This window comes from Callithrix jacchus, chromosome 22, assembly GCF_049354715.1.
Source record: "Callithrix jacchus isolate 240 chromosome 22, calJac240_pri, whole genome shotgun sequence".
NCBI lineage: Eukaryota > Metazoa > Chordata > Mammalia > Primates > Cebidae > Callithrix > Callithrix jacchus.
This window is the reverse complement of record NC_133523.1, coordinates 11,782,326-12,062,083: the sequence shown is the minus strand read 5'-3', so window position 1 is coordinate 12,062,083 and position 279,758 is coordinate 11,782,326. Positions and strand designations below refer to the sequence as shown.

General features: G+C 54.0%; 8 protein-coding genes and 2 long non-coding RNA genes across 70 annotated transcripts in view; 5 read left to right on the top strand and 5 right to left on the bottom strand.

Moving 5' to 3' along the window:
* CACNA1A (calcium voltage-gated channel subunit alpha1 A) overlaps positions 1 to 47,209 on the top strand; it is a 424,329-nt gene extending 377,120 nt beyond the window's left edge. For 12 of the 21 annotated variants that reach the window (XM_078360721.1, XM_078360717.1, XM_078360715.1 and 9 more), the window contains 20 exons: positions 297 to 498; positions 3,385 to 3,549; positions 4,698 to 4,808; positions 10,801 to 10,884; positions 21,865 to 21,981; positions 22,319 to 22,384; positions 22,557 to 22,672; positions 25,242 to 25,392; positions 27,071 to 27,198; positions 28,480 to 28,576; positions 32,411 to 32,516; positions 39,412 to 39,519; positions 39,672 to 39,772; positions 41,196 to 41,305; positions 41,414 to 41,552; positions 41,711 to 41,824; positions 43,184 to 43,219; positions 44,328 to 44,514; positions 44,807 to 45,051; positions 45,656 to 47,209. In XM_078360721.1, the coding sequence (XP_078216847.1) occupies positions 297 to 498; positions 3,385 to 3,549; positions 4,698 to 4,808; positions 10,801 to 10,884; positions 21,865 to 21,981; positions 22,319 to 22,384; positions 22,557 to 22,672; positions 25,242 to 25,392; positions 27,071 to 27,198; positions 28,480 to 28,576; positions 32,411 to 32,516; positions 39,412 to 39,519; positions 39,672 to 39,772; positions 41,196 to 41,305; positions 41,414 to 41,552; positions 41,711 to 41,824; positions 43,184 to 43,219; positions 44,328 to 44,514; positions 44,807 to 45,051; positions 45,656 to 46,366 (3,094 nt within the window). In that variant the 3' untranslated portion in view covers positions 46,367 to 47,209. Of the gene's footprint in view, positions 1 to 296; positions 499 to 3,384; positions 3,550 to 4,697; positions 4,809 to 10,800; positions 10,885 to 14,723; positions 14,730 to 21,864; positions 21,982 to 22,318; positions 22,385 to 22,556; positions 22,673 to 25,241; positions 25,393 to 27,070; positions 27,199 to 28,479; positions 28,577 to 29,691; positions 29,789 to 32,410; positions 32,517 to 39,411; positions 39,520 to 39,671; positions 39,773 to 41,195; positions 41,306 to 41,413; positions 41,553 to 41,710; positions 41,825 to 43,183; positions 43,220 to 44,327; positions 44,515 to 44,806; positions 45,052 to 45,655 lie in introns of all 21 variants that reach the window. The other 9 variants (XM_078360718.1, XM_078360714.1, XM_078360728.1 and 6 more) reach the window with 8 other exon arrangements.
* LOC128930447 (uncharacterized) lies at positions 29,800 to 79,471 on the bottom strand. Of its 7 annotated transcripts, none has more exons than XR_013531079.1 (6): positions 74,164 to 79,471; positions 69,397 to 69,569; positions 59,628 to 59,742; positions 40,171 to 53,797; positions 39,989 to 40,082; positions 29,800 to 35,225 (listed from the first exon to the last, which is right to left on the bottom strand). It is a non-coding gene; the product is annotated as an uncharacterized LOC128930447 (long non-coding RNA). The 7 variants fall into 7 exon arrangements; XR_013531082.1 differs by lacking the exon at positions 39,989 to 40,082 and having other exon boundaries at positions 40,171 to 40,243; positions 48,928 to 53,797; XR_013531083.1 differs by lacking the exon at positions 39,989 to 40,082 and having other exon boundaries at positions 40,171 to 40,239; positions 48,928 to 53,797.
* A 6,124-nt stretch (positions 79,472 to 85,595) lies between these two features.
* IER2 (immediate early response 2) lies at positions 85,596 to 87,424 on the bottom strand. The gene has a single exon (XM_008987385.5). The coding sequence runs from the start codon at positions 87,290 to 87,292 to the stop codon at positions 86,621 to 86,623; it is 672 nt and encodes a 223-aa protein (XP_008985633.3). The 5' UTR covers positions 87,293 to 87,424; the 3' UTR covers positions 85,596 to 86,620.
* A 2,703-nt stretch (positions 87,425 to 90,127) lies between these two features.
* Positions 90,128 to 94,307, top strand: STX10 (syntaxin 10). Of its 2 annotated transcripts, none has more exons than XM_035284094.3 (8): positions 90,128 to 90,274; positions 90,516 to 90,685; positions 90,830 to 90,924; positions 91,289 to 91,351; positions 92,189 to 92,296; positions 93,507 to 93,609; positions 93,707 to 93,801; positions 93,891 to 94,307. In XM_035284094.3, exons 1-7 carry the CDS (start codon positions 90,240 to 90,242, stop codon positions 93,793 to 93,795), a joined length of 663 nt encoding a protein of 220 aa, XP_035139985.1. In that variant the 5' UTR covers positions 90,128 to 90,239; the 3' UTR covers positions 93,796 to 93,801; positions 93,891 to 94,307. The 2 variants fall into 2 exon arrangements, with proteins under 2 accessions (XP_035139985.1, XP_002807847.3); XM_002807801.7 differs by having other exon boundaries at positions 93,507 to 93,613.
* A 1,338-nt stretch (positions 94,308 to 95,645) lies between these two features.
* Positions 95,646 to 122,880, bottom strand: NACC1 (nucleus accumbens associated 1). Of its 11 annotated transcripts, none has more exons than XM_078360705.1 (8): positions 122,100 to 122,237; positions 120,618 to 120,752; positions 119,064 to 119,274; positions 100,627 to 101,580; positions 100,375 to 100,551; positions 99,433 to 99,538; positions 99,234 to 99,331; positions 95,646 to 98,658 (listed from the first exon to the last, which is right to left on the bottom strand). In XM_078360705.1, exons 4-8 carry the CDS (start codon positions 101,570 to 101,572, stop codon positions 98,399 to 98,401), a joined length of 1,587 nt encoding a protein of 528 aa, XP_078216831.1. In that variant the 5' UTR covers positions 101,573 to 101,580; positions 119,064 to 119,274; positions 120,618 to 120,752; positions 122,100 to 122,237; the 3' UTR covers positions 95,646 to 98,398. The 11 variants fall into 11 exon arrangements, with proteins under 11 accessions (XP_078216831.1, XP_078216835.1, XP_054105521.1 ...); XM_078360709.1 differs by having other exon boundaries at positions 100,375 to 100,548; XM_054249546.2 differs by lacking the exons at positions 119,064 to 119,274; positions 122,100 to 122,237 and adding an exon at positions 122,494 to 122,880.
* Positions 120,593 to 135,400, top strand: TRMT1 (tRNA methyltransferase 1). Of its 3 annotated transcripts, none has more exons than XM_035287399.3 (17): positions 120,593 to 120,719; positions 122,606 to 122,890; positions 122,984 to 123,039; positions 123,253 to 123,392; positions 123,551 to 123,738; positions 126,463 to 126,578; positions 126,658 to 126,770; positions 129,125 to 129,273; positions 129,735 to 129,821; positions 129,909 to 129,978; positions 130,063 to 130,197; positions 130,281 to 130,366; positions 132,566 to 132,674; positions 132,775 to 132,851; positions 134,705 to 134,824; positions 134,916 to 135,045; positions 135,232 to 135,400. In XM_035287399.3, exons 1-17 carry the CDS (start codon positions 120,637 to 120,639, stop codon positions 135,364 to 135,366), a joined length of 2,079 nt encoding a protein of 692 aa, XP_035143290.1. In that variant the 5' UTR covers positions 120,593 to 120,636; the 3' UTR covers positions 135,367 to 135,400. The 3 variants fall into 3 exon arrangements, with proteins under 3 accessions (XP_035143290.1, XP_008985632.2, XP_078216814.1); XM_008987384.5 differs by lacking the exon at positions 120,593 to 120,719 and adding an exon at positions 122,286 to 122,381; XM_078360688.1 differs by lacking the exons at positions 120,593 to 120,719; positions 123,551 to 123,738 and adding an exon at positions 122,286 to 122,381.
* A 2,357-nt stretch (positions 135,401 to 137,757) lies between these two features.
* LYL1 (LYL1 basic helix-loop-helix family member) lies at positions 137,758 to 152,207 on the top strand. Of its 2 annotated transcripts, XR_013531076.1 has the most exons (5): positions 137,758 to 138,080; positions 139,696 to 140,054; positions 140,144 to 140,235; positions 141,105 to 141,646; positions 152,070 to 152,207. XR_013531076.1 is itself a non-coding variant. In XM_078360711.1 (4 exons), exons 2-4 carry the CDS (start codon positions 139,720 to 139,722, stop codon positions 141,518 to 141,520), a joined length of 843 nt encoding a protein of 280 aa, XP_078216837.1. In that variant the 5' UTR covers positions 137,758 to 138,080; positions 139,696 to 139,719; the 3' UTR covers positions 141,521 to 141,792. The 2 variants fall into 2 exon arrangements, 1 of the variants encoding a protein (XP_078216837.1); XM_078360711.1 differs by lacking the exon at positions 152,070 to 152,207 and having other exon boundaries at positions 141,105 to 141,792.
* Positions 142,037 to 244,321, bottom strand: NFIX (nuclear factor I X). Of its 21 annotated transcripts, none has more exons than XM_035286222.3 (11): positions 243,941 to 244,321; positions 214,093 to 214,624; positions 166,928 to 166,990; positions 166,474 to 166,548; positions 165,944 to 166,064; positions 164,667 to 164,803; positions 161,627 to 161,749; positions 158,260 to 158,435; positions 153,065 to 153,212; positions 150,848 to 150,939; positions 142,037 to 146,209 (listed from the first exon to the last, which is right to left on the bottom strand). In XM_035286222.3, the coding sequence occupies exons 1-11, from the start codon at positions 243,965 to 243,967 to the stop codon at positions 146,195 to 146,197; spliced, it is 1,509 nt and encodes a 502-aa protein (XP_035142113.1). In that variant the 5' UTR covers positions 243,968 to 244,321; the 3' UTR covers positions 142,037 to 146,194. The 21 variants fall into 21 exon arrangements, with proteins under 21 accessions (XP_035142113.1, XP_035142114.1, XP_078216819.1 ...); XM_035286223.3 differs by lacking the exon at positions 243,941 to 244,321 and adding an exon at positions 215,617 to 216,304; XM_078360693.1 differs by lacking the exon at positions 243,941 to 244,321 and adding an exon at positions 214,895 to 215,067.
* LOC118150248 (uncharacterized) lies at positions 227,704 to 234,677 on the top strand. Its single transcript, XR_004738277.3, has 3 exons — positions 227,704 to 227,842; positions 230,971 to 231,099; positions 234,470 to 234,677. It is a non-coding gene; the product is annotated as an uncharacterized LOC118150248 (long non-coding RNA).
* Positions 244,322 to 265,537: 21,216 nt separating the features above from the next.
* DAND5 (DAN domain BMP antagonist family member 5) lies at positions 265,538 to 270,446 on the bottom strand. Its single transcript, XM_003735495.6, has 2 exons — positions 269,014 to 270,446; positions 265,538 to 266,794 (listed from the first exon to the last, which is right to left on the bottom strand). Exons 1-2 carry the CDS (start codon positions 269,476 to 269,478, stop codon positions 266,549 to 266,551), a joined length of 711 nt encoding a protein of 236 aa, XP_003735543.2. The 5' UTR covers positions 269,479 to 270,446; the 3' UTR covers positions 265,538 to 266,548.
* Positions 270,447 to 279,758: the final 9,312 nt, after the last annotated feature.

Here is a 279,758-nt window from a genome sequence, read left to right as displayed (position 1 = left end):
GGTCGTAGTGAGCCGAGATTGTGCCACTGCATTCCAGCCTAGGCAACAAGAGGAAAATGCCGTCTCAAAAAAAATAAATAAATGAAAGTAAAAATCATTTAAACATTAAAATTAAGAAATGACTGACATTGTTGCCAACCTTTCAAGAAACAGTGACTACTTATATTTCGTTTTCATTTCCCCCTGTTCCTGTTCTGCCATCTTATTTCCACCCTCTCTCCACCTTCCTCATCACCCCTTGGGTCCCTGCCTGTCTCCTTCCTGCCCCTTCCCTCTCCCTGCCCCATTCCTTGCAGGGTCCTCAAGCACTCAGTGGATGCCACCTTTGAGAACCAGGGCCCCAGCCCCGGGTACCGCATGGAGATGTCCATTTTCTACGTCGTCTACTTTGTGGTGTTCCCTTTCTTCTTCGTCAATATCTTTGTGGCCTTGATCATCATCACCTTCCAGGAGCAAGGGGACAAGATGATGGAGGAATACAGCCTGGAGAAAAATGAGGTGCCACTTCCAATTCCATCTGTCCTTCAAAAACTGGGGATGCACACGAACTTAAAACAAACACGCACACATACACAACACCCAGGAACCAGTTTCTAGGGGTACCTGGGGAAGGAAACAGAAGCATCCTCCAAACAGAAACCAGTCTTCAGGGCAGCCCTTCATGGAGTTTCCAGAAGAAACACATCATATGGTGTACGTATCAGTCAGCGTAGACTAGGTTATGCCGCAGTAACAAGCAACCCCAGATGTCATTGCCAGATATCCACAAAGAGGCTTATTTTTTGCTCACACTGCATGTCGAGATCAGTTGTGTCTCTTCTGTGTATCATCTTTATTCTGGTTCCCAGGCTGAGAGCAGCCTCCCTCTGAGGTGCTCCAGATGAAAAAGAGAGTGTGTCAGCCAGGTGTGGTGGCTCACGCCTGTAATCACAACACTTTGGGAGGCCAACGCAGGTGGATCACGAGGTCAGGAGTTTGAGACCATCCTGACCAACATGGTGAAACCCCATCTCTACAAAAATGACAAAACTTAGCCGGGTGTGGTGGTGGGCGCCTGTAATCCCAGCTACTCAGGAGGCTGAGGCAGGAGAATCACTTAAACCCAGGAGGCAGAGGTTGCAGTGAGCGAAGATCATGCCATTGCACTCCAGTCTGGGTGACAGAACGAGTCTCTACTTCAGAAAAAAAAAAAAGAGAAGATGTCAGACCAGGGCTTAGCTCTTCAGGCTTGTGCTCAAAAATTACACATGTCACTTCTGCTCACATTTCATCAGCCAAAACAAGTCACACACACCCATTCTGATGTCAGTGGAGAGGGGAAATACGGTCTCCCCCAGGGAAAGGTGGTAAATATTTGTGAATGAAAAGCCAAGCCAGGTGTGGTGACTCACACCTGTAATCCCAACATTTTGGGAAGCTGGGGCAAGAGGATTGCTTGAGCTCAGGAATTTGAGACCAGCCTGGCCAACATAGCAAGACCCCATCTCTACTGAAAACCACAAAAATTAGCCAGGCATGATGGTGCACACCGTTAGTCCCAGCAACTCGGCAGGCTGAATTGGGAGGATGCTTGAACTTGGAAGTTCAAGGCTGCAGTGAGCTATCATCATGCTACTGCACTTCAGCCTGGGCAACAGAGCAAGACCCTGTCTCAAAAAAAAGAAAAGGATAGAAAATCCAGTCCCCTGACTGCCAGAGAATGTAGACATGACTCTTTGCCTCTCTGGCATCATCCAAGCTAAATAGAGGACCTAGAATATGTCCTCTGCTCCCTTAACTCTTAATGCTTCGCCACTGTTCCTCCCTCTCTCTCCCTCAGAGGCAAGGAGAAGCAGCAGCAAAGTATTCCATAAGAAAGAATGGGCCAGGTGTAGTGGCTCATGCCTGTAATCTGAACTCTTTAGGAGGCCAAGGCAGGAGCATCACTTGAGCCCAAGAGTTCAAGACCAGCCTGAGCAACATAATGAGATTCCCCCTCTCTACGATTAAAAAATACTTTTTAATCGTAGAGAGGGGGTATCTTATTATTTGTGTGGTGGTGCATGCCTGTAGTCCCAGCTACTCAGGAGGCCGAGGCAGGAGGATCACTGGAACCCAGGAGGTCAAGGCTGCAATGAGCTGTGAATGCACCACTATGCTCCAGCATGGGTGACAAAGCAAGCCCCTGTCCAAAAAAAAAAAAGGAAGGAAGGAAGGAAGGGAGAGAAAGGAGGGAGGGAGGGAGGGAGGAAAGGAAGGAAGGGAGAGGAAGGAGGGAGGGAGGGAGGAAAGGAAGGAAGGGAGGAGGGAGGGAGGAGAAAGGGGAAGGAAAGAAGGAAGGAGAGAGGAAAAGAGAAAGGAAGGAGAAAGGGAGATAAAGGAGGAAGGGAGAGAAAGGGAGGGAGGAAGGGAGGAAAGGAAGGAAGGGAGAGAAAGGAGGGAGGGAGGGAGGAAAGGGAGGAAGGGAGGAAGGCAGGGAGGAGAAGGGAAGGAAAGAAGGAAGGAGAGGAAAAGAGAAAGGAAGGAGAAAGGGAGGGAGAGAAAGGAGGAAGGGAGAGAAAGGGAGGGAGGAAGGGAGGAAAGGAAGGAAGGGAGAGAAAGGAGGGAGGAAAGGAAGGAAGGGAGGAGAAAGGGGAAGGAAAGAAGGAAGGAGAGGAAAAGAGAAAGGAAGGAGAAAGGGAGGGAGAGAAAGGAGGAAGGGAGAGAAAGGGAGGGAGGAAGGGAGGAAAGGAAGGAAGGGAGAGAAAGGAGGGAGGAAAGGAAGGAAGGGAGGAGAAAGGGGAAGGAAAGAAGGAAGGAGAGGAAAAGAGAAAGGAAGGAGAAAGGGAGGGAGAGAAAGGAGGAAGGAAGAGAAAGGGAGGGAGGGAGAGAGGGAGGAAGGGAGGGAGGAAAGGAAGGAAGGGAGGAAGGCAGGGAGGGAGGGGAGGAAAGAAGGGAAGAGGGAGGGAGGAGAAAGGGAAAGGAAAGAAGGAAGGAGAGGAAAAGAGAAAGGAAGGAGAAAGGGGGGAGAGAAGGAAGGAAGGAAGGAAAAGTGAAAGGGAAGGGAAGGTTCATCTTCAAATTGACTTGGCACACTTGGTAGCTGTGTCACCTGAGGCAAGTGGTTTAACCTCTCTCAGCCTCTATTTTCCTCATCTGCAAAATGGGGCCATTGATAGTACCCACTTCCCATGTTTGCATTAGTCATGCAATAATGGGGAAATGTCAGTGCTCGTTTTGGCAAGTGGTGACATCTCAAGCAGCCATCAAGCTGTCAGGATAAGAACTCGACGATGAGAAGGGAGCCCAGGAATCCTGGCTGGGGACAAGAGAGGCAGGGACCCGTGCCAAGTTAGAGAGGGTGTCCGGTGTGCAGCCGCCTTCTCCCTGCTTCTTCCACTCACACCACCGGCCTCTCTCCTGCAGAGGGCCTGCATCGATTTCGCCATCAGTGCCAAGCCACTGACCCGACACATGCCACAGAACAGGCAGAGCTTCCAGTACCGCATGTGGCAGTTCGTGGTATCTCCGCCTTTCGAGTACACGATCATGGCCATGATCGCCCTCAACACCATCGTGCTTATGATGAAGGTAAGCGCCCGCGCAGCCCCCAGCACCGCCTCACCCCCACCTCGTTCCTGCCCCTACCGTGGTAAAACGAAACCCTCTACAGTTTCCCAGACAGGCCACACTCTGGGTCACATCTGAGATTTTGTTCCAGCTACCTGACACACTGTTTCCACCACTCTCCCTGGCCGGCTGCTGCTTCCCAGCTGTACCTGCAGACCTCTTCCTCCAGAAAGCCTTCCCTGACTACCCAAGACTGCTTGAGGTGCCTGTGTCTGCAGGCAACCTATCTTTATGTCACCTGCCACAAAAATCAGCTTCAGGTTGCACAGCAGTGTCCCCCACCCACTTGTGAGGACCTCACCCCTGAATTCCTTGAGTCCAACAAGGATCTAGCTTGGACAGAAGAAGAAGCTCTCTATAAATGTTTGATTAATGAGATGAGGGAGGAGGGGTACGATAGGACCCGAAAAGCCCCAGGGCCAAGGAGCTGCTTCTAAATTTAAACAACTCTGGGCTGGGCACGGTGGCTCACACCTTTAATCCCAGCACTTTGGGAGGCTGACGCAGGCAGATCACAAGGTCAGGAGTTCGAGACCAGCCTGGCCAACATAGCGAAACCCTGTCTCTACTAAAAATACAAAAATTAGCCAGGCATGGTGGTGCACGCCTGTAATCCCAGCTACTCGGGAGGCTGAGGCAGGAGAATCGCTTGAACCCAGGAGGCAGAGGTTGCAGTGAGCCAAGATTGTGCTGTTGCAGGCCAGCCTAGATGACAGGAGTGAAACTCCATCTCAAAAAAAAGAAAAAAAAGAAAAGAAAAAAGTATTATTATTCAACCAGGCACAATGGCGTATGCCTATAGTCCCAACTCCTCAGGAGGCTAAGATAGGAGGATTGTGAGTTTGAGCTCAGCCTGGGCAAAACAGCAAGACCCCGCCTACCAAATAAAAAGGTGGGTGGGGGGAGTTTTTGGTTTTTGGATGTGAAAAGAAGAGCCTCGTCCGGTGGAGAGCTGGGCTTGCCTGAATTGTGCGTTCCACCAGCGAGGTTGCTCCGCCCTTACCTGGGCGGGGGTGTTGCCTTGAGAAGCACAGGCCTGAAGCTGCCTCTCCACTCCCCACTTCCCGCCCTGCTCGCTGACCCCTGCCACCCTTGCTGCTTTTCCCTAGTTCTACGGGGCCTCTGTTGCTTATGAAAACGCGCTGAGGGTGTTCAACATCGTCTTCACCTCCCTCTTCTCTCTGGAATGTGTGCTGAAAGTCATGGCTTTTGGGATTCTGGTAAGTACCGCGCTGAGGCTGCCGCTGTGGGCTGGGGGGCTGCCCGGGGAAGGAACAGGTGCTGGATGATGGTCCCCCATGTGGCCCCAAGACCCACAAGCTCAAGGGTGGCTTCAGCATCCTGCCAGTGGCCACAGATCCGACTTAGGCATTCTTGTGTGTGTTGGCAGGGATTCCCAGGGAGACCCGATACATGAGTGTTACTATATGCCGGGTGCTTCCGTGTTCAGTTTCTCAAAATGACCGGTATCATATGGCTGGGAGTCATGAGCACCATTTTAGAGATAAGAAAACTGAAATCCGGCTGGGCACAGTGGCTTATGCCTGTAATCCTAGCACTTTGGGAGGCCAAGGCAGGAGGATCACCTGAAGTTAGGAGTTCTCAACCAGCCTGGGAAGCAAAGCAAGACCCTGTCCCTACCAAAAAAAAAAAAAAAAAAAAAAACTAATTAGCAGGGAATGGTGATTCATGCCTGTAGTCCCAGCTACTTGGGAGGATGAGGTGGGAAGGTATTCTGAGCCCAGCAGGTGGTGGTTGCAGTGAGCTCTGGTCATGCCACTGCACTCTAGCCTGGGCAACAGCAAGACTCCGTCTTTAAACAAAAATCTAAGCGCCGGGTGCGGTGGCTCACACCTGTAATCCCAGTACTTTGGGAGGCAGAGGTGAGCGAATCACTTGAGCCCAGGAGTTTGAAACCACCTAGCCAATATGGCAAAACCCCATCTCTACTAAAAATACAAAAAAAATAGCCATCGTGGTGGTGGGTCCCTGTAATCCCAGCTACTCAGGAGGCTGAGGCACAAGAATCGCTTGAGCCCAGGAAGTGGAGGTCGCAGTGAGCTGAGGTCCTGCCACTGCACTTCCAGCCTCGGCAACAGAACAAGTTTTACAAAGAAAAAGAAAATTAGCCGAGAACAGTGGTTCATGCCTATAGTCCCAGCACTTTGGGAGGCTGAGGCAGGTGAATCACCTGAGGTCAGGAGTTTGAGACCAGCCTGGCCAACATGGTGAAACACTGTCTCTACTAAAAATACAAAAAAATTAGCTGGGCATGGTGGTGCGTGCCTGTAATCCCAGCTCCTCAGGAGGCTGAGGCAGGAGAATTGCCTGAACCCAGGAAGCGGAGGTTGCGGTGAGCTGAGATCGCGCCATTGCACTCCAGCCTGGGTAACAAGAGCAAAACTCCGTCTCAACAAAATAAATAAATAAATAACCAGGCACGTGATAGGCTCCTGTAATCTCAGCTACTTGGGAGGCTGAAGTAGGAGACTTGCTTCAACCTAGGAGGCAGAGGTTGCAGTGAGTGGAGCTCACGCCACTGCACTCCAGCCTGGGCGACAAAGTGAGACTCCAGCTCAAAAAAAAAAAACTACATCTTTCTTTTTCACCAGCCACTAACTAAATTTTAACATTTCCTCCCATCTGAATGGGAGACAACAAACCCTTAGTATTAGTGTTGTCAACACTAAATATTATCAACATGACCCGTGTCACTCATAAACATCAGATGTTTTCATATCAGTATAACAGCTGCAGATACCTTAACATTTAATTTGCATTAATCATTTCCTTGAAATGCTGCTTGTGATTAAACCTACAGCTAAAATTTGTTAGTGTGTTAATGAAGAAGTATATTAATTGTTAGATGGCCTTTTCTTTTTTTTTTTTTTTTTTTGAGACGGAGTTTCGCTCTTGTTACCCAGGCTGGAGTGCAATGGCCCGATCTCTGCTCACCGCAACCTCCGCCTCCTGGGTTCAGGCAATTCTCCTGCCTCAGCCTCCTGAGTAGCTGGGATTACAGGCACGTGCCACCATGCCCAGCTAATTTTTTGTATTTTTAGTAGAGACGGGGTTTCACCAAGTTGACCAGGATGGTCTCGACCTCTTGACCTCGTGATCCACCCGCCTCGGCCTCCCAAAGTGCTGGGATTACAGGCGTGAGCCACCGCGCCCGGCCCCTAGATGGCCATTTTTTAGACTTCCCTTTTTTTGAGACAAAGTCTTGCTCTGTTGCCCAGGCTGGAGTGCGGTGGCACAATCACAGCTCACTGCAGCCTCCACCCAGGTTCAAGTAATTCTCCTATCTCAGCTCACTACAGCCTCCGCCTATGAGTTCAAGTGATTCTCCCAGCTCAGCCTCCTAAGTAGCTGGGAATACAGACGCACGCCATCATGCCAGGCTAATTTTTGTATTTTTAGTAGAGACTGGGTTTTACCATGTTGGCCAGGCTGGTCTCCAACTCCTGACCTCAAGCAGTCTGCCTGCCTCGGCCTTCCAAAATGCTGGGATTACAGGCATGAGACACCGAGCCCAGCCTTAAAAAATATTTTGATAGCTATTTCGTCAGAAAAGGTAACCTTGCTGGGCACGGTGGCTCATGCCTGTAATCCCAGCACTTTGGGAGACTGAGGCAGGTGGATAACCTGAGGTTGGGAGTTCGAGACTAGCCTGACCAACATGGAGAAATCCTGTCTCTACTAAAAATGTAAAATTAGCTGGGCGTGGTAGTACATGCCTGTAATCCCAGCTACTCAGGAGGCTGAGGCAAGAGAACTGCTTGAACCTGGGAGGTGGAGGTTGCAGTGAGCCAAGATCGCGCCACTGCACTCCATTGTGGTGACAGAGCAAGACACCATCTCAAAAAAACAAAAAAGTATTATAGTTCACACCTGTAGTCCCAGCAGTTTGGGTGGCTAAAGTGGGAGGATAGCTTGAAGCCAGGAGTTCGAGACCAGGCTGGGCAACATAGCAAGACTCCATCTCTACAAAAAAAAAAATTAAAAGCCAGAGGCAGTGGCTCACACCTCTAATCCCAGCACTTTGGGAGGCCAAGGTGGGCGGATCTCTTGAGGCCAAGAGTTCAAGACCATCCTGGCCAACAGGGTAAAACCCTGTCCCTACTAAAAATACAAAAATTAGCCAGGCATGGTGACATATGCCTGTAATCCCAGCTACTTGGGAGGCTGAGGTGCAACAATAGTTTGAACCTGGGAGGCAGAGGAACCCAGGATTTTGCCACTGCAGTCCAGCCTGGGTGACGGAAGGAGACTCTGTCTGTCAAAAACAATTAAAAATTAGCCAAGCATGGTGCATACATCTATAGTCCTAGCTACTCAGGAGGCGGAAGTGAGAGGATTGCTTGAACTCAGTTGGTCAGAGTTGCAGTGAGCTGTGATTGCAACATTGCATTTCAGCCTGAGTGATAGAGTGAGACCCCATCTCTAAAAGAATAAAAATTATTTTTAAAAATTGGGGGGCCAGGTACGGCGGCTCATACCTATAATCCTGGCACTTTGGGAGGCTGCGGTGGGCAGATCCCTTGAGGCCAGGGGTTCGAGACCAGCCTGGACAACATGGTGAAACCCTGTCTCTACTAAAAGTACAAAAATTAGCTAGGCATGATGATGGGAGCCTGTAATCCCAGCTACTGGGGAGGCTGAGGCAGGAGAATCGCTTGAACCCAGGAGGCGGAGATAGCAATGAGCCGAGATTGTGCCATTGCACTCCAGCCTGGGTGACAGAGCAAGACTCCATCTCAAAAAAAAAAAAAAAAATTTTAAGGTGAAGAAGGCTTATGCTAATGGGCTGGGACTTGAAGTCTTGAAGGTCTCCAGTGAGTGGCCATGGTGAGAGTTGAACCAAGACATCTGTTCTCTTGACCACCAGCTTAGTCCATTCCTTTCAAGAGAATGACCTACAGCCTGTGGTCTTAGCCAGGGTCTCAGGAAACCAGGTTCCCACCTTGGCTCAAGGAGGTCGTTAGGGGCATCGGCTTTGGCACCAACTGGGGCTCAGTTTCAGTGGGGACCTCCAGGGGGCAGCAGAGAGCACACACCACAGAGTCATCCTACCTCACAGGGAGGGAGTGGGTGTATTTATCCTCCATTGCCCATCAGACATAATCACAGGCCACTCCCGGGAGAGCTGTTAATTCCCAAACACATGTGCAGCCAGAGAGAGACCCTGGGCAAAGTAACATACCGTAGGTGTGCAGTTGAGATGTGGGCGGGGCCCCAGCAACATCTGCTAAAATGCCGAAAGTGCCAGTAGGATTTGAAATCCTTTTAGGTAGTTGTGAAACAGCAACATCTCATCTGTTAAGCGCCTACTGTATACTCCATGCTCATGACTCACATTCATCGTCAGATTGCTGTGATAACCCTGCCTTCCAGAGAAGGGCACAGAGGCCTTTGATTATGTCTGATGGGCACTGGAGAATAAACACACCCACTCCCTCTCCATGAGGTGGGATAACTCTGCGGTGTGTGCTCTCTGCTTCCCCCGGAGGTCCCCACTGAAACTGAGCCCCAGTTGTTAGTGCTAAAGCTGATGGCCCAACCACCTCCATGAGCCCTCCAAATAGGAGACCAGCACAGCTCTCAAGTCAGGCTCCTTCTCTGTAAGGCAGAGGGACTACTTCAGGGTCACACTGACCACCCCAACCCCTGACCTGGCCTCTGCTTCTGCGAAGACACTCAGAAGGCCCTGTGTTTTGTGTTTTGAGTCCCACTGACCCCAGAGGGGAGGCCATCTCTTTGACCCAGACTCTTGGATCCGGACAGGGGTGCCACCCATTACCATGTCAGTACTCAGTTGAGGGGAGTCAGAGGAAGGGGGAGGGCCTGTGGGACTGTTTTCCAAACAATGCGGAGTATTTCTGTATTTTAATAGCAGAGAGGCTATGCTTGTGTTTCACCTTGAGCCAGCACCCAGTCTAGGAATGTAGCAGTCAGGATAGATCAAGTGAAGCTGCAGTAACAAACAGCCCCACATCTCAATGACTTACACTGATGAAGGTTTTTTACACTCAGCAGAGAAGTTGTTTGCCTCACAGTTACTCAGGGACCCAGGCTCCATCTGAAATGTTACTGGTTGCCAAGCTCAGGGTTGAGAGGCTAGAGAGTCCAACGCTGACCAGCAAGTGGCCACACTGTTTCCACTCACAGCACGTTACCGCACCTAGACACACACAGCCCCATCTAAACACAGGGAGGCCAGGCAGTATGTGTACCTGGAAGGCCCCAAAGCCCTGTTCTGTTCTGCACCCCGTTACTGTCCTCCTCCTCCAGGTCAGGAAATGGAGGCTCCGAAAGGAAGCCACTTGCCCATAGCCACACAGCTCTGGTAGCAGAGCTGGGATTTGAACCCAGTCTGCTTTCTTCATGAGCATGCTGCCGCCTAGTGGGGTCCTGAATATAGACTCTGGGCTCTCTGAGGTCTGGGTTCAAATTCCGGCTTTACATCTCTGTGCTGCTGCCCTCAGGCAGATGAGTGGCTTGGCTCTTTGAGGCTTGGTCACCTCCTAGAAAATGGGTGTAGCCAGGAGCGGTGGCTCATGCCTGTAATCCCAACACTTTGGAAGGCCAAGGTGGGCAGATCACTTGAGGTCAGGAGTTCAAGACCAGCTTGACTAACATGGTGAAACCCCATCTCTACTAAAAATACAAAAATTAGCCAGGCATGGTAGCATGTACCTGTAGTCCCAGCTACTCAGGAGGTTAAGGCAGGAGAATTTCTTGAACCCATGAGGCAGAGGTTGCAGTGAGCCAAGATCATGCCACTTCACTGCAGCCTGGGTGACAGAGCGAGACCCCATCTCAAAAAAAAAGGAAAGAAAATGGGTGATAAGCCTTCCCTCCAGGATCTTCATGAGGATCTCAGTGATGTCATTTATAAAGCCCCTGGGGTCTCAGGAGCCCTCAAAAGTGCTAGAAAGGCCATAGCTCTGAAGGGCAGCCCCATCCCCATGCAGCTGAAGCAGGGTCTGGAGGCCCCCTCTGGAGCCAGGCTAATCATGGGAAGGTCCCCAGGGAGGGAGACTCAACACAGATGATGTTGAACAGCCCTTACCACAGCACTTCGAACAACCACAGGTGTCCCGGGCACTCCGCTGATTGGCAGCTGTGTCCCTCACATGCCCCCAGCCAGCCTAGGGGGCCGGGGAACCAAGCCCTCTGTTGGCATCTCTGTCTTGTGGGTCTCCATTCTAGAATTACTTCCGCGATGCCTGGAACATCTTCGACTTTGTGACTGTTCTGGGCAGCATCACCGATATCCTCGTGACTGAGTTTGGGGTAAGTCTCCCGCCAGCTTCTCTCTGGGCGACTCTGGGCTGGATGAGGCAGGTGGCAGGTGGGGGAGGGAGGATGGTCCCAGAAGCAGTGGGTCCCGACAGCCACAGCTGGCTTGAGCCAGCACTTGGCCAAGACCAGAGAGGGAGAACTGGGGACCCGGGGACAAGGGCAGCCCCTCAGGAGGGCATCGTGGGAAGATGGGGGTGACCAAACCCTGGCTGTAGGCTAGCACTGTGGGGTGGGCTTCCCTGCCTCCTGGCCTAAGAATTAATCATGCAGATGAGCACATTGAGAGAACTGAGACACTTGAACGCTCTTAAAGCCGAGCCTGCTCCCAAACACCCCATCATGTCGGGAGCCCAGAAAGAATGAGTTTCCGGTCAATTCTGATTGAACCAACCCTCTCTTGGTTCATGGGCAGGGAGAGCCACAGCCCTCAGGCCAGAGTGGGGACACCACTCCCAGGGCTGTAGGGGGAGAGTCCCCAGGATGTCCTCCCTCCTTTAGCTCCAGGCCTGGGAGACTCCCAACATGGGGTGTCTCTGGACCTCTCTGTGGCAGCCATATTACACAGGCCATATTGCCCTTCCTGTTTTCTGGAAGACTCAGAGCCCCAGAGTTCCTGTCCCAGACCCTCTCCTTGGCCATCTGCCAGTAAGCCCAGGCTTGGGGGCCCTCAGGAGACCGGGGTGAGGGTGGAAGATCCTTGCAGGTGAAGCAGTGGTCAAAGGGCATCAAAGCCAAGGGTCAAGGGTGACATCAGTGTCATCTTAATAATAAAAATAACAGTAGCTCACAAGAATCACAGCCTTGCTGTGCGCCAGGGAACTGTGCCAAGCAGTTTACGTGGATTGGGTTCAGGCAGAGGCCTTGGTCTCAACACGGAAGAGAATTTCCCTCAGAGGCGTCAACTGAAGACACCTGTTGGAAGCAGATGCTCGGTGCCACAAACAAAAATCAGCACTGAGGCAAAGGATGTTTTAGCAATACAATTTTTACCTCCTGGACTGCAGGAAGGGTATTTCTGGTAGCCATTGTGCCACGAGAGTACAAAGAACAAAGCGAAAACACACAAATTAATCCCTTACGCATTTGGGGTCATCCTGACAGCTGTGTCTGATCTCCATTGGCTGGAGCCAGACCTCACAATCTAAACCAAAACCCGACTGGCTAACAGCTTAAAACTCTTCTAAGCAGGTAGAAGCAATGGAGAGCTGGGACATGCCTGTGAGCACAGATATCTTGGTTAAAAGTACAAGGACATAGAATGTACTACGTGTCTGTAAGCATGGCATGTCTAACAGCTACTAGGACAGAGTTTAACAAAGAGTTATTAGCACACGTAGGATTTATTCTTCTTTTTTTTTTTTGAGACGGAGTTTTGCTCTTGTTCCCCAGGCTGGAGTGCAATGACGCGATCTCGGCTCACCCCAACCTCCGCGTCCTGGGTTCAGGCAATTCTCCTATCTCAGCCTCCTGAGTAGCTGGGATTACAGGCACGCGCCACCATGCCCAGCTAATTTTTGTATTTTTAGTAGAGACGGGGTTTCACCTTGTTGACCAGGATGGTCTCGATCTCTCGACCTTGTGATCCACCCATCTTGGCCTCCCAAAGTGCTGGGATTACAGGCTCGAGCCACCGCGCCTGGCAGGATTTATTCTTTAACAAGAAACGAAACTTTAAAGGGGAACTTTTCTGCTTCTTATAACACCCAAATGCAGAGACCACTGGTGGAGGGATGGGAAGGACATCCACAAGGGTGGCAAGGTACCCAGTAACCAGCCTCCACCATGGGGAGCTGTTACCTGCCCAGGTGCTGAAGTGGGGAAGGAACCTGAGCAAAGGACAAGGAGAAGCCATCAAGTGGGAGCTGTCCTGTCAGCAGACGGAGAGCAGTGGGGGATAAACTTGCCAACCTTTGTCTCCCCCTGCCCCTCACCTCCTGCCAGAGCCTCCCGTCGGCCAAGGTAAATCGGAAGGAAGCTGAATATGATGCTCAGGGCAGGCAGAGAAGTCAGGAGAGCAGACCTAGGTGTGGTCAGACCTGAGGACAAGGGTGTTGCCCCACTTCACAAATGAGAAAACTGACCCTTGGTCAGGCGCAGTGGCTCACACCTGTAACCCCAGCACTTTGAGAGACCAAAGCTGGTGGGTCACCTGAGGTCAGGAGTTCAAGACCACCATGGACAACATGGTGAAACCCTATCTCTACATAATACAAAAAAAAGCTGGGTCTGGTGGCGCACACCTGTAATTCCAGCTACTCAGGAGGCTGAGGCAGGAGAATTGCTTGAACCCAGGAGGCGGAAATTGCAGTGAACTGAGATCACACCATTGTACTCCAGCCTGGGTGACAAGAGTGAAACTCCGTCTCAAAAAAAAAAAAAGAAGAAAAAGGGAGGGAGGGAGGGAGGAGAGAGAGAGGAAGAAAAGTGATTCTCAGTGCTTGGGGAAGTGAGGAACACTCCCAAGGTCACAAATCAGGCCTGGATGACTCCTGAGAGTACAGTGACAGCCCCTGTGGTGTCCCAGTCAGATCCCCCTACAGAAAAGGATCCGTTTGCCTGCTCGTCCATCCTAGAAGCCCAGGAGGGGCTGGGGAACCACACAAAAGAGGAGGCCATTCTAGGCCAAGCTCGGTGGCTCATGCCTGTAACCCCGGTACTTTGGGAGGCTGAGGCAGGCAGATAACCTGAGGTCAGGAGTTCAAGACCAGCCTGGCCAACATGGTGAAACCCTGTCTCTACTAAAAATACAAAAATTGGCATGGTGGCAGGTGCCTGTGATCCCTCCTCCTACTCGGGAGACTGAGGCAGGAGAATCACTTGATTCTCGGGACGTGGGAGGTTGCAGTGACCCGAGATTGCACCACTGCACTCCAGCCTAGGCAACAGAGTGAGACGCCATCTCAAAAAAGAAAGCAAAAGGCGCAGTGGCTCACACCCGTAATCCTAGCACTTTGGGAGGCCAAGGTGGGTGGATCACCTGAGGTCAGGAGTTCAAGACCAGCCTGGCCATGATGGTGGAACCCCATCTTTAAAAAAAAAAAAAAATCAACGTGAATTGCTTGGCACAGAACCTGCTAGAAAAAAAAAAGGTGTTTTGATTATTATTATAATAGCTGGTTATTATTATGGTGGTGGTTATTATTGCTATTGTTATTATTATTGTGAATGGGTATGTCGTTTTGTCAGCTGGCCCTGAATTATAATCAGTGTAAGGGAAAGATAGTGGTTGGGTGTTTGCACCCTTCTAGAACTATTCACTCCCAGCCTGGAGTAGGGAGTGGCACATCCTGGCAGGCAAGGAGGTCTCAGTTGCCCCTTTCTGCCTCCCAGGTAAGCCTACTAGGTCTGAGACCAGGGCTTGGCCAGGCTGAGGCAGGAAATGGCAGACTCTTGGGAGGAGGGCAGGTCCCTGGGGCGGGCGTGGCAGAGGGCATGTGGCAGTACTAACCACGGCTGCCTCAGCTGCCGCCCCCAAGTAGCTGGGGTGACGTGGGTTTGCCCTGTGTGCAATGGATAATGACTCTGTTTCTTGTCTTGTCTCTTTTCATGCCTGCTCTTAAAACTGTATATTGGCGCAACGCCGTCTGAAAAACTCATCCAATCAAAATGCACTATGAAATTCATTTGTTCATCCATGACGTGGTCTGTGTGTTCATACACCAATGACTTATCTCCTCACCCACCGCCACCACCACCCCCACTCCCCGCCCGGGAACCGAAACCCATTGGTCTTTTGGCACTGGTTACAAATCAACCTAAAAAATGCTGAACACGCCTCCCCAACTGCCCCCGCCCGCCCGCTCCCCCTCATCTTCAACATCTGCATCTAGAATCCGGTTGGTCTTACTTCTTTCTGAAGTCTAAATGCCTTACATTACCTGTGAACGCATCTCTTGCTCAGGCATTGCATGCCACACCCTGCCTCTCCGACGTGGGATGCCTGGCGCTCTCCCCACCCCTCTGCTCCTCTCTGTCTGTCCCTCTGTCCTCCCGCCCCCAGCCCTGTGCCTCCCACTTCCTGCAGATTCTCTGTTTTTATCTGGTTCTGAATGGGGGTTTTCTGTTTGGGGTTTGTGTCTTTTGCAGAGGAAGGGATGGGTTTTCCCAGTGCAGCACCTCTGTCTGTCACCATTCCACACACACATCCCTTACACTCAGAGACAGTGGAGGCAAATCCACTCCCTGCCACCTCTCACCACTGCTGTCCCCCATTTAGCTCCATGGAGCCCAGGCCCCAGGAAAGCTGCCAACTCCCTCCTCGCCCCTCCAGCTCTCTCCAGCCTGCTGTCCCCAACCCTCCATCTCAAACCCACAAGATCTTTGGCCAGCAGAGACCTCACTCTCCAAGTCTGATGGAGGAGACCTGCAGGCCAGGTAGTGTGCCGGCAAAGACTCTCAGGCTGGGGAGCTCAGAAGTGTCAGGCTCAGGTCTGGTAGCTTCATGAGGTCCTTTCCTGGAGCCCTGAACTGCCCCTGCATACACAGTCACTGCACACAGACACTGCACACACTGACACTGTATGCACACAGTCACTACACACAGACACAGCACACAGTCACTACACAGAGACACTGCACACACAGATACTGCACACACAGTCACTGCACACACTGACATTGCACACACAGATACTGCACACAGTCACTGCACACACTGACACTGCACACACAGATACTACACACAGTCACTGCACACAGACAGCAGACACACAGTCACTACACAGAAACACTGCACACACAGATACTGCACACAGTCACTGCACACACACAGTCACTGCACACAGACACTGCACACACTGACACTGTATGCACACAGTCACTACACACAGACACAGCAGACACAGTCACTACACACAGACACAGCAGGCACACAGTCACTACACAGAGACACTGCGCACACAGATACTGCACACAGAAACACTGCACACGCAGATACTGCACACAGTCACTGCACACACAGTCACTGCACACACTGACACTGCACACACAGATACTGCACACAGTCACTGCACACAGACAGCAGACACACAGTCACTACACAGAAACACTGCACACAGTCACTGCACACACACAGTCACTGCACACAGACACTGCACACACTGACACTGTATGCACACAGTCACTACACACAGACACAGCAGACACAGTCACTACACACAGACACAGCAGACACACAGTCACTACACAGAGACACTGCGCACACAGATACTGCACACAGTCACTGCACACACTGACACTGCACACAGTCACTGCACACACACAGTCACTGCACACACTGACACTGCACACAGATACTGCACACAGTCACTGCACACACAGTCACTGCACACAGTCACTGCACACAGACAGCAGACACAGTCACTACACAGAGACACTGCACACACAGACACTGCACACACTGACACTGCACACAGATACTGCACACAGTCACTGCACACAGTCACTGCACACAGACAGCAGACACACAGTCACTACACAGAGACACTGCACACACAGACACTGCACACACTGATACTGCATGCACACAGTCACTACACACAGATACTGCACATAGTCACTGCACACACAGTCACTACACAAAGACACTGCACACACAGATACTGCACACAGTCACTGCACACACAGTCACTGCACACAGACAGCAGACACACAGTCACTACACAGAGACACTGCACACACAGACACTGCACACACTGACACTGCACACAGATACTGCACACAGTCACTGCACACAGTCACTGCACACAGTCACTGCACACAGACAGCAGACACACAGTCACTGCACACACAGTCACTGCACACAGCAGACACACAGTCACTACACAGAGACACTGCACACACAGACACTGCACACACTGACACTGCATGCACACAGTCACTACACACAGATACTGCACACAGTCACTGCACACACAGTCACTGCACACACAGTCACTGCACACACAGTCACTGCACACAGACAGCAGACACACAGTCACTACACAGAGACACTGCACACACTGACACTGCATGCACACAGTCACTACACACAGATACTGCACAGTCACTGCACACAGACAGCAGACACACAGTCACTACACAGAAACACTGCACACACAGATACTGCACACACTGACACTGCACGCACACAGTCACTACACACAGATACTGCACAGTCACTGCACACACACAGTCACTGCACACAGACACTGCACACACACAGTCACTGCACACAGACACTGCACACACTGACTGCACACACATACTGCACACAGTCACTGCACACACAGTCACTATACACACTGTACACACAGTCACTATGCACACACAGTCACTGCACATAGATACTGCACACAGTCACTGCACGCAGACACTGCACACACTGACACTGCACACACATAGTCACTGCACACACAGTCACTATGCACACAGTCACTATGTGCACACAGTTAACTGCACACACACGGTCACTATACACACACTGCACACAGTCACTATGCACACACACAGTCACTGCACACAGAGACACTGCATGTACAGACACTACACATAGTCATGACCTCTCCTCTTTCTCACTCATTCTCTAATTTTCTCCTTTTTTTTGAGACAGAGTCTCTGTCACTCACGCTGGAGTGCGATGGCATGATCTCGGCTCACTGCAGCCTCCACCTCCCAGATTCAGGCAATTCTCCTGCCTCAGCCTCCTGAGTATGTGGGATTACAGGCATGTGCCACCATGCCAGGCCACTTTTTGCATTTTTAGTAGAGATGGGGTTTCACTCTGTTGGCCAGGCTGGTCTCAAACTCCTGACCGTAGCATCCAAAAGTGCTGGGATTACAGGCATGAGCCACCATGCCCAGACTCAAATTCTTACTCACTGTCCCTGTCTCTGTGTCACACACACACACTGCTCCTCTCTGCTACATCTACCCATGCTGTACACATACTACAGTACACACTGCACACATCTCCCTCCCTCCCCCACTTCTCAGCTCCCTGCACACTCCTCATTCTGTTAAATCTCACCTGCCTCTGCCCCTCCCCTACTGTCCCTTAGATGGATGCCCTAATGACGTCTTGCCCTGGGATCCCTTCCCTGCTGGCAATACACAGGCACTCACCCACCAAACATTTAATGAAGCCCTATTTGGTGCCACAGATGGAATTATGGGCAGCAGCAGACACCATTAATGTCCCCCACTGCCGCCACATACGGTCAGGTGGGGGAGGCAGGCATTGGTCAAATAACCTTTTGACTCCACTTTAAATTATACCTGCACTGCGAGCTGAAGATGGAGCCTCATTAACAAGGCACAGAGCATTCCAGCCCCAGGAAAGCATGTGCAAAGGCCCTGTGGTGGGTCGGAGCCTGTGGGGAGTCAGGATCTACAAGTGAGGGAGTGTGGCTGGTGCAGAGACAGCAGAGAAAGATTGACCTGGAGACAGTGAAGATGGCAGAAGGGGACAGGACCCTGGGCTGGGAAGGGTGGTACATTGTTGTGGGATTTGAGCTTTCTCCTAAGCACCAGGAAGGGCCTGAGAGAACAGGAAGCAGGGGAGACATGACTGGTCATGTGACTAGACAAGCTCAGTCTGGTTGCAGGGCAGGGAACAGCTTGACAGGATGCTGGGCTGGAGGTGGGCACCAGGAAACTCAGCAAGAGCTGACAGTGGAGAACAGAGAACAGTGGGAGGGTTGTCCCTCTCAGATGGATCTCTGCAGGACCCAGGGAAAGATCAGGTTGGAACTGATGGGATGAGAGGTACCTGGGAGCACTCAGGTCTGGTTTAAAACTGGGAGATAGGCCAGGAGGGTGGCTCATGCCTGTAATCCCAGCACTTTGGGAGGCCAAGGCAGGTGGATCACCTGAGGTCAGGAGTTCAAGACCAGCCTGTCCAACATGGTGAAACCTCATCTCTAATAAAAATACAAAAATTCACTGGGCGTGGTTGCCTGTGCCTGTAGTCCCAGCTACTCAGGAGGCTGAGCCAAGAGAATCCCTTGCACCCAGGAGGCGGAGGTTGCAGTGAGCCAAGATCGCACCACTGCACTTCAGTCTGGGTGTCAGAGCGAGACTCCATCTCAAAAACAAAAACAAAAAACTGGGAGATAGAGGTGAGTGAGTGCCAGGAAACGGCCAGGTTGGGGGAAGAGAGCAGGTGTGGGCATAGTGAGTTTGAGGTGCCTTTAGGACATTCAGAAATAAGTCACATAGGTGAGTGGTTATGGGGGCTGGAGCTTGGAGGTGAGGTGTGCAGTGGCACAACTTGTCTGGAGACCTTAGGTGGGTGGTCTCCCCATACTGAGCACTTGCGAGATACCTGAGCACGGTGCTGGAGGAGGAAAGACCACAAGCACGCTGTCCTCGTGTCTTCCAGGGGCTGTGTGCCACCCCCGTCACATTCTAGCCAGGAAGTTCAGGGGAGGCGTTGAGAGGAAGCTGCACCTCCCAAGCTGTGGGATGAAATGTGGAAGCCAGGAATAGGGAGCTTGCCAGAAGTTCTGGGGGCAGTGGAAAGACTTGGTACAGATTCAGAAAGAGATGGAGGGTGGAGGAATGCAGGCTAGTACCCTTGCCCCACTGCCCCAAACCCTTCCCGTCTCCACCTCTACCCTCCTCGTGTGTCTTCTCCCCCCTTGGCTCCAAGAAGGGAAGCATGTTTTCTGCATGCATCTCCCTGCCAGATCCTTGGCTTTTTTGCATGGCTGCAAGCTTCCTCTGCTCTCCCCCCAAGCCCCCCCTGAGGCTGCTTCCAGGGTCTGCCTGCCTTCGCATGCCTGGCCGAGTCCACATGTTATGATCCGCCCCATGAAAGGGATGGCTTGTACTCTGGGGTTGAACGGGAGGGGGCTGGGGACACCTGAGCCATCGGCCCCATCCCCAGGTGGAGCTGGCTGGCCAGGCAGAGATGGGGGTCAGGGCAGCAGGACACAGAGAGTGACTCTCTTAGCCAAGCTGGGTTTGGGGGCTTATTCAAGGCACTGGAGACATTCTTACACCAATCGAGCCCATTGTGATCAGGGTAGGATCCCCAAGCCTCCTTCCCCACCCTAGAGGCCTAACGACACACGGATATGTCCCAGAGAGTGTCCTGGACATTGCTATCAGACGCAGAGGCCTCTTGCCAGCCTCAGAAATTCCTTGAACTCCAGTCCTTGCCTCTCACTTCCCAGGCCAAAGCTAGCACAAGACGCAGATGTGGTGGCCGGGAAGCCCTCTGGAAGTCGACAAGTAGGATTCCCATGTAATGCATCACCCAAACTGGGGCACTTGTGAAACCGGGAGGGAGGCTGTGAATGTATGGTCACCCTGTGCCATTTAGGGGGATGCAGGTGAGACCAAGTTCAGTCTTGCTGTGTGGCCTGTACTCAGGGCTCCTGCAAATCCCATAGAACAGTCTGATGAAGGCCCCTTTACTGGGGAGACCCTCTACTCCTCCTGCCTTCAACCTGCTGGGTACTGGCCAGTGAAGAAGGGTTTCCACGTCTGCCTGAGGCTGGGGTCTCAAACTCAAATGCCTCTGGCAGCCAAGCAAACACCAGTCAACCAGGAAAGCAGGTGTCATTTCTAGAACTCGAGGACCTTGGAAAACCAGAGAGCATGTGGCCTGCTTCCAGGGAGCAGTTGCAGCCGGCCCAGGGTTGCCAGAAAGCCAGATTGGTGGGCAAAAAGCTCTTGATTTTTAAATGACGGCAATAATTTTTAATTAAAAACAAAGACAAATGAAAAAACACTGCTCAGGCCCAACAAAAGAGCTTTATTAGCCAGATTTGGCCCACTCGTGACTTTGAGCCTCCCACCCCCCCAACCAAGGTCCCCTGAAGCCCCACCATGGTCGCAAAACACCAGCAGTCCATGTCCACCATCTCTAGCTGGTCTCCCTGGCTCCCCAACTCTCTGGCTCCCCGGTTTTCTAGCTTGGGTGGGAGGAGGCAGAGGCAGTGACTAGATGGGGTTTTTGAGCAGAGGCAGTGGCCACCCAGGAAGGTCCTGGGGGCAGGGATGGCCCCACCTCCCGGCCCCCAGCACCCGCCCCTTGGTGGGCCTAGGCTGATTTCTGAGCTCACCCACCCATGGGAGCTGAGTGCTTCCTGCTTCCTGCAGGCCTGGTCCCGTGCTACTCCACCCAGCCCCAGAAGCTGAGAAGCCATCCCTGAGAGGGGGGAAAAGGGCCCCAAATGCATCTTCTCCGACTCAGCGGGCAGCGAGGACTCACCCTGCAGCCGAACAGCCCCAGCTCCCTCCCGTCCTCCCCATTCCCGCTCGCCAAGGGGGTAAGAAAAGATGCTCTTCCGCTTCTCCCAATTGGCTCGAGCCGCTGCTCCTCTTGGCCGTGGGGTGAGGTCAGGGCGGGCAGGAGTGGGTGGGCAGCTCGGCAGGGCAGGGCAGGGCAGGGTGCCCGGTGAGTCCCATGACAGATGCATTTCTGGCCCGGAGCGTAACATGCCCTCGGAACCCGCACATGTCCACCAGGCCTGAGCGTGCTGGCGACCTCCACCCCTACCCCTGCCCTGGTGTTTGTGCATTGTACACGTGTGATAGATTCCGCAACTTGACCGGCTTGTGTCCTTTCGTCTCAGTGCATTTGGTTGTTGGGAGAAACAAAAACCATCTCGATTTTTTTCCTGATTGGATGATTCTGATATATTTTCTTTTTCTTGTTCTTTTGTTATTTCTTCCCCATCCCCATTCCTTTTTCCTCCTTCCTTTTTCTTTCCTTTCCCCATTGTGGGTTGGGCTGGCAGGGAGGGCTTACGCTTTTGAGTTGATGCCTTTTCCTCCCTCCCACCCTCTCTCTCCCAACTTAGTTCTTTTCGAGTTTTTCCTCTGCATCATTGCATTAATAGTGCTTTCTCTCTCCCTCCTTATTTGGGGTCTGGCTTGCTTTTTTCCTGTTGGTTGGCTTCATGTAGGGGCCTCTGTGAGTGGTGACGACTCTGAGCCCTTTGGGGTGGGTGGATGGTCACCCCTTTTCCTCCATCTCCCCAGAATAACTTCATCAACCTGAGCTTTCTCCGCCTCTTCCGAGCTGCCCGGCTCATCAAACTTCTCCGTCAGGGTTACACCATCCGCATTCTTCTCTGGACCTTTGTGCAGTCCTTCAAGGTGAGTCCTCATTCCTCCTGCTGGTCCAGGGCTAAGAAGACAGGTGACCCCCATGCTCTGGCTGAATGTAGAAGTCAGATGGGAAGTGCCTCTGTGATATAGTCATGCAGAGAATCTGTTATCTGCAGGGCTCTTGTCTAACTTCCCACCCCTGGTGTGTCTTCAGAACTGTAAGGGCCTCATCCTAGAGCCCCCAGAGATGCCCACCAGCCCTAGCAGGACTCTAGTGCAGCATGTAGCCACCCAACCCAGTGGGGCAGAGCACTGGGACAAGGGAGGAAGACGGTGTGGCTGAGGGACCCCCAGCACTCTTCTTCATTGCCTCTTTTCCCACCAGGCCCTGCCTTATGTGTGTCTGCTGATCGCCATGTTGTTCTTCATCTATGCCATCATCGGGATGCAGGTGAGTCCCGCACCCCTAAGGTCCCCAGGGTCTCCCAAGGAGGGCAGCCACCCTTAGGAAGGGATGGGTGAGAGAAGCCTGGTCCACAGAAGCAGCCATGGAGGTTGAGCTGGGTTTCCCAGAAACCACTGGGGGAATGGCAGCCCCTGGTCGTCACCCTCGAATTCCACAGGTGTTTGGCAACATTGGCATCGACGTGGAGGATGAGGACAGTGACGAAGATGATTTCCAAATCACTGAGCACAATAACTTCCGGACCTTCTTCCAGGCCCTCATGCTGCTTTTCCGGTGAGAAGGGGGCCTGCCTGCTCTCATAATTCTGTTCCCTTGGTGGGGGTGCCTGCCTTCATCCTTCTGTTCCCGTAGGGAATGTCCCCTCCTCTTCCAATGGAGGACGTGCCCTCCTCCTTCTCTTCCGGTAGGGGGCGTGCCCTCCTCCTTCTCTTCTGGTAGGGGGCGTGCCCTCCTCCTCTTCCGGTGAGGGGGTGACTGGATGTGCTTTTATCCTTCTTTTCCCCATGAGGCTGGAAATGGGTGTCTGGAGGCCCAGGAATCCTAGCAGGGCAGAACCAGAGAGCCCTGGGACATAGTCATGAAGGTCATTTTCCAGGCATTATCTCCCTGAATCTTCCTGACCACCTTGTGAGGAGGGGATTCATGGCAGCCCTGTCTGGCAGATGAGAAAACTGAGGCTTACAGACCGTGACACTTTATTCTTGGGTTTGTCATCCCGGCTTCACATAAAGTTCCTTCACTCGTTGAGTGGAGGGTTACTGAGCACCTACGGCATGCCAGGCACTGCTGTAAAAACCAGGATGCAGCAGGAAGTAGAGAAGAGGAAAAGAAACATTTTCAGCACTTTGGAAGCTAACATCCCCATGGGGAAGACACATAATCAGGGAACAAATTATAAAGGATGCTAGAAAAAGGATGAAATGCAAGAATAAAAGGGAATAGGGCTGGGTGCAGTGATTCATGCCTGTAATCCTAGCATTTTGGGAGGCCAAGGTGGGAGGATTGCTGGAACCCAGGAGTTTGAGACCAGCCTGGGCAGTGAGACCCCGTCTTTACAAAAAAAAAATTTTTTTTTAATTAACTGGGCATAGTGGCACGCACCTGTAGTCCCAGGTACTTGGGACACTGAGGCGGGAGGATTGTTTGAGCCCAGAAGTTCCAGGCTACATTGAGCTATGATTGTCCCACTGCACTCCAGCCTGGGGAACAGAGCGAGACTCTGTCTCCAAAAAGAACAATATATATTTTTGATTTTTTAAAAAGACATAGAGGGAGATAATGGTGATAGGTGCATGATAATGTAAGTGTGCTTAATGCCACTGAATTGTACACTTCAAAATGGTAAAGTTTGCTGTGTGTATATTGCAACAGTAAAAAATACATATTTTTTTAAATCTAACAACAAAAATAATAGAGGGCTGGTAGGTTGTGCCTCTCTGAAAGTGTGACATTTGAGAGAAATTGGCAAGGGAGGAAGCCATGTGGATAATGGGGAAGGGCAGTGCCAGCCGAGGGTACTGCCTGTGTAAAGGTCCCGAGGCAGGAGTGTGGCTGGCATGTCTGGGGACTGTGAGAATCCCAGCATGCCTGGAACAGAGTGATCCAGGGAGAATATGAGATGACTGTCACCTGAATGGAGGGGAGCTTTTCTTTTCTTCTTTTTCCCCCCCCCCCCTTTTTTTTTTTTCAGATAAGAGTTTTGCTCTTGTTGCCCAGGCTGGAGTGCAATGGCGCAATCTCGGCTCACTGCATCCTCTGCCTCCCAGATTCAAGCGATTCTCCTGCCTCAGCCTCCTGAGTAGCTGGGATTACAGGCAAATGCCACTACGCCCAGCTAATTTTTATATTTTTAGTAGAGATGGGGTTTCATCATATTGGTCAGGCTGGTCTCGAACTCCTGACCTCGTGATCCGCCCACCTCGGCCTCCCAAAGTGCTGAGATTACAGGTGTGAGCCACTGTGCCTGGCCTAGGGGAGCTTTTTTTTTTTTTGAGACAGAGTTTCGCTCTTGTTACCCAGGCTGGAGTGCAATGGCGCGATCTCGGCTCACCGCAAACTCCGCCTCCTGGGTTCAGGCAATTCTCCTGCCTCAGCCTCCTGAGTAGCTGGGATTACAGGCACACGCCACCATGCCCAGCTAATTTTTTGTATTTTTAGTAGTGACGGGGTTTCACCATGTTGACCAGGATGGTCTCGATCTCTTGACCTCGTGATCCACCCGCCTCGGCCTCCCAAAGTGCTGGGATTACAGGCTTGAGCCACCGCGCCTGGCCTAGGGGAGCTTTTTTTAAAGCATACCAGTGACCAGCCCAAGCAATGCAGGGAGACCCCACCTTAACAAAAAAATATTTTTAATTGGCCAGGAGTGGTGGCATGTACCTGTAAACCCAGCTACTCAGGAGGCTGAGGTGAGATGATCACCTGAGCCTGGGAGGTTGAGGCTCTAGTGAGCAGTGATTGTGCCACTGTACTCCAGCCTGGACAACAGAGCAAGACCCTGTCAAAAGATAGAAAGAGAGGAGGAAGGAAGGAAAGGAGAAAGGGAGGAAGGGAAGGGAGAGAAGGGAAAAGAGGGAAGGGAGGGCACACACCATACACATCAAATCTTACCCTAGACCAGTCGAATCCAAGTCTGCTGGGATGGGGTATTGGTATTTTTTCAAAGCTCCCTGTGGACTTCAGTACACAGCTCCCAGAAAAAGGAGGTGGTGATCCAGCTGGGACTTGCCTGGCCAGCTCCAGAACCCAAGTGCCAGAACCCATGTGTGCTCCACCTCCCAGGGAGGCGTTGGTGCCCAGTTGGGGCTGGGTGCCCGAGCCTCTGATTTCTCCCTGTCTTCAGGAGTGCCACCGGGGAAGCGTGGCACAACATCATGCTCTCCTGCCTCAGCGGGAAACCCTGTGATAAAAACTCTGGCATCCTGACTCGAGAGTGTGGCAATGAATTTGCTTATTTTTACTTCGTTTCCTTCATCTTCCTCTGCTCATTTCTGGTGAGTCTGTGGACACCGTGAGGGCCGGGTGGGCTCCCTAAGTCTGTCTCCCTTTCAGGGGAGTGGGTTTCTCTAGAATGTGGCTGTGTCAAAGGTTTGTTCCCTCCAAGACTTCTTTGAACCAGCCTGGGATCAGGTGACCCTGAGCGTCTCAAACTCAGAGCTGTTGACATTTGGGGCTGGCTGATTCTTTGGAGTGGGGTCACGCTGCGCCTGCACAGTACTTAGCAGCATCGCTGTCCTCCCCCCGCCAGATGCCAGCAGCACACGCCACCCCTTTCTCCTGCTTCGACAACCACAAAGGTCTCCAGACATTCCCAAATGCCCCTGGGGGATGGGGGTGGGAGTCGGGGACAGAATTCCCCCATTTGAGACCCAGTGAAATATTTCAGCCAGGCGTAGTGGCTGATGCCTGTAATCCCAGCACTTTGAGAGGCCAAGGTGGGAATGTCACTTGAGCCCAGGAATGCAAGACCAACCTGGGCAGCATGACGAAACCCATCTCTTTAAACAAAAAAAACAAATTGAGGGCGGGTGCAGCGGCTCACGCCTGTAATCCCAGCACTTTGGGAGCCTGAGGCAGGCGGATCATCTGAGGTCAGGGGTTCAAGACCAGCCTGACTAACATGGTGAAACCCTGTCTCTACTAAAAGTACAAAAATTAGCTACGTGTGGTGGCAGGTGCCTATAATCCCAGCTACTTGGGAGGCTGAGGCAGATGGAGGTTGCCGTGAGCAAGATTACACCATTGCACTCCAGCCTGGGAGACAGTGAGACTCTGTCTCAGAAAAAAAAAAAAAAAAGATTGAATTAGCTAGCTGCACCATGGTGCTGCACACCTGTAGTCCCAGCTACTCAGGAGGCTGAGGTGGGAGGATCACTTCAGCCCTGGAGGTCGAGGCTGCAGTGAGCCATGATCACACCACTGCACTCCAGCCAGGGTGGCAGAGTGAGATCCTGTCTCAAAATTGAAAATAAAAATAAAAATAGGAAAAATTTGGCCTTGCTGGGGGGCAGATGTGGGAGGATTTGGGGTCACGGTGGTTCTCTTGGTGTTGGTCCTAGCCTCCGCTCCCTCTCTCACTGACTCTGTCTCTTTCCGTCATTCTTGTTTTTTTTTTCTTTTTTTTTTTTTTTCTTTGAAACAGAGTCTTGCTCTGTCACTAGGGTGGAGTGCAGTGGCGTGATCTCAGCTGACTGCAGCCTCCACCTCCCAGGTTCAAGCAATTCTCCTGCCTCAGCCTCCCAAGTAGCTGGGATTACAGGCGCACACCACCAAACCCAGTTAATTTTTGTATTTTTAGTAGAGATGGAGTTTCACCAGGTTAGCCAGGCTGGTCTTGAACTCTTGCCCTCAAGTGATCTGCCTACTTTGGCCTCCCAAAGTATTGGGATTACAGGCATGAGCCACCACGCCCGGCTGGTCTTTGTCTCTTTGTATCTCTCTCCATCTCTCTCTGTCTCTCTGTCTCTTCCATCTCTACACTTGATCTCCCTCTCACTGGCCCTCCTTGTCCCCCCATCTCTCTGACTCATTTCCTTTCCCATCTCTCTATCCCTGGCTCCATCTGGGCCTCTGTATATGTGTTTGGGTCTGTCTGTCCGTATCCTTCACCCTCACTCGTTCATTCCCTCCATCTCTGCCCCGACTCCATCTTGGTCCCCGGTGTCCCCACAGATGCTGAATCTCTTTGTCGCCGTCATCATGGACAATTTTGAGTACCTCACCCGAGACTCCTCCATCCTGGGCCCCCACCACCTGGATGAGTACGTGCGTGTCTGGGCCGAGTATGACCCTGCAGCTTGGTAAGAAATCACCCCAAATCCTCCAGCCACAATACACGCCTCTCCCGGGAACTGGAACAGCTCGGTCAGGCCCCAGACCCAGGAGCACTGGGCTCCAGGGGTCCTAGCAGGGGTCTCACAGGTTCAGTCAGGAGAGAAGGCATAAGAATCATCGTCCTTGCATACCCCAGATTAGACATGTGGGGTGCCAACGCTGCCCAAACCCTGGACTTTCTGGAAAATGAGGGAGGGCATCAGCCATGACGTGTCCTCAAGAGCCCTCTCCTCCTACGAGCCTCTCCCGTCTCTCACTGTGAAGTCTCCAGATGGTGAGGACGCATTAGCCAGGCTCCAGGGAGAAAGCCAACAGTCCTCAGCCTCAGTTCTCCCGCGAGTATAGGGAGGAGGCTAGCCTGCCCTTGGCAGACAGGGTGAGTTGCAACATCCGGGTGGCAGAACTCAGCTCCTGCTGGGACCCGTGAACCTCGGAGTGAGAGGTCACACAGGCCAGGGAGGGCACAGAGCCTCAGGGGCCCTCGCATCTTTGTGGCCACAAAGGCAGTGGGTGCTCCCATCTGGGTAGACACCAGAGAGCCCCCTCGTCACTGACAGGCAATGGTTTCAGAGGGTGGGTTCCAACTTGTACACGTGTATTGAATGCCCACCCAACACCAAGCCTTGAAGGGCACTCGGGGATCTGTCCAAATACCTGGAGCCTACCAGCCACTGACTGAGGATTCTAGTCCAGGCTAGGCTTGGGGCCTGAAGAAGCATTACTGAGGGGGCCCTCAGCAGGCTAAGCCCCATCTTCCTCTGGCCTCAGTGCTGGAGAGGAAGCCCCACGAGGAAGGTGGGCAGGAGGTGGTCTTGCTATTCCCGAAGCATCAGGTACGTCCTCCAGGAGACCGAGAGGCTGGGGAGAGCCGTGGGTGTGGGGCTTGGCTTTTGGCTGGTTCCTAACTCTTCCTCTTTTGATTTTAGGTCACAGCAGTTGGATGCTGTCCCCAAGTCCTCTATTCCACATGCTCCCCCCGCCCCCTGTAGCCCATGTAGATTGTGGAGGAGGCAGATGCAGAGAGAGCCCCGGGGGAGGTGCCCTGCAGTACAGAACCCCTGGCACGCCCCGACTGAAATCCTCCAGTCCTGGGTCTCCCCAGTGTCTGGAGACTTTCACTTGTCCCAAGTCTCTCCCACTCCTGCAAGCCAGGGAGACCCCTGCCTCAAGCATCATGAGCTCGCCGTGTGCCCAGGGAGCCCGCGTGAACACCCTGCCTGCACTAACCCCCTTTCTTCTCCTTTCAGCGGTCGGATTCATTATAAGGATATGTACAGTTTATTGCGAGTAATATCTCCCCCTCTCGGCTTAGGCAAGAAATGTCCTCATAGGGTTGCTTGCAAGGTTTGACTTCCACTAAAACCTGCTAGCATCCATGGAATGAGTGTGGCTTGGGGTTCTTCAATATATATATTTCATATATATATATATATCTAAAAAACAGAGCCATCTCTCTCTCTTGCATTAAACTAGAAAACTCTCTTAGCCAACAGAATGCAGTCATGTAGACCAATGAAGCATGGAACATATTTCTTCCTTCCCTTCAGCCTTCAGCCATCTTTGCTTGCTCTTAGCTGAAGCTGCCCATCCTGGGGTCTCCACGGCACCCCAAATCAGACACATCCCCTGGGGGATTGTAACTTTGCATTTCTCCCCCCACCATCACCTCCACACTCTCCCCCTCCACCCCTCACCTCCCAAAGCCCCAGTCCACCTCTTCTCCCCGGCCCCAGCCCCTCCTCCCCACCTAGGCCCCCTCAGAGACCAGCCTCAGCCAAACCAGAGAACATGACCCAACTTTAGAAATGGCAATGATGGCTGGGTGCAGTGGCTCATGCCTGTAATCCCAGCACTTTGGGAGGCTGAGGCAGGAGGATCACTTGAGCCCAGGAGTTCAAGACCAGCCTGGGGAACATAGCAAGAACCCCCTTCTCTACAAAAAACTTAGCTGGGCTTGGTGGCAAGTGCCTGTAGTCCCAGCTACTCCAGAGGCTGAGGGAGAAGGATTGCTTGAGCCCAGGAGGTGGAGGCTGCAGTGAGCTATGATCACACCACTGCACTCCAACCTAGGCGACAGAGGGAAACCCTGTCTCTTAAAAAAAAAAAGCAATGAACAAAAGCATGGATGTATGTCTTCCAAAGTGAGAATCCCCCCTTCCCTCCACGTCCCTCCAGAACCATAGCTCAGAGCCCAAGCTGAATCTGACTTTTCTCTTCTCTCTCTCCCTGCTCCCGAGCAGTGAAGTAATCTTTTTTTAATGACCTTTTCTTCCATTTTTTTCTCCTCTTTTCCATTGATTTGAAATATCTATTTTGTCATTCTCTGCATCTTTCTCTCTCTCTTTTTTCGGCTCGTGTGGATTTCTTTCTTCCTTCTTCTGTTCCTCCCACCCCTCTCCCTTTGGTTCTCTGTTCCCATTCCCGTTTTGTTTTTGTTTTTTTGTTTTCGGTGCTGCCAGGGGCCGCATGCCTTACCTGGACATGTATCAGATGCTGAGACACATGTCCCCGCCCCTGGGTCTGGGGAAGAAGTGCCCGGCCAGAGTGGCTTACAAGGTAGACTACCCTGCCGACCACCGACGTCCAAGCGCTGGGTTTTTTTTTTTTCCTTTTTCTTTTTTTTTTAGTGCTGACCAGAAACACCCAGCCGACTCTCTTTTTCCAGCGTTTCTCTTCTTGTTTTTGATTCTTTTTTTTTCTTTTCTCGAGTGAACTGATCATGACCATCCCTCGATTCCAAGCAGCACACTGTGTCCGTCCTTTCTGATGAGTGTCTTCGTGTTCTGAGACTCCATTATGGCCGACACGCCGGGGGGAGGGGGAGGGGAGCGCCCAGGTCCCCTTGCACCTGGTCTCCCAGGTACCAAATTGGAAACAAACACACTTCTTCAGGGAGTCAAAACCCACGTCTCCCGCCCTCCCATGCCCAGGCCGGGGCAGGCGCCTTGCAGAGAGGGGCTTAAGCCCCCAAGAGCAGGCAAGGTCCCAGGCCCATCTTTTGTGCCTCGAGCCCCCAGCTCCCCACCCCTGCCACGCACACCTGAAGCTGATCTCTGACCTAGGGCCTTGGGGGATTAGAGACCTTCCAAGGAGCACCAGGAACCTCTCTTCCCCTCCCTTCCCTCCCATGGAGTTTCGTCCCCAGCCCCCATCCCTAATCTGCCCAAGACACCCCAACATGCCTCTCCATTGTTCTAGAGTGGGCAGGCGGCCGCAGCTGGACCCCTGGACGGTGGCACACTGATGCAGGCCATGCACGCTGCCTTGGCGGGGCCCGGGGCGGGCAGGCACCATGGCCGACGGGGGGTGGTGCATGCTGGCTGAGCAAACGAGCGTCCTGCCGCCAAGCGGCTGCGCCGGGCCACCCCTCCAGATCCCTGTCCTGGAATCTCCCTTGGCGCCCAAGGACAGATGCTCTGTTTCCTCCACTCATCCACGAGAAGTTCCGGGATGACCTTTAAAGATTCTTCCCACCCAAAAAATACTACCCTATCAACCTATTCTCCCGTCCACCTTGACCTTCCCTGCGTCCCCATCATCAGTGCTATCTGTGCCCGCCCCATGTCGCCGCCTCCCCACAAGCTCCTTTCTTTCCTTCCTCTGTGCACCACTCCTCACCTAACCTCTATGTCTCCCCTCACTTCTCAGTCAAAGCCGGGGACAAGGTTGGCCCACCAGCGTCTCAGACAAGGAGCCTCTCCCCGCACCTGTCGCTCCCCTCCCCAGTTTTCCTCAAGTCACTTCTCTCAGTGTCTGCGTAGTTGAATGTGTGTGCATATGCAGGAGGGAGGAAGAGCCCTTCCCCTCCTCGTCTTGGTGCAGGCCCACCATGGGTCCATCAGACAGCTCGGGGCAAATTTGAAAAAGGCACCCTTTCTACAAAACGTGTCCTTTGGAAAATTGTTGCAGTCCACCAATGTGGCGAGAACAAGACACTTTGCTCTTAGCTGGGAAGCTGTTGTATTTAATGCACAAATTGGAGGCCAGGCATCATGGCTCGTGCCTGTAATCCTAGTGTTTTGGGGAGTCTGAGATGGGAGGATCACTTGAGCCCAGTTCGAGACTAGCCTGGGCAACATAGCAAGACCCCATCTCTACAAAAAGAAAAAAATAATAAGTACATAAATCTATCATTTCCAAGATGGAAGCACTTTGTGCAGTGCACAGCCTGCACAACTGTGCACAGAGGCTCAGTCTGTGTTTCTCCGTTTCCCAGCTCCTTCCCCACCCTGCCCCAGTGTCTCCTCTAGTGTCCTGCTCTGGGCTTACCATTCCTCTCCCCATCTCTAGTTCTGTGTTTCCTGCCCACGTGTGTCCGAATCCCCACCCAACTCAACCTCACCCCCCTTCTCTGTGCCACCTCAGCCTGGGCTGGTGCACACCAGCCCAGCATCCTCTCCCATGCCACCCAGCACGGCGGACAGAACCCCTGCCTGGGACATGGCGAATCTTTTCTTCCCTGGGCCACAGGAATGCCCCTCCTCCCTTCCCCCTGCCATTGCACAGAGAGCCAAGATCCGGACAAGTCCCTGAGATACACTTCCCACGGAGCTATGAATGAGTCTCGAGATTCCGTCTGCATGCGCCCTGTCTGTGCTGTTCTGTGTCACAGCCTCGCTGCATGCCTGCGAGGGGCCTGCCCCATCAGTGGGGGGCTGCCTGCCTGCTGCTTCTCAGAGGAATGATGTGGTCTGTGCCCATCTGGTCTGTCCTGGTCTGGGCCAAGCCGGGAGGTGGGGGTGGGGAGCCAGCGGTGCCCCCACCGGCGGCTGTGGTCCCGGCCCCCTCAGCCTTGGCTGTTGCACGTGCTGCTCAAATCCAGCTTGTGCTCTTTTTCTTTGGGATCAGACCGACACGGGGCGGTCCAGAAGAACTCTGGGGCGTAACGAGGCAGGGAACGACTGAGGCCAACTCTGGAAATACCAGTTCTCAGGTCAAGCACATAGTGGGGAAAAGGGGAGGGCAGGGGACCAGAGGTGTAGGAGAGCCCTTGTCCCCTCCCTACAGGCCACCAAGAGAAATTGAGTACTGGGACAGGTAACCTAAGTAGGGGCCGCCTCAGCCGCTGCCCGCCTTCAGAGTTCTTCCTGGGACTCCCTGGGTAGGGGTGGGCGTGGCTCACGGGAGACCCAGGAGGGATGCCCAGGAATGACTGCCCTCACCTTGGGTTTTCTGTAGAGGCTTCTGCGGATGGACCTGCCCGTGGCAGATGACAACACCGTCCACTTCAATTCCACCCTCATGGCTCTGATACGCACAGCCCTGGACATCAAGATTGCCAAGGGTAAGGAAGGGGCGGGAGGGTGCAGAAAGGTGGACAGGGTGGAGCCGGGGGTCTCCCTCCCTGCCCCAAACTAGAGGAGCTGCTGACACCGCCCTCTTCATTCACTCTTCCCCTCATTTGTTCTACAGGGTTTTTGGTTTGGGGGGCTTTTTTTTGAGACAGTCTTGTGCAGTGCAGTGTCACGATTGCAACTCACCGCAGCCTTGACCTCCCAGGCTCAAGCAATCCTTCCACCTCAGCCTCCCCAGCAGCTGGGACTATAGGCACTCACCACACTCCACTAATTTTTTTTTTTTTTTGGTGACAGAGTTTCTCTCTGTCACCCACACTGAAGTGCGGTGGCACGATCTCGGCTCATTGTAACCTCCACCTCCCAATTCTCCTGCTTCAGCCTCCCAATAGTTGGGATTACAGGCATACATCATAATGCCTGGCTAATTTTTTATATTTTGGGTAGAGACAGGGTTTCACCATGTTGGCCAGGCTGGTTTTGAACTCTTGACCTTAAGAGATCCATCCACTTCAGCCTCCCAAAGTGCTAGGATTACAGGCGTGAGCCAGGGGCCCAGCCTAATTTTTTTTTTTTTTTTTTTTTTTTTTTTGAGATGGAGTCTCGCTCTGTAGCCCAGGCTTGAGTGCAGTGGTGCCATCTCAGCTCACTGCAACCTCTGCCTCCCAGGTCTGGGTTCAAGCAATTCTCCTACCTCAGCCTCCCAAGTGGCTGGGATTACAGGCACAAGCCACCATACCCAGCTAATTTTTGTATTTCTTAGTAGAGACGGGGTTTCACCACGTTGGCCATTCTGGTCTTGAACTCCTGACCGCGTGATCCGCCTGTCTCGGCCTCCCAAAGTGCTGGGATTACAGGCATGAGCGACCACAACTGGCCTGTTTTATTTTTTTAATAGAGATGGGGTTTCATCAGGTTGCCCAGGCTGGTCTCAAAGTCCTGAGCTCAAACAGTCCTCCCGCCTCAGCCTCCCAAAGTGCTGGTTTTACAGGCATGAGCCACCACACCTGGCCCATTTGGCAGATACTTAGCGCAACCCCTGAACGTGCCACGTACCCGTCTAAGCACACGGGGCCCAGCGGCTTACACTTTAGGTGGACGGGGAGGCCTCCACTGAGGAAGTGGGGCAGTGAGTCTCGTGGATCCCTGGGGGAAAGGGGCTCCAGGCAGAAGGACTGGCAGAGGCCCTGATGCGGGGGTGGGGGTGAACACGGGACACCCAGGGCATTGAGCTGACTCACATTCTGAGTGAGGGTGCGCCACCCAAGTTCAGAGCAGAAGGGGAACCTGACCCAACTCACATTTGAACAGGTTCCCTCTGGCCACAGTGCGGATGAGAAACCAGGAGGAGGCCGCGGTGGGGGTTGCTGATATCATCCTGGTGGAGACAGGGTGGCAGCTTAGATCTAGTGACTCAGCCAGGCATGGCGCTCACATCTGTAATCTCAGCACTTGGGGAGGCCGAGGTGGGTGGATCACTTGAGGTCAGGATCACCGGCCTGGCCAACATGGTGAAACCCCGTCTCTACTAAAAATATAAAATTTAGCCAGACGTGGTGGTATGCGCCTGTAATCCCAGCTACTCGGGAGGCTGAGGCAGGAGAATCACTTGAACCTGGGAAGCGAAGGTTACAGTGAGCCGAGATCGCGCCACTGCACTCCAGCCTGGGCGTTGCAGCGAGACTCCCTCTCAAAAAAGAAAAAAAAAAAAGATCTAGGGGGTGGGGTGTAGAGCATTCAGACACTGGATAGCACCTAAGGGTCCGGCCGGCAGGATGAGTGACAGTGGAATGTGGGGTGGTGGGGAGAGAGACACGTCAAAGACACCCTTAGGGTTGGGCCTGAGCTCTGGAAGCACAGAGCAGCCAGATCCTGAGTCGGGAGAGGTGGGAGGGGCAGGTTGGGCATGAAGGGCGGGCATGGCTGTTGGCTGTGGCACGTGGAGGTGGGGAGCAGCCGCTGGGCTGGGCCATAAAGCAACCGGGCATCAGATACTGACAGATTAAGCCAGGAGACTGTATGAGCTCTCAGAGTAAACGGAGAGATCCATGGCCAGGCATGGGGGCCCAGTTGGGAGGCTCGCTTGAGGCCAGGAGTTGGAGGCTGCAGTGAGCTCTGATTGTGGACACATAGTGAGACTCCATCTCTACAAAAAATTTAAAAGTTGGCTGGGCACGGTGGCTCACGCCTGTAATCCCAGCACTTTGGGAGGCCGAAGCAGGAGGATCACTCGAGGTCAGGAGTTCAAGACCAGCCTGACCATCACAGAGCGACTGGTCTCTGCAGAAAATTTTAAAATTAGCCAGGTGTGATGATGTGCACCTGCACTCCCAGCTGCTGGGAGGATCACTGGGGACCGTGAGGTCAAGGCTGCAGTGAGCTATATGATGACCACGGATGGAGCAGCTTAAGACACACCCATTCCTCAGCTCACAGTCCTGTAGGTCAGACGTCCAAGAAGCTAGACTGGGCGCTCCGCTGAGGGTCTCTCACCTGAGGCTGAAATCAAGGTGTCAGCCAAGCTGGGCTTCTCTCTGGAGAACTGGGGGGAGAATCTACTTCCAAGTTCATTCAGGTGTGGGCAGAATTCATGTCCTTGTGGCTGGTAGGACTGAGGTCTTGTTTTATCACTGGCTTTTAGCTTTTTGCTCCTGGGGGTGCATGTAATGCTCCACATGCTTCCGTTCTGACTTCCCCATCTGCCACCAGGCAGAAAGAATATTATGCTTTACAAGCGCTCACCTGACTGGGGCAGGCCTACCCTGAAAATCTGTATTTTGAGGTCAGCTGATTTGATATTTTAAATTTTTTTTTCTTGAGACAGAGTTTCACTCTTGTTGCTCAGGCTCAAGTACAACAGTGTGGTGTCGGCTCACCGCTACCTCCGCCTCCCAGGCTCAAACAAATCTCCTGCCTCAGACTCCTGAGTAGCTGGGATTACAGGTGTCCACCACCACGCCCAGCTAAGTTTTTTGTGTGCATATTTTTAGTAGAGATGGGGTTTCGCCATGTTGGCCAGACTGGTCTCAAACTCCTGACCTCAGGTGATCCACCAGCTTTGGCCTCCCAAAGTCCTGGGATTACAGCCATGAGCCACCTCATCGGTATTTAATTATATCTGCAAAGTCCCTTCATAGCCTGGGCAGTGGTCCCTAGATTAGTGTTTGATTGAATAACTAGAATCTTGGTGGATGGGCAGCTTTCAAATTCTGCCTGCCACAGTTCCTTCATCTGTAAAATGGGTCTCACAGTGCCCCCACTTGTATGTAATGCCATCATAACTCAGCTGCTGTGGCACCCTGGGGATCCGTGTTCAGGGGTCCCAAAACCACCCGCAGGTTCAGTGATTCCCGGGAAGAAGTCAGAACTGAGAAAAGTTTTTATACTCACAGTTTATGACAGTCAAAGAATACATACTAAACTCTGTAAAGGGCCAGGCCCAGTGGCCCACGCCTATAATCCCAGTACTTTAAGAGGGCGAGGCAGGCGGATCACTTGAGGTCACGAGTTCCAGACCATCCTGGCCAACATGGTGAAACCCCATCTCTACTAAAAATGCAAAACTTAGTGGGTCATGGTGTCAGGCTCCTGTAATTCTAGCTCCTTGCAAGGCTGAGGTAGGAGAATCGCTTGAACTCAGGAGGCGGAGGTTGCAGTGAGCTGAGATCCCGCCACTGTATTCCAGGCTGGACAGAGTGAGACTCTATCCCCCGCCCCCCCCAAAAAAATCTCCAAAGGGCCAGAAGTGGTGGCTCACACCTGTAATCTCAGCACTTTGGGAGGGTGAGGTGGACAGGTCACTTGATGTCACAAGTTTGAGACTAGCCTGGCCAACATGACGAAACCCCATCTCTACTAAAAATACAAAAATTAGCTGGGTGTGGTGGCAGGTACCCGTAATCCCAGCTACTTGGGAGGCTGAGGCAGGAGAATCGATTGAACCCAGGAGGCAGAGTTTGCAGTGAGCTGAGACTACACCATTGCACTCTAGCCTGGGCAACAAGAGCAAAACTCCATCTCAAAAAAAAAAAAAAGAGGGAGAATTAGCCTAGCGTGGTGGCACACACCTGTAGTTCCAGCTACTCGAGAGGCTGAGGCACAAGACTCCCTTGAACCCAGGAGACAGAGGCTACATTAAGCCGAGATTGCAACACTGCACTCCAGCCTGGGCGACAAAGCAACACTATCTCAAACAAACAAAAATCCGCCAGGCACGGTAACTCATGCCTGTAAACCCAGCGCTTTGGGAGGCCAAGGAGGTTGGGAGTTCAAGACGAGCCTGACCAACATGGAGAAACCCTGTCTCTTTTACTAAAAATACAAAATTAGCCGGGCATGGTGGTGCATGCCTGTAATCCCAGCTACTCAGGAGGCTGAGGCAGAAGAATCAATGGAACCCAGGAGGAGGCTGCAGTGAGCCAAGATCGCACCATTGCACTCCAGCCTGGGCAACAAGAGCGAAATTCCGTCTCAAAAAAAAAAAATCCAAAAACGTAACATCTGGAAAGGAAAAGCATCTGTGGAAGGGTCCAGGAGACACCAGGCGTGAGCTTCTAGTTGTCTGCTCCCAGTGGAGTTGCTGAGACGATGCTTAACTCTCCCTACAGTGTGTGACAACAGGCACGGTGTACTCCCAACCGGGGAAGCTCACCTGAGCCTTGGTGCCCCAGGGTTTTTCCTGGGGGTTTGTCATGTGGCTACTCAGTCTCCAGTCCCTCCAGAGGTCAAACTGATACTACGTGGCCCAAGACACATCATTAGAATGAAGTGTAGGGAAAATTAGCCGGGCACAGTGGCAGGGGCCTGTAATCCTAGCCACTCAGGAGGCTGAGCCAGGAGAATCGCTTAAACCCGGGGGCAGAGATTTCGGTGAGCCGAGATTGCGCCACTGGACTCCAGCCTGGGCAACAGAGCAAAAACTCCATCTCAAAATAAATAAATAAATAGGCTGGCCGTGGTGGCTCTGCCTGTAATCCCAGCACTTTGGGAGGCCGAGGCAGGCGGATCATCTGAGGTTGGGAGTTCAGGACCAGTTTGGCCAACATGGTAAAACCCTATCTCTACAAAAATATAAAAATTAGCCAAGCATGATGGTGGGTGTCTACAATCCCACCTACTCGGGAGGCTGAGGCGGGACAATCACTTGAACCCAGGAGGCAGAGGTTGCAGTGAGCCCAGATTGCGCCACTGCACTCCAGCCTGGGCGACAGAGTTAGACTCCATCTCAATAATAATAAATGCTCTGGTCCAAAGTGGCACATCATGTGGTGCACACCCTATTAGCAAGAACTCATCACATGGCCCTGCCAACCACAGGAGGAACCCTCCCGTGCGCTCAGGCCGGAAGGCCTGGAAATACCGGCAGACAGCCTGAAGGACCACCATGACTGGGGCGAGGGACCAGGGACCGGCAGCAGTCCGAGGCCATGTCCATGGCAGTGGAGACTTGGGAAAGGGGGAGAAAACCTCTGGGCTACGCACAGTGGCTCTCATGTGTAATTCCAGCACTTTGGGAGGCTGAGGTGGGAGGATCACTTGAGCTCAGGAGGTCAATACTGCAGTGAGCTATGATTGCACCACCGCACTCCAGCCTGAGCGACAGAGCAAAACCCTGTCTCAAAAAATAAAACCAAAACCTCCTCTGTTGGGGATGCTCCAGGTCATCCCAGCCTTGTCCCAAGGCTGCATGCATGTTACTCTGATCATCAACCAACCAGGTAATAGCCAGGCATGGTGGCGCGTGCCTGTAGTCCCAGCTACTCAGGAGGGTGAAGCAGGAGAATCTCTTGAACCCCCAGAAGGCGAAGGTTGCAGTGAGTCGAGATTCCATCACTGCTGCACTCCAGCCTGGGAACAGAGTGAGAATCTGTCTTAAAAAAAAAAACAACAGCAACAACCAGGTAAGACAAGCAAGTACTCTTGCTATCGTCTCCTTTATTTTTTTGAGATGGAGTTTTGCTCTTGCTGCCCAGGCTGGAGTGCAGTGGCACAATCTTGGCTCACCACAACCTCCGCCTCCCAGGTTGAAGCAATTCTCCTTCCTCAGCCTCCCAATTAGCTGGGGTTACAGGTGTGTGCCACCACGCCTGGCTAATTTTGTATTTTTAGTAGAGACAGAGTTTTACCTTGTTGGTCAGGCTGGTCTCGAACTCCCGACCTCAGGTGATCCACCCACCTCAGCCTCCCAAAGTGCTGGGATTACAGGTGTGAGCCACCACCCCAGCCTGTCTCGATTTCACAGGTGGAGAAACTGAGGCACCAAGTGGTAGAGACACCTAAGTCATGCAGTCAATAGCTGGGAGCCAAGATTGGGCCTGGGTCATCCTGCTGTTTTCCGTGCTGGGCTGTCTCCCACGCAACTGCTCCATGGTCCTGGCCCTTCTGAGAAGCAGCGTCCAGATGTCATTCCACCAGTGCTGCCAGGGCCGCCTCTGGGCCAGGCCGTGGGGGAGTCGGACACCCCGTGGGGACCAGAAAGATTGGAGTCCCGGGGCCAGGCATGCTGGCTCACCCCTGTAATCCCAGCACTTTGGGAGGCTGAGGAAGGCGGATCACAAAGTCAGGAGATCAAGACCATCCTGGCTAATATGGTGAAACCCCATCTCTACTAAAAATACAAAAACTTAGCCAGGCATGGTGGTACTCGCCTGTAGTCCCAGCTACTCAGGAGGCTGAGGCAGGAGAATCACTTGAACCCAGGAGGCAGAGGTTGCAGTGAGCTGCGATGGAGCCACTGCACTCCAGCCTGGACTACAGAGCAAGACTCCATCTCAAAAAAAAAAAAAAAAAAAAAAAAAGATCTCAGGCGCCACTGGCTTTGTACCTGACCCAGAGTCCGGCTGGCACCCAGGCGGCACTCAGGGTCTGTCTGCACCACCATTTCAGGAGGAGCCGACAAACAGCAGATGGACGCCGAGCTGCGGAAGGAGATGATGGCGATTTGGCCCAACTTGTCCCAGAAGACACTGGACCTGCTGGTCACCCCTCACAAGTGTAAGAGCCAAGCCCCGCCCACTTGGACGCATGGAGAGGGAGGGAAAGAGGAGGTCTGAGGAGAGAGTGGGCCGGGGCTGGTGAACATGGACGCAGGACAAGGGCCCCAAGGAGACCTGCCCATGGTAAGCTGGCCCTGTGTGTGCCCCCAGCCACGGACCTCACGGTGGGGAAGATCTATGCAGCCATGATGATCATGGAGTATTACCGCCAGAGCAAGGCCAAGAAGCTGCAGGCCATGCGTGAGGAGCAGGTGCGTTATTCGTCGCCCCGGGAAACCTGGGCTGGGGACAGTGGCTTACATGTCACCATGGGAAGTAACTGGAATAGGAGGGTGGCTGAGCCCCAGGGCAGCTCACACCTGTAATCCCAGTGCTTTGAGAGGCCAGGAGCTCGAGATCAGCCTGGGCAACACAGTAAGAATGCATCTCTACAGAGTAAAAAATTAGCCAGGCATGGTGGTGCATACCTGTAGTCCCAGCTATTTGGGAGGCCAAGACAGGAGGATCACTTGAGGCCAGGAGTGGGAGACCAGCCTGGGCAACATAGAAAGACCCCCATTTCTAAAAAAAAACAAAATTAGCTGCATGTGGTGGCATGCTCTTGTGGTCCCAGCTACTTGGGAGGCTGAGGCAGGAGAATCACTTGAACCTGGGAGGTGGAGGTTGAACAAGCCGAGATCGCGCCACTGCACTCCAGCCCGGGCAACAGAGCAAAACCCTGTCTTGGAAAAAAAAAAAGAGAAAGGTTCTTACCAAGGACACATAATGTGGATTCATTCAGCTGCTCCACCAACACTTATTGAGTACCTACTGTATGCAGGGTGCTGTTCTCGGCCCTTGGGAGTGCAGCCGTGGGCAGAGCAGGCCAGAATCCCTGCCCTCAGGGAGCAGATATTCCAAGTGGGGAAGATGCCAACAGTAACAACTGACTGAATCACGTGGCATCCAGCAAAGAGGAAGAAGAGTCAGGGGAGAAGCGGAGAAGAATCCAGGAGATAGGAGTGCCAAGGAGGGGAGGGGACGCAATTGGAAATGGGTAGTCGGGGAGCCTCCCTGAGAAGGGGACCTGTGAGCAAAGGCATGAAAGAAAAGGGAAGAGGTGGTGAGCTAAGCAACACCTGGAAGGGTGTGCAGGCAGCGGGAATGCCAACAAAGGCTCTGAGGCTGGACTGTGCCTGGGTTGTTTGGGAAACAGCAAAGAGGCCATTGTGACAGAAAAGAGCAGGGAGGAGATGAGGGCAAGGTGGTGACAGGGCAGATCCTTCAGGGCCATGGGAAGTGCAGGAAGGACTGGCTTTTACCCCAAGTGAAGTGGGAGCCATAGAAGGTTCTTAGCAGAGGAGGGATCTGATTTGCCTCAGGTACTCACAGGCGCCCTCTGGTGGCTCTTGTGGGAGCAACAGTGGGGTTGAAGGTAGGAGCAGGAGAAGGGGCCTGCAGTGGTCCAGCGGGGATGAGGGGCGGGACCAGGTTGTGACTGTGACTTGGGTGGAGCAGGCAGAAGTGGTCCAGTTCTGGGTGGAATTGGCAGGAAGTGTCTAGATGGCTCAGACCTGAGTGCTGAGTGCTGAAAGCCTGTGCGTGTGTCTGTACGGGGGATGTCACAATGCCTTCTGGGTATCTCTGTCCGACCGCCCTGCCCTTGTTCAAACTGCCCTCTGCCCCCTTCCCCAGGACCGGACACCCCTCATGTTCCAGCGCATGGAGCCCCCATCCCCAACGCAAGAGGCGGGGCCCGGCCAGAATGCCCTTCCCTCCACCCAGCTGGACCCAGGAGGAGCCCTGTGAGTGTCGCCCCTGCCAGGGAGGTGGAGCATGGGGGTGCCACGGTCCCCAGATTCTGGAAGCCACCCAAGCACCCACCGCTACCCTGGCCTCTGTCCCCCACACAGGATGGCTCATGAAAGCGGCCTCAAGGAAAGCCCATCCTGGGTGACCCAGCGTGCCCAGGAAATGTTCCAGAAGACAGGCACGTGGAGCCCGGAGCGAGGCCCCCCAACCGACATGCCCAACAGCCAGCCTAACTCTCAGGTGCTTCTGTACCCCAACTCCCCAATGGCAGGCCCCAGGCAGTTCAGAAGGGAGGGGTCCCAGCCCACACACACCCCTGCAGCTCCCTCCCTCCGCAGACACCAGGGATCTGGGGGTCAGGCCCCTGGGCTCATCCAGCTTCACCATCTACCCCGCAGTCCGTGGAGATGCGAGCAATGGGCAGAGATGGCTACTCTGACAGCGAGCACTACCTCCCCATGGAAGGCCAGGGCCGGGCCGCCTCCATGCCCCGCCTCCCTGCAGAGAACCAGGTGAGGGCTTTCACCACTGCCCTGGGGCTGGACCTCTCCCTCTGCACTGGGCAGGGCCGGACCCCCCACAAGCAGCCCAGTGCATCCCTTCTCTGCCATACTGAGGCCTGGGTAGGGGCTCCTGTGGCCTCTGAAGCAGTCTGCAGGCCACACCTGGAGCACCTGCAGACCCTCCTCCCTCACAGAAGACAGAGAGGGAAGGGCTCCCCCAGGGCAGAGGGCAGCGGTCATTGCAAAATGGTCTCTGGCTGCCCTGGTTGGAGGTTGCAGACAGGAGATTTGTGGGTGCAGCAAGGTTTGTCAGGGCCAGGTGATACCTGGCATGATCAGCCCTACACACACATACATGTGCACCTACTCAGGCACATACATACACACGTGCATGTACACGTGGGCATATACACACTGCACGTGTACACATACATGCACACGTGTCTGCGTATGGGAACTTGGCAGGTCCTCCAATGCAGTAGCAGAGTCTGGGATGGGTCTAGCAGCAGCTGGGTTTGTATTTCCTGTCTGGTCTCTGTGGGAGCCACTGGGAACAGGGGACAGGGGTGTGTGCTTGATGTGTGTCCGTGTGTGGCTGCTATACTCAGCTGCCAGGCCCACCTGCAGGTGATCCGGTTGGCCTGGGCTCACGAGACAAGAGGGCCCTGAGGCATGGTTGGCTGCCCACCTGACGTGTGGTAGGGGCCATGCACGAAGCCCACCATTGGAGGAGAACAGGGTGTGGCTGCAGGAGCCTGGCCCTGGAGTGTTATATGTGGCTGTGGCAAGCTTTCCGTGTGCTGTGCCGTGGCATCTGTGCGGGGCAAGGCTGTGCTGTGCCTGGCTGGACCAGGGTCACCTGAGGGCCTGGCCTCTGGCTGCTGGGAACGTAGGTTGGGGAGCACCCAGCATGCATGCCGCTGCCCCTCAGGACTGAGCTGCCGGGCCCCAGGAGAGGGTTGGGACAAGTCTAGCTGACGGCCACCACGTGGAAGCTTTGAGCATCAGCTGGAGCCAGGGGCTGGGGTGTGCATCGCATGAGGCAGAGCCCAGGGCCAGGGGCTCGTGGCCGCACCGTCCCATCTGTCGGTCCCGTGCCTCTGCCATCTGTCTGTCTGCATCTCCCGTCTGTCTCCTCTGCACCCATGGGAATGGAGGACACCAGCCCGGGGGCCTGGGACACCCACCCGCCAGGACTTCAACTTTTCTTTTCCTCCTGCCTTCTCCCTCCAATTTCTCTTAATGCCAGTGCCACCCACCTCCCTGGCTTCTCTCCCTGCACCACCACCTCACTCTCCCTCTTGCCTTTTATATTTATTTTCTTCTTTCTGTTTTTTCTGTGTGCACCATCCCATGGGGCTGTGACAGAGGAGGAGGGGCCGGCCACGTGGGAATAACCTCAGTGTATGTACTGCACCCACCCAGCACCAGCAGGGCTCCGGCCCCCCTTCCTCCCCACCCCCCCCAGGGAGTCCTGTCATCTCACCGTCCCCGGACCCCACCCTTTCTTTGCCGATCGCACCCTCTCCCCCATGGAGTCCCATCCTTGTGTGTGGTGTCCTGTGTGTGCACCCCCCCATGAGCCCTGGTGGGGTGGGGACATCCCCATCCTTACCCCTACCCCCTTCTCTTCAGGGCCCCCCCACGCTGGGGGACACCAGCTCTCCAAGAGCCTGGCCCACCCTGCACCTCTTTCTAGGGGGCTTCTTCCCCTGACACCACCACCGACCCCTGGTCCTGCTGCTCCTACCTGGAGCCAGGGCTACCAGCACTCAGCTGGCCTGGACTCTGGTAGGTGGGCGTCTGCCCCATCTCCCTCCTTCCCTCCTCTACCTGCTGCAGAGAACCCTCTGTATCAGGGCTTGACCCAGGGGTGCAGCACCGGGAAGAGTGGGCGGCCCAGAGCCTGGGGAGTCTGGGCACCCCCACCCCCACTTGGAGCTCCCTAGTTTGGGCCTGGCCAGAAGGACTCAGACTTGGGGGGCAGCAAGCACAGCCCCATTAGCCGGGAGGACGTGGAGCTGCCATGCCGGGCGCCTGATCCTGAGCCCATAGGTCAGCCAGCCACAGAAGCCCAGGCTTCTCACCCTCCTGAGAGAGCAAGCTGGGGCAGGGGTGAGGGTGGGCGGGCCAGGGCTCCCAGGTTTGCACCCTGGATATGGAGAGGGCTTCCCTCTGGCCAGCCTGAGTCTGCCCAACCCTGGCCGGGCCCCCAGGGCTGGAAGGTGAGGATCAGATCTTTCTGGTCAGAACCCAGGATGGGCCCAGAAGGAGCAGCCCTGTCTCTGAGGGACAGAGGAGTCCTCAGTTCCACCCTCAGAGGCCTGGCCACACTCAGGGCCTGGATTCATCAGGGGGAGCCAAGGCCCCACAGCACCCCCAGACCCCCACCCCAGGATGGTCACACCCCAGTCACCAAAGGCCACCACCAGGCTGCCTCGATGGGGCAGGAAGGACCGGGACCACTTGGTGCCGGCTGCTGACCTCAGCCCACTGGCCTGTCCCCCTCCAGACCATCTCAGACACCAGCCCCATGAAGCGCTCAGCCTCCGTGCTGGGCCCCAAGGCCCGGCGCCTGGACGACTATTCGCTGGAGCGGGTCCTGCCCGAGGAGAACCAGCGGCACCACCAGCGGCGCCGCGACCGCGGCCACCGTGCCTCGGAGCGCTCCCTGGGCCGCTACACCGACGTAGACACAGGTGGGCAGCACTGCAGGGCTCAGGGACCAAGGGAACAGAGGACTGGAGAGAGGAGAAGGCAGGGCAGGGGCGACTTTGAGGAAGAAGGGAGAAGAAAGGGAGGCGCCTCCATGGAGAGGGGACAGACGGGGCCAGGTGGTGGCTGCAGGGGCCTGGGGGCCTGGCCGCCACCACCCACTGACCTGCCTCTGTCCAAGGGATCCCTAGGGCCCCCACACTCCCAGGTGGCCTTCTGTGTGCACATCTGCCCCAGCCATCCTTCATGACCATCTGTCTGTCTCGCCCGGCCCAGGCTTGGGGACAGACCTGAGCATGACCACCCAATCGGGGGACCTGCCATCCAAGGAGCGGGACCAGGAGCGGGGCCGGCCCAAGGATCGGAAGCATCGACACCACCACCACCACCACCACCACCCCCCGCCACCCGACAAGGACCGCTATGCCCAGGAACGGCCGGACCACGGCCGGGCACGGGCCCGGGACCAGCGTTGGTCCCGCTCCCCCAGCGAGGGCCGAGAGCACATGACACACCGGCAGGTGGGTGCGGCGCAGTGATCCCAGGCTGGGCTCACGGGCAGAGAGGCGGGGAGGAGAGAAGGGAACCCCCCCATCCGACGGCCACTCCGGGCAAAGGTCCCTAATCCCGGCTGTGACCACCTCCCATCCTATCCCTAAGCCACCGGAGTGCCTGGCAGATATGGCTGCCCATGCTGTCCCCCCCACTTCCCCGCGCCCTCCCCGCCGCCCGCAGCTGCTTCCTCCTCGGTTGTAGATCACATTTGCGTTCTGGGCGGCCGCCCGATCCTTCGCTTTCCTAACCCAGCTTCCCTTTTTGTTTCGATTATGATTTCTGTCCTCTGGACGCCTGTGAGTAATTTTTGAAACTTCTGCTATTTTTAACCCCGAAACTTACAAAACTCCATTTCTCATTTCTCTTTTCACTTTGTTGTGTTGGTTTTCGACTCCTTCCCTCCCTCTTTGTCTCACTCCCCCTCCTCCCCTCCCTCCTCCCTGTGGCTGTTGCTTTTTTCCATTCAAATATCCTGTGTCCCCCTCTCCTTCCCCTCCCTCCCAATCCTGTGTCTCCTTTGATTTTGTTGTATCTTTTTTTTTGATTTCCTTTGTTTCAATTTTCGTGTAGGGCAGTAGTTCCGTAAGTGGAAGCCCAGCCCCCTCAACATCTGGTACCAGCACTCCGCGGCGGGGCCGCCGCCAGCTCCCCCAGACCCCTTCCACCCCCCGGCCACACGTGTCCTATTCCCCTGTGATCCGTAAGGCCGGCGGCTCGGGGCCCCCGCAGCAGCAGCAGGCGGTGGCCAGGCCGGGCCGGGCAGCCACCAGCGGCCCTCGGAGGTACCCAGGCCCCGTGGCCGAGCCTCTGGCCGGAGATCGGCCGCCCATGGGGGGCCACAGCAGCGGCCGCTCGCCCAGGATGGAGCGGCGGGTCCCGGGCCCAGCCCGGAGCGAGTCTCCCAGGGCCTGTCGCCATGGCGGGGCCCGGTGGCCGGCATCCGGCCCGCACGTGTCCGAGGGGCCCCCGGGTCCCCGGCACCATGGCTACTACCGAGGCTCCGACTACGACGAGGCGGACGGCCCGGGAAGCGGGGGCGGCGAGGAGGCCATGGCCGGGGCCTACGACGCGCCACCCCCCGCACGACACGCGTCCTCGGGCGCCACGGGGCGCTCACCCAGGACTCCCCGGGCCTCGGGCCCGGCCTGCGCCTCGCCTTCCCGGCACCGGCGACTCCCCAACGGCTACTACCCGGCGCATGGACTGGCCAGGCCCCGCGGGCCAGGCTCCAGGAAGGGCCTGCACGAACCCTACAGCGAGAGCGACGACGATTGGTGCTAAGCCCGGGCGAGGTGGCGCCCGCCCGGCCCCCCACGCACCCCACGCACACACCCCACCTGAGGAGCCGCGCAGAGGCTGCGGGGGCCCAGCACAGAGGGCCCAGGAGAGGCCCAGCCGGGAGACCCCAGACTCTGGAGAGGCCAGGGCTGGGCCACAAGAGTGTCCTGCAGAGATCCTCAGCCAGAAGAGACCCTCCTGGGCAGCCACGGCTCCCTCCACCCAACCCCGATCCCCCCCCCACCCACTACAGGGGCTCTCGGGTGGGAGGCAGGGGCAGACAAACCATACAGCCAAGGGATTTGAATTAACTCAGCCATTTTTGGAGAACTTTGGGGAATATGGAAAAAACAAAAACAAAAAAAAAAAAAAAAACATTTTTAAAAGAAAAAATGGGGAGAAAAAAATAGCTTCTATTGATGAGTTTTATCATCTCAATTGAATCTTTCCTTTCCCTGATGAAGAGAGCTGGTGGCCAAGTGCGGCAAAGAGGCCGGAAGGAAGCGGAACCCCAGCGCCCCACCCACACCCACACACGTTCTCAGACACACAGGAGCGCTTGCCGGTTACACCAAACCCTGCTTTTACTGCCTGCAGAAACCAATTTAAAAATAAACAACTTTAAGAAGGACAGAAAAATTAACGATTGAGAAAAGAGGCATTTTTTTTCTGACATTTGGTCCTGCTTGAAATAACAAAAGAAGAAAAACACCCACCACCACCACCAATTCCTTTGCTTCTTTTTTCCTTTTTTCCTACCTTGTTTGAAAACCGTGGGCTTGGGACTGTGAATTATTGCATGACATTCAAAAAGAAAAAAAAAATAATAAAAAAAGTTGAGTCAAAGGGCTTTTGGATGAGCGTGGTCTTTATCCCTTTGCTAAGTACTGCCTGGGTGGGTCTCTTGGGGAGTTACACAAGCAGGCACTTCGTTAGCTCCTAGAAAGAGGCTGGGTGTGGTGGCACAGGCCTGTAATCACAGCACTCAGCCTGGCCAACACAGTGAAACCCCATCTCTACTAAAAATACAAAAATTAGCCAGGCATGGTGGTGGGATTACTTGAGGTCAGGAGTTTGAGACCAGCCTGGCCAACATGGCAAAACTGTCTCTACTAAAAATACAAAAAAATTAGCCGGGCGTGGTTGCACACACCTGTAATCCCAGCTACACTGGAGGCTGAGGCACAAGAATCACCTGAGCCCGAGAGGTGGAGATTGCAGTGAGCCAAGATCACACCACTGTACTCCAGCCTGGGTGACAGAGTGAGATTCTGTCTCAAAAAAAAAATAAAAAGCCCGGCATGGTGGCTCACGCCTGTAATCCCAGCACTCAGCCTGGCCAACACGGTGAAACCCCATCTCTACTAAAAATACAAAAATTAGCCAGGCATGGTGGTGGGAGCCCGTAATCCCAGCTGCTCAGGAGGCTGAGACAGGAGAATTGTTTGAACCCAGGAAGCGGAGGTTGCGGTGAGTCAAAACCGCACCCTTGCACTCCACCCTGGGCAAGAACAACAAAACTCCATCTCAAAAAAATAAAAGTGGTGAAGGCTAAGGACACTGCAGCTCTCTAGTCCCTGGCTGTTTGCAATGTCTGAGCAATTGTCACAATGACATAGAGAGCCATGCAAGCTGCTTCTGTCACGGGGCTTAGTGGAGGGAGCTGGCTCTGGTGTTAGCTCAGGAAAGCAAAAATCAAAAGATCCTATCCAGGACCTTGGAAGCTGTCCTTGCTGGGCTGCAGGGCAGCGCACTCTGCCCTCTCTCCATGCCCAGGTTCCCAGTTCTCCCAAAGCTTAGGTCCGACCTAAAAGCAGCCATCCTGGGCCGGGCACGGTGGTTCACACCTGTAATCCGAGCACTTTGACCATCCTGGCCAACATGGTGAAACCCTGTTGCTACTGAAAATACAAAAATTAGCCAGGCGTGTTGGCGGATGCCTGTAGTCCCAGATACTCGAGAGGCTGAGGCAGAAGAATCGCTTGAACCCAGGAGACAGAGGTTGCAGTGAGCCAAGATTGCGCCACTGCACTCCAGCCTGGTGACAGAGCGAGACTCCATCTCACAAAAAAAAAAAAAAATACATATATATATATATATATATATATATATATATATGTATACACACACACACACAAATTAGCCAGGCATGGTGGCATACACCTGTAATCCCAGCTACTCAGGAGGCCAAGGCAGGAGGCTAGCTTGAACCCAGGAGGCAGAGGTTACAGTGAGCCGAGATCACACCATTGCACTCCAGCCTGGGCAACAGAGCAAGACTCCATCTGAATTAATAATAATTTGGCTTGTGGACCCCCAGAAGGGCTTCAGCCATCCCCAGAGTCCCAGACCCCTTTGAGAGCTTCTGCTCTCTGAACAGACCTGACCAACAGCAGGCTGCTACTGACATTACTACTGCAGCATCAAGGCACACATTTTGGAGAGGTCCCGTTCCAGACAACAGGCCTGCATGAGCTTCCCTCGGGCAAGAAGTCTACAGGCTCCAGATGGCAAGACAGATATAAGTCCTAAAATAACGGTTAGCCAAGTGTGGTGGCACCCACCTGCAGTTCCAGCTCTTCAGGAGGCTGAGGCAGGAGGATCCCTTGAGCCCAGGAGGTCAAGACCAGCTACGATCACAACTGTGGATAGCCACTGCACTGCAGCCTGGGTGACGCAGAAAGATCTCATCCGTAAAAATAATTAACAGTAAAAATAAATTAAACAATGACATCTAGGAAAAGATCAGTCCCACGAGAAGTCAAAGTGTGGAGGCTGAGTGTGGTGGCTGACTCTTGTAATCTCAACACTTCGGGAGGATCACTTGAGGCCAGTAGATCAAGCAGGCTGGACAACACAGGGAGACCCTGTCTCTAAAAGTTTTTCTAAGGCCAGGTGCAGTGACTCCCGCCTGTAATCCCAGCACTATGGGAGGCCGAGGCAGGCAGATCACTAAGTCAGGAGTTTGAGACCAGCATTACCAACAGAGTGAAACCCCATCTCTACTAAAAATACAAAAATTAGCTGGGCATAGAAGTGCACGCCTGTAATCCCAGCTACTCAGGAGGCTGAGACAGGAGAATCACTTGAACCTGGGAGGTGGAGGTTGTGCGGAGCCGAGATCACACCTCTGCACTCCAGCCTGGGCAACACAGCAAGACTCCATCTCAAAAAAAAAAAAAAAAAAACTTTTTTTTTTTTTTAATGAAAGAAAGAAAGAAAAAGAAAAAAGGAAGGACGGAGGGAGGGAGGGAGGAAAGAAAAGAAGGTTTTAACTTTCTAACCAGGCAGGCTGGCAGCCACCACAGGCTTCTAAACAAGCTGTCAATCCATGGCAGAGCTGGCCTCTGGCCAAGGTCCACCTCCCATGGTGCTGGGGCTGAGTGTGTCCAGGAGCCACTGGGGTGAGCCAGGGCTTATGCAATTCCCTCCACTGCCAACAGGGCTGCAGCCATCTGTCCCCCAGAAATTAAGTCCACTACCGAAGCCCCCAGTGAGCCCTGAACTCGAAGGCCAATTCTATGCCCAAGTGCCAAGAGGTAGACCCCAGGCCTCTGCAGTCCACACCATCAGGCTAACTGCCCAGGAGACACCGGGTAGGAGGGACAGGGGATGAGCAAGAGGAGGGGAGCTTGGCCAAGTCCTTGGTCTCACACCCCCCCGGGCCTTTGCTTGAGTCTCATCAGCTGGAAGGCTGAAAGGGCATCTGTGTTGCAGAAATACCCTGGGGTCCAAAACCCCAAGCATTGGACATTGGCTAGGCGCGGTGGCTCACGCCTGTAACCCCAGCACTTTGGGAGGCCGAGGTGGCTGGATTGCTTGAGCTCAGGAGTTTGAGACCAACCTGGGCAACATGGCGAGACCTTTTCTCTACTAAAAATACAAAAAAAAAAAAAAAAAAAAGTGGAGTGTGGTAGCACACACCTGTGGTTCCAGCTACTTGGGAGGGTAAGGCAGGAGGATCTCTTGAGCCCAGGAGTTCGAGACCAGCCTGGGCAACGTGGTGAAACCCCATCTCTACAAAAAATACCAAAATTAGCCCAGTGTGGTGGTGCACGCCTGTGGTCTAAGCTACGTGGGAGGCAGAGACGGGAGGATCACTTGAGCCCACGAGGTCAAGGCTGCAGTGAAGTGTGATCACACCACTGTACTCCAGCCTGGGTGACAGAGCAAAACCCTGTCTCCAAAAAAAAAAAAGAGGGAGAGTGAGTTATTTGAGTATGGTTTATGTAGACTCATCTTGGGACTATCCCCAGTGACAGGAGTAGCTCTACTCTCCCTGGTAAGGAGATGGGGGAGAGGACACCTCCACAAAGGAAAATTTATGTCACTTTTTTTTTTTTTTTTTGAAACGGGATCTCACTCTGTTGCCCAGGCTGGAGTGCAATGGCGTGATCTCGGCTCAATGTAACCGCCACCTCCTGGGTTCAAGTGCTTCTTGTGCCTCAGCCTCCCAAATACAGGCATACACCACCGTGCCCAGATAATTTTTTGTATTTTTCGTAGAGACAGGGTTTCACCAGGTTGGCCAGGCTGCTATCGAACTCCTGACCTCAGGTGATCCCCCCACCTTGGCCTCCCAAACAGAAAGTGCTGAGATTATAGGTGTGAGCCACTGTGCCTGGCCATCACTGATTTTTTTTTTTTTTTTTTTTTTTGAGACCAAGTCTTACTCTGTCACCAGAATGGACTGCAATGGTGTGATCTCAGCTTGCTGCAATCTCTGCCTCCTGGATTCAAGCAATTCCGCTGCCTCCACCTCCCAAGTAGCTGGGACTACAGGGACTGACCACCATACCCGCCTAATTTTTTGTATTTTTAGTAGAGATGGGGTTTCACCGTGTGGGCAAGGATGGTCTCAATCTCCTAACCTCCTGATCCACCCACCTTGACCTCCCAAAGTGCTGGGATTACAGGCATGAGACATCTCGCCTGGTCCATCTACTGATTTGTATTGCATTCAGCTCAGAATAATTCTGATGCTAAAGGTGATGACTGATTAATTGAAGATGACAGATACTGCTTTTGAGACAAAGGCTCCCTCGGTCACCAGGCTGGAGTGCAGTGGCGCAATCTCGGCTCACCGCCAACCTGTGACTCCCTGGTTCAAGTGATTCTCCTGCCTCAGCCTCCAAAGTAGCTGGGACTATAGGCACACACCACACCAACTAGTTTTCTTTTTTTCTTTTTTCTTTTTTTTTTTTTTGAGACTAAGAAGCCTCCATCTGTTGCCTAGCCTGGAGTGCAGTGGCACAATCTCCACTCACTGCAACCTCCACCTCCCAGGTTCAAGCGATTCTCCTGCCTTAGCCTCCCGAGTAGCTGGGACTACAGGCACACACAACCACATACAGCTAGTTTTTGTATTTTTAGTAGAGATGGTGTTTCACCATGTTGGTCTGGCTAGTCTCAAACTCCTGACCTCGTGATCCGCTGGCCTTGGCCTCCCAAAATTCTGGGATTACAGGCGTGAGCCACTGCGCCCAGCCCCAACTTTTGTATTTTCAGTATAGACAGGGTTTCACCATGTTGGCCAGGCTGGTCTCAATCTCCTGACCTCACGATCCATCCTCCTTGGCCTCCCAAAGTACTGGGATTACAGGCGTGAGCCCGGCCTTGTTTTTTTGGGTTGTTTTGTTTGCTGTTTTTTAGACATTCTCACTCTGTGTCCCAGGCTGGAGTGCAGTGGTGCGATCTTGGCTCACTGCAACCTCCGTCTCCCAGGCTCAAGCCATCTTCTCACCTCAGCCTCCCAAGTAGCTGGGACCACAGGTGGACGCCATCATGCCTGGTGATGTTTTGTATTTTTGGTAGAGATGGGGTTTTGCCCAAGCTAGTCTCGAACTCCTGAGCTCAAACAATCCACTCACCTCAGCCTCCCAGAGTGCTGGATTATAGGCATGAGCCACTGTGCCTGGTCTCTAAGTGATATATTGCTAAGAGTAACATATCCTGATCCCCTTCAGCTGCCATCGGAGGACTGGGGTGGGGACACAGATGGGTCACATCACTCAGCTGGAGGACTTGTGAGATAGCCAGGACTGCAGGGGGCCCAGCCAGAGCACCCCAGCTTCCAGGACTTCTGGCTCCTCGGGAACTCAGGGCAATGCTGGGGTGAAGGCCCAACTTTAGGGAAATACCTGGAAGCAGGGGACATGGGGACAGGACACCCAGCCAGGAAGCTGCCTTTATTTCACTGTGCACTGGAAAAAGCCTCGCCAGCCCAGCAAAGCCAGTCTCTTACAAATATCAGTGATAAAAGTGATAAAACAGGCCTGGGCTCACTGGCTCACACCTGTAATCCCAGCACTTTGGGAGGCCAAGGCGGGCAGATCACTTGAAGTCAGGAGTTTGAGACCAACCTGGCCAAGGTAGCGAAACCCCATCTCTACTAAAAATACAAAAATTAGCCAGGCGTGGTGACATGTGCCAGTAGCCCCAGTTACTCGGGAGGCCGAGGCAGGAGAATCGCTTGAACCCCAGAAGTTGCAGTGAGCCGAGATCACACCACTGCACTCCAGCCTGGGTGACTCCAAAAAAGTGTCTCAAGAAAAAAAATAAAAGAACTAAAAAGAGTGATATACAGGCGCAGTGGCTCATGCCTGTAATCTCAATAGTTCTGGAGGCTGAGGCAAGAGGATCGCCCAAGCCCAGGAGGTCGAGGCCGGAGTGAGCTGTCTTTGCACCACTGTACACCAGCCCAAGTGACAGAGCGAAACCCTGTCTCAAAAATCAAAAAGAGGCTGGGCGAGGTGGCTCACGCCTGTAATCCCACTGCTTTGGGAGGCCAAGGCCAGCAGATCATCTGAGGTCAGGAGTTTGAGATCAGCTTGGTCAACATGGCGAAACCCCATCTCTACTAAAAATACAAAAATTAGCCGGGTATGGTGGCACATGCCTGTAATTCCAGCTACTCGGGAGGCAAGAGAATCACTTGAACCCGGGAGGCAGAGGTTGCAGTGAGCCAAGATCACACCACTGCACTCCAGTCTGGGCGACAAGAGCAAAACTCCATCTCAAGAAAAAAAAAAAAAAGAGAGAGTCCTGGTCTTAGACTTCTGTGCCTCCAGAAATGTGAGCTGCACGTTTCTGTCGTTTATAAGTCGCCCAGTCTACAATACTTTGCTATAGCAGTCCAACCAGACTGAGGCAGATGCTATTCAACCCACAGCAGTAATACAAGCAAGAAAGGAGGAGTAGACAGTGTCTACAAATGACCCTGCATCGTGGGACGCGGCTAGCCAAGGACGCGCTGGACGCCCGGCTCTGTCTCCCACCGTGAGTCCTACGAGATCTGGCTTCTGCCTGGGTGTTTGTCTCGAGTACACAGTTACTGTGAGGACTACTCACTCCTATTCCCTCACCAAGGTCAGCTGAGCACCTCCTGAAGGCCAGGTCAGGACAAGCAGACGGGGGCAGCCATTGCAGAGGAGACTGCAGAGGGGACAGACACAGAAACCAATGTCATCCCACCCACATCCTGAATCGGCGATGACAGCCACGTCCGCTATATACAGCGCCTACGTTCCATCTGGGCTCCTATCTCTGCCGCCCCTGCCCTGCCTGGAATGGTGGCCGGTCCCACGCTGCGGTCTCCTGTCAAACCCGTCACAGCTATCATCTCTCCCCGTGAGCTTCCCCCAGTCCCAGCCAGCCCTGCATACTTTTACGTCAGGTCCAGCCCCTCTCACCCACCCTTGGTTCCCTCATACCTGCCCCTGCAGCCCTGCAAAAGGCCACCTCCCTCCTGCCCAATCCCATGTATATATGGGCACATATATCTATGAACAGGAGCTTGCTCGTCGCCCAAGCTGGAACACAGTGGCGCGATCATGGCTCACTGCAACCTCCGCCTCCTGGGTTCAAGCAAGTCTCCTGCCTCAGCCTCCCAAGTAGCTGGGACTACAGGCATGCACCACCACACCCGGCTAATTTTATTGTATTTTTAGAAGAGATGGGGTTTTACTATGTTGGTTAGGCTGCTCTCAAACTCCTGACCTCAAATGATCCGCCTGCCTTGGCCTCCTGAAGTGCTGGGATTACAGGTGTGAGCCACTGCACCTGGCCTCTTTTTATTTTTTTTGAAACAGAGTCATGCTGTTATCCAGGCTGGAGTGCAGTGGGGCAATCTCTGCTCACTGTAACCTCCACCTCCTGGGTTAAAGTGATTCTCCTGCCTCAGCCTCCCAAGTAGCTGGGACTACAGGCACGCCACCACACCCAGCTAATTTTTGTATTTTTAGTAAAGATAAGGTTTCACCATGTTGGCCAGGATGGTCTCGATCTCTTGACCATGTGATCTGCCCTCCTCGGCCTCCCAAAGTGCTGGGATTATAGGCATGAGCCGTGGCTCATTGCAGCCTCAACTTCCCAGGCTCAGATGACTCTCCCATCTCACAGTCCCAAGTAGCTGGGACTACAGGTGTGCACCACCATGCACGGCTCATTTTTTTGTATGTTTAGTAAAGACGGGATTTTACCATGTTGTGCAGGCTGGACTCAAACTCCTGGATTCAAGCAGTTCATCCACCTCGGCCTCCCAAAGTGCTGGGTTTATAGCATGAGCCCGGCCTAGTCATTTCTTTACGCTAGAACAGCGCAGTTCTTTCTTCTAGCAAGTGTGAATAGACTATAGACTACTGTAAAGTGCAGTCACCCTAATGATCTCACACTACGTTTTGCTTCCTTTTTTTTTGAGACGGAGTTTCGCTCTTGTTACCCAGGCTGGAGTGCAATGGCGCGATCTTGGCTCACCGCAACCTCCACCTTCTGGGTTCAGGCAATTCTCCTGCCTCAGCCTCCCAAGTAGCTGGGATTACAGGTGCGCACCACCATGCCCAGCTAATTTTTGTATTTTTAGTAGAGACAGCGTTTCACCTTGTTGACCAGGATGGTCAAGATCTCTTGACCTTGAGATCCACCTGCCTGTGCCTCCCAAAGTGCTGGCATTATAGGCGTGAGCCACCGCGCCCGGCCCACTACGTTTTACTTCTATCAAACCATATATTTGTCCCCATTAATCAACTTCTCCTCACCCCACTTTCCCCCAACCCTTTCCAGCCTCTGGCAACCACCAGTCTACTCTCTATCTTCATGAGATCCACTCTATTTTATTTTTATTTTTTAGAGATGGGGTCTCGCTATGTTGCCCAGGCTGGAGTGCAGTGGCTATTCACAGGCGCAATCCCGCTACTTATCAGCACGGGAGTTTTGACCTGTTCCGTTTCCAACCTGGGCCAGTTCACCCCTCCTTAGGCAAGCTGGTGGTCCCCCGCTCCCAGGAGGTCACCATATCAATGCCGAACTTAGTACAGACAACCGATCGGCATAGATCAAAGCCCAGAACTCCTGGGCTCAAGCAATCCTCCCACCTGAGCCTCCCGAGTAGCTGGGACTGCAGGCACATGCCACTGTGCCCGGCCAGATCTACTTTATTTTTATTTTTGAAACAGTTTTGCTCTTGTCACCCAGGCTGAAGTGCAATGGCTCAATCTCTGCTCACTGCAACCTCCGTCTCTCCAGTTCAAGGGATTCTCCTGCCTCAGCTTCCTGAGTAGCTGGGACTACAGGCGTGCACCACCGCACCCATCTAACTTTGTAGAGACGGGGTTTCTTAGTAGAGACGGGGTTTCTCCATGTTGATCAAGCTGGTCTCAAACTCCCAAAGTCACATGATCCACCCGCCTCAGCCTCTCAAAGTGCTGGGAATACAGGCATGAGCCACCGTGCATGTCTTATTTTTTTGAGACAGGATCTCACTCCGTCACGCAGGCTGGAGTGCGGTAGCTTGATTATAGATCCAGCTTCGAATTCCTGGGCTCAAGTATGATCCACTTCGTTAACATCCCAGACATAAAACCACACATTTACAGCCAACTCATCTTCAACAAAGGCACCAAGGACATACAGTAGGGGGCCAGGAGTGAGGGCTCGCACCTATAATCCCAGCACTTTGGGACACCAAAGCGGGTGGATCACCTGAGGTCAGGAGTTCAAGACCAGCCTGGCTGGGTTTTCATAGTGAAACCCCGTCTCTATGAAAAATACAAACACATGGTGGAGCATGCCTGTAGTCCCAGCTACTCGGGAGGCGGAGGCAGGAGAATCACTTGAACCCAGAAGGCGGAGGTTGCACCAAGACCATGCTACTGCACTCCAGCCTGGGCAACACAGCGAGACTCCGTCGCAAAAAAAAAAAAAATATATATATATAGTGGAGAAAGGACAGTTTCTTCAATAAAATACTGCTCAATAAAAATACAAAAATCAGCCAGGTGTGGTGGCAGGCATCTGTAGTCCCAGCTACTCAGGAGGCTGAGACAGAAGAATCACTTGAACTCAGGAGGTGGAGGCTGCAGTGAGCCGAGAACGCGCCACTAGTTTGCTATGTGCAGAAGAATGAAACTAAACTCCTGGCCGGGTGCAGGTGAAACTAAACTCACGCCTGTCATCCCAGCACTCTGGGAGGCTGAGGTGGATCACTTGAGGTCAGGAGTTTGAAACCAGACTGTCCAACATGGCGAAACCCTGTCTCTATTAAAAATACAAAATTAGCCGGGCATGGTGGTGCATGACTGTAATCCCAGCTACTCGGGAGACTGAGGCAGGAGAGTCACTTGAACCTGGGAGGCAGAGGTTGCAGTGAGCCAAGATCACGCCACTGCACTCCAGCCTGGGCAACAAGAGCAAAACTCCATCTCAAAAAAAACACAAAAAACAGAAACTAGACTCCTATCTCTCACCACATAAAAAAATCAAATCAAAATGGATTACAGACCTACATCTAAGATTTGAAATTGTGGGCCGGGCATAGTGGCTCACACCTGTAATCCCAGCACTTTGAGAGGCTGAGGTGGGTAGATCACGAGGTCAGGAATTCAAGACCAGCCTGGCCAACGTAGTGAAATGCTGTCTCTACTAAAAATACAGAAAGTAGCCAGGTGTAGTGGTGGGTACCTGTAGTCTCAGCTACTCAGGAAGCTGGGGCAGGACAATCGCTTGAACCCAGGAGGAGGAGGTGGCAGTGAGCCAAGACTGTGCCACTGCACTCCAGCCTGGGCAACAGAGGGAGACTATGTCTCAAAAAAAAGGGCGGGGGGGTGCCTAGGGGAGGAATAGCAGCGGGTCAGGGGATTGGGGAGGCATAGCATTAGGAGAAATACCTAATGTAGATGACAGGGTGGTGGATGCAGCAAACGATCACCATGGCACGTGTATACCTAGGTAACAAACCTGCACCATCTGCACATGTACCCCAGAACTTAAAGTATAATTTTAAAAAATAATTATATATATATATATATATATATATATATATTTGAACTTATGAAACTCCTAGAAGAAAACTTTGGAGGCCGGGCATGGTGGCTCATGCCTGTAATCCCAGCACTTTGGCACTTTGGGAGGTTGAGGCAGACAGACCACTTGAGTCCAGGAGTTTGAGACCAGCCTGGGCAACATGGTAAAACCCCATCTCTACAAAAATACAAAAACTGGCCCAGTCAAGGTTGCTCACACCTGTAAACCCAGCACTTTGGGAGGCCGAGGTGGGCGGATCATGAAGTTAGGAGTTCGAGACCAGCCTGACCAATATGGTGAAACCCTGTCTCTACTAAAAATACAAAAATTAGCCATCTGCGGTGGTGGGTGCCTGTAATTCCAGCTACTGGGGAGACTGAGACAAGAGAATCGCTTGAGCCTGGAAGGCAGAAGTTGCAATGAGCTGAGATTGAGCCACTGCACTACAGCCTGGGTGACAGAGTGAGACTCCATCTCAAAAAAAAAAAAAAGGCCAGGCACGGTGGCTCACGCCTATAATCCCAGCACTTTGGGAAGCCGAGGCGGGTGGATCACGAGGTCAAGAGATCGAGACCATCCTGGTCAACATGGTGAAACCCCATCTCTACTAAAAATACAAAAATTAGCTGGGCATGGTGGCGCGTGCCTGTAGTCCCAGCTACTCAGGAGGCTGAGGCAGGAGAATCGCCTGAACCCAGAAGGCGGAGGTTGCGGTAAGCCGAGATCGTGCCATTGCACTCCAGCCTGGGTAACAAGAGCAAAACTTTGCCTCAAAAAAAAGAAAGAAAGAAAGAAAACATTGGTAAAATGCTCGGATGTTGGTCTGGACAAAGATTTTTGTGCGTGTGAGGCCTCAAAAGCACAGGCAACAAAAGGAAAAATCAACACATGGGATGACATCAAGCCTTTTGTGTGTGTGTGTGTGAGTCAGGGTCTTGCTATATTACCCAGGCTGGCTTGGAACTTGTAGACTCAAGGGATCCTCTTGCCTCAGACTCCCAAGGACCTGGGACTACAAGCACATGCCACCACGCCCAGCTCAGAAACATGTTTTAAGAGCACCCAGGCACCTTCATCTCCAAACACTGCTTCCTGAGCCTCAAGGACCACCCTGTTCGATCAAAGACCGCAATATAATAATCGGACAATCAAATTAGATCCAAAACTCCAGAAGATCAACTCTCAGGCCTTGTTCAAAGTGGTGTCCTGAGCTCCAGGCTCCAGGAACAGTCGCCTGGGGTCTCTTGGTTGACCTGAGGTGGCGCAATCTGGACAAGTCGAGGAGGCAGGTCGACAGCGCCACCTGGAGGCCAGATGGCAAACAAAGGTGAAACCGGTTAATGAATGCAGGGCTTGGGGCTGGGGGCAGTGGCTCAGGCCTGCAATCACCACGTGGGGAGGCCTAGGCGGGCGAATCGAGCGGTCAGGAGATTGAGAGTATCCTGGCTAATGAAACCCTGTCTTTACTAAAAATACAAAAATTAGCCAGGTGTGCCTGTAGTCCCAGTTCGCTTGCACCCGGACGGTGGAGGTTGCAGTGAGCCGAGATTGCACTGCACTCCAGCCTGGGAGACAGAGCAATACTCTGTCTCAAGGACAATAATACTAGTTTTTGAAAATTTTTTTAAAAGGCCAGGAGCCATGACTCACACCTGTAATCAATCCCAGCACTTTGGGAGCTCGAGGCAGGCGGATCACCTGACATCAGGAGTTTGGGACCAGCCTGGCCAACATGGTGAAATCCTGTCTCTACCAAAAATACAAAAGTTAGCCAGACGTGGTGGTCCATGCCCGTAACCCCAGCTACTAGGGAGGCTGAGGCATGAGAATTTCTTGAACCGGGAGGCAGAGGTTACAATGAGCCAACATCACACCACCACTGCACTCCAGACTGTGCGACACAGTGAGCCCATGTCTCAAAAAAAAATTAAATCAATTGGAAAATCAAATTAGAATCGGAACTCACACACTTAGGTCCAGGGCCTTGTTCGAGGTAGTGTCAGGAACTCCAGGATCCAGGGGCCCTTGGTTGATCTGAGGTTGACGTCCGCGCAAGTCGAGAGGCAGGCTGACAGCGCCACCTGGAGGCCAGATGGCAAACAGCCTAAGGGTGAGACCACTTACCTTTTTTTTTTTTTTCTTCGCTCTTGCCGTCCAGCAGGAGTGCATTAGCGTGATCTCAGCTCACTGCAACCTCCGCCTCCCAGGTTCAAGAGATTCCCCTGCCTCAGTCTCTGAAATAGCTGGGATTACAGGGGCTTGCCACCACGCCCGGCTAATTTTGGTAATTTTAGCAGAGACGGGGTTTCACCATGTTGGCCAAGCTGGTCCAAAACTGCTGACCTCAGCTGGTCCACCTGCCTCGGCCTCCCACAGGCCTGGGATTACGCGCATTTTTTTGTTAATAATAATTTTTTTAAAAATCTAACTGGTTGAGGAATCCGTAACTTGAGGCAGGGCACAGGGGTGCGCGCCTGTAATCCCGGCACTTTGGGAGGCCAAGGCAGGTGGATCATGTGAGGTCAGGAGTTTGAGACCAGCCTGGCCAACATGGTAAAACTCCATCTCTACTAAAAATACAAAAATTGGCCACGCATGGTGGCACATTCCTGTAGTCCCACCTACTTGGGATCCCAGGAAGGAGAACTGCTTGAACCTGGGAGGCAGATACTGCAGTGAGCCGGGGTCGAACCACCGCACTCCAGCCTGGGCAACAGAGTGAGACTCTGTCTCAGAAATGAAGAAGAAAAAAAAACAAAGACAGAAGCAGTCTCCTCCTTCTCCTTCTTTTCCTTCCTCTCCCTCCTCCTCTTCTTTTGTTGTTGAGACAGGGTGTCACTGTTGCCCAGGCTGGAGTGCAGTGGCATGTCACCTCACTGCAACCTCGTGGATTCAAGCAGTTCTCCTGAGTCAGCCTCCTGAGTAGCCAGGACTACAGTCACCTACCACCATTCCTCACTAATTTTTGTGTTTTCAGTAGACATGGGGTTTCACCGCATTGGCCAGGCTGGTCTCCAACTCCTGATCTCAAGTGATCCACCCACCTTGGCCTCTAAAAGTGCTGGGATTACAGGCGCGAGCCACCGCACCCAACGTTTTTTGTTTGCGTAAGAGACAGGGTTTCAGCCAGGCGCAGTGTTGCTCTGTTGCTCAACGGTCTCAAACACCTGGCCTCAAAGGATCCAAGGGAGAGAGTTTCTAATCAGAAAAGTAAGAGTCAGGCTGGGCGTGCTGGCTTACACCTGTAATCCCAGCACTTTGGGAAGCCGAAGCTGGTGGGTCACTTGAGGTCAGGAGTTCGAGACCAACATGGTAAAACCCCGTCTCTATTAAAAATACAAAAATTAGCTGGGCATGGTGGTGGGGGTCTGTAATCCCAGCTACTCAGGAAGCCGAGAAAGAATTGCTTGAACCCGGGAGGTGGAGGCTGCAGTGAGCCAATATCAGGCCACTACATTCCAGCCTGGGTGACAGAGCAAGACTCCATCTCAAAAAAAAAAAGAAAAAGAAAAGTAATACTCATGGCTGGGTGCAGAGGCTCATAATCCCAGCACTTTGGGAGGCTGATGCGTGTGGATCACCTGAGGTCAGGAGTTCGAGACCAGCCTGGCTAACACGGTGGAATGCTGTTTCCACTAAAAATATAAAAATTAGCCGGGTGTGGTGGTGCACACCTGTAAGCTCAGCTGCTCAGGAGGCTGAGGCAGGAGTATCACTTGAACCTGGGAGGTAGAGGTTGCTGTGAGCTGAGATCATACCACTACACTCCAGCCTGGGCAACAAGAGAGAAACTCTGTCTCAAGAAAAAAAAGAAAGAAAGAAAGAAAAATGTAAGAGTCAGAATGGCTGGATTGCTTGTCTCATGTCACACAACTGTAAAAACGATGAGACTCAAAAATTCTGATTCCCGTCCAGTCACCCTTGCCATTTCCCTGAGGTGAGGACATGCCCCTGCTGGTTGAGACCTAGTTACCTTCGGCCACGTCCACCTCACCCCCACCCCACCCCCTCCTAAATCTCTGATCCAGGACAACAATCTCCAGGTCCTCGAACTTCAGACAGTCCAAAGTTCAGTTTGGTTCAAGATATTTAAACCATCTTTCCCCTCGCCCTCCCGCCCAGCCAGAGTGAGTTAGGTCCAGCTACTTCTGGAACAAAACAGTAAGTCCAAAGTCCAGGTAGGGACTGGGCAAGGTGGCTCATGCTTGTAATCCCAGCACTTTGGGAGGCCTAGGTGGGCAGATCACTTGAGGTCAGAAGTTCGAGACCACCCTGGGCAACATGGCAAGACCCCATCTTTTCAAAAATTAGGCGTGGTGACGCATGCCTGTAGTCCCAGCTACTTGGGAGGCTGAGGTGGGAGGATCACTTGAGCCCAGGAGGTGGAGGCTGCAGTGAGCTATGACCACACCACTGCACTCCAGCCTGGGCGACAGAGTAAGACTGCCTTTAAAAAAAAAATTAGGCAGGGCATGGTGGCAGGCGCCTGTAACCCCAGCTACTTGGGAAGGCTGAGGCAGGAGAATCGCTTGAATCTGGGAGGAGGAGGTTGTGGTGAACTGAGGAGCGCGCCACTGCACTCCAGCCTGGATGACAGAGTAAGACTCCATCCCCCTCAACACAAAAAAATACAAAAAATTAGCTGGGCATGGTGGCAGGCACCTATAATCCCAGCTACTCGATACTCAGGAGGCTGAAGCAGGAGAATCGCTTAAACCCGGGAGGTGGAGGTGGGAGTGACCCAAGATCGCACCACTGCACTCCAGCCTCAGCGACAGAGTGAGACTGTCTCTAAAAAAGGGAAAATAATTAAACGTAATTTAACAGAAAATATATTAAAAAGAAAAATCCAGACCAGGCACGGTGGCTCACGCCTGCGATCTCAGTACTTTGGATGGCCAAGGCAGGCAGATGATTTGAGTTCCTGATGAGCCTGGCAAACATGGTACAACCCCGTCTTTACTAACAATACAAAAATTAGCTGAGCGTGGTGGCACATGCCTGCAATCCCAGCTACTAGGGAGGCTGAGGCAGAATCACTTGAACCCGAGAGCCAGAGGTTGCAGTGAACAGAGATCGTGCCTCTGCACTCCAGCCTGGACGACAGAGCAAGACTCCGTCTCAAAAAAAATAAAACAAATTTTTTTAGACAGAGTTTTGCTTTGTCTCTAAATAAATGAAAATAAAAATAACACAGTAATAAACATAAAAATAAATTAGCCCAGCATGGTGCAAGCCTGTAGTCTCAGCTGCTCAGGAGGCTGAAGTGGGAAGATTGTTTGAGCCGAGGAGCTTGAGGCCACAGTCACGCCATTGCACTCCAGCCTGGGAGACAGAGCAAGACCCCATCTCTAACAAATAAATACATAGGAAAAGGACATGAATGTGTCCCTCTGGGAAGAGGTGGGTGCCTCAGAATCTCACAGGCGTTCCCAGCTATTACCGAGGTCACTGCATAAGCCCGGGGGCTCTCACTGCCTTCAGCTCCCTGTGGGAACTCCTGAGTCAAGGGCCACCCAGAGGGCTTCTCATGTGGTGCAGAGCTGGGCAGGGATGGGGAAGGGCAGCCTGGAAGCGAGACGCCAAGGTCCACAGGGATTCACTCAGCATGGCTTCTCAGGGAGGACCCCTTCAGACCTTGCTCTGAACCATTCATCCTGGTTCGGACCCAGCAGTGGAGGCAGAGAGTGGCCTTATTTTATTTGAGACAGAGTTTCACTCTGGTTGCCCAGGCTGGAGTACAATGGCGAGATCTCAGACCACTGCAATCTCCACCTCCCAGGTTCAAGCAATTCTCCTGCCTCAGCCTCCCGAGTAGCTGGGATTTCAGGCGTGCACCCCCACACCTAATTTTGTATTTTTAGTAGAGATGGGGTTTCTCCATGTTGGTCAGGCAGGCTGGTCTTGAACTCCTGGCCTCAGGTGATCCACCTGCCGCAGCCTCCCAAAGTGCTGGGATTACAGGCATGAGCCACCACACCCAGCTAATTTTTTTTTTTTGAGGTGGAGTTTTGCTCTTGTTGCCCAGGCTGGAGTGCAATGGCGTGATCTCAGCTCACTGCAACCTCCACCTCCCAGGTTCAAGTGATTCTCCTGCCTCAGCCCCCAGAGTGGCTGGGATTACAGGCACCTGACTACCACCATGCCTGGCTAATTTTGTGTTTTTAGTAGAGACGGGTTTCACCACATTGGCCAGGCTGGTCTTGAATTCCTGACCTCAGGTGATCCACCCACCTTAGTCTCCCAAAGTGCTGGGATTACAGGTGTGAGCCACCTCGCCCAGCCTTATTTATTTATTTTTTGAGTCAGGATCTCTGTCACCCAGGCTGGGTGCAGTGGCACGATTATAGCTCATTGCAACCTCAATCTCCTGGGGTCAAGCAATCCTCCAAACTTTGCCCAGCTGAGTAAAATATACCTACATTTGTAGGGCCGGGCACAGTGGCTCACACCTGTAATCCCAGCACTTTGGGAGGCCAAGGCGAGCAGAACACCTGAGGTTAGGACTTCAAGACTAACCTGACCAACATGGTGAAACCCCATCTCTTCTAAAAATACAAAATTACGGCTGGGCGCAGTGGCTCATGCCTGTAATCCTAGCACTTTGGGAGGCCGAGGTGGGTGGATCACCTGAGGTGAGGAGTTCAAGACCAGCCTGGCCATCACGGTGAAACCCCATCTTTAAAAATAAAAATACAAAATTCAAAATTAACTAGGCATGGTGGCACACGCCTGTATTCCCAGCTACTCAGAAGGCTGAGGCAGGAGCATTGCTATGTTACCTAGGCTGGTCTCCAATCCTTTAGCTCCACTGACCTTCCCACTTCAGCCTCCCAAAATGCTGAGATTACAGTGTGAACCACAGTGCCCGTGTTTTTTGTTTTGATTTTTGTGAGACAAAGTCTCACTCTGTCACCCAGGCTGGAGTGCAGAGGTGCGATCTCAGCTCACTGCAACCTCTACCTCCCAGGTTCAGGCGATTTTCCTGCCTCAGCCTCCCGAGTAGCTGGAACTACAGCTACCTGCCACCACGCCTGGCTAATTTTTACATTTTTAGTAGGGACAGGGTTTCGTCACATTGGCCAGGCTGTTTTCGAACTTCTGACCTCATGTGACCCACCTGCCTCAGCCTCCCGAAGTGCTGGGATTACTGGTGTGAGCTGTGCCCAGCCTGCCAGTGTTTTAAAAAGTAGCTCTGCATCATCTGACCCTGCAGGGCTGTGTACCCTCAGTGCCAGTGGAAGGAAGCTAAGAGCTGCCCCGACCCAACAATCATCCCTCCACCCCAGGGTTTCAGGCGCCTCCACCTCTCAGCCCCTTCCTTCAAAGCTTCAAACAGCCCACTGACAGGCCTAGGCTCCGAGGTCCAGGCTTTCTGTAAATGTGAGATATAAAAAGAACCGTGGGGTAGGAATGGCCCCTGGCTCGCTAAGAGATGCCACCCCCACGCTGCCCACAGCACCGCAAACACCCCCACGCGAACAGATGTGCGCTCGTGCGCCTACACACAGACACACGGTGACAAGCCCGCATTTAGAATCAGGGAGAAGGAGGCCAGCCAGCTGGGACAAAGCCAAGCCTGACTTAGTGAGGAAGGCCTCTCTCCTCGGGCAGAGCTGGCCCCTGGAAATGGCAAATCCTGTGGCTGCCCAAGCTGAAGTGGGTCGAGCCTGCACTAGGAATTTACCTCTCAACAAGGACACTGTGAGGCTCCGGATGCCAGGCCCTGGCAGGACTCAGCCCAACACTGGCCTTTCTAGGCTTTTCTTTTTTTTCAGACAGGGTTTTGTTCTATCGCCCAGGCTGGAGCGCAGTGGCATGATCATAGCTCACTGCAGCCCCAACCTTCTGGGCTCAAGTGATTCTCCTGCCTTGACCTCCCAAAGTGCTGGGATTACGGGCAAAAGCCACCTTGCCCAGGCCTCCCCAGGCTTCATTTGTTGGTGGTGTTGTTTTGAAATGGAGTCTCGCTCTGTCGCCCAGGCTGGAGTGCAGTGGCGAGATCTCAGCTCACTGCGACCTCTGCCTCCTGGGTTCAAGGGATTCTCCTGCCTCAGCCTCCTGAGTAGCTGAGACCACAGGCACCGCCATCACACTCAGCTACTGTGTATGTGTGTGTATTTTTTTTAAGAGATGGACACTTGGCTACTGTGTGTGTGTGTGTGTTTTAAGAGGTAAGTTTTCTCCATGTTGGCCAGGCTGGTCTCGAACTCCTGACCTCAGGTGATCCACCCACCTCGGCCTCCCAAAGTGCTAGCATTACAAGCGTGAGCCACCTCACCTGGCCTACTTTTTGTATTTTTTAGTAGAGACAGGGTTTCACCATATCTACTAAAAATACAAAAATTAGACTGGGCGCGGTGGCTCACACCTATAATCCCAGCACTTTGGGAGGCCGAGGCGGGCAGATGCCCTGAGGTCGGGACATCAGACTATTCTGGCCAACATGGTAAAACCCTGTCTCTATTAAACATACAAAAAAATTAGCTGAGTGTGGTGGTGTGTGTCTGTAATCCCAGCTACTCAGGAGGCTGAGGCAGGAGAATAGCTTGAACCAGGGAGTCTGAGGTTGCAGTGAGCTGAGATGGTACCACTGCACTCCAGCCTGGCAACAGAGGGAGACTCCATTTAAAAAGAAAAAACAAGGCCGGGTGTGGTGGCTCAAGCCTGTAATCCCAGCACTTTGGGAGGCCGAGGTGGGTAGATCACGAGGTCAAGAGATCGAGACCATCCTGGTCAACGTGGTGAAACCCCATCTCTACTAAAAATACAAAAAATTAGCTGGGCATGGTGGCGCGTGCCTGTAATCCCAGCTACTCAGGAGGCTGAGGCAGGAGAATTGCCTGAACCCAGGAGGCGGAGGTTGCGGTGACCCAAGATCGTGCTATTGCACTCCAACCTGGGTAACAAGAGCGAAACTCCGTCTCAAAAAAAAAAAAAAAATTAACTGGGCATGATGGCTCAAGCCTGTAGTCTCAGCTACTCGGGAGGCTGCCGAAGGAGAATTGCTTCAATCCGGGAGGCGGAGGTTACAGTGAGCCGAGATCACGCCACTGTACTCCAGCCTGGCGACAGAGCAAGACTCTAAAAATATATATATATGACATTGTGGTATACACCTGGAGTCCTACCTACTCAGGAGGCTGAGGCAGGAGGATTGCTTAAGCCCAGGAGGCTGAGGCTGCAGTGAGCTATGTTCACACTGCTGCACCCCAGCCCACAAAACAGAGTGAGACTGTTTCTAAAAATATATTTTTTAAAAAATCATGCTGAGTGAAAGAAGCCAGACACAAAAGGCCACATAGTGGATGATTCCATTGATATGAAATGTTCAGAAGAGACAGATCCACAGAGACAGGAAGCAGACTGGTGGGTGCCAGGGGCTGCTGGGAGGGGGAGTGGGGAGAGAGTGTTTAATGAGGACAGAGTTTCAGTTTTCCAAGATGAAAAGAGTTCTGGAGATGGATGGCAGTCACGGCTGCACAACAATGTGAATCTTCTAAATGTCACTGAAATGTTCACTTTAAAATGGTGAATTTTGAAATGAAGTATGGAATGAGGAAAAAAGTTTTTTTAAAAAGTTAAAAAAAAAAAAAAGACTGGATGGATGCAGTGGCTCATGCCTGTAATCCCAGCACTTTGGGAGGCTGAGGTAGGCGGGTCACCTGAGGTCAGGAGTTCAAGACCAGCCTGGCCAACATGGTAAAACCCTATCTCGACCAAAAATACAAAAACTTAGCTGTGGATGGTGGGCACCTGTAATCCCAGCCACTCAGGAGGCTGAGGCAGGAGAATCGCTTGAACCAGGGAGGCAGAGGTTGCAGTGAGCCGAGATCTCGATACTGCACTCTACCTTGGGCAACAAGAGCGAAACTCCATCTGAAAAATAAAAGAAGGGCCGGGTGTGGTGGCTCATGCCTGTAATCCTAGCACTTTGGGAAGTCGAGGAGGGCAGATCATGAGGTCAGAAGTTCGAGACTAGCCTGACCAACATGGTGAAACCCCGTCTCTACTAAAAATACAAAAATTAGCCAGGCATGGTAGTAAGTGCCTGTAATCCCAGTTCTACAGGAGGCTGAGACAGGAGAATTGCTTGAACCTGGGAGGTGAAGGTTGCAATGAGCCGAGATTGCGCCATTGGTGGCTCACGCCTATAATCCCAGCACTTTGGGAGGCACAGGCAGGTGGATTACAAGGTCAAGAGATCAAGACCATCCTGGTCAACATGGTGAAACCCCGTCTCTACTAATACAAAAATTAGCTGGGTATGGTGGCGCATGCCTGTGATCCCAGCTACTTGGGAGGCTGAGGCAGGAGAATTGCTAGAACCCAGGAGACGGAGGTTGCAGTGAGCCAAGATCGTGCCATTGCACTCCAGTCTGGGTAACAGCAGCGAAACTTTGTCTCAAAAAAAAAAAGAAAGAAAAGGAAAGAAAACACAACAAAAGAAAACAAAGAAAGGTAAGGAAAATGCACTGGTCGTGCTGAGAGGAGGAGATAAAAGAGGTGGGGAACCAACTATGGGAGCTCAGGGCACATCTCCAGACCCAAGACAATGAGAGACAGGGCTGGTGTGGACAGTGACAGTGGACGGGGTGAGATATGGTGACGGCAGGTGGGCCTGGCGCTGGGAGGGGGAGGTGGTCCATGAAACAGATCTGTTTCATGAGATGCAACAGGGGAGCTTGCTTATTTATTTTTTTTCTTTTTTTTGAGACAGAGTCCTGCTCTGTCGCCCAGATGCACAGTCTTGGCTCACTGCAACCTCTGCCTCCTGGGTTCACGTGATTCTCCTGCCTCAGTCTCCCAATTAGCTGGGACTATAGGCGCACACCACCACACTTGGCTAAATTTTTTTGGTATTTTTAGTAAAGATGGGGTTTCACCATGTTGGCCAGGCTGATCTCGAACTCCTGGCCTCATGTGATCTACCTGCCTTGACCTGTGCTGGAATTACAGGTGTGAGCCACCTCGCCTGGCCTCTTTTATTTGTCTCTCTTTGTTTCTCTTTCCTAATTTTTTTGTTGTTGTTGTTTTTGAGACAAGTTCTCACTCTGTTGCCCAGGCTGGAGGGCGGTGGTGTGATCATGGCTTGCTGCAACCAGACTCCTGGTTTCGAACAATCCCTCCCACCCCAGCTTCCCAAACTGCTGAGACTACAGGCACATGTCACCATGCCTGGCTAACATTTTTTTTTTTTAAGACAGAGGTTCGCTCTTGTTGCCCAGGCTGGAGTACAATGACGCGATCTTGGCTCACTGTAACCTCTCTGTCTCCCAGGTTCAAGCGATTCTCCTGCCTCAGCCTCCCGAGTAGCTGGGATTACAGGCATGCACCACCACGCCCAGCTAGTTTTGTAATTTTAGTAGAGATGGGTTTCTCCGTGTTGGCCAGGGTAGCCTCTAATTCCCGACCTCAGGTTATCTGCCCGCCATGGCCTCCCAAGTGCTGGGATTACAGGCGTGAGCCACCAGGCCTGGCCGGCTCATTGTTTTGTACAGACAGGGTTTTGCTATGTTGCCCAGGGGGGCCTCAAACTGAGCGGAGGCGCTCGAGTGGAGGCAGAGGTTTGGCTTCCTGGCCTTTGCTCCTGAGGTGCCCACAGCCAGCCAGTCTGCCCACCTCAGTCCTCAATCCCGCTTCACCTTGAAGCCCAAATGCCCCTCCTCCCCAGGGGGAATCCAGTGTTAAGGATCAGTCCTCAGCGAGCCCTCCTGCCTCCAAATCACACCAACCTCTTTACCGTCCAATGAAGAAGTGATCCTGGGACCATCTGAAACAGGGACAGATTGATGCGAGGGTCTCAGGCCCCTTAGAAGAGGGGTCCACAAGCTTCTTCTCCAATGGGCCAGACAGTAAATATTTTCAGCTTCGAGGGCCAGACAGTCTGTTGAATGACTCAATTCTGCTGTGGATCGTAAAAGCAGCCACGGATACGGGGTAAATGAATGAGCACAGCTCCGTGCCAATAAAACTTTATTTATGGACACTGAAATTTGAATTGCATATACTTTTCCCTATGTCGTGAAATTTCCCTTTTGATTTTTTTTCCCCCTCAACCATTTAAAAATGAAAAAGCCATTCTTAACTCACAGGCTGTGCAGAAACAGGTGGTGGGCTGCATTTAGCAAGGCCCGGTTTAGACGGTGCCAACACCAGCTCCTCTCTCCCTCCACCCCACATCTGCCCCTTCAACTCCCATAGCAGGGAGTCTGGGAGAATTACCCATTTTTTAAAAAGTATTCTTTTTTTCTTTTTTTTTTTTTTGAGACAGAGTTTTACTCTTGTTGCCCAGGCTGGAGTGCAATGACGCGATCTCAGCTCACGGCAACCTCTGCCTTCTGAATTCAAACGATTCTCCTGCCTCAGCCTCCCCAGTAGCTGGGATTAATAGAAATGTGCCAACACGCCCAGCTAATTTTGTATTTTTAGTAGTGACGGGTTTTCTCCATGTCGGTCAGGCTGGTCTCGAACTCCTGACCTCAGGTGATCCACCCACCTCAGCCTCCCAAAGTGCTGGGATTACAGGCGTAAACCACTGCACCTGGCCATAGTCTTATGTTTTTAAAAGGAAAATACGTGCCAGGCGCGGTGGCTCACGCCTATAATCCCAGCACTTTGGGAGGCCGAGGTGGGTGGATCACAAGGTCAAGAGATAGAGACCATCCTGGTCAACAAGGTGAAACCCCGTCTCTACTAAAAATACAAAAATTAGCTGGGCATGGTGGTGCGCGCCTGTAGCCCAGCTACTCGGGAGGCTAAGGCAGGAGAATTGCTTGAACCCAGGAGGCGTAGGTTGTGGTGAGCTGAGATCGTGCCATTGCACTCCAGCCTGGGTAACAACAGTGAAACTCCGTCTCAAAAAGAAAAGAAAAGAAAGCAAGCAAAGGGAAGGAAATGAGGAGTAGAGGGAGAGGGAAGGGAGGAAGAGAGGGAGGAGAGGGGAGGGCTGGGCGCAGTGGCTCACGCCTATAATCCCAGCACTTTGGGAGGCCAAGGAGGGTGGATCACGAGGTCAAGAGATCGAGACCATCCTGGTCAACATGGTGAAACCCCATCTCTACTAAAAATACAAAAAATTAGCTGGGCATGGTGGCGCGTGCCTGTAATCCCAGCTACTCAGGAGGCTGAGGCAGGAGAATTGCCTGAACCCAGGAGGCAGAAGTTGCGGTGAGCCGAGATCGCGCCATTGCACTCCAGCCTGGGTAACAAGAGTGAAACTCCATCTCAAAAAAAGAAAAAAAAAAAAAAAGGGAGGAGAAGGGAGGGGAGGGAGGGGAGTGGCAAAACCCCATGTCTACTAAAAATACAAAAGTTAGCCTCAAAAAAAAAAAAAAGAAAGAAAGCAAAGGGAAGGAAATGAGGAGTAGGGGGAGAGGGAAGGGAGGAAGAGAGGGAGGAGAGGGGGGCTGGGCGCAGTGGCACACACCTGTAATCCCAGCACAGCTCTTTGGGAGGGTGAGGCCGGGCAGATCACAAAGTCAGGAGTTCAAGACTAGCTTGGCCAACATGGTGAAACCTCATCTCTACTGAAAATACCAAAATTAGCTAGGCGTGGTGGCAGGTGCCTGTAATCCCAGCTACTTGGGAGGCTGAGGCAGGAGAATCTCTTGAACTCCAGAGGCAGAGGTTGCAGTGAGCCAAGACTGCACCACTGTACACTCCAGCCTGGGCAACAGAGCAAGACTCCATCTCAAGAAAAAGGAGAAGGCAGAAGCCTCCCCACACCAGCTCAGGGCCCCCCAGCTTCACTCCTTGAGCCCGCCGGGCTGGCGCCAGGCCCTGGCCAGCACCGCACACACACACACTCTCCTCATGGCCTAAATATATTCCAACCTCAGAGACATTCCACGCCCCACACTCATTTCCGCTTTCCTGCCCTAGCATGGTTCCAGGAGAAAAAAAAAACCCCACTGAGGGAGGGAGGGGAAAAGAGGAGGAGCAGCAGCAGGAGGGCAGTGTGGCCGGTTTTGAGATGTGACCTCAAGGGTCCTGGCTTTGCTGGGGACGCTGGGATGGTGGAGATTGGAGAATTGAAGAGGACCTCCACCCCACCCTGCATTTTGTTTCTCTCCCCTTCTCACTCCTCTGAGTCACCACTCCGGCAGCCCCTGGCCTAGAGCCAAGGCGGAGTGGGACGTGAGGCCGGAAGGCAGGCAGGGAGATCTGCTTGAGTCTCTGGTTTCTCCTCCATGCCCACAGGGGCCATAGGTCTTGGAGCACACACCCCAGCAACCATCCAGCAAATGTGGAGGCAGGGTCGGGGCACCCCATGCCCTCTGGCTCCAGGGGCACCACTGCCACCACCCACCCCTGGGAACCAAGAAGTAGAAACAAGGCAGCCTGGCTCCACCCACCTCAGGCTCCCCACCCATCAGGAAATGGGAGGCTGGCACCCCTTGCTCCAGGCAGAGGGACAGTGCAAGGCGTCCTGTTAGAGTGTCACCAGTCCCTCCCCAAGATTCTGGAACCCACAGATCACCTCCACTACTGTAGGTTCAAGGACTCAAACCAGGCCCAAGATTAGAAAAGACAGGCCAGGCGCAGTGGCTCACACCTGTAATCCCAGCACTTTGGGAGGCCAAGGCGGGTGGATCACCTGAGTTCAGGAGTTCGAGACCAGCCTGACCAACATGGTGAAACTCCATCTCTACTAAAAATACAAAAATTAGCTGGGCATGTGGTGCACGCCTGTAATCCTAGTTACTCGGGAAGCTGAGGCAGGAGAATCACTTGAACCTGGGAGGCGGGGGTTGTAGTGAGCTGAGATGGCACCACTATACTCCAGCCTGGTAGAAAACAAGACCTTGTATCAGAAAAAAAAAAAGAAAGAAAACACACACTCCAAGTTACTTTGCAGGTTGGCATGCGTGTGGATAGGTAGGACAGCTGAGGCAGGTGGCAAGGCTGAGCCCCACCCCATCCCAACATTTGGCAACATCTGGAGACATCTTTCATTGGGACTAGGTTGAGATCATGCTACTACTCAACATCCCAGATGCACAAGGTAGCTGCCTGCACAAAGAATGATCCGGCCCTACATGGGGAAGCCAGAGGCTAGGTGCAGTGGCTCACGCCTGTAATCCCAACACTTTGGGAGACTGAGGCAGGAAGATTGAGGCCAGCCTGGGCAACAGAGAGAGATCCCCATCTCTACAAAAAGAATAAAAACTTTTTTTGAGACGGAATCTCACTCTGTCGCCCAGGCTGGAGTGCAGTGGAGCGAATATATATATATTTTTTGAGACGGAGTTTCGTTCTTGTTACCCAGGCTGGAGTGCGATGGCATGATCTCGGCTCACTGCAACCTCCGCCTCCTGGGTTCAGGCAATTCTCCTGCCTCAGACTCCTGAGTAGCTGGGATTACAGGCACGCGCCACCATGCCCAGCTAATTTTTTTGTATTTTTAGTAGAGATGGGGTTTCACCATGTTGACCAGGATGGTCTTGATCTCTTGACCTTGTGATCTACCCACCTCGGCCTCCCAAAGTGCTGGGATTACAGGCTTGAGCCACCGCCCCTGGCCATTTTTTTGTATTTTTAGTAGAGACAGGGTTTCACCATGTTGACCAGGATGGTCTCGATCTTTTAACCTTGTGATCCACCCGCCTCGGCCTCCCAAAGTGCTGGGATTACAGGAATGAGCCACCACGCCTGGCTTTTTTTTTTTTTTTTTTGAGACGGAGTCTTGCTCTGTCACTGAGGCTGGAGCGCAGTGGCGCGATCTTGGCTCACTACAACCTCTGCCTCCAGTGTTCAAGCGTTTCTCTGCCTCAGCTTCCCAAGTACCTGGGATTACAGGCATGCACCAACACACCCAGTTAATTTTTGTATTTCTAGTAGAGATGAGGTTTCATCATCTTGACCAGGCTGGCCTTGAATTCCTAACCTCATGATCCACCTGCCTTAGCCTCCCAAAGTGCTGGAATTACAGGTGTGAGCCACTGCACCCGGCCCTCCAATTTTTTTTTAATTAGCTGGCCTTTGTGGCACACATCTGTAGCCCCTGGTACTCGGGAGGCTGAGGTGGGAGGAACTGCTTGAGCCTAGGAAATTGAGGCTGCAGTGAGCTGTGATCATACCACTACACTCCAGCCTGGGTAACAGAACCAGACACTGTCTCAGGAAGAAAAAGAAAAATGAAAAAACGAGTTGGAAGAGAAAGTTTTGGGGAAGAAGTGAGATTCTCACTAAACTGACACCAGGCAGGAGGAGGCGTGGGGCCACTTGGGTGCCTGGGAAGAGCCGGAAGGGGCCTGTCCAGTCTGGGGCGTGGCCAGGCCAGCAGGGAAGGAGCACCCCTCCTTGCTGAGGATGTATCCTCAGCTTTTCAAAATGTGCAGGTTGTCCAGGCGCAGGAGCTCACTCCTGTAATCCCAGCACTTTTGGAGGCTGAGGCAGGTAGATCGTTTGAGGTCAGGAGTTCGACACCAGCCTGACCGACAAAGTGAAACTATCTCTAATCAAAATATAAAATTACCTGGGTGTGTTGGCACACACACCTGTAATCCCAACTACTCAGGAGGCTGAGGCAGGAGAATCACTTGAACCCAGGAGGCAGAGGTTGTTGTGTTGAGAGGCTCCACCGCACTCCAGCCTGGGTGACAGAACAAGACTCTGTCTCACCAAAAAAAAAAAAAAAAAAAGTACAGGTCAGCGGCAAGGAGGGAGTCACCCAGAGCAGGGGATGGGCACACTGGGTTATCTGGGACAATCACAGGTAACCTTGGTCTGTCTGAGGCAGCCCGGGGGTGGGGCAGAGAATTTCCCAAGAGCCCTGTGGGGTGGGGTGTGCCTGGCTGTGTGGGACCCACTGGCAGCTCTGAGCATTAATAAGACTGAGCTCACCCTTCCAGCCTGACCAGAAACCCAGGTTCAAGTTTGGGATGTGAGGCCATGGGGCGGAGCCTAGCTCTAGCCTCCCAGTCTCAGGGACAGGGCTGGCTTAGTCACTGTGGAGGTACTGGGAGCTTGAGGGATGTGTGGGCCTGCCCCACCCTCCACCGCAGGGATGTCCAGAGGGTCATGAGAAAGAGGGACAATGACCGGATGTGGTCGCTCATCCCAGTACTTTGGGAGGCAGAGGCAGGAGGCTCACTTGAAGTCAGGAGTTCCAGACCAGCCTCAGCAAAACCACATATCTGCAAAAAAAAATTTAAAAACTGCCAGGCGCGGTGGCTCACGCCTATAATTCCAGCACTTTGGGAGGCCAAGGCGGGTGGATCACGAGGTCAAGAGATCGAGACCATCCTGGTCAACATGGTGAAACCCCGTCTCTACTAAAAATACAAAAATTAGCTGGGCATGGTGGTGCGCGCCTGTAGTCCCAGCTACTTAGGAGGCTGAGGTAGGAGAATTGCTTGAACCCAGAAGGCGGAGGTTGCAGTGAGCCGAGATCGTGCCATTGCACTCCAGCCTGGGTAACAAGAGCCAAACTCCGTCTCAAAAAAAAAATTTAAAAATTAGCCAGGCATGATGGTGTATCTATAGTCCCAGCTACTCGGGAGGCAGAGGCAGGAGGATCACTTAAGCATAGGGGTTCAGGGCTGCAGTGAGCTATGATCACGACACAGCACTGCAGCCTGGGTGACAGAGCAAGACCTTGTCTCTAAAAAAACAAACAAACAAAAGAAAAAAAGAAAAATAAGAAAGGCCAGGCTCACGCCTGTAATTCCAGCATTTTGAGAGGCTGAGGCAGGCGGATCACAAGGTCAGGAGTTGAGACCAGCTTGGCCAACATGGTGAAATCCCATCTCTACTAAAAATTCCAAAATTAGCCAGGCTAGGTGGTGGGCGCCTATAACCCCAGCTACTCGGGAGGCTGGGGCAGGATAATCCCTTGAAACCACGAGGTGGAGGTTGCAGTGAACCAAGATCCCACCAGTGCGCTCCAGCCTGGGTAACAAGAGTGAACTCTGTCTCAAAAACAGAACAAAACAAAACTTCTGGACTAAAGAGAAGGCTTTGGCAGCCCCAGGGGCAGGCACCCTCCGTTTCCCCCTCCAAACTGGCTTCATATCCAATCCTCCTGGGAGGGAATTTCTGGTCCCAAACGGCAAGACAGTACTTTGAAAATTCCAGTATTTGGGCCAGGCGTGGTGGCTCATGCCTGTAATCCAAGCACTTTGGAGGCCAAGGCGGGCAGATCACCTTGGGTCAGGAGTTCAAGACCAGCCTGACCAACATGGTGAAACCCCCGTCTTTAAAAAAAAAAAAAAAAGAGAGAAAATTCCTGTATTGTTTATAAGGCAGTGTCCACAGGAATTTGGAAAGTGTCTGGAGGATGTGTGGAAGGCAGCGCTGCAGACTTCAGCAGCCTCTCCCAGTCAGCAGCCCGAACGGGAAGAAGGGTCCCCAGAGCCCCGCCCCACCTACCGCCACCTCACCCAGAGTCTGAGAGCTGCAGCCCGCAGACACCAGGCGGTAATTGCAGGTTTGCTTCAAGCCTTCCGGGTCCCTGAGAAACCAAATCAAGTCTCACTCCGGAAGGGCGGGCCTCAGCAGCAGGGGAGAGAAGGAAGGGGACTGGGGGTGGGGGCTGGGAGGAAGGGGGTCTCAGCTGAAGATTGATTGGCGATGGGCTGGCCTGGAGCCCAGGGCCCAAAGCTCACCAAGCCCCAGCTGCTGTGACCCAGGCCCCTCTGGTCTCTGATACGCCCCTGACTAGGTGGCCTCCTGACAGGCCCTCCCTGCCCTGGGGTCTAAAGGCTGAAGCAATGAGCCATTTCCTTTCCTGTGCACTCTGCCAGGACCCTGCTGATTCCAGACACCAGTAAGGATGGGTCGTGGGGAGACTTGTAGCAGCCTTTTCAGTCTCGCAGTTTGATCTTGCTCAGTAAATAACGTCTACGGGCTGGGTGCAGTGGCTCTCACCTGTAATCCCAGCACTTTGGTAGGCTGAGGCGGGCAGATTGCCTGAGTCAGGAGTTAGAGACCAGCCTGACCGACATAGTGAAACCCAGTCTCTACTAAAACTACAAAAAAATTAGCCAAGCGAGGTGGCGTGTGCCTGTAATTCCAGCTACTTGGGAGGGAGAGGAATTGCTTGAACCAGGGAGGTGGAGGTTGCAGTGAGCTGAGATCATGCCACCTGGGCAGCAGAGCAAGACTAGGTCTCAAAATAATAATCATGTTTACAAAACAAATAAACACGTGAACAACAACAAACTTTGTCTTTATGGAGCCCCTGGACTGAGTGTGCCCAGATTGGTCCTGGGGAAGATCTCATCCTGTGGAAAGGGGAGAGAAGAGGGTAATGAAGTGACCTGGCAAATGAGTCTAAGATGGAACCTAGTGAGTGATCAGCCTGGATGTGAGAGGAGAAACAGGTAGCCCAGGGGTGGCGAGGAGACCTGGGGTGCATGCAACTCTCAGCTCCCAGCAGGAGCCTCGTTCCTTATCTGAGAATCAGAGACAGAAGCTGGATTTAAGCAAAGTTTACGGACCAAGACAAAGGTCCCTACGCTCTCCTCCTTCCTACTCAAAAGAAAAAAAAATCCAGAAAAGGAAGAAAGTCAATGGCTTGAGTTTCTATACAGGGTAACCCTGGACACTGCTTAATCACTCTGTGCCTCAGTTCCCTTGTCTGTAAAATGGGACTAATGTAAGTGCCTACCTGGCAGGGCGCAGTGGCTCACGCCTGTAATCCCAGCACTTTGGGAGGCTAAGGTGGGTGGATCACGAGGTCAAGAGATCCAGACCATCCTGGACAACATGGTGAAACCCAGTCTCAAAAAAAAAAAAAAAAAAAAAAAAAAAAAAAGTGAATGCATGGAAATGACCAAGTACAGCATAGCTTTCAGGCCTGGCCTGCCATAAGCATCAGTAATTCTCTATCTTGACTATGGGGGAGGTTATCGTATCTGCAAAAAACCGGAAGCCTCCAGGGCAGAAGCAAAGGGACTTTTGGAGGCTCTGGTAATCTTCCGTGAGCACTTCTTAGACTGTCTGTGTAAACAGAGGGGACTTGGCTTGAAGCCTCAATTAACGAAGCCACTAATGCCCTCGACAGGACTTCCCAGGGCTCCCAGAAGGAACAAACCGTTTCCAAGGCTCCTGGCCCACTCCTGCCCCTCAGGGAGCTCCTAGATTGCCACGTCCTCCTGGCAGGCCCTTGGGAGAACTTCTCAAACCAAGGGAAACTGAGACCCATGCTGCCAAGGGAACTGCTCAGTGACCACGGCCCTGAGGCCAGCCCAGCAGGGCAGCGAGAACAGTGGTTTGCAGACGTGGCTGTTCCTTGGATCCACCTGGGATGCTGGGTCCCCCAGTGCCACCCCTGTCCATGCCCTGGATATCCTGGTGTAACCTATCTGGGGAGAAGCCTGGAATGTCTCAGAGCTCAGCGCACAGGCTTCTCCCAAGCTAGCTCTGCCGGTCCCCTGGCTGCACAGCCCTCTGCAACAGAGGAGAAAGCCCTGTAACTCCATCAAGGAAGAAAAGGTGTGACTCACCTCACCCCTCCTAATCACACTCATAAAAGCCTCAATTAACCCAACAGTTAATTCCAGCAACAAGACTTCCCCTTGGCCTGCCTCTCCCCGCACCCCACAAGGCGGGACCTGAGAGGTGCTCCCTCCAGCTGCACCCTGAGGAAAGGGTTAACAGGAAGTGTCTGACGTCCAGCAGCCACAGAAGCCCCATTGTTCTCCAGCCTGTCCCCTCCCCCTCGTCCAGGAAGACCCTCTGGGGAGCCCCTTCCAAGGGGCCAGGGAGTCTCTCCAGGCTGAAGGCCAGCCCGTCGGGAGAGCGTGCGCAGGAAAAGGAAACCAGCTGGGTGCGGGCTGGAGAGGCACAGCTGTCACTGCCGCATCTTGTCGGGGTGGGGGACGGGCAATTTCCGAGGCGGGGCCTCCACCTTACCCACCTGGTGTGTGTGGGACGGGGTCAGCCCTCCCTGCAGTCCCCATCTAGAAGCCAAAAGCCTTTAGTTTGGGGTTCTTAGGTACAACGGGGGCCCCTGACTCCATTTAACCATGCCCCCACCCCACCCCAAGCATCCCTGGGTCCCAAAATTTAACATCCCACCCCTCCACCATCCGATTTCAGATCACTCCTCCAGGTCCTGTCAGCTTTTTCTGATTAACTGTGCTGCGTGGGGTGGGCTGGATTGGGGCGGAGGGGGCTGCACGGAGCAGAACTGTTAGCAATTCCCTGGGAGCCCATGGGGGCAGGCTGGATGAGGGTGAGCAGCTGGCAAGTGGACAGGCCGAGGAGAAAATTAATTGGTGCCAGTCGGGTGGCCAGCCGGCTGGGAGGACGGCACCCCAGGGGGCCCGGCCAGCCGCCGAGGTGCGTGAGAGCCGGGGCACGGGGGCGGGAGACAGTGAATGCGGGGATTACGTCTTAACTAAGACTCAATATACTGGGGGAGGGGCCCATTGGGCGAGGAGGCTCGAAGACCGGGCGGAGGTCTGGGCTTCCCTGGACAAAGGTGGGGCTCTGAACTTATCTGGACACAGGTGAGGAAGATCTGGGCTCCCCAAACACAGGTGTGTGGATCTCAGCTCCACTAGACACAGCTATGAGGGTTCTGGGTCCCCCGAGGCACTGTAAAAAACCGGGTAGGGTCTAGCCTCTCCTGAACACAGCGGGTTGTGCGCTCCCTTGGACAGAGGTGTGAGGTTCCGGCCCCCCTGAATACAAGTGCAGGCTTCAGCAACCCCCAAGTCAGAGGGTAGTGTGAGCCTCAAACTCTGGCAAATCCCATCACACTTTCATTCTCTCGGCCCTCTTACCAGTTTGGGAGCCGAACCCCCGAGTGAGGTGCAGAAGCCGCGACTTCCCCACCTGTCTGACGCCTCCGCCTCTGCCTCCGCCTCCGCCTCCGCCTCCGCCTTCCCGCTCGGCCGCAAGCTCCGCCCCCGCCTCCCAGGAACTAGCAGCGCGAGTGCGGGAAGGGGGCGTGGCCCGGGCCACTGACCTCGCGGGGAGTTCTTGGAAGTCGCGGGTTGCAGCGCGCGGGGGCGGAGCGGGAGGGGAGAAGGGGGGGAGGGGGAGCCAAGGCGGAAGTTAATTTGCATGTCCCGCCCTTGGGCGTGATAGACACAGGATGGCTCCTGCGGCTGTAGTGACTACCTACCCACCTCCAGCGCTCGGCCTCCCGCTCACATTTCCTAGGCAAGATGAAGTCCCCGCCCTGTCCGGCTAGCAACTGGGCCGCGGCGTAGCCTGCGTCGGCCCTGCCCTCGGACGGGTGGACTTCGCCCAAGGTCCTGGAACCGGGTAAACCGGTCTGGGTGTTGCTTCTGAGCTGGTCCCGACCTGTGGCCCGGCGGTTTCCCAGATCTACAGAGGCGGAACTGGGGCGCCCTTCCCTTGGGTCCTGCTTAGCAGGGCAGGGAAGAGTGGGGAGGAGGCTTCCGGATGGGGGATCCGATTAGAGCTGTCCTTTACTTGCTATCTTGCAGAGCAAAACTCTATGGGCCTCAGTTTCCTCATCTGCACACAGTGGACTATTAAAAAGGACAGATCTCAAACGAGGGCTGCAAAGACACCATTCATTCACAAAAATCTGCTTAATTAGGCATCTTGGTCCCTGCCTTCGTGGAGGCAACAGGCTACAAGAAAAGACTAACTCAGAAACAACCGTTTAATTCTACAACGGTAAACTTGCACTTGGAATAAGTATTACCAAAGAAAAAAAAATTTTTTTTTTGATACTGAGTCTCACTCTGTCGCCCAGGCTGAAGTGCAGTGGCACAATCTCAGCTCAGTGCAACCTCCGCCCCCTGGCCCCAGGTTCAAGTTATTCTCCCACCTCAGCCTCTGGAGTAGCTGGGACTATAGGTGCCCACCACCACGCCTGGCTAATTTTTGTATTTTTAGTAGAGATGGGGTTTTACCATGTTGGCCTGGTTGGTCTCAAACTCCTGACCTTGTGATCTGCCCGCCTCAGCCTCCCAAAGTGCTGGGATTACAGGCGTGAGCCACCTCAATCAACCAGCCGATTCAATGTTATTTAAATATCGTGGACTGAATCTCTGTAGATGTCTCCCTTGTCACCTTACCTCCTTCTCGGCCCAAGCATCATCCTCCCTTGGAAACAATGTGTCTTTAATGCTAGCTAATCTCTCTTTGAAACTGTCCAACCTGTTACTGTCTCAGGATCTTCTGACATTGTTTTATTTTCATTGTAACCTTTTTAAGAAACTGTTACCTTCTAAATAGGGTAAGTGATTAATAAGTGGGTAACTAATATATATATATATATATTAGATGAATACAGTTAGCTGGGCATGGTGGCACATGCCTGCAGTCCCAACTCATCCAGAGGCTGAGGTGGGAGAACTGCTTGAGCCTAGGAGATGGAGGCTGCAGTGAGCTATGATGGCACTTACCGTTCTCCAGCCTGGGGAACACAGCAAGACCCTGTCTGTAAATGATAATAATTATAGTCCGGTTGTTGGTTGACCCCCTCAACCATCTAAGAGTCATGTAGAAGCCACTGATTAAATGAGATTGTCACGTAGAAGCCACTGATTAAATAAGCTACATGCTTATTACTTATAATCTCATTTACCCAAAACAACCTCATTCACTCATTCAGGACCAGGTTGGACATTGGTGGAATCAACAGAACTAACAAAAGAATTAACACAAAAGAGTTAAAGAATAGATGCTAAGTAAAAAATAAATATGGCCAGGTGCAGTGGCTCAAGCCTATAATCCCAGGACTTTGAGAAGCTGAGGCAGGCAGATCACCTGAGCTCAGAAGTTTGAGACCAGCCTGGACAACATGGTGAAACTCTGTGTCTATAAAAAATATGGGCCGGGCGCGGTGGCTCAAGCCTGTAATCCCAGCACTTTGGGAGGCCGAGGCGGGTGGATCACGAGGTCAGCAGATCGAGACCATCCTGGTCAACATGGTGAAACCCCATCTCTACTAAAAATTACAAAAAATTAGCTGGGCACGGTGGCGCGTGCCTGTAATCCCAGCTACTCAAGAGGCTGAGGCAGGAGAATTGCCTGAACCCAGGGGGCAGAGGTTGCGGTGAGCCGAGATCGCGCCATTGCACTCCAGCCTGGGTAACAAGAGCGAAACTCCGTCTCAAAAAAAAAAAAAAAATACATATATATATATATATTAGCAGGGCACGATGATGTGCAGCTGTAATCCCAGCTACTTAGGTGGCTGAGTTGGGAGAATCTCTTGAACCAGTTAGGCAGATGTTGTAATGAGCCAATGAGCCAAGATTGTGCCACTGCACTCCAGCCTAGGCAACAGAGCAAGACCCTGTTAAAAGGAAGAGCTGGGTGCAGTGGCTCACACCTGTAATCTCAGCACTTTGGGAGGCCGAGGTGGGTGGATCACAAGGTCAGGAGATGGAGACCATCCAGGCCAACATGGTGAAACCTTGTCTCTAGTAAAATACAAAAAATTCCAGCCAGGTGTGGTGGTGATATTACAGGCTCACACCTATAATTCCCCCACTTTTGGGAGACTGAGGCAGGTAGATCACTGAGCCCAGAAGTTCAAGACCAGCCTGGGCAACATGGTGAAACAGGCAGGAGAATCACTTGAACCCGGGAGGCGGAGGTTGCAGTGAGCTGGGATTGTGCCACTGCACTCCAGCCTGGGTGACAGAGCAAGACTTCGTCTCAAAAAAAAAAAAGAGAGAGAAGAAAAAATAAAAAAATTAGTAGCTGGATGTGGTGGTGTGCACTTGTAGTCCCAACTACTCTGGAGGCTGAGGTGGGAGGATTGCTGAGCCCAAGAGCTCTAGGCTGCAGTGAACCGTGATCAAGCCACTGCACTCCAGCCTGGGTGATAGGAAGGCTCTAGAAAAAAAGAAGAGAAAGAAAGAAGAATGGAAGAGAGAGAAGAGGAAAGGAAAGAAAAGAGAAAAGGAAAGGAAAGGAAGAGATTAGCTGTGCATGGTGGCCTAAGCCTGTGGTGTCACCTGCTTGGGAGGCTGAGGTTGGGGGATTGATTCAGCCTGGGAGGTCAAGGCTATATTGAGCCATGATTACACTGAAAACTCCCGGCCTCAAGTGATCCACCTCAGCCTCATAAATTTTTTAGGTTACAGGCATGAGCCATGGCATCCAGCACATATAGCATGTTCTATGTGCCAGGCACTCTAAGCACTGTACAGCCGTCATATCACTTAATCCTTACAACAAACCTAAAAAGCGGGGACTGGCCGGGCGCGGTGGCTCACGCCTATAATCCCAGCACTTTGGGAGGCCGAGGAGGGTGGATCACGAGGTTAAGAGATCGAGACCATCCTGGTCAACATGGTGAAACCCCGTCTCTACTAAAAATACAAAAATTAGCTGGGCATGGTGGCGCATGCCTGTAATCCCAGCTACTCGGGAGGCTGAGGCAAGAGAATTGCTTGAACCCAGGAGGCGGAGGTTGCGGTGAGCCGAGATCGCGCCATTGCACTCCAGCCTGGGTAACAAGAGCAAAACTCGGTCTCAAAAAAAAAAAAAAAAAAAAAAGCAGGGACTATTATCGTCCCCAATATACAGTTAGGGAAACAGGTCCAGAGAGGTCAAGTGACTTGCTCAAGGCTGCAGAGCAAGAAAGTAGACCTGGCTGTCTCCCTCCAAAATCAGAATATGTGTTTCTTTTTTCTTTTCTTTTCTTTTCTTTTCTTTTTTTTTTTTTTTTTTTTGAGATGGAGTTTCGCTCTTGTTACCCAGGCTGGAGTGCAATGGCGCGATCTCGGCTCACCGCAACCTCCGCCTCCTGGGTTCAAGCAATTCTCCTGCCTCAGCCTCCCAAGTAGCTGGGATTACAGGCGCGCGCCACCATGCCCAGCTAATTTTTGTATTTTTAGTAGAGACGGGGTTTCACCTTGTTGACCAGGATGGTCTCGATCTCTTGACTTCGTGATCTACCCGCCTCGGCCTCCCAAAGTGCTGGGATTATAGGCGTGAGCCACCGCGCCCGGCCCTTTTTTCTTTTTTTGAGACGGAGTCTCGCTTTGTAGCCCAGGCTGGAGTGCAGCGGTGTGATCTTGGCTCACTGCAAACTCCGACTCCCGGATTCAAGCGATTCTCCTGCCTCAGCCTCTCCAGTAGCTGGGATTACAGGCGCCCACCACCTCACCAGGCTAATTTTTACATTTTTAGTAGAGACGAGGTTTCACCATGTTGACCAAGCTAGTCTTGAACTCCTGACCTCAGGTGATCCACCCACCTCTGCCTTCCAAAGTGTTGGGATTACAGACATGAGCCTCTGCACTGGGCCCAGAATACGTGCTTCTTACCGGACTTCTGCAGCTGGCCTTTGTCACTCTTCATCATGTTTCTGGTTCCGAATTACCTGTGTGGCCTCTGTGTGTGGTTCTGTCTGGCTCAGGCCTCTTATCCTCTGGGAGGACAGGCATATAGGCTGTACTGTTTGCAGTGTGTGCCGACTTAGTACAAGCCAGGAGCAAATACCTCTCTGGAGTCTCCTGCTGGAACCTGCTGGTCGCAGGGTGGGTGAACTTTTTGTTTTCACAGCTAGTGTCCGATTAGTCCAGACCTCACCCACGTCATCTGCCGTGACAAGATTCAATGCTGCCTGTTCTGATGGGTCCAATGGGGTCTCGGGGATGAGTGTGTCTTAAGGGGAGGTGTCTGTAGGGTACTTGTTCCAGCCTCATCTTCTATCCCATCACTCTCAGTCCCCAGCCCCCCGGTGGCCAGGCACCGGAAACCCCCAAGAGGCCCTGGCGGGGCCGGGGTCGACCAAGCCGCTTCCCGCGGAAGGAAGGGCTCGGCGGTTCCTGCGACAGGATGCGGGCAAGGCCCCCTCCCCAGGGGCCCCGGACTTCCCCGGGCTGGGCCAGGCCAGGCTCGCAGGGGAGGAAGTCCGACGCGGGTGCAATGAGCTACCGCCTGTAGTGTGCGGCTCCAGTGCCCGCACGTCCCGTGGGGGAGTTGGGTGGGTTAGGACTCGGAGTAGGTGACGCCTTTTAAAAGTTCCCCCACGTGTTCCCAAGAAGGAATCAGGCAGCCGTGGGGGCGAGCTTGGCTAGGGGAGAGCGGTGAGAAGCTCTCCTTCACAATCCACACGGGAGGGGAAAGGGGTGTGGATTGGGCGGGAGAGGAGCCAGGGCGCCCAGATTCCACCAGCAGACGATTTGGGGCTGGCCTGCCCCTCCTTCTACTTTCCGGTCTTGGGGGTCAGTTCCCCTGGGGTAATGGGAAGCCAGCGGCGGCCGAGCCAGCCGTCGGAGGGGCGGGGCGAGCGCTTTCCCGGCGCCTCCCGCCGCCACCACTCCCCGCACCTGGGACTCCTTTGTCTTCCTGCCAGCCCTCCTCCCTCCGCCCTGGGCAGCGCCTACAGCCCCACTCCTAAACCGACGTGGGGGATATTGAAAGGACTTTCACCTCTCGGGGTGGCTATTCTCCAGCTGGGGAGTGACCCAAGCCAATAACTAGGGCTCCAATGGGCATTTTTAGAAACCTAAAGCCGGGTGGAGAGAAGCTGCATAGAGGCCCATTTCACAGATGAGGAAACTGAGGCTGCATCTTCCTTCCTAAGCCACACAGCGATGACCAGGTAAAGGGCCCCTCAAAGCGCACCCGCTCAGCTCCACCTGAGGACTAGGACCCCGGCCGCAGCTGATTCAGTTGATTAAGGGGGTCGTCGGGGCGGGAAAGCAGGTGGCGAGATCTGCCATCTTTCAAGCAAAGTGTGATCGATCCCCAACTCTGCTTGGACACTGTGCTTGGCAATACCCCTCAAACGTCTCAACTCAGAAAACCCCCTATCCCGGAGTTGTAGAACAATTTCAAGGGAACCCCCAAATCTGGTGGGCTGGGGCTCCACCAGCTAGGGAATGCCCGGGCGAGGAAAAGGGGGCCCAGCCCTCTCCCGCCCACGTGGTAACCAGTCAGACCGGTTCCTGGGGCCCCAGCCGGCCGCCGCCAGCCCCTGACCCTTTAACCCCGCCCCTCCCCCACCAGAGCAGAAAACCAGACAGCACCGGCCTTTTTACTCAAATGCTCTTTTATTTTCCTGACATTTCTAACAAAACGCCAGGTTAGACGGAATTAAAAAGAATCCACCGCAGGAAAAGTAAACAGACCCTCAAAAACTCCCTGGTGAAGATGTCCCCCTCCCCAAACTAGCCCAGTTTCACCAGCAACTGGTCCCAGCTCAGCCTTATGCCTTTCTACTGCCACCCCCCCACCCCTCCATAGTCTCGTGATTCAGACCAGGAACATCTGGGTTGTGTCCGTGTCTGAGGGAGGGGCACGCTGGAACCTGGGGAACCTCCTAGCCACTCCTAATGCACCAGATGAGAAAATTTTGAATGTGAAACTACATCAGCTCCCGCTCCCACCCGAGGTGCAGAGGCGCGGGACGTCAACCAGCAGCACGCGGGGGTGAAGTGACTCAGGCCACTCTCCTCCCACTCTCCAGGGTGGGTCCACGCACCAGATCCTCCTCCCAGGCCCCACACCCACGCAAGGCGACAGGAAACTCCCCACGCCTGCCCCATGACGCAACGATGACCGTTTACAAAAGTATGTCAGTGGAGGGGGAAGGGGAGCGCCAGGAATTCTGAGGTTGGAAACGCAAAACCAACTCTTGAAAAACCTTCAAAGGGCCAGCACAGCCCCCAGTACAAAATGAAGTCCGACCCTGAGATCTTAAAAAAAAAGCAAACAAACAAACAAAAAAAACCCCAAGCCTCCCTTCTCCCAGTCCAGGAGTGAAAGGTCCACGTCCCAGTTCACTAAGACAGCACCTGTGGGCGCAGCAGGTCTCTGCGGAAGGCGCCCGCGCCCCCGGCTCAGACTCCTCGGTGCCGTCGCTGCACACTGAAGGCGACGGCTCCCTGGGGACAGAGTCCCTTCTCCGGGCCTCTCAGCAGCCCGGGCGGCGGCTTCTCTCCACGGTTTTCGCGGGCGCTCCCCTCGGGAAGGAGGGGGTGACCTCGCCTCGGATCTGCGCCCTGGGGCCGATGGTTCGACGCGCGCTCTGGGCTCTGGCAGCGCTGCTCGGGGTCCTCAAAAGGCCACCACCGTCCGCACCAACACGTTGAGCATGCTGTCCGCGGGGCGGCAGGCTGGCTTTGCCTCGCACGCGGGCGGCGCCGTCGGAGGGGCTGCGGGGCTGCAGTTCAGAAGGCCCGAGAAGCGCCTCTGCAGGACCCGGGCCAGGTTGGGAAAGGCGCCCTCCGCTTGCGCCGGAGGGGGCTGCAGGCGATCGGCGACCTCGGATGACAGCCCCTCCTCTTCCTCCTTTTCTTCCAGACGGGCTTTCTTGCTCGGGACGAGTCCGGCGTCCCCGCCGTCCCTCAGGCTGCTGCTGCGTCGTTTGCGGCTGACTTTGGCGGGGCGCGGGGCAGAGTAGGCGGGGATCTCCTCGGCCGTCGGAGCCTCCTGCGTGTCCATGGGCTCCGGAGACGGCTGCTCGCCGTCGGCGGTCGCTGTCTCGACCGTGGACTCGACTTCCCGGGGCGGGTGCAGGCGAGGGTCAGAGGGGCAGGCGGGCGGCAAGGACACCTCGGGTTCGAGGGCCTCCACCTTGGCCGAGAGGTAGAGTTCCCGGGCGCTGCGCATGACCAGCGACAACTGCAGACTTCGGTGCAGCCGCAGGCCACCGCGCTGCATGCGGGAGTGATACATCTTCCACACCGACAGGGTCATGATGCGCTGTGCCTCCTTCTGCACTTCCATGGCGACTCGACGGCGACGGCAGCGGGGGCTCCCTGGACGGACAGGACAGGCGGCAGGTGCACTCCGGACAGCGGGCTCGCTAACGCCTCTCCCCACGAACCAACCCACGCAGTGACACTGCTAGGACGCTCTGCCCCGGCGCCCGCCACCCGGGCCCTTTTATACCCCCAGTGACGTCACAGACGCCCCGCCCAATCCGAGGGACGCATCCGGGCTTTCCAACTCAACGCGACCAAACATTCCTTAAAGCGACAGAATGCGATTTACCTAGCAGGGAAAGGGAACGGAAACCTTAGCGAGGAGGAGCGTCCCCCTACTCCACGCTGAGCTCTCCGGTGGGCTCCTTTTTTTGAGCTCCGCCTGGGCGCGTTGGCCCAGAGGAGGGGGTCCGGGGATGCGGCTCAGGGCCCATCCACATGCTCGCCGTCTGGGGGCCCCAGTGGCTCGTGGGCGGCAAGTTTCCCTTCACACAGGGGAAGACCCGGCTTCCAGCCTGAACATCCCCTGTAGGCACTGTTCATAGCATTTACCAGGTGTGTCTAGTGAGTGTTTTCTGCACCAATAATCATGCTAACAGCTCTTACTAGTTACCAGGCGCGGTTAAGAGCGCTCCTTTTATCAATAACTCACCGATCCCTCACCTCCACCCCGCGGAGGACACTGTCCTATCTGCTTCCTTCCAGTGGGGAAACCAAGGCAGAGTCACTGGGCCAGGATATGCTAAACAAACAATATTTGCTACTGCTGTGAAAGGAGGCCACTGGGGCCTCCAGCTCTTCGGTCTCTAGGGTACGCCAGCCCTTGTTTGTAAACGGTGAGCCGCCCCGAGCTGCGGGTTTCCGTGATTCCTACTGAGCCATTCCCCCCGCAGTTTCCCGCGACAGGAGCTCCACGGGTGGGTTTGGAGGAAACCCGGCGCGCACGACAGCCCCGGTCAACACGTGGCTGCCGCCCCCCCCCCCAGACGAGGGGACCGAGTTCCGCCTCCGTGCCCCGGGAGGCGGGGTTCGGTTGGGAGCTGGAAACCCAGCAATGCAGAGACAGAGCAGGTAGAAAACCTCCCCCTACCCTCCGCTACGCGCCGTCTCTCCAAGAAATCCTAATTTCAATTCCTCCAAAAAAGGATGAAAAATTGTTCGAATGGCTCCATTCATTCCCGATACGGGCCCTTTAAGGAGTGGCGCGACCCCCACTTCCCGCCCGCACTGGCTCGCAGCTCCTTCCCGCCACCGGCGCCCGCTGACTTCCACAACTAAATTTGGACGGAGTGACGTAGGACAGTCGCGCGGTCCGCTTCCGGTTGCCCATATTAGGACAGGGCCTGTGATCGCCATAGCCGGCGGCAGCCGGGCTTCCGGGCGGGCTGGAGGGGCGGGGCTTTGCACTCCGGCCACGCCCCCCCCTCCCCGGCCCCGGCAGCGCGAGCAGGCTGGAGCCCCAGGCTTCCAGACCCGCAGCCAGCCGGGTGGGTGGGAAGGAGAGTTTCACTTCCTTCCCTCCTGGGGCCAGGAAAGCACCCCGCAGCGGGTAGGGGCGACCTCAGGGCTTCCACGTACGCCATCTCACAGACACGCTACAGAACCACCCTGCATACACAAGAGACGAGCCGCTGAGGCCCCCTCATCCCTTCTTTCCCCTTCCCAATTATTTCCCCCATACAAAGCCCCCTCCCAGGTTATCCCTGTCCCCCGCCCCACAGTGATCTGTCTTGGGACACCCTCCCGTCCTGCCCTCCCCCCGCAGGTGGGGACTCAAGAATTATTCCCCCCAAAAAGACCCTTTCTAAACTTGTCCCCATTCAACGAAGCTGCCACCTGAGGAAGACGCCCCCGTCCCCACCCCAACCTTACCACGGAGACCCCCACAGTGACTTCCCCAGCCCAGGCACCAGGCACTACCTCTGAGAGCCCACACAACAACTCTGACGCGCAAGGGGGCGACCCTCTGAGGACTCCCTCAGACAACCCGCCCACCCTCCAGGGGAGACCAGGCCCCCCACCACTCAAAACGTGCTTTCTCAAGACTCCCCTCACCACCCAATACACAGAGCGCCACTGTCACACATAGGGTGACACTATGAGTCCCTTCGCTGATACTCCTGGCCCCTACCCAGAGGGAGACCATCCTCAAAGCCACCATCACACCTCCTGGGACACCCAGGCTCAAACCCAGAAAGACTCCGCGCTTCTAATGAAACCCACCACCACGCGCGCCCTTGAGGATGACCTTCCCCCGCCTCTGGCATCTCTGAGACCCCCTCTCAAGACCACCTCGCCCCAAGGCGACCTCGAAGTTCCCTCAACTTCCCCACTTCTCAGGAAAGAGAGACTGGGAGAATGCAGCAGAACTCCCCGCACAAGCAAGTCCCCTCCTCACTCCGCCCCCGCAGGGAGAAGAGTACCACCTCTCCCTACACCATGCCCAAACCTGAAACTCGGGACCCTGGACTGGGACGATCTCCGAAGTGCCAGCTCAGGGAGTCCATGAAAAGATTCAACGAATGGAATGAACCCCTTCCCCAGCTATAATCCCCAACCGTCAGAAATAAGGGAGGCTATCATTATTTACATTGCCCGTGCCCGGAAGGGAAACTGAGGTTGCGCAGCAACAATCCGAGGTGTTGGGTCTCGAACCGAGATTCCGAAGTTGGACCCAAACAGGCCCAACCAGAACTCGGACACCGCCCCCTACGGGGCGGCACACAGGGGGCCAAGGGGCGGAGCATATGGACCGGAAGCTGCCTCTGCCCAAAACCAAGATGGCTGCAGAGAGGACGGAAGTGTCTGCACTTCGGGCCTCCGAGGCCTCTCCTTCTCCCCTGGCGGTCCCGCTCTCGATGGTGACGTGACGGGGGCGGGAGTGGCGGCGCGTTCTCCTCAGCTGCGAGGCAACCAGCCAGCGAACCCAGGCCTGGAGGGGGTTCGGCCTGAGGGGGAGGGAGACTGACATGTCTCTCGAAGACCCCTTTTTTGTAGTCCGAGGGTGAGTGACAGCGACGGGGGCGGGCGGAGGGTGCTCAGTCCCCAAGTCAGCCAGTGCCCGGGTGCTGGCCCCAGCATGCCAGGCGGGCTGGGCAGGGCCGTCGGGGTGCAGAGTGGGAGGCGCAGGCAGGGGGATACTGGGGTCTCCGGAGTCCCCCATGCGTTTGGGTTTGCAGTCGGGGGCAGAGGCGGGCGGGAGGACCGCCTGCCCCCAGCCGCGCCCGCCGTGCCCCTGCCCGCAGCGAGGTGCAGAAGGCGGTGAACACGGCCCGCGGGCTGTACCAGCGCTGGTGCGAGCTCCTGCAGGAGAGCGCGGCGGTCGGACGCGAGGAGCTGGACTGGACGACCAATGAGCTGCGGAATGGCCTGCGCAGCATCGAGTGGGACCTGGAGGACCTGGAAGAGACCATCGATATCCTGGGGCTTTGGGGCGGGGGTGGCATGGGAGAGCCCCCTGCGGTGGTAGGGGCCTGGGAGGTCGCCCTCGGGAAGGGCTGGACCCCTAGGGAGGGAGATGATGTCTGGCTCTGGCCTTGACCCTTGACTCTCAGCCCACGCATAGTGGAAGCCAACCCAGGCAAGTTCAAGCTCCCGGCCGGGGACCTGCAGGAGAGAAAGGTGTTCGTGGAGCGGATGCGAGAGGCCGTCCAGGTGCGCAGAGGTCCTGCAGGCGGGGTCTTTTCTCTCTTTTTTTTTGAGATTGAGTCTCACTCTGTCGCCCAGGCTGGAGTCCAGTGGTACAATCTCAACTCACTGCAACTTCCATCTCCCGGATTCAAGCGATTCTTGTGTCTCAGTCTCCTGCGTAGCTGAGACTACAGGAGCCCGCCACCATATCTGGCTATTTTTTTGTGTTTTTAGTTAGAGACGGGGTTTCACCGTGTTGGCAAGGCTGGTCTCGAACTCCTGACCTCAGGTGATCCACCCAACTTGGCCTCTCAAAGTGCCGGGATTACAGGCATGAGCCACGCCCAGCATGAGTGTCTTTCCTCCCTAATGCTGTCTTCACCTCCAGGAAATGAAGGACCATATGGTCAGCCCAACAGCCGTAGCCTTTCTGGAGAGGAATAGCAGAGAGGTAAGCCTTCCTGAGCACCTGGGGGTGACCACGCCGTTGAGTACGAGCCAGATCCTTCTGCGTGTGTTCACCTGTCCCTTCTGTGACAGTGCCCATCCTGTGTGCAGTTGTCTTCTTGCTGTCTACCTGCCTGCACTTCCTGGGTGTGTGCACCTGAACCTCTCTGTGTGTGTGTGTCCATGGGTTCCTCTCTACTGTCTCCTCTGGCTGTATCCTGGTTTCCTATTGCAAAGGAGGATTGGAGGCCTGTGTACCCCTCTCCTTTCTGCTTCCATACCATTTGTCCTGTATACAGCTGTTTCCAGGACGCATGCCTGCCTTTCTCTCTCTCTCTTTTTTTTTTTTGAGATGGAGTCTTGCTCTCTTGCCCAGGCTGGAGAGTACAGTGGCTCAATCTTGGCTCACTACAACCACCGCCTCCTGGGTTCAAGTGAGTCTCCTGCCTCAGCCTCCTGAGTAGCTGGGATTATAGGAGTGCACCACCACACCCTGCTAATTTTTGTATTTTTAGTAGAGACAGGGTTTCACGTTGGCCAGGCTGGTCTTGGACTCCTGACCTCAGGTGATCTGCCCACCTTCACCTGCCAAAGTTCTGGGATTACAAGCATGAGCCACCATACCTGACCTGCTTTCTGCATTTTACAGATGAATACACTGAGGCACAGAGAGGTCAAATAATGGGGTCCCTGGGTCACCTTGTTAGTAGGTGGTGAGTGAGGATTGCAGGCTGTCCCACGCCAGACTCTGCCTCCCTGACTCAGCACCGTAGGGCCTTGCCTCACACGCCCTACTGTAAGTTGGTGTCCCTCCCCAAGTCTGTGTTCTGTGTCCCTGCAGATGCTGGCGGGCAAACCAGCTGCCCAGAAGTCACCCAGCGACCTGCTGGATGCCAGCGCCATCTCGGCCACATCTCGCTACATGGAAGAACAGCAGGCCACACAGCAGGTTTCGGGGCAGGATGGGTAGATCCTGAGAGGGAGGAGCCTTGCAGACCCATCTGAGGTCTGAGGTCCCTTTCTTTCTTCTTCTTCCTTCTTTTTCTTCTTCTCCCCTCCCCCATTCTTCTCCCCCTTTTCCTTCTCCTTTCTCTCCCCTCCTCCTTCTCCTCCTCCTACTCCCTCCCTCCTCCTCTTCTCCATCTAACTCCTGCTCCTTCCCCTCCCCCCTCCTTTCCTTTTTTATTTTTTTGAGATGGAGTCTTGCTCTGTGGCCCACACAGAAGTGCAGTGGTGCGATCTCAGTTCACTGCAACCTCTGCCTCCCAGGTTCAAGTGATTCTCCTGCCTCAGCCTCTCAAGTAGCTGGGATAACAGGCACCCACCACAATGCCTGGCTAATTGTTTTTTTTTTTTTTTTTCCTGAGACGGAGTCTTGGCTGTGTTGCCCAGGCTGGAGTGCAGTAGCGTGATCTCAGCTCACTGCAACCTCTGCCTCCTGGGTTCAAGTGATTCTCCTTCCTCAGCCTCCCGAGTAGCTGGGACTACAGGTGTGCTCCACCATACCCAGCTAATTTTTATAGTTTTAGTAGAGACAGGGTTTCACCACTTTGGCCAGGAAGGTCTCAATCTCTTGACCTCGTGATATACCTGCCTTGGCCTCCCAAAGTGCTGGGATTACAGGGATGAGTGACCCGACTGTGCCCAGCCAATTTTTGTTTTTGTTGTTGTTTTTATGTTTTTTGTTGTTTTTTTTGAGACAGAATCTCACTCTGTTGCTCAGGCTGGAGTGCAATGGCACACTCTCGGCTCACCGCAAACTCCACCTCCCGGGTTCAAGCAATGCTCCTGCTTCAGCCTCCCAAGTAGCTGAGATTACAGGTGTGCACCACCACACCTGGCTAATTTTTGTATTTTTAAGTAGAGACGGGATTTCACCATGTTGGTCAGGCTGGTCTCGAACCCCTGACCCCATGATCCACCCACCTCAGCCTCCCAAAGTGCTGGGAATACAGGCGTGAGCCACTGTGCCCGGCTCAATTTTTGTATTTTTAATAGAGATGGGGTTTCACCATGTTGTCCAGGCTGGTCTCAAACTCCTGGCCTCCAGCGATCTACATGCCCCCACCTCTCAAAGTGCTGGGATTATAGGCATGAGCCACCACGCCCGGCTTTCTGGGGTCCCTTTCAGCAGCACTTCCCACCCCTTCGCTCTGCAGCTAATCATGGATCAACAGGATCAACAGCTGGAGATGGTGTCTGGGAGCATCCGGGTCCTGAAGCACATGTCCGGCCGTGTTGGGGAAGAGCTGGACGAGCAGGGCATGTGAGGCCAGGACTCTAGGGGTGGGCCAGGGGCTCTCAGCCACCCTGGTGTGTCTGGCCCATCTGGGGGCTGACGCCATCCTGGTCTTGGCAGCATGCTGGATGCCTTTGCCCAAGAAATGGACCACACTCAGTCCCGCATGGACGGGATCCTCAGGAAGATGGCCAAAGTATCCCACATGACGAGTGGTGAGTCCTCTTGAGAGAGGGGTCAGTCCTGGTGGGGCAGGTTGTAGGTGGTACCCTCTCCCCGTGACCTCTGACCTTCTCATCCCCAGACCGCCGACAGTGGTGTGCCATCGCCGTGTTGGTGGGGGTGCTTCTCCTCGTTCTCATCCTGCTTTTCTCTCTCTGACCCCAGCCCTCCCTGGCAGGCTGGTCCCTTAAACCTGAGGAGCCACCCAGTACTTTGGAGCTTAGCCTCCTAGGAGAGGGTCCCTCCTGGGTAGCTGAAGAGTAGAGGGTCCCACCTGGGGAGTTGTCCCCACGGCACTCCCCCAGAGCCAGTGGGACCCTTCAGGGCCTTGGGCCGAAGCCACCATCACTGGTTCTGTTCAAGTGCACTTAGAGGGTGGTGGAGGCAGGGAGGCCTCAGACACACCCCTCTCCATTTCCAGTTATGGGACCCCAAAGCCATTCACCCGTGCCTTACACAAGTGCCAACCTGGAAATAAAATCCCAGCCTTTTTTATACATATTTGTGTCCTGCGGTGTGTTGACTGCAAACAAGTGCCCCCGAGCTCTGATTGCGACTCCCATTCTAAGCCACTGCCTGAACAAGTGCCCCAGTGTGTGTGTGTGCAAGTGTGTGTGTTCTGCATGTTTTTTGAGATGGAGTTTTGCTCATTCCCCAGTCTGGAGTGCAATGTCACAGTCTTTGCTCACTGCAACCGCTGCCTCCCAGGTTCCAGTGACTCTCCTGCCTTCGTGTCCCGAGTAGCTGGGACTACAGGTGTGCACCACCACACCTGGCTCATTTTTGTATTTTTAGTAGAAACAGGGTTTCACCATCTTGGCCAGGCTGGTCTGAAACTCCTGATGTGATCCACCCACCTTGGCCTCCAAAGTGCTGGGATTACAAGTGTGAACCACTGCACCTGGCTCTTTTTTTTTTGAGACAAAGTCTAGCTCTGTCACCCAAGCTGGAGTGCAATGGTGTGATCTCTGCTCACTGCAACCTCCACCTCCCAGGTTCAAGTGATTCTCCTGCCTCAGCTTCCCAAGTAGCTGGGATTACAGGCACTCACCACCATGCCCAGCTAATTTTTATTTTTTAAGACGGGGTTTCACCATGTTGGTCAGGCTGATCTTGAACTCCCGACCTCAGGTGATCTGCTCGCCTTGACCTCCAAAGTGCTTGGATTACAGGCGTGAGCCACCACACCCAGCCAATATTTTTTTTTTTTTGAGATGGAGTTTCGCTCGTTACCCAGGCTGGAGTGCAACGGCGCTATCTTGGCTCACCGCAACCTCCGCCTCCTGGGTTCAGGTAATTCTCCTGCCTCAGCCTCCTGAGTAGCTGGGATTACAGACACACGCCACCATGCCCAGCTAATTTTTTTTGTATCTTTAATAGAGACGGGGTTTCACCATTTTGACCAGGATGGTCTTGATCTCTTGACCTCGTGATCCACCCACCTCCGCCTCCCAAAGTGCTGGGATTACAGGTTTGAGCCACTGCGCCTGGCCCTTTTTGTATTTTTAGTAGAGACGGGGCTTCACTGTGTTGGTCAGGCTGGTCTTGAACACCTGACCTAGTGATCCACCTGCCTCAGCCTCCTAAAGTGCCAGGATTACAAGCGTGAGCCACCAAACGAGGCCTCTCCAAGGTTTTAAGGAACTCACTGAAGCGGGACTGGGGGCTCACGTCTGCAAGACCAGCTCATGTGTTGCACTATCTGTATCTGTTGTGGTAACTTGCATGCATGTTGCCATTGGAGGCTGTCAATTTGCAGTCAGTGATCTGGGTTGGCTGGGCACAGCTCGGGTGTGTGTTCCTCCCCGGGCCCCCGGAGTAACAAGCATGCGGCAAGGCTGTTACAAAGGCGTTTAGTTTATTCTCATCAGTATCACTGATATTCTCATGGTTCACATTTGCCAACGCCGCTCCTCTCCTTACAGTAGTTAAATGTGCAATCTCACTTGGGGGCCCAGGGAGGGGTGGGGGCTCGGCCCAGGGTGGGGAAGGCGTTGGCACTTCACGTGGACAGGGTGGGCAGCCTGTCCTGCGTGAAACAGGAGTGGGTGAGTGGGCGGCCAGGGAAGGGGAGTTGGCAAGGGAGGGCCCCACAGTCTTTTTTTCTCTGGTGGTCGGTGATTCTCCATTCAGATTCCTTCCTGGCTGCCCAGGGTTGGGGAACCATGCAGCTCAGGGCAGGGCAGGGGAGGAAGAGAAGGAAAAAGCAGCAGGCCGCCCGGGGGGAGGGGTGGGATGAACGGCAGGGCAAGGGGGGCACAGGGGTGGCTCCTGGGGTAAGGCACAACCCTGTCTTTGGCTCTCCTGGTGAGGAGTTTCCTCCCCTGCACCCCCTGCCCCACCCTTCTTCCCCTCCCAACCTCTCAGACCCACACATACAGTCCTGGGAGCCAGGGGGCACCTCCTGGGGTCCCTGAAACAAGTGGGTTCTGCCACCCACACCAGTGCCACAGGGGCTCAAGGAGGGACACCCGAGGAAAAGGCAGAGGGTCAGGCAGGGGTCTACCCAGGATAAGGGGGTGGGGGTGGGAAGACCCCAGGCCCAGGAGCTGGCCCCCCCACCCCAACTAAGGCCTGGAAGTGGGGAGCACTGCTTCCTTTCGGGCTCTGGCTGGAGCCCCAGCCCACCCCTCAGCCTCCGTTGGGCCCAGCCGCTTGCCAAGTGACCAGGGCATTGTGCTTTGGGGTCAACGCTGGGGTGGGGCGGCAGGCTAGGAGGCAGGAGGAGAGGAGGGGCGACTAAGGTGCTTGTGCTTTAGTTGGGGGTGTCAACATCCCCCACTCAGGCTGGCTGGGGACTATGGTGCCAGGCCCCGGCCAGGAAGGCAGTGCCAAGACCCCAGCCAGACCCTGGCACTCATGACTGACCCCCGCAACAAGCAGATGTTAAGAGGGACCCCCAGCAGGCCGGCAGGGCTGCTGGTCCCATCAGAGGGATGGTCTCCAAATCAGATTCCAAGGGTCCAGTCGGAGCTGGCCCCCGCCTCATCTCCTGAAATCCCCCTGCCCCTGGAGAAACCCCAGGGAGCAGTGGGTAGGCGGGGGTTGGGGAGGCAGAGGAGAGGCAGGGAGGACGAGGGCCAGAAGCAAACAAGGATGTGGATGGTGAAAGGACACCCACGGAGGGGGATGGGGAGTTAAAAAGAAAAAAAGAAACTCTGCGTTCACATGAAAATCTGAAACAAAGAAAAAAAAACCCACCCGCTCTGGGTGAGAACAAAAAGAGGAATGGTGAAAGAGAAAATTCTGCAAACAACTGCTAACAATGGAAGTGGGCCCGGCCAGGCCCAGCCCAGCCCCCAGGAGCTGGGCCCAGCCAACCAGCCAAGACCTGGGACACTCTTCAACTGTAGCCCTGTTGGGGAAGGTAGACAGGGGAGGGGGAACCCAGGAGGACCCACAGGAGCCCAGGCAGCAGCTGGGACTGGAGCCCTACCATGGAAACACACCCACACTCCACACACACACACACACACACACACACACACTCTCACTCTCAGCCTGCCCCCCAGCCCCCCCCACCATCCGAGCTTCCATGGCCCCCCACCCCTGGGGACCGAGGGGGACAACAGACACAGCCCCATTGGTTTGAAAAATAAAAGGAATCTTATACTTCAATATTTCATTCGCTAAAAAAATGTTTTAAAAATTATGTACAGGGGGTGGGGGCCAGGAGCCCTGCCTTGGGGTGGGGTCGGGGTGGGGAGATGGAGGGAGGGGCAGCAGCCCCCCAGCCTGTTCCCCTGGGTTCCAACCCAGGTCATACTGCCTCTTGTATCTTCATTTGTTTGAAAGCAAAACTTCTGCACACGCACACGCACACACTCTGCCAGCCCTGGAAACCTCTCATTCTATCCTCCGAGACCCTCAGTCTGCCCCCAAGAGCCCCCATTCCTTTAGGACCTGCCTCTCTCAGGCCCTAGAGGACCAATGGGGGCAGCAGAGGTGAAAAAGAGAAAGGGCACCATGCACGCCACCACCGGCCACCTGAGGTCGGTTGTGCAATTTCTCGGAGCCTCAGCTTCCCCAGCTGTAAAATGGGCAGTCCCCACGGCCTCGCCTACCCCAGCCCCCAGGTGCAGGGACAGACGAGGGTGACAGGAAGGCGCTTTTGGAGACATGGAAGCACTGGGAGGTGGTGGGAGGGGTCCTGAGAACCCCTGGGGCCCCCTCGAGTCCCAAGGGGCTGCAGTGAGAGGCGGAGGCTGAGGAACGCTTCCGCAAGGTGGCCCAGGACTTGGGGAGGGGGCCTTCCCAAGCCCCCCAGGCCAGCCCCCTCCCCTGGCGGGCCTGGTGAGTCGGGAGATGACGGCTAGGGGTTAGGATGGGGAGCCAGAACTCCCCAGATGCACAAGTGTGTGTTAAAGAAGGCAACACAGACCTCGTGCCACCTACCCTGTGGTCCTCTCCTGGCCCGGCTCTCGGTGGGGGAAGGGGGTGGGACAGGAGGGGCAGAGGGCAAGGAACATGCAGCACCCACCGTGGGTCCTGGGGAGGGACAGACAGTAGCTCGTGACCAAGATGTCGGGGAGGTGTGTGTGTCGGGAGGGGGAGTGTGTGGCCCCACGGGGAGCCTCCCGGGAGGGCGGGTTACTGCAGGGCCTCAGCCGAGGGGCCCGCCTCGCCCTCATGGCTGGCGGTCTCGAAGCCATGCTCCACGCCCATCATGTCCTGCTCGATCTTGCCCGTTTCACTGATGAAGGTGGTGTAGGCATCATCCTCAGCCTTGAGCACCTTGACCTTGGGCATCCAGCTTTTGCGCACGACACGGCGAGCGTTGGTGCACATGTCGGCCGCAATGGCATTCATCTCGCTCTCCTTGAAGTTGGGGGCGAAGTTCTGGCAGTAGTCTGTGGAGCAGGGGAGTGGAGCCTTAGCATGGGGGCCAGGTAACTCCCACAAGGCCTACTCACCAGTCCCCCAACAGCATCTGTGACTGACTCTCCCTCAAAGGGGAGATAAGTGAGGCCGCACAGCCAGGACACCACACCACGTGCATCCGCCCCTACACCAGACTGAGTTCAACCATGTGAGGAAATGTGTGGGTTTTGATGGAATGGCCTCGTGTTCTTGAAAAATTCAGATCATTTGCCAGAATTTAGTAACTGGGAGAGGCCACCTGAAAATCTAGACACCCCCACATGACAAGTGGCTAGCACCATCTGGCTGCCTTATCCCTCCCAGACTGCCCTGGGAGTTCAAGAGCCTCCTGCCTGACAGACTCCCTGGCTTCCCTTCAGCACCCACGTCACCCAGTCACGAAGAAATCTTGAAGCAATCACAGCGGCTTCCCAGCAAGGCTACATTAAGCCCCAGAATGCTTCTCAACACTGAACTCTAGCCTTCTGTCAGCACCAAGGCTGCGGAGGAAACGTCAACCTCCATGCCCTGGGCCCATGCCCTGTCCAACCAGGCAAACACTCACACTTGACAGCGTGGAGCACACGGCTGTCCAGGGGCTTCCGGCGGGGATCGTTGGTAGAAGAGCGGATGCCAGTGCCGCAGCTGTTGGCCAGCGTGTTCCTGGGGGCAGGGAGCATGGAAGGAGTCAGAACTCAGTGTGGTGTTCGGGAGGCCTGGGGCAACGCAGCTCCCCCACCCCGGGGCTCTAGTGAGGGCCTCACCGGTCAAAGAAGGAGGCCAGGAGCCGCCGCAGCAGGACCTTGTGCCGCGTGCCTGCGCTGACATGGCAGTTCATCAGCTGCGCCCTCGTGATGTACACGTTGGTGCCTGGTGAGGGGAAGCCAGAGGATGGCCTGGGGCACCCCCATACCGCACAGCCCACATGATGCCAGGCCTCATCTCAGAACACCCCAGGCCCTCCTTGCTGGGCGCTAGCTCCTGAGAACTCACCCAGGAACCTTCTCCCCCCACCTCTACCCCAAGGGCAGTCAGGGGAGGCTCCTTGGGACTCCCCCCCATCAGTGCTCAGGAAAGAACAGAAAGGGTGGCTTCACCATCCTCAGGGTGCCTACTGTATGGTCATGCCACAAGCCTGTGAGGTGGGCACGCTGGCTGTCACCAGCTACAGATGGGCCCAGGCTCGGCAGGACCAACAGGAAGAGGAGGCTCACACCCAGGCACTCTGACCTGACGGCCAAAGACATTCTTCTTGTTATTTTAGAGATGAAGTCTCTATCATCCAGGCTGGAGTGCAGTGGCCACCATGGTTCACTGCAGCCTTGACCTCATGGGCTCAAGCGATCCTCCCACCTTGGCCTCCTGAGTAGTTGGGACTATAGGCATTTGCCCCCATGCCTGCCCAAATTCTTAACCTAGGTGGTAGCTGGCCCTCACATGAACCCAGGAAGTAGTTAATCTACCCATGTGGCCAAACAGTAACAGCCAACGCTCATACCAACCCCTTAAGCCAGAAACCTACAGGCCAGGCCTTACTCTGTCATCAACTCGAATCTCACCAACACCCCTGCCCTGAGGGTGGCTGCTATTAACACTGCAGCACAGATGGGGAAACTGAGGTCTGGGGGCGCCTAACCAGCTGCCCAGCCCAGCCCAGCTAGCTCCAAGGCTGTGGAGGGGAGAGATCTGGGGCGAGGCCAGCCCACCTGTCACCAGCTCCAGCTTCTCAGAGGGGTCGCCCTCATCGTAGAGCTTGGGGTGGCAGCGGTTCCCAATCTGGTTGATGAGCTCAGCCGGGAGAGACGCCAGGTCTTGCCGAACCCGGATGCGATTCCGGGACTCGGGGGCCACCTGCTCCGGGAGGGCCTCCACCTTCTCGGCTGCTGGGAGAGAGTAGCACGTGAGTGGCAGGAGGGGCCAGGGTAACCCTTGGGGCAGGGGGCCAGGCAGCGCCTCACCTGTCTGGCCGACGTTCATCATGCTATACATGGTGTACATGTTGCAGATCTGCCGGTACTGCTCATCCATGCCCTCCTCGCCACCGTCCTCCTCCTCATCCTCCTCATTGTGGTAGGAGCCAGGGCTATCACTGGTATAGGCGCTGGAGGTGCCAGGGCTGGTCCGCTCCGACGTGCTGGGCCCACTCACCACGCCCCCTGCTGCCGCCACCCCACCGGCCGGCTGCCCTGCTCCCGTGGCCACAGCAGGCTGGGCTGCCGCCACCACCGGAGCCTGCTGGGGTGCCGGGGGCTGGTGAGGCCGGTTGGCAGCCAGGTCTGGTGTGGAGAACTTGGCCATCTTGCGGCTGCCGTTGCCACCGCCCCCGGCCTCCTTCTGGCCACTGTCCCACAGCCGCTTGGCCACGGGCATGCACTGCACGGAGTCCGACTCCTGCTGCTCCGTCTTGACCCGAGACACGAGGGGCAGTGGGGTGCCACAGGCCGGCCAGCCCGATGTCTGTGCCACAGGGCTCTGGGGCTCCGACGATGGGGCCTCCTCCGCGTGCAGGCCCTGGGAGTCGCAGCTCGGGGAGCTCACCTTAAGGAAGAACTCCGTGCCCTTCTCCATGATCTCCTGGATCTGCAGGAAGCCGGCCGTGTACATGAGCAGGAACTGGTCACCCACGTTCATGCTCAGCCTGCCCGTGTAGCAAAAGCTGAGGATCTGCTGGAAAGACTGGGGCTGCACGGCTGCCGGCAGCTCCACCACGGCGCTGCGACTGTTGTTGAAGAGATCCCGGAAGTAGGAGCTACTGGCAGCCAGCACAGCCCGGTGGGCCTTGAAGGCATGGCCCTTGACCACCACCGACACGTCACAGTACAGGCCCTGCAGCCGCTGCTCATTGAGGCACTCCAGGATGCTGTTGCCGAAGTTCGGGATCTCCATCTGCAGTGTCTGGGCCATGGCGGCGGCTGCATGGGGAACAGGGAGGAATGGAGAGAAAGAGACGGGGTCAGGCGGCATATGAGGATGCTGGCCTGGCCCCGAAGACCTCCGCTGCTGGAGGAGCATCCACTTGATGGAATGTGACATGGCGCTAAGTCGCACAGAACCCGCCTATCTGTCCCAGTACAGACTTGTTTTTACAGTATCTGGTCAAATCTGCTAAGCCAGCTACAGACCGGGGTGGCACATGCTGTCCCTTGCAAAGAGGAGGGGGCACAGGCATACTTGAAGAGTAACTGAATTTGCTTAAGTGCTCAGAAGAGTGGCTAGGACACAGTGCGCCACCTCTGAGTGCCAGCTATTGTTAGCACCAGGTACCTATGTGGTATCTCTATAGGGCACTGGCATGGAAATGCCAGAAAGGCAGGGTCATCTGATTGTGCACCAGATTCTGCAGTGCTGGGCACAGGCCCCTCAATCACTGTTTGTTGAATGACTAAATAACCACTCGAGAAGTTACATGAGGTCAGGCATGGTGGGTCACTTGGGTAACCCCAGAACGTTGGGAGGCTGAGGCAGGCAGATCACTTGAGGCCAGGAGTTCAGGGCCACCCTGGCCAACATGGCAAAACCCCGTCTCTACCAAAAATATAAAACTTAGGGGCCGGGCATGGTGGCTCAAGCCTGTAATCCCAGCACTTTGGGAGGCCGAGGCGGGTGGATCACGAGGTCAAGAGATCGAGACCATCCTGGTCAATTTGGTAAAACCCCGTCTCTACTAAAAAAATGCAAAAAATTAGCTGGGCACAGTAGCGCGTGCCTGTAATCCCAGCTACTCAGGAGGCTGAGGCAGGAGAATTGCCTGAACCCAGGAGGCGGAGGTTGCGATGAGCCAAGATCGTGCCATTGCACTCCAGCCTGGGTAACAAGAGCGAAACTCTGTTTCAAAAAAAAAAAAAAAAAACAACTTAGCTAGGTGAGGTGGCGTGGGTCTGTAGTCCCAGCTACAACAAAACACTAGGGAGGCTAGGCTGGAGAATTGCTTGTACCCAGGACGCAGAGGCTACAGTAGCCTAGATCACGGCTGGGAGATAGAGTAACACTGTCTCAAAAACAAAACAAAGGGAAAAAGAAATTACATGAGGCTGGGTACAGTGGCTCACGCCTGTAATCCCAGAACTTTGGGAGGGTGAGGCGGGTGGATCACTTGAGCCTAGGAGATAGAGACCAGCCTGGGACACATGGCAAAACCCTGTCTCTTATGAGAAACACAAAAATTAGCCCAGCGTGGTGGAGCACACCTGTGGTCCCAGCTACTAGGGAGGCTGTGGGGGGCGGATCTGTTGAGCCCAAAAGGTCAAGTCTGCACTGAGCTGTGATTGCGCTGCTAGACTCCAGACTGGGTGACAGAGACCCTGTCTCAAAAAAAAAAAAAAGTCACAGGAAAACATCTCGGGCCAGGCGCGGTGGCTCACGCCTGTAATCCCAGTACTTTGGGAGGCCGAGGTGGGTAGATATGAGGTCAAGAGATTGAGACCATCCTGGTCAACATGGTGAAACCCTGTCTCTACTAAAAATACAAAAAATTAGCTGGGCATGGTGGTGCATGCCTGTAATCCCAGCTACTCAGAAGGCTGAGGCAGGAGAATTGCCTGAACCCAGGAGGCGGAGGTTGCGGTGAGCCGAGATCGCGCCATTGCATTCCAGCCTGGGTAACAAGAGCGAAACTCCATCTCAAAAAAAAAAAAAAAAGAAAAGAAAAAAGAAAACATCTCTAGTCATCAGGGAAATTACAAGAAAACATCAGTAGTCATCAGAAAAATGCAAATCTTAACCACAACGAGACACCATCTCACACCCACTAGGCTGGCTAGAATCAAAAAAGTTAGTGAGGAGGAGAAATCCGGAACCCTCTTCCACTGCTGTGAGAATGTAAAATGGCACAGCCATGGCAGAAAACAGGCTGCAGTTCCTCAAACAGTCAAAGAGAGTTACCATACGACCCAGCGATTCCACTCCTGGAATTCATGCCCAGGAAAAACGAAAACGTTTGCCCGCATTGAAAACCTGTACACAAATGTTCACAGCAGCACTGTTCACAATAGCCCAGAGGTGGAAACGATCCAAACGTCCATCTGCCGATGGATGGGCCAACAAAACACGGTCAATCCATACAATGGTATATTATTCAGCTAGAAAAAGGAAGGAAATTCTGACACACGCAACAACATGGATGTCCCTAGAAAACATTATTCCAAGTGAAAGAAGCCAAACAAAAGGACCACAGATTGTATGATCCCATTTATAGGAAATGTCCAGAATAGGCAAATCCACGCAGACAGGAGGCAGATTAGTGGTTGCCAGGGGCTGGGAGGCGGGGAGAATGGGGGTGTGGTGAGGGAAAGCAAAGGTGTGTGGGGTTTATTCTTTGTGTGTGTGAGATGGAGTTTCACTCTGTTGCCCAGGCTGGAGTGCAGTGGCATGATCTCGACTCACTGCAACCTCCATCTCCCAGGATTCTCTGAGGCTCCCTGAGAAGCTGGGCTTACAGGTATATACCACCACGCCCAGCTAATTTTTTTTTGCATTTTTGGTAGAGATGGGGTTTCACCATGTTAGCCAGGATGGTCTCGAACTCCTCCTCAGGTGTTCCTCTGCCTCAGCCACCCAGAGTGCTGGGATTACAGGCAAGAGCCATTACTCCCAGCGGGGGTTTATTCTTGATGTAATGAAAAAATCTTCTAAAACTGACTGTGGTGATGGTTGCATAACTCTGTGAATATACTAAAGATTAACTGTATACTTTAAATGGAGGAATTACATGGTGTGTGCATCTTAATAAAGTTGTTCAAAAAAGAAAGAGGCCAGCGCAGTAGCTCGCACCTATAACCCCAGCACTTTGTGAGGCCGAGGTAGGCGGATCATGAGGTCAGGAGATCAAGACCATCCTGGTCATGGAAACCCCATCCCTACTAAAATACAAAAAATTAGCTGGGCAAGGTGGCGTGTGCCGTAGTCCCAGCTACTGAGGAGGCTTAGGCAGGGGAATCGCTTGAACCCAGGAGACAAAGGTTGCAGTGAGCTGAGATCACGTCACTGCATTCCAGCCTGGCGACAGAGGGAGACTCTCTCTCTCTCTCTTACACACACACACACACAGACACACTCAAAAAAACTAAGAAAGAAAGGAGGAAACAGTGAGACTGATTTCCTCTGGGCAGAAGGGAGGAGGAGACTTGCAAAGTATACTTTCAGGTCTTTTGAATTTTAAACTTGGTGAATTAAATGCCTATTTGCAAAAGTCAATAATATTTTAAAACAAATAAAATCTGTGAAATCATGCCATACATATTTAATTTAAGCAAATTAACTCAGAAGTGCTTGAGGGCAGGGAGGGGAGGAAGAAACGGGATTTTTTTTTTTTTTTTTTTTTTTTTTAAAGAGATAGGGTCGAATTCTGCCATCCAGGCTGGAATGATGTGGCAAGATCATTGCTCACTACGACAGGGCAAGGTGGCTCTTGCCTCTAATCCCAGCACTTTGGGAGGCCAAGGCAGGTGGATCATTTGAGATCAGGAGTTCAAGACCAGCCTGACCAACATGGTGAAACCGTGTTTCTACTAAAAATACAAAAAAAAAAAATTAGCTGGGTGTGGTGGTGCATACCTGTAATCCCAGCTACTTGGGAGGCTGAGGCAGGAGAATTGCTTGAACCCAGGAGGCAGAGGTTGCAGTAAGCCGTCACTACACTCCAGGCTAGGTGACAGAATGAGCCTCTGTCTCAAAAAAAAAAAAAAAAAAAAAAAAAAAAGATCATAGCTCACTATGGGTCTTGAAGTCTAGGGTTCACGGGATCCTCTTACCTCAGCCTCCTGAGTAGCTCAGACTGCAGGTATGCACCACCATGCCCAGCTAATTTTTAAACTTTTTGAAGAGACGGGGTCTTGCTCTGTTGCCAAGCTGGAGTGCAGTGGCATGATCTCAGCTCACTGCAACCTCCGACTCCTGGGTTCAAGCGATCCTCCTGCCTCAGCCTCCCGAGTAGCTGGGACTATAGGCGTGTGCCACCACGGCCAGCTAATTTTTTTTTTTTGTATTTTTAGTAGTGACAGGGTTTCACCATGTTGGCCAGGATGGTCTCGATCTCTCAACCTCTTGACCTTGTGATCCTCCTGCCTTGGCCTCCCAAAGTGCTGGGATTACAGGCTTTTTTTTTTTTCCTCAACTGCGATAGAGTCTCACTCTGTTGCCCAGGCTGAAGTGCTGGGATTCCAGGCGTGAGCCATCAAGTCCGGCCTCCTCTGTAATTCTACAGGGTCTCTAGAGGGCAGTGGGTGCTAACTGGGCATGGTGTGGGTGAGAAGCCTTCCATATGTAAGACAGGCCTTCACAGTGACTCCAACTGGCCAGCATGAGAAAGTACCAAGTACGCACAAAGGCCCTGATGCAGGAATGCACATCTCCCCTCACCCCCAGTTAGCTATGCGCCTTTCATGCTTCCTCATTCATTAGCTCAGATCTGCCTCCCTGGGCTGGGAACTGAGAATACAGTGGCTACTCTGCTCCCATCTGGTGACACCAGTTCAGTCTGAAAGGGTTGCTGTGAAGAACAGAAGGCTTGGAGGTGCAACCTAAGTTGAATCCCGGCTCCAGCACCTGCTCCTCCCACCAGGAGCTCCAAATCTCTGCTCTCTCCATTTGGAAATCAAGGCTAATGAGGCCAACCAGATTCTACAAACTCAACCCACACTTATTGTTACTGAATGACCATTCAAGAAATTACACAAAAACTTCACTAGTCATCAGGAAAATGACACAAAAACATCACTCATCACCAGGGAAATTGAATTCTAACCACAGTTAGATACCATCTCACTTACTGAGCTGCTACCCTGGCAGGCCACAAGCAAGATGCGGGCCCTGCCCCTTGCAACACCCAGGCGAATGGAGGAACTGACAGACAACTTTGGTGAGCTCCCCGAATCCTCTTAGCAAGACTTCGGGGTGGTTTCATACTCCCCCTGCACAATTGGGAAAACCGAGGTCATGTGAAAATTAAGGACACTCCTGAGGTCATTTAAAGTCATTATTCATCAGGTTCAAAGTTCAAAAGATATGTCCTGAAGGCATGGTGGCTCACACCTATAATCTCAGCACTTTTTGGAGACAGAGTCTTGCTCTGTTGCCCAGGCTGGAGTGCAGTGGTGTGATCTCAGCTCATAGCAACCTACGCCTCCCCGGTTCAAGTGATTCTCAGGCTCCTGGATAGCTGGGATTACAGGTGTGTGCCACCACGACCAGCTAATTTTTGTATTTTTGGTAGAGATAGGGTTTCACCATATAGGCCAGGCTGGTTTTGAACTCCTGATCTCAAGTGGTCCAACCTGCCTCAGCCTCCCAAAGTGCTAGGATTACAGGCATGCCTCCTCGCCTGGCCAATCCCAGCACTTCGGAAGGCCGCGTCAGGTAGATCACCTGAGGTTGAGAGACCAACCTGGCAAACACCGTGAAACCCCATCTCTATTAAAAATACAAAAATTAGCTGGGCGTGGTGGGTGCCTGTAATCCCAGCTACTCCAGAGGCTGAGGTTGCAGTGAGCCAAGATCACTCCAGCCTGGGCAACAGGGCGAGATTATGTCTCAAAACAAAAACAAACAAACAAAAAGACAAAAGATATGTTCTGAGGTCATCTGCTGCCCCTATCACTTACGTGCCAGAAAGTGGTAAGGCTGAGATTCAAACCAGGGTCTGTCTAGGCATCACAGCCTGCAACACTTGCCTGTATCCTCCTCCCTCTTCCCCTCCTCAACATCACTGCCACCATCCTAATAAAAACACAAACAAAACAAAACCCCAAAACACCCTTAGGGCAATCAGAGGGTAGAGCCTGCATCTAGGAATCCCAGTCATAAGGCAGCAAAAATATCCACCCACGAGCTCAGACTCAGAGCTGAATGGGCCAGAAGCTGGCATGAAGACGCAGGAGAAGCAGGCACCAGGTCGGGGAGCCCAAAGAGCCCACTTCGGGGGTCCTGACAGCCCTGAACCACCTCCCTGGGTGGCCAAATTAAAGCCACTCCTGGTACTGGGGCCCAAATGACAAGGACCAAGATGGTCAAGGGAAGAGCCTGGCCCTCCAGTTCCTAGCAGGGTGCTCCAGGCTCACTCCCCAGGAAGGAGGAGGACAGGACAGGTATGCAGTGCAGCCAAAGCCCCTCACCTCCCTGTGCCTCAGTTTGTTCATCTATAAAATGGGTTGTTCATCCAACCCATCCTGATGAATTGCATCTTCCTTTGTGGGAGGTGCCAGGGACACAGCCCTAAAAGGACTAGCTGTGCTCATCTGGAGCTGTATTCTCAGGAGACATGGGGGGATGATTTAATTACATTTGGGGTGGGTATGTCAACTGAGCACATGGCCTTGGTGGTAGGGACCATCAAAGGTTGAGCGAGCCAGGACGGAGATAACACTCGTGTGGGAAGGTATCAAGTGTGGTCCAGCTGAAAGAAGTGTGGCCCAAAGAAAGCTCGTGTAGCTGGAGGGCGACGCAGCAGGAACAGGGCTGCCAGGAAGAGCGTGGGACAGGTGGAGTCCTGGCCTAGGAAACGTGGACATCTTTGAAAGTGAGTCCCAGGGTCAGGGCAGCATTTTAAGAGTTATATGTACAGACTGGTCGAAGTGGCTCACGCCTGTAATCTCAACACTTTGGGAGGCCAAGGTGGGTGGATCATGAGGTCAGGAGTTTGAGACCAGCCTCGCCAATATAGTGAAACCCCGATTCTACTAAAAAAATACAAAGATTAGCTTTGTATCTACAGGGTGGCGGCACACACCTGTAGTCCCAGATAATCAGGAGGCTGAGGAAGGAGAATCTCTTGAAACCAAAAGGCAGAGGTTGCAGCGAGCCAAGATTGCACCACTGCACTCCAGCCTGGGTGACAGAGTGACTCCATCTCAAAAACAAAAAAATTAAAAGTTATATATACAGGAGCGGTGACTCATGCCTGTAATCACAGCAGTTTGGAAGGCTGAGGCGAGAGGATCACCTGAGGTCAGGAGTTCAAGACCAGCCTGGCCAACATGGTAAAACCCCGTCTCTACTAAAAATATAAATATTAGCCGGGTGTGGTGGTGCGCATCTGTAGTTCCAGCTATTCAGGAGGTTGAGGCACAAGAATCTCCTGAACCTGGGAGGTGGAGGTTGTAGTGAGCCAAGATGGAGCCACTGCACTCCAGCTCTGGGCAACAAATGGGTTAATGGAGCAAGACTCCATCTGAAAAAAAAAAAAAAAAAAAAAAAAAAAGCCAGGTGCAGTGGCTCACATCTGTAATCCCAGCGCTTTAGGAGGCTGAGGTGGGCAGATCACCTGAGGTCAGGAGTTCGAGACCAACCTGACCGACATGGAAAAACCCCATCTCTACTAAAAATGCAAAATCAGCTGGGCATGGTGGCGCATGCCTGTAATCCCAGTTACTCTGAAGCTGGAGAAGCACTTGAACCCGGGAGACAGAGGTTGCGGTTGCCACAAGCCAAGATCGCACCACTGCACTCCGTCTCAAAAAAGAAAAAAAAAGGAGTTGTATGTACAGTTAATCTCTCCAAGGGGACTGTCAGCTCAATGAAGGCAGGCATCCTTAGCTAGTGTTATTCAAGATCACGTCTTCAGAATGAAGTAGATGCTCAGTATCTGTAAATGTGTTAAAGAGCAGTGCAGAGAGGCTGGGCACGATGGCTCACACCTGTAATCTCAACACTCTGGGAGGCAGAGGTGGGAGGATCCCTTGAAGCCAGGGATTCAAGACCAGCCTGGGCAGCATAGTGAGACCCCTATCCCTAAAAAAAATTAGTGGGGCTTGGTGGCTTGCACCTGTAGTCCCAGCTACTTGGGAGGATCACTTGAGTCAAAGAGAGGCTGCGGTGAGTGATGATTGCACCACTATATTTCAGCCTGGGTCACGAAGTGAAACCTTGTCTCTGAAAAACAAAAAACAAAAAACCAGGGCCGGGAGCAGTGGCTCACATCTAGAATCCCAGCACTTTGGGAGGCCAAGGTAGACAAATCACAATGTCAGGAGGTCAAGACCAGCCTGACCAACATGGTGAAACTCCATCTCTACTAAAAAACAAAAACTAGCTGGGCATGGTGGCACGTGCCTGTAATCCCAGCTACTCAAGGAAGCTAAGGCAGGACAATCACTTGAACTCAGCAGGCAAGGTTGCAGCAAGCCAAGATCGGGCCACTGCACTCCAGCCTGGGCAAGAGAGAAAGACTCCATCTCAAAAGAAATAAAATAGAAAAAAAAAAAAAAATTAAAAAAACACACACCCCTCCCACCACCCCACCAAAACAAAACAAAATTTTAAAAAGTAGTACAGATTGGGCATAGGACTGCTTCAAAGTGACCTCACCACGCGCCAGGCACCGGCCACATCTAATTTTTTTTTTAAAGACAGGGTCTCACTATGTTGTCCAGGCTGGTCTTGAACTCCCCCATTCAGCATTGGAGACTGCACGGTTTCAGGGATGATAACAAGAGGCAACAGAGATGAGGGGGCTGGGGGTGGCCCAGGTCCCCGCCTGAAAATGAGAGCCAACCTGACACTCAGGCTGGGGTCCCCCATACCTTGTGAACCCCAGCCTCAGAGCCCAGCACCCCAGCACCCAGGGTTTTGGAGCCTTTGATTACCAAGGTCCAAACACTCAGCCAATTAGCACGCGGGAACCCTCCCTCCATGCTGCTGAGGACTAGGGGAGTGGGGCAGCGGGTCTGTGAGCTGCAGTGACCTCAATGCTGTTCTGTCCAGTTCCCCAGTGGCCCCTGTACAGAGTGGACAGGGGTGAGCTGCATTGCCAGAGCAGACCCATCCCTGGGAACCCCTCCATCCCTCTGTGACTGGCCCAATCCTGCCCAATGGACTCAGAAGGAAAACTACCTGGGCCCCTGCAAGAAGCCCCTCACCCACACTAGCCCCAGGAAGGGAGCAGCCATGACTGGACTCTCAGAGGAAACGGGTCTCACTAGCATGTCCCTGGCAGAGTCACCTGCTGGCTGAGCAGGGATGGGACTGAGTTGGCGGTTGAGGCCTCTAAACCACCTAATAGTTCTGGTCCCCCACAAACCCCCACCTGCCTCAGGCTCAAACACAATGCCCAGTTCCCTCTACTGCCGTGAGGCCTTTGCCCAAGCTGTGCACTCTGCCCAGAATACTCTCTTCCTCCTTCCTCAGCTACCCACTCCTCCAGGCTAGAGAAGATGCCTCTCTCCTGCCCCACCCAGCCATAGTGCCCTAAAGCTTACCTCTGAGGAAACTAAGTCCCATTTGACTACAAACTCCCAAGGGCAGAAAACCGTATCAGAATCATCTCTTATTAAAACTCAGCATAGCAGCACCCCTGAGGGTGTGGGGGACAAGGACAAGGGCAGCTAGGACCTTCCCGCCCAGGACAGGGCCTAGTCCTGGCCCCGGGCATGAGCAGATCTGCTGCTGAGATCCAAGGGCACAGCACGCGGTTTCCATGACTTCCCAACAACTTCTCAAGAAATATTTGCCAGGTCCCTGCCTGGGTAGGCCACAATGGTGACAAAGTAGCCCTGCCTCTGGAGCTCACCGTTAGGCAGGAGACAGAGCCATTCATCTTTAGTCACATGGATCAACGTGCTGCACACCGGGGTGCCTGACCTTGCCTGGAAAGGGTGACACTGGAGCTGAGATCTAGGAAGGGCAGTAGTCGACTGGGAATGTGGACCTTCCAGAAAGTGTTCTCACCTCCAGGGGACTGGGCTCAGTCTCAGGGCTCTGCTATGGACTGAGTATGTCCCTCCAAATTCACAGGTTGAAATCAGAAGCCCCCAGTGTGCCTGTATCTGTAGATAAGACCTCTGGGATCTAATTAAGGTTGACTGAGGTCGTAAGAGTGGCATCAACAAGGAGGCTGTCTGCAAGCCACAAAGAGAGCCCTCTCCAGAACCTGACCACGCTGGCACTCTCATCTCAGACTGCCAGCCGCCAGCACTCTGAAATATAAGTGTCTGTTGTTTAAGCCACCCAGTCTGTGATATTTTGTTGTGTGGCAGCTTGAGCTAAGACAGGCCTGAAGCACCATCTATTCACTGATGCCTCCCCCTCCAGAGTCTTTGGCCCGGACCTCCCTGTGAATGCCAGACTCACACACACCCCAGACACCTCCACTCAACACTTCCAGGACCCAGCTCCAGTCCTTTCCCAAACCTGTGAATGCCGTAGCTTCACCAGCTCCGGCCCTCCTCGCTCAGATCCTTGGACTCATCTTCAACTCCTTCAAAACCACTTTGTGCCACTTTGGCCCCAAGTGGCACAGCTTAGGCCCCCTGGCAGGCTGGCCCTGCTTGCTCTCAGACCTCCTAGAATGGGAATGCTGTCCCAAGGTCAACCATGGCTCTTCATTCTCTCCCTGGTCATACAAAGCCCTTTCTCTACCTTTTTTTTTTTTTTTGAGACAGGGTCTTGCTGTTATCAAGGCTGGAGTACAGGGGGACCATCAAAGCTCACTACAGCCTCAAACTCCTGGGTTCAAGCGATCCTCCTGCCTCGGCCTCCCAAAGTGCTAGGATTATAGGTGTGAGCCACTGCCCCCCACAAACTGGGCATTGTTTTGGCTTCATGTCAGTTGGAGCAGGGAGTTTGCCTGTGTAGTCCTCTGTTGTGTCCACGACCCTTAGGACCAGGCCAGGTACCCAGTGGGTGCTCAGAGTTCTTTGTGGAAACAATTAACAAAAAATTATTTCCATTCCTCCAAATCTAACTCCCTTTTTTGTTCCACATTAACGCAGCTAAAACAGGAATAAGGCTCAGAGGCACTCTCTGTGGCTGGGCAGACAGAGGACCTCCTCTGATAGTCACCAAGGTGGGTGGCTAGCAGTCAGAGGCCTGCTGAGAACTCAATGTTACCTGAGGAACTGCTCACACTGCTGGTAGATCCTGCCATCTGCAGGAAGGGGGCTGGCAGCATGATTCCTCGGAGTAGTAACTGCCAGCTCTTGGGGAAAGAGAGATGCAGAATTCCCCAGCCAGCAGGGGCCTGGGAGAGACCATCAAAAGCACAGTCCTTTCCTGATGACTTCCAGGGAAGCTGTGACATGGCTGTTGTCAGACACTATGGTCTGCATGTTTGCATCTCCCCAGAATTCACAAGCTGAGGCCTATCTCCAAAGCAGTGGCATTAAGTTGGGCCTTCAGCTGGGCGCAGTGGCTCACGCCTCTAATACCAGCACTCTGGGAGGCTGAGGTGGGCGGATCACCTGAGGTGAGGAGTTCGAGACCAGCCTGCCAATATGGTGCATGCCTATAATCCCAGCTATTTGGGAGGCTGAGGCAGGAGAATTGCTTGAACCTAAGAGGCGGAAGCTGCAGTGGGCTGAGATTGCGTCACTGCACTCTAGCCTGGGCTAACAGAGCAAGACTCCATCTCAAAAAAAAAAAACTTGTTGATCAAAAACTTAAAAAGAAAAAAAGTGGAGTCTTTGGGAGGTGATTCAGTCAGGAGGCTCTGTCCTCATGAATAGGAACTGTGCCCGTGTAAAAGAGGGGAGCTTGTCTGTCCTTGCTGCCCTGTGCAGACACCTAAAAGGTGCTACCAACGAGGAACAGGCCCTCACCAGATATGGAATCTGCTGGCCCCGGGATCTGGGACTTCCCACTCTCCACAACTATGAGCGACTCATCTCTGTTGTTTATCAATGGCCCAGTCTGTTTTTTTTTTTTTTTTTTTTTTTTGAGACGGGGTCTTGCTCTGTCACCCAGGCTGAAGTGCAGTGGTGCAATCTCGGCTCACTATAGCCTCAACCTCCTCGGCTCAAGTTAGCCTCTCGCCTCAGCCTCCTGAGTAGCTGGGACTAGAGAGTCATGCCACCATGCCCAGCTAACTGGCTCTCCTGAGGGCTGTGTCACGGTTGAAAAAGAAATTAAAATTAGCCAGGCACGGTGGCTCACGCCTATAATCCCAGCACTTTGGGAGGCCGAGGTGGGTGGATCACGAGGTCAAGAGATCGAGACCATCCTGGTCAACAAGGTGAAACCCCGTCTCTACTAAAACTACAAAAATTAGCTGGGCATGGTGGTGCGCGCCTGTAGTCCCAGCTACTCGGGAGGCTGAGGCAGGACAATTGCTTGAACCCAGAAGGCAGAGGTTGCAGTGAGCCGAGATTGTGCCATTGCACTCCAGCCTAGGTAACAACAGCGAAACTCCGTCTCAAAAAAAAAAAAAAAAAAAAAGAAAGAAATTAAAATTAATTTTTTGAAAGATGAGGTCTCACTATGCTGCCCAGGCTCCTGGGCTCAAGCAGTCCTGCCATCTCAGCTTCCTAATTGCTGAGGTTAGAGGCATGAGCAATGTGCCTGGCTTCCACTCTAAGGTATTTTATTTCAGCAGCCCAGATGGGCTAAGACCTACAAGCCAGTTAAAGGAGACCAGCAACTCCAAGTGTAACAAGGAAGACAGGCCCTAGAGAGCTCTACACTCTTTCATGCAGCTCAGCAGGATATGGCCGAATCCTGGCAGCTATCAGGTTGCCTGCCTGACCCAGAACCATACACACATACCTCTGCAGGGGCCGAATGTGAAGGCAGCCCAGGGAAACAGTTAGTGATGGACAAAGTGTTCAGCTGGGGGCAGCGACTCACACCTGTAATCCCAGAACTTTGGGAGGCTGAGGCAGGAAGACACTTGAAGCCAGGAATTTGAGCCCAGCCTGGGCAACAAGACCCCACCTTAAAAAATACATATATGTATATAAATGCTATCTGATTGTATGGATCCTATTGGCATCGGTATTTTTTTTCTTTCTTTTACTTTTTTTTTTTTTGAGACAGTCTTCCTCTGTCACCCAGGCTGGAATGCAATGGTACCATCTTGGCTCACTGTAAATCCAGCCTCCTGGGTTCCAGCAATTCTCATGTCTCTGCCTCCTGGGTAGCTGGGATTACAGGTGCTCACCACCAAGCCTGACTAATTTTTGTATTTTTAGTAGAGATGGGGTTTCACCATGTTGGCCAAGCTGGTCTCAAACTCCTGGCCTCAAGTGGTCCACCCGCCTCAGCCTCCATGAGCCACTGCACCCAGCCTGTATTTTTCTCTTATACACACATAGATGTGATCCATTTTCTTTTTCCCCCAAAGACTGTCATTAAATCCACAGTGGCAATAGGATTAACCACAATGTCCCCTGCTTAAGTCTCACTGACTGTGTGCCCATAGCTGGCCAGGGCTCAGTTGAGGCTCATTTCACTTACTCTTTAGTTTCTGAGGAAGAAATGAGCCTTCCCGTCATTTCATGGATAGAAACGAGGCCCAGAGAGGTGAAGCCAGAGGCCGGGACCATGTAGCAGGTAGACACAGGTTTATACCCAGGCCATCTGGCTCCCTAATCAGGCAAAGATGTGAGGCAGCTGTGACTAAACCCATTTCACAGATGGGAAAACTGGCGTTCAGAGAAACAAGGCAGAGACCAGACCGGAGGACAGGCCAAGCCCAGAGCTGGGGATCTTTACCTGTGCTACTGGATATGTCCCCTCCAGAAACAGGGTCTTCTGCCTAAGAGCCCCCACTTCAGGGTCTGGGGTGCCCTCTCTCTAATCCCCAAGGAAGGCCTTCTTCATTCTTTTCCCAGTCCTCCCATCTGCAGCTATTCTCCAGCCCTTCCTCCCTGAAACCACCATCTCCAGGAATGAGCAGTCTCCTCGTGCTGCCTCTCCCTTCTCCCTCCTCCCACTCGCTCCTCCTCGCAGCCCTCAGCAATCTGGCCTCCCTTTGCAGGCAGCAACTCCAGCTCCTTGGAGAGCCTGGCAGAAGCTCTCCCTCCATCCTCATGGAGTTCGCAGTCTGCCTGCTCCCTCCCCCCCAACTCCAACCATAAGCCCAGTAAGCCCACCCTTCCGAGTTACATCCCAGTCCCTGTGTGCAATCAGATCACACCCAGAAGACAGAGCAGCAGCAGTAACCAAGGGTGGGGGGAACAACAGTAAGTGCAAAGGCCCTGAGGTGACACTGGTGCCGCTTACACAAAGGAGGCTGATGGGGCTGGAGGGTGGGGATCATCCTGGGAGTGGGGCCTTCTGGGCTCGGGTAGAGAACCACGCAGGGCCTGAGATTTGAATCCTACTATAGTTCTAGGCTCAAACCCATTATAGAGCCTGTCACTCAGCATTACCCTCAACAGCACTTGCCCCCAATTATCAGTCTCCCATCTAGAAAATGGGCTGACAGCAGCAGCCATCTCACAAGGTTGTTTCAAGGAGTAACCAACCAAAGAACACAGGCCAATTGGCGCTCACCCCGTAGCTGGTGCCCATGAATGCCAGCTGCAGTTAGTTGTATCCCCTGGCCCTTGCTGGGCCGCAAACTCCCTGAGAGTAGAAGACACTGTCTTCGTCTCACCATCTCCCAGAACCCTGCATATTTCATGGGACTATCAGGCAGTACCCACTGGGGGTTTCCCCAGAGCCTTCACAGCACTGTCCAATCACACCCCAGATGCCAACCTCTCCCATAAATCTCATGATAACCAGACAGTTGAGATTCTCCACCTGGCCACTGCATTTGCATCAGTCATTCTTTGTGGTGGGGGCTGCCCCATTCTCTGATGTCGAGCCACATCCCTGGCCTGTAGCCCGGCTAGATGCCAGCAGCAACCCCACCCTCAGCAGGGATAGCCAGAAATGTCCCCAGACATTCCCCAAGTGTCCCCAGAGGAGGCAGGCTTGCCCCCAGTTGCTAAACACAGCAGTATAGGGTGCCTGCTTGTCACCACTTATCAGAGGAGGAGACTGAAGCTCAGAGGTCAAGACCTATGCCCAGAGTCTCAATGGCTGAGACAGGGGTGGTGCTAAGTGTGAAATTTCACTCTCCACTATACTGTGTCTGTCACCCTTACCTACCCTCTCCCTTTGCTCGATTTAGAAAACACGACCTGGACACAGTCAAAGCCCTAAGAGAAGACGCACAGGTCTCTACGGAGTGAGACCTTCGCCAAGGAGGCAGTACGAGAGGCTGGAAGGACAATATCACGACTACACACGGATCACAACCTCAGATGCACCACCTCTGCTGGGTCGCCTGGTCCTTACCCCTAGCTAATGTGCAGGCAGGCCCAGTGACACCTCCCAGCCTCTGTGGCCCAGAGAGTTCTCTCAGGAAAGGCATTAGCAGCCGAGGGGACTGAGGAGCAAATGCAGGGAGCTGAGGGACATGAAAGCGGCTAGAAGGTGGCACAGGGGTGGTAGCCAGACCATATTGGAGCTTGTCTGAAGGAAAGACTCGGGTGCCTCAGTTTCCTTGTGTGTCAAATGATGACAAAGGCAGGTCCCACTAGTCTTGGGCTTAAATGAGTTCAAGTGTATACAAGTGCTGAGAGCAACCCAGGAGAAACGAGAGGGAGGGAGGACCTGAGAGAGGACACAGACTGGCGTGAACACTGCCTCGTGTTTTCCAGCCCCGGCGGCTCACCACCATCCCAAAAGCAATGTGCCCCACTAAGCCTGGTGGGATTCCTCTCCACACAGGCTCTGGCAATGACACTGATGAAATCTAGGGTCAGACAATGTTGGGCCAACCACCAACTCTCTCCAAACCCCCCATCCTCCAGGCAGACTCCTTCAGTAGATCCTGTAAGGCTGACTAAAACTCACATCTCAAAGCCCAGCTCAAGAACCTGCTGAGGCTCCCTGCTGCCTGGCCAGGAGGCCAGATTTTTAAATACTCTGGATGCAGGCCAAAGGGTTCTGAACTTCCATCTGGGGGTGATGGGCAGATCCAGGAGACCCAGAGACAGGGCTTCTCCTTCTTGTGAGTAGCACTAAGAGTCTCTGTCTCCACGGCAGGATTATCCCCCCACTTCTTCCCTCATGAAAACAAAATGTTTAGAGCACTTAGAAGGAGACTGGAACAGACTCAATAAAAGCTGCAAATGTGCTGTCCCCGGAGCCGGGAACACTGACCCTCCCACACCCCAGAGCCACCCACCCCCCGAGCTATTATTATTCAGATACTGGCTTTCTGGGAGGACTTCTGGCCACCCATGGAAACCTCTCCATCCCCCCATCGCACAATCACGACAACTTCACTTTGCTGCACCATCTTTGTAAACACAGAGGTACATGAAATTATCTTGATGCTTTGCTTGTGGAAGTTTGGTCACTTTCACTGGAATGTAAGTCGCTTGAAAGCTAGCTGCTCCCGGATGTTACTCCGGGGTGCTTCCCCAGCCCCAGCGGGGAGTCCGCACCCAGCAGTGAAATCAAACTGTCTCAATGGCTGCCTACTTGTTGCACTTGCCCCCACAGAGTCTGTGCATGTTCTCACTGAAAAGCAGTTATTACTGGTGCCTTCTCCTCCAGCTCCAGGCACAAACCTGAGCTGCCTGAGGCGCCGCCGGTCCCCCCACTCACCAGGGCCAACTCCCATTTCAGCTGAGTGACTGGATGGTACCCCCAAACCTCCATCCCTGGTATCTGACCCAGCTTAGGTCCAGAGGACCCAGTCTGTGCTGAAGCAGACCCTGCAGCCGATCCTGGCCCAACCAGGCAGGGAGGATCATTCGTGCTCTTTATGCGCAGCTGCTGGCCCAGTTCCTGCTCATCCCAGAACCAAGTGGCTAGCCAGACAGGGAAGAAGGGCAAGGCCCGGTTGGAGGGTGTCCTGGGAACTATAGGGAGACCGGGGAGAATTAGGGTGACAACCTATCATTAAACCCAGTAGAACTGGCTGACACCACTTGACCAGGCAGTTTGTGGCTCCTGCCTCGGGTGCAGAGGATCCCAAATCAAAGTCCTGAGGACACCTGGTAACAGCCTTGCAATCAGCCCAGAAAGGAACAAAAACTGCTGCCATCCAACCGGGGGCCAAGTGGAGCAAAAACAGTCCAGGCAAGCAAAGTCCAGCCACGGTGGTGCCAGGCCTCCTCAGCTTCCCAGGGTGAGCCCACAGCTCCATGACCCCTGACCTCTTGACTCCCAGGAGGGGAATAGGGAAGACAGGGTGACCAGGACTCTGAGAAGGACACCTCCACTGTTCCAGTCCCCAGGGACACCATGGAAACTCAGTCTGTCCCAAAGGGGATTGACCCATCCCTCAGGGTAGGCAGGAGGAAAGGCCTGGGCAGTAGAATGCCCCCCAGGGAATCCAGAACAAGGAGCTCCTCCAGTCACCCTCCTGGAAGGCCACTTGAGTAACTATGGGTTTGGACCGAGGGTCAGACAATCCCAGTTCAGCCACTGTCTGCTCAAAGGACCAGAGACAAGCCACACCGCCCCGAGCCTCAGCTTCCTCGTCTGGACCACAGAGAAGGCCTAAGCTGACCCGGTGGTGGTGAGCCATCAATGAGCTCATCCGACCAGCAAGCTGGGCACAGGGCCTGGCCCAGGACCAGCGTCCCAGAGGTCGATCCCTGGGCCAGGGTGTGAGTGCGGATTTGATCCCCTTCACCTTTTCTCTGTGCCCTGCTTTCACCCATCACCATCAACAGAGTCTTACATGCTCACTCCCTCTAATTCTTCACCCCCAGGGAGTCTGCACACAGAACTCAGCAGCAGGGAGCTGGTGCCTGGGAGACCGTGGTACTAATATATACGATGGTGGCCGAGTTCCCATCCACTAGGCTTGAACGGCCAGCCTCTGGCCACAAAAAGTAGAGAAAGAATGCAGGATCCTAAAATATTCAGGTACCGTCTGCTGGGCTGCCTCCCTGTAGACATAAAAGGTGGGGGTGGGCGCGGGCCACCTTGTGATAAACAAGATGCCGAAGCTAGGTGTTCCAGACTGTCTCCAGCGGCCCACACAAACACCCACTGGCCAGCGCCTTTAAACAGTTGGCAGAGGCTTGCCCAAGGGTAGGGTCGGGACTCTAGAGGCTTCAGTGATGAGGTGTGAAAAAGAGGGAAGCCCTTAGATGTGACCCTGAACTAACACTGGAGTTGGGGGCGGTGGGGGACGCATCTCGATATATACCTTCTGGTCACACTAGTTCTTCCTGACCTGCCCCCACATCCCCTCTAGCCTAGCCCAAAGGCTCCGCTCTCCGCACTCCCAAAGCTCAGACAGCAGTCCTCACCTTACCTGATCGCCCCCTGATCTAGCCTCCCGGTCCCCACTACTCTTCCAGTCCCGACCTCAAGTGACCCCCGGCAAACATCTCTGGGATCTCCTATCCGCCCCCACCCGAACTAACTCCGCCCACACCCACCGTGCCCCACTTCCTGGGCTTCTCCTCAGCCGCCCCCAGGCCTGTAACTTGACCCACCCACCTCCTCCAGCGCCCAGGCGGTACCTGCAGGCCCGGCCCCTCCCCGCCCCCCTCCGGCCGCGCCGCTCTCCTCTCCTCCCCCACTCGGCCGGCCCAGAGCCCGACTCCTCCTCCCCCTCCCCCTCCGGCATCCCCGGGAGCTTCCCCCCCTTCTCCGCCTCGGACCCTCCAACTTCCCCGGACCCCCGGTACCTGTCCCGGTCCGACCTGGCCCCCTTCCTCGCTGGGAGCTGGGGGAGCGGTCCCGGTAGGATCCTGCCGCCCCCAAGCCCCGAAGCCCGGGCTGGACGCTCGGGCCGCCCGCGGTAGCCGGGCCTCCACACACTCGCCCGCCCGGGCACAGTGCAGGCTGCGGGCCCGGATCCTCTTCGGTCCAAGAAAGCACCCAGGTCCTCCCCCCTCAGCCCTCCGGCCGCCCCGGCGGGAGGAGGCCGGAACCAGGCCTGGGGCGGGCCGCCTCACCTGCGCCGTGGCCGCGCTCCGGGGGCTCCCGGCGGGCTCCGCAGCGGCGGCTGGGGCCGGGCCTGGGCCCGGGGCGCGCCCCCCTGCGCCGGGGCCTCGGCCTCCGCCTCCGCGGCCTCCGCGGCCTCCGCCTCAGCAGCAGCGGCAGCCGCGGCGGCCATTCATTGTGGGCCAGGCCGCCCCAGCCGAGCGCCGAGCGAGCGCAAGCCGCGCCGCCGCCGCAGCCGGGCCAAGGAGGAGCGGCCCCGGCCCCGCCCGCGCACCGCCCCCATGCCCCGCCCCCTAGGCAAGGCCAGCCGAGCTCCGAGCGCGCCCCTTCTAACCGGCCTCGTCTCCTCTCTTATGCCCCGGGGGATCCTCGCCAGTACGTCGGCTCAGCTCAGTGGTTCGATTCCTGACCCCGCCACCTGGTTTCGCGACCTTGGGCAAGTCGCTCTACCTTTCCAAACTTAAGTTTCCTGTAAAACAAAAACAATAATGACATCTGTTTATTGTGGCAGCCACTGTGTTAGGCTCTTTATGGGAATTAGTTCGTTTAAACTTCACAGTAACATTTTTAGTGGCAGCTATCACAGACACACTATAGAAAATAAAGGCGGCCGGGCGCGGTGGCTCACGCCTGTAATCCCAGCACTTTGGGAGACCGAGGTGGGTGGATCGCGTGAGGTCAGTAGTTCGAAACCAGCCTGGCCAACATGGTGAAACCCCATCTCTACTAAAAATACAAAAATTAGCCGGACGTGGTGGCGGACGCCTATAATTCCAGCTACTCAGGAGCGTGAAGCAGGAGAATCGCTCACACCCGGTAGGCAGAGGTTGTAGTGAGCCGAGATTGTGCCACTGCACTGCAGCCTGGGCAAGACTCCGTCTCAAAAAAAAAAAAAAAAACCGCAACAGAGAAATGAAGAAAGCTGGTCAAGATTATCACACAGTAAAGAATTGATGGCGAGGCCGGGCGCGGTGGCTCAAGCCTGTAATCCCAGCACTTTGGGAGGCCGAGGCGGGTGGATCACGAGGTCAGCAGATCGGGACCATCCTGGTCAACATGGTGAAACCCCGTCTCTACTAAAAATACAAAAAATTAGCTGGGCACGGTGGTGCGTGACTGTAATCCCAGGTACTCAGGAGGCTGAGGCAGGAGAATTGCCTGAACCCAGGAGGCGGAGGTTGCGGTGAGCGGAGATCGCGCCATTGCACTCCAGCCTGGGTAACAAGAGCGAAACTCCGTCTCAAAAAAAAAAAAAAAAAGGAATTGATGGCGGGTGCCAGGATTTAAACCCAAGCTCAAAAGCAACGGTAAGAGCTAAGACTTTCATGATGCATACCTGATGCCAGGTTCTGTTAGCATTTTACCCGCACCAACTCGTTTACTTCTCACCACAACCCAGTAACAGACGTTAAAAACTTCTGCCCATTTTGCAAAAGCGGTAACTTAAGTTCAGAATTAAGAACAAGTCGTAGGGCGAGCTGAGACTGGAACCCAGGCAGCGGGAACATTTCGCTGTCTTGCCTTAGACACAGGTTAGAAGGTTACCGAGCCCTTACAATGTTAGAGTAGCTCTTTGCATACTTTCCAGGTATCATTTAATCTTTGTTCTATCTTAGAAACTACGAATCTTATGTAATAGGTAAACAAAGTGGAGCCTCGAGAGTAACCTGCCTAGAGCACGTGGTGGAACTGAGATTCAAACCCAGTAAATCCAACTCCAGAGCCTGGGTTATCCCTGCAGGGTGCTCTGAAATAATGTGTATATAGCACCCAGAAAACAGACTAGGACCACTAGGTGTTGGGTTTCTCCGCTTACCGCCCCTTTTCTGAGCCACAACTTCCTCATCTGTGAAATGGGACTAGTGACGTGTCCTTTCCCAGGGGATCCGCTGTGATTAAAATCCCCGGAACAGCACGATCAGCGCGCTTCCTTTATGTCATACATTTTGATCCCGGCCATCCACCGTATGTGGCAAAATTGATTGGCTAATCACTATCATGTGATTCGCCCACCCACTGTGCCAACATGGCGGCGCCCAGGTCCTAATTCGGGAAACGTGCACTTTGATATTTCGATTTTCTGTGGCTACAAGAGAAGGTGAAGAGGGGCTGGGTAGCACGTTCAGGCATCCGAACTCGGGGCGGGCCTGCACAAGGGCATCGGCTCCGCAGGGACCAGTCATCCCCAAAACGAGGGGGTATCAGCTTACCGAGGCCGCAGGGTCTTCCTCGTTCCTGCCTTCTATGTACATGTAGGACACCCCCGGGCCAAGAATGCAGCTCTCTGACCCTCTCTATGCCCTTCCCCGCTCCCCGAACCAGGCTTAGCGGGCAGAGGCGCCAGCGGATGTCTCATGCGAGGATCGTTCTGTGGCTAAGCCTCACACTGCGCTCCGCCCGCAGTATCAGCAGAGCCCGGTTTATCAAGGGGCAGTCCCCAGGGTTGCCGAATCCAACAGCAATGGAGAACGCCACAGGACCCTGCGGAGAAGAGCGCCCACGTGAAGTCCAGGAGACGACAGTCACGGAGGGGGCTGCCAAAATTGCCTTTCCCAGCGCCAACGAGGTCTTTTATAACCCGGTGCAGGAATTCAATCGGGACCTGACGTGAGCAGGGGTCAGAGGTCAGCCTGGCAGCGGCGAGTGGGTCAATGTGGATGGCAGGGGCGGGGTATGAGTTGGTCCTCTGTCTCCCACCAGATGTGCTGTGATCACCGAGTTTGCTCGCATTCAGCTTGGGGCCAAAGGAATCCAGAGTGAGTGGAGGTCCAGGCTCCTGATGGGTGGGGGTCACAAAAGCCTCTCTCCCTGCCTGGGCCCTTCTGTCCCCCAAATCCAGAGAGGCTTCATAGCAGGCCCAGGGTACTACTCCTTCAGTTTTTCCCCAGGGACTTCAGGGAAGATATTTTGGGGAGGTTTCTCAGAGGGGACTTTTTTACCCTCTGACTTGTGCCTCTGGGTGGCTGCAGTCAAGGTGCCAGGAGAGAACACGCAAAAGGTGGTCGTGGACTTGTCAGACCAAGAGGAGGAGAAGGTTGAACTGAAAGAGAGTGAAAACCTGGCCTCGGGAGACCAACATCGCACAGCCGCCGTGGGGGAGATTTGTGAGGTAGGGCCCGAGCATAGGATCTAGCAGCCCCGGAATTTAGTGGCAGACAGAGGGCTCCTGGACGGGGAGAGCTATAGAAGGTGGGTGGTAGGGGGTCCTTGGGTCAGAAGAGGATGGAGATGGAGATGTGAGGGAGGTTCCCTGCTTACTCCCAACAGGAAGGCTTGCATGTGCTGGAAGGCCTGGCGGCTTCCGGCCTACGTTCCATTCGATTTGCCCTAGAGGTGCCTGGGCTCAGATCTGTGGTTGCAAACGATGCCTCTGCCCCGGCTGTGGATTTCATACGCCGGAATGTGCAGCTCAATGGCGTGGCCCACCTGGTACAGCCCAGCCAAGCAGATGCCCGGTAGGTTCTGGGCTCTGGAACAAGCCTGCCTGGGGTTAAATTCTGGCTCTGCCCTGTTCTCACTCTACGACCTTGAGTGAGTGACTTAGCCTCTTTGAGCTCCAGTTTACTTGTCTGGCAACTGCGAAAACTAGTTTTACAGGGGTTGCTGTGATGTGTAAATAATAGATAATTATTGTATGATCCATACTCTGTGACAGAAAAAGGTAGCATTTGGTCTCTGTTTTAACTTCCTCTTTTATTTTATTTTTTTGAGATGGAGTCTTGCTCTGTTGCCCAGGTTGGAGTGCAGTGGCATGATCACAGCTCACTGCAACCTCCGCCTCCAGGGTTCAAGCTACTCTCCTGCCTCAGCCTCCCAAGTAGCTGGGATTACAGGCACCTGCCACCATCCCCAGCTAATGTTTTAACTTCTTATACTCCTTTTATTCATTTAGATGAACCATAGTATATCCAGTGTCTGGTATGTGCCAGGTACCATTTTCAGAGTGGGAATGCATCAGGAAACAGCCAAAATTGGTGACCTTCGCAAGAGTTGGCAAACTATAGCCTGTGGGACTCACAGCCTATTTTTTTTTTTTTTTTTTGAGATGGAGTCTTGCTCTTGTTGCCCAGGCTGGAGTGCAGTGTCCTGATCTCAGGTCACTGCAACCTCCACCTCCTGGGTTTAAGTGATTCCCCTGCCTTAGCCTTCCAAGTAGCAGGGATTACAGGTGTGCACCATCATGCTTAGCTAATTTTATGTATCTTTAGTAGATACAAGCTTTCACCATGTTGGTCAGGCTGGTCTCAAACTCCTGACCTTAGGTGATCCTGCCTTGGACTCCCAAAGTGCTGGGATTACAGGTGTGCGCTGCTGTGCCCAGCCCAGCCTGGTTTTTTAATGGCCCACAAGCCAATAATTTTTTAAGTTTTTTTTTCTAAGTGATGGGATTTCACCATGTTGGCCAAGATGGTCTCGATTTCTTGACCCTGTGATCCGCCCACCTCAGCCTTCCAAAGTGCTGGGATTACAGGTGTGAGCCACTGCACCTGGCCTTTTTTTTTTTTTTTTTTTTTTTACGGTGTTAAAGTTTAAAAAAGAAGAATATGCAGTAGGGACCATATATTGACTCACAAAGCCTAAAATACCATTTCACCTTTTACAGAGAAAAAAAGATTTTTCTGTTGTTTTTTTCTTTTTTTATTTTATTACTTTAAATAATACTACTATTTATTTATTTATTTATTTTAGATGGAGTTTTGCTCTTGTTACCCAGGCTGGCGTGCAATGGCGCGATCTCGGCTTACTGCAACCTCTGCCTCCTGGGTTCAGGCAATTCTCCTGCCTCAGCCTCCTGAGTAGCTGGGATTACAGGCATGCGCCACCATGCCCAGCTAATTTTATGTATTTTTAGTAGAGACGGGGTTTCACCATGTTGACCAAGATGGTCTCGATCTCTTGACCTCGTGATCCACCCGCCTCGGCCTCCCAAAATGCTGGGATTACAGGCTTGAGCCACCGCGCCCGGTCTATTTTTTATTTTTTTATAAATAGAGATGGGGTTTCACCATCGTGGCCAGGCTGGTCTTGAACTCCTGACCTCGTGATCCACCCATCTCCACCTCCCAAAGTACTGGGATTACAGGCATGAGCCATTGCACCCAGCGAGAAAAAAGTTTTTACTTTTCTGACCCTACTAGAATCCAAATAGTAATCATAGACAATTAAAAGTAATTAGTTGGGCATGGTGACTTATGCCTGTAATCTGAGCATTTTGAGAGGCCAAGGCAGGAGAATTGCTTGAGAGGAGTTCAAGACCAACCTAGGCAACATAATGAAACCCCTGTTTCTAGAAAAATTTTTAAACGAGGCCAGATGCAGTGGCTCACACCTATAATCCCAGCACTTTGGGAGGCCGAAGCCAGTGGATCACCTGCAGTCAGGAGTTTGAGACCAGCCTGGCCAACATGGTGATACCCCGTCTGTACTAAAAATAGAAACATTAGCTGGGAGTGGTGACACATGCCTGTAACCCCAGCTACTTGGGAGGCTGAGGTAGGAGAATTGCTTGAACCCAGGAGGTAGAAGTTGCAGTGAGCCGAGTTTGTGCCATTGCACTCCAGCCCGGGTGACAGAGCAATCCTTTGTCTCAAAAAAAAAAAAAAAATGTGTTCATGCATCTATAAACTGCTTGAAATGGTGTCAGGCAGACAAGTCTTGTATTGTTAGATGTGTAGACTGAGGTCCACGAGGCGCTTTTCCTAAGGAGAAAAATTGTGCAGTTTAATAAATGACCAAGTCTGGGCGCAGTGGCTCATGGCTGTAATCCCAGCACTTTGGAAGGCCGAGGCAGACGGGTCATTTGAGGTCAAGAGTTTGAGACCAGCCTCGCCAACATGGTGAATCCCCGTCTCTACTAAAAATACGAAAATTAGGCTGGTATGATGGCTCACGCCTGTAGTCCCAGCTACTTGAGAGGCTGAGGCACGAGAATTACTTGAACTGGGGAGGCGGAGGTCGCAGGGAGCCGAGATCACACCACTGCACTCCAGCCTGGGCGACAAAGCAGGACTCCAACTCAAAAATAAAATAAATAAATAAACAACCAAGCCAGGACTTGAGCTTGAGAATCTGGCCCTGGGGTTCAGCCCCAAACCACTGCAATGTAGGGGTTAATATGTGCAGGGGACAGAGAAGGGACCTGGTGCAGGAGGCTGACGACCTGGCTTTCTTGTGCCCAGGATGCTGATGTACCAACACCAGAAGGTGTCGGAGAGGTTCGATGTCATCGATCTGGACCCCTATGGCAGCCCTGCCCGCTTCCTGGATGCAGCGGTGCAGGCTGTGAGTGAAGGAGGTGAGGCCCGGATGGTGCTGGGGTCCAGAGAAGGGCTTGGGGTGTTTGGAGGTTCTCACTGCCCAGCCCCTCTCCACAGGGTTGCTGTGCGTGACCTGCACGGACATGGCGGTGCTGGCGGGGAAGAGCAGGGAGACGTGCTATAGCAAGTACGGGGCCATGGCCCTCAAGAGCCGGGCCTGCCACGAGATGGTGAGGGGCTCTCTGCCAGCCGACCATGGAGATTTGGGGACAGGTGGTTGTGAGTCCCTTCCCAGTGCACTTTCCCCCTCCTCAGACCTGCTCAGCATCCTCCAGGCAGCCAGGGCCAGATGAATCCCAGGCCAATAATGACAGGCATGTCTGCAACGCACATAGTTCCTAAGAGCTTGGGCTGATACTAGAGTTACTGGGGACAATGGCTTTGGCCAGGATAGGAGTGCGTGGTTACATTATTTTAGTTTTCTGTATTAAAACAACTTTTTGGCCGGGCAAGGTGGTTCACGCCTATAATACCAGCACTTTGGGAGGCAGAGGTGGGTGGATCACGAGGTCAGGAGTTTGAGACCAGCCTGCACCAACATGGTGAAACCCTGTCTCTACTAAAAGTACAAAAATTAGCTGAGTATGGTGACACACGCCTGTAATTCCAGCTACTGGGAAGGCTGAGGCAGGAGAATCACTTGAACCTGGGAGGCAGAGGCGGCAGTGTGCAAGATCGTACCACTGCACTCCGGCCTGGGATATAGAGTGAGACTCTGTCTCCAAATAAATTAATAAATAAATAAAACTTAAAAAAAAATTTTTTTTTTTTTTTGAGACAGAGATTCACTCTTGTTTCCCAGGCTGGAATGTAATGGCACAATCTCGGCTCACCACAACCTCTGCCTCCTGGGTTCAAGTGATTCTCCTGCCTCAGCCTCCTGAGTAGCTGGAATTACAGGCATGCACCACCACACCTGGCTCATTTTATATTTTTAGTAGAGACGGGATTTCTCCATGTTGCTCAGGCTGGTCTCAAACTCCCAACCTCAGGTGATCTGTCTGCCTCAGCCTCCCAAAGTGCTGGGATTACAGGCGTGAGCTACCACCTCTGGCCAAAAAAAAGTAAAAATTTTTTTAAAGGTGGTTTTCCCAGGACTGGATTCAAATGTTAGCTTTGCTGGTGGCTCTGGGCAAGTGACTTGACCTTTCCGGTCCTCGGTTTTTTGCATCTGTAAAATGGGCACAATGATGGTCTGAAGGTTGGGTGTGGTGGCTCATGCCTGTAATCCCAGCACTTTGGGAGGCCAAGGCAGGCAGATCACCTGAGGTCAGGAGTTTGAGACCAGCCTGGCCAACATGGTGAAACCCCATCTTTACTAAAAATACAAAAATTAACTGGGCATGGTGGTAGGCACCTGTAATCCCAGCTACTCAGGAGGCTGAGGCAGGAGAATCGCTTGGACCCAGGAAGCGGAGGTTGCAGTGAGCTGAGATCACACCACTGTACTCCAACCTGAGCAACAGAGGGAAACCCTGTCTCAAAAAATAAATAATGGTCTGACCCTGTTAAGTTCTCCTGCCTCAGCCTCCTGAGTAGCTGGAATTACAGGCATGCACCACCTGATCAGGATTCAAGAAGGCTCGAGGCCAGGTGCAGCAGCTCATGCCTGTAATCCTAGCACTTTAGGAGGCCAAGGTGGGAGCTCACTGGAGGTTAGGAGCCTGGGCAATGCAGTGAGGATCTCATCTCTACAAAAAAACCCTAAAAATAGCTAGGTGTGGTGGTGCATGCCTGTGGTCCCAGCTACTCTGGAGGCTGAGGCAGGAGGATCACTTGAGCCCAGGAGTTCAAGGTTATCGTGAGCTGTGATAGTGCCACTGCACTCCAGCCTGGGCCACAGAGGGTTCTTGTCCTTGTTTCTAAAGGGTCCTGTCATCAGGTCAGCCTGGGAAATGCTGTCTCCTTTCCCATATCAGAGTCTCACACTAGCAGGAAGGCCCTGGCGGGATTTTTTTTTTTTTTTTTTTTTGAGACAGTCTTGCTCTCATTGCCCAGGCTGTAGCACAATGGCGTGATCTTTGTATTTTTAGTAGAGTCAGGTTTCTTCATGTTGGTCAGGCTGGTCGAGAACTCCTGACCTCAGGTGACCCATCCACCTCAGCCTCCCAAAGTGCTGGGATTGCAGGCGTTAGCTGCCATGCCAGCCCAGGCCCCAGCAGTTCTACAGCACCCAGTATCCCCACTTCCTGCGCAGAGCCCTTGGGGGCAGGAACATGGGTCCTCAGCCCACAGTACACGCCACAGGGCACACTGATGATGCCGATCAGAACAGGCTGGCTCTGTGCTTTCCTCAGTGCCCTCAGCAGTACCACAGAGAGACAGTGACTGTTGTGACTTTGCAGAGGACACTGAGGCACAAGGGGGTGGTACTTACTTGTTGAGAGTCCCACAGCCAGAACTTTCAGGGGTAGGATTGGAGCCCAGGGAGCTGACCTTGACCCTGTACTTGTGAGTACCACACAGGGCTCCTGGTGGGGTGGCTGAACAGTCAGGGGAGGCTGACACCCAGCCCCTGCCCCAGGCCCTGAGAATCGTCCTACATAGCCTGGATCTCCATGCCAACTGCTACCAGCGCTTCGTGGTGCCGCTGCTCAGCGTCAGTGCTGACTTCTATGTGCGTGTTTTTGTCCGTGTCTTCACCAGCCCAGCCAAGGTCAAGGCCTCAGCCAGGTCAGCTGGGAATGGGGAGGGGTGGTGGATTGAGAAAGGAGACAGGCCAGGCGCGTTGGCTCACTCCTGTAATCCCAGCACTTTGGGAGGCTGAGGTGGGCAGATTATGAGATCAAGACCATCCTGGCCAACATGGTGAAACCCCGTCTCTACTAAAAAAAAAAAAATACAGAAAATTAGCTGGGCGGGGTGGTGTACACCGGTAGTCCCAGCTACTCGGGAGGCTGAGGTGGGAGAATCGTTTGAACCTGGAAAGTGGGGGTTGCCAAGATCGTGCCACTGCACTCCAGCCTGGCAACAGACCTAGACTCTGTCTCAAAAAAAAAAAAAAGGAAAAAGAAAAAAGAGGTGGGACCTTGGCCTGGGGATCTGGGGCTTCTAAAGGGGACAGAGCCAGTCTGAGGGAGGAGTTGGGATGTGGTGGTCATACTGGGAACTTGTGGCCACTGGTACCCCCACAGCAAGCAGGCGCTGGTGTTCCAGTGTGTGGGCTGCGGGGCCTTCCACCTTCAGCGCCTCGGTAAAGCATCAGGAGTCCCCAGTGACCGGTGAGCAGGGCGTTGCTGGGGAGGAAGGAGGAAAAGGGGAGTCCCAGGGTTTTCTCCCCTCCCCACCAGCCACCCCTCTCTGTTCAGGGTCAAGTTCTCTGCAGCCTGTGGTCCCCCCGTGACTCCCGAGTGTGAACACTGTGGGCAGCAACACCAGGTAGGACTAGGCCAGGGGAGGCTAAGGAGCGAGAGGGTCTCAGAAGTCGTGGTCCCTGCTCACCTGTCCCTGGTGCATCCCCAGCTTGGTGGCCCCATGTGGGCAGAGCCCATCCATGACCTGGATTTCGTGGGCCGGGTCCTGGAGGCTGTGAGCACTAACCCTGGCCGCTTCTACACCTCCGAGCGGATCCGAGGGGTTCTGAGCGTCATCACCGAGGTGAGGGCCGGGCTGTGATGGGGGAGGGGGCTCCACCTCTGCCCGCCCATCTCCACTCATGCCCATCCTGTCCCCCATCGCAGGAGCTCCCAGACGTGCCTCTGTACTACACCCTGGACCAGCTGAGCAGCACCATCCACTGCAACACGCCCAGCCTCCTGCAGTTTCGGTATGGGCCCCTGGGGCCAGGGAGGAGCCTGTCCCTGACCACAGAGCGGCTTGGGCAAGTCCAAGGATTCTCATGCATAGAATTTGTGGCGGGGTGGGGAGCACCCCATGGTGGCTCATGCCTGTAATCCCAGTACTTTGGGAGGCTGAGGCAGAAAGATCCCTTGAGGCCAGGTGTTCAAGACCAACCTGGGCATCATAGTAAGGCCCTATCTCTAAAAAATAAAATAAATAAATACAGTCACACACACACACACACCCTAGCCTGGCATGGTGGTACATGCCTATAGTCCTAGCTACTCAGGAGGCCGAGGTGGGAGGATCCTTTGGGCCAGGAGTTTGATGCTAAAGTGAGCTTGCTGGGTGAGAGAATGAGAACCTGTCTCTTTTTTTTTTTTTTTTATTGCATTTTAGGTTTTGGGGTACATGTGCAGAACATGCAAGACAGTTGCATAGGTACACACATGGCAGTGTGTTTTGCTTCCTTTCTCCCCTTCACCCACATTTGGCATTTCTCCCCAGGCTATCCCTCCCCAGCTCCCCCCGCCACTGGCCCTCCCCTTTTCCCCCCAATAGACCCCAGTGTTTAGTACTCCCCTTTCTGTGTCCATGTGTTCTCATTTTTCATCACCCGCCTATGAGTGAGAATATGTGGTATTTCATTTTCTGTTCTTATGTCAGTTTGCTGAGAATGATGTTCTCCAGATTCATGTATGTCCCTACAAACGACACGAACTCATCATTTCTGATTGCTGCATAATATTCCATGGTATATACGTGCCACATTTTCCCAATCCAGTCTCAATGGGCATTTGGGTGGGTTCCAGGTCTTTGCTATTGTAAACAGTCCTGCAATGAACATTCGTGTGCATGTGTCCTTATAGTAGAACGATTTATAATCCTTTGGATATATACCCAGTAATGGGATTGCTGGGTCAAATGGAATTTCTATTTCTAAGGCCTTGAGGAATCGCCACACTGTCTTCCACAATGGTTGAACTAATTTACACTCCCACCAGCAGTGTAAAAGTGTTCCTTTTTCTCCACATCCTCTCCAGCATCTGTTGTCTCCAGATTTTTTAATGATCGCCATTCTAACTGGCGTGAGATGGTATCTCAATGTGGTTTTGATTTGCATCTCTCTAATGACCAGTGATGATGAGCATTTTTTTCGAACCTGTCTCTTTTAAAAAAAGGCCGAGCATGGTGGCTCATGCCTGTAATCTCAGCACTTTGGGAGGCCGAGGTGGGTAGATTACAAGGTCAAGAGATCGAGACCATCCTGGCCAACATGGTGAAACCCCGTCTGTACTAAAAATACAAAAATTAGCTGGGTGTGGTGGCATGTACCTGTAGTCCCAGCTACTTGGGAAGCTGAGACAGAAGAATCGCTTGAAACCAGGAGGCAGAGGTTGCAGTAAGCCGAGATTGCGCCACTGTACTCCAGCCTGGCTACAGAGCAAGACTCCATCTCCAAAAAAAAAATTAGGCCAGGCTTATTGGCTCATGCCTATAATCCCAGCACTTTGGGAGGCTGAGGTGGGCAGATTACTTGAGGTCAGGAGTTCAAGACCAGCCTGGCTAACATGGTGAAACTCTGTCTCTACTAAAAATACAAAAATTAGCTGGGTGTCATAGCACTTGCCTGTAGTCCCAGCTACTTGGGAGGCTGAGGCACAAGAATATCTTGAACCTGGGAGGAGGTGGCTGCGGTGAGCCAAGATTGTGCCACTGTGCAGTCTGGGTGACAGAGCAAGACTCCCTTTAAAAAATAATAATAATAATTAGAAAAAGAAAAAGGTCAGGCGTGGTGGCTCATGCCTGTAATCCCAGCACTTTGGGAGGCTGTGGCGGGTGAATCACTTGAGGCCAGAAGTTCAAGACCAGCCTGACCAACGTGAAACCCCATCTCTACTAAAAATACAAAAATATTATCCGGGTGTGGTGGCAGGTGCCTGTAATCTCAGCTACTCTGGAGACTAAGAAAGGAGAATTGCTTGAACCTGGAAGGTGGAGGCTGCATAAGCCAAGATTGCACCACTGCACTCCAGCCTGGGTAACAGAGCAAAGCTCCATCTCGAAAAGAAATGAACTCTGTAGCCACAAGCCCTTGCTAAAGGTAGCCTGACATACTCTGGGCATCTCAGGCTTTGGGGTCCAGGGTTCCAGTTTCTCCCTCACGATCCCTGCCATTCCCCAGGTCTGCCCTCCTCCACGCTGACTTCCGGGTCTCGCTCTCCCACACCTGTAAGAACGCTGTGAAGACAGATGCCCCCGCTTCTGCCCTCTGGGACATCATGCGCTGCTGGGTAAGGGCAGGGCTGACCGCATGCAGGTGGGAAGGCAGGTGGTGGTCACCTGGAGGTCCTTTGGACCCAGTATTCCCTAACCTCTGGCCTGTGCCCCAAGGAGAAGGAACATCCAGTGAAACGGGAGCGACTATCAGAGACCAGCCCAGCGTTCCGTATTCTCAGTGTGGAGCCCAGGTAGGGACAAGCGCATGCGTGAGGGGATGGGGCTGCCCACAGGCACAGGAAGCACACATGCTTGCAGACAGCACAGACACTGCCCCACACAAACTTGTGCCCATTCTGCTAGTGAGATTCAAAATCTGCTGACAGGCCGGGCGCGGTGGCTGTAATCACAGCACTTTGGAAGGCCGAGGTGGGCGGATCACCTGAGGTCAGGAGTTCGAGACCAGCCTGGCCAACATGTGAAGCCCCATCTCTATTAAAAATACAAAAATTAGCCAGGCGTGGTGGCACATGCCTGTGATCCCAGCTACTCGGGAGGCTGAAACAGGAGAATCCCTTGAACCCTGGAGGTGGAGGTTGCAGGGAGTCAAGGCACTCCAGCCTGGGCAACAGAGTGAGACTCCCTCTCAGAAATAATAAAAAATAAATAAAAATAAAAATAACAGGCCGGGCGCGGTGGCTCACGCCTATAATCCCAGCACTTTGGGAGGCCGAGGCGGGTGGATCACGAGGTCAAGAGATCGAGACCATCCTGGTCAACAAGGTGAAACCCCGTCTCTACTAAAAATACAAAAATTAGCTGGGCATGGTGGTGTGCGCCTGTAGTCCCAGCTACTCGGGAGACTGAGGCAGGAGAATTGCTTGAACCCAGGAGGCGGAGGTTGCGGTGAGCCGAGATTGCGCCATTGCACTCCAGCCTGGGTAACAACAGCGAAACTCCATCTCAAAAAATATAAAATAAAATAAAAATAAAAATAACAAAATCTACTGACTGGGTTAGGTGCAGTGGCTCACGCCTATAATACCAGCACTTTGCTAGGCTGAGGCGGGCAGATCGCCTGAGGTCAGGAGTTCAAGACCAACCTGGCCAACATGGCAAAACCCTATCTCTACTAAAAATACACACACAAAAAAAATTACCCAGGCAAGGTGGTACATGCCTGTAGTTCCAGCTACTTGGTAGGCTGAGGCAGGTGAATCACTTGAACTGGGAGGCGGAGTTTGCAGTGAGGCAAGATTGCACCATTGCCCTCCAACCTGGGCAACAGAGTGAGACCTTATATCTTTGTTATTATTATTATTTTAGATGGAGGCTCATGCCAGGCGTGGTGGCGCATGCCTGTAGTCCCAGATACTTGGGAGGCTGAGGTGGGAGGATCACTTGAGCCCAGGAGTTCTGGGCTGTGGTGCGCTATGCCGATTGGCTGTCTGCACTAAGTTCGGCATCAATATGGTGACCTCCCAGGAGTGGGGGACCACCAGGTTGCCTAAGGAGGGGTGAACTGGCCCAGGTCGGAAACGGAGCAGGTCAAAACTCCCGTGCTGATCAGTAGTGGGATCACGCCTGTGAATAGCCAAATGTAACAAAGCAAGATCCCGTCTCTGAAAAAAAGTTATTTTAAAATATTTTTTTTAAAAAAGATGGAGGCTAACTCTCTTGCCCAGGAGTATAGGGGTGCAGTTTCAGCTCACTGCAACCTCTGTCTCCTGGGTTCAAGCAAGTCTCGTCCCTCAGCCTCTGGAGTAGCTGGGACTACAGGCTCCCGCCACCATGCCAAGCTAATTTTTGTATTTTCATTGGAGGTGGGGTTTCACCATGTTGGCCAGGCTGGTCTTGAACTCCTGACCTCAGGTGATCTGCCTGTCTCCACCTCCCAAAGTGCTGGGATTATAGGCATGAATCACCTAGCCTGGTCAAGACCCCATCTCTTTAAAAAGACCAAGATGTTTATTAGATGAATGAGAGTCCTGATGTGAGCAGACACCTCGTGCTGTGTGGTGGCGGCGGACAGGCCCCGTGGGCATTCGGTACACACTCTTGTGGCAGCTGCCTCCAGCCCCGACCCCCACCCCTGCTTCCCCAGGCTGCAGGCCAACTTCACCATCCGGGAAGATGCCAACCCCAGTTCTCGCCAGCGAAGGCTCAAGCGCTTCCAGGCCAACCCAGAGGCCAACTGGGGTCCCCGGCGTCGTGCCCGGCCAGGGTGAGTGTTGGTAGGGTGCGGGGGTGGATCTTAGCCAGGGAAAGGAAGGGCAAAGGACAGAAGTGGTCCCATCTACTCACCGCTTGCACAGGGGCAAGGCAGCCGACGAAGCTATGGAGGAGAGACACATGGTGCTTCGTAACAAGCGGAAGGAGCCGCCCGAAAACGCGGCCCAGCGGGCTGCCCGACTCAAGACGTTTCCTTGCAAGAGGTTTAAGGAGGTGAGATCCCTCCTCCCTTTTCCCACTGCAGGACACATGATTCTCTCCTCTTTGGGCAACCGGGAGAGAACTGGGGGAACTGGGACCAGGCGGGTGCTTGGGAGTGGTTTTACCATTCCAGGAAAGGAACCCGTCAGGAGTCACTGAGCTCCGGGGCGGGGTTCACACCCACCATCTTCCCACCAGGGTACCTGTCAACGCGGGGACCAGTGCTGCTACTCCCATGGCCCCCCGGCACCCAGGGTCTCTGCTGATGCTGTCCCTGACTGTCCAGAGGCTTCTAACCAGAACCCCCTGGGCCTCGGGCTGCCGCTGAGCTAGGCATAGACTGAACCAATAAAGAGATGTCACGTCACCTCTGGATTGCCTGTGGTTTGTGTATCGATCCATACAGCTGCATGACTGGGAGCTGTTCCTCTGGGGTCGTTCGCTCCTGCCTGACTGGAGCGTTGAGTCTGTATGGGAGGTAGGAGCTGACCATCTGCACAGTGGTCGGCCCAGCCCCTCTCCATCAAAGGTCACTGAGCCACCCCAGAGCCGGCGCCTGCGGTCCCCAAGGCGGCCACGAGGCGGCAGCCGTGTGCTCGCTCCCGCGGGGGTGCTGCCCCTCTTCCCCCTCCCACCTTCAGTGCGCTCTCGGCGGCCGCGGGCACGCACGCAGGCTAGCGCTCCTGCCCGGGAGCCCCCACTTACCCTCCTCGCGCTGCTGCCTCCTCGCCGCCTGGTTTCTTCGGCCCAGCTCTCCAGGGGCCGCAGTGGCGGAAGCTGGACCGGAACCAGGCGCCCTGTGCATCCGCTCCAGACCAGGTGCTTCCTGCCCTGAGGCCCCAGGGGGGCGTGCACACAGTGAGGGACCTCGCCTGCTGCTGCCCAGACACCCAGTGAGGGGGAGCTGCACCCCTCCCTGTCCCCCAGAGCGGGGTTTAGTAACGTTAACGAAGAGGCCTGGGGCAGGGATCCTGCCCAGGATCCTCTCTGGCTCCTGCTCCCTTCATCCCCATCTGTAATGAGGCTAATCTTAGGACCCTCCTTGTAGGGATATTGGAGCTGGTTTCAGTGTTTAAACTTTTTTTTTTTTTTTTTTTTTTGGAGACAAGAGCTAGGTGTATGGCCCAGGCTGGTGTGCAGTGGCATGATCTTGGCTCACTGCAATCACCACCTCCCAGGCTCAGGCCATCCTCCCACCTCAGCCTCCAGAGTAGCTGGGACTACAGGCATGCACCAGCACAACCATCTACTTTTTGTATTTTTTGCAGAGAAGGAGTTTCACCATGTTGCCCAGGCTGGTCTCAAACTCATGAGCCCGCACTGATCTGCCAACCTTAGCCTCCCAAAGTGCTGGGATGACAGGTATGAGCCATCACACCCAGCCTTTATTGCATAAAACTTTAGTTTTTGCCTTTTTTTTTAAAGACTCAGTCTTGCTCTTGTCTGCAATGCTCGAGTTCAATGGCGCAATCTTGGCTCACTGCAAACTCCATCTCCCCCATGTTCAAGTGATTCTCCTGCCTTAGCCTCCTAAGTAGCTGTGATTACAGGCACCTGCCACCATGCCCAGCCAATTTTTTAATTTTTAGTAGAGACAGGGTTTCACCATGTCGGGCAGGCTGGTCTTGAACTCCTGACTACAGGTGATCTGCCCACCTCGACCTCCCAAAGGGCTGGGATTACAGGCATGAGCCACTTCGCCCAGCCAGTTCCTGCTTCTTTGGAGAGAGGCAATGGAGGTGTCGATTGTGGGGTCCTGGGCTCCTCCCCATTCCTGGGAGGGTGGTGGTAGCCCTGGTGCTGGGTGCCTTTCTGGGGGCTTCTCCAGTCACCCAGATACACACACGGGCCAAAGCATGAGTGACAAGTGTGTGGCGGCAGTCCCGTGGCTGCTGCAGCCTGGCTGTGCCCAAAGCCTCTCCCTTTCAAAGGCTCCAGTGGGATCTTGAGGTTTTACACCAAGCCAGGATACCTGCCCCCTATGAAGTGGCCGGGTGCTGTGGGGTGAGGGCCAGGGACCACCAAGTTGGAGTTATATGATTCTGTGGCCAAGAGGCCTAGAATTGTGGGGACCTGTCGGGTATCTACTGGGTCACACTAGCCCTGGCACCCCAGGAAATCCAACTTCTCCATCCCAGCCCTGACAATGTGGCACTTCCTCTCACTCTCCTGGACTTGGAAATGTGTGGATACTGTGCTGAGGGCTGAGAACACCTGCCCGGCTGGACACCCAAGGCCAGACTGTTAGAACTGTCTCCCTTTGGGTGCCTCACTCCTGGGTAGGGGTGGTGAAGAGGCAGGAAGGCCTCTGTAAAAAGAGGAACCAGGCTGGGTGAGCAGAAGAGAAGGTGGGGCCCCAGGGTCACGAGGCCCCAACGGGCGGAAAGGGCTCTCCCTCACCCCCATCAGCACAGACACCCAGGCAGGGGGTGTTCCAAACCAGAGAGCAGATTCCAACTACATAAGAGGAGGCAGTTTACCCCCCTGTGTGCATCCAGGCACCTTCCTACCCTGCTGCCCTCAGGCCTCGGTCCCCAGAGGCTCAGGGTCCCTCCAGTGCCTGGGGGAGCGGAAGGCAAGGGGTCTTGAGGGGTGGCGGGCCGAGTCCTGACAATGCCAGCTGGGGGCGGGGCCGGGAGGCCCGAGCTGTGAGGTCCCCGCCTGCTGGTTTCCTCCGGGGTCAGCCCGTCTCCTTATCAGGCGCGGCCAGGCAGCCAGGCCCTTATCTGCACTGGACCAGCATCCTCCGGCCGCTGTGCCGCCAGGGGTGAGAGGGAGGAAACCGGGCCGCCGGGGGCGGGGAGAGAGCGGTCCAGCCGGGAGCTGCTCGCTTTCCCTAGGGGGGACCTACACGGAGACCTCAGCCATCCTGGCCCTCCGAGGCCCACAAGGAGGTGCGGCCCAACGCCCGGGCCTGGAGCGTTGAGGCTGGATCCGAGCAAGACAGCAGAGCCTGGCCTGACGCTAGAAACCACATCCTGGCCCAGACTGCCAGCCCTGACGGGACAGAGCCAGGGTGCTCACCAGGCTGCGGCAACAGTGCTGGGGTAAGAGGGGAGCGGGCCTGAAGGTGGAGGATCCTGGGCCTGGGACCCAGCCTGAATTCCTTTGTTCATTCATTCATTCATCAGCAGGGACCCACTAGTAAGGGGCCGGGCCTGCTTCCGCAGGGCCTAGCTGAGGAAGACAGGGCAGAGGGGCCAAGAGTCTCACATCTTGCTGGGACATCCTGGACTGTAGAACCAAGAGCCAACAGGGATGTCAAAACAGCGTGCAAAAGTGAATGCTAGGGCATGGTGGTGCATGCCTGTAATCTCGGCACTTTCGGAGGCTGAGGTAGGAGGATCACTTGAGTCCAAGAGTTCCAGACCACCCTGGACAACAGAGTGAGAACCCGTCTCTACAAAAAACATTTTTTTTAATTAGCTGGGCATGGTGGCACATGCCTGTACTCTCAGCTACTCAGGAGGCTGAGACAGGAGGATAGCTTGAGCCCAGGAATTTGAGGCTGCAGTGAACTATGATTGCACCACTGAACTCCAGCCTGGGCAACAGAGGGAGAACCTGTCTCTAAAAATAAACAAAAGGCCGGGTGCAGTGCCTCATGCCTGTAATCCCAGCACTTTGGGAGGCTGAAGCAGACAGATCACCTGAGGTTGGGGGTTCGAGACCAGCTTGGCCAACATGGAGAAACCCCATCTGTACTAAAAATACAAAATTAGCCGGTTCTGGTGGCGCATGTCTGTAATCCCAGCTACTAGGGAGGCTGAGGCAGGAGAATCGCTTGAATCTGGGAGGTAGAGGTTGCGGTGAGCCAAGATCGCGCCATTGCACTCCAGCCTGGGCAACAAGAGTGAAACTCTGTCTCAAAAAAACAAAAAAAAGTGTGGATGCTAATGGGGGTGGGGGCTTCCAAGCCAGAGGGAGGGTTGGGGCATGACTGGACTGGACTGGGCAGCGGAGTCAGTGTTTAGGGGTCTAGGGTCAGCATTTGAGGTCATAGCGTCAGTAGTGGGGTCACAGGGCTGGTATGGGGGACATTTGTGGTGGAGGTGGGGGGTCACTAGAGCAATACGGAGTACTTTTAGGGACAGCAATGGAAGAACCGCACGGTCGTTCCTGAGGTGCAGGAGTCAGCCTGGGTGGGGGCTGGGGGGTATCCGTGAAGGTCAGCCCGTCTCAAAGGGATTCCAAGGTCACATGGCATCAGTGTGTCAGTGAGGAGTCTCTGGATCGGATCTTTAGATCTGAGGGTAACAGGGGTAATCTTGGGGCTTCTGGGGATCCCAGGATCAGTTAGAGGCTCCCTGTCTTGTTCCCTTTCTAGGCTGCAGAGGTGAGGGAACTGTGGAAAAAGGAATATTTGCTCAGAGGCTGGGCAACAGCACCCCTCTTGGGTCACAAAAAGCCCAGGGACAGTGCCCTGCCTATTAGCTTAGTGGGCGCCTCCTACTCTAATGCAGGACTCCTTCCCATGTCCTGGAAGTTTCTGGGCCTGCCCCCCATCCCCCACTTCCATCACCATCTGCCTTTGCCTACTGAAACCCCTCTCCTCCTCCTTTTCCCCTCCCCCTCCCTCCTTCCCATTTGAGGGCTTTGGGCTAAGCAGGTGGGTGTGGGGCACCTGGTCCTCCTCTCCACTGGCTGCCTTTTTTCCCACAGGCAAGTACCCCCACGTCGGGGTCCATGTGCCCGCCTCAGGCACAGGCAGAGGTGGGCCCCACCATGACTGAGAAGGCAGAGATGGTGTGTGCCCCTAGCCCAGCGCCCGCCCCACCCCCTAAGCCTGCCTCGCCTGGGTCCCCGCAGGCAGAAGAGGTGGGCCACCAAGGAGGCTCCTCCCCACCCAGGCTGCCACCTGGTGTGCCGGTGATCAGCCTGGGCCACAGCAGGCCCCTGGGGACAGCCATGCCCACCACAGAGCTGGGGACCCTGCGGCCCCCGCTGCTGCAACTCTCCGCCCTAGGACCTGCCCCACCCACTTTGGCCTTGCACTACCACCCTCACCCCTTCCTCAACAGGTCAGTGGGGAGCTGGGGCGGGGGTGCGGTAAGAACTGGGGGCGAGGGTCCTTGCCCACGAGGCATTAGTGACCCACGACCCCTTACAGTGTCTACATTGGGCCAGCAGGACCTTTTAGCATCTTCCCTAGCAGCCGGCTGAAGCGAAGACCAAGCCACTGTGAGCTGGACCTGGCTGAGGGTGAGTGTGGGTTTGTGTGCATGCGTGTACTTGTGGGTGCACGGAAGGCTGGCCGTGTCTCTGTGGTGCTCATGTCTGTCCTCTACTCCACCTCAGGGAGAGGTGCTTTCAGCAGACACAGAGAACAGCCCACACGGGTTCTATCCATGTGCAAAACCGCAGTCCGATAGCCAGCCCCACACAGCCACCGCCACCCAACAGGCCAAGCCTCATAGCTGCAGTCACGCAAAACAGCATGCCACACCAGGGAATGGGAGCCACAAAATGACAGCTCCACTGGAATGCACAGCCACGCAAAAGACAGCCACAAGACCACAGCCATGCAAGACCCAGCCTCAGGACCACAACCACTTAGAATCATGGCCACACAAGAGTCAGCCACACAACCACAGCCACTCATGAAACAGCCACCTGGCAACATCACACATAACCACAGCCATAACAAGAGTTGCACACAAGCCACATGAGACACAGGACAGAGATAGTCACAATGAGAGAACCTCTCAGACCCATGAGTACACCCAGCCAGCCACACGTGGCCACACTCAGAATGAGGGCCGCAGGGACAGCTTCCCAGACCAAACAGCCACAAGGAAATCTTTCCTTAGGGAATCTCAGCCATTGATATAAAGTTGCCCACAGTCACAGATGGAGCAGGCCCCTGTTGTCAGTAGCCTGGGCCTGTGATGATCCTTGTCTGGGTCGCTCTTGGGAGGGTTGGGGAGAGCTACTCATGGACTCCTTGGGTGGAGAAAGCCGCAGCCCATGGCCCGGGTTTAAGTTCCCACGAGGGTGCTAAATGCCTGGCGGGAGGGCAAGAGGGGCCGCCCTTTGGGCCTTGGCGCCAACCCGGCTCTCCTTGTCCACAGGGCACCAGCCCCAGAAGGTGGCCCGGCGCGTGTTCACCAATAGCCGGGAGCGCTGGCGGCAGCAGAACGTTAACGGCGCCTTCGCCGAGCTGAGGAAGCTGCTGCCGACTCACCCGCCCGACCGGAAGCTGAGCAAGAACGAGGTGCTCCGCCTCGCCATGAAGTACATCGGCTTCCTGGTGCGGCTGCTGCGCGACCAAGCAGCAGCTCTGGCCGCAGGCCCCACCCCGCCCGGGCCCCGAAAACGGCTGGTGCACCGGGTCCCAGACGACGGCACCCGCCGGGGATCTGGACGCAGGGCCGAGGCGGCAGCACGCTCGCAGCCCGCGCCCCCAGCCGGCCCAGACGGCAGCCCCGGTGGGGCGGCACGGCCCATCAAGATGGAGCAAGCGGCTTTGAGCCCAGAGGTGCGGTGACCCCACGCGAGCCAGAGGGCACCAGGGACTCGGCCCAGGGCCGTCGAGGAAAGGGCAGAGGATGTGCTGCGCGTGCTCGGGAGCGAACTCCCCCGGAGAAGGACCAGTGAAGACGTCAGGGGCAAGGTCTGGGGGTCCAGAAGGGTGATCATGCCCCCCAGGGGATCCACAGACCCTTAAAAAATTACCCACCACCCTCTGGAAGTGGCCTTGCCCGGGTCCCCTTCCCAGGAGTGAGGTCGGCAAACCAACATGGCAGAGCAGTCATAGGATCCAAGTGGTGCCTCATTTTTTTCCGGGCTGGGGTCGCGGCGTGGCGGGGAGGCCAGGAGGAGCTGGGGAGCCTTCGCTTTTCTCACTGTCGGCCCCTCCTGGAGACCCAGGGACAGACGCTCGTCGACGGTGTCTGCTGAGCTCCCGCAGCTAGTAGGGAGGCACAGAATCCACGTCGGGGACGCACCCTACCGACCCAGACCCGGTCCCCGCACGGTCGCGTAAGCGAAGGGTCAGGCGCTCTTACGTTTGTTTTTCTTTATTTCTTTATTTCACATACACATTAGCCATTCAATGGAGAAGCCGGAGAGAGTCAGGCAAAGATGGTATAACAGAAGCGCAGTGACGGGGGCGGGGCAGGGCGGGGCGGGGCGGAGAGGGAACAGACGGGCTGGCTGCCTACTTGCATTCCGCTAGGACACTGAAAACCCAGAAAACAAAACAGACAGTAAACTACCCTTGTTTCTTATGTATCTCAGTGCAGAGACGGGGGTGGAGGGCGGAGAAGAGGGGAGACCAGGCTGAAGGAGGAGGAGCAGAGGGAGGGGGACGCTAAGGGGGAAGCACACCAAATCCATTAGTACTATATATAGAGATACTCGTATATACTGCGTTTCTTAGCCTAAGAAGAAACTTGTTTGACGGGACGGGCGGCCTTTGCGGTCCGCGATGCTGGTGCTGGTCGGGCGCACGGATCTCCCGGGAGGGTCCGAAGCGGGGCTGGCCCAGGCTGGCTTGCGGGGGAGGGGGGGCGCCCCAGGGTGGGTGGGATGGGGGGAGCAGAGGCGGGGCTGGGGTGCCCCTCGGGCTCTCGATTGGGGGACGAAAGTTCTCGTGACTTTATTGCTCCTTTATTTTCTCTCGTGTGGGGGGGGTCTGTTCAGCACGGTCGGGGTGGGGGAGTGGTGGGTCGTCTGAGCCACCCGGCCCCTCTGGGACCCAGAGCGCGGCGTCCGCTCCGCCAGCACGGGGGTGAGAACAAGGCACTAGGTCGGCCGGCCAGCGCGGGGGCGGGTGTATAAGGCAGTCGACAGGGCTGGTTGCGGGGTGGGGCGGGGCTGTGTGCGGGGCCGTGTGCGTGCGTGCGTGCGGGCGCGGGCCTGGGCAAATCGACCTGTCAGCGTGGCTGGTCCTGTCCTGGAGCGTTGAGCCTTCCCGGTGTTCCCCGGACGGGGTCGGGGATAGGAGGAGAGATGTTGAATGGGTGGGGGGCGCCGGGAAAGAGGGAGGAAACTACCAACTTGCTGAGCGCGCTCCTGATAATGCTGGTGAGGGTCAAGTTGGCGTCTGGCTCAAAGAAGGGCGCTCGGGGCGGAGAGGGAGGGAGGGAGGGGACGTTTGTTCGTTGGCATTGACCTCTGCGGGAGAGGGGCCAGGGACCCCTGCCGCGCCCCTGTGCCCGGACGGGGATGGGGCGAGGAGGGGGTGCTGGGCCCCAGGGAGGGGCGCCCGGGGAGACCCGCGGCCGGAGCAGTCCAGCCGCTGGGCGCACGCCGCTGTCCCGTTCCGTTAAACTCAACAAAGAAGGGATATGCGTATTCCTAACAAGTGCAGGATATTTAATTGATTCATAAACTTATAATGTATAATAGTTTGTGGGTTCTTTAAAACGTATTTTATAATGTAAGAAGCACCAGGGTTTTTATGTTTAATTATCTTAAAAATAATTTTTCTCTCGTCCTTTTCCTTTTTGATCTTGTGTTGGTTGATTTTTCAAATGTCGAGGTGTTTTTTTTAAAACTCTAAAATGTGAACGTTGCCTTCAGCCCTCCCACCGAAACTGAGAACGAACGACGAAACAAATAAAAACCCCAGATCATCCTCGTCAACGCAGGAAAACGACTTAAAAAAAAAAAAAAAAAAAAAAAAAAAAACTAAAAACGAACCAAAAAAAAAAAAAAAAAAAGGGAAAAACACTCAGCTTTCGTTACCCCCACACAGGGCGGGGCAGGCCCGGTTCTTTTAGCGTCCCCAGAGCCGAGAGGACATTACAACAAAAATAGAATTTTTTTTTCTTAACAATCTCTTAACATACAAAGATAGGAAAACTCTCTGATGCATTGCACTTGATTCAATGAAAAAAAAAGTTCATTTCCCCCATATATATTTTCGTTTTTTTTTTCCTCTCCTAACACGTCCCCACATCTGTCGCCCTCATTGCCCCTCACAACACTTGGGAAAGGAGCAGCCCCCACCCCCTGCCCGCCGGGCAGCCCTGCCGGGCACGCTCCGGCCCGGGCCCAGCTGGCCTGCAGCTTCCGACCTTGCCCGGGCAGGCACCCCGCAGACCCTGGCTCCCGCAGGCCCACAGCGCCCAAGGCCCCGACTGTCGTCGAGGGAAAGGGCATGTGCCACTGGACAGGGAGCCCCTTCCGCTCCTCAGCTCTGACCCTGTTTAGCCAACCGAACTGAAAAAAATCATTGCACTTTGACCGCGCGTCATGCCCGGCCCACCCGGCCCCCCACCCCCGGGGCCTTATTCCCATGCCCCGGGAGACTCCCGCAGGATCCACTGCCCCTCAGCCCTTGGGTTCTCTAGGGCTGCATGCTGAGGATAGGGGGAGGGCTTCATTTAACTTTCCAACAAAAGCCACTCCAGGGGCCAGCCACCTTGTGGCTTCCAGCTGGGTAGCAGGCACCACCCGCCTGCCCCTTCGGCCCCAGGTGGCTGGCCTCCTCCCCTCCCCAGACACTCCCTCCTCTCTTCCCTCCCTCCGCCTGCTCGGGCCACAGCTTCACAAACTAGATTCACAATAAATACAGCCCATAACCCACCCCTACGTGGTGCGATGTTGGATTGATTTTCTTTCAGAGGATCCTGACCTGTGCTTTGTGTTTTCATACAATTAAGAAAGAGAGAGAAAGAGAGAGGCACAAGGACTCGTGAAGGGGCCAGGGATGGGAGACGCAGGAGGAGTAAGGCACAGAAAGACAAGCCAGAGGGGCCAAGTCACACCCTGGAGGGGAGCTGGGCGTGCTCATCCTCCCCTCCCTCCCAGGCGGGCTTCTGAAGACCCTCTGGACAGGCCCCCCAACCCTCCCTAGAGGGAGGAGGGGGCTGGGGGGGAGAGCTACTTCCTGTGGTGTGTTACCAAATTGTTCCCAAGTTGCTCAAATGGAGGAGGAGTTCCCAATTCCAACAGCAAAAGACCCAAACAACAAATGCCCTACCCCTAAATAAAGAGTAAAGACATTAACAGCTAAAATCCAGAGAAGTGGCCACGGTGGGGGGGAAGGGGGAAAGTGGGGGGCACAGAAAGCTCCAAAACACTTTTGAAAAGGACGACACCCAACACCCTCCCAAGGAACTCAAAGTCGGCGAGCAGGACGCCTACCTAAGCGCAGGTGGTGGCTTAGCAGCGGCAGCGGCAACTGCCTGGTCCTCCTTGCTCGGCTCCGGGGTCCCCTTTCTGCTCCACCCTCCGGCCCGGCCCCAGCAGGGCAGTCTGCGTGAGAGGCAGGGGCAGGGACTGATGGGGCGGAGCGAGGGCACCTGCATGCAGGGCTGGGGGTGGGGGTGACCTGGGGCCCAACTCCCCTCCCTTGTGGCTGGAAGGAGGCCCTCCTGGCCTGCAGAGAGAGGGGAGAGGGGGCTTGTCCCAGGCTGGGACAAGGCCATCGAGAGCATTCCGATTTTTCCTACGGACTGTACAGAGGGGTCCAGGGCCCCAGGAACTGCTCTTGCAGCTCAGGGTGGGGTGGCAGAACACCCTCCATTCTGGGACACACAACTAGCTCCAGGGGCCACCCCGCTGCCTGCCTGGAGGCTTTTAGCCCGAGGGTGGGCTGGGGTAAGTGGAGGCTGCTCTCCCTCTCCCAGTCCGGAGCAGCTGGGGGAAGAAGCTGGAGCCTTGGCAGTGAGGGAGGGAGGGAGGGGAGGAGTCTAGAGGAGAGAGCCCGTGGGATCTACACCCCACCATCTTTACAGGCTGGTCCTCCAGGCTCCCTAGGGCAGCTCCTGCCATGAGCAGGGTGGGGTTCCCCTAGGAAGGGGTGAGGGTGGAGGCCAGGCCCCTTCAGAACGGTGCTGGTTGCTTTGTTTGGGGACTCTGTTCCTCCCCAGAAGGCCGGGCAGGGGAGGGAGGAAGGCAGTTCTGCATCCTTTCTCGCTTTCTGTCCTCTACTTGACAGAGTCCGTGTCCCGTGTTTCTTTCTGCTTGGCTGCTGGTGCACAGCTCCACTGAGACCCCTTCCAAGGGCTCTCTGAGAACTGGGCTGCTTCTGGGGCCCGCAGGGGTCCCCGGGCTGGAGGAGAGAAGGGCTGAGTGGCTGACGACGTCTAATTTTTGCTTTTCAGTGGGGCTGGGCTGGGCTGGGGGATTTTTCCATGTCTCAAAATTTCTTCTCCCCCCTTTCAAGGAACCTCTTCTTTTCATTTTGTTGTTTCTTTTGTCGATCTTATCAGAGGAACCAGGACTGAAACGAGATGAAAAAGAGGCAATACTGAGAACAGCTGGGGCAGGCCCCATCTCACTCCTACCTGGCTGGGTGAACTGGCCCCTTAAGGGACAGCTCTCAAAGGGCCAGGGTGCAGACAGCCACCATCCCCCTCGTTCCTGTGGGGGAGAAAGGGCATCCCCATTCTCTCCCTCCCTCCTAAGAGAACCCCACCCCCTCAGACTCTGCCCCTAGTGCTAGAGTCCAGCTGGCCTTCCCGTGGGCACTGTGCCCAGCGGGTGGGACCCCCATGGCTGGTGCTGGCACAAGCCTGAGATCTGGCCATGTTTCCAATTGTTTAGGTTTTTGTGTGGGTCCTGGAGGATGGGGAAGATGCCAGGCTGGGGCTTTTGTACCCAGAGGGGTTTTGGGAATGGGGTGGGGGTGGCCCAGCTTCTTGCTGAGTTTTCTTTCTGTCTCTTTGGATTAAAAGCAGAAATTCCCATCTATACACCCCAGCCAAGGTCCCACAGGCTGAAAGGCTAGGGCGGAGGAACCACATGGCTGCAGTCCCTAGTAGCGCCAGGCCTACGGGAGGGGCCTTGTAGCCCGGATCCTCTACCCTCAGGGCACGAGACACTGAGGAAGGACCTGAGGCTCCCTGGGGTGAGCATCACTTCTTTCACAATGCCAGCAGGGGGCGCTGCCCTCCCACAGACAGGGCCTTCTCTGCCTGTGTCTGGTGGCTCAGCTCAGAGCACATCCAGGGTGGACCCCAAGGGACTGGGCTGCTTGGCTATGCCTTCCATCAAAGGCTCCAGCCCCACCTCCTAGCAAAGTGGCGGGTCAGGGTCTACTGTGGTCTACTGGGCCTGGGTGCACCTGGTAGTACCTTTGGGGCAAAATGAGGGTCCCTGAAAATGCATCTTGGGGTCCATGAAAATGCATCTTGGGGCCCCTGAAAATGCATCTTGGGGCCTCTCCCAGGCTGTCACAGATACTGGTCTGCAGGGACCAGGCAGAGCCAACTACAGAGCAAATACCAGTTCCTGGTTTACTCCACCCTGACCTGACCCCACAGGGAAACCAGGCACAGAGAGGGTGGGTGACCTGCCTGAAGCCACACAGCCCTTGGACAGCAAAGTCAGGGTTCAAATGTAACGGGCAGTGCGGCCGGGCGTGATGGCTCACACCTGTAATCCCAGCACTTTGAGAGGCTGCATGCTCACAGCACAGGCAGATCACCTGAGGTCAGGAGTTCGAGACCAACTTGGCCAACATGGTGAAACCCCATCTCTAAAAAAAAAATGTATATGTTAAAAAAAAAAAGGGCAGTGCAGGCAGTGCTCCTAACTGCTGCCTGTGCTGTGAGCATGCAGAATCAGGGTGTGTGGTGCTGGAGTGCCTGTGCCCTCCCTAGGGTCAGGGTGAGAGCCCAGGGCAGCTAATCTGCCAATTTTACAAAAGGAGCAGAAGTCCAGACAGAATCTCATGTGAAACGTTCCAATATTTAAACATTGCTTTGCTCAAACATTCTGCCTGCAGGCCAGGCCTGCTCTCAGGCTCTGCTTTGGGACTGAGGATGGGGACACTGGGTTTTAAAACGGGCCCTGGAGTATCTAGCACTTTCTGTGACAGTGGACATCTCTCTATCCACCCTGCCCAATGCAGTGGGACTAAGGATGGGGACGCTGGGTTTTAGAAAGGGCCCTGGGGATTATCTAGCACTTTCTGTAACAGTGGACATCTCTCTATCCACCCTGCCCAATGCAGTGGGACTGAGGATGGGGACACTGGGTTTTAAAACGGGCCCTGGAGTATCTAGCACTTTCTGTGACAGTGGACATCTCTCTATCCACCCTGCCCAATGCAGTGGGACTGAGGCTGGGGACGCTGGGTTTTAGAAAGGGCCCTGGGGATTATCTAGCACTTTCTGTGACAGTGGACATCTCTCTATCCACCCTGCTCAATGCCATGGCCACGAGCCACAAGTGGTTTCTAGGCACTTGAATGTAGCTACTGGAACTGAGGAACTACATTTTTCTTCAGTTAATAAGTTAATTTAAATGTAAACAGCCAAACGTGGCCCGTGGCTACCACAATGGACGGTGCAGATCAAGAGCATCTGGAAATGTGGGGGTTTGGGGATTGCCACAATAATCAGGCGCTGCTGGGCGGGCAGAGATGCTGAAGTTCCTGCATGTGCTGGTCAGTACACACACAGAGACCTGCCCTCCCTCAGTGGGGCTCCTCAAGCACCTGCCCCAAATCCAACCCGTCGTCAGTTGACTACAGGCCAAACAGAGGCTCACTGCGGCCTGGCGAGGCTGAGGCGGAAACCCAGCCCTGCGGCATCCCCAGAGTAGGGGAGAAGTGGTCCGCAGCTAGCCCCTGGGCTTCTGGCCCAAACCTGGAGGCAGGAACTGCCTGGGTTGGATGACACCCTATCTTCTGCAGTCTCTCCCGAGGGTAGACTATACAGGAACCCTGTGCCATTGCCCCGAGGTTGAGGGGAAGCTGGCTCTGGTGGTGACCCCACCCCTCTCCCCACCAGGCAAATGAGGCCTGTGGACAACTGGGGCTGGGAGGGCCCCACCTGCCCTATCTGCCCCTGGCAGACCATGCCAGGGCCCCACAACTGCCAATGCTTAGACTGGGGGGGTCCTCCTCAGGGGAGGAAGACTCTGGTTCCAGGCCTGGAGTTAGAGACAAAGGCTGCCCCAAGGGGGCTCCCCGGAGCCTCCCCTCAGGTCCCAGGAATGAGGGATCTGCTGCCAAGCACAGAGCTGCTTTCTCTGCTTCCCCCTCCCTACTTCCTGAGCCAGGTCCAAAATTGATTAAAACTAAGTAAAAAGCGCTGCCCAGGGAATGACAAAATTGCTAAAATTCTCTTTTCTTCCCTCATTCTATTGTTCCCTCTCCATCTGGTGCTCCAGAGATCAGCTAAAGTCACTGGTTACTGTGGAAACCACCCCCGGCTGTACCCCCTGCGCCCGTAGCAGCCGCCTGCCTGCCCCCAGGCCCAAGGGCTCCAGCTCCGCTTGTCCAGCTCCAGCTCCCCCAACCACTCCCAGACACACCTGCCTGCTCAGGGGCCCTGAACCCCCACTGGGACTCCCCCCTACCTCCTGGAGCCCAAGACAGGGAACATGAGGGGAGACAAACTTTCCCAAACTTGCCTCAAACTCTGACTTGGCCCTCAAACGTCCCAGCAAAGTGAGCAAAGAAAGTAAAGGAGCAGCGGAAACAGTAGAGAGGGCTGCGGCAGTGGTCCCCAAGCACAGGACTGCAGAGCTGCGGGCAGCCCAGGCAGGCAGCAGGAGGGAGGGAGCGATGGAGCCCTGCCGCCTGGTGCCAGCCCAGAGCTGGGAGGGGAGGCCCGCCTGCTGTCTCTTCCTCTGGTACCCCCTCCCGCCTCTGCCAGCAGGGCTCTCTCGGCCTCCCTGGCACAGAGCAGAGGGGGCTGGCTCCAGCCCCTGCTCGGAGCCATTGTTTTTCTTCTCAACACCCCCAAGTTCAAGTTCATCTGGGTGTTACATCATGTCTGGTTGCTCCTGGAAACCAGACGGGTCAGACGTGACTCTGGGGAAAGGGGGTGGGAAGCTGGAGGGGGTTGAAGTTCTCTTCCCCTCCCTTCCTTGCCACTAGGGAGCTCTGAAGTTTGAAGTTTGACAAAGTCTTTTGGCTTTTTTTTTTTTTTTAAGGGAAGGAAAGGAAAAGAAAAAAACAACAACAACAACAACCTCAAACTACACACAAAACTTCCATCCACCAACTTTCTCTGAACTCAGGCCCCAGAGCAGAGGCCAAGCAGGAGATGAGAGGTGGCCCCAGGGGCTCTTGACAGAGGTGGATTTCCCAGGGCTGAGGACACCTCCAAGGAGGTGTTTTTGTAAAATGTGCAAAGAAAGATCTTTGAATGTTTTTAAAAACTCTGGGCTGTAAAAGCCTCAGGCCCCCTAAAGCTGCCTCTGCCCTCCTCCCGAGATGGGTCTTCCCTGCACCCCCAATGGCACTGGGCTCTGGGATCTCCATCTGGAGGGGTAAGAGTTGTCTTATCTCCTGCTTGTGACAGGGACTTGTCTCCTTGTGAAAACTGGGGGTGGTTTCAGCAGGGATGGCTTTTCCAGCATGCCGGCCTTCTCCCTAACAGGACTCCTGGAGACTTGGGGGAGGAGCCTCTAGGGCGGTGGCCTGCCCTGCCCTCAGTATGCCAGTCTCTGGGCACACAGCCCACCAAGCCCTCTGTCCCTCCTCCACCGATCACCCAGCCCACCCAAAGCCAGGGGAAAGGGGAGGGCTGGGGGCCAGGGCTTCCAGCTTGGGCGAGTGAAAGCAATGAGGCAGACTATTCTCCTCCTGATAGGCCTCAGGTTTCCATCTTTGCTTCCACCAAGCCTGGCCCAGAGGGCCTCTAGCCTTGGGTCCTTGGCTGCCTTCCTCAGGGCCAGGGCTGTCAGAGCTAATTATCCAATTAGCTGATTAGCCAGGGAGCCTGGGGGCTGCCTGGGGAGGCAGGCTCAGCTGGGCCTGCAAAAGCCTGGGCCCTCCAGCCCCGCCTTAGACCTCTCTCCCTGTTAGCCCCAAAGAATCCAGGCTCTTCCCTAACACCAAGATGCCCCCAAGCCTGCCTGCTCCCCTGGTCCCTGCCCCCAGGTGGTGGGCAGGGTTTCCTACCTGAGACTGCTGTGGGATGTTCAGAAAGTTGCCGTCCCGGGGTCCGATGCTGACAAACCGGTTGGCAGAGGAGGCGCCTGTCGTTGCGAATGCTGTGGGGAGCAGGGGAGAGAGGGAGACACCTTGTCAGGCCTTGGGGCCAACCTGGGCACTGCCCCTCAGGGCTGCTGAGAGAGGGAGAGACTGAGTTAGACCATGCTGCCCGGGTTTAGGCTGGCAGTGGGAAGGATGGGCCAGAGGGCATCCGAGCTGGAGGCCAGGCTCTGAGCCTGCCCCCCACTACAGAGGGACACCCTCATCCTCTCAATGACCAGGAACACAAACTACACCCCTGACACACCCCCACTCCGAAGCCACAGTCTCAGCCAGGCATCCTTTTTCATGGCTGGGGTGAGGGAGGGGCCCTGGAGGCTGAGACAAAATTCTCTTGGACCCAGTTCCACCCCCTAGTGAGGCACTGGGCAAGGCTGCGGATAGCCCTGGTCCCCAAGCATCCTCAGTGGGTACCCCTGCTTTCCCACTGGTTTCTCTCAGGTACTGAAGAGATGGGGCCAGGGGAGGGTGGAAGCTTTGGAAGCAGGCCCCACCATTCTTCGGGAAGGCCTTCCCAGCCAGACTACCTCTCCAACCTGGGTAGCCAAGCTAGATGCTACACCTCTTACCAGCCTGGGCAGGAGGCCTTGGGGGAACCCAAAGGGTGTCCAACAGAGGGTGGAGCTGGCTAGGGCAGGGTCAGAGAGGGGCCTAGGAGCTAGCTGCCTGGCTTGGGCCTAGGGGTGGCAAGGCTCAGGCCCATGACATTCCCTCCTCTGGACTGATGCACCAGGTCCAACAGGCCTGTGGTTCCAGGACCAAGGCGACAGAGGGGGAGGAGGCTGGAGGGCCTGGCAGAGCCCCAGAGCTCAGATGCCTGGGGGCAGCCATCCTGGGGCCTGAAGACAAATGATCCCAACAGCCCTGAGTTCCTCTCAGGTTGTCCAGCTGGATCTCTGCTGGAGGGAACAGGCCCTGTACCCCAGGAGGGAAGATGCCCCCAGAGAAGGCAAGGAGTATCACAGGTTAGCTGGGAGGCCCACCTCTTCCCTGTACCAGACACACCCGGGGACTCCGGGCTCACCAGATTCTGTCCACCTCTCTCCGGAAGTGCCCCCAAACCCTGTAGCCCAGCTCCCATCCCCGCCCTGCCCACCTCCAATGACTGTGACTTCATGTCTTATGGCAGATGCAGATGGGAAGATGGCATGAAGAGGATGGAGAGGGGAAAAGAACTCAAACCACAAGAAAGAAGAGACAGAGCGAGCAGAGAGCAGTGTGAGATGGGCCACCCCTCCCGCTGCCACCGAACTGCCCTGGCCTGTGGCCTGCCCGCCCCCCAAGCTGCCCACCCCAGCCCACAGACAGCACCCGCCCCTCCTCCTGTCCTTCACGCCGGGTCTACCTGGGACCTCTTGACTGATTTTTCTTCTTTTCCCTTTGACAAAATTTGTCATTGGTTTAAAAGGAAAAGAAAAAGAAAAGAAAAGAGACAGAGATGAAGTAAGCCAAAGCCCACAGCCCTCCCTCATCCTTGGAACATCTAACCTGGGAAAGGAATTGAGGAGAAGGGAGGGGAGAGGAATGGGAGGGGGGAAAAAAAAAGAGGAACAACGAGAAACCAAATGTGAGACTGAGGGGAAAGGGGTCAGGGGCTGGCCTGCTGCATCTTTGAGGCCCAAGGGCCCGGGGATGGAGGTGAGGGGCAAGGCAAAAAGGGGATGGTGGTGGCGTCGCCTTGTGGTTACATTTGATTTTCTTGGTGTGGCGGGAATAACGAAACAACAAAAAAAAAAATTAAAAAACAAAAAAAAAACAAAAAAAGAAAAAAAACAGCAATCAGGCATGAAGATGGCATGGCTGTGCCTCCCTGCCCCCTCCCACCCCCGCCAGCACCTCTGGCCTGCATGCCCCCGCTGTGCTCTCCCTCCCGCCCCCCAGAGGGGCCTGGGCCAGGGGCCCTGGCTGGGAGCAGCGGGCAGGGGGCTCATGGGGTGCTGGCTGGTGCGACTGAGGCCCGGGAGGGAGGCTGTGGTTGGGGGGCTCGGATCTGCTCTTGTCCGTGGTGCTCTGGGTTGGGGGGCTTTGGTGGTGGGAAGTGGGGGCTTTTCTTTTTGCAGTGGAGACTGTTTGGACGGGCCGGGGACGCTGGGCGTTGTGGTTTCGGTTTCATCGTCCACTTACAAGGTGATGGAGGAGTCAAGGCGGCGCCGTCTGGGGCAGTGCTGGTGGATTTGGAATCAGGCATAGGAAGGGGCACAGGTCTGGCCACTGGAGGCGGCGGCGGTAGCAAAAATGACCCCGGGACTTTGCCCTGGCCGCTACCGTTGGGCTGCGAACAACATAAATAGAGTGACGCATGAAGGCACATCACACACAGACACACGCTCCCCTGCGCGGCCGCGCCAGCTCGCTCCTGAGAGCGGGCGCTCCCAGTGGAAGATGCAGGATTGGGTTCTCTCCTCCAGGGCACGGGATGGGTGAGGGTGTAAGGCCTCTATTTGGTCTCTCAGGTGTTTCTCTTTTTTTTTTTTTTTTTTTTTTTTTGGTTCTCTTTTGAAGTTGTGGGAGGGAGGGAGGGGTATTCGACGGGTGGTTTGTTACTTCTCAGGGAAAATGTTTTAGGTACCAAAATGTGCCACTTGGCAAATACGTGCAGCTACACCTAGAACTCTCATGCTCCTGTAGACCGTCTCCTACAGCAGGAAAGATGAGCGTGATCATGCTGCTCCCCTGGCCCCACAAAGCACATGCCTGCCTCCCTCTGAGGGCCATTGGGCTGAGCTGGTTCACCTAACTAAGGACAGCAGGCCTGCCAGCACCCACCCACAACACGTCCTCAGGAGGCCACCAGAAGTTGGGGAGCTCGCCCTTGGCTTCAGAAGCCCGGGTCCTCACTGCCTGTGGGCAGTAGGGTGCTGATCTGTTCTCTCAAGAACGACCAGGGAAGAAAATCCGTCGCTGCCAGGTCTAGTGGCCGTGAGTTTCTTCAGAAGGACTTCCCTGTATGACAGATGCCCTCAGCCGCCATGGATTCTCAGCCACCAGGAGGCATTCCTTGTCTTTTATGCCCTCATTTGCTTCGAACTGGATTTTCTCCTCTAGGACCATGCATGGCCTTTTGATTTCAGGGCATGTAGGTACCAAAGGACAGACAGAGGTGCCCCCACCTCTCCCATGTAGTTCCTTGGAGGGACCTCCCTGGAGGTGTGGGCACACACCTCCTGCCACTCTCAACAGGACCCTGGCGACCACTGCAGCGTAAGCTCAGGAAGGCCTGGCTTGCGTTCTTCATCCTAAACTGGCACCTTTCCTATGGGACAGAGTTCTGCCCTTCCGGGCACCCAGATGCAAAACCCAGAGAGGATCCTGGGTGTTCCTCCTCCTATTGGTGAGCAAGCGCCAAGGAGCCCATCCCCTTGATGTCTCCAGCCAGTGCCTCATTCTGTCCTCATTGATTTCGTGGGACAATGGCAGTGAGCTGCTGTGGGGGCTCCCCTGTGCTGAGACTGTGCTCATCAGCTCAGGGCCCCCAGCGTGTAGCCCTGGACCCGGTGCTGTAGTTCTCTACTGTGTAACCACTGACCCGCCCCAGAAAGCATCAGTTCTCACCTAGGGGTGATTCCGCCCTCCTCGAGGGGACCCTGGCAATGTCTGGACACATTTTTGGTTGTCACAACAGAGGGGCTGGAAGGGCTAGGTGGAGGCCAGGATGCTGCTCAACATCCTGTGGCACACAAGACAGGCACCCTCAACAAAGGACCCCTACTTAGTTCCCGGTCAAAGTGCAGGTCAGAGCACGGGTTTGCAACTCTGCCGACAAAGATGATGCAATGCTTCCCCTCATCTCCGTGCCTGCCTAGACGGAGGAAGTAGACCGTCTGATCACAGCCTTACTCCTCCTCTCCAGGGGTCCTGAGCTCAGGCTCCCAGGGGGGCTAGGACATGGAGGCCTTCCAAGCAACCACAGGGCAGCCTCTGCCTTCCTCCAGCTTCAGAGCCCATCTCCCCCAGGATTATCTAAATCGCTAATCCCACCCAATAATGCTAATCCCTGCCCGATATGGTCGGACATTGAAACCTGCTGATTTACAACATTCAGTTTCTAGGAGTAACTTCCAACCAGGCTAGCATATCTCAGCTCTGATTGGGGTACAGTTGAAGTTTTAAAAACCTCAAGGTCTTGTGACTGTGTAGTGCCTTAAAACCTCATGAGTTAGGAGCTAGAAGCCTAGAAGCTGGTATAGCTCCTCACTTTCATCTACAGATGAAGACACAGGCCTGGCTGTTCTGACATTGGTAGTCAAGGTTGAGCCAGGACCAGGCATCCTGCCTCCGAGACTCACGCTCTCCCAGTGGGCCCTGCGACTCCTCCACCCCATTCACTTGGCAGTCTCTTCCTTCTCCCTAAAACACAGCTAACCAGGCATCCTCTGCATCTCCTCCACATAGTGTCTCCACTTGGCCTTGGCTGTTACTACTCTAGGGACCAAGGCTGGGCTATAGACAAAAAAATTCTTTTTCTTTTTTGGAGATGGAGTCTCACTCCATTGCCCAGACTGGAGTACAAGTGGTACGATATTGGCTCACTGCAACCTCCGCCTCCCGGGTTCAAACGAGTCTTCTGCCTCAGCCTCCCAAGTAGCTGGGACTACAGGTGCATACAGCCACGTCCAGCTAATTTTTTGTATTTTAGTAGAGATGGGGTTTCACCGTATTGCCCAGGCTGGTCTCAAACTCCTGAGCTCAGGCAACCCACCCGCCTTGGCCTCCCGAAGTGCTAGATTATAGGTGTGAGCCACTTCTGCCTGGCCTAAAATTATTCTATGTAGATATTTTCCTGCAAAACTGATCTGTGACTTCAGATTCTCAAGGAGGTTAAAAACAGCATCAGCATCACCTAGGAAGTTGGGAAAAATCCTAATTCTCAGGCCACACTCCAGACCTGCTGAATCAGATGCCCTGGGGGTGAGGCATAGCCATCTGTGCATTAGCCAGAGCTCTAGGTGACTCTCTCGCATGCCAAGTCTGAGAATTTTTGTAGTGCAAGCACAGTTGGGCACTGCCACTCCCTGCCTACCAGATCAGTGGCAGAGCTGGGCCCCCTGACTCTCTGCAGCTGTGCATCAGCCTCTTGCATAGCACAGTGCTGTCTCTAGCCTCCTCCCAGAAGCTGGGGGTGGGTTCCCATCAAGCAGGCTCCCCATGGAGCCCCCTCTCCCTCTCTTTGGTATGACCAGCCACACAAGGAAACTCAGAGAGGTTGCTCCCTGCTGGGACACACTCCCTGCTTAATCAAGGTGCCTGTTTGCAGTTCCTGTCTGCACTGTTTTGTCCATGGTCTGCTTGGAGCAAGTGCCTGCCTCAAGAAGAGAAGCTTCGGCCGGGCGTGGTGGCTCAAGCCTGTAATCCCAGCACTTTGGGAGGCTAAGGCGGGTGGATCACGAGGTCAAGAAAATCGAGACCATCCTGATCAACATGGTGAAACCCCGTCTCTACTAAAAATACAAAAAATTAGCTGGGCATGGTGGCACGTGCCTTTAATCCCAGCTACTCAGGAGGCTGAGGCAGGAGAACTGCCTGAACCCAGGAGACGGAGGTTGCGATGAGCCGAGATCGCGCCATTGCACTCCAGCCTGGGTAACAAGAGTGAAACTCCGTCTCAAAAAAAAAAAAAGAAGAGAAGCTTCTAGGCAAAATGAGTCCTCTTTGAAAAAAACAAACCAAAAAAACTATGGCTCTATGTCAGAGTCCTCAATCTTGAAGAGTTAAATATCAAGGGAGAGGTTCAGGACCAGAGGCTCAGAATGGCCAGGGGACTAAATGACCCACTTTCTCCAGGGTTCTGTAGTTAGGTTTGGCTCCTTGGGGTAACCTGGTCTCTAGGCCAGCCTCAATTTGACTCAAAATCCCAGCTGCCTCAGTAGTTGGGAAAGCAGCCAAGGTAATGTTCTAGACCTCTCTGCCGCATATCCCAGACCCCAGGCCCCAGGCCCCTTGGGGGCTGGGCACAGACTGGTAGCTCCCCATGAACTCTGCTGTCATCTCTGATGGAAACACAGCAGCTGTCAGAGATCTGCTCTACCCTCCATGACCCTAAAAGTGGACGGAGCTTGTCCAGAGAGGTGGGTAAAGCTACAAGTATACTAAGAGTCAGCCAACAGAAACCCTCGCAGGGCAAAGGGAGAAAGGAGACGGAGGAAAGCAACAGGAGGGGAGCAGGAGGGAGGGAAGAAACTGGCTTCCTTTACGGACAGAGCGAGGAGGCAGAGCCACGGCCCCACCACAAATCAATACACCAGCACTTAGCAAATGCTAACTCTGCCAGAGCACACCAAGGCAGCACGGGGCTGGTGGCAGCAGCAGCCTCTGGTGTGGGCTTCCAGGATGCCTTTTCCCACCACAGCCCTTTCAGCATCCTCCCTCCCTGACCTCTCACAGCAGGCTTTCAGGCTGGGAGGGCCGGCTGCAGAGGAGCTGGGGCTTCTTCTAGCACACCATGCTGCTGAGGCTCTGGAATTTTCCCAGAGGTCTAGAAACCTCCACGTTCCAACCAGGGACCACTGTCCCACTGAAGAGTCATCTCTGGCCCACCACCTCCTGGGATAATTCTTTCGTTGAGCTGAGTTTCTGCTCCTCAGTGACAGAGAAGAGCTCCAGCAGGGAAGCAGTGTGTTTCCAAGGGCTAAGGAACAGCAGGGTTTCACTCTAGAACCGGGCCGTCCTGAGAACCCTTTGTTAAAAAGTCCTGCCAACAGGGGTCTCTGTGGATCAGGGCTTTCCCTTAACATAGCGCTCCTCACCAGGGATGGTCTTACCCTCCTGGGCACACTGAAATCTGAAGACATTCTTTACTATCAGGACTGGGGAGAAGGAGGGGCTCCTGGTATCTAGCAGGTGGAAGCCAGAGATATTGCTCAACACCCTACAGTACACAGGATGGTCTCACACAGCAGTGACTAAACAGCCCCAAATTTCAACAGTGCTGAGATTGGGAAACCCTGGTCTACAATCTAGCAAATCATTGCAGCCCCGAGGTTTAAGAGGAGCGCTGGGAAGTTGGGGCCCAGGCCCAGGTTGGATCATGATGAGTTCATTCCTGCTGGGGGAACAAGGGCCATGGGAAGGGCAAGGAGCCCGAGCAAGGGGGCCCAGATGCTGCCCCCACCTCTCCGGACCATGATAGACAGGCCCTGGCATAATATACAGACCCCCGCCCCCAGACCCAGAAAATCAAGGCGTTTGGTACTAGTGGCTCCCTGCTGCTCCAGCCCTGGGTGGGCTTCTGGCTTTCTGGCCCTCTCCCTGTGAGCCCTGAGACAGACAGACAGACGTGGAGATGAGGCTGTAGCTGGGCTCCTGGGGCCCTCTGGACTCACCTGTCCGGTGGCCTGGCCCGAGCCATCTGAGCACACAAACTGCACAAACTCCTTCAGTGAGTCCTGCCCGTGGTGGTGGTGGTAGCGGATGGTTGGGTGCGTGAAATACGGGCTCGACTGCTGGATGATAGACGTGGAGGGGAAGTGCAGGGCTGACGCTGTGGCCCGGGGACTCCCTGCATGCACGTGGGCAGGGAAAAAAGGGCGTCAGGGCCAACGAGGCAGCCAGTGGGAGGGACAAGAGAGGAGGGGAGCTGCCGGTGAGAGGGCTGAGGGTCCTGAGCAGGCGAGGCAGCCAAAAGTTAAGGCAACAAAAAAAAGTCAGTCATCACGATCCATGATGTTTTAATGCAGTATAAAAATCATCATCATCAAATCGGCAAACTGGGGTCCAAAGGCCAGCCATTTATTTTTGCAAATAAAGTCTGATCACAACCAAGTGCTGGGAGATTAGAATGAGGCAGATGAGGCAGGGGAGGATCTTGTCTTTATTTTATTGGAATTTTAAAAATTATATTTATTATTATTTGAGGCAGGGTCTCGCTCTGTTATCCAGGCTGGAATACAGTGGCACAAACATGAATCACTGCAAGTGATCCTCCCGGTCTCATGTGATCCTCTTGCCCCAGCCCCCCAAGTAGCTGGCACTACAGGTGCATGCCACCACACCTGGCTGAGTTTTGTATTTTTTTTCTTGAGATGAGATTTTGCCATATTGCCTGGGCTGATCTCAAACTCCTGGGCTCAAGTGATCCGCCTGCCTTGGCCTCCCAAAGTGCTGGAATTACAGGCGTGAGCCACTGCCTCCAGCCTAAAAATTTCTTTTATAAAGACAAGATCTTGCCTTGTCACCCAGGCTGGAGTGCAGTGGCGTGATCACTGCTCACTGCGGCCTTGAACTCCTGGCCTCAAGCAGTCTTCCTGTCTTGGCCTCCTGAAGCACAGGGATTACAAGCATGAGCCACTGTGCCCAGCTTCAACATTTTAAACAATTTTAAACCAAGACATAGCCAGGTACTGTGGCTTGTGCCTGTAATCCCAGTGCTTTGGGAGGCTAAGGTGGGAGGATCACTTGATCCAAGAGTTGGAGGCCAGCCTGGGAAACATAGCAAGACCCTGTCTTTACAACAAACAATTAAAATAATTTGCCAGGATGACACACAGGAGGGGTCACTTGAGCCTGGGAATTCTAGGCTGCAGTGAGCTATGATCATACCACTGCATTCAGCCTAAATGATAGAGCAGGGAACTCTCTAAAGAAAGAAGAGGCCGGGCACGGTGGCTCACGCCTGTAATCCCAGCACTTTGGGAGGCTGAGACGGGCAGATCAGGAGGTCAAGAGATTGAGACCATCATCCTGGCCAACATAGTGAAACCAAGTCTCTACTAAATACAAAAATTAGCTGGGCTGGTTTCACACGCCTGTAGTCCAGCTACTCAGGAGGCTGAGGCAGGAGAACTGCTTGAACCCGGGAGATACAGGTTGCAGTGAGCCAAGATCGGGCCACTGTACTCCAACCCGGCACCTGGCGAAAGAGCAAGACTCGGTCTCAAAAAAAAAACAGGCTGGGTGCAGTGGCTCATGCCTGTAATCCCAGCACTTTGAGAGGCTTAGGTGGGCATATCACAAGGTCAAGAGATTAAGACCATTCTGGCCAACATGGTAAAACCCCATCTCTACTAAAAATACAAAAATTAGCTGGGTGTGGTAGTGTGTGCCTATAATCCCAGCTATTCGGGAGGCTGAGGCAGGAGAATCACTAGAACTCAGGAGGCGAAGATTGCAGTGAACAAAAATTGCACCCAGCCTGGGCGACAGAGACTCTGTCTCAAAAAAAAAAAAAAAATTGATATTTACTCATCATACCCTTTTTTTTTTTTTTTTGCAAAAGTTTGGATTTAAAAAACATATTCCATAAAAATATTATTTATCTTGATGACTGAGTTTTTCATACTTGCTGACATTCTGCATCTGAACTGGGTGCCTCACTAGCCCTGCCCTAATCCAGGCCCTGGTAGGAGACTGGGAGACAAGAGGAGGCAGAAGTTTCCCTGGGGCTCTGGATGAAGACACAGCCAGCATCTGCTCAGGATGGCCATCTGACATATGCACAAACATCTCCTGAGCGAGAGCTGTTGTGCACCCAGCCGCCGCCACCCAGGTGGTGTTCTCATGTGCTTGCCCCCATCACTCTCACACACCCGTCCTAACACACGCAATTCCAAACCCAGAGTAGGCCCCAGCTCTTCCCCCTCCTGTCTGTTTCCAATCAGCTCACTCTTGCTCTCGGTTTCATTAGGGGGCTGAGGAAACTTGGCTTTTCTCTGGAGTTCATAAAAGCTGAGTTGGAGCCGGAGGAGCCAGGCCTTCGCCCTCCTGCTGCCTGTGCAGAGGGCCTGGGCTCCCCACCCCCACCTTGCAGCCACCACACCCTGCCTGAGCACCGGCTGCCTCTGGGCTCCCAGCCAGGAGGCCCCAAGGAGGAAGCCAGGAGGTAAACCTCCTCGTTTTCTGTGTCCTACATATGAGCCCAGGAGATGGCGGGCGGACATAGGGCCATGTCCAGAAAAAGTCCACGCCTCTTGCTGCCAGGTGGGTGCCCAGAGAGGGAAGAAGAAAGTAAAGGAGTGACAGGTCTGAGGTCTCAGCTCCCACAACCTCCTGCCTGATCCCATCTCCTCAGGACAATCTAGGTGTTCTTATCCCAAGTACCTTCTCAGCTGGAGACACTGAAATCAGACAGCAGCCCCCACAGTGGTGGCCAGTTCCTTTTCCTGGAGAGGAGTCCAGGCACCACCTGTCCCCTAGGCCCAGATCTTCCTTTCCAGAAAGGGGCAGGGAGGCCCAGACAAGGGAGCTACTTCCCCCAGGACACCATGTAGGAGCCTGGGCTCCTTAGGAGTGCTCTTCTCCAACCAGGCCCCACACCAACCTGGAAGCATGCTGGGAAACAACCAGAGCCTGGGCTCAGGCAGGAGCTGGGAGAGAGGAGCCGACAGGAGGGCAGGGGAGAAGGCTGTGCCTTCCCGCCCACAGCTGGCAGGACAAAAGGAGAACTGGGCCAGAGTTAGGGAGGCCTTGGGACCGGCCTGCATTGTAGCCAGCACCCACACACACAAGGAGTGAGAAGAAGTCGGAGGGCATTCAGGAACTAAGTGGGCAGCCCAGAGGCCTGGCCTGGTCCTCCACGCAGTGCTGCATGAAGCAGGGACTGGCTTCCATGCCTACCGGCTGCTGCACCATGGCCCACTCAGAGAGCTTAGGGCTGTCACTCAGGGTCAGCCCTGGCCCCTTCACCTGGCCAGCTGCCCCTAGATGCTCAGCCACCTCCCCCACTGCCCCCCTCCGGGGCCCCCCATTTCTCACCTGGTCTGACTCCAGCAAGCACAGGCAGTGGGTGGTGGGTGAAAGCCATGCGCGGGGAGCTGCCCTGAGAGGAGAGGGCACTGCAGAAGTCCAGCTTTCCTGACTTCTTTAGAGAAGCCGGGCCTGGGGGGAGGAAGCAGCAACACAGGGCAGGTTTAGCTGGGCTGGGGTGGGCGCGGGGAAGGCGGGAAGCCAGCAGCTCGCTCCTTCTCTCCTCAGCCCCTCCCTGCTGTCCCTTCCTCCACCACCATGCTCCCTCCTGCTGCTCCTTGCCCAGTCCTAGGCCTCGTTCTAGGCCTGGTTCCGAGGCCCTGTGTGGAGGCCAGCCAGGGGGTACTTCTAACCAGAGAGGAAAATGAGGCCCCTGGGTAATGTGGGGTGGTGTGCACCAGGCAGGGGGTGAGCAAGGGGCCCAACCTGTGCCCTGGCAAGCAGGTAATGGAAAGAAAGGGGGGATGCAGAACCAATATCTGGAAAGGAGTGCAGGAGGAACACTAGGGCACCAGCTTGAAAGCTGGGAAGGGGTGAGTTTGGGAGGGACAGGCTGGTGTCTATGCCATGGTGCCCTGGGCCACCGGAGGTTCTGGTGGGAAGAAGCCAGGGCTCCATTTAGTGATGGGAACACACAGCCATGGACCCTCAGGAGGGACACAATGCCCAACGAGAGAGCAAGGACAGGGACCAGAGGACCTAGAGAGTCCTCAGGCTGCTCAGGCCTAGCTGGGCCCTGGAGACAGAGCCAGAGGGGAGAGGACTCCCCCAGCCAGGGGACCCAGAAGCTCAGCTACCATAGGATGGGTAATTTCAGGGATCTGTCCTGCTCCTGGTGCCAGAGGTATGGGTGGCATTCAGCATGAAACAAGGGCACAGAGAACACCTTGTTTGAGGTCTGTCTTTAGAAAGTCATCTCTGCCCAGTGGCCATAGCATCCAAATGACAAAGCAGGGCCCTGGTGGGCCAGGTTCTTCTGGAAAGATCATCTCCCATCTTGGGCTGAGCTTTAAAGTTGTGCCCCGGCTGGGAGGGATAAGACAGAGTCAGGGCAGATCTCTAGAGCTGCCATCCTCCCAGGGCAAATTGCATCAGTTTGGATGAGGGGTGGAGGGGCTGCAGAACAGAGAAATAAGAGCTATCTTAACTGCAGAGGGAAGCGGGGGAAGGGCAAACTCCCAGCCGCCAGCAGAGGTGTTATCTGGCGGCAGCTGTGTGCCACCTGATAGCTGGCATGCTGGGGAGGGGGAGCATCCTACCAGCTGTGCACAGCTGTCCCTACGGCCGTACAGTGCCTCCCCAGCTGTTCCCTGTCCTGCAGCTGGGATGCTTAATTGGCGATTTGTCGCAGCCTAGGGAAACAACACACAGGGGGGTGAGGGGAAAAGGGAGCCGGGGGTGCTGCAGGAGGATGTTGGGGGGCCGTGCATGGCAGGACTGCCGGAAAGAGCAGAAATGCAGAAATGGCAGGCACAAAAGCAGACAGCCAAGAAAAGAGAGAGCAGGAGCCAGGAAGAGGGGGGCTCCTCAGGAACTAGGTCTGGGCAGAGGAGCCCAGAAGCCCTTGCCTCAGGAGCCAGCTAAAGACATAGCCCTCTATGCACCACATGGGCAGTCCTTGCAGAAGCGGTCACCTACTGAGGCCCTGGTGAGGGACCCAGGATGTAACCCAAGAGTCTCCCAGGCCTTCTCAACTCCTCTCTCTGCCTCTCAAGGCTCCCCAGGGAAGCATGTAGCACATGCTGGCCCAAGTCCCTGCCCGCCACAAGGAGACCCTGGGAGAGACCCGAGAATCACGGGAGGAAGCCTTCTCACAGAGGCCAGCCTCCATTGGCGGACTCTAGAGGGTCTCCGGCCTACTCCCTCAGCCCAAGGCCTGGATGCAAGCCCTCCTTTCCTCCCAGGAGGAGGAGAAGCTGCCGGAGTTTGCATTCATTCTGGGGCAGCAGAAAAGCAGGAGCGCCTCCCAGCGCTACCCTGCTCCATCCCAGCCTCTGCCTGCCCACTTGGCCCTTCTTAGTAGGGGCATATCTGGAAAACATCAGACTCAGTGCCATCAGTTCAGATCCTCATCTTCTAGAGGAGGAGAATGAAGCCCAGGGTCCAGGCCCATCCAGAGCAGATGTGCCCAGTGCACAGTTCACACTCATGGGTCTGCACTCCCAGGCCCTGTCACACCCACAGTGAGGATATACACAGACTCTACCATTGGCACATCAGTGGGGGGCTCCTGAAGACAGCCTCCTCACACACATGTGCTCATGCACATGCATACACACGCACGTGTTACTCTCTTCCAGGTCTATCTGCATTCTTAGTAAAAAATGGAGGTGAAGAGGGGTGGGTTCAACAGAAAGAGGATCCCTAGAAGGGACTGGGAAGAGTCAAGCTGGCATCCTCCGTATTCTCTCCCTTTTGCTGGCTTCCCTGTCTTGTCTCAAAAGGACTCTGCTCATTCTTCACTAGACTCTGAGTCTCTCTCCGGAAAGCTGGGCCCTGAGTGGTTCTCATCTGGGAGGATGCTGTCTCACTAGGGGACGTTTGACAATGTCTGGAGATATTTTGGGTCATCAAAATTGTGGGTGGGTGTTTTGCTGCTGGCATCTTATGTGTGGAGGCCAGGGATGCTGTTAAACCTCCTGCCGTGCATAGAATAATTCCCACTACACAGAATGATGAGCCCCCAAATGTCATTAGTGCCCAGGGTGAGAAACTGCTTTAAACCATGAGGCCCACAGGGTGGGGCAACCTCTCTAGAGAAATACCAGGAGGGGCTGCGGCCACCCCACCATGGGGCACCAGAGACTTGGCAGCCCCTCTGCTTCCCACACCATAGGCTCTGCTGCTGACTCTGACAGCACCCTTCCTCACCTCCACTCCCTTGCTTCAGCCTGCTCTGCCCTCCGTGGAAGATCAGGAGGCAAGAAAATAGGTGGGTAATGTCTCCCGACATAGGAGGAACTGGTGGGAGGCTTACCAGGTAAACTGAGAGGGGGACAAAAAGGCTCTGGGTTGCTCTTGCTCTGGGTCAGGACCCCTGCACCCATACCTGCATCCACATCGTTGGGCCACCCGCTGGACTGGCTGCTACCAGCTGCTGGGGAACGGCCTGTCCCAGGATAGAACACATCATCGACGGGGCTCTCCATCTCGCTGTCATCGATGGACTTGGGGCGCTTGGTGGTGCTGGGGAAAGAAGAAAGGATCAGATGGGCCAAGGATGGGCCGAGGCTCCAGAGAGTGATCAAGTGTCCAGGTCAAACAACTGTGCACAGATGGCCCTCTGGGTGGGGAGTGATGCCAGCTGACAGAAGCACTTCTGGGCACTCACTGCATGCTCAACCCCAGGATCATCCCTAGGCCCTCAAGCCACTAGCTCCAAGCCTGCTCCTCTTCCTCAAGCCCCTTCCCGATATGTGATGCCACAGTCCTCCAGGTTGCCCATATCAGAGAACTGAGCAAAACCCTCAGCTGCCTACTGTATCCCACCCATGATTCCCCAGCAGCCCCCAAGGCTAGGGTGAGGTGAATGAGGTAATTGAAGGGACAAAAATAACACAAAACTCAGTTATCAATATAAAGAATATAGTCCAATATTTAAAAAATACCAAAATGAATGTCGAAAATCTCAAAACACCCACGTTTTAAAAAAAAGACAGGGTGGACCCTGCCCAGCATGACTTGCCCTGGCCAGAACCCACATCTCCACCTCCCAAGCATCTCTCTCCCTCTCCATGCCACCCCTACCCCTTTAGGCTCTCCCCCACTCCAGCCTTTCCAATGGCTTCCTAACTGGCAATCAGTCCTGCCCACACACTGCTGGTGGCGAGAGCTTTCTGGAGCACACACCCTCAGCATCCCCGCTTAAAACCCCTTAGGAGTCCCCGCTACCCAAGGATGAAGTCTAAATGCTTTCTTCTGGCCTCCAAAGCCCTCTGCAGGGTGGTCCCGCCAGCCTATGCAGGCTGGACTGGGACAGAGGCTGCCCTCTTCTCCTGCAACAAACCCCCGACCTGCCCCTGTGTGTCTGGGCTCAAATGTCACCTCCACAAGGGAGAGACTTTCTCAGACTCCCACTTCCAGGCAGAGCCATGCCTTGTGCAAATTTGTATCCCCAGGGCTAGGTGCTACATGACAGCACAAAGCAGGAGCTCAGTGGGTGACTGCTACTGGTGAACTCTAAAGTGTTAGAGCCAGTGCCCTCAATGAGAGGTGATATTCTGAAGCACCCCAGCCTCAGTGATATAGCTGCCTATAGCCACCTAGGACAGCCCTGGCCCTGGGGGGAGGAGAGAGAAGGTGGGAAGGTGGGGCCACTGGGCTCACCTGGTGGAAGGAGGGGAGGTGATGGACCGCCGTCCCAGGGTCACCTGGTTGATGTTGTAGTAGCTGGGACTCTCCAGGTCCGCCAGCGAGAAGTTGGGCCCTGATGCTGTGGCAACAGGAGCTAGGAAGAATGAGAGGATGATGAGGTTTGGAGGTGGGGGGAGGCCTGATGGGGTCTGTTTCATTGTCATGAATGGTTTCCCAGAATCCCAGGGTGAGTTGACTATGGGGCCAGGAGATGGGGGAAAGTGGGCCATCTGGGCTGCTGAGGAACCTTCTCTCAGCTAGGGGTCACAGGAGAAGAGACTTTGGTTGTGACTTTTTTTTTTCCTCCAAAGCAATGGAGACTGGAGACAGGGCTCTCTGGAAGACTCTACTATACCCAGCCCAGCACCAACAGGGCCAATAGTGTCCCAGAAACCATCTGTCCCCATCCACTCCCCTAAGACTCCATTAGGAGGACATCCCATGAGGTCCTACCTCCTTACTTTCAATCCCCATCCCTGGCCTGGAAGGAAGGACTCACTTACTCTGTGATACTCTCACCAGCTCCGTCACATTCCAGACCCCGGAAGTCACAAAACAGTCCTGGAAACTTAAGTGCCCTAAAGAGGGGAAAGGATGAGTGAGTCAAGACAAGGCCAGAAGGGGGCTGCCTGCCTGTTTGCAAAGGCCTTCCCCACTGCTGACTCTCCCTCCCAAGTCCCGTTTCCAGATCCAGGCTGGCCCTCAGGTCTACACCAAAGAGGGGGCATGCTCTAGGTGTGCCCCTGTCCCTTCAGGACAGCAAGCTAAGCTCAGTCAAGAGACAGCTAAGCCAGTGCCCTCATTGAGGTGGCATTCTGAAGCACCCCAGCCTCAGTGGCACAGCTGCCTATAGCCACCTGTGAGGAAGAAATGACAGTGGCCAGGGCAGCCAAGGTGGGGGAAGGAAATAGAGGGGCATGGAGGACAAGGGCGGTTGGGCAGGTGGGGGGCACTGACCGTTGGGCAGTGGTTTGATGTCCGCATCTCCTTGCTGGTTTGAACTATCTGATTGTCCGGATTCTGCAGGAGACACAAAGGGGAAGATGTGTCAAGAGCAAAGTTCCCCATAAGCACCAGCCAAGCAGCGACCCCTCCAGCCGGGTGCACGAGCAGGGAGGGCCCACCCCGGCCAGAGAAACCTTCACTCCACCCTCTCCCCAAACCAGCCCCAGGAGGCTCAGGGAGACCCAAAACAGGGAAAGAAAGACAGGCTCATGCCCAGTTAGGTTTCTCAGCCTTGTCACTGCTGACATTTGGGCCAGATTGGTTTGTAGTGGGGACCATCCTGTGCACTGTAGGGTATCTAGGCAGCATCCCTGGCCTCCACCCACTAGATGACAGTAGCATCCCAGCTGTGACAACCCAAACTGTCTCAAGACATCATCCACTGCCCTGAGGGGTAAAGTCACCCTTGGACAAGAAGCACTGGCCAAGAGTCAAGAGCAAGGAGGGGTCCCAGGAGAGAAGCCAGAGACCATTTCTCTCCACAGTGGGGATGAACCCAAGGGTCCCCCATCCCCCACCAGCCCCAGCTCCCAGAGGAGCATCCCCTTCCCTTACTTGGTTAATTGAAGCCATTCCTGTCTGCCTGCGCCTCCCCCACCTCACCTTTATGTTCACAGGCAGTGCCTGGCAACCCAGAGGGGGGAGGTTTGCCCTGACGCTGTCGCCCGCTCTGTGCCAGCCTGTCTGGGCTGTCTCATGCCCCGGTGCCACAGCTGCTCAGAGGGAGCCCCGAGACAAGGGCTCATTGTACAGTGGGAGCTCACAGAGGGCTGGGGGCAGGGTGGAGTGTGTGTGTGAATATTTTGCTGAGCTTGGGAAAGCCCCCCACCCCCATCCCCCTGGTCCTCAAAGCTTTGTGTGCCAAGGGCACAACGGGGACCTCCAGAATGCCTGCCTGGGCACGACAGCTGGCGAGAGAGTGGTGGAGGGGGGCCAGGCAGGTTGTGGGGCAGGAAGAAGGCAGGCATTTGGTGAAGAATCAGCTGCTCACAGGCAGACCACATGGGGGTGGCATCCAAAAAACGTGCCTTGGTATTGGCCAGGGCTTTGCCCGACTTTACAGAGCATTCCTGCCTCCTGAGTCTTGCTACTACCCTGATTCAACTTGCTGGTCCCCGCCATAAAGGAGGTTCCCAAAAAGTGACATCAGCCCAAGGATTGGGAAGAGGGATCCTAGAACAGAGCTGGGTGCTGGGGCTGCAAGATAGGATGCAGCCCACCCAGGTGGCATCCCTGCTTACAGGTGAGGGCCTCACCACATCTTGGGCTGAAAGCACTGGCCACACTCCGGGCTGCTGCCTTTGCGTAACAGGTAAAAAAGGGTGACTGTTTCAGGCCCCACTCCCCCTCCACCCTATCCCCACTTAACTTTGATTTTCTTTTAATTCCAAAAAATTAATCCTATTGTAGTGAGTCAAGAAAGGAATCCTTTCTAATAGTGCTAAAAAGTGCTTTTAACATGGAAGGATACACTTCACCACCTCTGGTTTGGGATGTAGCCTTCCATACCTCCCCTTTCGCTCAACCCTGGTTGTGTTTGGCAAAAGAGATTCCCACTCTGGGCCATCTCTTTGTTAGTGGCACCCTTTACTCTGGAGGAAGCCCACCCATGTTCCCTGGGAGGGCAACCTCTCGGTGCCATAGCATGGTGTGAACGTGAACTTTCTTGACACTATCTCACTCTCTCACCTTGGCCCATGGCTGGCTTTCTGGGTCTGATTTGAGCCCCAGCCAGTCCAGGAGTGGCAGCCAAGGGGCCTATGAAGCAGACAGCCCGCCCCAGGGTCTCCTCAGACCCTGGTCCTGTGGCTGTTCTAAATCATGGCTTGGGAAGGGCACAGCCTCAGGACCCACTTGCAGAGCTCAGAGAGGGGCACATAGTCCCCACTCTGCTAACCAGGGCTCTCTGCTATGAACACCGCCCAACCTGGTCCCCACCAAGCCCTCCAGACCTGGATCAGTAGAGTTGAGGGAATAAGGAGAAAGCCTCAGTGTCCACCCCATGGGAGCGACCCCAACCCACTGTGAAAGGCCAAGTAGGGATGGCAAAGCCATGTGCCCGTGCACATGCACATACCCAGCCCAGGGACAGCCAAGAGGGAACCCGACAAAGAGATGGAGGTGGGCCAGCGACTGAGGCAGAGACAAATGGGGCTCCAGGAGAGCGCGACAGACAGGAAATCCTTCTAAACCAGGACGCATCCCTAAACCGTTACTGCTGTTATTACTATTAGCTCTATGGAAAGGAGCAAGTGGGAGCGAGGATCCGGTGCAAGCTAGTCCCCTGCCACGCGCCTCCGGGCACTGCTCCGGGCGCTGCTGGCAGCCATTTTAGACCTTGGCAGCCATCTTACGGCTGGCGGCCCCAGCCGGAGGCCCACAATGCCGCCACCGCAGGCCCTTAACATGCTCAGCTCAGCTTCAGGACAAAAGGCAGAGACACGGGAAATCTGGACCCAGGCTCAGAGGCACAGGAGCCAGCCCTGCAGCAGGGGCAGCTGCAGCCAGGGCCCCACTGATCTGCTCAAGTGGTGTTCCTCTTCTCCCCTCTGACCAGCATAGTGAAAGGAGAAAGGAAGGCCAAGACCAGGGGTGGGGGACACTGCAGCTCTACTCAAAGGAGGCTGAAGCCCTCACAGGCCATCTCTAGGCCCAGGGCCTTAACTAGTTCAGCAAGAGTAGACCCCTTTCCCGATAGGGCAGCAGGCACCTCAGGACACCAGGGACGCAACAGGGAAGGGCTCTGAGCACCCTGTCAGCTCACAGATGCACGTTGGATAGATGGAGGAAGGAGGCTGGCAGGAACCAGCCAGTGGCTGCACAGCCCAGACAGGCCACTGGGTCCATGGTGGAAAGCCTCCTGGGGAGGCAAGGAGACGTCCCACACCACACTAGATGTCCCATAGCACTACGCGATATGGCCCAGCTTTCTTATGCAGTGGGCTCTTTGGGGAGCCTTGCCTTGAGATCTGGGCCTGCTCTGGACAGCCCCCGGGCAACAGGAGCTACAGAGCATCCCCATGTCGTGACTGCCTTCCCTGTCTGGGCTCCCCAGGGGAGGGGGTAACCCTGGGATTCTGGACAGAGAGGAGGAAGGCCCCATTAGGACGCCCCCTCCACAGGCCCTGCCTCGTGGCCGCTCTGCTTTTATCTGGCAGAATGGGGCTTATCAGAGCCACCAGCTGAACAAATATACAAATCCACGGTTAGTGAGAAAAACACTCTGCCTGAACTCTTTATCTCCTGTTCGCAGGCCCCGCACACTGCCCACTGCCAACAGCACAGGAGGGGACCTGACTGCAGCACGGCAGGGCTCTGTTCTCCACTCTGAAGGTGGAAGGCGGCCTCCCAGACTCCGGCTGGGCCTCCCACTCAGTCTCCACGCTCTGTCTCTCCGCCACCCCCCTTCTTCCCTCCTCGCCCCCAAGCCTGCAGTGGCTCTCCCCTGGCAGTCCCTGCCAGGCAGGCGTGCATGAGTGAGCCCCTGACCACACGGGAGCCCCCTCCAATGTCTGCTCTCTCACTGGGGACAATGGGCCAGCTGGTGGCCTGTGGGCCAGTGGCGGGGCAGGGACAGTGTTGGCTGGCACAACTCGGGCAGGTGCCGGGCTCCATCTTTTATTTTTTATCCTCTCTTGCCGGCCCACGCCTCTGAGGACTGTCTCTGATTCTCCAGTCTTCTGGGGCCATGTCCACTGCAGCTTTTCCGGCCTCAGGCTTCTCTCCACTGCTTGCCAGCCAGTGGGGACATTAACTGTATACCCCCAAGTTCAGGGCCACCGAACCACCCTCCCAGTCTCTTTAGGGACTGTGGCTCCCAGCACTTCCTGGAGAGAATGGTCGGAGATGGGATAAAGTGGGTGCTGTTGCCTCCCCTCACCCCACACCAACTCAGAGTTTCCTTCGATGCTGGTGCAGGGAGCCGAAGAGTTCTTTCTGTGTTCTCAGCTACTTCCCACTAGGCCCATCAAATGTAGCTGCCTAAAACCTGGGCCCAGCCACTGTGTCTGACAGGTGCCCTGGTCAGGCTGACATTCAAGGTCCCTGGTTTCTGGGCTAGGCTAGGGAAAGGTGAGTATCTCAGAGCCCACAGCTCATTCTCGATGCTGTTTGGGGCCATCAGGCTGGCTTGTGTCACACAAACACCCAGCTCTGCTGGCCATCCTTCTCTAGGGACCTGGGTAACTCATGAGATCTGTGTCTCTGAGGGAGAGACTTCCCCTGCCCATGGTTCTGGTCACTTTGCAGGCTTCCAGAAGGGAGGGCTATTAAGGAATAGGCGCTAAGTCTAGACTCTATCTCCATATGGGCCCAGGTAGGCTCTGCTGAACAAGCCTCCTAAACGGGATTTGGCTCCAGGTTCTGGGCCACTCTCTATTCATTTGCACATCATGGGTTACTCCCCAGCATCAATGGCTTGTGGGCTGGAGGCCTCTGGCAGTGCCCAGACCAGAGCCAGGCTCAGCCAAGAGACCACTCTGGGCCCCCCTCTTCCTTAGGGGCCCCTCAGTATCCTCTGGAACAGCCACAAAGCTCCCCTGCAAAACTGCCCTTCCCACACCAGCACCAGCCCCCCTCTCTGTGTGTGGAACAAGCCCCCACCTGACTTCTTTTTTCAGCTCTTTGCCTTTCCCCTTGGATCCCCATTTCTGGTTTTACTTCCCTGTCTTCCTTGGCTCCCCTCTCTCTGTCCTTCCTTTGCCTTCCCTCACCTCTTCAGCACCCCTCACTCTTGCTTCTTCTGCTGTTTGCAGGCATATGTGCCTGTGTATGTTTCCAAGAGAACTCTGCCTCTTCAGTAGCGCTCTGGAGGGGAAGCTCCAACAGCCAGGGGGAGCCCGGGGTTGCACATAAACTCTGATTGATAGCATGTTTTTAATATGTATATTTTTCCACCTACAGATGGGAAGATAGTTATGGTCCCCACTAGGGTGAGGGAAGAATTCCTGCTCGCTATAGCCAACACTGGCCTCAGCTCCCACTAGAAGCAAACTTGTGCTGTGAAAGGGGCCATGTATAATTTGCTGGCCAGTTGCCCCACGGACTTTGTCTAACAAATTTTATGGAGGCTGAGCGGAGTACACAGATTCGGCCTTAGCCGAATCCACATATGCATACCCAGGCACGTGCATACACTTGGGTGCATACACTCATATGCTCAGACAGACACACACACACACACACACACACACACACACACACACACACACACACCCAAGGCGCCACCAGCTACTTCTCACTGTCAAGAATGGGTCGAATGAGATGGTACATCTGGAGCCATCAGAGAGGAACCCCCTTCAACTTTGCAGGAACAACTGGCCTTTGGAAACTGGGGAGAACAGCCCTTGGGGTGTGCCTGCTCATACCCTGGCCCTCCCAGGCCTGACAACCCAGAAGCAGGTGGGGTTATATTCTGTTCTAAGGGTACCCCTGGGCTGCTGCAACACCCCATCCTCTGAAGGGCTGTGTGTTTCTGGGGCCAATCACCGGCCCTCCCAGCACTGCACCAGCCTCCTACTTCTCTCCCCCTTCCTGTGAGATTCTGGAGCGTCCAGGGCACAGGAAACCCAATCTCAAGGGGAGCCAGAGGCCCCACCTGTAGCAATCAGAGCTGGAGAATGTAACTATTGTGCCTCCTGAAACCCAAGTCTGAGAATCTGAGACACCCTGAGGAGGGAAACGGTGGATAGATGGGGGGCTAGAGTAACGGGTCACAGAGGAGTTCTCCCTGTCTGAGCAAACAGGAGACTCAGGAGACCAAGGAAGTCCTGGAAAATGCAGGGCAGCCAGAGGGCAGATGGGGGGGTGAGGCTTGGCCAGGGCCTGGGCTCATGGGGCTTCTAGGATCTTCCTCTCCTTCTCTCCATTCCTCACCCTGCCCCACCAGCCAGTATGCATATGCACACACACATGCACACAAACATCCTGGAGTCATCCTGAGTTGGCGCATTTTTCCCTCCTGTCTCACATGATTTAAAGCAGGAGACTGAACAAGAAGCCTAGCCCGGCCAGGCGTGGTGGCTCAAGCCTGTAATCCCAGCACTTTGGGAGGCCGAGGCAGGTGGATAACGAGGTCAAGAGATTGAGACCATCCTGGTCAACATGGTAAAACCCCGGCTCTACTAAAAATATAAAAATTTAGCTGGGCATGGTGGCACGTGCCTGTAATCCCAGATACTCAGGAGGCTGAGGCAGGAGAATTGCCTGAACCCAGGAGGCGGAGGTTGCGGTGAGCCGAGATCGCGCCATTGCACTCCAGCCTGGGTAACAAGAGCGAAACTCCGTCTGAAAAAAAAAGAAGCCTAGCCCTCAAGTTGTGGGTGAGGGCAGGGATAAGGACAGGGAAACATGTTGCCCCTGTTATCGTCCTCTCCCCTTTCCTCATTCCCTCCCTGCTCATAGGTCCAAAGGGGCTTCCGCCTTTGACCTGAGTGACCTGCTGGGGATGGGGGAAGAGGACATGGCAGAAGGGATAAGTGACAGGGAAGAGGAAGAAACTGAGTCACACCCACATGTGGTCTAGGCCTGCCCTGGCTGCCCCTAGGGCCTAGGCTGAAGGTAATCCATTGTGGGGGGTAGGGAAGGCAAGAGATTAGGCCACAGGAACCTGGCAGATGAAGGGCCAGCATCTGGATGGGACATTCCCCTGTCTATCCCCTGACCCCAGGAAGAACTACTTTCTCCATTCCAATGCATCCTGGCCTCTATGGGTGCCCCTGGAGAAACGGCCAGGTCTGGCTACTGCAGGGCTCACAGCTGAGCAGTGAGGCTTCTGGAAGCAAGGAGAAAGCAAAGACTTGCTCATCTCGTACCCAGGAGACCACCAGAGCAGGCTCACATTTCATTTGAAAGCCTTAGGCCCCACACGGTATGGAGGTGAAGAAGGCCTGTCTCCTACAGTCCTTGGTTGCCTCCACTCCCCAGGTGGAAAGGGACTCCTAGCCAGAAGACTTTCAGCCACACAGCCCATCACTGCCTCCCTCATTTAACGAGAAAGGTGTACCTAAACTTACAGTTCTCCTACAAGAAAACAAATAGAACTCCCACCTCCCTTCCATCCCCAGGAAGTGGCCCCGGAGCCCTCCAGGGAGTTCTCTTGGTGTGAGCTGCTCAGCATTCTCTGCCCATCTCTGGTTCATTAGCAGCCATCCCCAGCCCAGGGAGAACACCAGGGAGATGGGCCCAGGCATGGAGCGGTGGGAGAAGCCAGGAGGCACTGGGGAACTAATGCTCAGTTGCTCTTTCCCGAGGGATGACAGGCAGTGGCCAGCAACGGAGAGAGGGGATGTGCCCCTGGTGCAGAGCTGAGCACCGAGCAGGTAGACAAAGGCCCACCTGCCAATGGCCACTCCAGGCCCAGCCCAGCAGTTAATAAATAGGACTCCCAGCCACAGCAGCAATGGGACATTCGAGTGGGCCTGCATGCTCCTCCTGTATTTGCCCATGGTAAGGTGACCCAGCACCAAACCCAGTGCCTCAGACACCTGTCTATAGAGGGAACAAGTGGACCCAGGGCATGCAGGCAACACTGTCTGAGATGTTTCAGAGATAGCTGGGGTAGGAATTCCACCAAAGCAGAAGAAGTTGAAGACAACAGGCAAAGAAAAGCATCTTGGGGAGATGGAGAAAGGCAGGAGCCATTGGCCTGGGTCTGCTTCACCTGTCCTCTGAGCTTGCCCTTGGCCTACCCAGGGAAGTGCCCTTGGTCTGGAGCCTGTGTGCACTGAGGGGGCACAACGTGGTGTTCTACCACTGTGGATATCCAATCCTGGATGAGCTGGCCTTGCCCCAGCACAGAGGGGCCGAAGAGGGCACACTGAAGTGAAGGGTAGAAGGAAGGAGGAGGTGTGTGGCCAGCAATGGCGTACCAGGGCTCCTCCTGAATTCACATCCATGCTCCAGAACCTACTAGCCCGTTACTTTGGCCAAGTTATGAACTGTTTCCTCATCTGTAAAAGGGTGATAATACCTACCATTAGCATTCCTACCTGAGGAATGAATGAGAAAATATGTATAATAAGGTGCTTAGCTCAGGGCCTGGCTTATAGTTGGGACTACATAAACGTTGGCTGTCCTTCCGCCTGGATTACTAATTCCCTTCATCTCCATTTGCTGAAAGCTTATTCTTCCTTCTCAGCTCTGTTCAAATGCCACCTCCCACCCTGGTAGGGAAGCTGTGGCTGACCCTCAGTACCCCTCCCCAGGGGCTCATGCTCTTGATGACATGGTGAGTATGTCCTAGATTGCAGTTTTTGGTGTCTGGCCCCAGAGACCACTGCCAGTGAGCAGAGGGGCTCCCTCGGGGCCTGGCCCAATACCATCTACAAAGAGCCACAGTGAGGTTTCTCTGCAAATATAACGGCAGAACCTGGGCAGATACCTGACAGGCATATACCTCACCACATCGTTGTGCAGTGGCCATCCAGTGGTCTCAAGATGGTCACCATACTAGAAATGGGGGTGGGGAAGAGAGGACTAACAGGGAACAGGGAGGACAGAGCTTGTCCCCCAGACTCTGGGAATGATAGGCCCAAGGCCTATCCAGCCCAGCCCAGCCCAGCCTTAGAACACAGAAAGCTGAGAAAACCAGGAGCATGAGCGCAGGCCCATGAACAGCCAGGCCAGGCACCTCTCCTGGCAGTGCTGGCTAGTGCCACGACTCAGCCGGCAGCTGTAGCCAGCATTTCTGAGAGGGCCTGGGGCCAAGAGTCATGTGATGGTGGGGTCTAGGCAAGCGTCCCCAGACCCTGAAGCTTTGTCCCCTCCCCAACCTGATGAAGAAAAACTGACAGTGGAAAATGCCCTCAATACCCTGTATGCCAAGAAAAGACAGGGGCCCTGGGAGGGAGTGTCCCATCCCAGGGAGGAGCCTGCAGAGCCGTTCTTCCACCTCCACCCCCTCTCTCTATTTCCAGCACTGCCCTTTCTGGCCCTTTGAACTGCCCAGGACAGGACAGGCTGGCCAGACAATCAACCCCACCCCCAGCTGCTCTTAGGGCTATTAATAGTGTCCCCACCTCCCAGGGCTGGGCATCACCCTCCCGCTACCCCCAAATACACTTGCCCTTGGTCTAATTATTCATAAAGGGACAGAGTCCTCCAGACTCTAATGCCAACCTAGTATGAGAAGCAGGAGGCAGAGGCTCTGTAGGCCACTCGAGGGATGTGCCTAGGACAAGCAGGAGTCTGGAGAAGGAATGAGAGAAGGCAGGAAGCCCCAGAGCCAGAGAGCAACCAAAGGACAAAACTAAAACTAAAAGAGAGAGAGGGAAAAAAGGAGGAGCCACAAATAGGGAATCAGGGCCAAAGTGAAGAGAGAAGACTATGGCAAAAAGAATCAGAGAAGTACACTATAAGGTTCTGAGAGAGGCAGGGAAAGAGGGCAAAGACAAAAAGAGAGAGCAGAGAGGAACTGATTCCTTTAGGAGAAAAAAAAAAAGAAAGAGAAAAACTTTCCTAGAAATCCTCAGGAGTGGCTTTGCATGCACAACTGCTGGGCTGCATGCAGCTCCCAGCATCTGTCTGGTGGGCATTCAGCAGAGTGAGGAGCTGAGGAGACCCCAGGACAAGGAGCCACTACTCACCCACCTATGAATGCTTCTGAGCAAAGGAGGGAAGGAAGAGGCTCAGAGAAGAAACAACTGGCCAAGAAACGGAAGGCGGAAGAAGGCTGAATCCCTACAGAGCAGGAAATCCATGTTAGCCCAGGGCAGGGGAAGGTCCCTAAGCTCTTTGCCTATTTGCCTGAGGAAATCAGAAGGGACAGAGGATCGGCAGGGATGGGGGAGCATTAGCCTCCCCCACCACCTCTCTCTGCCCCCGGTCCCTTTCTGGCTTTGCTCTTGCCTCTTTCCACTGTTCCCTTTCCTTGGAAGAATTCATCCAGGAAATCTCAGGGTACAGTATTAGAACCCACCTACTTTGACTGGGCTCAGTGGCTCACGCCTGTAATCCCAACACTTTGGGAGGCCGAGGCAGGTGGATCATGAGGTCAAGAGATCGAGACAATCTTGGCCAACACGGTGAAACCCCATCTCTACTAAAAATACAAAAATTAGCCAGGTGTGGTGAGCACCTGTAGTCCCAGCTACTCAGGAGGCTGACACAGGAGAATCGCTTGAACCCGGGAGGTGGAGGTTGCAGGTGAGCCGAGACCGCAACACTGCACTGCACTCCAGCCTGACGACAGAGTGAGACTCCGTCCAGGAGAAAAAAAAAAAAGAACCCACCTACTTCATTCAGTTCACCCTGTGGGGAAGTGGGAGTTAAGCCCTAGTCACCTGCCTCCTCTCCTCAGGTGCTAACTTCCTCAACCCCTAAGGGAAAGCACTCAATACCCAGGCTGGTGATTCCAAAGGAGCCTCCTCCACCTAGGGACTTGGTGCTTTGGTGCAGTGGAGACTGACCCTGGCTCATAGACAAGCAACAAACACAAATACCCACCATAATCAGATATTTAAGTGGGGCCCTTCTCCCACCTGGAGGCTGGAAGCTAAATAGCCTCAACAGCCTTCCTCCAAATCTCACCTACACAGGGAACCTCTGGCTGGTTCATGGCTGGGGAAGTGAGAGACTCTAGCTCTGGAGAGCATGAAAGCCCCAGAAACCTGGCCACCAGGCCACCAAGGCCAGGAGGTCCTGACCAGGAGCACCCCACTAGACCATCAGCCCCTTGAGGACAAAGCCCCTCTGTTGGTTTTTTTGGCTGCTACATCCCCCACATCTCAAAGCACAGCTGCAGTGGATAAGGCTCTGAAGAGACCCTTCTAGATTCTTCCAACCATGGCTACACTGACCACTGGAACAGAGGCACCTTCTGCCTCCTGAAGAAAGAACAGCTTTCTTGCAACCCAACCACTGACACTCATGTCCAGCAATTTAGTGTAGAAACCCTGATACCACTAATCCTCCTGCAAAGCTGAGTTGGTTCCAGACACAGGACTGGAAACACTTGGGCCATACTCAAGGGCTGGAAAGACCAGAGGAAGGAACTGGAGCCCCACTGAGAACAGCACAGCAGGGGAAGGCAGTGGAGCACTCTCTCGAAGGCCTGCACCTCTCCTTGCCCTGGAGACCCTAAGGCAGCCACTGTCCAGAGCTGTCCAAAGGAAGCATGAAGAATCTAGACATTTGACTACAAATTTCTAACCTGGAGCCCTGACAGCCTGGGCAGGGCTGGGCTGAATGGAAGGCACCGAGTGCTGCATGGAACGTTGGGCTTGGAATCAGAAGCCTAGCCTCCGAATCCTAGACCTGCTATTAGAACTCCAGGGTGTCTCTCCTGCTTCTCGGTGCAACACAACCATGACCTGCTCAGCACTATGAGATGTGAAGGGGGATTTTTACAGAATTCTTTTTTCTTTTAACAGATTTTCACTTTTAGTTTTATATACCATAAAGTACCAAGCTTGCATGAGGGCAGCAAAGACTGCTGAAGGGACAAAGTGACATTGATCCTCCAGCTGGCAGGTGCCAAATTCCTCATTCATAATTCCCGGAAGGACCAAAAACTGGCTTTCTTCAGGCTGCCGGACCGGAGGGATCAGGGAGCCCCGTCGCCGAGGGAGTGAAGCGCTGCACACCCGGATGCCGTAGCTAGGTGGCGCAGCGAGTTAACACTAGCTGCCCTCGGAGAGCTGTGGCGGGGCGCGGCCTGCGACCGGCCCAGAGTTCTAGGGGATGTGGTTCCCTCTGCATATCCAGGGGGGCCCAAGAGGAAGCAGAAGAACCCACTTAGGCCCAGGCCACTCGAACCCTGGGCTATGCACCAAGGAAGGAGCTACTCGTGGCCGCGGCTCCTGTTGCTGTCACTGCCAAGCACATCCAGTGACGTGGTGTGAGGACCGAGTTTCCCGTTTGCATTGATTAGGAACAGCTTGCGGTGCGGGGGCCGGATGGAAAGGGGACTGCGAAATGCGTGGGCGAACAGGAGGTGGGGGACCTGCCAGGTGCATAGCTTGGTTGAGGGGTATCCAGTGAGCCCCGTCCCACCCTGTGTGGCTGCAGCTCTGAGTCCTGCCTGCTTCCTTCAGGATGGAGCTACCCTCTATTTGAGGAAATCTGAGGCCATGTGACCCCAGGAGTATCCTTTTTTTTTTTTTTTTGGCGGAGTTTCACTCTATACCCAGGCTGGAGTGTAGTGGCGCGATCTTGGCTTACTGCAACCTTTGCCTCCCAGGATCGAGCAATTCTCCTGCCTCAGCCTCCCGAGTAGCTGGAACTACAGGCTAGCTGGAACTGCAGGCACACACCACTACGGCCAGCTAATTTTTGTATTTTTAGTAGAGATGGGGTTTCACCATGTTGGCAAGGATGATCTCAATCTCTTGACCTCGTGATCCACCCGCCTTGGCCTCCCAAAGTGCTGGGAATACAGGCATGATCGACTGCACCCAGCAGCCCCAGGAGTATTCCTAACACACCAGGATGCCCTCACCTTTGGGCAGTGCAGACTTGTCTATGCACTTGGTAAACACTTGAGAAGGAAGATCTCTACCCCACCCCCATAAAAAGTAAAAAAAATGAAGACTTAAAAGTCAGAGATCAGGAACCAGAGAAATGGAGAAAAGTCAGGAAGAAAAAAAAAACAACAGCGTTCTCTGCAGTGGCGGCAGCAGCCGGGCAGGCACACCCTCCCGGGCGGGCGTGGAGAAAGGCCCCTTTGTTCCACTGGGAGGTTAGCCGAGGTGAGGCCTATCCCCCCACCCCCCTGACCCTGGGCAGTACAGATTGCTTCACAGGGCCCCGGGCTAGTCCTGGTTGCTTCCCTGGCCCCCCAGTCCTCAGGCCCCAGAGCAAAACAGTCTAACTGGCTGTGGGAGGGCTGCTCCTTACCCCCGTGCCTTGCCAAGCACCAAGGGTCACACATGTAGGGCTGGACTGGGCTCCTCCCACAGGTTCTTGGACACCTATACCATTAGCAGCTTGTCCAGGCTTCTCCTAAGCTATGGATTTCAGGATAGATTCTGCACACATCAAGCGCCCCACAAAGTCATAGTCAAAGAGTGCAGCACAAGCTGGGAGCTAATGCCCCAGGAGGCAAGGCTGGCTGGCCACGCCCCTCCCACCCACAGAGAGGCTCCCGGGCTCTCTCCTTCACCCTTTCCGGATACAAGCCCTTTCCAATGGCCTCAGGCTCTGAGCCAGGAATGGCCCATCTAGGACTTCCTCAGAGTGGGGGCTGGGCTCTGTAGTGGGTCCCTTGGAGAGGTGGGGCCTGAGCTCACCCTCTCTGTTCTCCGAGGAGCCAGCCAGAGAGGAATCACCTGTCCCCAGTAAAGGGGAGCTGAGAACAGGCCCTCCCCACCCCCAAAGGCTGCCAAAGCTGAGGCTGAAGTGGAGGGAGGAAACAGAGGTTAAAAAGCATCCCTCTTGGCAGGGTGTGGTGGCTCACACCTGTAATCCCAGCACTTTGGGAGGCCCAGGTGGGTGGATCATCTGAGGTCCGGAGTTCGAGACCACCTTGGCCAACATGGTGAAACCCCGTCTCTACTAAAAATACAAAATTAGCCAGGTGTAGTGGCTAATTTTTGTATTTTTAGTAGAGACGGGGTTTCACCATATTCCCAGACACTTGGAAGGCTGAGGCAGGAGAATCACTTGAACCCAGGAGGCAGAGGTTTTAGGAGCCAAGATCATGCCACTGTACCCCAGCCTGGGCGACAGAATAAGACTCCTAAGGAGCTAGCCTCCCACGAGCTTCCAGAATGCAAGTGAGAGAAGGGAGGAGGAATACATTGGGTGTCCCCAGCCTCCCCAGGCTGTGTGCCGGAGGCTCTGGCCTAGGAAGTGAAAGAAGAGAGAAGAGGAAGGGGAGAGGGGACAGGCGCAGACCCAGCCACCTGCCCACAGGGAGCAGCAGCAGCTGGAATTACAGGGAGCCTGAACCATCAGCCCTTGAAACGGCTGCAAGAGGCTGCAGCTCAGATACACAATGTCCTGCCAAACCCCAGTCCTTTAATTCAATTAAGTATGGGACAGACTTCCCAGATTTGTCTATGTGTGAGTGCATGTGAAAATCCTGAGGTGCTCGAGTCCCGGGATCTGTGCTCTTGTGTGCACGTGCATGTGGATGTGTGAATCCTAATGGTGGAGGAGTAAGATGAAAGAAGGCAAATGGGGATGGGGGATGGAGACAGAAGAAAGGTGAGACGATGGCTCAGGGGAAGAGTTGGGACCTAAATCTTCCTGGAGGGACAAACTCCAGACCAGGGTTCTCAACCCCTACACCCTGGACATTGGGTTATTTCATTTTCTTCGGGTCTAACTTTTTGCTCAGACCTACCCCTTCCCACCTTGACTGTACAGCCCCCAGAAGGAGGCTCAGCAGTGGTTTCATAAAGCTGGGTACATTTCATGTGCTCTGCACTCCTCTCCCCACAAGTATCTGAGCCCTGAGCTTTTCTTTTTTTCTTTTCTTTACATTTTTTTTTTTTTTTTTTGAGACAGGGTCTTGCTCCGTCACCCAGGCTGGAATGCAGTGGTACCACTGTAGTTCACTGCAGTCTCAAACTCCTAAGTTCAATGATACTCCCAGCTCTCCTAAAAATTAGCCGGGGGTGTTAGCATGCACCTGTGGTCCCAGCTACTTGGGAGGCTGAGTAGCAGGGACCACAGGTGCATGCTGCCACCCTAATTATTATTTTTTTTATTTTTAGTAGAGGCAAGTGCTCCCTATGTTGCCCAGGCTGGTCTCGAGCTCTTGGTCTCAAACAACCCTCTGGCCTCGGCCTCCTAAAGTGCTGCTGGCATTGATTACAGGTGTGAGCTCCTGTGCCCAGTGCAGGTCCTGAGCTTTGAAAGTCATGAGCCTCAGGTCATGCCTACTGAGGTCCAGATGTAAGCCTGTGCTCTACATCATTGCAGGCAGGGCCTACAGAAGAGGTGAGGACTTGCTTGGGGACAGGTCCCTGGAAAGGTGTCCTGCTCTGCCCCTGGAGCCTGGCAGACACCTCTGCAAAACCCCTCTTGCCATCCAACCACCCCTCCTGCTCCAGAGAAGCAGGAGCTGGGAGGGTCCCCACCTCACCCCAACTTAGGGCAACCCCTTCACCTGTTCCAAGGGTCACTTGTAGCTGTACTGTCCTGGGGGTGGGGCCGGTTCCAGCTGCCTTTCTCCCCTTAGGCCCCAAGGAGCTTGCCTCTCTCCCCAGCCCTCCAGGATCCCTGAACAGCCCCCTTCTGGGAGCAGAGCCAAAAAGATGGGAGAAGGATGTTTATAAGCTGCTAAAAGGGAAAAGGAAAAAGTGGGAGGTGGGGCAGAGAGGCCCAGGCTTCCAGGTAGTATAGACTGGGGCCCTGGTGGGGACGGGGGAGGGAGGGAGACAGGGAGACAGGGAGGGAGGGAGGCTGCCTTTCCCAAGGAGTCCAACATCTGGCTGACTGGATAAAGAAGTGCCCCCTGCCCTGACCAGCCCACCACAAGCAGACCTCAGTGTGCACACTCAGGGGTCTCTAGGCCCCATGCTGGCCTGCCAAATGACAGTTTCTTGACATTCTTATCCTGACCCACAGGACTCTGAGAAACTACTGGGTTTTCTTTTTACATATTTATTTATTTTTAATAGCTTGTTTCCCTCTCCTCGGCCTGAGGAGGACAGGAGCAGAGAATCTGGGGAGCCAAGGCTGGGGGTGTGCCATCAGGAGCCGGCTTGGTGGGAGCCAAAGCGGAGTCTACAGCTCACAGGGCTCCCAGCACACAGCTAATGGGAGGCTGGCAGCAGCAAATTGTTGTTTACTTTTAATTAAGTAAACAATGTCGGCTTTCCGCCTCCTCCCGTGCCATCCCAGCCAGTAATTTGGGGGATGACAATGGGGTTGTTTCCTTCCTCCTGCCTTCTTCCCTCCCTCCAAGCACTCCTGCCTGCTCCCTGCTCTGCACAGGCACAGCCCTCAGAATTTGTCTTTGGTGGGGAGGCTCCACCCTGGAGGAGGGGAAGGTCCCACTGACCTGCTATGGGCTGGGCTCAGCAGGCTGTAGCTTCCACCTCACCAGGGATAACTGGTGAGGTTCACCTGAGGGTACACTGTCAGGTTCACCTGAGGGTGATAAGTGTGTAGCCTTGTCCAGAGACTCTCTAAGCACTGAAGGTGTGATCTATTCTCCTTTTTTCTGCTCCCTCCCCTCATATTCCTCCCCGATAACCAACATCTCTAAAATCCAGAAAGTAAGAGTCTCTGAGGGATGCGGCAGCAGGGAGACCACAGTCCCAGGTTGGGAAGGGATTCCCCAGGATCCAGAAAACAGCAGGTGGAACCTCCTGTTTCAGGTCAGAACAAAGGCCACTGCCCCTGAGCCAGTGGGCTGCTGGGGCGGTGCCAGCTTTCCTTGGAAGCAGGGCTGGCTTCATGACCTCAGCCTCCACTGTTGCTGTCTTGAAATTCTTAATTTTTGAACAAGGTGCCCTGAGTTTGCATTTTGCACTAGGCCCCACAAATTCTGGTGACCACCTGGTTCTGCTCAGAGACCCAAGTAAGTGGGGAACAGAAAGAAGAATGTTAAGCTAAGACAGCTTTTCACCCCGGATCCCCTGGCGTCGGGTGTAGGCACTGGGCTCCCCTGAGTGGTGGAAAGACAGGCAAAAAAAGGGGCCCACCCCACCCCAGGGAGGCTGAATTTCAAATGAAGCATCCTGAAAGGCGGGGCTCCACCCAGGATCTTTGTGAAAATAACGTGCTTCTAACACCCTTAAACAGTAAATGTCCCTGGGTAGGTAGGCCCACCCTATGCAAGCCCACCTCTCCAAGCCCTCTGCAGGCAGTGAGTACCTCATAAGTGCGGCAGAACTGAGCAAAAGAGAGAAAGGGAATCCCTACCCTCTCCCTCCTCTGCCTCCCAAGGATCAAACGATAGGGTCCATAGCAAAGCCAAGCCCTCATGCTCCCGGGTGCCCTCCTCCCTTTAAGGCCGAAGAGACTCTCCCAGGTGTGTACGTTTGAGGTGCGGGGGGTGGGGGTGGGGCGGGAAATCAGGGAGCCTGAGTCACGTGCGAAGCCAGCTCCTCCCACTGCCCGCCTGCTTCCCCAACTCCTTCCGAAGGGCGGGTACTGTGGCGGCAAAGTTGGCTGGGGCTGGATGCAATTTCAGCCGCAGAGCAGGGCTCTCTGGCTGGAAGCAATTTTCTCATTAGGACTCCAAGCCTGCTTGCTCGTTGCTTTTCAGCCCTCGCTCCTGCTCCCCTTCTGCGAAACCGCACCCCACAGGCCTCCCCACAGACCACTCACACGCACAGGGAACCACACTTGTATTGAGAGGCGACTGTGGGGTCGCCCCTGGGGGGCTGGGTGCAAGGAGAAAGGTGCTGGCACGAAGACCCCAGCCATGGAGGCTCGAGGTGAGATGAGGACTCTTCACCCACACTCCCACACCCAGAAGCTGACCCCTCCTGGGCTGCCCTACACAGAGGATCCTAGACTCCAGGACCCAGAGGAGAGGCTGGGGAACCTGGAGCCAGCCGAGCCTGAGGGCTGGCCTACGTGACACTCCCAAACGAGACCCCCAAGCACTCAGCCCGTCCCCTTCTTCCTCAGCTGGGCCTAGGGCGAGCAGATGGGCTCTCAGGAGACAGACCCCCTCCCCCAGCCCTGAGGCAGCTCCAAGTGGAGGGTGGTCTTGGCTGAGGGAGGAGGAGAGCCGAGGCCCCGTGAGGGGCGGCTCCTCACTCCGCAGACACATGTGGTTGGACTTAAAAAGCTATTAGGGAGCAAGGCACTGGCGGGAGTGCGGCCGGCCCTCGCACCAGAGGCAGGGGGAGGGCAGATGCCGAGGCGGTGAGCTCAGCACTGCCCTCCCTGGCGGGGCCCCCGGATGCAAGAAAACTCGGGGGACCCTCACCCCACAGGAGAGTGGGGTAGGCCCTCGGGGAAGGGCAGGCAGGCTGCCAGGCCTGGGTCCAGGCACAGATTCTGGGAAACTCAGCTATCTGAAGACTCTAGGCCCGTGATGGGGCCAATCTCTCAGTGGGAGGGAGAAGTGGGGGAGGGGAGGGTTGTGCCCAGGGCTTGGATGGGGCCCAGGAGGGCACAGACAGGTCCTGGGCTTTCCTCCAGCCTTCTTGGGGTGACAGCCGGCTGGAGGTCTCCTAAAGGGTGTGTGTTTGGTGAGGCTGGAAAGGGGGGATTATTAGAAGGTGGGGGCAGAGAGAGAAGGGAAAAGTGGGCCCCACCCATCACGAGGCCAGAAAGAACCGACGGAAAGTTCCCTAGAGCCGCCAGCTTGTAAAAAACTCCTTTTCTTTCCAAATTATGAACATTTTTTAACAAGGGGGGGGAAGCTCCCCCAGAGCAGTGATCTAGGACTTCATTAGGACCGTGTCTGTCACTGTGGCTGGTGACTGAGGGGTGTGCATCTGCTGACATATGAAAGTGTTCCCCAAAAGCTGGGCCATCCCTGTTTGGACTTCCTACCCCAACCCTCCTCAGGTCTGCTATTTCAGGGCTCCAGGCAGCACCCTGCTGTGCCTAACCCAGGGAGGACCCACTGCTGTTACAGAGTGACATGGGTGCCAGGAGGGGCTGGGGTCACACAGAGCAGGACCCTAGGACAGGCCACTTGCTAAGGACTCAACTCCAACTCTTGGTGGAGTAGGACTCCCTGGGGTACTGGCCTCAGCACTCCCAGGAGTGGGCCATAGGTTTGGGGTCCCCCGCAGGAGTGCAGGGAAACACCCCACCCAAGACTCTGGAGACTCTTCTGAGCTCCTCAGCTGCTGCCCACCAAGCTCACCTCCAGCCCCCTAGGAACCCAGGGAGCAGTGAATAAATGGGGAGCTCAGGTTACACACTGCCTCTTCCACTCTGCAGCAAGCAGGAGCTCTGTGTTTTGGAGACATTTAATCTGCCTGACAGCCCCAAGGGGTAGTTATTTTCCCCATCGTTACAGAACATAGAGGCTCAGCGAAACCCACGAAGGTCAGCTGGAGCCGGGATGGAGTTGAACCTCCACTTGTCCCCCAACCCCTACTGAAGGCCCAATGGCCAAGCTCCTGGGAGTCTCCCTTCTCTGTCCAGATCTGTCCACAGTAGAGATGGAAACTGGGGGAGGACCCTGGGCAGGGCAGGAAAGGGGACTGCTCTGAGCCACCAGGAGTCAGGCCGGGAAGCAGGCTGGGTGGGGGAGGAGCTGACCACGAAGCTGGGATCCGTGCTCAGGAAACACGAAAAGAATGCGGTTGGCAGCAGGCCAGTGGGCCAGGACCACAAAGAGGCCTTTGTTTTAGGAGGTGTCCAGGGAGTGGATGGACAGAACGGTAGAGGTGGGGGCAGCACCCCTTGAGGGTGGGACTGGGGGAGAGCAGTGATCCCCACACTGTCCTCACACACCTCCCCCTCCTGTCTATCCCCTGACACCTCAACCCCAGTAGTGGCAGGTTCTTCTATCAGGCCCTGGAATCCAGGGGAGGGCGCCCTTGGGGACAGGTTCTCCCTCTCCTCAGCTCCTGACCTCCCTCAGCTGATGGGGGAATATGTCCCAAATCCACCCTCCTGAACCCCAAGAGTTCCTGGGTGCCCCACTGACATCCTTCTCTGCCTCTGTCTCTACAGGCTGGCTCCAGGCTTTGGGAATGAGGATGGAGGATGGGCTGGGGGGTAACAGGGGTGGGATGGTTAGAGGGTTTCTCTGACTTCCAGGTGGACTGTCTGAGAGCACCAGAGTCACCCTGCTCCCCTAGTTATCCTTGCCTCCAAGCGCAAGGAAGGGAAGGCCTTAGAACATTTCTCCTCCCCTTCCCCCCTCTGCAGTTGCAGTTTCCCTGGCTCCTTCTTGGCATCTGGAAAAGTTTGGGAAACTTAAAAAAATTTTTTTTGGAGAGTTCGTCTATTGCTCCCCAGCCCTGTGAGAGAGCTATAGCCAAGAGGAAGAAGAAAAAGGGGTGGGTTGGGGTGAGTAGGGGACAAAGTCAAAGAGAGGCAAAGAACTCAAAGAGGGCAGCACCCAAGGGTGCTCTCTCATCCAGCCTGACCCCCATCTAGGTTTCCTGGACCTACAAGAAAGACCCCCACAAAACACTGTCAAACCTACTCAGCACACCAGGCCTTGCTGGAGCCCCACTCCCAATTCTGCTTAGCACCTTCTCTGGGCCATCACCTGCCAGACACGTGTGCATTCTGCAGGAGGGGCAGCATGTGACTATGGGGCCCCATGGAAGGAAGGGATGTCTTAAGGCTGGATGGTAAGAGGCATTACCAGCAGCTTCAAGTGGGGATGCAGGAGAAGGCAGGTTTCTGTCTGGATTTCCACCTCCCTGTGAGCAGGACAACGGGAACATGCGAATACACAGACTCCTGGGGACTGGGGCTGCAGTGCCCCAGCAGGACAGAAACTGTGATTAAGGTCCCTGTCTCCATCATTCTTGCTCCTCTGGTTTGTGTTTGTGGATGGGTGCAGGGGGTGGCAACCTCATGGCCCTAGAAGCAAAGAAGTACAGCCTCAGCTGGGTTGAGATGAGCAGTGTGTAAAATGGGCAGGGTTAAGGCCATGCTACAAATAACTCTAGGTTCATCCCAAGAAAGGGTACATGTCTGACATGAATCTGGATCACCCTATCTGAGCCAGGAGCACGCCCCCTTCACCCTGACATGGCCCTCAGCAGAGCCAGGGCAGTGCAGGAAGCTCACTGGCTTGACCCCCCAGTGACTCACGGTGGCCCTGCTTGACAGCTCCTGCATCATCACCAGGACATCCTCAGGTGATCCATTTGTGTTCTGAGAAAAGGGGGATAACTCAGGTGGTTCGTGCCACCCAGGTGGACTCCCATCTGGGCTCTACCCCCAGCCTAGACAGCCAGCAGGGTGCCCCTGCCTCCTAAAGATGGCTCCATCCCTGGAGACAAAGGAGCACACCTCAGAGGTGGGCAGCCTGGAGGACCATCAGCACCTGGGTACTAGGTGGAAATGCAGATTCACCAGCCCTGCCCAGACCTACCCACTTGGACAAGCCCCCAGAAGTGCGAGGGCAGGAAGCTGTGTATCAACCCAGGCACCACCTGGATGCCTGGGCGCTTTTGATCCCAAATCCTGCAAGGAGAGTGGAGAGCAAAGGAAAGAATCAAGGGAAGTGGTGACACAGAGGAGTGGGTAACCGGCGGGACGGAGGTTTGCAAAGAAGAGGAGAAACCAGGAGAGCAAGAAGCAGGAGCGGAGAAGGCGGGTGCAGCGAGGAGGAGGCGGCGCCTAAGAAGTGCCTTCCCGCCGCCCGGCTGCTCCCGGGAGCTGCTCCGCCCCCTCCAGGCACCTGCTAAGGCGGCAGCAGCGGGTTGTGTTTCTTTAACCCCTGGGGCCTGTTGACACAGATTAGTATCGCTGGTCAGGGGTCAATAGGGAAGGCTCTTGAGGTCAAGACCTGAACAACTGGAGTTGTAATGAGCCACGTGGGGAAGAGGCCCAGGGAGAGGAGAGGGCTGAAGAGGGAGGAGGAGGAGGGCTGGGCTGCTCTGAGGAAGGGCCTCGGGAGCTCACTTGCCTGAGCAGCTGTCTCCTTCCTGAACCTGCCTGACTTGAGGCTTGGAAAAAAAATTCGGCTCACTGGCTGACTAGAGCTGGAATCCCAGCTAGAGAAGGACAAGGAGAAGCCCAGCAAAGAGCCGCCTTGCAGAACGGCTGACTTGTGCAATACTATCAGGCTCAAACAGCATTCCCCTCCTCTTCCCCTCCATCCATAGTAACCTGAGTGAGCCCTGGGTAGCACCCAGACACACCCCTGTTTCTCCCTGAGTCTGGCAGCACCATGATGTGCCCACCTGAGGTGCCACCTACCCTGGGCCACCTGGCAAAGCCAGAGCTGAGTGACTTATTTAGAGTCCTCTGGCTCTGAGTGGGGCTGGTATAGGGTCCAGGCAGAATCCCAAACACCTGGCAGGACAGTCTTAGCCACACTTTCAGGGATGAGATCTGCAGCACAGTACCCAAGCCATGGGGCAGCTGCTCTGTGGCTCCTCTGCTCCTATCCTCCTGGAGGTATACACCCTCCTCCCTCCACTGCCAAGTCATTACCAACAACACCAGGGTAGCAACCATGTTTTTCTTTCTTTTTTTTTTTTTGTCAGATGGAGTCTCACTCTGTTGCTAGAGTGCAGTGGCGTGATCTCGGCTCACTGCAACCTCCGCCTCCCAGGTTCAAGGATTCTCCTGCCTCAGCTACTCAGAGGCACTCACCACCACAACCAGCTAAGTTTTGTATTTTTAGTAGAGATGGGGTTTCACCAAGTTGACCAAGATGGTCTCGATCTCTTGACCTCATGATCCTCCCACCTCAGCCTCCCAAAGTGCTGGGATTACACATATAAGCCACTGCACCCGGCCTAACCATGCTTTTCTCCCAGGACGTAGAGGCTGCTTTGGGGCCTGCCTTCTCCCTGCCCAGGGCCATCTCCAAGGGGGCTGATCTAGATGGATGAAAAGGACAGGCTCTCTGTCTTTAGGCTACTCAGCCACACACTTAGAGAGTAAAGGAGAAGAGCCAGAAGACAGATCGTGTGTCCCCTGTGACCAGAGCTTCCCCAGCTGTCTGAAACAGTAGGTCACCTGTTTGGGGTAAAGGGGACTGGGTTTCCTCAGAATCACTCTGGAACTCCCCAAGTCCTATCTGGGTCACAGAGAAGCAAATGTGAGGCCACCAAAATCCAGGGGTCCAGAGAGTGATGGAAGTACACCTAGATTCTATATTCATTTGTGTGTCTGCAGGGGCAGACATATAAATCTGTGTAGGTCACACACACATCTGCGACATACACACTCAGAAAAGCACATACAGTGCCTTAAAGTTAATTCCGTATGTATTTGTTAAGCACTAATTACCTGCTAGATGCCAGGTACACACAGATACAGAGCCAGAGAAGCTGCCTGGGTGACACCCCCCTGCAGCTGAAAGCTGGGTGTGTAATGGACAAAATGGAGACCTCCTCAGAGGAAGGGATTGGCCTCAGAGGATGAGAACTGATGTGGGAGAAGGCTGCACCAAGGAGATGACAGCCAGGCTGGGGGTAAAAAGAGGCCTTCAGACAAAAGGGGAAGAGGCTAGGCCAGATAGAGACATGTGAGCAGAAGCCCAGAGGCAGGAACAGCACAGCACACTCGGACTATCGAGAGCTCTGAATGCTAGAATACGCAGTACAGAGGAAATGAAGGAATGCAGTGATGGAAGGGTGAGCAGGGGCCCGACCCAGAGAGACCCTGGGTACCCACTGAGGAGACAGCACTACTGGGTAGACAAGATGGACAAGGAAGGCAGTTATAAAACTCTAGGACAGGGCAATTCCTTTCTAGGTATATACCCCAGAGAATCCAAAACGTACATCCACATAAATGCTTGTACATGCATGTTCACTGCAACATTATTCACAATCACCACAAAGTGAAAAGAGCTCAAATGTCCATCAGTGTATGAATGGATAAACAAAATGTGGCACAGCCATACAATGAAATATTATTTGGCCTTAAAAAAGAAGGAAGCACTGACACATACTACAACATATATGAACCTTGAAAACATTATGCTCCGTGAAGCAGCCAGACACAAAGACCACCTAGTGTATGATCTCATTTATACAAAACATCCAAAACCAGGCAAATCCACAGAAACAAAGCAGATCAGTGGTTGCCAGGGACTAGGAGGAACGGGGAGTTGGGACTAGCTACGAATAGGTCTGGGGTTTCTTTTGGGGGCGATGGAATTGTTACGGAATTAGACGGTGGTGACAGCTACACATCATGAAGGTACTAAATGGCACTGAATTGTATGCTTAATTTGTGTTTGTTTTTATTTTTTTATTTTTATTTTTTAGAGGCAGTCTTACTCTGTTGCACAGGCTAGAGTGCAGTAGCATGATCATAGCTTGCTGCAACCTCAAACTCTTGGGCTCAAGCGACCCTCCTGCCTCGGCCTCCCGAGTAGCTGGGACTACAAATGCACACCACCACCCTGCATGGCTAATTTTTGTTTTGTTTGTTTTTTAGACAGAGTCTTGCTCTGTCACCCAGGCTGGAGTGCAGTGACGTAATCTCCTCTCACTGCAACCTCTGCGTCCTGAGCTCAAGCAATTCTCCTGCCTCAGCCTCCTGAGTAGCTGGGATTCTGAGCTGCACCCAGCTAATTTTTTTTTTTGTATTTTTAGTTGAGATGGGGTTTCACCATGTTGGCTAGGCTGGTCTCAAACTCCTGACCTCAAGTGATCTGCCTGCCTTGGCCTCCCAAAGTGCTGGGATTACAGGTGTGAGCCATTGCTCCTGGCTGCTAATTTTTTTTATTTTTTATTTTTTGCAGAGATGAGGCCTCCCTGTGTTGCCCAGGATGGTCTTGAACTCCTAGCCTCAAGCAATCCTTCTTCGGCTTCCAAAAATGCTGGGATTACAGGCATAAGCCACCATGCCTGGCCCCTGTACACTTTTAAAATAGTGAATTTTATTATGTGAATTACATCTTAATAAAATACAAATCCAACCTGGGGAGACGGGGAATTTTTAAAAAGTACAAAAGAGAGGAGAAGATGCTGAGTTCAGAAAGCACAGTGGTGGTGAAAAGGCAGGGAGGCTTCGGGTCTCTCATAGGCCTGTGACTAGTTTGGTTGTCAGGGCTCAAGTGCTTGGCTAGGTGGTGATGCCCACAGCCAAGACAAGGAATGGAGCAGGGAGCAGAGGGCAGCTGGGAGTACAGGGAGGTCCCTTGTCTATATGGGAACAAGCTGTCAACAAGGCATCTGCCTGGTAGCTGGAAAGAAGGGTTTAGAGCTCACAAGGAGAAATCAGACCCTGAGATAAGCCAGGGTGATCAGCAGTGAGGGGCAGATGTGCAGGGCGGGACAGGCCCCAGGGCTGCCGCTCACTAGCGGGTGGCCTTGAGCAAGGTTCTTCCATCTGCCAGCTTCCAGGCATAACACGAGGATTATAAAAGTGCCTAGTTCACTGGACTGTCATGAGCTTAAATGAGATAGGGTTCAGTGACACTGACAAGTGGCACTGCTGATTACAGGTGAAAACACAGGTCGAGAAGCAGAGCATGGGCAGACCCTAGGGAAACAAGCCTTTACCTTCGCTGAGCAGACCGAACAAGAGGACCTGGGAAGGTTTATGCAATTAACAGGGCCGGGACGCTGCCACCATTGAACAAAGAGACAAGCCTGTCTTCCCTAAGTCCACAGATCGGCCATACCATGGGCAACTGCAGATGGAAAGCCAGGAGGGAGAGAGCAGGGGACATGGCAAGTCCTCAGGTTCTTTGACCCAAGGTACATGGAGATGTCCAGGAAGGAAGAGTCTCCTCCCCACAGCCTCTTTATCCCATGCTTCCACACTCCTCACCCTGAGCAATAACCCTGCCCACGGTTCTGGGGCCTGGAGCTCAACACATGGCACCACTCAATGGTTTCTGGCACCGAAGAGGAATTTATTTCCTGGATGAAGCAGCCAAAATCGTTCTGCACCTTTGTTCACAAGCATGGTGTAGTCAGCGCCGACATTTTCTAATAGGGCCAGAGAAGAGCAACTCAAAATGGATTCAGGGAGGGTGTCAGCTGAGGAGCAGCTCAAAAGCAGAGCATTCTATGGCCTGGAAAGCTGATGGTGGGAAAATGGATGTGGCCAAGTTTTTCAAATCAAATATATCAATGTTTTTAATGAGTTTGCTGTAAATCGAATCCTAAGATAGGTAAGCCACCTGAAGCTTAACAAAGGAGCTCATCTAAAGCAACAAAGTGACTCCCTTGAAAGAAAAAGGAAGAAAGAAAGAAAGAAAGAGAAATAAGAAAGAAAAAGGAAAAGAAAGAAAGAAAAGAGAAAAGACAAAGAATCAGGGAGTGGTCTTGCAGAGGAACCTGTCTCCAGGGAGAAATGGGTTTCCCATTCATGGTGGAAGACTGATATTAATCCCAAGAATCCAAGGCTCATCGTTGATGCTGAGCAGGAGACAGTCTCCATTAGGGTCTACCTCAGGGCCTTAAGAGTCATGAATAACTAGACTTCAGGGTCAAGTTCCGTATCTGGCAGCCCTAGTTGGGAGGACAGCCCCATCACCCTATTCCAGCCCTCTGTGAATAGCCAACCCAAAGCCACCTCGGATGGTGCCTCACTTCTGATGTTCTTCTTGACTCTTCAAGTCTGGAATTCTTACCCTCTCCTGATCAGGCTCTGTGATTTAGGCCAAGAAAGAAGGAAGAGAGCCATCCCTATGCCCCCAAACACCATCCCTCTTCTCTCTCCTCCCTTCTTCTTCCCTTCCTTTTCTCTCTGTTCCTGACACAAAAAGATGCTGGCGTACACAGGGATCCATGGAGAATCACTGCCTCTCAGCCTATTTACAGAAATTTTACCAAACAAAACATCAACTCCCAATGTTTGACAGGAAGCCCCTCCCCTCTTGTCAAGATCAATCCCTCCCAAAGGGGGTTCCCAGCAATGAGCAGCAAAAGTCCCAGGAACGGGAAAGGGAAGAAAAAGAGCATATGCAAGGAAAAAGAAGGTAAAATTATAAGGTTGGAGCTGTCAAGGCAAAAAAAAAGGGGGGGAGAAGGCAACACGACTCCACTATTAGGGAGGTGTGAAACACAGAATTCACAACAGCTGAAAATCTCCATGCTTTGTCTGCAGAAAACACAAGACACAGTGGCCTGAGGGCTGGGAGGGTGTCAGAAACCACCCTGCCCACAGCAAGCAGGCAGCATACATACCCTTAAACACAAGGCTGCATTCCCACACCCATCTCACCCAGCCCCACAGATTACCCTCCATGGTGCCCTCCTAACCCACAGGCCTACCCTCTTTCCCAAGAACTCCTTGGTAGCAGGAATCAAAGTTGAAAACAAAAGTACAAAAGAGGGCAGGAGTGCCTGCAAGGGTGCCCCTCTGGTCAACAGGAATGCATGGTGGAAGGAGGCTTCTTGCGCTCTATCCAGAAAACAGCAAACTTGGGTTTACTGGCCAGGCCTCTGCCCCACCCAGCTCCATTTCTCAGAGCAGAAACCAGGCCAGATGTGTGTTAGGGAGAAGCCAGCATGGGGTCTGTGTCCTTGCAGGACGGAAGCTAGAGGGTATCAGCACTTCCCATTCCTACATACCCTCCTCTGGACTCCTCTCACCCAGGAGTCCATGGGGCTCAGACTAAGGAAAAGGTCCAAGCCTCTCACTCCTAGGTACCTCAGTCGGCAACAAGGACACAGATAGGTGGGCAAGAGCAAGTTCTCCAATCCTGGGTCCAGCTCTTGCCACTGGAAGAGGAAGAAGCCTGTGAGAAAGGGAGGAAGAACAGGCGCAACCACAGCCTGTGGTCCCCTGATGCCCCCCATGGGGTCAACACAGTGGGTGTCAACCCCAGGGCACCTGCTGCCCCCTCTCCTACTTCCCTGGCAACAGACTACTGAGCGCCATGGGCCAGGGAGTTCTTAGAGGCTCTTAACGGCCTAGATTGCCCTGCTGCCGTTCCTTTCCTTGGCTACAGGCAGGGTTTCTCAACCTCAAAACCCCTCATGCTGGGGCTAGATACTGTCTTCTGTTGGGGACCATCCCGTGCAGTGTAGGAAAGCTAGCAGCATGCCAGCCTCCACCCACAAAATGCCAGTAGCAACCCCAGCCCAAGTAGTGACAACCAAAACTTTTCAGCCACTACCAAATGTACCCTGGAGGCAGAACCACCCTCACTGAGAACGCCTGTGCTGTCAGGAGCACAGGTATCACACACAACTCTGGGGCCCATGCTAAGCATAGACCAGGATACCTCTGTTTGTCCACCTAAATCAGGGATAGCTGTGGAGCTACCTCAGACGAAAGCCACTGTCTCACCCTGACAAGTGCCACCAGTTCTCTTCCATTCTATGCAGGTGAAGGCCTGTCCAGAAGTAGAGCAGCCTTCAGCGTGGAGCCCATGTGGTCAGGGTGAGCCCTATGCTGCTCCCAGGTTTCTGAGCTGCCCGGGGGCCACCACTATTCTCACCATCCTAAGTCCTGCAGTCATCCCGTGTCATTCCACAGCCTACAGTGGGACCTTAGTCTACTCCTCACCCCTGAGACCCAATCTGCCTCTTGTCCCAGGTCTCCTTAGCCCCCGGGAAGGGCTGTTGTCCCTGTGCCATATCCAAATACAGGGCTTTAAATAACAGCTTCCTGTGGGGCTGGGTTCCCCCCACCCCTTGCCTCTCATTCAGCTCAGTCCTGACGGTGGAGATGCAGCGCCCTGTAATTACAGCAATTGTAATCTCTTTTACTAACAGGTAGATTAATAGCGAGGCAGGTTCACAAAGAACCCCAGAAAGAAACTGCTCAGCTGCTGAGTGAACGGGAAAGGCCTGACACTTCCCGGCAACCACGCAGCCCTCTGACTCAGAAGCTACGGGCCACAGGGGCCAGGTCGGAGTTGGGCGCAGGGCGTACATACCTGCCTACTCACTGCTCCTACTACAGGTCCTCATAGGAGCAACAAGAACTTGAACCTCATGACTGAGAAGTTTCCTCTTACGTTCTTCGGGTTTGAATTAAGCTGACATTTATACACACACACCCAAACCCATACCGGTACACAGACACCCACCTCCTGACACTCAGACACCCACGCAGACACCCGCAGGTTAGCACATCCTGAACACTCTACAGAGGAAAGAACAGAGCAAACCTCATGAACATATGCATCCTGCCCACGACTGCATGGCCACAGCCCTCTAGGCACTAGATGGCCCACACTGCCACGCCACAGTCACTGCCAGAGGAAGAAAGAGGAGAGACAATGCTGTCAAATTCCTCTGTCCTATACAGCTACCCTCCAATCCACTGCTGCAATTCAGTAGCTTCTTGTGGGGCCTCAGGGATCTCGAGGCAGCTCCCACCACCCAGGGCCTGAGGACAGGTTCTGGGTAAGATGGAGCATCAAAGAGAAAGGGTGGTGGACAAGGGTCAACAGAGGCTGAAGACGCTTAAGCTTCCACGGGTCGAAAAGGATGTAGAAAATGATATAAGGCCTGATTTTCTTTCCCCTTTTTTCTTTTAATTTTACTTTATAGAGATGGCGGTCTTGCAATGTTGCCCAGGCTTGAACTCTTGGGCTCAAATGATCCTCCCGCCTTAGCCTCCCAAACTGCTAGAATTATAGGTATGAGCCACCACACCTGGCCCTAAGGCCCAGTTTTTGGGGTGAATAAACATGCATGTTTAGGCACACAGATAAGAGTGCCATGGCAGTGGGGACCGAGCCTGATGAGAGCATGCCCCAGGGACTTGGGGCAGAGCACAAGGGTGTCCCAGCCTGCATGGTCCTGGGGAACACTGTCTGGGATGCAGGGGTGGGAATAGGGGTTCCTATGAGTGATATTAGAGTCCACAGTCCAGAGCAACAGCTTGTCCTCCCCTAGTCCCCCTTCAAGTCCTGGGAGGACATATGCCACACTGGCAGCCCCAGCCCCAGGGGCCTGGTGGCAGACTGCGCAGCTGGCCTCAGGTGTCAGCAGGCAGCTGCTTCCTCAGGAGCTCTCTGGCACTTGCTGGCAGCCAGCATGGGATTGCACCTCAGAAGTGGGCCTGGGGGCTGCTGCCATTAAGACACCATGGCCAGCACCTGCTCACCACCATACAGCCTCAAGAGGCACTTCTGTAGTCCCCAGGGCCAGGAGCTGACAGAGAACTGCCATGCCATGGGGACCCCCAAAGGTCCCTCCCCTTCTAGTAGTGCTAACAGGAAGTGGCTGCAGAGGCCTGGAAGGGGGTACTTCAGACATAAAAACGTGGATTGGAGGGTGTGAGAGTGTGGGCTGATGTCCACGATTAGCTTTTACAGTGGGTGACAGCATGTCATCAGGGAATGTGTGAGCTGATGGAGAGAATAAATATTGGAATGGGACATACACCTATGACAGGAATGGGAGACGACTCATAAAAGTGCATTCTGACATGACATGTATGTGAAATGTATATGATATGTACAATGACGGCAACATGTTTCCGAGGCTCTGGGGAATAGAAACAGGGTACAGGGACGGAGTGAGATGGATACTTGTGTGCTACCTGAGAGTGTCAAGTTTCTGGATGGCAATTTAACAAGAAAGACAAAGAGCCTTCAAGAGAGTCCATACCTTTTGCCCAGTAATTCAACTGCTAGGAAGCATTCTCTGAAAGTAATAATTAGAGCTACAAAGCGTGGTGCAATAGGATGTCCATCCCGGCAGAATTTATAATGGGGATGAACTGAACACAACTCAAAGGCCTCAATGGGGGTGGGGGTGGGGTTTACATCAACTTTGGCATGATAAAATCTCATGAAGCTGTTTAAAAGCATGCTTTTTCTTTTTCGGGCCAGGCATGGTGGCTCACACCTGTAATATCAGCACTTTGGGAGGCTGAGGTGGGCAGATCACTGGAGGTGAGGAGTTCAAGACCGGCCTGGCCGATGTGGTAAAACCCATCTCTACTAAAAATACAAATAAATTAGTCAGGAACGGTGGTGCACACCTGTAAACCCAGCTTCTCCAGAAGCTGAGGCACGAGAACTGCTTGAACCCTGGAGGTGAAGGTTGTAATGAGCTGAGATCGCACCACAGCACAACAGAGCAACTCTATCGCCAAAAAGAAAAAGCATATTTTTATTTTTCAGTAAGCATCTATTACATTTATAATAAGAGGTAATTTCATTTTTTTTCTTTTTTTTTTCCTGTAGTAAATGAATTGAACCAAATAATTTCTCATTTTCAAAAGGAATAGGGAACAGAAGTCATTAGAAATGTTGACAATTTAGGGGTAATGTGGCTAATAAGATGCTAAACCACTAAAAATGAGATTTTGAAAACCAGTGACATGGTAGAATACACAATTGTATTAAATTTTAAAAGCAGCATCCCAAAGTGTCTACACCATAAGTCCAATAAAAAATAAAATATGAGGCCAGGCGTGGTGGCTCACACCTGTAATCCCAGTGCTTTGGGAGGCCGAGGTAGCCAGATCATGAGGTCAGGAGCTCGAGACCAGCTTGGCCAACATAGTGAAACCCCATCTCTACTAAAAATAAAAAATTAGGAGGGCATGTGGCACGCACTTGTACTCCCAGCTACTTGGGAGGCTGAGGCAGGAAAACCACTTGAACCCGGGAGGTGGAGATTGTGGTGAGCCAAGATCATGCCACTGCACTCCAGCCTGGGCAACAGAGCAAGACTCTATCACAAAAAATAAATAAAATAAAATAAAATATGTGCATGAATAAGTATGGGAAAATGCAAAAGAGGTTAATGGTAGTTATTTAAGTGGCAGAATTGTAATAATTATTTCCACCCCAACTTCATGCTAATTTTTTATTTTTATTATGAATGTGCAATAGTCTTATAATCAGAAAAAAAACCTTTTTAAAACAGCAGACAGATGAGGAACTGTACGTATGATGTACACTCTCCATATCATAGAACAACATAATAAGGTGATCGCGAAACTAAGCGCCTATATGTCCAGAGTTTGTGAGAGACAGGCTTGGCCTCCTGAACTTTCGTGCTCAAGTGAACTCCAGCCCAAAGAGTGGTGCCAAGGAGGGAGATGTCCTCATGTCACTGTCATGCTGCAGCATGCGACACTACCAAGACTGGGTTCCTGGTGGGCCTCTAGCTGCCCCTCCACTGAACAAGGAGGACTTCAGAGGGGAAAACTGGTCTCAGAGAAAGTCAAGAACTGGCACATGGGGCCAGAGGAAAGAGGTTTAGGACCAGGTGAGAGGGGAGGAAGGAGTTATCTGGAGAGTCTTAGGTAGAAAGTAGAGAGCTGGGAATTCACTCAAAAACTACTGGAAACAGTTCTAAGAGCTGAGGCGAGCAAAGGTACAGTGGCGGCACAGATCAACTTTTAAGATCTGCTTTGAGAAGTGGCTGTGTGTATGTGTGAGTGTGTGAGAGACAAACCTCCCTCCCTGTTCACATTCCTTTAATAATTCATTATTAATAACCAAACCCAGCCACCAGAGCCGTGATCACATGTACCAGCTGGGGGATGGCAGTCATCTCTGACCGGAGAGGCCCAGACCAGAGGGGTCCCCAGGAGAGGAGGGGCAGGAAGAACAGCCATGAGTCTGTCCACACAAGAAGCCTGGAGGCCAGGGCTCCTGAGGAGGGAGGGAGGTGAGGAGGAGCCTCAGAGCAAAAGGCAAGCAGTCCCAGTGGGCCCAGAACAGATCCCTGCCAACCCCCTGCTGCAGGGCATCCACGTGGCTAGTGTGGCAGGGAAGATCTGGCACGGGAAGGGACCCTGTCACAAATGAGTTTAGCCACTCTGTAGAGTCTGAAGCGGACATGGCCTCTGGGGGCTGTGTACTTTGTGGCCAAAAGGGAGGATGCCCCCAAAGATGACTATCTAGCAGGAACAGCCAAGGAGACGGAGGAAAGGCCTTTGAGTGGGTGGGGTGGGCTGAGCTGGGCCCACCAAGTAGTAGCCCCTGTAACAAGGTACCTGGCAGGGGCAGGGGTGAAGGAAGGGGCCGATAAAAGAGCTGCTCCTTCCTCATCTTCCTGACAGCTCATGTGCATAAAGAAAAATAAGTATTTTGAGAAACCAAGTCCTTTTGAACCCATTAACCCACAGCTTCTCACTTGCCTGCCACACTCCTTCCCAGTATTCTGGGAGCTTCCACTACCCCTCCTCTGTCAGGATTCTCCTCTCATAATGCCCACTCAGAGAGCACACCTGCCACTCTCTCCATCTTGGCTCTTTTCCTTCATCGGCCCCCTTTCTGATTTTTATACCATCATGAGCTTTTACATCATCTCAAGGATGGTCCATGGGCTGCTTCCCATCTGAAGGTAATTCAATATTCGAAATGGATTATGGAGCCTATAAAACTATATGCTGGGCGAGAGGCAGATGCAACAGCAGATAAAACACAGTCCCAGCTCCAAGATTCCAGTCTGCTAAGAAAAACTACAAAACTGGTAGAAAAAAAAAGAGAAACTACAAAACTGCATGGTAAGTATCACAGGGGAGCAAAATAAACTGTCCCCCAGCTGAGCCCAGGGCCAATGTGCATTAAAAACGGGGCCTTGCCTAGCAGATTGTTCCCTTCTGCAGCAGACTCTCCAAGGTCCCTGTTTTCATGACAAGACACATAAAGGCAAGGCTTGCCACCATGGGGATGCATTGCCTTTTCTAGGATGCACTGAGGAGGCCAACACATGCCTTCTACCCCATTCACGGCCAAGGTAGCAGAGCTCAGGCTCACCAGGGCATCTCTGCAGCCGGAGTGCTTTGTTGAAGAGGAACACAATTCAAGAGGCCTTGCCAAGCCAGGCTGGCATCTGAGTAATTATATTAATGAATCTCTGAGTTACAAAATCTAATATTAGACAGTGGCTTCGGTACCATCATCCTCAGTTACTGTCCCACGTGGCTGGGAATACTCTTGGGCAGCAACACGGCTTGAACAGATACTTGTACACATGTGCACACGCACCTGAGTGTGTCTATGTGTGTGTCTGTGTATCTGTGTGGTGTTTAATTTAAACGAAATGCATGTATTTGAAACTATGCCCAGAGATCTGTGTGCTGGGCCCACTTTGTAAACCACGATACCATAAATAAGTGAGAGAAATCTGGCCATTGTCCTCGGGGCCGGGACCTCTCTCTTGGCTATATCTTTTGGGCTGGCAATATCCTGAGGATTATTGCTCCATGGAGCAACGGTCTTTGTATGTGGAGCCAGCGCTGTTCCCCACAGAGTCCCCTTTGGCACAGCAGGCAGGGCCTTGCATACAGACCCTTGGGCCCTTCCTCCCCATCCATGCTTACTAGCTGCCTCAATCTCAAGTCCAAAATAAAAAGCTGGGCCTGAGACACATAAGGGGTAGCCCACAGCCCAGCTGATCCCCTCTCTCTGGCCAAATCTCTGGTGTAGACCAGACCACTGGGCCACCACCACCATCCTGGCCTTCATCTGTGGACCCCATCTGAGGCCAACAGAAACGATGACCCAGTTGGCCATACTATGCATGTGGTCAAGGCCAGAGGGCACCAAGTCAACTGCAGCCAGGTAGTAAACTAAACAGGCACTAAAGGCAGGTGAAAAACAGTGTCTGCTATGCTTTCATGATTACATTTCACATATGCCAGGCTAAATGGAAACTTCTATAAATGACATGAGAACACTTAGAACCTAGATTTCTGTAAACTCCCTGTGCCAGAATAGGATTTGGCTCTCTTCTGCTCCTGCCTCATTTGTTTCATGTGGGAAGCCTCTTTAGGTGGCAGAGTCCAACCCTGGTCACTGGGTCTGGGAAACTGGCTTTTATGGAAGTGAGTTCTCGCCCTGGGACTGATACACTCAGGAGGCCCCAGGAGCCACGGTAGCATGTTCAGGTCTATATGGGAAGAGTTGGCCTGAAAGACAGGGAAAACAGGCACGTTTTGCCTTTTGGAAATTCTTTGATAGGCAATAAGGATGGGTATTTGGCAGGGCACGGTGGCTCAAGCCTGTAATCCCAGCACTTTGGGAGGCCGAGGTGGGTGGATCACGAGGTCAAGAGATCGAGACCATCCTGGTCAACATGGTGAAACCCCATCTCCACTAAAAATACAAAAAAATCAGCTGGGCATGGTGGCGCGTGCCTGTAATCCCAGCTACTCAGGAGGCTGAGGCAGGAGAATTGCCTGAACCCAGGAGGCGGAGGCTGCAGTGAGCCGAGATCGTGCCATTGCACTCCAGCTTGGGTAACAAGAGCGAAATTCCATCTCAAAAAAAAAAAAGGGATGGGTATTTTATGATTTTTACATTCTTTTTTAAGTAACAGATGAAGGATCTACACCAATACCATACTGCCTAACAGGACTTGCTCTCAGCACTGTCTCACCTGCAAAGGGTCTCTGAACTTTGAGATGGTAAAGACCCTCTCAGAAGCCACAGGATTTCCTAGAAAAGGTTTCCAGGCTGTAGAACCCTAAATACAACCAATCAAAGCACAGAAAACAAGAGCTGCAAGAAATTCAGGAAGGCAGCCAGGCAGCCCACTCTGCTAGCAGAGGCAAGAGGCGACCTAATGAGAGGCCGCGCACAGCAGGGTCTGCTTATTCTCCCTCTAAGACTAGGTTTCTCCACCTCCACACTTGTGACGTTTGGGGGTGAGATGATTCTTTGTTCCTGGGGGACTGTCATATGCACTAGACTCTTCCCACTAGATTCCAGTAGCAGCCTCCCCCCACAACTGTGACAACCAAAAGTGTTCACAGACATTGCCAAATGTTCCCTGTGGGACAAAATTGCCCTTAGTTGAAAACCGCTGTTCAAGGGTGACCAACAATCCCAGTTTGCGGGAGACTGAGGGGTTTCCCGAGGTAAGGGACTGGGAAACTCCGAGCAAACTAGGACGAGTTGGTCACCCAGCTTTCCTCCAATCCCATCTGCCAAAGGCAAATTTCCTCCTCTATGCTCAGGACTATGAAGACGAGCTCTTTTCCACCCTATATGAAGTAATCTCCCATACACCTAAAAAGATTGTATCCCACCTCATAGTTTATTCTGGAGCCAGAACACTATCCTTGTGTCATCTTTCTTCCCCAGGTGCCATCTCTCAGCGCCATTACTTCCACAAAGCTCTCTGAGACCCACATCAAATTGCTCACATATTTCTTACATTACTAAGGCTGAAACTGGCCTAATACATCTGGTAGGGGAAGCAGCCATACCCTGGGGAGGACATGACCAAGTGCAGAAGTCGGGTCTCCCTTCAGCAAGTGGCCCCAGAGCCCTGTAGAGGTCATCTGGGAGAGAGAAGGACAGGGAAGACCCTGTAGCTCCCCTCTTCTCTCTGACACAGCCAAGGCTGGCAGGATCTGCTACACACAGGAAAGGGGACCTGAAACCCCCTAAAGATGAAAGGAAACGGAGTCTACTGCCTTGCTTCCGGTTGGGTCAAATACTCAAAGACAGATGGCCTGTCTCACTGATTAAGACTGCCCAGGAGATCCCACCCTGTTCAGCCACAGGCTTAGCACCCACCCCCCAACTCAAGCTTCCTATCCATTTGCCTCTTCCCTTCAAAGGCCTTTCTTCACTTGGTCCCCGGGAGCATTCCTGTTACTAAGGAAACAATGATGTCATGTGTCCGGGTGGGGCCGCAGGTCCCTCCTACCACCCCCTAACTAGGTACCATGCCCACTGACGTCACTGCTCAGAAATTTATAGCCCAGCATGGGTATTTATAAGGTGGCTCTGGTGTGACCACATATTTGGTGTGGGGCTGGTGGCTATTTATAGCCAGAGGATATACACTTATTACACCCCCTGTCTGTATTCTGGGCCACCTGTTATATAACTGCCATTACGCAATAACAGCCATTATATAATAATTATGCGCTAATGGGGATATAATCTGCAGGCGTAATAAGGACACACTCCCCAAGGGCTGCACTCGGCTGGCCTCCTGCAGGTCGCCTCCGGGGATCTCCTGATCATTCCACACAGCTCCGCCCAGTCCAGAAGAGTCACCAGGTGTCACCCTACTCCCAGCTGTCTGGAGAGCAGCCTTCTCCAGACTGGCAGACCCAGCCGCAAAGCCCTCTCTGGATTCCTTCTCCATCTTGTCTGGTTTCTCATTTCCACAGCCCCACCCCTGGCCTGGAGAGGACGCTCTTCTTCCTCTGCCACTCTTCTCTGCTCTATCGTTAAGCCCAAAACAAACAATTATGATGAAATAAATTCTGGATGGCATGACTGATGCTTCATCCCTCCATTTTAAGAAAGGAAGCCTCCCGGCCACCAGGCCAGTTGGCGAAGGGTCTGCTCCACATGAAGGAGTGTCCTTGCCCTCATGGAAGACTTGAGAAGCCAGCTCCAGAGGCCAAGCCAAGTGTGGCCAAGCAGAAAACTTCCCAGGGGCCCCTCCCTCCAGCTGCAGCGCCTTCGGCGGGGGTCCCAGGGCAGGCTGTGGCTCAGGCCCTGACTTCCATGGTCGGGGTTACATACCAGCAGGAATCCTCCAGAGTGGGATTCTAACTGCTCAGACACCAGTACATGCCCTACTGGTCACTCATCCCAGCAAGGACATGCTGAAATTGTCACCTCAGGGAAAGGAAGACAGGGACTTTGGCTCTGCACTTCGGATGATGCGGGCGAGTGTACAAAAGACAGTGGGTGGGAAGAGTTAAGACCACAATGGCACTTGACGGAGCCAATTCAATTAGCCCAAACATACCATCTGCTCTTAAAATAGATACCTCTATATTTAAAAGTTACTTGATATAGGAATTGATGAAAAAAAATGAAGAACTGACATGGATCTGTGAAGTGGTCTCAGGCATAGAAGGGTAGTTTGGGGAGCTTGTCTGTCTCTCACATTCTCTATTGTTTAAATTTTTACGAAGAGTGTGTTTTACTACTATAATTTAAAAAAAAATCAAATACACCATTTTAAAAGAGTAGTATTAAGACCCAGACAGCAGTTCTGGTCTCCGTGTCTCACTCTGCAGAAACAAACGTTTGTGTTCTTCGGGGTCTGATATGGGCCTGGCAGGACCACTGGTTGATGCACAGCCCTGGGCCAGCCCAGTAGCAGATCCCCTGTCCTGTTCCCCAGATCAGCAACCCCAGCCTACAGAAACCACGATGCAAAAAATCAGAGACGCATAACTCAGTAGGGGACTTGGAGGCAGGCTTACAGCTCCAACCAGGGGGAGGTGAAGTGAGAAAGCCCCCAAATTGCTTCAGCCTAGACTCTGCTATCTGGAAAAGGGAAGACAATACAGGACACATGGGAACAGATGGTGCTCAGAAGTTCCGTCGACATTCAACACAAGGTAAATGAGGACCTAAACTGGCGGTAAGGCAAGAGGTGAGTGCAGGTGGTATTCTGATTCTGTCTGAATCCCTGTTTCTTCCAGGCCAGAGGTTCTCAGCCATGCATGATTCTGTTCCCAGAAATGTCTGAAGATATTTTTGGTTGTCACACCTGGGGGAAGGAGGTGCAAATGATTTCTAGTGGGTCAAGGCCAGAGATTCTGATAAAATCCTACAATGTCCAGGACAGTTCCCCACGACACCGAATGATCTCACACGAACGTCAACAGTGCCGCAGTTAGGAAACCCTGCTAGAGGGGAGCTGATATCAATGGTGAGAGATAAGCCTCTGTCTAATTAGCAATGGACACAGAGGAAAATCTAGAGTGGTGAGCCAGCCTCTCCCTGAACCCAGCCCTAGTCATGCTGGGAGAGTTTTTATATACACAGCCCGAGAGTTTTCTAACTTTAAGAAAGGGGTAAAGGTGACAGTTGATCTGAAGGAGCAAAAAAGGCAATGAATAGATTATTACAAAACTCCCATCGATCACCTGGTTAATTAGGATAATTAAATTTATTTTTATTTCAAACTGTGATTCCAAGCCCACTCCCAGGAAAAGGGTGTGACTGAGCAAGGATCAGAAATCCCAAGGTCTAGCAGAACCTTCCTGGCTTCACACCTAGACTTCCTGCCCCCTCTACCTAAGAAGGTCAGGTTGGACCCCTCCGAGCTGCTCCAGGGAAGTATGAAAAGAAGCAGAGCTGGCAGCAGCAGGGTAAGAGTGTCCAGCCAGTCTGGCCCCTGTCTACGCTAGGCTCAGCCCGTCTATGCTAGCATGCTGCCTCTCGAAGTCGGCAGCAGGGAGCCAGGGAGCCACGGCCTGTCAGGAGGGAGGGAGGCCAGTGTCAGGACAGGGCCAAGTGCCCGCTCTCTGTTTCCACCCCACATGCTCAGCCACTGGGGGAGCCCTTGAGCTGAGCCACAAGCTGGTCTCTCTGCTAGAGAGCGACAGAGACCACAGTGATGAAACTGGCTCCAGTGGGGACCCATGAGGTTTTCTCCTCTGAGACTCTGCCAAAGCCAGTAATCCTGATGAAGTTCAAGGAGCAGCAATGCCTGCAGAATGAGCCCAAGGTACTCAGCGACCATAAACCTGGAGTCCAGGCCCCTTCTGCCAGAAACTCATCACGTGATCAGAGTCCCCTGACATTTTTGTACTTCAGGTCCCTCCTCTGTATAGTGGATATAGTAATACCTGCCCTGTCTGTATCACTCAACCACTGTGAGGAGAAAATCAGCTCCAGGCACACTGAAAAGGCTCAGTCAGCTGACAAAAATGAGCTAATTCCTCACTGTCTTTCAAGGTGCAGGTCAAGCAGGTAATCTTCTAGGAAACCTCCCTGGTCCCCAGGTCTGGTTTGCTGATTCCTCACTACACAGAGAGACCCTTATGCACGTCACCTGAGTGCACACACACCCAGCCGGGAGCATAGGTTTAAAACTAGAATCAGGGTGAGAATTCAGGGAATTAATACATTAAGAGAACTCAGCCTGGTGCCAAAGCCATAGCGGGACTTCAATGGCAAAATGGAATTAAAATAGAGACCAAGGGCATGCCCCTTCCTCAGTCCACAGAGAATAAGAAGTTATTGGGAGCCTGGACAAACAGGTGCCCCTTAAGTTACTGGGTGTCTCCAAATAACAGCAAATAAGTGCCCTGTACTGGGGTGGTGGTGGCATGCCTTACTGAATGTCATCAGTAAGGCATCAGAAGTGAGAGAAGAGCCAAGATGCCCCCTACTGATAGACCACAGCAGCTGGTGGTGGAACAAGTCACTTGGGGGACAGACCCATAAAGGGCAGCCCCAGAATATTTTCTAAATCCCCAAAGGGCCAGGAAATAAGGTATGAGATATCCATACAGACAAATTAAGGAACCCAGGCACCTATGAGGGTAAGGTCCAGTCCAGCCAAACTTCCCCTCCCCAGGCCCTGAGCCTCCTGGGACCCTATTCTAACGCCAACAACCCTTACACTCAAACATGCTTAAAATGGCGATGGCGGTCTGCAGGGCCGGGTGTTTGTCGTACTGTTTTCCACGGTGCCCTCAGTGCCAAGAAAAACCTATCATCAGAAATGCCATCAGCTATATTTATCTATCTCTCAGCCCCCCAGCCTCCTCCTCCCGTCTGCCAACCAGGCCCTCAGAGCCCCCCCTCACCCAGTGGGCACACTTCCTTGTTGCTGATGCCCGTGACCACCTGCCCAAGCCTTGGTTGTGGCGCTGTCTTCCCAAGCCTGACAATTTAGGCCTCCACATGGGCTTGTAAACCAGCAGGCTGCACCTCTTCTTACTGGGATATAGGGGCGTGCCCACATGTGTTAAGGTACATACCCCAACAGGCACTGGTTTGGGTGTCTCTTGTTCCAAACCTTGGACAAGCATGGCCTTCATCTCTTTTCAGACTCAACTGCCTACTCACCAGGGTCTCAGCAGCACTGATCTGCCCTCAAAGTCCAAAACAAGCTGTGGGCTCAGGTCCTCTGCACACCATTCCTGGGAAGACCACCTTGCTGCTCTATAAACCTCTCACTCCCTCTCCCTCATTCTCTGATGTAAAGTAGGATGCCCCAACCTGTATTCTGAGGTGCTGAGTCTCCAAGAAGTGTGTATGCTAGAACCCCTTCAAAGGTGGAATCCGGGACAAAAAGAGAAAAAATAACAAAGTCAAAGTTCACAACTGTACAAATCCACAGCTGTAAGGAGTCCTCCTCCAAGGATGCAACAAATAGGGGAATGGCATGTGCCAGACACCTCAGACCTTTCCTCTACCCAAGAGGCAGGGCTCCAACCTGACCCTTACTACCCTCAGGGTTAGCATGTAAGAGCTGCCCAAAGTGTTCATAGGGTGAATCAATAACTATAAACCCCTCCACCTCCTCCTATCACCCTGGGAGCCCCACCAAGCCCCCCACTCCTACACTAGCCCTCTCTTCAGAAGGCCGCCGCTCAATTCCAAGCCCCCAACTCAGAAAAGAGTTCCAGGGAGCCAATTCCTCTGAGAATGAAGCAACCCAAATAAAAATTTTAAAACCCAGAAGCTCTTTCTCTCCTGCCCCCTCCCCCTCCAGTGGCAAATGAAAACAAACAAGAAATCAAAGAGGCCTTTTGTGCAGGCACCGCGCTGACACGGCTGGGGCCTTTGAAAAGACTTCTGAATCGGACACTGAAGGATAAAATAACTGAAGCGTGGCAGCTCCTGAGACAGAGGGGCGGTGGTGGAGGGGGCGGGCGGGATGGACAGGGCAAAGAGAAAAAGGGGTGGGAAGGGAGCCACCTTCTTCCCTAGGCAGAAAGGGGGACACTCAGCTGTCCCCTCTGCCCAGCTGCTACAGGACGCCTGAACAGAGAGAGAATGTGGCACTGGCCTCATTACCCCCTCTAACCCACTCTTCCTCTGGCATCCCAGGTCTCTGTAACACTAGAAGGTGGCCAAGAAGGTCCTTGCTTCTCCCTTCACAGCCCACTGTGAGCTATCCCCCAAAAAAGGCCCTTTGGGCCTTCCCTCCCCTCTAGCATGGGTCACTCCAGGTTCACGCCTATGCCTATGGGAGGGAGCCTTCAAGACATCTTCTAGAAGACATTTACCCAAAGCCTGCTGGGCACATGCAGGAACCCCTAGGCGAGGGCCTTGCTCATGGCAAGTTCACTGAGTGTGTATTTCATGGATAAAGGAAATTTTACCATGCTTTGGAAGCACCAAAAAGTAAACCAAGTTCTCAGGAAGTTCTTCTGTGCCTCCCAGCCCTCCTGCTGCAGAGTAGCCCTGTTTCCTCTGGGTCAGCAATGGGGCACAGCTGGTCACCATGCCCATAATTACGGGATCAGGCCTCTAGGTCCCCTCTGGCTCATTCACAGTGATTTGCCGGCTCAAGCTCCGACAAGGGTGACTCTTTTTCCCCTCATGCCACAGCCTCCAATTCAGCCAGCAGAGCAAGTGCTCTAGTGAAGCACCCCCTACAAATTGTAGGCAATGGGGGCTCTCAGCTGATTGGGTGGACAGCGTTATAAACAAAAGGACAAGACCAGGTGGTCAAAGGAGTCTGAGAATAAGACCAAGCCCAAGGGCAAGGATTGTGTTTGGGCATTTCTGTTCTCCTCTTTGGGATCATGCCCCACCTGAGGCCAGCCTGAGCCCCATCATTGTTTCACACCACCCAGACCCAGCACCCCAAGTTGTATTAACAGTCACAGAATGTCCAAAGCAAAGGCGGCCTGGGCCAGCTTCACAGGTGTGCAACCTGCAGGCCACCCAAGCTTGGTTAAATGCTATGATGTCATGCTGTCATTCCTAAAAATTCTGAGCAAGGAGTCCCACATTTTCATTTTTCACTGAGCCCTGCACAGTATGTAGCTGGAAGGCATTGAAGATTATGTAGCTACCGTGGTTGGCTAGGATCTGATCATGCTTGGAGTTTCTGTGTTCAATTCTGAATACTCCAGTTTCAGAAATTTTACAAATCAGAGAAACTAAAACAAACCAGAGGGCCTCCAGGAGGTGGTAACTAAAATGGCAAGGGCACTAGGAGCCATGTGAAATGTGGGAGGCATTAGGGACTGGTGATATTCAGGCTGGAGAGGAGACAGCTTCCTGGGGAGAAGGGTGGAAGGAAGACATAAGAGCTGCCTTTGGCATTTCAAATGCTGTCCTGTTACAGAAAAATCAGCTTTCACCTGGGTCATCCCTTAAGAGAAAAACAAGACCAACAAGTAAAGGGACAGAGGGTCAGCCATGAGCTCCCTAAATCATAAGAATTGTTCCTAATCACAGCAGCTGCCGTCCTGCTACATGCCAGTATCTTTACGTATCAGCCGGTTTAATCCCTGGAACCATCCTATGAGCTAGACATAGAAGAATGGAAGAATTTTACAACAACCAAAGTTGACCTTTGAACGACAGTGACGCCTTTTCCTGAATGTTCTAAAGGGGATCCTACATTGGGTTAAAAGATAATTGGTAGATCCTGCTAATTTTAGGCATCAGTTCCAAGGCCCTGCGGTCTTTGTCAGCCCTGGCACCGGATGGCGCTGCCTCAAAGATGCAGACTGGTGGCATTTCTAGGCCTTGAAAAAGGAGGCGATGGATGAGGCAGCACATGGTACATGGTGGGGGTGGACCCAGACAAAGTGGTGGGTACTCTTGTGGTCCCTCCCACATACTCGCCCCAGAGAACAGTGGGTTGGGCATCCAGAAAAGGCTTGGGGAACTTCACTGGCACCAGCCCTGTCTTTGCAGTATGGACACAGCTGAACAATGCCCTCCACGGCCAAGGAAGGACATGGATGCGCAGCCCTCCTCAGACCTGAAAACTAGTGCCTGCTACAAAGCCCCAAGCCCTAAACTGGAGTGCCAAGACCGGGAAGCTCTCACACCTGAGAAGGCAACCCCACAGGTGAAAAAGTTCACTTAGACAAATCCTTGGGTGCTAACCCATTTCCTGCGACAGGTAAGGCCAAGCCTGGCTGCCCCAGTATCTGAAGGCAGGGAGTGAGGCCGAATATCTGCTCTCAGAGCAGCACACGCAGGGCAGCGCAGCCTGCGGAGTCCAGCTGAGGAAACCCCACAGGACAAACAACCTGATTCCTTCAACGACAACTGCCAGAAAAGAAATCAAGACTAAGGAAGAGGAAGTGAACCACCTAGAGATTATGATGAGTCTTTAGAGACTGATCAACCCATTGTCATGCAGGGCTGACCCTAGATGAATCCTGATTCAAACAAACCTAAACAAAAATTAACATTAACCAGGTAGCTGATAATACTAAACAAAATTGCTGATTTTTTAATGTGTATGATAGTGGTATTGTGGTTGGGTTTTTCAAGAGTCCTTATCTTTAGAGATGTGCACAAAAACATTTATAGATGAAAAGCTATAATGCCTGGATCTTCTAAATAACTCAGCGTGGGTGGGCAGTTGGGAGGATGGTTGAATTGAGACTGGCTATGATCTGGTGATTGCTGGCACTGGTGGTGGGTGTACAGGGGTTCCTTCTATGTGGGAAGCTCTCCATCAGGAAAGAGTTTAGATAAAGAAAAGAGCCACCACCCAAATACCTGGACTTTGTGGGGATTCCACTGCAGGCCCACTGGAGGGATCTGACAGAGAGACGCTGACAAAATTCACTCACGTATTTTATTAGTTTTGGATTAATTTTTTTCTTTCCTAGGACCAAGGCTCAGGTGTCAGGGAAAGTATGAAAGCACTGTTCACCTTCAGGGTGCTGCGGAAACTCTGGAGATAGTCTAGCGCTGCTCTAGGCCAGCTCAGCTGTCCTTCCTCACACAAGCAGAGGTCTCTCTCCCAGGCCTCCCCAATCACCCCGTCCGCGGCCACCTGTTCTGGGACACCCCCTTTGGATGGAAGGATATCACCAGGAAATGGACACCCTGCTCCCCATGGCAGTGCTCTCTGACCCTGTCCTGCCTCAACCTCCCTTCCTAAACACAGACACACGGAGAGACTCCTTCCCAACCAGAAAGCTGGCCTAATGGCGGCCTTTTGGACCCAGTATTCTGTATTTGGACCCAGTATTCTGGGAGTGGAGCTTCGACTCCAAACACACGTCCTTTCTTCCCTCTCAAATTCCCTGTCATCTCTTAAAGCTTCATCTGAAACATAACAAGAATCCAGGAAGGCCATGGGTGATGATGGCACCTGGGAGCAAAGCCACACCCCCACACTTAGCACCACATCAACGTTACTGTCATCAAACCCGGGACCACCAGCCCAGCTAAGATTTGGCTCTTCAGCCACATCTTAAGGGAAGGAAAATCAATTCTTTCAGAGTCCAAAGCAAGTCTTGTCTAAGCCTGTGCCATTCCAGCCCTGTTCCCAGTTTATCACCCTGGAAGGAAGGAGCAAGTGACAGCTCTGCTGAGTGTGTCTGGTAGGCATGGGCATGTGGAAGGTGGTGCCCACGGATCGATGCTGTTTGGTGGCTCGGCCGCAGAAGACATTTTCTAGCAAAGTGGGGCAGCTCAAGGAGGCAGCCATGCCTGCTCTGCGCCATCTCAAGACCACCTGACAACTGCAAAGAGGAAGAAGCAATGTGGCCCAGTGGTAACCCAACCGCAACAACTCACCCCAACTCACTCCAGGAAGGCACACTCAAACTAAAGCAATTCCAGTGAGAAAACCCAACTTCACTGAAATTATCTGGGGTCTCAGTCCTGAGTAATAGAAAGTACACCCTTAGTTTCCTACTCTGCTTTTGCAGAGGAGACTCAGCCTCAGCCCCAGCCCACAGAAGTGGCCTTGACTACATGGGATGGGGTATGAATTCACTAATAATATTCCTGGGCAAATGATCTTATAAGCTGGCAGGGAGACATGGGGGAGCCTTTCATCTGGCCAGGAAATGGTCTCCTTCTCATACACTTTTCATCCTACCTTCAAGCCCCCGGCTCTAAAATTGGAAGGTGGAGAATCCCCTTGCACAGGAGCTATCTGATGGCCACACTGGTAAGCTCAAGGTTCCAAGTCTCCTGCAAGCCACCAGCCACCTCTAACACCACCAGGCACACACCCTCCCCACTCTGGCTTGCTGTATAGACAGAGAATGAGGGGATAACTCCCCCCCGCCAGTCTCTTTTCCAAAAAGAAAAAAGACAAAAGAAAAAATTTAAGCTGAAGGAAGGGGGAATGACCAGCACCTGGCCCTTCTGTGTGAGGGGTCGAGATGGCCACACAGGGCCAGGTGCAAGCCTAGAAAGATCCACAGAAGTAGGTAGGGATACTGGGGGGCGGGGGTGAGAGTGGTGTCCCCTGCTTCTAACCAGTTACCAGAACAACCTCTCAGGACAAGAATTCCAATAGCACCTTCTCCTCTTCACAGTCCTCCAATATATAAACTCAGGGCATACTCTAGATTACATTCCTGACGCAGTGCTGAAAGCACCCCCAAACCCAAATTTTATTTCTGGATCCAGTTATATTACTCCTCCCAACTTCCCAAACAGGCAATGGGTTGACCACAGCCATTGTGAATTGCTTTTCTTTTTTGTGAATGAACAGGAAGGAAGACACAGAGACACACACTCGCGGGAAACAACCTTTACGAGAGTTGAAGTTAAGCCACATTCTCTCACATTCGCATAAAGAGAGGAAGAAGGGAAATGAAGGGGAAAAAATACTGGAATGGTGGAAAGGAAACACACACACACACACACACACACAAAGAGAAAGGTTTGGTAGCCCTCTCATTACAAGTTGGTTGGGCATAATGTAAACACACTTCTGCCTTGCTTAATCACAGAGTGCCGCCCGTTTAGGTTTCAAAGGCGGCAGTAAATTGGGCGTAGCTGAGTGGAGGCTAAAAATTAACCAGCCATCTCTGTTTCAATTTGTAAGAAAACAAAAGCGGAAAGAAATTATAAAAAGGGAACGGGTAAAGGCAAAAAAATGAACAGAGGAGAAGAACTAAACCACCCTGACCCAAAATGCAGGGTAAAACCGGAAAAGCGAAGAGGAGAAGCAGAACTACTTGGAACAAAAAGGAAAAGGAGATTTTACAGAGTTTTCTGTTTGTTTGTTTGCTTAAGACCTCTTCCACAGCAACACTGCTCCCTGCCATGCCTATGCCCTGAGAAAGCCGCTCTGCCCCCCAGCAGAGTGTCAGGGCTGCGGGCATCCATCCTGAGGCCTTGCCACTTTAGCTGTAATAAGGAGAAGGGAAAGAGCTCAAGGAATCTCGTGCTTGTTTTCACTCCGTATGAAATCAAATTACTTTCATACTCTCTGACAGCCAAATCCCAGCCAAAATAGCTCCCGCCTGAGCATCTAGGCCGCAGAATCTGCCCACTACCATCTTCTCTCCTCTTTTCTAGTCATTCAGTCTCATATCCCAGGGTTTCACACACCCCTTCTCTCCACCAAACTGCTGCCCATCCCGCTTATACCAAACCTGGTTCTTCCTGGGACTTGAGGTGAAGCTGCAGGAAAACTAACACCTGCCACTCAATACTTCTTCTGACTTATTTTAATAAGAGCAAGGATTGGTCTGCTGTTGTCGTTCTTCTTCTCAAACTCTCACCATCATGGATAATTCTGCGGGCATCGTGTCCCCAATCCTAAGACCTGCAGCATCTTTCTGATCAGATGAGTCCTCCAAAGATGGAGATGCACAAAGTCAGTAACATGGCCAGGGGGCAGAGGAGGAAGAACAGAGCAGGTCGGGGGGAGACAGAAGACGGAAAAAAGGAAAAGGGCACATAGAACGTGTTGCAGGCCCAGCAGGATGGGCATATACCAGTTAGGCCCGTGGCGAGTTATCGCTTCTAAGTCAGAGGAACAATAACCAGAACAAATGCCAGCAAGTAAAACAAAATGAGGGGGAAAAGGTTGAGAACGACCTACCCGGAGTGTGGACAAAGTAAGCCAGATAAAGATCCAGTTCTTTGATTGTGACTCCAATGTGATGTGGCTGGACGCACAGGCCGGGGTTCGAGCACTGAGGCGACTTGTAGAGCCGCTCCCCATCAGTACTTTCCAGGGGGATCCCCTTAAACAAAATCACCATGACCAGGTCCAGCCGCCACACCTTGTCAGCCTGGCGCAGGCAGTCAATCCGCCGGATCTTGCCCTTCTGGTCGGGGTTCGAGAGCACACAGCAGGGGGGCTTCTTGCCCGTGATGGTCAGCACAAAGTCCTCGCGGAACTCGGGCCGGATGTCTTTGCGCAGCTTGGCCAGCAGCCGGGATGCCCACTTCTGCTTGATCTCGGGCTTCTCGCCCAACAGCTCGTCCTTCACCGCCCGCTCCTCGTCCTTCGACATCCGCTTCTCGTGCTTCTTGAAGTACTTGCGCTTCCGCGCCTGCAGGTTGAACCAGGTGTAGGAGAAAGCGCGGACGTGAGGCAGCAGTGCCTCGATGAACGGGTGGAACTCATCCTGCAGGCGGCAAGCCGGGAGCATGCGGGGCGAGGGAGGACGGGAGGAGGGGAAGACGGGATGAGGGGGAAAGAGAGAAGGAGAAAAGCAGCGTTAGAAGGGGGGGGCACAAGGAAAACCGCTTTCTCCTCCTCCTCCCTCCCCCCAACAATTTTCTCTTGCGATTGTTCTACAAAAGTGTGGTTTGAAGCCACCACCAGCTTCGCCAGCCACTTGCTCCCATCTCAGCCTCAGCAGCCAGACAGAGGCACCGGGAGCCTGTACACACACCTATTCTCTCTCTCTCTCCCTCACTCACTCACACACACGCGCACAGACAACGTTGCCGTCCACACACACACGCTGCTGGTATCCCCGCCAGGCTCTGTCGCGCCCATGACATCTCCATGTTCTGTCGCAGCCGTGAACTCCTGTCAGCTCGTCCCGGTGCGATGTCCGTCTGCACAGACGCCCGTGAACGCACATGCGGGGGCGTGCGGGGCCGCCTCTGGTCCCCGACACCGGTCGGTTTTTGGCCACCCCCAAGAAGAGAGAAAATGACATCCACGAGCAAGCGAGTGAGGAAACAGATCAGGCTTCCCTCTCCCCAGGCTGTTTTCATTTTCTTTTCTCCTGATCCAGTTGGAACATCCACCCCAGCATTTTTTAATCAGACCTAAATCCTAAATATGTGATTTCAGCTTTGTTATCGACACCAGTACTAATGTTAATCACAGTAATAATGAACAAAACACTTCTTGTCAGCACAAATAAGGTGCTTGTCTCGGCCACATTAGGGTTAAAAGCTACATGGGTCTTCTTGCGACCCCTTCCCCAGCCTCCCACAACCCCTTCACCCTCTTTCCCACTCAGTCAGGTGACAGAGGGATGGGCTCTCTCGGTTTTGTTTGTTTTTTTGTTTTTTTTTTTTTTTGGTTGTTTGGTTGTTTGAAGTTTAAATAATAATTGATTTCTGTTTACAAAAATAAAACTGGAAAAAATTAAATAATTACCATTGATCTGAAGCACCCGGCAAAGCCCAACGCCCGATTCTGAGATTCTGGACTCAACAGAGTTGTGAGTTGGGGGCGGGTGGGGGAGGGGGAGGAGGAGGAGCAGGGGAGGAAGGTAAATGTTTTAAAGGGGGTTATTATTGGTGTTCTGGGGAATAGGGGCCGGGCTTGGGTGGATTCTCAAACCCTTCCCCCTCCTCCCCCCCCATGCTCCATTGCACAGAAGGGGGAAATTAATATTTTTTTTTGAAAAGGAGCAAAAAGAAAGAAAGGTCAGGGATAGCAAGCAGAGAGAGGGAGCGAGCCGGTTGCCACACACGCCAGGTAAACAAAAGCCAACAAAAAAAATTTTTTTCAATTTCTTCCCCTGTGCATCCTCTTCTAGTTTAAAAAAAAAAGGGAAAAAAATGCAAAATTTAAAAATCAAAACCAGCCTCCCACCATCTACCCGCAACCAACAACGCACCCCACCCCACCCCGTGCTAAACAAAAACAAAAACAAAACCCAGGAGGGAAAAAGCGGCTGCTGAAGAAAAAGGCTTTCGGCTTTGGCAGCGGCACAGGGGTGTAAACTTCGAGCTGCCCCCCTCCGCCTGATCGGAGGAAAAGGGGGAGCTCGCAGATTCCCGGGGAAGAGGACGAGTTCTGACCGGCTGCAGACCGTTGCTGGCAGACGCGTGCAAAAGAGAGAGAGGGAGCGAGGGAGGGAGGAAAGGAAGAAGAGGGGGAGGGAGAGATCGAGGATCGAGGCAGGACGTGGATGGGATGAGGCGTGTGTGTGTGTGTGAGTGTGTGCGTGTGTGTGCGCGCTGGTTGGATTTTGGGGTGTTTTTTTGCTCCTTTTCTCTCTCTCAAACTCCCTCTTTCTCTCCTTTCAGGCTCAATCCCCATCCATTTGCTTGTGCCAACCAAGCCAGTAAAAAAGGGGGGGAGGGAGGGAGAGAGAGAGGGAGGGAGAGGGAGAGGGAGAGGGAGGGAGAGTGAGAGAGGGGGAGAGAGAAAGAGAGAGAGAGAGAGAGAGAGAGAGAGAGAGAGTGAGAGAGAGAGAGAGAGAGAAGGATCCACCTATTTGGCAAAGAGACATCCGCGAGCAGCCAATGGCTGCGCCCAAGGGGAGGAGGGAACCGGGCGAGCCGGGAGGGTGGGGAGAGCCCCCCGGCAGTTGGAGACCAAAAACAATTTGCCCAATCGACAAGTTCACGTCTAATGAACAAGCAAAGTCCAGCAGTTATGAATTTTTCATTCCAGGCTCCCACTCGGGTCCATTTGGCAGCAGCCACCCAGCAAATCTGGGGGTGGGGTGGGGCAGTGGGGGGTAACTGAGATTGTGGAAGACTCGAATTTTTTTTTAAGCCTGAAAAATAAATAAATAAAGGCCCGACTCCGGCGGGCTGGCGGGCGGGAGCCCCAGAAGGCCTTGGGGAAGCAGCTGCGCCTTCTCTCTGTGTTTTGGTTTCAGTCTTTCTCTCGGGCCTGCACACACTCTCTTTTTCTGTTTCTATTTCTTTTCTTTTTTTTTTTTCTTTTTTTTTTCCTATGGAGCACACAGGGGCGAGTGGAAGTTTTCCTCCCCGGCCACATATACATGAGCCTGTGGTGCTATGAATAGAAATAAGAAGAAAGAGAGCTCCAAAAGTGTCCATGCCAACAGTACTTCCCGGGCAGGGACCTGGCGCCCTGGGTACTGCCACCCCATGATGCCACCAGGTCTGGCTGCTGAAAAAGCACTCTCAGACAAGGGGGAGGCCAGCACCCCACACATTCCCCCCTTTTCCCCCAGCCCCCAGCAAGCTTAGCCTCCTCCTTCGGCCCACACCCAGCCACGCACGCTCCATTAGCGGTGACGAGGGATGCCAACGCAACACAGCTCGGCTCGAGAAACTGCAACAGTTTATTAAAATAGCCTCCTGTCACAGCATTCCGCCTGACAAGCTCTACACGAAGCCACAAACAACAGCCAGACCCGAGGAGAAGTGACAAAGGCAAAAAGATGGACACTACCTCTGAGCAGAGGCGATGAATCTGACCAACTCCCCCACCACTGCCCAGACATTTAATTCTGTCCTTCCTCCAGATTTGCCCTCTCCAATTGACCTGAGATTAATTTTCTTACCTGTCTCCCAAATCAATTCAGACTAAAGGGCCCAAACCCTAGCAGTGCAAAGTACAGAAGTATAAGATGAGAAACCCAAATGAAAAGAAGAGAGCTAAGAAAAGACACAACAAAAAAACAAAGCAAAGGGCTCTATGAAAAGCAGGTCACCTGGGGGAAATCAAGTCACGGAGAAGAGACCCACGGGAGAGCCCCTGCTCTGGTCCTCCACTTGGGACCTTCCTCACAGCAGGAAGAAAGGGTGAGCACCGGGGAGGGGAGTCCCACCTCTAAGGGGTCTTTCCAGTAAGAGCTATGGCACAGTCATGCATGAGGCCTTGGAAAAGCAGTAAGAAGGAAATAGATGTGATATGAAAGGAGAAGCAGAGGAGAAAGGATGTGGATGCAGACAGGAGAAAGGGATCCAAATCTATTCAGAACCCGATCCCTACAGCCACCCTCTCCCCCAGAGAGGCTCAGTCCTCAGCTGGCAATGGAAAAAAAGGTCACTGCTCACTCATGCCCCTTTCTTCCCCAACTGAAACCCTGTGCTTTGTGGCCTTTATGTTGGCAGAAAGGTTCCCAGAAGAGCACCTGGGGCGTGCCAAAATAAAACATCCAGCCCTGGGCTGGCACTGAACCCTGACAATGGGAAAGGGGCTGCCCAACACCTGGGACCCCAGTCTGTGCCCTGAACGATCCATTTCAAGTGAACTGAGCTCACGGCTGCCCCTGAGAGAAACAGAGGTGAGAGTAAAGAAGGCAGGTGTTATCAGAGACAGGCCTCTTAGAGTAGTGTCCGTAAGTGTGCGATAATTTCACATCATGTTAATAACCATCTTCAAAAGATGTTAGCTTAGCGACATGACATAAGGTACCAAATCCTGCCTCTCCTCCTTGCAGAAACAATTTTACTCTCTAAAGTCAAGATAAGGCCATTAAAAACTACAAATGAATTTATATCTGGCATGGGGGCGTTTTTCTTGTATTCTGATTTATACCAAGTATTAGATACCAAACAGAAAATGGCCAACACGAGCCTCCTGGAGAATCCTGGCATGTTTTGCTTCACAGACCACGGTGCCACAGTAGAATAGACACGCTTGACATGGGTTGAATCTGAATCTGGTGGTACAACTGGGTCAGGGATAGAGGTAGGGGCAGTAACAGTGCCACAGCTGGGAGATGACAGATGGAAAAATCCATGTAGAAGTTAGGAAAACAGGACAAGATGCATGATTCGCTTCTGAGGAAAAGCGGCAGAAGAGTGTCTCAATAGAGCCTCCGGGACCCACAAAGAGCTCCAAGCACCCCCTCAAGGCTCTCATAACAGAAGGAGCAACAGGCCTTTCCCAGGGCAGAAAGTAGGAGGGAGAACAATTGTCAATTGTCCTTCTCTTGCCAGTGGCTATAACCTTGCAGGTGGGCAGAAGATTCTCAAGCAAATACTTTCCCCTCACCCCATTCTCTCTGTGGGCTGCTGGCTCCCAGTGGGGAAGGCCTTTCTGGAGGAGTGGCCAGGATATTCTGATGCTTAGGGAGATGAGAAGGTCTCTCTCTATTTCTCTCTCCCTCCCTCCCTCCCTCCTTTCCCTCCTGCCGTGGGCGCACACAGAGGAATTGCTCAGGTTCCATTAGAAACATTTCAAGCATCCTCCACTGTGGGCCCCCTCTTCTGGCATGCCACTGGTGGCAGCCATCAGCCCAGACACGCCCCTTGTGAGCCCCAGACAAAAGGAAACTGTCCCCCTTTTGTTAAGAGAGAGGAGGCTCCCGTTGGAAGATTACCTGTCCTGGGCCCAGCCTCCTTCCCTTCTCCCCTCCAGCCCCAGGCGTGAGATCAGACTGCTTTACATCCCACACCAAAGACCAGAATCAAGACAAAAAATCCCTCAGAGGATTCAAGGCTTCTCCAGGTCTGAGTCACTGGCAAGTATAAGAGTTCAGGTGATGGAAAGAGCCAGGGGACATACAGGCGACAGAGTAGAAGGACTCGGGAAATGGAGAAAGGAAGCCAGTGATGCTGGTAAGAGGGAGAAAAGGAAAAGGAGGAAACATTGTGGGGAAAGGTATTTCTCCCATTGGAGAAAAGTCATCGCAAAGCCATAAGACTTTTAAAAATTCACATAGGCTTTTGGTTTGTGGAAAGGGATTTTGCTGCCTTTGTGGAAGAAAAGCCTCTCTCTTTTATTGTTGAGTACGTAGTATTTGGTTAAAAAGAAAAACAGCAACAGTTTTCACTGAAACATTTCTAAAATACATACCCATGCCAGTTTCAGCCATCACTAGGAGAAATGTACCCCCAACAGAAAAAGACTGAAAAGGCCACAGCGAAGGAGAAATAGGAGAACAAAAAAGAAAAAGAAAAGCCAAACCTGGAGAAAGAGTGCCAAGCTGAGTCCACAACCGCGAAGAAAGAAGGACAAAGATGGAGAGAAGCAGAACAGCAGAGAGGGAAAAATAAAAAGACAGAAAAGGGCTCTGCGCCGCGGCAGAAAAAGAAACCCAGTTAAGAAATATGACCACTTCTCTATGAGAAGAAACGCATGCTTATAAAAACACCACACAACAGTCCTGTCCACTGAGGCCTTATGGATTATTTGAGGAAAACATGTACAGTATCTCAGTCATATATACAGTGTTAAAAATTCTTCGAGGAAACAAAATAATCTTCCCAGACTGAGACAGGTTTTGCAACCTGCCCGCACCTACCTATAGTGCAATATCTAGACGCATAAACATCTAGAAGCACATATTTTAAGACAGAGCCACTTTTAGGAGGCTTCTTTAGCTTAAAAAAAAATCCTATTTGTCCACATCCTGCTGGCTTTAAGGCCCAGATTTATTCTTTCAGATCCAGGACACTTGGGCCCATGTTGATCTGGGTAACTACAAGCAATTAGAGCAAATAACTGACAAAACTTCACCGAAATGACCAGATATTCCAGTACCCATTTTACTACAGCATATCTGCAGCCTGGATGAGAAAGGATATGGGAAATTAAAAAGGCCACAAACAGAGCCCCAGTTAGTTTGCCCAATTGTTGGAATTTTATAATTCAGCCTTGGTCTGAACCAAAAGAAGCCAACTTCATAACCCTGAGATCTCCTAGCATGTCCCAAGATTATCGCTCTTCATGGAAGCCCACAAGAAGAGAAGACAGTGGCCAAGCGGCCAGAGATAGGAAGGGAACTGTAGACAGGACGCGGCAGCCCGGGAAGGGGCCCTGCTGCTTATCCTAGAGGAGGGTGGGGCCTCCCCTCGGCTGGGGGACGGCAAGGGGCTCTGCAGTCAGAGCAGAATCACCAAGAGTCTGGAAACTCCAGGAATGGAAACCGGAAAATGCACTTTGCGAGGGAGCTCGGATAATTTGGACAAAGCGGGTTTTTGGCTGACTTGGGCCTGTTCTCCTCCGCTCAGGAAAGGCGGTTTTGCATAGTTTCTTTCTAGTGTCCTCATGCTGGCGGAATGGATTCACCCCACACCCCAGTGCTGGGTCTAGGACAGGGTCTGCCTCACAGCCAGGCTGCACACTTCTCTCCTGTAAACCGCCCCCCCCTTCCTTTTCTCCTCCAGACTACAAACCGGGAGCCGTGGCCTGGGATCGGGCCAACATGCAGCCTCGTTCTGGCTCCAAATGCTCCTCTGCTCCAGGCACATCTCCCTTACCCTCTTGGCACCGAATAAAATAGGGTAGGAATGGGGATATTGGGGGAGAGAGTCTATTCTCTCTAGGGCAACTGGAAATTGTTTACTTTCATGTCATCCTCTACGAGGAATGGAAAACAAAAACTCTAGTCTTTAACTCATTATTTAGCTTGAAACTTCCTTGTGTTACCAAACAGAAGTAAAAGACAGGAAGGCCAAAGCCATCTTCTCCAGCCAGTGGGCTCAAAGGAATGAAACTCTCCGAAGTGAAGTGCGTGCAGGACGGACTACAGCAAACTTGCTTCTGGGAGCAAGGGAAGTGCTGAGCCTCACACACCTAACCAGCTTGGGAAGTGTCACTTCATGGTGGCCAAGGGCCTGGGAAGAGGGAAGAACCACACAGGCCAGCTTCACAACTTTTTCTGAAGAAGAACTAAAAAAGTGACAAAAGACAAAGCAAAGAGAGACCAGCGCGTGAAGTTGAGGTCTGTGCCCAGCACACTGTGAAAATATCTGGAAGGCTAGCAAGAAGGCCAGAGCAAACGGCAAAATGTTGAAAACTCGCCCCAGGCACCGCAGCAAATTCCCTTCTGGGTTGTGGGGCTCAGGGCAAGGTGACAAAACCCAAAAGGCAGCAGCCTTCCCAGCCCTTCTGCAAGAGCTCCATCAGGATCAGTTCAGATATCCCCCTCCCTATTTTACCAGTTCTGTTTCCCCTGCCACAGGAGAGACAAGGAGCAAGGAAGCATTTCTCCTCACCCCCTGTCCTCAGATCAGCCTGGCACCCTCACCCCTGAGGGAACCTCTTTCTGGCAGTTGCTTCAGCCACAGGTAGTGGCCAGAACCCCAAAATGTAAAACTTTAGGAGCTGGAAAGAGGTCATTTTTCAATTCCTCAAATTATATTGTTTCCTCAATTATTTTATTATCAGGATCATTGCCCAAGAAACCCAAGAATCCTCACTTCCCTGGTGTCTAGCCCCTACAGAGCCTGGCACAGGGGTGCCTGGAGGGGCTCGGACCATGCCCACCCCTCGGCCACACTCCGTCCCTCCCCGGCTCCCTTTCTTTCTCACCCTCTCTCCCCCTCTGCGTCCTCCAGTTCCAACACAAACTGTTTGCACGGGAAGTCTCCCTCTATGACCCGATTCAGCACACACAAGAGAAAACTGTGGGCGACAGACCCAACGTCCTAACGAACTTGAGTTAATTAATGCTAAGGAAGAAAAGAGGCGCCCTCGCTCTGTTGAATCACGGTTCACTAGCCCTTTCAGTTTGCTGTGGGTGGAGGAAAAAAAAAAGAGGCTTTTTGGTTCAAATATTTTTGGGGGGCGAAGAGAAAACAAAAACACCGCAGAAGGTCCATGGAGGGCGAAGCTGTCAGTACCTGCCCGGAGAAGCAGAGGCGAAAGGAAGGAGCCGGGCAAAGGCTGCCGAGCGTCCTCCCCCTCACTGCTGGCCTGAACAGTTCTGGAAAGAAAGAGAGGGTGAAAGAAAAGGGAGGGGATTATCAATGGCTCCTGGGCCTGTTCAAATAAATCCCTCCAAAAATTATACTGTCAGACTATAAGATACATTAAAAAAAAGAAAAGCTCAAACCCAACAACCCGAATTGAACAGAGACATGGAAATGTTTTAACAGTGCAGAAAACCGAAGTATGGATGGCAAGAGTACAAAAAATTTAAGTGTGCAGAAAAAAAAGAAGAGGTGGCAACAGGGGGTGGGGCAGAGAGAACAGCTGCAATTTTGCTTTCCAGATGTTGACAGCAAAATGTAATTGGCAAGTAACTTACTCCTTACCATTTCTTATCCTTTAGTCCTAAGATGTTGAAGTCCTACCTCTCTACCTATCTGTAGGTGGTTTTCAGGTACTCCACACGTGTGGATGGGTCAGGACGCCTTGTGGACCACACGCCTGCTGGCTTTTATATCAGCCCGCTGTTTTTTACAAGCCCTCCCACCATTCCTACCAGGCAGGGCTGAGCAAAGCAAGTGGGATGAAATTTTTATTTAAATTTTTATTATTATTTTGTAATGCATAGGCTTTTCTTTAGCTTTGAGACCGGGACTTCTTTTTTTTTTTTTAAGCAAACTTTTTAACTGAAGCAAGGCATGTATAAAAGTGCACACATTGTATGTTATGCTGCTTGATACACTTTCACAAAGTGAACACACCCATGTAACCCCACCCAGATTAAGAAATAAACATTTTCAGCACCGCTGAATGGCCTTAAATTTTTAAGCTACACAGTTCTCATAATTTATATGGCTTAGAAACACCTCCTGGTTACACCAGTAGCGTTAAACACCTATGTGCATACATGTGTTATAGAGCAAAGTGTGCTATTCATGTGACCACAAAAATATGTGGCAAACAGAAGCCCCTCTCATCCTCACTGCTGCAGAATGCTTATGTGAGTGTGTGTGTGTGTGTGTGTGTGTGTGTGTGTCTTCTCTCTATGCCTGCCCAACTCTGATCCCATCAACAGGGCAACCAACTGTGCAGCGGGTGTAGCAGACTATCAGGGCTTGTATGGGGGGGACAAACAGGACCCACCAAGCTGAAAGCCAAACAGCCTTCGTGTCTGAGGGGAGCAAGGGCCCCTCCTCTCGCCCTGCTTGCCTGGCAGGTGGGGAATGGGGGGCCTCAGTATGTAGGTCATGAGGGAAAGTGATTTCGCAGAGCCAGGGGTTCCCAAAGGGAGAATGGGCACCCATTGGGACACATTGGGACACACTGTCCCCATCCCTGTCCATGAGAGCCCTGCAGGGAAGGGAGGGGAGCAGAATGGCATCAAGAGAAGGGAGCAGAGAGAATAAGCAAGCGGCACTAGACTGGGCCTGGGGTCCTGGGGCGGGGCTGCATTGGGAAGGGAGGCAGAACCCTGCCTCTGCCTACCCCTTCCCTGGCTCCAGCCCCAGCTGGTTCCCCCCTCACTTTCACTAGCACTAAATTTACTTTATAATTTTAAAATTAAATTTTAAAAAAAGCAGGAAAGAGAAAGCACTGAAGGCAAAATACCTCCCACAGTATCTCTCTAAGGAGGAAAAAAAGTTTCTGCTTATGTAAAAAGACGAATGAATACAAGGGATCGCTGAAAAGTCTAAAGACCAAATAACAAGGAAAATAAAAGGGAAACACATTTAATGAAAAATACCTGAAGCACATAAATAGAAAGCTCCCTTGCAACTCAAAGGCACTTCACAGCCGCTGGTGTCTGTGGGCACAAGCCCCTATGCCCATTTCTTGCCCATTTTTCCCATTCCTTTCTCACAGGAAGCTGTTTCTTCCCCCAGGCACTTCAGGATCCCCTTCCTTTCTAAGTGGTCTACCCCACACCTGAGGAAGGGCTACCACAGCCACCTCGCCTACCACCAGCACAGAGTGAACTTCGGCAGCCCTGATAAAAAGTCCTTTCCCCAACTCCCACATCTCTCCCGGCCATGCCCAGCCACTGGCCGTGGACCCTGTTCTTCCTTCCCAAATCCAGGCCCTGTGGCCAGTGGCAAGAGCACTCCTCTGGGGCTGGATGCCAGGCCCAGCCCAAGTGGGCAGCCCTCTCCTCTATCAAGGGTACAGAGTTGCCAAGATGGGCTCTCCAGGACCGAATTTTCTTTTCCTATTGCATGTGGGGCTGGAAAGAAAGAACTGTTTAGTTTAATCTAAAATATGATAAGGGATCTGAGCCCTCTGGGCAGGCTATCTGTAAAAATATTTGATCCTTTTTAGGGGAGAGGATGCAGAGCAGGCAGTGAGGCTGCTTCCCCACACCCGGGTTTGACTCTCCCACTAGCCCGCCGCCTGGGAAACGCGCCCTCGGCTGGCATCGGGGTACCAGAGCCCGGCTCCTTTCTTCCTTTCTTTCTTTTTTAAACGGCCCTAGCGCAAACCAGGCAGTGGGTCAGGGCCCAGAGGCGGGGGAGGGAAGAGGAGAGGGCTGTTTCCAGCTCGGGAGAACGGCCGGCCGCAAGTTTCCCGGTTTGTGCCAGTTTGGGGATTTGCGAATCAGACCGGAGCGGAGGGAACGGTGGTTGAGAAAAAAAGCCCGCATTAAAAACTAACCAGCTCTGCCGAAAAGCGCGCTTTCCGCCCTGAAATAAGACAATGCCGAATGGAGAGGAGAGAGGAGAGATGAGTTATTTCTCACTCTTTAATTATTCCAATCCTTAGCATTATTTAAAAAGAAAACCACACACATTAGCCAATGATATATTCTAACCCTCAACAAAGCTGGTATTTTTCTCTGATTACAGACTTTGCCGTGGCAAACCCGGGCTCCGACGACAGAGGCAGCGCAGAAGCTCGCTCCTAAATGAGACAATTTTATTAAAATCATAATAATTCCTTGCATTTCTATAGCGCCTTTTCAGTGGCGGACATCCCAGGTGCCCCACGCCCGGGTCTACTAGAGAATCGGGGCGACCGCAAGCTCAGTCGCGGGGCAGGCGAGGCTCGCCAGCTCCACGAAGCGTCACCGGCATGTATTTTTCTTTTTTTAACAGCTTGTTTCTACCATTCAGCCTCTGTCTCACATGCTTTAAAAAAAAAAGGAATAAAACTCCTTTAAATTAAAAAAAAATGTTTTTAGAGAAGAGCGAAAAGACTTGAAGAGTAAGGGGGGAAAAAGTTAAGTGTGGACTGGAAGCTTGGGGCGGGGATGCTGCTGGGATGGCCCGCGTCTGGGTCCAGGGTGCAAAGCGCAGCAGGGTCAGCGGCTGCCCAGGGTCATCTCCCCCGGCGCAGCTGCAGCGGGCTGAGTCATCCGCACGTGGAAAAGGACCCAACACCATCAAAGCGCATTTAAGTAATTCGGGTGATGAGAAGTCGGGTTTGTGACCGGCTTCCGAGGGGACTGGACACGTGGAGGGGGGAGGGCTTTCTCTGAATGCCCAGGGGCTGCTCTGGCCCCACGGGGTAGCTACGGGGACTTCAGTCCGACACCAGCTTCCTCCTCCAACAGGTTAAGTCGGGTCCTCTGGGCGCACACGTTCTTTTTCCACTTTTCTATCCTCTCCCCTGGCCTGTCAGGGAAGTGCTGCAAAAGGGCTGGTAGCAATGGGTGGGGAGGCCTTAACGCCCCAAATTCAAGAAATCACCCAAGAGGGAAGGTGGCGAAGATCGAAAGGGACTTGGAGGGCAGGTTTGGGGTTTTTAAGGTTTTTTTAGAGGCTGCGCAACTCCCCGGCCTGAAGGCAGAAGAGATAAAAAGAGAAAGCGCGTTTTCTGCCACCTAGTCACATTTCTTCCCCGCGCTCGCTGGAGGCCAAACGCCCCCAAACCCAGCCAACCCTGGAAACAAACAAAAATCTCCCCTGGTAAATTTCCCCACCTTTACTCCCCAAAAAGACAAGGCTCAGGGATTGAAGGGGAGGCTCCTTGGAGACCAGGGCTCTAGAGATGGCTACGCTCTCCATGAGACGCGGAGGAGAGACCCTCCCCGAATAGACGCCCCCAAGCTGCCCTCGGATTTGGGGGCGGTTAAACCCCAAACTCTCCCAAGGAGCCAAAGAATCGCGACAATCATCAACATCCCATTCATAGCCAAAGCCCTCGAACGCGCATTATCCTCCGTCGGATGTCAGGATGGGCGCAGGAGTAGAGAAACTGAGGCACAGGCGGCCGTGAACCCCCAACCCCCGCGTGCCTGGGGGACAAAACCAGGCTTAAGGCAAAAATGCCGATATCTGAGCCCCTTTTGGCAGCGACCTTTGACGCTGGGAATGGTGAACGGGACAGTCCTCCAAGCCCACCAGCGCGGGGTCACTTTTTGGGGGGTAGGTAGGGGGTCACTGTGAGGGGCAGGCCGCGCCCGACGACTGGGAGCCGCGCCTGCGCAGTGAGGGGCCTGGAGGACGCCACTGGGACGCACTAGAGGGCCTACGGTGGCTGGGGGAGATCACTGAGGAGTCTGGCGGCGCAAACGGTTGAAAGCCTGACCTACACTCCCAGTTTCCCCTCACCTGCACGCGGGGTCCGCGGTTCGCACTCTCCACTCAGCACCCAAGGCGGCTCCGTCGTCGGAGCCACCCTGGTACGTGCCACAGGGCGCGTGTCACATCCGGGGCTTCCAAGCGCCGCTTCCCGCCTTTTCGTCGTCGCGCACGCGCACGCGCACGCCTGACTGCGCACGACCCGCTCGTGGCCCGCGGCCCCTTCGCGCCCCGGGACTGGGCCTTCTGCACGGCCTAGGCATGTGCTGTCCTCATCCACCCCGCAGTATGCGGTGCAACTGACGGTGACCATCAGCACCCATTTTCCCCACGACGTGGAAAGCCCGTGATCTTCTCTTCTCCTGCCTGGGACCTGTGGAGGCCTCCCCACCACCTCTACCTCCATGATCCCCCAACCCCAGTCTCGAGTCAGTTGCAGCGGGTCCAGGAAATGCCACGTGCCTTGAGAACCTCCCCGGAGGCCACAATGAAAGCCCGTGGGCAACGGGCACCTGTCGAGGGGCACACTTGTCGAGGGAGCTGTCTCGCTTAGGGTACGTACAGGCACGTGACCTAATGCACAAAGGCAGTGGGGAGGGGGTGTTCGTGTCAACATGGGGTGCAGCCCAGCTTCTCTCTTCCGGGGACCCGGAGGAGACGCTAGAGGACCATCTAACTGTCTCCAGCGGAGCTGGGGCATCGAAGAGCTATGACTGGGCAGTGGAGCGTCTGGAGAGTCCCAGCACAACCCCCTACCTCCACTCCCACCCCTCCAAAACCGGGAGTCCTCCATGCCCACCAGCGGCTTTCTCTGAATGACCGGCTCACTCCTGAAGTCCATGGTGCGCGCAGGGAACTCGTCTCCACCGCCAGTGCGGACCTGGAGCGAAGGCTTGGAGTGCGCGTAGCGTGCGGTCGGTGCTGGAGTCGGTGGGGGGGGGGGAGTGGAAATTTCTCCCGAGGTGGGGTTGGGGGGGGCATTAAATGGCCTCTTTGTGGCAAACTGCAGGCCGTCACTCAGGATTAATTTAAGCGGTAACAGCAAACACACACCAAAAAGCAACGTCTCGCCGCCAGCACCCACCCCCGCGATTGTGTTTCTGGGACTGCCGGGATCCAGCGCTGCAGTCCGGCCCTTGGGGGAGGTGGGTCCCGGTCTTTAAGAACGTGGGACAACCGCAGTGGAGAGGGGGAGGGCTGCTCCCGCCTCCCCCCCCCCCCCCCCCCCCCCCCCCCCGTATCCCTGCCTGGCGAAATGGTTTTTGCAGGTTTGGGTCGAAGCCTAGTGGGGGTGGTAAAATCCAAGTACAAACGTGGAGCGCCAAGAGGGGGGAGCGGTTCTTACATATAAAAAGTATATATAAAGGTACAAATTTCAAATATAAATATAGCACATGCAGGGGCGCCACTGGGCAGCGGCAGTTCTGGGATGTCTCACCTGTGCCCCCAGGGACGTATGGGTAGGCGGCTGTTCCGAGAGGGATGGGGGAGGGTGGAGAAGTGGGAATTAGGCCTCCCTTCCCTGCTGGCTCCCCCAACAACCTGAATGCCGCTTTGAAGCCAGATGCCCTGGGTGGCCCGGCAGGTGTGTGACTCATGTGAAACACGCGTGTGCAGGCTGGGGAAGTGTGTACCTGCGTGGGCCTGGAGCCACGTGTGTGGGTACTGGAGCGGGCTCACGGACCCACTTAGCAACCCCCATGGGGGCTGGGGCGCGAGTACCTGTGCTCGGAAGCCCCATCTGAGGGAAAGCAGGGGAGTGAATGCTTGTGTTTGGGACCACCATGTGGTGCCTGACAGGGACGTGTTTATGGGTGTGAGTGCACCAGCCAGGGTCATTGGGTCAGGCCTGGGTACGTATTTAAGCTTTCGGTGCCTGATATCTTGATGGGGGCTCCGGGCAAGGGCGTGCTCCGGACCCAGGTGGGAGCGACTGTATGGGATCGTGCTTATGTGCCTGAGCAGTCCGAGTGCCGGGCTGGGGTGTCGGACAGGGGCATGCGTTTTGCGCGCCTAGGTCCCCTTCTGAGCCTCAGGGCAGGGGGTGTGTGAGTGCTTGGGCGCACCTTGGGAGTGGCCACGTGCGCCGGGGCCGCTGTCTGGACCCAGCCGAGCCCGGATCTGGCCCCTGAGCGGGCCATGGGGCAGGGCCAGCCGCCCGGCAGGCCAAGGCGGGATGTCGTTGGAGCCCTGTTGGTTTTGGCCAAGGCAACTCCAATGGGGGAAGCCCCAGGAGCAGGCGGGGGAGAAACAAAGAAGAGGAAAGCAAGGGAAAAGCGGGTTGCAGAGGAGGAAGCACCCTGTACCCCCAAGGGCCCCAGGGGCGGTGGAGGCTGGGGTCTGCCTGGGCCAGGGGGCTCCTGGAGGCCCCTGGGCCCAAGATGGCCACTCCACCTGTGTGGACAGGGCCAGGCTGTTGGTTTGAAGTCCTGAGACTTCTCTTCTCTGCCTTTGAAGACCCCCAGCCCCATTCTACCCACCAAATCCCCCAAAGGACCACAGGCTGCCATCACTGCAGACTACCTCCAGCCGCCACATGGCCACTCACACACTCAAGCCTAGTGCCACTGTACTTGTGGTTGCCCATCTGATAGCCCCCACACTGCCCAGCAGTTTTTCATTGCCCACCAGTACCCCACTTGGAGCCAAGTGACATTGATGGGGAGAGCATGGCCCAATTTTCCCAGCCAAGGACAGACGATTTGAACACCCTTAAGCAGGGAACCAGGAGGCCTCTTCCTCCTGTTTCTTGCTCTGGGCTTCTTAGAACCGGGGAATAGGAAGGGAATTTCCTTGGGAAGGCCAGAAGGTGGAGCCTCAGGTGGCCAGAAGGGGGTTGAAAAGCTGGAGTGAACCTGTTTAAGTCTTGCTCACTCCTGGGAATCTGGCTGGGTAATCCCTGCCACCCAGCTTCTAGACCCATGACCTTGGCACTTGACCTTGCTGCCTCTGTTTCCTCATCTGTAAAACAGGTTACTCATACCTGCGTCGTATTGGGAGGGTCACAGGAGGTCATGTATGCCCGCCTCCCCCCCAACCCACTGCCCAGGCATAATTGCTCTGCAGTCGGTAGCTGTTATTTTTATTGTGAGGAATCTATGGCTGTGACAAGCTGTGATGCTTGGTGTGATCGCGTGAGGCTGGCTGTGTGTGCGACTGTGCCGCTGTGTGTGTGTGTGCGTGTGTGACAGGTTGTGTGTGAGACTGTGCGTGGACGACAGATTGTGCCGGTGTGCGGCGGTGCTTGTGACAGGCTGTCACTGCGCGACAGACTGCGGGTGGCGGGGTGTTGCGGGCGTTGACTGTGAGTGGGGATGAGGCAGTGTGTGGGACTGGGACTGGGGGACCCCCGCAAATCTATCTCGCTAAGGACCTGGCTAGTGAGGGTGAGGAGGCTCTCTGGAACTGCAGGAGGAACTCACTCCAGTTTCCCCTTGGGCCTTGGCTTTTCCATTGCATTCAGTGGGGTTCCACCTGTTTGTAAACCTTGGAGGTGACAGGTCTCAGAGGACCCTGTGACAGAGCTTCTCCTTCACCTACTGCGTCAACTTAAGTGCCCAACTTCCAGCTTCTTGCTGGGGCTTGGGGGGTGTCAGGGGGTTCAGAGGGTGGACGGCCACAGGCCTGGCTGGCTTCACTGAGGGATGCATACCCTGTGCCTGTTTCCCGTGTTTTCCCTCAGCTCCAGGCCTGGGCAGGGCCAGCGGAGACCTGGAGAAGGAAGAAGAGGTTTTGGGGAAAGATCAAGAAAAGCTAGGGGAGAAAGGAACAAAATGAGGAAATCAGAGAGACGGAAGATCAGAGCGAGCAGGTAACATCAGCGTGGGCGCCTCCCAGGAGAACCCCGAAGAACCCCGAGCTGCTGGTCAGGGCCACCAATCAGGGTGAAAACATCTCATGTTTATGGGCCAGGACTGGCAGAAATGCCTGCCGACACTGGAGCACTGCTTGTGTACCAGGCCCTGTGCTCAGAGCCCACTTGTAGGGACTCAGCTCTAGGGATGCAACCCTGCCAGGGGAATGAAAACACCAGGCTTGGCTGAAAAGCATCTGGTATGCTCATCACCACCCAAGCCCATAGTGTCCCTTTTTGGATGGAGAAACTGAGGCTGGGGGCCTCATCCAAGCTCCCCCTGAAGCCCTGGAGTCATGAGAATGCAGGACTCCAAAAACTGGAGCGGTGCGTTTTTCCCAGCGTGGCCAAACCCCACCGGCTGGAAGCATCCCAGGACTCTGTGGGCTGAGGAAAGTGCCATGTCACCCCTCCTGCCTCCTTAGTATGTCAGCGTGTGTGTTTGTTGCATGTGTTATGTGTGTCATGCTCGAGGGCTGTCCTGCAGCTGTCCCTGGTGTACAGGCCACAGGATGATGTGTGTGCATCTCTCAGTAGGCAAGGCCTGTGTGTGTCTGCTCAGTGTGTCTGTGTGTGTGTCTGTGTGTCCGTTCAGGGCCAGCCCCTGCCAAAGAGAGGGGAGCAGCATTGGAGCACCCCAACCCCCCCCCCCGAAAGTGTGTCTTTGATACTTGCAGCCTCGGCAGCGAAAAACAAGTTTCCACAGGGCCGCCTTGGGTTGGGGCCAGGCCGTCCTCAAATAACATTTGAAGTTACTTAGCAAACTTTGTTTAGTGCCGAGAGAGGCGCGGGCAGCGGGTGGGGGGTGGGGGGAGGGCAATAAACCGGTTCCTCCGAAGTCCCTTGTCCCATCTGGGGGCACAAGTGCCCAAGGTGAGGCTCACTTCCCTCATCCCAGCTCTGGGGAGTGGAAGCAGGAATCTTGGAACCTTGGGGAGAAATTAGGGAAGGAGAGAGGTCAGGGCACCCCACAGATGAAGCCTTGCCCTTGCCCTGCCAGGGCCTGGGCTTGGGCAGAGATGCCCACCCTAGCCTCCTGGTGGCCCAGATGCCAACACCAGGTACGGGGCAATCAGAAATGGGAGGGGCCCCACTTTTGCTGCAGTCCTGCTCTGCCAACCTTGAGGCTAAATGAAGGGGTAGATGGAGCGAGCTTAGAACATGGGTCACCCCAACCCCAGATACGCACAAGCGCTCAGAAACCCCCTGATGTCCACATGCCCAACCCCCACCCCCAAATCCCCATTTCCAGGTCCCAGCCCTGGGCAGCAGAGAGGGCCCGAGAGCCAGCGATGGCGGCGGATTTGGAAGTGAGGTTGGCGCCTATGGGAGGGGGAGGGGGGAAGAGATGCCAAAAATGGTGAGCCATTACAGGCGAGCAGGCGAGAGAGGGAGGAAGGGAGGGAGCAAGCAGGGAAGATGGAAGCCAGGCGGGCATCCTCGCCTAGCTGCAAAGGGGCAGCGGAAGAGGCAGCCCAGCCCTTCCAGGGAACAGGCATGGGGGATGATCCCCAGGTGGCACGGGACAGGCAGGGGCCTGGAGGCGCCCAGCACTTCCCCACCCCCACCTCAAGCTTCGAAATGGAGACTGGCAGCAGCAGCCGCTCGGCTCTGCCCGGGCATGGGGTGGGGGTGGCAGGCAGGCAGGGCGCCAAACCAAATGCCACCAGGCTGGGCACGGTGGTTGCCAGCCTGCAGTGCCGACCCCGCCGGGCCCCAGCCCAGAGCTCTCGAGCCCAGAGCTTTGGGGGTGGAGAGAGTCTGGGGCCCCGGTGGAAGTTGAGGGACTCAACAGGCAAAGCCAGATACCCCCAAGAGGAGGGAAGATCCCTAAGACCCTGCAAAGATGGCGCAGCCTGGTACTGCCAGGGTGACAGGCTGGGGTAAAAATAAACCCGGCCCGCCCCGGGGGAGCTAAATTGAGGGGCCCAGGTGGAAGTGCCACTCTGGGCCACCAGCTGCCCCCGCCCCGTCCCCCAGCTCAGAGCAGCAGAGCTGCGCATACCCGGTGCCCATCAAGCCCCAGTTTCTGTACAGGAAAGGCCTCGGCCATCTTGTCCCCAGATCTTGGGTGGGCACAATATAGCGTTTCCACAAATATCGATAATAGACGACCTCAGATTGAAGAAAAGACAGGCAACACGGTCTGGGCAAATGGTGGGCATGCCATGCTGAGCCACCCACCCCAACCTCCAGTCTGCCCCTTGGAGAGAGAAAAGGGCCCGGCGGGCGGTACTTGAACTGCAGCAGGGCAACGTTCAAAATCAGCACCTCACCATGAGGCCTCCCCGCCCATCTCTGCTAGAAGCACAACTGCCCAGCACTCCTGAGGGCCCGGCCAGCTCTGTTCTCCCCACAGCACCGAGCACTGTCTCAAGGACTGGACACTCCCTTGCTTATCAGGTTCACGGTCTGCCCTCCCACCGGGGCTGGCATCTTTGCAGATTTTGCTCCCTGCCCAACACCCGGGGCCTAAAACAGAGCATGGCACCCAGGAGGTGCTTGGTAAATATTTGTGGAAGGAATGCACAGGCCCCCGGCTGCACCCCCAGCATGTGGGCTCCAGCTAGGTGCCCATCAACATGTGGGAAAGGATGTTTGGCCCTTCGGGGGTGAGGGCAAGCCTGGCCAGCAGGAGTGTAAAGGGGGTGAGACCACCATCCACCTTTATTCTGAGCCCCGGTTGGAAGAAGATCTGAAGGTCAGAGTGGTAAGGAAGGTTCAAGGGCCAGGCCAACTTCTGGGGCATACTTCAAATGGGGGTGTGAGGGCATGCAGGCCCATTCTGAAATTTGGGGAAGGCCAGAGAACAAGCTGTAATTCTGTCCCATCGGCAGGATTGAGGGTGGTGACGATCTTGGAGAAGGAGCTCCCCCACTCTTGACCCTGGCACTAGATATCTCTACTCTGAGTCTCAGTTTTTCATCATAAAATCAGAACAGTTATTTCACATGAAGGACAGTTTTAAAGCATGTGCTGTGAACCAATTTCTCAGATCCTTACCATAACCCTGCTTCCTAGATACAGAAATTGAAACCCAGAGAGGTTAAGCACCTTGCCTGAAGTCACACAGCTAGTGAGTGGCAGAGCCAGGAGTCAAACCCAGGAAGCTGGCTCTGCAGGCGCCACGCTCCTCATAACAGTACCTCTGAACGCAGAATTCAAGAAGACAAGCTGGGAAGGCACTTAGCAAGGGCACAACGCAGCAAGCACACAGTTCACATTAGCTGTTGCTATGATTTTTAGGACAAACATTTATTTTGCTATTATCCTATTTTCTTTTATCATTCTGCCAACTGCTGTCTCTTCTGTCTTTCTCTGGGGTCAGAACTGAGGAGTCAAAGGCCAAAGGATTACGGAGACAGCCCCATGGAGGACGGGAGTCTCAGAATTGAGCTTTGTCGGCTGGGCTCAGTGGCTCACGCTTGTAATCCCAGCACTCTGGGAGGCCGACAAGGACAGATCACTTGAGGCCAGGACTTTGAGACCAGCCTGACCAACATGGAGAAACCCCATCTCTACTCAAAATACAAAAATTAGCCAAGCGTGGTAGCGCATGTCTGTAATTCTAGCTACTCGGGAGGCTGAGGCACAAGAATTGCTTGAACCCAGGAGGCGGAGGTTGCAGTGAGCCAAGATTGCACCACTGTACTCCAGCCTGGATGACAGAATGAGACCCTGTCTCTAAAAAAAAAAAAAAAAGGCCGGGCACGGTGGCTCATGCCGGTAGTCTCAGCACTGGAGGCTGAGGCAGACAGATTCTCCTGAGGTCAGGAGTTCAAGATCAGCCTGACCAACATGAACAAACCCTGTCTCTACTAAAAAGACAAAATCAGCCAGGTATGGTGGTACATGTCTGTAATGCCAGCTACTCGGGAGTCTGAGGCAGGAGAATTGCTTGAACCTGGTAGGTGGTGTGAGATTGCACCATTGCACTCCAGCCTGGGCAACAAGAGTGAAACTCTGTCTCAAAAAAAAAAAAAAAAAAAAAAGAACTTAGCTTTGTCCCCATCCCTTCTCTTGGTGGCTGCCAAGAGCAAGGAGGTGAGGGTGGAGGCCTCAGCCACTGAGTCTAGAAGATTCTGGGTGTCCTGGGCAGGGGTGGGCATGTGGCTATCCAGGCTTGGTCTCGCCCCAGCCTTCTACAAACCATGGCAGGGATTTGGGGCTCCCAATTCTATCCGGAGAAGTCAGGGTGGCCGTAGCTGCTGCACAAAGACAGCTGATTGTGGATGACAAGCAGAGGGGAGGTGCCACTCTGGGCAGGTCTCATCTCTCAGGCGCCATTTCCAACCACTGCCAGGTGTGGCCCAGGTGCGAATTCGTGTGGAGGGGTGACTCTTGTCCCCAGGTGCTGGGGTAACACCGGACTTATACATGCCACACCAGCTGTGCCGGGGTTTGGTGGGGGAAAGGGGTATATATGTGACAATGCCTGGGTCCTGGTGAGGGAGAGTGTGTGCGTATGTGTGACACTGTGTCAGCTGGCTTCTTGTTTGGGTGTGACTGTGTATGGGGGTGCATGTGTAATGGGTGTCAAGGGTAAGCTGTGCCTGTGTGTGTTATTGTGTGTCTGGGGATGCATGGCAAGGTTTCCCCAGAAACCTTGGCACTACTGACATTTGGGGCCAGATCATTCTTTGTGATCGGTGGGGTTTGTGGGGGATGCATTGCAGGGGATCGAGCAGTGTTCCGGGTCTCCACTCAGTAAATGCCAATGGCACACCCTCCACAAATGTGACACCAAAAATGATTACAGGCGGGACATGGTGGCTCGTGGCTGTAATCCTGGCACCTTGAGAGGCTGAGGCCAGAGGATCACCTGAGCCCAGGAGTTCAAGACCAGCCTGGGCAACATAATAAGACTCTGTCTCTACAAAAAAAATTAAAAATTAGCCAGGCGTGGTGGCATGCACCTGTCGTCCCTGCTACTCAGGAGGCTGAGATGGGTAGATGGCTTAAGCTTAGGAGGTCAAGGGCTGCAGTGAACCGAGATCGCACCACTGTGCTCCAGCCTGGGCTACAAGTGAGAGTCTGTCTCTAAAAAAAAACGTTTCCAGACATTTCCCAATTGGCAAAATCACTCCTGGTGACACCGGGTTAGGGAGTGTGTGGGGTGTTTGTGTGTCTGAGAGCGTGTTATGCATGTGCACGTTCCTGAGTGTTTGGTGGTGTGTATGCGGGTGTATTAGTTCTCGTGTGTGTCTTTCAGGCACCTGACATTATGACTGAGTGCATGTTCTGTGTGTTTCTAGCTGTGCCTGTGGGTCTGAGCGTTTGTGAGCATTTGACAGTGGCAAAGCCTGTGTCTGTGCTGTGTGCTTCACAGCACATGTGATCGTATGACTGCGCGTGTCCCATGTATCTGCACCCACGTGCACGTCCCTGCGCGTGTAATGCTGCATCGATGTGTTTGGGTGTGGCCAGGTGCCTGTAGGTGTCTGTCAGTAAGGGCAAGCTTCTTTGTATGGGGACGCCTGTGTCTGTCTGATTGAGGGAGGTACAGCATGCCAGTGTGTGGCAGCATGATTCTTTGTGCCCGCATGTGCCAGTGAGAGTGTATGACTTTGAGATGGACCCGGAATAAAAAACCCCCCCACTCCCCGAGATGATTTGACCGAAGCTGATATTTGGACGGAACCACCTGGATAATTTGGCCCCCATCCCTAGCTCCTGCCTGCCGTGGACTAAAAGGCCCAGGGGGGTCGGGTGTACCTCCACACCATCCCTTCCTCCAGCCTGGCTCACAAAGATTCAGGTGGGGACAGACAGATCCCTGCTTTTGCCCAATCTGTGCCAGGAAGGTTGGCACTGAGCTTCAGCTGAGGGGGCAGGGTCCTCAGTGATGGTGATGGGCACTGCCCCCTGCCCACTGCTGGCCACCACCCCCGGCTCCCCTCAGGGTGGGGCCCAGTGGGGGGAGAGCTCCCCAGTGCAACCCTGGCTTCCGATTGGCTACAGAGCGCCGCAGTGCCCGCTACCCGCCTCCCCTCCCTGGCTGGCGCAGCCACATCGGTAGTGGTGGCAAACGCAACTTGGAGTTCTGGGCACAGCTGCGCCTCACAGAGGCCTGCCAGCCCCACCAGAAGCCAGACACCCCAGCTCCATGCCCCCGACCCCTCCCTGCCCACCCGCCCCACCGGGCAGCTCAGTCACCCTGCCCGTTGCCTCCCTCTGGCTGCCAGGCCCTGTTCACCCTGCTCCCTCACCCACCAGGCCTGTGCCCCCCTGGCCAAGCCCACTCAGGGGGCCCAGGCCCCTGCACAAGGCCACTCCCGCCCTCAGAGGGGCTCCTCAGGAGGGGGGAGGCAGTGAGGAAGGGGGGGGTTGGGGAGCTAGCCCTTCTTCCTTTAGTGAACGCGCCCAGAGCTGGAGCCAAAAATCGAGGAGGAGAGATATTCAGACGGAGCCAAGACGCGTTTGGCAGGAGGAGAGAGAGAGGGAGAGAGGGAGCGGGAGGAGGGGAGGAGGGGAGGAAAGAGGGAGGAAAGAGAGAGAGAAAGGGGGAAAGAAGGGGGGACCTCAGTTTCCAAATCCGCGCCCTCAGAGCCTCGGAGGGATGGCAGGTGGCCCAAGGGTGTGGAACCCTTGACCCACCTGGCTGTGGGGGCAGCGGGGATGGTGGGCTCAGGCCCACGGAGACAGCCGGACACCCAGCTGGCCAGCTAGAACGGACACAGGCAGAAGCCAAGATCAATGTGCGCTGGGCAGACAGAGGGAGGCCTGTGGGCGGCCCGAACACACACCCGCACCTCGCCACCGCACAACGGGCTTCTGTCCACGCCAGGCCAGGGGCACGGGCGGGGCCGCAGCAAGGCCACCGTGGCCGCGAGACCTCATGGGAAGGGACTGAGCTGCCAGCCCACTCCCAGCCACTCACCCAGCCGGCCATATCAGGCATCTCATACAGTGCTCAGAGGCCAAGGGAATGCCCGGGAGAGGGGCCCATGGGGTGAGACCCACAGTGATCATCATGGTGACAGGCCCAGGAGGCACAGTAATCTGAGGGTGGTGACACCAGAGACACGTGTGTTGACACATATGTGGACACAGGTTGACACGGACAGGCCAACACGTGTGTGAGACACACGAATACACTCTTTGCCGTGACGCACAGACACCCAGAAAAACACTGCTGTAGATGTGACGCATGTCGCCGGGACACTGTCACCCCAGATACAAAGCACAGATACAAAGATGGCGACCAGCACACGGATACCCGTTGACGCGCACATCCCCACCGTGACACAAAAACGACATCCAGCATGCCGACATGCATGGTGGCACGCTCCCCGACCCCCGCCACCAAATACACAAGAGACAGGGTGTGCAGTGATCCATGGAGTCACATGCAGGTAGCACCCAGTGATGGACACTTGGAGATCTGGAGCCGCATGAGGAGGGACTGGGGCAGACACACAGACATCCAAGGGAAAATGGTGGCTCTGAGGCCTGATATGCCGATTAACAGGCACGCTGCTCTGGCAGACCCCAGATAGTTGCACACAGCTGTCCCCGTGGCCCACTCGCCCTCACATATAGGGCTTTGGGGGCAGGAAAATGAAGACATCCCCCTCCTTTCCCCCACCCCAGCTGGGAGGGAGGAGACAAAAGGCCCATCCTTAGCACCGTGTTGGAGAAAGTGCCCAGCCTCCCCTATCTCTCTTGGTCCAGCAAGTCCCCAGATTCCAGCTTCATGGGGGTGGGGGAAACAATACCTGAGCAGATGAAAAACGGTTAGATGGGGAGGCCAGCCCTCCCTGTGCTGGCCCTCCCCGTGGGTTAGATGGGGAGGTCAGTGGACCACGGGGGCATTTCGCCCACAGCCATGGTGCCACGGCCAAACGCCCAGCATTGCTCCCACCCACAATGCACCCTGATCCAGCCAAGTGCCCACATAGGGTCCCACACACTTGCCCTGTCTTCACGGCGGGTCCAGGTTATAACGCCCAGGTGCAGACGCAGAAATAGTCCTGGAGCTTTGGGGACGTCCCTGAAGTCATCATCTATATGCACCAGGTCTCTCTGTCTCATGTACATTTGGATGAACACGCACTTTTTTGGGGGGACGGTCTTGCTCTGCCACCCAGGCTGGAGTGCAGTGGTGCTATCTCAGCTCACGGCAACCTCCACCTCCAGAGTTCAAGTGACTCTCTGGCCTCAGCCTCTGTGTAGCTGGGATTAAAGACTCGCGCCACCACACCTGGCTAATTTTTGTATTTTTAGTAGCAACGGGGTTTCACCATGTTGGTCAGGCTGTTCTCGAACTCCTGACCTCATGATCCACCTGCCTCAGCCTCCCAAAGTGCTGGGATTACAGGCATGAGCCACTGCACCCGGCCCACACATGTACTCTTATACCAGGACTCGGGTCCCCCAAAGAGGGCATCTGGTCCTCAGGGAACAGAACAGGCCTGGGTTCTCCCCTCCTGCCCCTACCCTCCCCCACCATCTCTTCCCTATCTTGAAGCCCTGCCACCCTCTGCTTAGCCTATAGGCCCCCATCCAAAGGTAAAAGAGCTGGGCCATGAGCAAGCACCCATCCTTCAAAACTCTCCTCCTGCCTCCTCCTCCTCCAGGCAGTCCCCTTGGATATGTATGGTTAGGAGGCGCTCAACCCTGTCTTTTACCCCTTAGAGGCATCCCTCTCCCAGCAGGGAGGGTCCAGGAGGTTACAACCAACAATTGGCAACAATTCCCATTTCTGGAGCACACACTATGTGCCAGGCACCACGCTGAGCCCACGTACAGCCCAAGATATAGACACTGGTTTTGCCTATTTTACAGGCCAGGAAAATCCTGTGCTTTAGGTCGCAAGATTAGAAGATGCGGAGCTGGAGCTTGAAGCGGTTGCTGTCTGACCACAAAGCCTAGCCCTTGACCTCTACTCCCGCAGCCTCCGTCTGGAAGCTCTTGAGGCTACACAAGACATTCCAGGCCCTAGGGAGACTGGAGCACCCCATTCCCTGCAGAATCCTCTGCCTCGAGCTCAGCCCAACATCCAAACATCTCAGGAAGCCCCTGCTCATCTCATGAGCTAGCCCATCCCAGCCCACACCTGGGCACACCTCCCACCCCAGCAATGGGCATGAATCGGCAGGGCCAGGGCCAGAGAAAAAATGCCAAGTGCCATGGAAACAGGGCACCAGGCTGGAGCAGGGACAGAGAGCGATAGCTTCACAGCGACAAAGCGGTGGCCACAGTGACCCAGAGAGAAAGCTGGGGGAAGGGGGCATCAGGGAGGCCCCAACCATCCCCCTCCCATGGAAAGAGTGTGCGGGGAGCTGTCCAGACACAAAAATACAGGAACATTCATTGCTTGTGTGGCTAGGAATACGGGCGGAGGTCGCTGCGTGTCTGACAGCGGGTGTATCCGTGTGTGCGCCCATGTATGTCTTTGTGTGTGTCAGCAAATGTCGGCATGTTTGCATGTGTATCCCTGTGGCAAGGAGGGGGAAGCACACATCGGTGCCTATCTCCGTGTGCGTGTGTTTGAAAAGGTATTTTGTGTACACACCTGGGTGAGCCAATTGCATTGTGTCTCTGTGTGAAAATGTGAATCCATCCATCCGTCTGTCTGTCCTTGAGTCCATGCAAGTGTGTGTGAGGGTGAACACACATTTGCGTCTGCCTGTATCCAAGCGTGTGCTGAGGGCTCCATGAGTCTGGGAGGTGTCGCGGTTTCCATGCGCCTACATCGCTGTGTCATCTTGAGGGGTTTGTGTTTATGTGTGCACTGGGGGTAGTTGTGAACACAAGTCCACGGTCTCCTGTGTCCATACACGTGTTAAAGCGGCACTGCTGTGTCTCTAAGCCTATGCCAACACACATGTCCCGTTTCAAGGGGTGCATGTGTGTTAATGTGTATGTGTGTGACAGTGTGGACACAAGTCCCTGGTTTCCTTCGTCCGTAGGCCTGTAGGTTTGTCGACGGTCATGTGTCTGGACATTGGTGTGAACAGGACGCTTACGTCCCCATCTTGGCAGTGACGGTGGTGTACATGAGTCCACAGCCTGGTTGTGTCTCTGTTTCTTGGTGGGGTCGGGGTGGGGAGGGGGTCCATCCATTCACCCCCCCCACCCCTGTCTCCACCTGAGACTCAGGCCTGTGGCTGCAATGGACCCCAGCAGCTCCAGCAACCGCCCCGCCCGGCCGTCCTGGATTTCTATGCTTTTTCTAGAAGGAGATTTTCCCCCCGCCCTTCCCCCTCGCCCACAGTACCTTTCCCCGCCAGGGCCCCGCTGCTCCAAGCTCGTTCCTGCTCAATCATTTATTGACTTTAAAATCGAAGCCAATTCTGGTTTGAAAAAAAGAAAAGGGAGAGAGAGAGGGAAAGGGAAAGAGAGAGAGGCAGGCCAGAGAGACAGAGAGAGTCCGAGACGCCAGTGGAGGGGGGAGCAGAGATGGGGCCAAAACTGGAGTCAGAGACAGAGACAGAGACAGTCAGAGATATACAAAAGGACAGAGATGGAGAAAGAGAGATGGAAAAGGGCAGAGTTTGCCAGAGACCAAGAAAAACAGACCAAGAAAAAGACAGCAAACGAAAGAGGTTGTCAGAAAAACAGAGACCAGCAGGGCAAACTATGGAAGCAGAAAGATTTGTGAAAACAAGAGATGTGGTTGTCAGGGAGGGGCAGGCCAGACTCTGCTGACCAGCCAGCAGCAGCCACTCGCCCAGAGCTGAAGGGTTTCCCTGCCCACCGTGCAGGGCTGGCAGCCTGGCGACACTGTGCCCACTCCCCTCTCCAGCCATCCTGGCACAGTGGAGCTGTCGTAACCTGGGCCTACAGTCACATGGAGCCAGGCACTGGCCATCGCCCTGGGTCTGTCTAGTGGCCGCCCCAGCCCCTTCCTAGCCGTGTCACCGGCGTATCCGCGGGCATTTTCTCTCCCAGCCTGCTGTGAAATCTGAGGGGCGGGTGTCTCACCCAAGCCACGGGGGAGCAGGCTCAGATGTCTGGTGTGCTTGGCATGGAAGCCAGGCTGGCAGCCTGGTGGGCAAGAGGCTGCTAGAGCATGGGGTCTTGGTCCTGCTAGGCCCCAAACGTCAGCCACACAGCCCAGCCAAGCATAGCACCAAAGACAGCCACGGCTCAGACACCGCTTGGTAGGCAGTTGTCGTGAGGGGTGCCCAACATGGCATGGCTGTGGAACTCGGGGTGCAGATGTGGGGGTTCCCCACAGTGCTTAGCATGCTTGGTGGCACCTGCATGCACACTGTGATATGTATGCATGCCCGTTCGCCCTCACCCACATGTACTTGGGCCCACTTTCTACAGGAAAACCCGCTCCCTGGGCCATACCCTCAGCCATGCCACGCAGGCCTGCCCATGACCAGCCCACAGGGCCACACACAGTCTCTAGATTGATTCACACACGCATACACTTGCACCTGTGCATACAGGAGCATGGTGTGGCCACAGCTGACACACACCGAGACAAACCCCTGACCCCTTGACACCGCTCCATGTTCCCGGCTCGACCCAGACGAAGTACCAACCATACCCGTGTGGACTGCCACTGTAAGCTGTGGACACACTTGGCACATGGTTGACAGGGATCAGGCTGGGCAGAGGCGACAATAAGGACCTGAACTAGAGAACCCCCACATGCAGGCCCGGCTGGATGCAGGGCTAAGCAGCCCCCAGATGTCCCCTCTTCGGACACTGTTACCAGCTGTGGCCTGGCCCTGCAGGCAATGCTGTCAGGGCCACTGTGGGATACTGGGCAGCTCCTGTGCCCTCTTAGAGCCTCAGGCCACAGCCTGGGGAGAGTGGGGTGGCTCGACAGGCATCCTCGCAGCTTTTGCTGCCGCCGTATACCATGCAGGGAACTTCGCTGGAGGCGGGACGTGCTCTTACAACGCGCCGACGTCGGCGCTGTTGTGCCCGAGACTGACCCGACGGTGTGGCCGTAGCACTGTCTGCTGTGTCCGCAGCTGCCTCCCGCCCCTCCCGCCTCCAGGCGACAGGACTGGATTCCCCAGGCCTGCCGAGTCCATTCCGCAGCAGCCTGGGTCGCTGGGGCCAAAAAGTTTGAGCCGAGGAAAGTTTGGGGGTGGGGGGGCTGAGGCTGCACCGTCCAGGGTCGGAGAGGCGCGGCCACCGCTGGCAGCGCGCCCGCCCGTCTCTCCCCTCCCCTGCCCCTCCGAAATTTGGGAGCCCCGCCATTTTCTTAGCCCCGCTCCCATGTGAGGCCTGAACAAAGACTTTGGGGAGACGCCCGGGCCGCTCGGCCCGCCCCAGGCACCCCAACCGCACGCAAGGGCCGCCGCCACGCACGCCGGTCACTGCCACCCTCGGGAACCGCTGCGCCAGCCCCAGGAAGCGCCGCGGGACCGTGTCCCCTCTGCGCCCTCGGGACCACCTTCTTGCCACTCTGTCACCCCTGAAAACACTGCCAGCAGCCACGCTGCTGGGTGAGCGCAACAGTAGCCCACAGGTCGGCCGGAGTCCCACTGCCCCTCACACCCTAGTCGAGTGCACGCACACACACACACACACACACACACGCACGCACACGCAGTCCCGCCTGCGCTCCAGGGGCAGCGCCACGACGCAGCTGGCCACCCCCGGAGCCCCCAAGAGGAGTCCGCCTGGTGGCCAGGGTCGCACGCGCACGGTGACGCCCGCACGCGTGCCCAGGCTCCCCGCGGCACAGCCTGCACCCCTCGGTGCTCCGCGGGCTCTCGGGCCCCCCCTCCCCGGCCGCCGCGCGCCCCCTCCGCCCGCCCGCGCCGCCGGCTGGCCTCCCGCGCCCGCTCCCCTCCCCCGGTCGCGCGGGGGCGGCGGCCGGTACCTGGGTGAGGCAGTACGGGGAGTACATAGCTGGGCGCCCGGGCGGGAGCGCGGCGGCCGGCCGCGGCGAGGGGAGGCCCGGCAGGCGGCGGCCGCGCTCGGGCTCGGGCTCCGGCTCGGCTCCTCCGGCCTCCGCCGCGCTGCGCCCGCCCGGCCCGCGGCCCCGCGCTCGGCCCGGCGCCGCTCCGCGCTCGCCGCTCGCAGGCTCGGCCCCGCCGGCTCCGGGGCCGCCGCTGCCGCCGCCGCCGCCGCCGCGCTCGCCGCTGCCTCTCGCGTCCGCCGCCGCCGCCGCCGCCGCCGCGCGTCTACTCCATGCCGCCGCCGCTCGGCCGGTCACCCTCGCCCGCCGCAGCCGCCGCGCTGTGAAAGTGAAAGTTTAGACAAAGTTTGGAAGCGGCGCACTCCGGGGAGAGGGAGCGGGCGGGCGGCGCGGGCGGGAGGAGGGGCGCGGGGAGGGGCGGACAGGGCGGGGGAGCGGCGGCCGGCGCACACACACACACGCACACACACACGAGAACACACGCACACGCGCGTGCGGGGGCGCACACCGACGCGGCCGCCCCGACACGTGCTGGCCCGCGTTCCAGCGCAGACACACGCTGACACGCAGCGGGACTCGGACCCTGCCACACATGTCACGTCCAGAACGCCTGCACGTTCCGCGTTCGAACAACAAAGCACACTCAGAGACCAATGCACACAAGGCACGGGCACGCAACCCCTACACACAGGCACTAACACACACCCCAGTCTGGGAAAACACGACCCACGCACTGACATGCTCTGTGCCACCATGGTACCCAGGCACACAACAAGGAACCGCGTGTAGACATACACCAACACAGGCGTCACGTAGTCACACACTGATATACACGAAGACACACCGGTGCATGACACATAGACACACTGATGCACACAAATGACGCATGTTCCCGCAGAACACAGACACACCGGTGCATGACACATAGAGAGGCACACTGATGCACACACACTGACACATGTTCCCGCAGAACACAGACACACCAGTGCATGACACATAGAGAGGCACACTGATGCACCCACTGACGCATCCACACGCTGACACCTTCCAGACACACAATTCCAACGCACACACACACACAACACACACATCACCGTGCCAGAACATATTGGCAGTTGTGGCAGTACACCCGGATGTACAGAATGACACTGATGATTGGGAGGCCGAGGCCAGTGGATCTCTTGAGCTCGGGAGTTCAAGACCAGCCTGGGCAACACGGCGAAACCCCTTCACTACCAAAAATACAAAAATTAGCTGTGTGTGGTGCTGGACGCCCGTGGTCCCAGCTACTTAGGAGGCTGAAGTGGGAGGATCCCTTGAGCCTGGGAAGGTCGAGGCTACAGTGAGCCTGATCATGCCACTGCACTCCAGCCTGAGTGACAGAGCAAGACCCTGTCTCCAAAAAAAAAAAAACTAAACTAAATAAATAAGAATGACTCTAATGAAGGGAAAATACATAATGTCACATAAATATACACAAAACACCTGGAAGTGAATGCAAAGGACCCTGATACAAAGAGATACAAACTGTCACAGATACAAAGCCAACACTGGCTGTCACAACACAACACACAGGCCAGGCGCCATGACTCATGTCTGTAATCCCAGCACTTTGGGAGGCCAAAGTGGGTGGATCACAAGGTCAGGAGTTCAAGACCAGCCTGGCCAACATAGTAAAACCTTGTCTCTACTAAAAATACAAAAAATTAGCCAGGCATGGTAGCAGGCACCTGTAATCCCAACTACTCAGGAGGCTGAGGCAGGAGAACCACTTGAACCCAGGAGGCGGAAGTTACAGTGAGCTGAGATCACACCATTGCACTCCAGCCCCAGCGACAGTGTGAGACTCCATCTCAAAAAAAAAAAAAATTTTTTTTTTTGAAAGTCTGGATGCGGTGGCTCACACCTGTAATTCCAGCACTTTGGAAAGCCGAAGTGGATAATCGGAAAGTCAGGAGTTCAAGACCAGCCTGGCCAACATAGTGAAACCTCATTTCTACTAAAAATACAAAAATCAGACTGGGCACGGAGGCTCACGCCTGTAATCCCACAACTTTGGGAGGCCAAGGAGGGTTGATCACAAGTCAGGAAATCGAGACCATCCTGGCTAACAAGGTGAAACCACATCTCTTACTAAAATACAAAAAACTAGCCAAGCGTGGTGGCCCGTGCTGTAGTCCCAGCTACTTAGGAGGCTGAGGCAGGGGAATCACTTGAACCCGGGACACAGAGGTTGCAGTGAGCAGAGATTGCGCCACTGCACTCCAGCCTAGGTGACAGAGCAAGACTCCATCTCAAAAAAACAACATATAGAGAGACACACACACCACACTGGGTTGCCCAGATGTACCCACAGGCCTTGGACACACTGACCAACTGTCCTGATGCCCAGGTGGCTGATGATCCCCTAGGAGAATTATCCCGCCATGCACACAGGGTTCACACACACACCCACATCCCTCACATACCCCCACACACACTTGTAATGTGGCCCTGATCACTCACTGAGGCGAATATGGTAGGAGACCCACAGCTCAGGTGTCAGGGACATGTACACACACTTGAGTGAGGTTCCAGCCCCTCTTCAGGCCCCTGACTCCTTATTTTCAGAACATAAAGGACTTGTGGGAAGAAGTAGTGCTGGGGACCCTGGAGCAAGGGAGGGGCAGCCCTCGGGTAACCCCCAGGGTGGGTGGGGAGGTGGTGCCGACAGCCCCCAGGCAGCTCCTGCTGAGACAAAACACCCGCCTGCTGCCAGGTGCAACCAGCACCTTCTTGCTCTCCTGGGCCAAAACGCTGTGGCAATTCTCAGCTATGCATTGTCTGTTAAAGAGGGTGTCAGTGCCCGGGCGGGATGCGCACGCACACAGGCTTGGCTGTGCCCACTGGGCTCTTGCAAGCAGACACAAAAGTGTGTATGCGCATGTGAGTATATGTGTGTAAATGTCCCACATATGCTCCTGGTCACAATACTGTATTAGGCTGTGTGATAGGCAGCGTGTCTGTGGTGTCTAGATGGGTCTGGTGTCTTCCAGGGACACGGAAGAAATGCAGGTCAGAATACATGCAAGATTCTGTCTGGGTGCAGTGGCTCACACCTGTAATCCCAGCACTTTGGGAGGCTGAGGCGGGTGGATCACCTGAGGTCAGGAGTTTGAGACCAGCTTGGCCAACATGGTTAAACCCCGTCTCTACTAAAAATACAAAAATTAGCTGAGCATGGTGGCAGATGCCTGCAATCTCAGCTACTAGGGAGGCTGAGGCAAGAGAGGCTTGAATCTGGGAGGTGGAGGCTGCAGTGAGCCAAGATCACACCACTGTACTGCAGCCTGGGCAACAGAGCAAGACTCTGTCTCAAAAAAAAAAAAAGCAAGAGTCTTTTTGTGTGGATCTGTGTGTTGTGCAGTGGGGACTGGGTCTGACTTTGTACCTGGGATGTTGTGAAGCAGAGAAGGTGCCTGCCTGGCTCTATACCAGGCTCTGAGGACATAGGGTTGCTGGGGGTTAGGGGGAGAGAACAAAGACCGTGGCTGGGCACGGTATCTCACACCTATAATTCCAGCACCTTGGGAGGCCAAGGCAGGTGGATCACCTGAGGTTGGGAGTTCAAGACCAGCGTGACCAACATGGTGAAACCTCATCTCTACTAAAAATACAAAAATTAGCCAAGCATGGTGATGGATGCCTGTAATCCCAGCTACTGGAGAGGCTGAGACAGGAGAATTGCTTGAACCCAGGAGGTGGAGGTTGCGGTGAGCTGAGATTGAACCACTGCACTCTAGACTGGGCGACAGAGCGAGACTCCATCTCAACAAAAAGAAAGAAAAAGAAAACAAACACCATACCCTTGGGGCTGACATCCCAGTGGGTGTCAGGTGTAGAGGTCAGGTGATGAGGGTCTGGGTCTGATGGAAAGTGTCAGTGACAGGGTGCCTGGATGACCATGTGTGTCAGTCCCGAGGGTTATTAGAAAGTATCAGTGTAGACTGGATGCGGTGGCTCATGCCTGTAATCCCAGCACTTTGGGAGGCTGAGGCGGGCAGACTGCTTGAGGTCAGGAGTTCGAGACCAGCATGGGCAACATGATGAGATCCCATTTCTACTAAAAGTACAAAAAAAAAAAAAAGCCAGGCCTGATGGTGCATGCCTGTGGTCTTAGCTACTCCAAAGGCTGAGGTGGGAGAATGGCTTGAGCCCAGGGGCTGAAGGTTGCAGTGAGCCATGATCACACCACTGCAATCCAGCCTGGGCAACAGAATGCATTGTCAGTGTATTTGGGTCTGTGTGTGTGTGTCCTGGAGTGGGTGTGATCACATGGGTGTGTGCAAGGGTCCCAGTGGGTCTGGGACCTGCTTACAAAAGACCAGTGGTCACAGCCAATTTTGTGATCAGGGTTTGTAGGCCAGAAAATATAAATGGGTGTCACTAAGTGTGTGTTTTGCTATGTGGGTGTGGGGCAGTGATGAGGATCTGTGTGTGCCAGGGTGTGTATACAGGTGCTTGGGGGTGGCAGGGATCGGGGCTGTCGGCGGGGGGTGGGGGGGCTCTGTGTGTCAAGAATGTGAGCCTGTGTGTATCAGGCCATTTCAGAGAGTGTATGTGTGTGTGTGGCCTTGGCTGTGTGTGTGTGCGTGTGTGTGTGTGTTTGTGTGTGAGAGAGGGAGAGAGAGGCCATGTTAATGTGTGTCTGTGGATGAGGGAGGAGGTCTCTGTGTGTCCAGATATGTGTGTCTGTGTGCGTCAGGTCATCTCAGTGTGTGTGTGAGTGTCAGGTCATATGTGTGTGTGTCTATGTGAGGCCATGTTAGTGTATGTGACTAGGTGTGTGTATGTGTGTATTTCAGGCCACATAAGTGTGTGTGTCAGGGAAGGAGGAGTCTCTGTGAACCTGCATCAGATGTGAGTCTGTGACAGGCCATGTCAGTGTGTGTGATTAGATGTGTGTGTTTATGTGTCAGGGAGGGGCGGTGTCTTGTGTGTCTGCATCAGACCATGTCAGTGTGTGTGTGTGTTTGTGTTTGTGTGTGTGTGTATATCAGTGAGGGGGGTCTATGGAAACCTGTGTGAGAGATGTGAGTCTGTGTGCGTCAGGCCGTGTCAGTGTGTGTGATGAGATGTGTGTGTCTGCGTGTCCAATATGTGTGTCTGTCAGGCCACGTCAGTGTGTGTGACTGTTGTATGGGTATGCTGGTGTCAGGGAGGGGTCTCTGTGTGTCGTGATATGTGTGTCTATGTTGGGCCATGTCAGTCTGTGTGCGACCAGCTGTGTGTGTGTGTGTGTGTGTGTGTGTGTGTGTCTGTGTGTGTGTGTGTGTATCAGGGATTGCATCCCTGTGTGCCTGAGAGTGTGTCTGGGTAGGTGTGTGTCTGTCATTCCGTGCTCGGGGGCATCGGACCCCAGGATCCCGTGGGTCTGAGTCTCCCCACAGCACCTGAGGCCACCACACCACGGAGGGAGGGCCGTTGAGGAGGGAATTGATACGTCCTTAAAAATTCAAGGGTTTCTCGTAAACAGAAACTTTTAACACCGTTTAAAGTTTCAGACTGCTGCTATGGCTGCCTCCACACCACCACTGCCCCAGATAGGGGAGGGGGCTCCGAGGGGCAGATGGGGAAGGGTTGGAAGTGGAGCAGGGCACAGAGGGGAAGGGGCAGGGCCACCTGGGGGGCTGGGAGCAGGAGGGGCTGGGGGAAGGGCCAGAAAGGGATTTGGGGATTGAGGGGGCTGGGGCCCTGAATAGATGGTTCTCAGAATGGGGGCCCAGGGGTAGGGAGGGGAGGGGAGCTGGACGAGGCAGGGGGATGAACGGAAAAGGGTCTGGGGGCCTTTGAGGGGCCCTAGAAAGGCTGGGATGTCTGGGGACACCTGGGCTTTGAAAGAGTGATGGGGGATGGAGGCGCGGCAGGGGCTTGGATGCGTGTGGAAAGGAGCAGAGGCAATGTCTGGGGGGTCTGGGGGGCCCTGGGTGAAGGGGACAGCAGAGCAATGTGGGTCTGTGGGGGGATGGAGGGGGAAGCTGTGGGAAAGGGCCTGGGGAGGGGTAGACTAGTGGAGGGTTTCAGGGGGTGTGAGACCCTTCATGGAGCTGGGGGCTTGGGGGAGATCTTGAGAGCCAGGCTGACCCTGTCCACCCCTCTCCAAATGGCTGTGAAGGGGCACAAGGCTCAGAAACCCCCAACCCGGTTGTCCTACCCCATCTACCAGCCTGTGCTCCAGCCCTAGCCCCAGGCCCCAGGCCCCTGGGCCAATGGTCCCTCATGGCCTTCCTGGCCCAGATGTAGGCTCTGCCCAAACCATCAACCCAGCCCTACTTCACACACCATGCCCATCTTCATCCACACGCACACAACACCCAACCTCATCCACACACAACACCCAGCTTCATCCACACACACAACACCCAGCCTCATACACACACACAACACTCAGCCTCATACACACACAACACTCAGCCTCATACACACACACACAACACTCAGCCTCATACACACACACACAACACTCAGCCTCATACACACACACACAACACCCAGCCTCATACACACACACACACAACACCCAGCCTCATCCACACACACAACACTCAGCCTTCATCCACACACACACAACACCCAGCCTCATCCACACACACACAACACCCAGCCTCATCCACACACACATCACTCAGCCTTCATCCACACACACACAACACCCAGCCTCATCCACACACACAACACCCAGCCTCATCCACACACACATCACTCAGCCTTCATCCACACACACACAACACCCAGCCTCATACACACACACACACAACACCCAGCCTCATACACACACACAACACTCAGACTTCATCCACACACACACAATACCCAGCCTCATCCACACATAACACCCAACCTCATCCACATACACAACACCCGGCCTCATCCACACACATACACAACACCCAGCCTCATACACACAACACCCAGCCTATCCACACAACACTCAGCCTCATCCACACACACAACACCCAGCCTCATCCACACACACAATACGCAGCCTCATCCACACACACAATACCCAGCCTTCATCCACACACACCTCTCCATTTTTACACACACCACACACCCTTTATTCACACCCACACAATACTCATCCTTCATTCACACATGCAAACTTATCCTTCCGGTCACACACACAGGACACCAGCCTTCCAAATGTGCACACATGTAAATATCCTTCACACACACACGTAAACATCCTTCACACACACACAGTCACAGACTCTATCACACTCAACATCACACCGCACCTATTTCCTTCACACACACAGCTCGTCCCTCAATTCACACACAGAAACACGCACTTACACACACACTTCCATTTCTACACCCACACCCCTCCCACAGCACCCTCCCCATGCGCACCCTACACTCTGTCATCCTTCTATTCAAACACAACTCTCACACCACATCCACACTCACACAGACAAAACACTTATTCTCACACTCACACATCCACAGAGTTCTGCCCCCACACACAGCACCCCTCCTCTACACTGACAGCACCCTCCTACACACACACACACACACACACACACACACAGCCTCACTTTGTTCCCCTCAACAACTGCAAGTGGGAAGAATTTATGGGAAGACAGAAGAACTGCTGGGGAGGCAGCACAGTCCCTCCCTCTCCCCGACCCCCCCTCCCCCACCCCATCCCCGGATCCCAAGTATTAGGGTACACCTGGCCTTCAAGAAATCTCATGGGAGGAGGGCGCTGCCAGGGGCTGGGCACAGCTGGCATGCCACAGCTGGAATCCCCCACATCCCTCCCTGCCAGGCTGCCCACCTGGCTGTGGCTGGCAGCAGGTGTGTTCTTACCATGCAGGTGTGTGGGGGGAGGAGGAGGAGTGGGGAGCAGGAGCCAGGCCCATGGCACTACCCAGCCAGGATGCTGGGGGCAGTGGGGGTGGGGGTAGGGGCAGGGCTGAAACATCTGGCCTCTGGCAGCCACATTCCGGGGCACATAAGGTGGGGCTGGGCAATGCGAGGCTCCAGGGCTGCTTGGCAACGGAGCAGGGCTCTTGGACGAGGTGGGCCAACATCTGGCACGTAGCACAGGCAGGGAGCCCGCCCAGGGGTGCTGCCAGGCTGGGAGGAAAGGGTGCTCTAGGCACCTTGGTAGGACCTGGATCCCCACCCCCACCAAGAGGGCCTGACGCCCCCGTGCCTAGCAGGGTAGGCACGATCTGTGTCCCAGGCCTGGAGTTTTAGCCTTGAACTCACTGTCCCCCTCCCAGGGTGATCTAGGAGCCCCTATTAGAGACTCAGTCTAGGGAGTTACAAGTCATTGCTCTTAGGGCACATCTTGAGGGACACCCACAACCACACCACACATGTGGATGCAGACACTAGACTCACTATCACACTCACGGCATCCAAACATACGCAGACACATAGAAATACAAACCCTTCTCCTTCCCTGTCTCCTCCTTCCCTTTCCTCTCCTCTTCCCTTCTCCTCTGTTCCCACAGATAAAATCCAGAATGACACACAGACACAGGGTCACCCAGATACCATCACACACCCTTCTAGAATATCACACAGACATACAAACACACACACCCACACCAAAAATCCCATACAGGCCTTCCCAGAGCCACCTACAGAGTGATAGCCAGGTCACATGCACAAAGACCCTCACCATCACATAGACCCCAAGAGACCGAACTAATACACCAAGTTGCAAAGATACCCACAGACACACAAAAACAGTTACATGGACTCCCAGAATTTCATGCTGAGCCCAGTTACGCAGGTACACACAGACCACACAATGTCACACAGGACTGCACGGACCCAACAGGTCACACACACAGATGTTCGCAAAATCATCCACAGACACAGCACACACAAAGTCACTCAAAGGTCAGGTTTGGTGGCTCATGCCTGTAATCCCAGCACTTTGGGAGGCCGAGGCAGGTGGATCACCTGAGGTCGGGAGTTCAAGACCAACCTGACCAACATGGAGAAACCCCAACTCTACTAAAAATACAAAATTAGCCAAGCATGGTGGCGCATGCCTGTAATCCCAGCTACTTGGGAGGCTGAGGTGGGAGAATCGCTTGAACCTGGGAGATGGAGGTTGCAGTGAGCTGAGATGGCACCATTGCATTTCAGCCTGGGCAAAAAGAGCAAAACTCCATCAAAAAAAAAGAAAGAAAGAAAGAAAGAAAAGTCACTTAAAGGCCTACAATCCCAGCAATTAGGGAGGCCAAGACAGATGGATCGCTTGAGCCCAGGGGTTCAAAAGCAGCCTGGGCAACATAGCAAGACCCTGTCTCTACAAAAAATTTATACATTTGCCAGGCATGGAGCCTGCATCTGTGGTCCCAGATAATCAGGTGGGAGGGTCGCATGAGCCTGGGAGGTTGAGGCTGCAGTGAGCACTCCACCCTGGGCAACAGAGTGAGATCCTATCTCAAAAAAAGAGACAGGCCAGGCGAGGTAGCTCACACCTGTAATTCCAGCACTTTGGGAGGCTGAGACGGGCAGATACCTGAGGTCAGGAGTTCGAGACCAGCCTGGCCAACAGGCAAAACCCCATTTTTTTTGGTAGTAAAAATACAAAAATTAGCAGGGCGTGGTGGTGCATGTCGGCAATCCCCAGCTACTTGGGAGGCTGAGGCAGGAGAATCACTTGAACCTGGGAGGCGGAGGTTGCAGTGAGCCAAGATCACGCCACTGCACTCCAGCCTGGACAACAGAGTGAGATTCTGTCATTAAAAAAAAAAAAGAAACAAAAAGTCACACAAAGATATCTAGATCATGCACACACACAGGAAAACACAGACACACGCTCACACTTGCCCAGGCAGCACAGCCTGGCCAGGGCCTCCTGTGGCCATCGCTCATCTGGAGGCTCATCTGGAGACGAAAGGGAAGGAGTTGGGGAAACGTTTCATTTGCAGCCGGCCAGCCGGAGACCCACCCGCCCTGGAAACCTGGCCCTGACTCCTGAATGGAGCCTCTGTATGCTGCTGCTGGGGCCGCCAGCAATGCTCAGCCGTCCCAGGGTGTGGGTATCAGAGGGGGTGAGTCGGCCACACTGAGTTCCTGGCCAAGCCACGTATGCTGGGAACCTGGGGCCTTCGGGGCCACCCAGCCAGAGGCCAGAGTCCCCTAGACAAGAGAAGCACATCCCACCCCACCCTCTCCTAGTCCCAGCTGTGTCTAGAGGCCACTCCTCCAATCCCAGCCTATGGAGGGGAAGATGGAGGCATGGGTTCTGTGCCCCAGCTGGCGTTGGATCTCCAGGTGTCCCTGTCTCAGGCCAGCGTGCAGCCCCTGGCTAGGCAGCTGCCAGTCTCATGCCAGGAGGCCCCTCGCTCTAGCACCTGGCTCCCTGTGCAGCGTGGAAGTGGGGACAGGAGAGTTGAAGATCCCTTTGGTTCAGATCCTCAAACACAACCACTGTCACACCTTCGAACACACAAAGATCCACAGTCACTGCCACAATGTCACCTGCACAGCAATACCGTCACACCTTTGGCCACTCTGTCCCTTGAAGAAATATGATCATCCCCTTGATAATTCGGGTGACACCTCCAGTGGCACGGTCTTACACATCCTCACAGTCACCCCAACACTGACCCTCACACCCCATCAGTGCCACACTGGCCAGCAGAGGCACACTGACATACTGCCAGTCCACATGCCACTGCAGCTGTGCTAGCCACGTGGCTAAACGGAGTCATTGCCCCACCAGGTCACAAGGAGGAAAAGCAGTTCTGACCATTGCATCCCCAGGATGCAGCCCGCAGCTGTCCCTTGATCAAGGTTTGAACCAATCTGGTTATTTCAATGGCACAATAACACACCCTCATTGTCACGGTGTCACAGAGCAGGCAGCCAGTAGGTAGAGACCACTGGTGACAGTCACTCTAATAGCACACACGGTCTCCCTGTTGCAGGTGACAGGTACACATTTCACTCACACTGCCACACAACACCCACAGTCCATGGACCAAGGAACTACAATGAACTGTGGGTGACAGCCTCACCACGATTACAATGACAACCTGTCACACAACAGTCACTCTCCCAGTGCCTGTCACAACATTGAGACAGCCCCTTAGCCGTCCACACAAGCAGCCAGGCATGCTGACTAGGCCCCCACGATTGTCCCTAGGACACCCCCGCCCCCGAGTCTTAGAAACAGGGACAGATACACGCCAACACCCCCCCTCCCCTCTGCAGTCACTACAGGCAGAGGAGGGAGGGGGACTAATGGACGCGCAGCTGTTGGCAGTGGGTGCCAGCCCCCCCATCTCATAAATATTCATCAGCTGGGGCTCTCCTGAACCTGTGGGGAGTCGGAGGTCCCAGGCAGCTGGTCACCCCCTTCTGTGCCAGGAGGCCCCCAGGTGGAGGAGGGAGACTCGGCCAGGTCCCGGAAGTCAGAACCCACACCCAGTTCCACACAGAAGCACACATGAGTTTGTGAACACAGACCCCCCAATACACAAAAAACATTCACATAAACTCACAATCACACTCAACAACACGGCCATCCATCACAGACACACATACACCCATACACACACACCCCAAGCATGCACAGGCACACACACCACATCCAAACCACAGACACCCACCACACTCACACACACACACACCAGACATGCAAACATGGTGCACACACAGTCACATGAACTCACAACCACACCCAAACCACAGATACCCACCCCTCCCCCACACCTGCAAACATGGGGCTCAGTTACATGGACTCACAACCACACCCAAACCACAGACACCCACTACACCTCCCCCCCACACACACACCCCAGACAGGCAAACATAGGGTGCACAATAACAGGACCACAAATAAACGGTCACACTATTACACACAAACGACACCAGTTGCTACTCATCACACACAGGTGTTCAAATACACACACACACTTCAAAACACATGGGCCCCCAAGTCACTCTCAAATTCCAACCACTTCTCAACTTCTCATAAAACACTCACACAAGCACACAAACATGGACCCACAAATTTGAACACACGTATGGGTAATCCCACTGACTCATGAGAACTCAGACACAAAACCATCCCCAAGGAACACCTCCTTCTTCCCCTTTCTCCCTCCCTCCCTCTCTCTCTTACACTCCGATCTCGCTCTGCCTATCGCCCCCGTTTTACAGATGGGGAAACTGAGGCACTAAGCTGCTGAAGGCCACTTGAAGCGGGAAGGACCGCCCCCGACTCTGGAAAAGCTACTGCCGGGCGCCCCCTGCCGGCCTGGCCCCGCCTTGCAAGAGCTCGCGGGGCGACGGCGCGCGGATCGTGCACGCGCCTGACGTAACCATGGCACCCTCTTGGCACGCGCGGCCCGCGCGCGGGGAGGGCGGGGCGGGAGCGTTGCCATGGCGCCGGCGGCCAGCGTGAATGGGGCATTGTTCGCCGCGGCGGCCGGGCCGGGCCGTCCCGGACCCACCCGGACCCACCCGGGCCGACAGAGACGGGGAGACCGGGATAGGGAGAGACAGGGAAATGGGGAGAGAAGACAGGAGACAGGGAGAGACCAGAAATGAGAGAGGCGGAGACGGGGAGAGACAGAGACAGGGAGAGAAAAGAGAGACAGGGAAAGACCAGAGATGGGAGAACCAGAGACGGATGCGGAGAGAGATGAGAAGAGATACGGAGACCTGGTGGGGAGAGACAGGGATAGGGAGAGATGAAGAGACAGTGAGAGAGCCAGAGAAAGCTGGACAGAGAGACAGGGAGATGGGAAAAGAAATGGATGACAGAGATGGGGAGAGAGAAGAGATGGGGAGACAGGGGGACGGGGAGACAGGAGGACGGGGAGACAGGGAGATGGAGAGACAGGGGGATGGGGAGACAGGGGGATGGAGAGACAGGGGGATGGGAAAAGAAATGGATGAGAGGGCCGGGCGCGGTGGCTCACGCCTGTAATCTCAGCACTTTGGGAGGCCGAGGCGGGTGGATCACGAGGCCGAGAGATAGAGACCATCCTGGTCAAGATGGTGAAACCCCGTCTCTACTAAAAATACAAAAAATTAGCTGGGCATGATGGCGAGTAATCCCAGCCACTCAGGAGGCTGAGAATTGCCTGAACCCAGGAGGCGGAGGTTGCGGTGAACCAAGATCGCACCATTGCACTCCAGCCTGGGTAACAAAAGCAAAACTCCGTCTCCAAAAAAAAAAAAAGAAAGAAAGAAAGAAAGAAAAAAAATGGTTGAGAGAGATGGGGAGACAGGGAGATGGAGAGACAGGGGGATGGGGAGACGGGGATGGAGAGACAGGAGGATGGAGAGACAGTGGGTTGGAGAGACAGGGGGATGGGGAGACATGGGGAGACAGGGAGATGGGAAAAGAAATGGATGAGAGAGATGGGGAGAGAGAAGAGATGGGGAGACAGGGAGATGGAGAGACGGGGATGAAGAGACAGGGGGATGGAGAGACGGGGATGGAGAGATGGGGAGATGGGGGATGGGGAGACGGGGGATGGGGAGACAGGGTGATGGGGAGACAGGGGGATGGGGAGACAGGGGGATGGGGAGACAGGGTGATGGGGAGACGGGGATGGGGTTGGAGAGATGGGGATGGAGATGGAGAGACAGGGAGATGGAGAGACAGGGGGATGGAGAGACAGGGGGATGGAGAGAGGGGGATGGGGATGTAGAGACAGGGGATTGAGAGACAGGGAGAGGGAGATGGAGAGACAGGGGGATGGAGAGACAGGGGGATGGGATGGAGAGACAGGGGGATGGAGAGACAGGAGGATGGAGAGACAGGGAGATGGAGAGACAGGGGGATGGAGAGACTCAGGGACTGTCCAGGGAGAGACAGAGATGGGGAAAGACAAGACGGGGGAGACAGAGAGATGGAGAGATGGGAGAGACAGAGACACAGAGAGAGCTGGAGAGACAGAGAGATGGGTAAAAAGATGGAAAAGACAGAATGAGAGAAGAGATGTGGGGACAGAGAGACAGGGAGACTGGCCAGGGAGAGGCAGATAAGGGGAGACAAGAGACAGGAAGAGACAGAGATAAAGGGAGCAGGGAGGCCAAGCATGGGGGCTCATGCCTGTAATCCCAGCACTTTGGGAGGCCAAGGTGGGCAGCTGAGGTCAGGAGATGGAGACCAGCCTGGCCAACACGGAGAAACCCCGTCTCTACTAAAAATACAGAAATTAGCTGGGTGTGGTGGTACGCGCCTGTAATTAAAGCTACTCAGGAGGCTGGGGCAGGAGAATCGCTTGAACCCAGGAGGCAGAGGCTGCAGTGAGCTGAGATCACATCACTGCACTCCAGCCTGGGTGACAGAGTGAGACTATGTCAAAAAAAAAAAAAAAAAAAGAAAGAAAGAAAGAAGAAGAAAAATGAGAAAAGGAGAGAGATGGAAAGAGACATGAACAGGACAAGATTCAGGGCTGGGAAGACATGGACAAGAGGAGACGAAGTGAGAGAAATGAGACACAAAAGGGCAAAGAGACAGAGACAGATGGTTAAAGACATGGGAGAAACACAGATAGGAGAGACCTGAAAGCTGGAGAGAAACACACCGACAAGGCAGGACGGGTGGAGGGAGAAGCCACAGAGAGGCAGAGCCTGGGAGCAAGATGGGAGAGGAAGGGCTGGGGTGGGAGGGAGATGGGACAGGATCAGTCAGCCAATACCCATGGAACCTCCTTGCCTTGTGTGCTGTGCCTGGCAATGGGAAAAGTCAGGGGATGGGGGTCGGGTACTGTGGCTCACGCTTGTGATCCCAGCACTTTGGGAGGCCAAGGCGAGTGGATCATTTGAGGTCAGGAATTCAAGACCAGCCTGGCCAACATGGTGAAAACCCGTCTCTACTAAAAATACAAAAATTAGCCGAGTGTGGTGTTGAGCACCTGTAATCCCAGCCACTTAGGAGGCTGAGGCAGGAGAATTGCTTGAGCCTGGGAGACAGAGGTTGCAGTGAGCCGAGATTGTGCCACTGCACTCCAGTCTGGGCAACAGACTGAGACACTGTCTCAAAAAAAAAGTCAGAGGACAGGGACCCCCAGAGGTGTCTGACAAAGTCAGAGGTGCTGAGAGGTGGAGAGGACACCTAGCCATAGAAAGACATAGTGGCCGGGTGCAATGGCTCACACGTGTAATCCCAGCACCCTGAAAGGTCAAGGTATGTGGAATGCTTGAGGTTAGGAGTTTGAGAACAGCCTGGGCAACGTGGTGAGATCTTATCTCTACCAAAAAAAAGTTGTGTTTTTTTTAGATGGAGTTTTGCTCTTGTTGCCCAGGCTGCAGTGCAATGAGGAGATCTCAGCTCACTGCAACCTCCACCTCTCAGGTTCAAGCCATTCTCCTGCCTCAGCCTCCCAAATAGCTGGGATTGCAGGTGAGTGCCACCACATCCAACTAATTTTTGCATTTTTGATAGAGACTGGGTTTTGCCACGTTGGTTAGGCTGGTCTCCAACTCCTGACCTCAGGTGATCCACCTGCCTCAGCCTCCCAGAGTGTTGGGATTACAGGCGTGAGCCACCATGTCCAGCCCTATTTATTTATTTATTTTTGGAATAAGGTCTTGCTCTGACACCCAGCCTGGATTGCAGTGGCACAATCATAGCTCACTGCAGCCTCGAACTCCTGGGCTCAAGTGATCCTCCCGCCTCAGCCTCCTGAGTAGCTGGGACTACAGATGCATGCCACTATGTCCAGCTAACTTAAAAAATTTTTTGTAGGCCAGGTGCAGTGGCTCATGCCTATAATCCTAGCACTTTGGGAGGCCGAGGCGGGTGGATCATGAGGTCAAGAGATCGAGGCCATACTGGTCAACATGGTGAAACCCCATCTCTACTGAAAATACAAAAATTAGCTGGGCATGGTGGCGCACACCTGTAGTCCCAGCTACTCGGGAGGCTGAGGCAGGAGAATTGCTTGAACCCAGAAGGCAGAGGTTGCGGTGAGCCGAGATCGTGCCATTGCACTCCAGTCTGGGTAACAACAGCGAAACTGCGTCTCAAAAAAAAAAAAAAAATTTTTTTTGTAGACGGTTTCGCTATGTTTCGGAAGTTGATCTCTATCTCCTAGGCTCAAACTATCCTCCCACCTCAGCCTCCCAAAGTGCTAGAACATTGCTTCTTTTTCTTTTTTTTTCTTTTTGACAAGAGTCTCCCTCTGTTACCCAGGCTGGAGTGCAATGGCACAATCTCAGCTCACTGCAACCTCTGCCTCCTGGGTTCAAGCCATTCTCCTGACTCAGCCTCCTGAGTAGCTGGGATTATAGACACGTGCCACAACATACAGCTAATTTTTGTTTTATTTTGTTTTGCTTTGTTTTGAGATGGAGTTTCGCTCTCGTTGCCCAGGCTGGAGTGCAATGGTGAAATCCCGGCTCACCACAACCTCTGTCTCCTGGCTTCAAGTAATTCTCCTGCCTCAGCCTCCCGAGTAGCTGGAATTACAGGCATGTGCCATGACACCCAGCTAATTTTTTATTTTTAGTAGGGATGGGGTTTCTCCATGTTGGTCAGGCTGGTCTCAAACTCTGGACCTCAGGTGATCTGCCTGCCTTGGCCTCCCAAAGTGTTGGGATTACAGGTGCGAGCCAGCACGCCAAGCTGGGACACTGCTTCTGACACTCCAGGACACCCTCATCCAGTGACACCTCCCCCAGATGGTCCCAGTCATACCTATGGATACCTATAGATGCCTAGTGACACAATTATAGATGCAGACACATGAGTATGACACGGACTCACACGGGGACTTCTAGTGACATCTCCCAGTTATAGACACAACCATGTAGGTACACTGTCTCATGAGGGAGGACCTTGTCAGACATGTGAAAATAGTTGTGGCCACACACCATCTATCACACAGGTTCACATGTCTTTTTTTTTCTTTGATACACAGATGAGGGTTTCCTATGTTACCCAGGCTGGTTTCGAACTCCTAGTCTCACTTTCTTATGTGCCAGGACAATAGGCATGAGTCACCATGCCTCCCAGGCTCACATTTCTTTCTTTTTTTTTTTTTTTGAGACAGAGTTTCTCTCTTGTTACCCAGGCTGGAGTGCAATGGCGCGATCTCAGCTCACCGCAACGTCTGCCTCCTGGGTTCAGGCAATTCTCCTGCCTCAGTCTCCTGAGTAGCTGGGATTACAGGCGCGCACCACCATGCCCAGCTAATTTTTTGTATTTTTAGTAGAGACGGGGTTTCACCATGTTGACCAGGGTGGTCTTGATCTCTTGACCTCATGATCCACCCGCCTCAGCCTCCCAAAGTGCTGGGATTACAGGCGTGAGCCACCGCACCCAGCCCCCAGGCTCACATTTCTTAGCAATGCTGTCATATGTGGCCACTCCCGATGCACGGTGACCCTCCCCTTCACACCTGGACACGTTTTCGACACTCATTGTCAACCTCATGGACACGTGTGCCTTCAACCCTGCATCTGACCTACTAACTGGGAAGGTACCTTGTCCCATGGTCCCGTTCGGAACACTGGAGGTGCTCAGTCCAGTTCTCCACGTTTGAGTCAGTGGGGGCTCACAGATTTCAGGTCCCAGTGGAGACTGGGATGGAAGAGGGAAGTGAATTCAAGCCTCTGGTCCCCCTGAAAGGGCTTAGTCCACCTGGGCCAGTGTTCTCCCAGACTCCTCCTCCAGTCGGGCAACTTGGACCAACTGTAGATCAAGGGTGTCCTCTGGTGGCCATAAATGGTCTCTGCACCCATCCATGGATGACAGGCAGCCCAGTTGCTGACTTTGATGCTGTGGACAGAGAGGACACAGAACACACAGGCCCACGGACTGAAGTCCAGAAGCAGAAACCCAGATGCAGAACTCAGAGCCTGTAATCCAGATCTCAGGACCTAGGATCAGCATCTAGAGTCTAATCATTCTGGGCCGGGCGCTCACGCCTGTGATCCCAGCACTTTGGGAGGCCCAGGCAGGCAGATCACCTTAGGTCAGGAGTTCGAGACCAGCCTGTCCAACATGATGAAACCCCATCTCTACTGAAAATATAAAAATTAGTCAGCTGTGGTAGCGGGCATCTGTAATCCCAGATTATTGGGAGGCTGAGGCAGGAGAATTGCTTGAACCCGGGAGGCAGAGGTTGCAGTGAGCCAAGATCGCGCCATTGCACTTCAGCCTGGGCAACAAGAGTGAAACTCCGTCTCAAAAAAAGAAAACAGCAAAAAAATATTTTAATCATACTGAGATACACAGTCCAGATCCATGAACTCAGCCAGACACGGGGGCTCACACTTACAATCTCAGCATTTTGGGAGGCCAAGGTGTGAGAATCGCTTGAGGCCTGGAGTTTGGGACACTCCGAGCAACATAGCAAGACTCTGTCTCTACAAAAAACTTAAAAGTTAGCTGGGCGTAGTGGCATGTCTCTGAGGCTGCAGTGAACTACGATGGTGCCACTGAAACCATACTCCAAAAATCTAGATCTTATTATTCAAAACTAGACTCTAGAATCCACACCAGACCCAGAATCCAGCTTTTAAGAATTTAGAATCCAAAGGCCATCTTACAAAATCGAGAGTTTGTGTTTTTTTGTTGTGTTTTTTCAAGATGGAGTCTCGCTCTGTTGCCCAGGCTGGAGTGTGGTGGTGCAATCCCGGCTCACAGCACCCTCCGCCTCCCAGGTTCATTCAATTCTCCTCTCTCAGCCTCCTGAGTAGCTGGGACTACAGGTGCATGCCATCACGCCCAGCTGACTTTTTGTATTTTCAACAGAGATGGGGTTTCACTGTGTTAGCCAGGATGATCTCAAACTCCTGACCTCGTGATCTGCCTGCCTCGGCCTCCCAAAGTGCTGGAATCACAGGTGAGAGCCATTGAACCCAGCCTTTTTTAGTTTTTGCTTTTTTTTTTTTTTGAGACAGGGTCTGGCTCTATCACCCAGGCTGGAATGCAGTGGCATGACAGTGGCTCACTGCAACCTCTGCCTCACAGGCTCAAGTCATTCTCCCACCTCAGCCTCCCCAGTAGCTGGGATTACAGGTACACACCACCATGCCCAGCTAATCTTTTTTTTTTTTTTTTGAGACAGAGTCTCGCACTGTCGCCCAGGCTGGATGGAGTGCAATGTTGCGATCTTGGCTCACTGCAACCGCCACCTCCCAGGTTCAAGCAATTCTCTTGCCCCATCCTCCCCAGAAGCTGGGATTATAGGCGCCCACCACCATACCCGGCTAATTTTTTGTACTTTTAATAGAGAAGGGGTTTCACTATGTTGGTAAGGCTGGTCTCGAACTCCTGACCTGGAGATCTACCGGCCTCGGTTTCCCAAGGTGCTGGGATTATAGGTGTGAGCCATGGCACCTGACCTGATTTTTTATATATTTCTGTGGAGACAGGGTTTCACCATTTTGGTCAGGCTGGTCACGAACTTGTGAGCTCAGTCAGTCCACCTGCCTTGGCCTCTCAAAGTGCTGGGATTACAGGCATGAGACTCCTCACCCAGCCAAAATCCAGATACTATCCCATCTTTAGAGCCCTCGAAATCACAGCCAGGTAGCAGGAGTTGGTGAAGATAGAAACAAAGGGATAGGTGAGGAGCTCAGCAGTACAGCACATAGCCTCTCCCAGCTGAAACGCCTCCCAACCTACTCCTGTGCAATTACAGACACACACACACCATCAGGCTGGATATGGTGGCTCACACCTATAATCCAGCACTTTGGGAGGCCAAGCCAGGAGGATGGTGTGAGCCCAGGAGTTCGAGACCATCCTGGGCAACATAGTGAGACCCTGTCTTTACAAAAATAAATAAACAAAATTAACTAGTCTTGGTGGCATGAGCCTGTAGTCCCAACTATTCAGGAGGCTGAGGAGGGAGGATCGCTTGAGCCCAGGAGTTCGAGGCTACAGGGGTCCGGCCATGATTACTCCACTGCAGTCCAGCCCGGGTGACAGAGGGAGACCCTGTCTCAATAATAATTACTAGTAATAATAAAAGAAGCCGGGCACAGTGGCTCATGCCTGTAATCCCAGCACTTCCGGAGGCTGAGGCAGGTTGATCATGAGGTCAGGAGTTCAAGACCAGCCTGACCAACATGCTGAAACCCCATCTCTACTAAAAATACAAAAAAATTAGCTGGGTGTGGTGGTACACACCTGAAATCCGAGCTACTCAGAGGGCTGAGACAGGAGACTCACTTGAACCCAGGAGTCGGAGGTGGCAGTGAGTCGAAATCACACCACTGCACTCCAGCCTTTCCAGCCTGGGAGACACAGCAAGACTCTGTCTAAAAAACAACAATAATAATAAAAGAAAAATAAAATGACAAACCATCACCCAAAGACACACCTCCCTCTGTACACTCTTGTCCCAGCACGCAGACACATGCACATCTGTGCATCCACATAATCTCAGCACTCTGCCCGCAGCCATCCCACCAAACTCCTAGAAACACAATTGCCACACAGAGACACACACACACACCCATGCTTTCCAGCCCTGCGCCCAGGCACACGTGAAGAATTGTGGAGACTGGGATGGGTGTGCGCGCACACACACACACACTCTCTCCCCTAAGAAGCTCCACTCCTTGGCAGTCACGCAGCCCCTGGGAATGGGACCCCAGGGATGGGGCTCGCCTTGCACCCCCATGCCCACCCCAGCCCTCCCCCGCCTGGCCGGCTGGCGGGCTTTAATACAGATGCCAAACTCATAATTGTAACTGAGGGTGACAGGGTCACCTTGAGCCCCAGATGCTCGTGCGGTGACAGATGGCGTTGGCAAACCTGATTAGCGGCCCCCGTGCCAGCGCCTGTGGCACCTGCATCCCCCACCCCTCCCCCGCTCTCCCAGCACTCATTACCCACCCATTACTGTGCCTGGGGGGTGGGGTGGGGGCTGGCTGGCTCTGCCCGGGAGGGGGCAGGGACTCTGGGGGCCCCCCGGCACCAAGGTTCCCAGCTGGCTCCCCTGGCTGGCAGGAGGTGGGCACAGAGGAGGGAGGGAAGGCAGACGCCTCATGCCTACCAGAGGGCGAGTTGCCTATGGTGCCAGGGCTGAGCTGCCCACTCGGACACGGCCTGGGGTTTGGCACAGAACTCTGGAGGGAACAGAGAGGGGGCAGCCCCTCAGAACCCTTCATGACCCTCCCCTCCAGGGCCCTTTGAGCAAGGGGCCTTGGGAGCTGCCTGCCTGGCCCGTTCCCATCTCTCTGTGAGGCCTGCAAGGTCAGGGGTCTCTGGCTCCCACGCCCCACTGGCCCATCTGTTTCCTCGGGTCCCCTCCTGCTCCCCTCACCTGGGGCCTTCCTTCCTGAGGCAGGAAGAGGGCTGAGAAGGGCCCGGCCGGCTCCCGCCCCGCGCTCCAGGGGGCATTTGGAGGCAACACTCACAACGCCACATGTCCCTGCGTCTGTGCCAGACAGGCCCATCTGCCAGGGCCCTGGTTCCAGCCGCCCAAAGCCAGGCTGCCCTCACCGGCTGAAGACCCTGTGCCCCAGCTGGGGAGGGAGCGCTCAGATGCCCACACCCCATCATGGGGCCACCCACTCCCAGGGAACCCCAGTTGGAGGGAAAAAACAGATGCACATATAGACAGCTGGACTCAGCCAACCTTTATGGTTTCTGTGGAATGCCACGCCAGCGATGGGGCTGTGTGGAGACTCAGGTGGGGGGTCTGGGAGGGGCACAGTGGCCACTATCAAGGCAAGAGGCAGCTGGGAACATGTGGGTCCTGCCTCTGTCTCAGGGACCCCAGGATTTCCCCCAGCAGCTGTCTGCCTGACCGCTTTGGTTTTCGTTTTGCGTTTTTTTTTTAGTGTCCCTAGGACGAGGTCATCGCTGTGTCTCTTGGTCTGGGTGAGGCCATCTGCCCTCCCTGCAGCTGAGAGTGTCTTTGACCTTATTCTATAAGAGATAGTTTGGCCTAGTGATTAACAGTGGATTGATTCCAGGACTTTGGGAGGCCGAGGTGGGCAGATCACCTGAGGTCAGGAGTTCAAGACCAGCCTGGCCAACATGGTGAAACCCCATCTCTATTAGAAATACAAAATTAGCCAGGTGTGGTGGTAGGTGCCTGTAGTCCCAGCTACTCAGGAGGCTGAAGCAGGAGACTTGCTTGAACCCGGGAGGTGGAGGTTGCAGTGAGCCGAGATCATGCCACTGCACTCCAGCCTGGGCAACAGAGAGAGACTTTGTCCCCCCAAAAAAAGAGTGGATCTGAATCCTGGCTGTGCCGCTTACTGTGGTGTGACTCTGGGTGAGTGGCCTTGGTTTGCTCATCTGTAAAATGGGGTGATGTTAGCAGCTATCCCATTGGCTGCTGTAAGGATTCCATGAGTTAGTACCTGTCAAATGCCTAACACGGGTCCTGGTAAGAGTGAGTGGTCAATCAGTGTGTGCTATCAGTCAGTGGTGTGACTCCAGGACTGGCGCTGTGTCGAGTGTCCAGGAGCAGGGTGAAGACTCCGGGGACCTGACTGCCTAACCCTGCATCCCTGGTCTCTTGACCCAGAGTTCATTGTCCGGGTCCACGTCTTTCTTGGTCCATCTCCCCTCATCTCTCCAAGGTGCATGTCCCCGTGCACCCATCCACGATGCTAAATTCAAGCCTTCGGGCTGCAGTGACACTCCTCGATCAGCTCGGTGGATATCTTCACCCGTCGACGGGAGGCTGAGCTGCCAGCGTGACACCACAGGACCACGGGTGCCCAGCGCTTGCGAGCGGGCATGCAGCTGTTACACAGGACTAGTGGAGTGGGGTCCGAGCCAGGGATGTAGAGAGAGGAGCAATGGCCAAAGCAGAGGTGATTTTGGAGGCGTGTGGCTGAGCAGCCGGGCCGGGAGAGCACCTGGGGCCAGAGGCATGGAGACAGTGAGGGTGGTGGAGTCTGGGGCCAGAGTGGCGAGGAAAATCCACCTCTCCACTTCCACCTCACCTTGAGAGGCATGGATGCTGCAGCCAGGCTGCCTGACTCTGCCATTTCTTGGCTGTGATATGGGGGTAAATTAGCCTCTCTGACCTCTCGTTTCCTCACCTGTAAATTCATTGTACTTTAACAAGAACGGCCAGGCATGGTGGCTCACATCTGTAATCCCAGCACTTTGGGAGGCTGAGGTGGGTGGCTCACTTCAGGCCAGGAGTTTGAGACCAGCCTGGCCAATATGGTGAAACCCCATCTCTACTGAAAATACAAACCTTAGCCGGGCATGGGAGTGCACACCTGTAGTCCCAGTTACTTGGGAGGCTGAGGCAAGAGAATTGCTTGAGGCTGGGAGGCAGAGGTTGCAGTGAGCCAAGATCATGACTGCACTCTAGCCTGGGTGACAGAGCAAGACTCTGTCTCAAAAAAAAAAAAAAAAAAAGCAAATAAATTAATAAACAAGGAAAAGATGAAATCACTCTAGGTCCATCAATGAAGGGGATTCATTTAGGGAACTGATTACCCAGGATACGGAGGGGTTGAAAGCCAAGGGCTGGACGGGCCGTGAGACCGGCCTGGACAATATAGTGAGATCCGTCTCTACAAAGAAATTTTTTAAAAAAATTAGCTGGGCTATAGGGGCCAGGCGCGGTGGCTCAAGCCTGTAATCCCAGCACTTTGGGAGGCCGAGGCGGGTGGATCACAAGGTCAAGAGATCGAGACCATCCTGGTCAACATGGTGAAACCCCGTCTCTACTAAAAATACAAAAAATTAGCTGGGCATGGTGGTGCGTGCCTGTAATCCCAGCTACTCAGGAGGCTGAGGCAGGAGAATTGCCTGAACCCAGGAGACGGAGTTGCGGTGAGCTGAGATCGTGCCATTGCACTCCAGCCTGGGTAACAAGAGCGAAACTCCGTCTCAGAAAAAAAAATAAAAATAAAAATAAAAAATAAAATAAAATAAAAATTAAAAATTAGCTGGACTAATGCTGTGCATCTGTAGTCCTAGCTACTCAGAAGGCTGAGGCAGGAAGATTGCTTCATCCTAAGAGTTCAAGTCTGCAGTGAGCTATGATCCCAGCTCATGCCTATAATCTCAGCACTTTGGGAGGCCGAGGCGGGTGGATCGCCTGAGGTCAGAAGTTCTACTAGCCTGGCCAACATGGTGAAACCCCTTCTCTACCAAAAATGCAAAAATTAGCTGGGGTGTGATGATGCACGCCTGTAATCCCAGCTACTCAGGAGGCTGAGGCAGGACAATCGCTTGAACCCGGGAGGCGGGATTGCTGTAAACTGAGATGGCGCCACTGCACTCCAGCACTCCAGCCTGGCAACAGAGAGACTGTCTCAAAAAACAATAGGCTGGGCGTGGTGGCTCACGCCTGTCATCCCAGCACTTTGGGAGGCTGAGGGGGGTGGATCACGAAGTCAAGAGTTCAAGACCAGCCTAGCCAACATGGTGAAACCCCATCTCTACTAAAAATACCAAAAAATTAGCTGGATGTGGTGGCACGTGCCTATAATCCCAGCTACTTCGGAGGCTGAGGCAGGAGAATTGTTTGAGCCGGCACCAAGAGGCAGAGATGGCAGTGAGCCAAGAATGCGCCACTGCACTCCAGGGTGGGCTACAGAGTGAGACTCCATGTCAAAAAAAAAAAAGAAAGAAAAGAAAAGGAAAAAAGAAAGTTGGTGTCTGAGGAAAAGGAGGCTGGTGTGGTAGAAGCAAAGCAAGCGAAGGGGAGACAGAGAGGAGGTGAAACCAGGGAGGTCACAGGATCAGAGTACAGACCCCTGTGGGCTGCGGGGAGGACGTGGGCTTTTGTTCTGAGTAAAGTGGGGTTTACTTTACTCAGCGTTCTAGTGGGAGGAGGAACCAGATCTGACTCTGGTGCTCACAAGCCTTCTCTGGCTGCCGAATGGAAAAATGGACTTGGGGGTGAAGAGGACCATGATAGTGGAATCAAGGAGACCAGGATAGAGGCCAGGTGGGAGGTGCTTGGATCCTATTTTACAAGGGGGGAAACTGAGGCACAGAGACATTCAGGCGGAGGATACAGGACTTGAACCCAAATCTGTCTGGAGCCACAGCCTGTGCCTTCTGCCAAGGCTGAGACCCAGCCCTCTCCTCCCCACACCTACCCACTCACCTGAACAAAGGGCACAGCCTTACACATCCCCCGGGTCACTTCCTGAGGGTTCAGCGGCAGAGTCACAGCAGCCGCCTCGTCCTGCCCACGCTGCGGCCTGCCCATATCCAGCTGCCTGGCTTTCTGCAGGCCCAAGAAGGCCTTCCAGCTCCCAAGGGCTGGGGCTGGCACCAGTAGGGGCGGGGCCCCTGGGCCCAGAGCCCAAGTCTGATTGGCTGCAGCCCAGGACTGAGGCTGGAGAGCCTGGGGTCCAGGCCTTGCTGAGCCTGTGGACAAGGCCCCGCTAAGCAGGCACAGAAGAGTGGACAGCCGGCCAAGGAGCATCTGCTTGTCCATGCGTCTGTCCGTTTGTCCAGGACTGGGCTCAGGGTCTCTAGCAGTCGACCCTGCTGTCTGGTGAGTGGCATCTGAGCCCTCTGAACCCGTTTTAATCTCTTGACCCCTCCTGGATAGCCTGGGAGGCATTTCTGTAGACCCACAGCAGGGGAGGTGAGTAAACTCAGACCTGCTGGGTTCCCACACCTCCCAGCCTGCTGGGAGACATGGGGGCTGGGCCTGCAGTGTGCAAGCTGTGGGGACCAGGAAAGACAGGTTTGGGGCCAGGGGCTGAGACACACAATGCCTGAAGCCCCTGGGCAGGTGCTTTTTCAGTCCTGGGATCTCGGTCCTTCCAATTAGCAAAAGCACACTTTGGGCCTGGCTCGGTGACTCACACCTGTGATCCCAGCACTTTGGGAGGCCAAGACTTGTAGATCACTTGAAGTGATCTACGAATTCGAAACTAGGAATTCAAAACCAGCCTGGATTACATGGTGAGTGTCATGTCTACTTTAAAAATACAAAAATTGGGCTGGGTGCGGTGGCTCACACCTGTGATCCCAGCACTTTGGGAGGCCAAGACGGGCAGATCACCTGAGGTCAGGAGTTTGAGACCAGCCTGGTCAACAGGGTGAAACCCCATCTCTACTAAAAATACAAAAAAATTAGGTATGGTGGCAGGCACCTATAATCCCAGCTACTCAGGAGGCTGAGGCAGGAAAATCGCTTGAACCTGGGAGGCAGAAGTTACAGTGAGCCAAGATGGTGCCACAGCACTCCATCCTAGGCAACAAGAGATACTGTCTCAAAAAAAAATAATTAAAAAAAAATTATGGCCGGGTGTGATGACTCACATCTGTAATCCTAGAACTCTGGAAGGCCAAGATGGGCAGATCATCTGAGATCAGGAGTTTAAGACCAGCCTGGCCAATATGGTGGAACCCCATCTCTACTAAAAATGCAAAAATTAACTGGTTGTGGTGGCAGGTGCCTGTAATCCCAGCTACTCAGGAGGCTGAGGCAGGAGAATCGCTTGAATCTGGGAGGTGGAGGTTGCGGTGAGCCAAGATTACACCACTGCACTCCAGCCTAGGTGACAGAGCAAGACTCCATCTAAAAAAAAAAAAAAAACAGCTTACCTTGCAGCCAGGTTTCTTGAGTTCAGCCCAGGCATTGCAATTTCTTGGCCATGTAACCCTGAGCAAGTCCCTTAACCATTCTGAGCCTTACCTTCTTTTTCTGTAATATGAGGGATAAAACAGTTCCTACCTCACTGGCTTGTTCTGAGGAACTAAGGCGGTAATTTATGTAAGGAGCTTAAAACAGAGATTCCTAAACAGTAACACCATGAATCAGCTATGATTAACATTATTGCTGCTGGGTTTTTTGTTCTGTTTTTTGTTTTTTTTTTTTTGGTGGGGGTGGATGGAGTCTTGCTCTGTCACCCAGGCTGGAGTGCAGTGGCATGGTCTTGGCTCACTGTAACCTCCACCTCCTGGGTTCAAGTGATTCTCCTGCCTCAGCCTCCTGAGTAGCTGGGATTACAGATGTGAACAAGCACACCCAGCTAATTTTTGTATTTGTAATACAGACAGGTTTCACTATATTGGCCAGGCTGGTCTGAAACTCCTGACCTCAAGCAATCCACCCACTTCAGCCTACCAAAGTGCTGGGATTACAGGCGTGAGCCACCATGCACAGCCAGTTCTTTTTTTATATATTTTCTCTTTTATGTGGCACAGTGTCTCACTCTGTTGCCCAGGCTAGTCTCAAAATGCTGGGATTATAGGCACTGGAGGCTATCTTGTCTGACTTTTGTTTTCCTTTTTTTCTTTCTTTTCCTTCCTTTCTTCCTTCCTTCTTTCCTTTCTGACAGAGTCTTGCTCTGTCTCCAAGCTGGAGTGCAGTGGCGTGACCTTGGCTCACCATAACCTCTGCTGCCTGGGTTCAAGCAATTCCCCTACCTCAGCCTCCCGATAGCTGGGACTACAGCGCGCACCATCACACCCGGCTAATTTTTTGTATTTTAGTAGAGACGGTGTCTCACCATGTTGGCTAGGATGGTCTCGATCTCCTGACCTCGTGATCCACAAGCCTCAGCCTCCCCAAGTGCTGGGATTACAGGCGTGAGCCACCAAGCCCAGCCCTCTTTTTCTTCTTCTTTTGCGTGTATGTGTGTTCGGAGACAGTCTCCCTCTGTCACCCAGGCTAGAGTGCAATGGCATGATCTCAGCTCACTGAAACCTCCCATTCTGGGTTCAAGTGATTCTCCTGCCTCAGCCTCCCGAGTAGTTGGGACTACAGGCCCCTGCCACCCACCATGCCTGGCTAATTTTTTTTTTTTGTATCTTAGTAGATATGGGGTTTCACCATGTTGCCCAGGGTGGTCTTGAACTCCTGAGTTCAGGCAATCCGCCGGTCTTGGCCTCCCAAAGTGCTGGGATTATAGGCATAAACCACCGCACCTGGCCTTTTTTGTTTATTTGTTTGGTTTTTGTTGTTATTGTTGAGATGGGGTCTTGTTCTGTCACCCAAGCTGGAGTGCAGTGGCACAATCACAGCTCACTGCAGCTTCGACCTCCCAGGCTCAAGGAATCCTCCTGCCTCAACCACACTGAATAGCTGACACCACAGGTGCATGACACCATGGCTGGCTGATTTTTAAATTTTTTGTAGAGACGGGGTCTTACTATGTTACCAGGTTTGTCTCAAACTGCTGGCCCCAAGTGATCCTCCTGCCTCAGCCTCGCAAAGCGCTGGGATTAAAGACACACACCACCGTGCCTGGGATTAGAGACGCACACCACCGTGCCTGGGATTAGAGACGCACACCGCCGTGCCTGGGATTAGAGACGCACACCGCCGTGCCTGGGATTAGAGACGCACACCACCGTGCCTGGGATTAGAGACGCACACCACCGTGCCTGGGATTAGAGACGCACACCACCGTGCCTGGGATTAGAGACGCACACCACCGTGCCCAGCTGTTTTATTTTCTTTAACATTCGGTATAGGCCAGACTCAATTCTGAGCCCTGAGGATACAGGAGAACAAGACAGAAAATGGGTCCTCACTGCCATGGATTTTACACTGTGCAGAAAACAGACAATAAAAGATAATAATAATTCGATGGCTCATGCCTGTAATCTCAGCACTTTGGGAGGTTGAGGTGACCAGATAACTTGAGGTCAGGAGTTCAAGAACAGCCTGACCAACATGGAGAAACCCCATCTCTACTAAAAATACAAAATTAGCTGGGCGAGGTGGCGCATGCCTGTAATCCCAGCTACTCTGGAGGCTGAGGCAGGAGAATCACTTTAACCCAGGAGTCGGAGGTTGCAGTGAGCCAAGATGGCGTCATTGCACTCCAGCCTGAGCAACAAGAGCAAAACTCCATCTCAAAAAGTGAAAAAGAAAAAATTGTTGGGCGTGGTGGCACGCTGTAACCCTAGCTGCCTCGGGATATTGAGGCACGAGAATTGCTTGAACCCGGGAGGCGGAGGTTGCAGTAAGCCAGATCATGCCACTGCACTCCAGCCTGGGTAACAATGAGACCCTCTCAAAAATAATGATGATAATAATAATTAATAATAAAAATGGGCCGGGCTCGGTGGCTCAAGCCTGTAATCCCAGCACTTTGGGAGGCCGAGGTGGGTGGATCACGAGATCAAGAGATCGAGACCATCCTGGTCAACATGGTGAAACCCCGTCTCTACTAAAAATACAAAAAAAAAAAAAAAAAAAAATTAGCTGGGCACGGTGGCACATGCCTGTAATCCCAGCTACTCAGGAGGCTGAGGCACAAGAATTGCCTGAACCCAGGAGGCGGAGGTTGCGGTGAGCCGAGATCGCGCCATTGCACTCCAGCCTGGGTAACAAGAGCGAAACTCCGTCTCAAAAAAATTAAAATAATAATAATAATAATAAATGATTTTAGAGTCTTAAGAAGCTATTAATATGGGATGTACCTTAGAGGGGTCAGGGCGGGGGCTTCTGTCTCCGGGGTGATCAGGGAAGTCCTCCCCGAGTAGGTGCCATTTTTACAGACACCTGAGATGGCTCTGGAGGCGGTGGGAACAGCCTGGTGGTGGGGGGTGGAGGTTGGGAGCGTTAGAAGCAGATAGGATGAGAGTCGCATCCCAGGCTTTGGGGCCCCTGAGGTGCCTGGGGGGTTCCTGGCTGGGTCCCGGCACTTCTATCTCGCACCCAAGTGAGGAGCTTGAAGGCCACCAGGGCCGTGGGAAGAGGTGAGGCCGGACCTTCCCGCGCCCTGCCCTCCACGGAGCCACGAATGCGATGCGGCGTGCTCGCCCTCTGGCGGCGGCTCCCGGGACTGCGTGGCGGCCGTACCCAGAACACGCGCCTCCCAGACATCCAGCCTGGAGTAGCGGGCGTGCTTCCCACCCAGCCCCCTACATCCAGCTCCTGACTGTCCCCAATCTGCCCTTCTGCTGTCCTCTAGACCCAGATAACCACAGCTCTGTCCTGCCAGGTGCGAAGGCTACAAACTTTGGAGCACCCTTGACCGATCTCTTTCTCTAACGCCCATACCCGCTCCCAATCTTATATGACAGTAACTCCGGTCAGCTCCAGAATCTACCCAGAATCCGCCAGCTTCTCACCAACTCCTTGTCCCCCTATCTGGATCAGCGCAGTCACTTCCTTCCAGGTCTCCCAGCTCCCGCCCTGGCCACCCATCCCCCACAGTCTATTCCCTCCACCGCGGCCAGAGGGCGCCTGTGAGCACCTGAGTCCAAGTCTCGACCCTCCGATCAGAATCCTCCATGGCTCCCATCTGCCTCAGAAAAAAACCTCAGGAGGAGGCCACGAGGCCCAGCAGGATGTGCCCCCATCACCTCCCCACGCTCATGTCCCCACAATCTCTCCTTTTTTCCCTCCAGCCACCCTTGCTCATTCCGTTTTTCCAAACGTACCAAGCACATTCCCTAATACTATGCTGCTACACAAGACTGCAGAAGCTCTTTAAATTTTAACATGGAAAGATATCCCCAGCCGGGCACAGTGGCTCACACCTGTAATCCCAGCACTTTGGGAGGCTGAGGTGGGCGGATCACCTGAGGGCAGGAGTTCAAGACCAGCATGGTCAACATGGTGAAACCCCATCTCTACCAAAAATACAAAAAAGTAACTGGGTGTGGCAGCACATGCCTGTAATCCCAGCTACTCAAGAGGCTGAGGCAGGAGAGTCGCTTGAACCCAGGAGAAGGAGGTTGCAGCAAGCCAAGATCACACCACTGCACTCCAGCCTGGGCAGCAAGAGCGAAACTCCATCTAAAAAAAAAAAAGACATCCCCCAAAAAATTAAGTAAAAAGAAAATGAATAGGCTATCATTCCAACCTTTTGGGGAAAGAGAGAAAATTTACAGCTATTGTTTACTTGTATTTACATGTTGCAAAAAGCAGCCAGGTTTTCCTGCTGAGGAGGGGCACGGAAATGTGCAGATAGTATGAGGGAACCTCACTCTAGACTTTAAAAATTGTGATCAGTAGGGGCCAGGTGCGGTGGCTCACGCCTGTAATCCCAGCACTTTGAGAGGCCGAGGCAGGTGGATCACAAGGTCAAGAGATCGAGACCATCCTGGTCAACATGGTGAAACACCGTCTCTACTAAAAGTATAAAAATTAGCTGGGCATGGTGGTGCGGGCCTGTAGTCCCATCTACTCGGGAGGCTGAGGCAGGAGAATTGCCTGAACCCAGGAGGTGGAGGTTGCGGCGAGCCGAGATCGCGCCATTGCACTCCAGCCTGAGTAACAAGAGCGAAACTCCGTCTCAGAAAAAAAAAAAAAAAAAAAATTGTGGTCGGGCACAGTGGCTCTCGCCTGTAATCACAGCACTTTCGGAGGCCAAGGCAGGTGATCATGAAGTCAAGAGATCAAGACAAGCCTGGCCAACATCGTGAAATCCTGTCTCTACTAAAAATACAAGAATTAGCTGGGCGTGGTGGCACGCGCCTATATCCCAGCTACTGAGGCAGGAGAATCGCTTGAACCAGGAGGCGGAGGTTGCAGTGAGCTGAGATTGCACCACTGCACTCCAGCCTGGTGACAGAGCGAGACTCCGTCTCAAAAAAAAAAAAAAAAAAAAAGAAAGGAAAAAAAGAAACTCTGCTTTAATCAGGCTGGGCACAGTGCCTTAAGCCTGTAATCCCAGCACTTTGGGAGGCCAAAACAGGCAGATCACCTGAGGTCAGGAGTTGGAGACCAGCATGGCCATCATGGTGAAAACCGGTCTCTACTAAAAATACAAAAAAATTAGCTGAGTGCAATTTCAGCTACTTGAGAGGCTGAGGCAGGAGGATCTCTTGAACCTGGGAGGTGGAGGTTGTAGTGAGTTGAGATCATGCCACTGCACTCCAGCCTGGGCAACAGAACGAGATTCCATCTTAAGAAAAAATGGCTATGCTGCACTTGAGTCTTGTTTTCTTGAGACCCAGCCGCCATTCTGTGAGGAAGCCTAAACCGCCCATGCAGAGAGACCTCTGTGTAGATACACCAGCTGACAGTCCTGCTGAGGCCTGAGCCAGCATCAATCCTTAGACAAGAGTGAATCATGTTTCCTGATATTTCTGGCTGCCAGGTATCATGTTGCCTCAACCTTCAATTCTTCCCGGCTGCAGGAAGGTAGCAGTGAGCAGAGACAAGCTATCCCCACTGGGCCCTACCAAAAATCCGGATCCACAGAATCCATGGGCTAATAAAATGGGTAAAGGTTGTTCACAGCAACTGTAGCTAGAACACCAGAACATACATACAGGTATATGTGCCGGAAATGAAAGTTTTATAAAACAATACTTATACTTACTACAGAGTGATAGTCATTACTAGATACAACCTGGTAACTGTGTTCTATGCTACTTTATTTCATTAAGAATAAAAGCCTTGGGCGGGGCGCAGTGGTTTATGCCTGTAATCCCAGCACTTTGGGAGGCTGAGGCAGGCGGATCACAAGGTCAGGAGATTAAGATTATCCTGACTAACACGGTGAAAACCTGTCTCTACTAAAAACACAAAACATTAGCCAGGCATGGTGGTGCATGCCTGTAGTCCCAGCTACTCTTGAGTCTGAGGCTGAATTGCTTGAACCTGGGAGGCAGAGGTTGCAGTGAGCCAAGATCGTGCCACTGCACTCCAGCCTAGGCAACAGAGTGAGTCTCCACCTCAGAAAATAAAATTACATTAAAAAGTTAAAACCTCAGTACTTTGGGAGGTGGAGGCTGGCAGATCACTTGAGGCCAGGAGTTTGAGACCAGCCTGGCCAACAAGGTGAAATCCTCTCTCTACTAAAACTAGAAAAAAATTAGCTGGGCATGGTGGTGGGCGCCTATAATCCCAGCTCCTTTTTCCTTTTTATTTGTATTTTTTTGAGACAGAGTCTCACTCTATCCACCCAGACTTGAGTGAAATGGCACAATCTCAGCTCACCGCAACCTTCATCTCCCAGGTTCAAGCAATTCTTGTGCCTCCCCAGTAGCTGGGATTACAGGCACTCGCCACAGCACCAGGCTAATTTTGTATTTTCAGTAGAGACGGGTTTTCACCATGTTGGCCAGGCTGGTCTTGAACTCCTGACCTCAGGTGATCCACCCACCGTGGCCTCCCAAAGTGCTGGGATTATAGGCATGAGCCACCATGCCCCGTCAGAATCCCAGCTACTTGGGAAGCTGAGGCAGGAGAATCGTTTGAATTCAGCAGAGGTTGGTGTAAACCGAGATCTCATGCCACTGCACTCCAGCCTGGGCGACACAGTGACATTCTGTCTCAAAAAAAGAATAAATAAGGCCGGGCATGGTGGCTTACACCCATAATAACCAGCACTTGGGGAGGCTGAGGTGGGCAGATCATAAGGTCAGGAGATCAAGACCATCCTGGCCAACACAGTGAAACCCTGTCTCTAATAAAAATATAAAAAAAATAGCTGGCATGGTGGCACACGCCTGTAGTGGAGGCTGAGGCAGGAGAATCGCTTGAACCCAGGGGCAGAGGTTGCAGTGGGCCAAAATCATGCCACTATACTCTAGCCTGGGCAACAGAGCGAGACTCCGTCTAAAAAAAAAAAAATGCCAGGCAAGGTGGCTCACACCTATAATCCCAGCACTTTGGGAGGCCAAGATGGGTCGATCAGCTGAGGTCGGGAGTTGGAGATCAGCCTGACCAACATGGAGAAACCCCAACTCTACTAAAAACACACAAAATTAGCCAGGTATTAGCGGATGCCTGGAATCCCAGCTACTTGGGAGGCTGAGGCAGGAGAATCACTTGAACCTGGGAGGCAGAGGTTGCGGTGACCTGAGATCGTGCCATTGCACTCCAGCCTGGGCAACAAGAACGAAACTCCGTCTCAAAAAAAAAAAAAAAAAAAGGCCAGGTGCAGGGGCTCACACCTGTAATCCTAGCACTTTGGGAGGCCAAGGCGGGTGGATCATGAGGTCAAGAGATTGAGACCATCCTGACCATCCTGACCAATATGGTGAAAACCCGTCTCTATTAAAAATACAAAAAATTAGCTGGGTGTGGTTGCACACACCTGTAGTCCCAGCTATTTGGGAGGCTGAGGAGGAAGAATTGCTTGAACCTGGAAGGTGAAGGCTGCAGCCGAGATCAAGCCACTGCACTCTAGCCTGGCGACAGAGTGAGACTCTGTCTAAAAAAAAAAAAAAATGCTGTATACCCATGTTCATAAGATCATTATTCACAACAGGCAAAAACTGGAGGCTGCCCAAATGTCCATGTGTATAGATGAATGAATAGACAAAATATGATCCATGTTATTCATCCTTTCAGCATGACATCTGCTGTTGGAAGAAAAAGAAATGTGGTCCATCCATACAATGGAATAGCATTCAGCCTTAAAAAGGAAAGAAAAAAATTGGAGATTGTCTCACTCTGTCACCCAGGTTGGAGCGCAGTGACATGCCCACAGCTCAATGGAGCCTCCACCTCCCAAGTTCAAAAGATCCTCCTGCCTCAGCCTCCAAAGTAGGTGGGACTACAGGCATGCACCACCACGCCTGGCTAAATTTTGTATTTTTTGTAGGGACAGGGGTTTCACAATGTTGTCCAGGCTAGGAAAGAAATTCTGACACGTGCTGCAACACAGATGAAACTTTAGGATATGCTGGATGCGGTGGCTCACACCTGTAATCCCAGCACTTTTCAAGGCCAAGGCAAATCACCTGCGGTCAGGAGTTTGAGACCAGCCTGGCCAACGGGGTGAAATCCCGTCTCTACTAAAAATACAAAAATTAGCCAGGTGTGGTGGCAGATGCCTGTAATCCCAGCTACTGGGGAGGCTGAGGCACAAGAATTGCTTGAACCCGGGAGGTGGAGGTTGCAGTGAGCCAAGATCGAGCCACTGCACTCCAGCATGGGCGACGACAGACTGAGACTCAGTCACAAAAAGGAAAAAGGAAAAGTTTTAGGATATTATGGCAACTAAACTAAGTCAGCCCAGGTGCATTGGCTTACACCTATAATCCCAGCACTTTAGGAGACTGAGGCTGGAGGATTGCTTGAGCTCAGGAGTTCGAGACCAGTCTGGGCAACATAGTGAGATCCTGTCTCTACTGAAAATAAAAAAAAATTAAAATTAGGCCAGGGGCAGGTGGCTCCTGCCTGTAGTCCCAGCTACTTGGGAGGCTGAGGCAGGAGAACTGATTGAGCCCAGGAGACGGAGGTTGCAGTGAGCCGAGATCCCACCACTGTACTCTAGCCTGGGAAATAAAGCAAGACTCTGTCTCAAAAAAAAAAAAAAAAAGGCCCGGGTGTGGTGGCTCACACCTGTAATCCAAGCACTTTGGAGGCCAAGGCAGACAGATCACCTGAGGTTGGGAGTTCAAGACCAGCCTGACCAACATGGTGAAATCCCATCTTTAAAAAAAAAAACTTGCCAGGTGAGTACCTGTAGTTTCAGGTACTTGAGAGGCTGAAGTGGGAGGATCACTTGAATCCAGGAGGTCGATTCTGCATCAAGTTATGATCATGCCACTGCACTTTAGCCTGGGGAACAGAGCAAGACCCTGTCTCAAAATAAAAAATAAACCAGTTGCAAAAGGACAAGTATGTATAATTCCACTTACATGAGGTACCTAGAGTAGTCCAAATTCATAGAAACAGAAAGTATAATAGTGGCTGCCAAGGACTGGGCAGGCGGAAGGGAAACTGGGGAGTGTTTCATGGGTACAGACTTACAGGTTTCCAAGACGAAAATATTCTCAGGTCAGGCACTGTGGCTCATACCTGTAATCTCAACACTTTGGGAGGCCAAGGCAGGAGGATAACTTGAGCCCTGAAATTCAAGACCACCCTGGGCAACATATTGAGACTCTATCACTACAAAGAATACAAAAATCAGCCAGGCTTGATGGCGAGTGCCTGCAGTTCCAGCTACTCAGGAGGCTGAGGTTGGA

Excerpts from the sequence above, each read along its gene's own strand:
- IER2 (XM_008987385.5), bottom strand. The coding sequence starts at position 87,292 with ATGGAAGTGCAGAAGGAGGCACAGCGCATCATGACCCTGTCGGTGTGG.
- STX10 (XM_002807801.7), top strand. The coding sequence starts at position 90,240 with ATGTCTCTCGAAGACCCCTTTTTTGTAGTCCGAGG. Across the intron at positions 90,275-90,515 it reads CCCTTTTTTGTAGTCCGAGG|CGAGGTGCAGAAGGCGGTGA; the intron begins GTGAGTGACAGC and ends CCCTGCCCGCAG. Across the intron at positions 90,925-91,288 it reads GGATGCGAGAGGCCGTCCAG|GAAATGAAGGACCATATGGT; the intron begins GTGCGCAGAGGT and ends CTTCACCTCCAG.
- NACC1 (XM_054249546.2), bottom strand. The coding sequence starts at position 101,572 with ATGGCCCAGACACTGCAGATGGAGATCCCGAACTTCGGCAACAGCATC. Across the intron at positions 100,552-100,626 it reads GATGAACGTCGGCCAGACAG|CAGCCGAGAAGGTGGAGGCC; the intron begins GTGAGGCGCTGC and ends ACTCTCTCCCAG. Across the intron at positions 98,659-99,233 it reads TGTGCTCCACGCTGTCAAGT|ACTACTGCCAGAACTTCGCC; the intron begins GTGAGTGTTTGC and ends CCTGCTCCACAG.
- TRMT1 (XM_035287399.3), top strand. The coding sequence starts at position 120,637 with ATGCCCCGGGGGATCCTCGCCAGTACGTCGGCTCAGCTCAGTGGTTCG. Across the intron at positions 122,891-122,983 it reads GAATTCAATCGGGACCTGAC|ATGTGCTGTGATCACCGAGT; the intron begins GTGAGCAGGGGT and ends GTCTCCCACCAG. Across the intron at positions 130,198-130,280 it reads TTCTGAGCGTCATCACCGAG|GAGCTCCCAGACGTGCCTCT; the intron begins GTGAGGGCCGGG and ends CCCCCATCGCAG.
- LYL1 (XM_078360711.1), top strand. The coding sequence starts at position 139,720 with ATGTGCCCGCCTCAGGCACAGGCAGAGGTGGGCCCCACCATGACTGAG. Across the intron at positions 140,055-140,143 it reads CCTCACCCCTTCCTCAACAG|TGTCTACATTGGGCCAGCAG; the intron begins GTCAGTGGGGAG and ends GACCCCTTACAG. Across the intron at positions 140,236-141,104 it reads TGAGCTGGACCTGGCTGAGG|GGCACCAGCCCCAGAAGGTG; the intron begins GTGAGTGTGGGT and ends CCTTGTCCACAG.
- NFIX (XM_035286220.3), bottom strand. The coding sequence starts at position 215,001 with ATGGGCGCGACAGAGCCTGGCGGGGATACCAGCAGCGTGTGTGTGTGG. Across the intron at positions 214,625-214,926 it reads CGTTGTCTGTGCGCGTGTGT|GATGAGTTCCACCCGTTCAT; the intron begins GTGAGTGAGTGA and ends TGCCGCCTGCAG. Across the intron at positions 164,804-165,943 it reads ACCTCCCCTCCTTCCACCAG|CACCACCAAGCGCCCCAAGT; the intron begins GTGAGCCCAGTG and ends TTCTTTCCCCAG.
- DAND5 (XM_003735495.6), bottom strand. The coding sequence starts at position 269,478 with ATGCCTCCCAGGCTATCCAGGAGGGGTCAAGAGATTAAAACGGGTTCA. Across the intron at positions 266,795-269,013 it reads AGGCTGTGCCCTTTGTTCAG|GTGCTCTCCCGGCCCGGCTG; the intron begins GTGAGTGGGTAG and ends CTCTGGCCCCAG.